The sequence below is a fragment of the Taudactylus pleione genome, unplaced genomic scaffold (genome assembly GCF_031769625.1).
Source record: "Taudactylus pleione unplaced genomic scaffold, aTauple2 ptg000619l, whole genome shotgun sequence".
NCBI classification, from domain to species: Eukaryota; Metazoa; Chordata; class Amphibia; order Anura; family Myobatrachidae; genus Taudactylus; species Taudactylus pleione.
Window position 1 is genome coordinate 433,554 of NW_028285021.1, and position 288,358 is coordinate 721,911.

At 35.8% G+C, this 288,358-nt stretch overlaps 95 non-coding genes across 95 annotated transcripts; all 95 read left to right on the forward strand.

Moving 5' to 3' along the window:
- Window positions 1–3,892: 3,892 nt before the first annotated feature.
- Window positions 3,893–3,974, forward strand: TRNAS-GCU (transfer RNA serine (anticodon GCU)). The gene has a single exon. It is a non-coding gene; the product is annotated as a tRNA-Ser (tRNA).
- Window positions 3,975–8,118: 4,144 nt separating this feature from the next.
- Window positions 8,119–8,200, forward strand: TRNAS-GCU (transfer RNA serine (anticodon GCU)). Its single transcript has one exon. It is a non-coding gene; the product is annotated as a tRNA-Ser (tRNA).
- Window positions 8,201–9,812: 1,612 nt separating this feature from the next.
- Window positions 9,813–9,894, forward strand: TRNAS-GCU (transfer RNA serine (anticodon GCU)). The gene has a single exon. It is a non-coding gene; the product is annotated as a tRNA-Ser (tRNA).
- A 1,074-nt stretch (window positions 9,895–10,968) lies between these two features.
- On the forward strand, window positions 10,969–11,050 carry TRNAS-GCU (transfer RNA serine (anticodon GCU)). Its single transcript has one exon. It is a non-coding gene; the product is annotated as a tRNA-Ser (tRNA).
- Window positions 11,051–13,014: 1,964 nt separating this feature from the next.
- TRNAS-GCU (transfer RNA serine (anticodon GCU)) lies at window positions 13,015–13,096 on the forward strand. The gene has a single exon. It is a non-coding gene; the product is annotated as a tRNA-Ser (tRNA).
- Window positions 13,097–14,708: 1,612 nt separating this feature from the next.
- Window positions 14,709–14,790, forward strand: TRNAS-GCU (transfer RNA serine (anticodon GCU)). The gene has a single exon. It is a non-coding gene; the product is annotated as a tRNA-Ser (tRNA).
- Window positions 14,791–16,351: 1,561 nt separating this feature from the next.
- Window positions 16,352–16,433, forward strand: TRNAS-GCU (transfer RNA serine (anticodon GCU)). The gene has a single exon. It is a non-coding gene; the product is annotated as a tRNA-Ser (tRNA).
- Window positions 16,434–20,351: 3,918 nt separating this feature from the next.
- Window positions 20,352–20,433, forward strand: TRNAS-GCU (transfer RNA serine (anticodon GCU)). The gene has a single exon. It is a non-coding gene; the product is annotated as a tRNA-Ser (tRNA).
- A 1,582-nt stretch (window positions 20,434–22,015) lies between these two features.
- On the forward strand, window positions 22,016–22,097 carry TRNAS-GCU (transfer RNA serine (anticodon GCU)). The gene has a single exon. It is a non-coding gene; the product is annotated as a tRNA-Ser (tRNA).
- Window positions 22,098–23,679: 1,582 nt separating this feature from the next.
- TRNAS-GCU (transfer RNA serine (anticodon GCU)) lies at window positions 23,680–23,761 on the forward strand. Its single transcript has one exon. It is a non-coding gene; the product is annotated as a tRNA-Ser (tRNA).
- A 1,074-nt stretch (window positions 23,762–24,835) lies between these two features.
- TRNAS-GCU (transfer RNA serine (anticodon GCU)) lies at window positions 24,836–24,917 on the forward strand. Its single transcript has one exon. It is a non-coding gene; the product is annotated as a tRNA-Ser (tRNA).
- Window positions 24,918–26,499: 1,582 nt separating this feature from the next.
- TRNAS-GCU (transfer RNA serine (anticodon GCU)) lies at window positions 26,500–26,581 on the forward strand. Its single transcript has one exon. It is a non-coding gene; the product is annotated as a tRNA-Ser (tRNA).
- Window positions 26,582–28,163: 1,582 nt separating this feature from the next.
- On the forward strand, window positions 28,164–28,245 carry TRNAS-GCU (transfer RNA serine (anticodon GCU)). The gene has a single exon. It is a non-coding gene; the product is annotated as a tRNA-Ser (tRNA).
- Window positions 28,246–30,961: 2,716 nt separating this feature from the next.
- Window positions 30,962–31,043, forward strand: TRNAS-GCU (transfer RNA serine (anticodon GCU)). The gene has a single exon. It is a non-coding gene; the product is annotated as a tRNA-Ser (tRNA).
- A 1,582-nt stretch (window positions 31,044–32,625) lies between these two features.
- TRNAS-GCU (transfer RNA serine (anticodon GCU)) lies at window positions 32,626–32,707 on the forward strand. The gene has a single exon. It is a non-coding gene; the product is annotated as a tRNA-Ser (tRNA).
- Window positions 32,708–33,781: 1,074 nt separating this feature from the next.
- Window positions 33,782–33,863, forward strand: TRNAS-GCU (transfer RNA serine (anticodon GCU)). The gene has a single exon. It is a non-coding gene; the product is annotated as a tRNA-Ser (tRNA).
- Window positions 33,864–35,445: 1,582 nt separating this feature from the next.
- Window positions 35,446–35,527, forward strand: TRNAS-GCU (transfer RNA serine (anticodon GCU)). Its single transcript has one exon. It is a non-coding gene; the product is annotated as a tRNA-Ser (tRNA).
- Window positions 35,528–40,028: 4,501 nt separating this feature from the next.
- TRNAS-GCU (transfer RNA serine (anticodon GCU)) lies at window positions 40,029–40,110 on the forward strand. The gene has a single exon. It is a non-coding gene; the product is annotated as a tRNA-Ser (tRNA).
- A 1,074-nt stretch (window positions 40,111–41,184) lies between these two features.
- Window positions 41,185–41,266, forward strand: TRNAS-GCU (transfer RNA serine (anticodon GCU)). Its single transcript has one exon. It is a non-coding gene; the product is annotated as a tRNA-Ser (tRNA).
- A 5,032-nt stretch (window positions 41,267–46,298) lies between these two features.
- Window positions 46,299–46,380, forward strand: TRNAS-GCU (transfer RNA serine (anticodon GCU)). The gene has a single exon. It is a non-coding gene; the product is annotated as a tRNA-Ser (tRNA).
- A 1,074-nt stretch (window positions 46,381–47,454) lies between these two features.
- TRNAS-GCU (transfer RNA serine (anticodon GCU)) lies at window positions 47,455–47,536 on the forward strand. Its single transcript has one exon. It is a non-coding gene; the product is annotated as a tRNA-Ser (tRNA).
- Window positions 47,537–49,118: 1,582 nt separating this feature from the next.
- Window positions 49,119–49,200, forward strand: TRNAS-GCU (transfer RNA serine (anticodon GCU)). Its single transcript has one exon. It is a non-coding gene; the product is annotated as a tRNA-Ser (tRNA).
- A 5,038-nt stretch (window positions 49,201–54,238) lies between these two features.
- Window positions 54,239–54,320, forward strand: TRNAS-GCU (transfer RNA serine (anticodon GCU)). Its single transcript has one exon. It is a non-coding gene; the product is annotated as a tRNA-Ser (tRNA).
- A 1,582-nt stretch (window positions 54,321–55,902) lies between these two features.
- Window positions 55,903–55,984, forward strand: TRNAS-GCU (transfer RNA serine (anticodon GCU)). Its single transcript has one exon. It is a non-coding gene; the product is annotated as a tRNA-Ser (tRNA).
- A 2,733-nt stretch (window positions 55,985–58,717) lies between these two features.
- TRNAS-GCU (transfer RNA serine (anticodon GCU)) lies at window positions 58,718–58,799 on the forward strand. The gene has a single exon. It is a non-coding gene; the product is annotated as a tRNA-Ser (tRNA).
- Window positions 58,800–63,307: 4,508 nt separating this feature from the next.
- On the forward strand, window positions 63,308–63,389 carry TRNAS-GCU (transfer RNA serine (anticodon GCU)). Its single transcript has one exon. It is a non-coding gene; the product is annotated as a tRNA-Ser (tRNA).
- A 3,247-nt stretch (window positions 63,390–66,636) lies between these two features.
- On the forward strand, window positions 66,637–66,718 carry TRNAS-GCU (transfer RNA serine (anticodon GCU)). Its single transcript has one exon. It is a non-coding gene; the product is annotated as a tRNA-Ser (tRNA).
- Window positions 66,719–68,301: 1,583 nt separating this feature from the next.
- On the forward strand, window positions 68,302–68,383 carry TRNAS-GCU (transfer RNA serine (anticodon GCU)). Its single transcript has one exon. It is a non-coding gene; the product is annotated as a tRNA-Ser (tRNA).
- A 1,583-nt stretch (window positions 68,384–69,966) lies between these two features.
- TRNAS-GCU (transfer RNA serine (anticodon GCU)) lies at window positions 69,967–70,048 on the forward strand. The gene has a single exon. It is a non-coding gene; the product is annotated as a tRNA-Ser (tRNA).
- Window positions 70,049–71,631: 1,583 nt separating this feature from the next.
- On the forward strand, window positions 71,632–71,713 carry TRNAS-GCU (transfer RNA serine (anticodon GCU)). The gene has a single exon. It is a non-coding gene; the product is annotated as a tRNA-Ser (tRNA).
- A 1,582-nt stretch (window positions 71,714–73,295) lies between these two features.
- TRNAS-GCU (transfer RNA serine (anticodon GCU)) lies at window positions 73,296–73,377 on the forward strand. The gene has a single exon. It is a non-coding gene; the product is annotated as a tRNA-Ser (tRNA).
- A 3,756-nt stretch (window positions 73,378–77,133) lies between these two features.
- Window positions 77,134–77,215, forward strand: TRNAS-GCU (transfer RNA serine (anticodon GCU)). Its single transcript has one exon. It is a non-coding gene; the product is annotated as a tRNA-Ser (tRNA).
- Window positions 77,216–77,648: 433 nt separating this feature from the next.
- TRNAS-GCU (transfer RNA serine (anticodon GCU)) lies at window positions 77,649–77,730 on the forward strand. Its single transcript has one exon. It is a non-coding gene; the product is annotated as a tRNA-Ser (tRNA).
- Window positions 77,731–79,313: 1,583 nt separating this feature from the next.
- Window positions 79,314–79,395, forward strand: TRNAS-GCU (transfer RNA serine (anticodon GCU)). Its single transcript has one exon. It is a non-coding gene; the product is annotated as a tRNA-Ser (tRNA).
- A 1,582-nt stretch (window positions 79,396–80,977) lies between these two features.
- Window positions 80,978–81,059, forward strand: TRNAS-GCU (transfer RNA serine (anticodon GCU)). The gene has a single exon. It is a non-coding gene; the product is annotated as a tRNA-Ser (tRNA).
- Window positions 81,060–82,642: 1,583 nt separating this feature from the next.
- TRNAS-GCU (transfer RNA serine (anticodon GCU)) lies at window positions 82,643–82,724 on the forward strand. Its single transcript has one exon. It is a non-coding gene; the product is annotated as a tRNA-Ser (tRNA).
- A 1,075-nt stretch (window positions 82,725–83,799) lies between these two features.
- TRNAS-GCU (transfer RNA serine (anticodon GCU)) lies at window positions 83,800–83,881 on the forward strand. Its single transcript has one exon. It is a non-coding gene; the product is annotated as a tRNA-Ser (tRNA).
- Window positions 83,882–87,636: 3,755 nt separating this feature from the next.
- TRNAS-GCU (transfer RNA serine (anticodon GCU)) lies at window positions 87,637–87,718 on the forward strand. The gene has a single exon. It is a non-coding gene; the product is annotated as a tRNA-Ser (tRNA).
- A 1,583-nt stretch (window positions 87,719–89,301) lies between these two features.
- TRNAS-GCU (transfer RNA serine (anticodon GCU)) lies at window positions 89,302–89,383 on the forward strand. The gene has a single exon. It is a non-coding gene; the product is annotated as a tRNA-Ser (tRNA).
- A 2,090-nt stretch (window positions 89,384–91,473) lies between these two features.
- Window positions 91,474–91,555, forward strand: TRNAS-GCU (transfer RNA serine (anticodon GCU)). The gene has a single exon. It is a non-coding gene; the product is annotated as a tRNA-Ser (tRNA).
- A 1,073-nt stretch (window positions 91,556–92,628) lies between these two features.
- Window positions 92,629–92,710, forward strand: TRNAS-GCU (transfer RNA serine (anticodon GCU)). Its single transcript has one exon. It is a non-coding gene; the product is annotated as a tRNA-Ser (tRNA).
- A 3,742-nt stretch (window positions 92,711–96,452) lies between these two features.
- TRNAS-GCU (transfer RNA serine (anticodon GCU)) lies at window positions 96,453–96,534 on the forward strand. Its single transcript has one exon. It is a non-coding gene; the product is annotated as a tRNA-Ser (tRNA).
- Window positions 96,535–98,100: 1,566 nt separating this feature from the next.
- Window positions 98,101–98,182, forward strand: TRNAS-GCU (transfer RNA serine (anticodon GCU)). The gene has a single exon. It is a non-coding gene; the product is annotated as a tRNA-Ser (tRNA).
- Window positions 98,183–99,241: 1,059 nt separating this feature from the next.
- Window positions 99,242–99,323, forward strand: TRNAS-GCU (transfer RNA serine (anticodon GCU)). The gene has a single exon. It is a non-coding gene; the product is annotated as a tRNA-Ser (tRNA).
- Window positions 99,324–103,065: 3,742 nt separating this feature from the next.
- TRNAS-GCU (transfer RNA serine (anticodon GCU)) lies at window positions 103,066–103,147 on the forward strand. The gene has a single exon. It is a non-coding gene; the product is annotated as a tRNA-Ser (tRNA).
- Window positions 103,148–104,713: 1,566 nt separating this feature from the next.
- TRNAS-GCU (transfer RNA serine (anticodon GCU)) lies at window positions 104,714–104,795 on the forward strand. Its single transcript has one exon. It is a non-coding gene; the product is annotated as a tRNA-Ser (tRNA).
- A 1,552-nt stretch (window positions 104,796–106,347) lies between these two features.
- Window positions 106,348–106,429, forward strand: TRNAS-GCU (transfer RNA serine (anticodon GCU)). The gene has a single exon. It is a non-coding gene; the product is annotated as a tRNA-Ser (tRNA).
- A 2,189-nt stretch (window positions 106,430–108,618) lies between these two features.
- On the forward strand, window positions 108,619–108,700 carry TRNAS-GCU (transfer RNA serine (anticodon GCU)). Its single transcript has one exon. It is a non-coding gene; the product is annotated as a tRNA-Ser (tRNA).
- Window positions 108,701–110,700: 2,000 nt separating this feature from the next.
- On the forward strand, window positions 110,701–110,782 carry TRNAS-GCU (transfer RNA serine (anticodon GCU)). Its single transcript has one exon. It is a non-coding gene; the product is annotated as a tRNA-Ser (tRNA).
- A 1,566-nt stretch (window positions 110,783–112,348) lies between these two features.
- TRNAS-GCU (transfer RNA serine (anticodon GCU)) lies at window positions 112,349–112,430 on the forward strand. Its single transcript has one exon. It is a non-coding gene; the product is annotated as a tRNA-Ser (tRNA).
- A 1,552-nt stretch (window positions 112,431–113,982) lies between these two features.
- Window positions 113,983–114,064, forward strand: TRNAS-GCU (transfer RNA serine (anticodon GCU)). Its single transcript has one exon. It is a non-coding gene; the product is annotated as a tRNA-Ser (tRNA).
- Window positions 114,065–116,254: 2,190 nt separating this feature from the next.
- On the forward strand, window positions 116,255–116,336 carry TRNAS-GCU (transfer RNA serine (anticodon GCU)). Its single transcript has one exon. It is a non-coding gene; the product is annotated as a tRNA-Ser (tRNA).
- A 3,049-nt stretch (window positions 116,337–119,385) lies between these two features.
- Window positions 119,386–119,467, forward strand: TRNAS-GCU (transfer RNA serine (anticodon GCU)). The gene has a single exon. It is a non-coding gene; the product is annotated as a tRNA-Ser (tRNA).
- A 3,153-nt stretch (window positions 119,468–122,620) lies between these two features.
- Window positions 122,621–122,702, forward strand: TRNAS-GCU (transfer RNA serine (anticodon GCU)). Its single transcript has one exon. It is a non-coding gene; the product is annotated as a tRNA-Ser (tRNA).
- Window positions 122,703–124,284: 1,582 nt separating this feature from the next.
- On the forward strand, window positions 124,285–124,366 carry TRNAS-GCU (transfer RNA serine (anticodon GCU)). Its single transcript has one exon. It is a non-coding gene; the product is annotated as a tRNA-Ser (tRNA).
- A 3,049-nt stretch (window positions 124,367–127,415) lies between these two features.
- On the forward strand, window positions 127,416–127,497 carry TRNAS-GCU (transfer RNA serine (anticodon GCU)). Its single transcript has one exon. It is a non-coding gene; the product is annotated as a tRNA-Ser (tRNA).
- Window positions 127,498–130,229: 2,732 nt separating this feature from the next.
- Window positions 130,230–130,311, forward strand: TRNAR-CCU (transfer RNA arginine (anticodon CCU)). Its single transcript has one exon. It is a non-coding gene; the product is annotated as a tRNA-Arg (tRNA).
- A 1,470-nt stretch (window positions 130,312–131,781) lies between these two features.
- On the forward strand, window positions 131,782–131,863 carry TRNAS-GCU (transfer RNA serine (anticodon GCU)). The gene has a single exon. It is a non-coding gene; the product is annotated as a tRNA-Ser (tRNA).
- Window positions 131,864–138,912: 7,049 nt separating this feature from the next.
- On the forward strand, window positions 138,913–138,994 carry TRNAS-GCU (transfer RNA serine (anticodon GCU)). Its single transcript has one exon. It is a non-coding gene; the product is annotated as a tRNA-Ser (tRNA).
- A 5,408-nt stretch (window positions 138,995–144,402) lies between these two features.
- Window positions 144,403–144,484, forward strand: TRNAS-GCU (transfer RNA serine (anticodon GCU)). The gene has a single exon. It is a non-coding gene; the product is annotated as a tRNA-Ser (tRNA).
- Window positions 144,485–144,916: 432 nt separating this feature from the next.
- Window positions 144,917–144,998, forward strand: TRNAS-GCU (transfer RNA serine (anticodon GCU)). Its single transcript has one exon. It is a non-coding gene; the product is annotated as a tRNA-Ser (tRNA).
- A 1,052-nt stretch (window positions 144,999–146,050) lies between these two features.
- TRNAS-GCU (transfer RNA serine (anticodon GCU)) lies at window positions 146,051–146,132 on the forward strand. Its single transcript has one exon. It is a non-coding gene; the product is annotated as a tRNA-Ser (tRNA).
- Window positions 146,133–146,564: 432 nt separating this feature from the next.
- On the forward strand, window positions 146,565–146,646 carry TRNAS-GCU (transfer RNA serine (anticodon GCU)). Its single transcript has one exon. It is a non-coding gene; the product is annotated as a tRNA-Ser (tRNA).
- Window positions 146,647–158,884: 12,238 nt separating this feature from the next.
- Window positions 158,885–158,966, forward strand: TRNAS-GCU (transfer RNA serine (anticodon GCU)). The gene has a single exon. It is a non-coding gene; the product is annotated as a tRNA-Ser (tRNA).
- A 19,518-nt stretch (window positions 158,967–178,484) lies between these two features.
- TRNAS-GCU (transfer RNA serine (anticodon GCU)) lies at window positions 178,485–178,566 on the forward strand. The gene has a single exon. It is a non-coding gene; the product is annotated as a tRNA-Ser (tRNA).
- A 2,715-nt stretch (window positions 178,567–181,281) lies between these two features.
- On the forward strand, window positions 181,282–181,363 carry TRNAS-GCU (transfer RNA serine (anticodon GCU)). Its single transcript has one exon. It is a non-coding gene; the product is annotated as a tRNA-Ser (tRNA).
- A 10,821-nt stretch (window positions 181,364–192,184) lies between these two features.
- TRNAS-GCU (transfer RNA serine (anticodon GCU)) lies at window positions 192,185–192,266 on the forward strand. The gene has a single exon. It is a non-coding gene; the product is annotated as a tRNA-Ser (tRNA).
- A 5,014-nt stretch (window positions 192,267–197,280) lies between these two features.
- TRNAS-GCU (transfer RNA serine (anticodon GCU)) lies at window positions 197,281–197,362 on the forward strand. The gene has a single exon. It is a non-coding gene; the product is annotated as a tRNA-Ser (tRNA).
- A 1,559-nt stretch (window positions 197,363–198,921) lies between these two features.
- On the forward strand, window positions 198,922–199,003 carry TRNAS-GCU (transfer RNA serine (anticodon GCU)). The gene has a single exon. It is a non-coding gene; the product is annotated as a tRNA-Ser (tRNA).
- Window positions 199,004–205,578: 6,575 nt separating this feature from the next.
- TRNAS-GCU (transfer RNA serine (anticodon GCU)) lies at window positions 205,579–205,660 on the forward strand. The gene has a single exon. It is a non-coding gene; the product is annotated as a tRNA-Ser (tRNA).
- Window positions 205,661–206,713: 1,053 nt separating this feature from the next.
- TRNAS-GCU (transfer RNA serine (anticodon GCU)) lies at window positions 206,714–206,795 on the forward strand. The gene has a single exon. It is a non-coding gene; the product is annotated as a tRNA-Ser (tRNA).
- Window positions 206,796–207,869: 1,074 nt separating this feature from the next.
- Window positions 207,870–207,951, forward strand: TRNAS-GCU (transfer RNA serine (anticodon GCU)). The gene has a single exon. It is a non-coding gene; the product is annotated as a tRNA-Ser (tRNA).
- Window positions 207,952–209,618: 1,667 nt separating this feature from the next.
- Window positions 209,619–209,700, forward strand: TRNAS-GCU (transfer RNA serine (anticodon GCU)). Its single transcript has one exon. It is a non-coding gene; the product is annotated as a tRNA-Ser (tRNA).
- Window positions 209,701–211,903: 2,203 nt separating this feature from the next.
- On the forward strand, window positions 211,904–211,985 carry TRNAS-GCU (transfer RNA serine (anticodon GCU)). The gene has a single exon. It is a non-coding gene; the product is annotated as a tRNA-Ser (tRNA).
- Window positions 211,986–213,059: 1,074 nt separating this feature from the next.
- Window positions 213,060–213,141, forward strand: TRNAS-GCU (transfer RNA serine (anticodon GCU)). The gene has a single exon. It is a non-coding gene; the product is annotated as a tRNA-Ser (tRNA).
- Window positions 213,142–216,480: 3,339 nt separating this feature from the next.
- On the forward strand, window positions 216,481–216,562 carry TRNAS-GCU (transfer RNA serine (anticodon GCU)). Its single transcript has one exon. It is a non-coding gene; the product is annotated as a tRNA-Ser (tRNA).
- Window positions 216,563–218,819: 2,257 nt separating this feature from the next.
- Window positions 218,820–218,901, forward strand: TRNAS-GCU (transfer RNA serine (anticodon GCU)). The gene has a single exon. It is a non-coding gene; the product is annotated as a tRNA-Ser (tRNA).
- Window positions 218,902–222,311: 3,410 nt separating this feature from the next.
- Window positions 222,312–222,393, forward strand: TRNAS-GCU (transfer RNA serine (anticodon GCU)). The gene has a single exon. It is a non-coding gene; the product is annotated as a tRNA-Ser (tRNA).
- A 2,204-nt stretch (window positions 222,394–224,597) lies between these two features.
- Window positions 224,598–224,679, forward strand: TRNAS-GCU (transfer RNA serine (anticodon GCU)). The gene has a single exon. It is a non-coding gene; the product is annotated as a tRNA-Ser (tRNA).
- A 3,358-nt stretch (window positions 224,680–228,037) lies between these two features.
- On the forward strand, window positions 228,038–228,119 carry TRNAS-GCU (transfer RNA serine (anticodon GCU)). Its single transcript has one exon. It is a non-coding gene; the product is annotated as a tRNA-Ser (tRNA).
- Window positions 228,120–230,318: 2,199 nt separating this feature from the next.
- On the forward strand, window positions 230,319–230,400 carry TRNAS-GCU (transfer RNA serine (anticodon GCU)). Its single transcript has one exon. It is a non-coding gene; the product is annotated as a tRNA-Ser (tRNA).
- Window positions 230,401–231,474: 1,074 nt separating this feature from the next.
- On the forward strand, window positions 231,475–231,556 carry TRNAS-GCU (transfer RNA serine (anticodon GCU)). Its single transcript has one exon. It is a non-coding gene; the product is annotated as a tRNA-Ser (tRNA).
- Window positions 231,557–233,227: 1,671 nt separating this feature from the next.
- TRNAS-GCU (transfer RNA serine (anticodon GCU)) lies at window positions 233,228–233,309 on the forward strand. Its single transcript has one exon. It is a non-coding gene; the product is annotated as a tRNA-Ser (tRNA).
- Window positions 233,310–235,513: 2,204 nt separating this feature from the next.
- TRNAS-GCU (transfer RNA serine (anticodon GCU)) lies at window positions 235,514–235,595 on the forward strand. Its single transcript has one exon. It is a non-coding gene; the product is annotated as a tRNA-Ser (tRNA).
- A 1,074-nt stretch (window positions 235,596–236,669) lies between these two features.
- Window positions 236,670–236,751, forward strand: TRNAS-GCU (transfer RNA serine (anticodon GCU)). Its single transcript has one exon. It is a non-coding gene; the product is annotated as a tRNA-Ser (tRNA).
- Window positions 236,752–238,953: 2,202 nt separating this feature from the next.
- TRNAS-GCU (transfer RNA serine (anticodon GCU)) lies at window positions 238,954–239,035 on the forward strand. The gene has a single exon. It is a non-coding gene; the product is annotated as a tRNA-Ser (tRNA).
- A 3,360-nt stretch (window positions 239,036–242,395) lies between these two features.
- On the forward strand, window positions 242,396–242,477 carry TRNAS-GCU (transfer RNA serine (anticodon GCU)). The gene has a single exon. It is a non-coding gene; the product is annotated as a tRNA-Ser (tRNA).
- A 1,652-nt stretch (window positions 242,478–244,129) lies between these two features.
- On the forward strand, window positions 244,130–244,211 carry TRNAS-GCU (transfer RNA serine (anticodon GCU)). The gene has a single exon. It is a non-coding gene; the product is annotated as a tRNA-Ser (tRNA).
- A 939-nt stretch (window positions 244,212–245,150) lies between these two features.
- On the forward strand, window positions 245,151–245,232 carry TRNAS-GCU (transfer RNA serine (anticodon GCU)). Its single transcript has one exon. It is a non-coding gene; the product is annotated as a tRNA-Ser (tRNA).
- Window positions 245,233–245,664: 432 nt separating this feature from the next.
- TRNAS-GCU (transfer RNA serine (anticodon GCU)) lies at window positions 245,665–245,746 on the forward strand. Its single transcript has one exon. It is a non-coding gene; the product is annotated as a tRNA-Ser (tRNA).
- Window positions 245,747–247,327: 1,581 nt separating this feature from the next.
- Window positions 247,328–247,409, forward strand: TRNAS-GCU (transfer RNA serine (anticodon GCU)). The gene has a single exon. It is a non-coding gene; the product is annotated as a tRNA-Ser (tRNA).
- A 1,021-nt stretch (window positions 247,410–248,430) lies between these two features.
- Window positions 248,431–248,512, forward strand: TRNAS-GCU (transfer RNA serine (anticodon GCU)). The gene has a single exon. It is a non-coding gene; the product is annotated as a tRNA-Ser (tRNA).
- A 3,233-nt stretch (window positions 248,513–251,745) lies between these two features.
- Window positions 251,746–251,827, forward strand: TRNAN-GUU (transfer RNA asparagine (anticodon GUU)). Its single transcript has one exon. It is a non-coding gene; the product is annotated as a tRNA-Asn (tRNA).
- A 2,612-nt stretch (window positions 251,828–254,439) lies between these two features.
- On the forward strand, window positions 254,440–254,521 carry TRNAN-GUU (transfer RNA asparagine (anticodon GUU)). Its single transcript has one exon. It is a non-coding gene; the product is annotated as a tRNA-Asn (tRNA).
- A 3,126-nt stretch (window positions 254,522–257,647) lies between these two features.
- On the forward strand, window positions 257,648–257,729 carry TRNAS-GCU (transfer RNA serine (anticodon GCU)). The gene has a single exon. It is a non-coding gene; the product is annotated as a tRNA-Ser (tRNA).
- Window positions 257,730–288,358: the final 30,629 nt, after the last annotated feature.

Below are 288,358 nucleotides of genomic sequence, written 5' to 3' on the forward strand. Positions count from 1 at the left end.
GCTCTGCGCGCATGGGTTCAAATTCCATCCTCGTCGGTTTGGAGTTGTTTGCTTGGAAATGGAATTTTTGCAAATAATGCTTCATAAGTGAAGCTAACACTCAAATGTCAAAAATAAACTATTTCAATTAAGAAATCTACTTCAATGAACAATGCTTTTCATTAAAGACATACATAGAACACATTTAGTGAAAATCTACCATTACTGTTATAGTAGAAGTCATGTCATTGGCCAAATGTGTATGTTATGATTTTTTGTCGTTTGTGATGGATCAACAAGATGTTGTAGTAGTTCACAAATATAGGTTATATCTAAAGTAAAATAAATGTTCTTTAAGCAAAGGCTCTCTTGAAAGGGGACATGCTAACAAGCCTGTGATATTGATGAGAACACAACCAATAATATATAAAGAATTGATTTAAAACAAGACAAGTGGTGTTAGAAAACCCTTCTTTATTTGTGCCAGAAAGACGAGGTGGCCGAGTGGTTAAGGCGATGGACTGCTAATCCATTGTGTTCTGCACGCATGGGTTCAAATCTTGTTGGTTTGGAATTTTTTCCTTGGAAATGGAATTTTGCAAATAATGCTTCATAAGTGAAGCTGACTCTCAAATGTCAAAAATAAACTAATTCAATTAAGAAATCTACGTCAATGAACAATGCTTTTCATTAAAGACATACATAGAACACATTTAAGAAAAATCTACCATTACTATTATAGTAGAAGTCAAGTCATTGGCCAAATGTGTATGTTATGATTTTTTGTCGTTTGTGATGGATCAACATGATGGTGTAGTAGTTCACAAATATAGGTTATGTCTAAAGTAAAATAAATTTTCTTTAAGCAAAGGCTCACTTGAAAGTGGACATGCTAACAAGCCTGTGATATTGATGAGAACACAACCAATAATGTATAAAGAATTGATTTAAAACAAGACAAGTGGTGTTAGAAAACCCTTCTTTATTTGTGCCAGAAAGACGAGGTGGCCAAGTGGTTAAGGAGATGGACTGCTAATCCATTGTGCTCTGCACGCATGGGTTCAAATCCCATCCTCGTCGGTTTGGAGTTGTTTGCTTGGAAATGGAATTTTTGCAAATAATGCTTCATAAGTGAAGCTAACTCTCAAATGTCAAAAATAAGCTAATTCAATTAAGAAATCTACTTCAAAGAACAATGCTTTTCATTAAAGACATACATAGAACACATTTAGTGAAAATCTACCATTACTGTTATAGTAGAACTCAAGTCATTGGCCAAATGTGTATGTTATGATTTTTTGTCGTTTGTGATGGATCAACAAGATGGTGTAGTAGTTCACAAATATAGTTTATGTCTAAAGTAAAATAAATGTTATTTAAGCAAAGGCTCACTTGAAAGTGGACATGCTAACAAGCCTGTGATATTGATGAGAACACAACCAATAATGTATAAAGAATTGATTTAAAACAAGACAAGTGGTGTCAGAAAATCCTTCTTTATTTGTGCCAGAAAGATGAGGTGGCCGAGTGGTTAAGGCGATTGACTTCACTTCACTTCACTTTACTTATGAAGCATTATTTGTAAAAATTCCTTTTCCAAGCAAACAATTCCAAACCGACGAGGATTGGATTTGAACCCATGCGTGCAGAGTACAATCCATTGTGCTCTGCATTCATGGGTTCCAATCGCATCCTCATCGGTTTGGAATTGTTTGCTTGGAAATGGAATTTTTGCAAATAATGCTTCATAAGTAAAGACGAGGTGGCCGAGTTGTTAAGGCGATGGACTGCTAATCCATTGTGCTCTGCGCGCATGGATTCAAATTCCATCCTCGTCGGTTTGGAGTTGTTTGCTTGGAAATGGAATTTTTGCAAATAATGCTTCATAAGTGAAGCTAACACTCAAATGTCAAAAATAAACTATTTCAATTAAGAAATCTACTTCAATGAACAATGCTTTTCATTAAAGACATACATAGAACACATTTAGTGAAAATCTACCATTACTGTTATAGTAGAAGTCATGTCATTGGCCAAATGTGTATGTTATGATTTTTTGTCGTTTGTGATGGATCAACAAGATGGTGTAGTAGTTCACAAATATAGGTTATATCTAAAGTAAAATAAATGTTCTTTAAGCAAAGGCTCTCTTGAAAGGGGACATGCTAACAAGCCTGTAATATTGATGAGAACACAACCAATAATATATAAAGAATTGATTTAAAACAAGACAAGTTGTGTTAGAAAACCCTTCTTTATTTGTGCCAGAAAGACGAGGTGGCCGAGTGGTTAAGGCGATGGACTGCTAATCCATTGTGTTCTGCACGCATGGGTTCAAATCTTGTTGGTTTGGAATTTTTTCCTTGGAAATGGAATTTTGCAAATAATGCTTCATAAGTGAACTGACTCTCAAATGTCAAAAATAAACTAATTCAATTAAGAAATCTACGTCAATGAACATTGCTTTTCATTAAAGACATACATAGAACACATTTAAGAAAAATCTACCATTACTGTTATAGTAGAAGTCAAGTCATTGGCCAAATGTGTATGTTATGATTTTTTGTCGTTTGTGATGGATCAACATGATGGTGTAGTAGTTCACAAATATAGGTTATGTCTAAAGTAAAATAAATTTTCTTTAAGCAAAGGCTCACTTGAAAGTGGACATGCTAACAAGCCTGTGATATTGATGAGAACACAACCAATAATGTATAAAGAATTGATTTAAAACAAGACAAGTGGTGTTAGAAAACCCTTCTTTATTTGTGCCAGAAAGACGAGGTGGCCAAGTGGTTAAGGAGATGGACTGCTAATCCATTGTGCTCTGCACGCATGGGTTCAAATCCCATCCTCGTTGGTTTGGAGTTGTTTGCTTGGAAATGGAATTTTTGCAAATAATGCTTCATAAGTGAAGCTAACTCTCAAATGTCAAAAATAAGCTAATTCAATTAAGAAATCTACTTCAAAGAACAATGCTTTTCATTAAAGACATACATAGAACACATTTAGTGAAAATCTACCATTACTGTTATAGTAGAACTCAAGTCATTGGCCAAATGTGTATGTTATGATTTTTTGTCGTTTGTGATGGATCAACAAGATGGTGTAGTAGTTCACAAATATAGTTTATGTCTAAAGTAAAATAAATGTTCTTTAAGCAAAGGCTCACTTGAAAGTGGACATGCTAACAAGCCTGTGATATTGATGAGAACACAACCAATAATGTATAAAGAAGTGATTTAAAACAAGACAAGTGGTGTCAGAAAATCCTTCTTTATTTGTGCCAGAAAGATGAGGTGGCCGAGTGGTTAAGGCGATTGACTTCACTTCACTTCACTTTACTTATGAAGCATTATTTGTAAAAATTCCTTTTCCAAGCAAACAATTCCAAACCGACGAGGATTGGATTAGAACCCATGCGTGCAGAGTACAATCCATTGTGCTCTGCATTCATGGGTTCCAATCGCATCCTCATCGGTTTGGAATTGTTTGCTTGGAAATGGAATTTTTGCAAATAATGCTTCATAAGTGAAGCTGACACTCAAATGTAAAAAAAAACCTAATTCAATTAAGAAATCTACTTCAATGAACAATACTTTTCATTAAAGACATACATAGAACACATTTAGTGAAAATCTACCATTACTGTTATAGTAGTAGTCATGTCATTGGCCAGATGTGTATGTTATGATTTTTTGTCGTTTGTGATGGATCAACATGATGGTGTAGTAGTTCACAAATACAGGTTATGTCTAAAGTAAAATAAATGTTCTTTAAGCTAAGGCTCACTTGAAAGGGGACATGCTAACAAGCCTGTGATATTGATGAGAACACAACCAATAATGTATAAAGAATTTATTTAAAACAAGACAAGTGGTGTTAGAAAACCCTTCTTTATTTGTGCCCGAAAGACGAGGTGGCCGAGAGGTTAAGGCGATGGACTGCTAATCCATTGAGCTCTGCACGCATGGGTTCAAATCCCATCCTCGTCGGTTTGGAGTTGTTTGCTTGGAAATGGAATTTTTGCAAATAATGCTTCATAAGTGAAGCTAACACTCAAATGTCAAAAATAAACTAATTCAATTAAGAAATCTACTTCAATGAACAATGCTTTTCATTAAAGACATACATAGAACACATTTAGTGAAAATCTACCATTACTGTTATAGTAGAAGTCATGTCATTGGTCAAATGTGTATGTTATGATTTTTTGTCGTTTGTGATGGATCAACAAGATGGTGTAGTAGTTCACAAATATAGTTTATGTCTAAAGTAAAATAAATGTTCTTTAAGCAAAGGCTCACTTGAAAGTGGACATGCTAACAAGCCTGTGATATTGATGAGAACACAACCAATAATGTATAAAGAATTGATTTAAAACAAGACAAGTGGTGTCAGAAAATCCTTCTTTATTTGTGCCAGAAAGATGAGGTGGCCGAGTGGTTAAGGCGATTGACTTCACTTCACTTCACTTTACTTATGAAGCATTATTTGTAAAAATTCCTTTTCCAAGCAAACAATTCCAAACCGACGAGGATTGGATTTGAACCCATGCGTGCAGAGCACAATCCATTGTGCTCTGCATTCATGGGTTCCAATCCCATCCTCATCGGTTTGGAATTGTTTGCTTGGAAATGGAATTTTTGCAAATAATGCTTCATAAGTGAAGCTGACACTCAAATGTCAAAAATAAACTATTTCAATTAAGAAATCTACTTCAATGAACAATGCTTTTCATTAAAGACATACATAGAACACATTTAGTGAAAATCTACCATTACTGTTATAGTAGAAGTCGTAGAAGTCATGTCATTTAGTGAAAATCGAAGCCAAATGTGTGTGTTATGATTTTTTGTCGTTTGTGATGGATCAACATGATGGTGTAGTAGTTCACAAATATAGGTTACGTTTAAAGTAAAATAAATGTTCTTTAAGCAAAGGCTCACTTGAAAGAGCACTTGCTAACAAGCCTGTGATATTGCTGAGAACACAACCAACAATGTATAAAGAAATGATTTAAAATATGACAAGTGGTGTCAGACAACTCATCTTTATTTGTGCCAGAAAGACGAGGTGGCCGAGTGGTTAAGGCGATGGACTGCTAATCCATTGTGTTCTGCACGCATGGGTTCAAATCTTGTCGGTTTGGAATTTTTTCCTTGGAAATGGAATTTTGCAAATAATGCTTCATAAGTGAAGCTGACACTCAAATGTCAAAAATAAACTAATTCAATTAAGAAATCTACGTCAATGAACAATGCTTTTCATTAAAGACATACATAGAACACATTTAAGGAAAATCTACCATTACTGTTATAGTAGAAGTCATGTAATTGGCCTAATGTGTATGTTATGATTTTTTGTCATATGTGATGGATCAACATGATGGTGTAGTAGTTCACAAATATAGGTTATGTCTAAAGTAAAATAAATGTTCTTTAAGCAAAGGCTCACTTGAAAGGGGACATGCTACCAAGCCTGTGATATTGATGAGAACACAACCAATAATGTATAAAGAATTGATTTAAAACAAGACAAGTGGTGTTAGAAAACCCTTCTTTATTTGTGCCAGAAAGACCAGGTGGCCAAGTGGTTAAGGCGATGGACTGCTAATCAATTGTGCTCTGCACGCATGGGTTCAAATCCCATCCTCGTCGGTTTGGAGTTGTTTGCTTGGAAATGGAATTTTTGCAAATAATGCTTCATAAGTGAAGCTAACACTCAAATGTCAAAAATAAACTAATTCAATTAAGAAATCTACTTCAATGAACAATGCTTTTCATTAAAGACATACATAGAACACATTTAGTGAAAATCTACCATTACTGTTATAGTAGTAGTCATGTCATTGGCAAGATGTGTATGTTATGATTTTTTGTCATTTGTGATGGATCAACATGATGGTGTAGTAGTTCACAAATATAGGTTACGTTTAAAGTAAAATAAATGTTCTTTAAGCAAAAGCTCACTTGAAAGTGGACTTGCTAACAAGCCTGTGATATTGCTGAGAACACAACCAACAATGTATAAAGTAATGATTTAAAATATGACAAGTGGTGTCAGAAAACCCTTCTTCATTTGTGCCAGAAAGACGAGGTGGCCGAGTTGTTAAGGCGATGGACTGCTAATCCGTTGTGCTCTGCGCGCATGGGTTCAAATCCCATCCTCGTCGGTTTGGAGTTGTTTGCTTGGAAATGGAATTTTTGCAAATAATGCTTCATAAGTGAAGCTAACACTCAAATGTCAAAAATAAACTAATTCAATTAAGAAATCTACTTCAATGAACAATGCTTTTCATTAAAGACATACATAGAACACATTTAGTGAAAATCTACCATTACTGTTATAGTAGAAGTCATGTCATTGGCCAAATGTGTATGTTATGATTTTTTGTCGTTTGTGATGGATCAACAAGATGGTGTAGTAGTTCACAAATATAGGTTATATCTAAAGTAAAATAAATGTTCTTTAAGCAAAGGCTCTCTTGAAAGGGGACATGCTAACAAGCCTGTGATATTGATGAGAACACAACCAATAATATATAAAGAATTGATTTAAAACAAGACAAGTGGTGTTAGAAAACCCTTCTTTATTTGTGCCAGAAAGACCAGGTGGCCAAGTGGTTAAGGCGATGGACTGCTAATCCGTTGTGCTCTGCGCGCATGGGTTCAAATCCCATCCTCGTCGGTTTGGAGTTGTTTGCTTGGAAATGGAATTTTTGCAAATAATGCTTCATAAGTGAAGCTAACACTCAAATGTCAAAAATAAACTAATTCAATTAAGAAATCTACTTCAATGAACAATGCTTTTCATTAAAGACATACATAGAACACATTTAGTGAAAATCTACCATTACTGTTATAGTAGAAGTCATGTCATTGGCCAAATGTGTATGTTATGATTTTTTGTCGTTTGTGATGGATCAACAAGATGGTGTAGTAGTTCACAAATATAGGTTATATCTAAAGTAAAATAAATGTTCTTTAAGCAAAGGCTCTCTTGAAAGGGGACATGCTAACAAGCCTGTGATATTGATGAGAACACAACCAATAATATATAAAGAATTGATTTAAAACAAGACAAGTGGTGTTAGAAAACCCTTCTTTATTTGTGCCAGAAAGATGAGGTGGCCGAGTGGTTAAGGTGATGGACTGCTAATCCATTGTGATCTGCACGCATGGGTTCAAAACTTGTTGGTTTGGAATTTTTTCCTTGGAAATGGAATTTTGCAAATAATGCTTCTTAAGTGAAGCTGACTCTCAAATGTCAAAAATAAACTAATTCAATTAAGAAATCTACATCTATGAACAATGCTTTTCATTAAAGACATACATAGAACACATTTAAGGAAAATCTACCATTACTGTTATAGTAGAAGTCATGTCATTGGCCAAATGTGTATGTTATGATTTTTTGTCATTTGTGATGGATCAACATGATGGTGTAGTAGTTCACAAATATAGGTTATGTCTAAAGTAAAATAAATGTTCTTTAAGCAAAGGCTCACTTGAAAGTGGACATGCTAACAAGCCTGTGATATTGATGAGAACACAACCAATAATGTATAAAGAATTGATTTAAAACAAGACAAGTGGTGTTAGAAAACCCTTCTTTATTTGTGCCAGAAAGACGAGGTGGCCAAGTGGTTAAGGAGATGGACTGCTAATCCATTGTGTTCTGCACGCATGGGTTCAAATCTTGTCGGTTTGGAATTTTTTCCTTGGAAATGGAATTTTGCAAATAATGCTTCATAAGTGAAGCTGACACTCAAATGTCAAAAATAAACTAATTCAATTAAGAAATGTACATCAATGAACAATGCTTTTCATTAAAGACATACATAGAACACATTTAAGGAAAATCTACCATTACTGTTATAGTAGAATTCATGTCATTGGCCAAATGTGTATGTTATGATTTTTTGTCGTTTGTGATGGATCAACATGATGGTGTAGTAGTTCACAAATATAGGTTATGTCTAAAGTAAAATAAATGTTCTTTAAGCAAAGGCTCACTTGAAAGCGGACATGCTAACAAGCCTGTGATATTGATGAGAACACAACCAATAATGTATAAAGAATTGATTGAAAACAGGACAAGTGGTGTTAGAAAACCCTTCTTTACTTGTGCCAGGAAGACGAGGTGGCCGAGTGGTTAAGGTGATGGACTGCTAATCCATTGTGCTCTGCACGCATGGGTTCAAATCCCATCCTCGTCGGTTTGGAGTTGTTTGCTTGGAAATGGAATTTTTGCAAATAATGCTTCATAAGTGAAACCAACACTCAAATGTCAAAAATAAACTAATTCAATTAAGAAATCTACTTCAAAGAACAATGCTTTTCATTAAAGACATACATAGCACACATTTAGTGAAATCTACCATTACTGTTATAGTAGAAGTGATGTCATTGGCCAGATCTGTAAGTTATGATTTTTTGTCATTTGTGATGGATCAACATGATGGTGTAGTAGTTCACAAATATAGGTTACGTTTAAAGTAAAATAAATGTTCTTTAAGCAAAAGCTCACTTGAAAGTGGACTTGCTAACAAGCCTGTGATATTGCTGAGAACACAACCAACAATGTATAAAGAAATGATTTAAAATATGACAAGTGGTGTCAGACAACTCATCTTTATTTGTGCCAGAAAGACGAGGTGGCCGAGTGGTTAAGGCGATGGACTGCTAATCCATTGTGCTTTGCATTCATGGGTTCCAATCCCATCCTCGTCGGTTTGGAATTGTTTGCTTGGAAATGGAATTTTTGCAAATAATGCTTCATAAGTGAAGCTGACACTCAAATGTCAAAAATAAACTATTTCAATTAAGAAATCTACTTCAATGAACAATGCTTTTCATTAAAGACATACATAGAACACATTTAGTGAAAATCTACCATTACTGTTATAGTAGAAGTCGTAGAAGTCATGTCATTTAGTGAAAATCGAAGCCAAATGTGTGTGTTATGATTTTTTATCGTTTGTGATGGATCAACATGATGGTGTAGTAGTTCACAAATATAGGTTATGTTTTCAGTAAAATAAATGTTCTTTAAGCAAAGGCTCACTTGAAAGAGGACTTGCTAACAAGCCTGTGATATTGCTGAGAACACAACCAACAATGTATAAAGAAATGATTTAAAATATGACAAGTGGTGTCAGACAACTCATCTTTATTTGTGCCAGAAAGACGAGGTGGCCGAGTGGTTAAGGCGATGGACTTCACTTCACTTCACTTTACTTATGAAGCATTATTTGTAAAAAATTCCTTTTCCAAGCAAACAATTCCAAACCGACGAGGATTGGATTTGAACCCATGCGTGCAGAGCACAATCCATTGTGCTCTGCATTCATGGGTTCCAATCCCATCCTCGTCGGTTTGGAATTGTTTGCTTGGAAATGGAATTTTTGCAAATAATGCTTCATAAGTGAAGCTGACACTCAAATGTCAAAAATAAACTATTTCAATTAAGAAATCTACTTCAATCAACAATGCTTTTCATTAAAGACATACATAGAACACATTTAGTGAAAATCTACCATTACTGTTATAGTAGAAGTCGTAGAAGTCATGTCATTTAGTGAAAATCTAAGCCAAATGTGTGTGTTATGATTTTTTGTCGTTTGTGATGGATCAACATGATGGTGTAGTAGTTCACAAATATAGGTTATGTTTAAAGTAAAATAAATGTTCTTTAAGCAAAGGCTCACTTGAAAGAGGACTTGCTAACAAGCCTGTGATATTGCTGAGAACACAACCAACAATGTATAAAGAAATGATTTAAAATATGACAAGTGGTGTCAGACAACTCATCTTTATTTGTGCCAGAAAGACGAGGTGGCCGAGTGGTTAAGGCGATGGACTGCTAATCCATTGTGCTCTGCACGCATGGGTTCAAATCCCATCCTTGTCGGTTTGGAGTTGTTTGCTTGGAAATGGAATTTTTGCAAATAATGCTTCATAAGTGAAGCCAACACTCAAATGTCAAAAATAAACTACTTCAATTAAGAAATCTACTTCAAAGAACAATGCTTTTCATTAAAGACATAAATAGCACACATTTAGTGAAATCTACCATTACTGTTATAGTAGAAGTGATGTCATTGGCCAGATCTGTAAGTTATGATTTTTTGTCATTTGTGATGGATCAACATGATGGTGTAGTAGTTCACAAATATAGGTTACGTTTAAAGTAAAATAAATGTTCTTTAAGCAAAAGCTCACTTGAAAGTGGACTTGCTAACAAGCCTGTGATATTGCTGAGAACACAACCTACAATGTATAAAGAATTGATTTAAAATATGACAACTGGTGTTAGAAAACCCTTCTTTATTTGTGCCAGAAAGATGAGGTGGCCGAGTGGTTAAGGCGATGGACTTCACTTCACTTCACTTTACTTATGAAGCATTATTTGTAAAAATTCCTTTTCCAAGCAAACAATTCCAAACCGACGAGGATTGGATTGGAACCCATGCGTGCAGAGCACAATCCATTGTGCTCTGCATTCATGGGTTCCAATCCCATCCTCGTCGGTTTGGAATTGTTTGCTTGGAAATGGAATTTTTGCAAATAATGCTTCATAAGTGAAGCTGACACTCAAATGTCAAAAATAAACTATTTCAATTAAGAAATCTACTTCAATGAACAATGCTTTTCATTAAAGACATACATAGAACACATTTAGTGAAAATCTACCATTACTGTTATAGTAGAAGTCGTAGAAGTCATGTCATTTAGTGAAAATCTAAGCCAAATGTGTGTGTTATGATTTTTTGTCGTTTGTGATGGATCAACATGATGGTGTAGTAGTTCACAAATATAGGTTACGTTTAAAGTAAAATAAATGTTCTTTAAGCAAAGGCTCACTTGAAAGAGGACTTGCTAACAAGCCTGTGATATTGATGAGAACACAACCAATAATGTATAAAGAATTGATTGAAAACAAGACAAGTGGTGTTAGAAAACCCTTCTTTGTTTGTGCCAGAAAGACGAGGTGGCCGAGTGGTTAAGGCGATGGACTGCTAATCCATTGTGCTCTGCATGCATGGGTTCAAATCCCATCTTTGTCGGTTTGGAGTTGTTTGCTTGGAAATGGAATTTTTGCAAATAATGCTTCATAAGTGAAGCCAACACTCAAATGTCAAAAATAAACTACTTCAATTAAGAAATCTACTTCAAAGAACAATGCTTTTCATTAAAGACATACATAGAACACATTTAGTGAAAATCTACCATTACTGTTATAGTAGTAGTCATGTCATTGGCAAGATGTGTATGTTATGATTTTTTGTCATTTGTGATGGATCAACATGATGGTGTAGTAGTTCACAAATATAGGTTACGTTTAAAGTAAAATAAATGTTCTTTAAGCAAAAGCTCACTTGAAAGTGGACTTGCTAACAAGCCTGTGATATTGCTGAGAACACAACCAACAATGTATAAAGAATTGATTTAAAACAAGACAAGTGGTGTTAGAAAACCCTTCTTTATTTGTGCCAGAAAGACCAGGTGGCCAAGTGGTTAAGGCGATGGACTGCTAATCCGTTGTGCTCTGCGCGCATGGGTTCAAATCCCATCCTCGTCGGTTTGGAGTTGTTTGCTTGGAAATGGAATTTTTGCAAATAATGCTTCATAAGTGAAGCTAACACTCAAATGTCAAAAATAAACTAATTCAATTAAGAAATCTACTTCAATGAACAATGCTTTTCATTAAAGACATACATAGAACACATTTAGTGAAAATCTACCATTACTGTTATAGTAGAAGTCATGTCATTGGCCAAATGTGTATGTTATGATTTTTTGTCGTTTGTGATGGATCAACAAGATGGTGTAGTAGTTCACAAATATAGGTTATATCTAAAGTAAAATAAATGTTCTTTAAGCAAAGGCTCTCTTGAAAGGGGACATGCTAACAAGCCTGTGATATTGATGAGAACACAACCAATAATATATAAAGAATTGATTTAAAACAAGACAAGTGGTGTTAGAAAACCCTTCTTTATTTGTGCCAGAAAGATGAGGTGGCCGAGTGGTTAAGGTGATGGACTGCTAATCCATTGTGTTCTGCACCCATGGGTTCAAATCTTGTTGGTTTGGAATTTTTTCCTTGGAAATGGAATTTTGCAAATAATGCTTCTTAAGTGAAGCTGACTCTCAAATGTCAAAAATAAACTAATTCAATTAAGAAATCTACATCTATGAACAATGCTTTTCATTAAAGACATACATAGAACACATTTAAGGAAAATCTACCATTACTGTTATAGTAGAAGTCATGTCATTGGCCAAATGTGTATGTTATGATTTTTTGTCATTTGTGATGGATCAACATGATGGTGTAGTAGTTCACAAATATAGGTTATGTCTAAAGTAAAATAAATGTTCTTTAAGCAAAGGCTCACTTGAAAGTGGACATGCTAACAAGCCTGTGATATTGATGAGAACACAACCAATAATGTATAAAGAATTGATTTAAAACAAGACAAGTGGTGTTAGAAAACCCTTCTTTATTTGTGCCAGAAAGACGAGGTGGCCAAGTGGTTAAGGAGATGGACTGCTAATCCATTGTGTTCTGCACGCATGGGTTCAAATCTTGTCGGTTTGGAATTTTTTCCTTGGAAATGGAATTTTGCAAATAATGCTTCATAAGTGAAGCTGACACTCAAATGTCAAAAATAAACTAATTCAATTAAGAAATCTACATCAATGAACAATGCTTTTCATTAAAGACATACATAGAACACATTTAAGGAAAATCTACCATTACTGTTATAGTAGAATTCATGTCATTGGCCAAATGTGTATGTTATGATTTTTTGTCGTTTGTGATGGATCAACATGATGGTGTAGTAGTTCACAAATATAGGTTATGTCTAAAGTAAAATAAATGTTCTTTAAGCAAAGGCTCACTTGAAAGCGGACATGCTAACAAGCCTGTGATATTGATGAGAACACAACCAATAATGTATAAAGAATTGATTGAAAACAGGACAAGTGGTGTTAGAAAACCCTTCTTTACTTGTGCCAGGAAGACGAGGTGGCCGAGTGGTTAAGGTGATGGACTGCTAATCCATTGTGCTCTGCACGCATGGGTTCAAATCCCATCCTCGTCGGTTTGGAGTTGTTTGCTTGGAAATGGAATTTTTGCAAATAATGCTTCATAAGTGAAACCAACACTCAAATGTCAAAAATAAACTAATTCAATTAAGAAATCTACTTCAAAGAACAATGCTTTTCATTAAAGACATACATAGCACACATTTAGTGAAATCTACCATTACTGTTATAGTAGAAGTGATGTCATTGGCCAGATCTGTAAGTTATGATTTTTTGTCATTTGTGATGGATCAACATGATGGTGTAGTAGTTCACAAATATAGGTTACGTTTAAAGTAAAATAAATGTTCTTTAAGCAAAAGCTCCCTTGAAAGTAGACTTGCTAACAAGCCTGTGATATTGCTGAGAACACAACCAACAATGTATAAAGAAATGATTTAAAATATGACAAGTGGTGTCAGACAACTCATCTTTATTTGTGCCAGAAAGACGAGGTGGCCGAGTGGTTAAGGCGATGGACTGCTAATCCATTGTGCTTTGCATTCATGGGTTCCAATCCCATCCTCGTCGGTTTGGAATTGTTTGCTTGGAAATGGAATTTTTGCAAATAATGCTTCATAAGTGAAGCTGACACTCAAATGTCAAAAATAAACTATTTCAATTAAGAAATCTACTTCAATGAACAATGCTTTTCATTAAAGACATACATAGAACACATTTAGTGAAAATCTACCATTACTGTTATAGTAGAAGTCGTAGAAGTCATGTCATTTAGTGAAAATCGAAGCCAAATGTGTGTGTTATGATTTTTTATCGTTTGTGATGGATCAACATGATGGTGTAGTAGTTCACAAATATAGGTTATGTTTTCAGTAAAATAAATGTTCTTTAAGCAAAGGCTCACTTGAAAGAGGACTTGCTAACAAGCCTGTGATATTGCTGAGAACACAACCAACAATGTATAAAGAAATGATTTAAAATATGACAAGTGGTGTCAGACAACTCATCTTTATTTGTGCCAGAAAGACGAGGTGGCCGAGTGGTTAAGGCGATGGACTTCACTTCACTTCACTTTACTTATGAAGCATTATTTGTAAAAAATTCCTTTTCCAAGCAAACAATTCCAAACCGACGAGGATTGGATTTGAACCCATGCGTGCAGAGCACAATCCATTGTGCTCTGCATTCATGGGTTCCAATCCCATCCTCGTCGGTTTGGAATTGTTTGCTTGGAAATGGAATTTTTGCAAATAATGCTTCATAAGTGAAGCTGACACTCAAATGTCAAAAATAAACTATTTCAATTAAGAAATCTACTTCAATGAACAATGCTTTTCATTAAAGACATACAGAGAACACATTTAGTGAAAATCTACCATTACTGTTATAGTAGAAGTCGTAGAAGTCATGTCATTTAGTGAAAATCTAAGCCAAATGTGTGTGTTATGATTTTTTGTCGTTTGTGATGGATCAACATGATGGTGTAGTAGTTCACAAATATAGGTTATGTTTAAAGTAAAATAAATGTTCTTTAAGCAAAGGCTCACTTGAAAGAGGACTTGCTAACAAGCCTGTGATATTGCTGAGAACACAACCAACAATGTATAAAGAAATGATTTAAAATATGACAAGTGGTGTCAGACAACTCATCTTTATTTGTGCCAGAAAGACGAGGTGGCCGAGTGGTTAAGGCGATGGACTGCTAATCCATTGTGCTCTGCACGCATGGGTTCAAATCCCATTCTCGTCGGTTTGGAGTTGTTTGCTTGGAAATGGAATTTTTGCAAATAATGCTTCATAAGTGAAGCTTACACTCAAATGTCAAAAATAAACTAATTCAATTAAGAAATCTACTTCAATGAACAATGCTTTTCATTAAAGACATACATAGAACACATTTAGTGAAAATCTACCATTACTGTTATAGTAGAAGTCATGTCATTGGCCAAATGTGTATGTTATGAGTTTTTGTCGTTTGTGATGGATCAACAAGATAGTGTAGTAGTTCACAAATATAGTTTATGTCTAAAGTAAAATAAATGTTCTTTAAGCAAAGGCTCACTTGAAAGTGGACATGCTAACAAGCCTGTGATATTGATGAGAACACAACCAATAATGTATAAAGAATTGATTTAAAACAAGACAAGTGGTGTCAGAAAATCCTTCTTTATTTGTGCCAGAAAGATGAGGTGGCCGAGTGGTTAAGGCGATTGACTTCACTTCACTTCATTTAACTTATGAAGCATTATTTGTAAAAATTCCTTTTCCAAGCAAACAATTCCAAACCGACGAGGATTGGATTTGAACCCATGCGTGCAGAGCACAATCCATTGTGCTCTGCATTCATGGGTTCCAATCCCATCCTCGTCGGTTTGGAATTGTTTGCTTGGAAATGGAATTTTTGCAAATAATGCTTCATAAGTGAAGCTGACACTCAAATGTCAAAAATAAACTAATGCAATTAAGAAATCTACGTCAATGAATAATGCTTTTCATTAAAGACATACATAGAACACATTTAAGGAAAATCTACCATTACTGTTATAGTAGAAGTCATGTCATTGGCCAAATGTGTATGTTATGATTTTTTGTCATTTGTGATGGATCAACATGATGGTGTAGTAGTTCACAAATATAGGTTATGTCTAAAGTAAAATAAATGTTCTTTAAGCAAAGGCTCACTTGAAAGTGGACATGCTAACAAGCCTGTGATATTGATGAGAACACAACCAATAATGTATAAAGAATTGATTTAAAACAAGACAAGTGGTGTTAGAAAACCCTTCTTTATTTGTGCCAGAAAGACGAGGTGGCCAAGTGGTTAAGGAGATGGACTGCTAATCCATTGTGTTCTGCACGCATGGGTTCAAATCTTGTCGGTTTGGAATTTTTTCCTTGGAAATGGAATTTTGCAAATAATGCTTCATAAGTGAAGCTGACACTCAAATGTCAAAAATAAACTAATTCAATTAAGAAATCTACATCAATGAACAATGCTTTTCATTAAAGACATACATAGAACACATTTAAGGAAAATCTACCATTACTGTTATAGTAGAATTCATGTCATTGGCCAAATGTGTATGTTATGATTTTTTGTCATTTGTGATGGATCAACATGATGGTGTAGTAGTTCACAAATATAGGTTATGTCTAAAGTAAAATAAATGTTCTTTAAGCAAAGGCTCACTTGAAAGCGGACATGCTAACAAGCCTGTGATATTGATGAGAACACAACCAATAATGTATAAAGAATTGATTGAAAACAGGACAAGTGGTGTTAGAAAACCCTTCTTTACTTGTGCCAGGAAGACGAGGTGGCCGAGTGGTTAAGGTGATGGACTGCTAATCCATTGTGCTCTGCACGCATGGGTTCAAATCCCATCCTCGTCGGTTTGGAGTTGTTTGCTTGGAAATGGAATTTTTGCAAATAATGCTTCATAAGTGAAACCAACACTCAAATGTCAAAAATAAACTAATTCAATTAAGAAATCTACTTCAAAGAACAATGCTTTTCATTAAAGACATACATAGCACACATTTAGTGAAATCTACCATTACTGTTATAGTAGAAGTGATGTCATTGGCCAGATCTGTAAGTTATGATTTTTTGTCATTTGTGATGGATCAACATGATGGTGTAGTAGTTCACAAATATAGGTTACGTTTAAAGTAAAATAAATGTTCTTTAAGCAAAAGCTCACTTGAAAGTAGACTTGCTAACAAGCCTGTGATATTGCTGAGAACACAACCAACAATGTATAAAGAAATGATTTAAAATATGACAAGTGGTGTCAGACAACTCATCTTTATTTGTGCCAGAAAGACGAGGTGGCCGAGTGGTTAAGGCGATGGACTGCTAATCCATTGTGCTTTGCATTCATGGGTTCCAATCCCATCCTCGTCGGTTTGGAATTGTTTGCTTGGAAATGGAATTTTTGCAAATAATGCTTCATAAGTGAAGCTGACACTCAAATGTCAAAAATAAACTATTTCAATTAAGAAATCTACTTCAATGAACAATGCTTTTCATTAAAGACATACATAGAACACATTTAGTGAAAATCTACCATTACTGTTATAGTAGAAGTCGTAGAAGTCATGTCATTTAGTGAAAATCGAAGCCAAATGTGTGTGTTATGATTTTTTATCGTTTGTGATGGATCAACATGATGGTGTAGTAGTTCACAAATATAGTTTATGTTTTCAGTAAAATAAATGTTCTTTAAGCAAAGGCTCACTTGAAAGAGGACTTGCTAACAAGCCTGTGATATTGCTGAGAACACAACCAACAATGTATAAAGAAATGATTTAAAATATGACAAGTGGTGTCAGACAACTCATCTTTATTTGTGCCAGAAAGACGAGGTGGCCGAGTGGTTAAGGCGATGGACTTCACTTCACTTCACTTTACTTATGAAGCATTATTTGTAAAAAATTCCTTTTCCAAGCAAACAATTCCAAACCGACGAGGATTGGATTTGAACCCATGCGTGCAGAGCACAATCCATTGTGCTCTGCATTCATGGGTTCCAATCCCATCCTCGTCGGTTTGGAATTGTTTGCTTGGAAATGGAATTTTTGCAAATAATGCTTCATAAGTGAAGCTGACACTCAAATGTCAAAAATAAACTATTTCAATTAAGAAATCTACTTCAATGAACAATGCTTTTCATTAAAGACATACAGAGAACACATTTAGTGAAAATCTACCATTACTGTTATAGTAGAAGTCGTAGAAGTCATGTCATTTAGTGAAAATCTAAGCCAAATGTGTGTGTTATGATTTTTTGTCGTTTGTGATGGATCAACATGATGGTGTAGTAGTTCACAAATATAGGTTATGTTTAAAGTAAAATAAATGTTCTTTAAGCAAAGGCTCACTTGAAAGAGGACTTGATAACAAGCCTGTGATATTGCTGAGAACACAACCTACAATGTATAAAGAATTGATTTAAAATATGACAACTGGTGTTAGAAAACCCTTCTTTATTTGTGCCAGAAAGATGAGGTGGCCGAGTGGTTAAGGCGATGGACTTCACTTCACTTCACTTTACTTATGAAGCATTATTTGTAAAAATTCCTTTTCCAAGCAAACAATTCCAAACCGACGAGGATTGGATTTGAACCCATGCGTGCAGAGCACAATCCATTGTGCTCTGCATTCATGGGTTCCAATCCCATCCTCGTCAGTTTGGAATTGTTTGCTTGGAAATGGAATTTTTGCAAATAATGCTTCATAAGTGAAGCTGACACTCAAATGTCAAAAATAAACTATTTCAATTAAGAAATCTACTTCAATGAACAATGCTTTTCATTAAAGACATACATAGAACACATTTAGTGAAAATCTACCATTACTGTTATAGTAGAAGTCGTAGAAGTCATGTCATTTAGTGAAAATCGAAGCCAAATGTGTGTGTTATGATTTTTTGTCGTTTGTGATGGATCAACATGATGGTGTAGTAGTTCACAAATATAGGTTATGTTTTCAGTAAAATAAATGTTCTTTAAGCAAAGGCTCACTTGAAAGAGGACTTGCTAACAAGCCTGTGATATTGCTGAGAACACAACCAACAATGTATAAAGAAATGATTTATAATATGACAAGTGGTGTCAGACAACTCATCTTTATTTGTGCCAGAAAGACGAGGTGGCCGAGTGGTTAAGGCGATGGACTGCTAATCCATTGTGTTCTGCACGCAAGGGTTCAAATCTTATCGGTTTGGAATTTTTTCCTTGGAAATGGAATTTTGCAAATAATGCTTCATAAGTGAAGCTGACACTCAAATGTCAAAAATAAACTAATTCAATTAAGAAATCTACGTCAATGAACAATGCTTTTCATTAAAGACATACATAGAACACATTTAAGGAAAATCTACCATTACTGTTATAGTAGAAGTCATGTCATTGGCCAAATGTGTATGTTATGATTTTTTGTCGTTTGTGATGGATCAACATGATGGTGTAGTAGTTCACAAATATAGGTTATGTCTAAAGTAAAATAAATGTTCTTTAAGCAAAGGCTCACTTGAAAGCGGACATGCTAACAAGCCTGTGATATTGATGAGAACACAACCAATAATGTATAAAGAATTGATTGAAAACAAGACAAGTGGTGTTAGAAAACCCTTCTTTGTTTGTGCCAGAAAGACGAGGTGGCCGAGTGGTTAAGGCGATGGACTGCTAATCCAATGTGCTCTGCACGCATGGGTTCAAATCCCATCCTTGTTAGTTTGGAGTTGTTTGCTTGGAAATGGAATTTTTGCAAATAATGCTTCATAAGTGAAGCCAACACTCAAATGTCAAAAATAAACTACTTCAATTAAGAAATCTACTTCAAAGAACAATGCTTTTCATTAAAGACATAAATAGCACACATTTAGTGAAATCTACCATTACTGTTATAGTAGAAGTGATGTCATTGGCCAGATCTGTAAGTTATGATTTTTTGTCATTTGTGATGGATCAACATGATGGTGTAGTAGTTCACAAATATAGGTTACGTTTAAAGTAAAATAAATGTTCTTTAAGCAAAAGCTCACTTGAAAGTGGACTTGCTAACAAGCCTGTGATATTGCTGAGAACACAACCTACAATGTATAAAGAATTGATTTAAAATATGACAACTGGTGTTAGAAAACCCTTCTTTATTTGTGCCAGAAAGATGAGGTGGCCGAGTGGTTAAGGCGATGGACTTCACTTCACTTCACTTTACTTATGAAGCATTATTTGTAAAAATTCCTTTTCCAAGCAAACAATTCCAAACCGACGAGGATTGGATTTGAACCCATGCGTGCAGAACACAATCCATTGTGCTCTGCATTCATGGGTTCCAATCCCATCCTCGTCGGTTTGGAATTGTTTGCTTGGAAATGGAATTTTTGCAAATAATGCTTCATAAGTGAAGCTGACACTCAAATGTCAAAAATAAACTATTTCAATTAAGAAATCTACTTCAATGAACAATGCTTTTCATTAAAGACATACATAGAACACATTTAGTGAAAATCTACCATTACTGTTATAGTAGAAGTCGTAGAAGTCATGTCATTTAGTGAAAATCTAAGCCAAATGTGTGTGTTATGATTTTTTGTCGTTTGTGATGGATCAACATGATGGTGTAGTAGTTCACAAATATAGGTTACGTTTAAAGTAAAATAAATGTTCTTTAAGCAAAGGCTCACTTGAAAGAGGACTTGCTAACAAGCCTGTGATATTGCTGAGAACACAACCAACAATGTATAAAGAAATGATTTAAAATATGACAAGTGGTGTCAGACAACTCATCTTTATTTGTGCCAGAAAGACGAGGTGGCCGAGTGGTTAAGGCGATGGACTGCTAATCCATTGTGCTCTGCACGCATGGGTTCAAATCCCATCCTTGTCGGTTTGGAGTTGTTTGCTTGGAAATGGAATTTTTGCAAATAATGCTTCATAAGTGAAGCCAACACTCAAATGTCAAAAATAAACTACTTCAATTAAGAAATCTACTTCAAAGAACAATGCTTTTCATTAAAGACATACATAGCACACATTTAGTGAAATCTACCATTACTGTTATAGTAGAAGTGATGTCATTGGCCAGATCTGTAAGTTATGATTTTTTGTCATTTGTGCTGGATCAACATGATGGTGTAGTAGTTCACAAATATAGGTTACGTTTAAAGTAAAATAAATGTTCTTTAAGCAAAAGCTCACTTGAAAGTGGACTTGCTGACAAGCCAGTGATATTGCTGAGAACACAACCTACGATGTATAAAGAATTGATTTAAAATATGACAACTGGTGTTAGAAAACCCTTCTTTATTTGTGCCAGAAAGATGAGGTGGCCGAGTGGTTAAGGCGATGGACTTCACTTCACTTCACTTTACTTATGAAGCATTATTTGTAAAAATTCCTTTTCCAAGCAAACAATTCCAAACCGACGAGGATTGGATTTGAACCCATGCGTGCAGAGCACAATCCATTGTGCTCTGCATTCATGGGTTCCAATCCCATCCTCGTCGGTTTGGAATTGTTTGCTTGGAAATGGAATTTTTGCAAATAATGCTTCATAAGTGAAGCTGACACTCAAATGTCAAAAATAAACTATTTCAATTAAGAAATCTACTTCAATGAACAATGCTTTTCATTAAAGACATACATAGAACACATTTAGTGAAAATCTACCATTACTGTTATAGTAGAAGTCGTAGAAGTCATGTCATTTAGTGAAAATCTAAGCCAAATGTGTGTGTTATGATTTTTTGTCGTTTGTGATGGATCAACATGATGGTGTAGTAGTTCACAAATATAGGTTATGTTTTCAGTAAAATAAATGTTCTTTAAGCAAAGGCTCACTTGAAAGAGGACTTGCTAACAAGCCTGTGATATTGCTGAGAACACAACCAACAATGTATAAAGAAATGATTTAAAATATGACAAGTGGTGTCAGACAACTCATCTTTATTTGTGCCAGAAAGACGAGGTGGCCGAGTGGTTAAGGCGATGGACTGCTAATCCATTGTGTTCTGCACGCATGGGTTCAAATATTATCGGTTTGGAATTTTTTCCTTGGAAATGGAATTTTGCAAATAATGCTTCATAAGTGAAGCTGACACTCAAATGTCAAAAATAAACTAATTCAATTAAGAAATCTACGTCAATGAACAATGCTTTTCATTAAAGACATACATAGAACACATTTAAGGAAAATCTACCATTACTGTTATAGTAGAAGTCATGTCATTGGCCAAATGTGTATGTTATGATTTTTTGTCGTTTGTGATGGATCAACATGATGGTGTAGTAGTTCACAAATATAGGTTATGTCTAAAGTAAAATAAATGTTCTTTAAGCAAAGGCTCACTTGAAAGCGGACATGCTAACAAGCCTGTGATATTGATGAGAACACAACCAATAATGTATAAAGAATTGATTGAAAACAAGACAAGTGGTGTTAGAAAACCCTTCTTTGTTTGTGCCAGAAAGACGAGGTGGCCGAGTGGTTAAGGCGATGGACTGCTAATCCATTGTGCTCTGCACGCATGGGTTCAAATCCCATCTTTGTCGGTTTGGAGTTGTTTGCTTGGAAATGGAATTTTTGCAAATAATGCTTCATAACTGAAGCCAACACTCAAATGTCAAAAATAAACTACTTCAATTAAGAAATCTACTTCAAAGAACAATGCTTTTCATTAAAGACATACATAGCACACATTTAGTGAAATCTACCATTACTGTTATAGTAGAAGTGATGTCATTGGCCAGATCTGTAAGTTATGATTTTTTGTCATTTGTGATGGATCAACATGATGGTGTAGTAGTTCACAAATATAGGTTACGTTTAAAGTAAAATAAATGTTCTTTAAGCAAAAGCTCACTTGAAAGTGGACTTGCTGACAAGCCAGTGATATTGCTGAGAACACAACCTACGATGTATAAAGAATTGATTTAAAATATGACAACTGGTGTTAGAAAACCCTTCTTTATTTGTGCCAGAAAGATGAGGTGGCCGAGTGGTTAAGGCGATGGACTTCACTTCACTTCACTTTACTTATGAAGCATTATTTGTAAAAATTCCTTTTCCAAGCAAACAATTCCAAACCGACGAGGATTGGATTTGAACCCATGCGTGCAGAGCACAATCCATTGTGCTCTGCATTCATGGGTTCCAATCCCATCCTCGTCGGTTTGGAATTGTTTGCTTGGAAATGGAATTTTTGCAAATAATGCTTCATAAGTGAAGCTGACACTCAAATGTCAAAAATAAACTATTTCAATTAAGAAATCTACTTCAATGAACAATGCTTTTCATTAAAGACATACATAGAACACATTTAGTGAAAATCTACCATTACTGTTATAGTAGAAGTCGTAGAAGTCATGTCATTTAGTGAAAATCTAAGCCAAATGTGTGTGTTATGATTTTTTGTCGTTTGTGATGGATCAACATGATGGTGTAGTAGTTCACAAATATAGGTTATGTTTTCAGTAAAATAAATGTTCTTTAAGCAAAGGCTCACTTGAAAGAGGACTTGCTAACAAGCCTGTGATATTGCTGAGAACACAACCAACAATGTATAAAGAAATGATTTAAAATATGACAAGTGGTGTCAGACAACTCATCTTTATTTGTGCCAGAAAGACGAGGTGGCCGAGTGGTTAAGGCGATGGACTGCTAATCCATTGTGTTCTGCACGCATGGGTTCAAATATTATCGGTTTGGAATTTTTTCCTTGGAAATGGAATTTTGCAAATAATGCTTCATAAGTGAAGCTGACACTCAAATGTCAAAAATAAACTAATTCAATTAAGAAATCTACGTCAATGAACAATGCTTTTCATTAAAGACATACATAGAACACATTTAAGGAAAATCTACCATTACTGTTATAGTAGAAGTCATGTCATTGGCCAAATGTGTATGTTATGATTTTTTGTCGTTTGTGATGGATCAACATGATGGTGTAGTAGTTCACAAATATAGGTTATGTCTAAAGTAAAATAAATGTTCTTTAAGCAAAGGCTCACTTGAAAGCGGACATGCTAACAAGCCTGTGATATTGATGAGAACACAACCAATAATGTATAAAGAATTGATTGAAAACAAGACAAGTGGTGTTAGAAAACCCTTCTTTGTTTGTGCCAGAAAGACGAGGTGGCCGAGTGGTTAAGGCGATGGACTGCTAATCCATTGTGCTCTGCACGCATGGGTTCAAATCCCATCCTTGTCGGTTTGGAGTTGTTTGCTTGGAAATGGAATTTTTGCAAATAATGCTTCATAAGTGAAGCCAACACTCAAATGTCAAAAATAAACTACTTCAATTAAGAAATCTACTTCAAAGAACAATGCTTTTCATTAAAGACATACATAGCACACATTTAGTGAAATCTACCATTACTGTTATAGTAGAAGTGATGTCATTGGCCAGATCTGTAAGTTATGATTTTTTGTCATTTGTGATGGATCAACATGATGGTGTAGTAGTTCACAAATATAGGTTACGTTTAAAGTAAAATAAATGTTCTTTAAGCAAAAGCTCACTTGAAAGTGGACTTGCTGACAAGCCAGTGATATTGCTGAGAACACAACCTACGATGTATAAAGAATTGATTTAAAATATGACAACTGGTGTTAGAAAACCCTTCTTTATTTGTGCCAGAAAGATGAGGTGGCCGAGTGGTTAAGGCGATGGACTTCACTTCACTTCACTTTACTTATGAAGCATTATTTGTAAAAATTCCTTTTCCAAGCAAACAATTCCAAACCGACGAGGATTGGATTTGAACCCATGCGTGCAGAGCACAATCCATTGTGCTCTGCATTCATGGGTTCCAATCCCATCCTCGTCGGTTTGGAATTGTTTGCTTGGAAATGGAATTTTTGCAAATAATGCTTCATAAGTGAAGCTGACACTCAAATGTCAAAAATAAACTATTTCAATTAAGAAATCTACTTCAATGAACAATGCTTTTCATTAAAGACATACATAGAACACATTTAGTGAAAATCTACCATTACTGTTATAGTAGAAGTCGTAGAAGTCATGTCATTTAGTGAAAATCTAAGCCAATTGTGTGTGTTATGATTTTTTGTCGTTTGTGATGGATCAACATGATGGTGTAGTAGTTCACAAATATAGGTTACGTTTAAAGTAAAATAAATGTTCTTTAAGCAAAGGCTCACTTGAAAGAGGACTTGCTAACAAGCCTGTGATATTGCTGAGAACACAACCAACAATGTATAAAGAAATGATTTAAAATATGACAAGTGGTGTCAGACAACTCATCTTTATTTGTGCCAGAAAGACGAGGTGGCCGAGTGGTTAAGGCGATGGACTGCTAATCCATTGTGCTCTGCACGCATGGGTTCAAATCCCATCCTTGTCGGTTTGGAGTTGTTTGCTTGGAAATGGAATTTTTGCAAATAATGCTTCATAAGTGAAGCCAACACTCAAATGTCAAAAATAAACTACTTCAATTAAGAAATCTACTTCAAAGAACAATGCTTTTCATTAAAGACATACATAGCACACATTTAGTGAAATCTACCATTACTGTTATAGTAGAAGTGATGTCATTGGCCAGATCTGTAAGTTATGATTTTTTGTCATTTGTGCTGGATCAACATGATGGTGTAGTAGTTCACAAATATAGGTTACGTTTAAAGTAAAATAAATGTTCTTTAAGCAAAAGCTCACTTGAAAGTGGACTTGCTGACAAGCCAGTGATATTGCTGAGAACACAACCTACGATGTATAAAGAATTGATTTAAAATATGACAACTGGTGTTAGAAAACCCTTCTTTATTTGTGCCAGAAAGATGAGGTGGCCGAGTGGTTAAGGCGATGGACTTCACTTCACTTCACTTTACTTATGAAGCATTATTTGTAAAAATTCCTTTTCCAAGCAAACAATTCCAAACCGACGAGGATTGGATTTGAACCCATGCGTGCAGAGCACAATCCATTGTGCTCTGCATTCATGGGTTCCAATCCCATCCTCGTCGGATTGGAATTGTTTGCTTGGAAATGGAATTTTTGCAAATAATGCTTCATAAGTGAAGCTGACACTCAAATGTCAAAAATAAACTATTTCAATTAAGAAATCTACTTCAATGAACAATGCTTTTCATTAAAGACATACATAGAACACATTTAGTGAAAATCTACCATTACTGTTATAGTAGAAGTCGTAGAAGTCATGTCATTTAGTGAAAATCTAAGCCAAATGTGTGTGTTATGATTTTTTGTCGTTTGTGATGGATCAACATGATGGTGTAGTAGTTCACAAATATAGGTTATGTTTTCAGTAAAATAAATGTTCTTTAAGCAAAGGCTCACTTGAAAGAGGACTTGCTAACAAGCCTGTGATATTGCTGAGAACACAACCAACAATGTATAAAGAAATGATTTAAAATATGACAAGTGGTGTCAGACAACTCATCTTTATTTGTGCCAGAAAGACGAGGTGGCCGAGTGGTTAAGGCGATGGACTGCTAATCCATTGTGTTCTGCACGCATGGGTTCAAATATTATCGGTTTGGAATTTTTTCCTTGGAAATGGAATTTTGCAAATAATGCTTCATAAGTGAAGCTGACACTCAAATGTCAAAAATAAACTAATTCAATTAAGAAATCTACGTCAATGAACAATGCTTTTCATTAAAGACATACATAGAACACATTTAAGGAAAATCTACCATTACTGTTATAGTAGAAGTCATGTCATTGGCCAAATGTGTATGTTATGATTTTTTGTCGTTTGTGATGGATCAACATGATGGTGTAGTAGATCACAAATATAGGTTATGTCTAAAGTAAAATAAATGTTCTTTAAGCAAAGGCTCACTTGAAAGCGGACATGCTAACAAGCCTGTGATATTGATGAGAACACAACCAATAATGTATAAAGAATTGATTGAAAACAAGACAAGTGGTGTTAGAAAACCCTTCTTTGTTTGTGCCAGAAAGACGAGGTGGCCGAGTGGTTAAGGCGATGGACTGCTAATCCATTGTGCTCTGCACGCATGGGTTCAAATCCCATCCTTGTCGGTTTGGAGTTGTTTGCTTGGAAATGGAATTTTTGCAAATAATGCTTCATAAGTGAAGCCAACACTCAAATGTCAAAAATAAACTACTTCAATTAAGAAATCTACTTCAAAGAACAATGCTTTTCATTAAAGACATACATAGCACACATTTAGTGAAATCTACCATTACTGTTATAGTAGAAGTGATGTCATTGGCCAGATCTGTAAGTTATGATTTTTTGTCATTTGTGATGGATCAACATGATGGTGTAGTAGTTCACAAATATAGGTTACGTTTAAAGTAAAATAAATGTTCTTTAAGCAAAAGCTCACTTGAAAGTGGACTTGCTGACAAGCCAGTGATATTGCTGAGAACACAACCTACGATGTATAAAGAATTGATTTAAAATATGACAACTGGTGTTAGAAAACCCTTCTTTATTTGTGCCAGAAAGATGAGGTGGCCGAGTGGTTAAGGCGATGGACTTCACTTCACTTCACTTTACTTATGAAGCATTATTTGTAAAAATTCCTTTTCCAAGCAAACAATTCCAAACCGACGAGGATTGGATTTGAACCCATGCGTGCAGAGCACAATCCATTGTGCTCTGCATTCATGGGTTCCAATCCCGTCCTCGTCGGTTTGGAATTGTTTGCTTGGAAATGGAATTTTTGCAAATAATGCTTCATAAGTGAAGCTGACACTCAAATGTCAAAAATAAACTATTTCAATTAAGAAATCTACTTCAATGAACAATGCTTTTCATTAAAGACATACATAGAACACATTTAGTGAAAATCTACCATTACTGTTATAGTAGAAGTCGTAGAAGTCATGTCATTTAGTGAAAATCTAAGCCAAATGTGTGTGTTATGATTTTTTGTCGTTTGTGATGGATCAACATGATGGTGTAGTAGTTCACAAATATAGGTTATGTTTTCAGTAAAATAAATGTTCTTTAAGCAAAGGCTCACTTGAAAGAGGACTTGCTAACAAGCCTGTGATATTGCTGAGAACACAACCAACAATGTATAAAGAAATGATTTAATATATGACAAGTGGTGTCAGACAACTCATCTTTATTTGTGCCAGAAAGACGAGGTGGCCGAGTGGTTAAGGCGATGGACTGCTAATCCATTGTGTTCTGCACGCATGGGTTCAAATATTATCGGTTTGGAATTTTTTCCTTGGAAATGGAATTTTGCAAATAATGCTTCATAAGTGAAGCTGACACTCAAATGTCAAAAATAAACTAATTCAATTAAGAAATCTACGTCAATGAACAATGCTTTTCATTAAAGACATACATAGAACACATTTAAGGAAAATCTACCATTACTGTTATAGTAGAAGTCATGTCATTGGCCAAATGTGTATGTTATGATTTTTTGTCGTTTGTGATGGATCAACATGATGGTGTAGTAGTTCACAAATATAGGTTATGTCTAAAGTAAAATAAATGTTCTTTAAGCAAAGGCTCACTTGAAAGCGGACATGCTAACAAGCCTGTGATATTGATGAGAACACAACCAATAATGTATAAAGAATTGATTGAAAACAAGACAAGTGGTGTTAGAAAACCCTTCTTTGTTTGTGCCAGAAAGACGAGGTGGCCGAGTGGTTAAGGCGATGGACTGCTAATCCATTGTGCTCTGCACGCATGGGTTCAAATCCCATCCTTGTCGGTTTGGAGTTGTTTGCTTGGAAATGGAATTTTTGCAAATAATGCTTCATAAGTGAAGCCAACACTCAAATGTCAAAAATAAACTACTTCAATTAAGAAATCTACTTCAAAGAACAATGCTTTTCATTAAAGACATACATAGCACACATTTAGTGAAATCTACCATTACTGTTATAGTAGAAGTGATGTCATTGGCCAGATCTGTAAGTTATGATTTTTTGTCATTTGTGATGGATCAACATGATGGTGTAGTAGTTCACAAATATAGGTTACGTTTAAAGTAAAATAAATGTTCTTTAAGCAAAAGCTCACTTGAAAGTGGACTTGCTAACAAGCCTGTGATATTGCTGAGAACACAACCTACAATGTATAAAGAATTGATTTAAAATATGACAACTGGTGTTAGAAAACCCTTCTTTATTTGTGCCAGAAAGATGAGGTGGCCGAGTGGTTAAGGCGATGGACTTCACTTCACTTCACTTTACTTATGAAGCATTATTTGTAAAAATTCCTTTTCCAAGCAAACAATTCCAAACTGACGAGGATTGGATTTGAACCCATGCGTGCAGAGCACAATCCATTGTGCTCTGCATTCATGGGTTCCAATCCCATCCTCGTCGGTTTGGAATTGTTTGCTTGGAAATGGAATTTTTGCAAATAATGCTTCATAAGTGAAGCTGACACTCAAATGTCAAAAATAAACTATTTCAATTAAGAAATCTACTTCAATGAACAATGCTTTTCATTAAAGACATACATAGAACACATTTAGTGAAAATCTACCATTACTGTTATAGTAGAAGTCGTAGAAGTCATGTCATTTAGTGAAAATCTAAGCCAAATGTGTGTGTTATGATTTTTTGTCGTTTGTGATGGATCAACATGATGGTGTAGTAGTTCACAAATATAGGTTACGTTTAAAGTAAAATAAATGTTCTTTAAGCAAAGGCTCACTTGAAAGAGGACTTGCTAACAAGCCTGTGATATTGCTGAGAACACAACCAACAATATATAAAGAAATGATTTAAAATATGACAAGTGGTGTCAGACAACTCATCTTTATTTGTGCCAGAAAGAAGAGGTGGCCGAGTGGTTAAGGCGATGGACTGCTAATCCATTGTGTTCTGCACGCATGGGTTCAAATCTTGTCGGTTTGGAATTTTTTCCTTGGAAATGGAATTTTGCAAATAATGCTTCATAAGTGAAGCTGACACTCAAATGTCAAAAATAAACTAATTCAATTAAGAAATCTACGTCAATGAACAATGCTTTTCATTAAAGACATACATAGAACACATTTAAGGAAAATCTACCATTACTGTTATAGTAGAAGTCATGTCATTGGCCAAATGTGTATGTTATGATTTTTTGTCGTTTGTGATGGATCAACATGATGGTGTAGTAGTTCACAAATATATGTTATGTCTAAAGTAAAATAAATGTTCTTTAAGCAAAGGCTCACTTGAAAGCGGACATGCTAACAAGCCTGTGATATTGATGAGAACACAACCAATAATGTATAAAGAATTGATTGAAAACAAGACAAGTGGTGTTAGAAAACCCTTCTTTATTTGTGCCAGAAAGACGAGGTGGCCGAGTGGTTAAGGCGATGGACTGCTAATCCATTGTGCTCTGCATGCATGGGTTCAAATGCCATCCTTGTCGGTTTGGAGTTGTTTGCTTGGAAATGGAATTTTTGCAAATAATGCTTCATAAGTGAAGCCAACACTCAAATGTCAAAAATAAACTAATTCATTTAAAAAATCTACTTCAAAGAACAATGCTTTTCATTAAAGACATACATAGCACACATTTAGTGAAATCTACCATCACTGTTATAGTAGAAGTGATGTCATTGGCCAGATCTGTAAGTTATGATTTTTTGTCATTTGTGATGGATCAACATGATGGTGTAGTAGTTCACAAACATAGGTTACGTTTAAAGTAAAATAAATGTTCTTTAAGCAAAAGCTCACTTGAAAGTGGACTTGCTAACAAGCCTGTGATATTGATGAGAACACAACCAATAATGTATAAAGAATTGATTTAAAACAAGACAAGTGGTGTCAGAAAATCCTTCTTTATTTGTGCCAGAAAGATGAGGTGGCCGAGTGGTTAAGGCGATTGACTTCACTTCACTTCACTTTACTTATGAAGCATTATTTGTAAAAATTCCTTTTCCAAGCAAACAATTCCAAACCGACGAGGATTTGATTTGAACCCATGCGTGCAGAGCACAATCCATTGTGCTCTGCATTCATGGGTTCCAATCCCATCCTCGTCATTTTGGAATTGCTTGCTTGGAAATGGAATTTTTGCAAATAATGCTTCATAAGTGAAGCTGACACTCAAATGTCAAAAATAAACTAATTCAATTAAGAAATCTACGTCAATGAACAATGCTTCTCATTAAAGACATACATAGAACACATTTAAGGAAAATCTACCATTACTGTTATAGTAGAAGTCATGTCATTGGCCAAATGTGTATGTTATGATTTTTTGTCGTTTGTGATGGATCAACATGATGGTGTAGTAGTTCACAAATACAGGTTATGTCTAAAGTAAAATAAATGTTCTTTAAGCTAAGGCTCACTTGAAAGGGGACATGCTAACAAGCCTGTGCTATTGATGAGAACACAACCAATAATGTATAAAGAATTGATTTAAAACAAGACAAGTGGTGTTAGAAAACCCTTCTTTATTTGTGCCAGAAAGACGAGGTGGCCGAGAGGTTAAGGCGATGGACTGCTAATCCATTGTGCTCTGCACGCATGGGTTCAAATCCCATCCTCGTCGGTTTGGAGTTGTTTGCTTGGAAATGGAATTTTTGCAAATAATGCTTCATAAGTGAAGCCAACACTCAAATGTCAAAAATAAACTAATTAAATTAAGAAATCTACTTCAAAGAACAATGCTTTTCATTAAAGACATACATAGCACAAATTTAGTGAAATCTACCATTACTGTTATAGTAGAAGTGATGTCATTGGCCAGATCTGTAAGTTATGATTTTTTGTAATTTGTGATGGATCAACATGATGGTGTAGTAGTTCACAAATATAGGTTACGTTTAAAGTAAAATAAATGTTCTTTAAGCAAAAGCTCACTTGAAAGTGGACTTGCTAACAAGCCTGTGATATTGCTGAGAACACAACCTACAATGTATAAAGAATTGATTTAAAATATGACAACTGGTGTTAGAAAACCCTTCTTTATTTGTGCCAGAAAGATGAGGTGGCCGAGTGGTTAAGGCGATGGACTTCACTTCACTTCACTTTACTTATGAAGCATTATTTGTAAAAATTCCTTTTCCAAGCAAACAATTCCAAACCGACGAGGATTGGATTTGAACCCATGCGTGCAGAGCACAATCCATTGTGCTCTGCATTCATGGGTTCCAATCCCATCCTCGTCGGTTTGGAATTGTTTGCTTGGAAATGGAATTTTTGCAAATAATGCTTCATAAGTGAAGCTGACACTCAAATGTCAAAAATAAACTATTTCAATTAAGAAATCTACTTCAATGAACAATGCTTTTCATTAAAGACATACATAGAACACATTTAGTGAAAATCTACCATTACTGTTATAGTAGAAGTCGTAGAAGTCATGTCATTTAGTGAAAATCGAAGCCAAATGTGTGTGTTATGATTTTTTGTCGTTTGTGATGGATCAACATGATGGTGTAGTAGTTCACAAATATAGGTTATGTTTTCAGTAAAATAAATGTTCTTTAAGCAAAGGCTCACTTGAAAGAGGACTTGCTAACAAGCCTGTGATATTGCTGAGAACACAACCAACAATGTATAAAGAAATGATTTAAAATATGACAAGTGGTGTCAGACAACTCATCTTTATTTGTGCCAGAAAGACGAGGTGGCCGAGTGGTTAAGGCGATGGACTGCTAATCCATTGTGTTCTGCACGCATGGGTTCAAATCTTATCGGTTTGGAATTTTTTCCTTGGAAATGGAATTTTGCAAATAATGCTTCATAAGTGAAGCTGACACTCAAATGTCAAAAATAAACTAATTCAATTAAGAAATCTACGTCAATGAACAATGCTATTCATTAAAGACATACATAGAACACATTTAAGGAAAATCTACCATTACTGTTATAGTAGAAGTCATGTCATTGGCCAAATGTGTATGTTATGATTTTTTGTCGTTTGTGATGGATCAACATGATGGTGTAGTAGTTCACAAATATAGGTTATGTCTAAAGTAAAATAAATGTTCTTTAAGCAAAGGCTCACTTGAAAGCGGACATTCTAACAAGCCTGTGATATTGATGAGAACACAACCAATAATGTATAAAGAATTGATTGAAAACAAGACAAGTGGTGTTAGAAAACCCTTCTTTGTTTGTGCCAGAAAGACGAGGTGGCCGAGTGGTTAAGGCGATGGACTGCTAATCCATTGTGCTCTGCACGCGTGGGTTCAAATCCCATCCTTGTCGGTTTGGAGTTGTTTGCTTGGAAATGGAATTTTTGCAAATAATGCTTCATAAGTGAAGCCAACACTCAAATGTCAAAAATAAACTACTTCAATTAAGAAATCTACTTCAAAGAACAATGCTTTTCATTAAAGACATACATAGCACACATTTAGTGAAATCTACCATTACTGTTATAGTAGAAGTGATGTCATTGGCCAGATCTGTAAGTTATGATTTTTTGTCATTTGTGATGGATCAACATGATGGTGTAGTAGTTCACAAATATAGGTTACGTTTAAAGTAAAATACATGTTCTTTAAGCAAAAGCTCACTTGAAAGTGGACTTGCTAACAAGCCTGTGATATTGCTGAGAACACAACCTACAATGTATAAAGAATTGATTTAAAATATGACAACTGGTGTTAGAAAACCCTTCTTTATTTGTGCCAGAAAGATGAGGTGGCCGAGTGGTTAAGGCGATGGACTTCACTTCACTTCACTTTACTTATGAAGCATTATTTGTAAAAATTCCTTTTCCAAGCAAACAATTCCAAACCGACGAGGATTGGATTTGAACCCATGCGTGCAGAGCACAATCCATTGTGCTCTGCATTCATGGGTTCCAATCCCATCCTCGTCGGTTTGGAATTGTTTGCTTGGAAATGGAATTTTTGCAAATAATGCTTCATAAGTGAAGCTGACACTCAAATGTCAAAAATAAACTATTTCAATTAAGAAATCTACTTCAATGAACAATGCTTTTCATTAAAGACATACATAGAACACATTTAGTGAAAATCTACCATTACTGTTATAGTAGAAGTCGTAGAAGTCATGTCATTTAGTGAAAATCTAAGCCAAATGTGTGTGTTATGATTTTTTGTCGTTTGTGATGGATCAACATGATGGTATAGTAGTTCACAAATATAGGTTATGTTTAAAGTAAAATAAATGTTCTTTAAGCAAAGGCTCACTTGAAAGAGGACTTGCTAACAAGCCTGTGATATTGCTGAGAACACAACCAACAATGTATAAAGAAATGATTTAAAATATGACAAGTGGTGTCAGACAACTCATCTTTATTTGTGCCAGAAAGAAGAGGTGGCCGAGTGGTTAAGGCGATGGACTGCTAATCCATTGTGCTCTGCACGCATGGGTTCAAATCCCATCCTTGTCGGTTTGGAGTTGTTTGCTTGGAAATGGAATTTTTGCAAATAATGCTTCATAAGTGAAGCCAACACTCAAATGTCAAAAATAAACTACTTCAATTAAGAAATCTACTTCAAAGAACAATGCTTTTCATTAAAGACATACATAGCACACATTTAGTGAAATCTACCATTACTGTTATAGTAGAAGTGATGTCATTGGCCAGATCTGTAAATTATGATTTTTTGTCATTTGTGCTGGATCAACATGATCGTGTAGTAGTTCACAAATATAGGTTACATTTAAAGTAAAATAAATGTTCTTTAAGCAAAAGCTCACTTGAAAGTGGACTTGCTGACAAGCCAGTGATATTGCTGAGAACACAACCTACGATGTATAAAGAATTGATTTAAAATATGACAACTGGTGTTAGAAAACCCTTCTTTATTTGTGCCAGAAAGATGAGGTGGCCGAGTGGTTAAGGCGATGGACTTCACTTCACTTCACTTTACTTATGAAGCATTATTTGTAAAAATTCCTTTTCCAAGCAAACAATTCCAAACCGACGAGGATTGGATTTGAACCCATGCGTGCAGAGCACAATCCATTGTGCTCTGCATTCATGGGTTCCAATCCCATCCTCGTCGGTTTGGAATTGTTTGCTTGGAAATGGAATTTTTGCAAATAATGCTTCATAAGTGAAGCTGACACTCAAATGTCAAAAATAAACTATTTCAATTAAGAAATCTACTTCAATGAACAATGCTTTTCATTAAAGACATACATAGAACACATTTAGTGAAAATCTACCATTACTGTTATAGTAGAAGTCGTAGAAGTCATGTCATTTAGTGAAAATCTAAGCCAAATGTGTGTGTTATGATTTTTTGTCGTTTGTGATGGATCAACATGATGGTGTAGTAGTTCACAAATATAGGTTATGTTTTCAGTAAAATAAATGTTCTTTAAGCAAAGGCTCACTTGAAAGAGGACTTGCTAACAAGCCTGTGATATTGCTGAGAACACAACCAACAATATATAAAGAAATGATTTAAAATATGACAAGTGGTGTCAGACAACTCATCTTTATTTGTGCCAGAAAGACGAGGTGGCCGAGTGGTTAAGGCGATGGACTGCTAATCCATTGTGTTCTGCACGCATGGGTTCAAATATTATCGGTTTGGAATTTTTTCCTTGGAAATGGAATTTTGCAAATAATGCTTCATAAGTGAAGCTGACACTCAAATGTCAAAAATAAACTAATTCAATTAAGAAATCTACGTCAATGAACAATGCTTTTCATTAAAGACATACATAGAACACATTTAAGGAAAATCTACCATTACTGTTATAGTAGAAGTCATGTCATTGGCCAAATGTGTATGTTATGATTTTTTGTCGTTTGTGATGGATCAACATGATGGTGTAGTAGTTCACAAATATAGGTTATGTCTAAAGTAAAATAAATGTTCTTTAAGCAAAGGCTCACTTGAAAGCGGACATGCTAACAAGCCTGTGATATTGATGAGAACACAACCAATAATGTATAAAGAATTGATTGAAAACAAGACAAGTGGTGTTAGAAAACCCTTCTTTGTTTGTGCCAGAAAGACGAGGTGGCCGAGTGGTTAAGGCGATGGACTGCTAATCCATTGTGCTCTGCACGCATGGGTTCAAATCCCATCCTTGTCGGTTTGGAGTTGTTTGCTTGGAAATGGAATTTTTGCAAATAATGCTTCATAAGTGAAGCCAACACTCAAATGTCAAAAATAAACTACTTCAATTAAGAAATCTACTTCAAAGAACAATGCTTTTCATTAAAGACATACATAGCACACATTTAGTGAAATCTACCATTACTGTTATAGTAGAAGTGATGTCATTGGCCAGATCTGTAAGTTATGATTTTTTGTCATTTGTGATGGATCAACATGATGGTGTAGTAGTTCACAAATATAGGTTACGTTTAAAGTAAAATAAATGTTCTTTAAGCAAAAGCTCACTTGAAAGTGGACTTGCTAACAAGCCTGTGATATTGCTGAGAACACAACCTACAATGTATAAAGAATTGATTTAAAATATGACAACTGGTGTTAGAAAACCCTTCTTTATTTGTGCCAGAAAGATGAGGTGGCCGAGTGGTTAAGGCGATGGACTTCACTTCACTTCACTTTACTTATGAAGCATTATTTGTAAAAATTCCTTTTCCAAGCAAACAATTCCAAACCGACGAGGATTGAATTTGAACCCATGCGTGCAGAGCACAATCCATTGTGCTCTGCATTCATGGGTTCCATCCCATCCTCGTCGGTTTGGAATTGTTTGCTTGGAAATGGAATTTTTGCAAATAATGCTTCATAAGTGAAGCTGACACTCAAATGTCAAAAATAAACTAATTCAATTAAGAAATCTACGTCAATGAACAATGCTTCTCATTAAAGACATACATAGAACACATTTAAGGAAAATCTACCATTACTGTTATAGTAGAAGTCATGTCATTGGCCAAATGTGTATGTTATGATTTTTTGTCGTTTGTGATGGATCAACATGATGGTGTAGTAGTTCACAAATACAGGTTATGTCTAAAGTAAAATAAATGTTCTTTAAGCTAAGGCTCACTTGAAAGGGGACATGCTAACAAGCCTGTGATATTGATGAGAACACAACCAATAATGTATAAAGAATTGATTTAAAACAAGACAAGTGGTGTCAGAAAATCCTTCTTTATTTGTGCCAGAAAGATGAGGTGGCCGAGTGGTTAAGGCGATTGACTTCACTTCACTTCACTTTACTTATGAAGCATTATTTGTAAAAATTCCTTTTCCAAGCAAACAATTCCAAACTGACGAGGATTGCATTTGAACCCATGCGTGCAGAGCACAATCCATTGTGCTCTGCATTCATGGGTTCCAATCCCATCCTCGTCAGTTTGGAATTGTTTGTTTGGAAATGGAATTTTTGCAAATAATGCTTCATAAGTGAAGCTGACACTCAAATGTCAAAAATAAACTATTTCAATTAAGAAATCTACTTCAATGAACAATGCTTTTCATTAAAGACATACATAGAACACATTTAGTGAAAATCTACCATTACTGTTATAGTAGAAGTCGTAGAAGTCATGTCATTTAGTGAAAATCGAAGCCAAATGTGTGTGTTATGATTTTTTGTCGTTTGTGATGGATCAACATGATGGTGTAGTAGTTCACAAATATAGGTTACGTTTAAAGTAAAATAAATGTTCTTTAAGCAAAGGCTCACTTGAAAGAGGACTTGCTAACAAGCCTGTGATATTGCTGAGAACACAACCAACAATGTATAAAGAAATGATTTAAAATATGACAAGTGGTGTCAGACATCTCATCTTTATTTGTGCCAGAAAGACAAGGTGGCCGAGTGGTTAAGGCGATGGACTGCTAATCCATTGTGTTCTGCACGCATGGGTTCAAATCTTGTCGGTTTGGAATTTTTTCCTTGGAAATGGAATTTTGCAAATAATGCTTCATAAATGAAGCTGACACTCAAATGTCAAAAATAAACTAATTCAATTAAGAAATCTACGTCAATGAACAATGCTTTTCATTAAAGACATACATAGAACACATTTAAGGAAAATCTACCATTACTGTTATAGTAGAAGTCATGTCATTGGCTAAATGTGTATGTTATGATTTTTTGTCGTTTGTGATGGATCAACATGATGGTGTAGTAGTTCACAAATATAGGTTATGTCTAAAGTAAAATAAATGTTCTTTAAGCAAAGGCTCACTTGAAAGCGGAAATGCTAACAAGCCTGTGATATTGATGAGAACACAACCAATAATGTATAAAGAATTGATTGAAAACAAGACAAGTGGTGTTAGAAAACATTTCTTTGTTTGTGCCAGAAAGACGAGGTGGCCGAGTGGTTAAGGCGATGGACTTCACTTCACTTCACTTTACTTATGAAGCATTATTTGTAAAAATTCCTTTTCCAAGCAAACAATTCCAAACCGACGAGGATTGGATTTGAACCCATGCGTGCAGAGCACAATGCATTGTGCTCTGCATTCATGGGTTCCAATCCCATCCTCGTCGGTTTGGAATTGTTTGCTTGGAAATGGAATTTTTGCAAATAATGCTTCATAAGTGAAACTGACACTCAAATGTCAAAAATAAACTATTTCAATTAAGAAATCTACTTCAATGAACAATGCTTTTCATTAAAGACATACATAGAACACATTTAGTGAAAATCTACCATTACTGTTATAGTAGAAGTCGTAGAAGTCATGTCATTTAGTGAAAATCTAAGCCAAATGTGTGTGTTATGATTTTTTGTCGTTTGTGATGGATCAACATGATGGTGTAGTAGTTCACAAATATAGGTTACGTTTAAAGTAAAATAAATGTTCTTTAAGCAAAGGCTCACTTGAAAGAGGACTTGCTAACAAGCCTGTGATATTGCTGAGAACACAACCAACAATGTATAAAGAAATGATTTAAAATATGACAAGTGGTGTCAGACAACTCATCTTTCTTTGTGCCAGAAAGACGAGGTGGCCGAGTGGTTAAGGCGATGGACTGCTAATCCATTGTGTTCTGCACGCATGGGTTCAAATCTTGTCGGTTTGGAATTTTTTCCTTGGAAATGGAATTTTGCAAATAATGCTTCATAAGTGAAGCTGACACTCAAATGTCAAAAATAAACTAATTCAATTAAGAAATCTACGTCAATGAACAATGCTTTTCATTAAAGACATACATAGAACACATTTAAGGAAAATCTACCATTACTGTTATAGTAGAAGTCATGTCATTGGCCTAATGTGTATGTTATGATTTTTTGTCATTTGTGATGGATCAACATGATGGTGTAGTAGTTCACAAATATAGGTTATGTCTAAAGTAAAATAAATGTTCTTTAAGCAAAGGCTCACTTGAAAGGGGACATGCTAACAAGCCTGTGATATTGATGAGAACACAACCAATAATGTATAAAGAATTGATTTAAAACAAGACAAGTGGTGTCAGAAAATCCTTCTTTATTTGTGCCAGAAAGATGAGGTGGCCGAGTGGTTAAGGCGATTGACTTCACTTCACTTCACTTTACTTATGAAGCATTATTTGTAAAAATTCCTTTTCCAAGCAAACAATTCCAAACCGACGAGGATGGGATTTGAACCCATGCGTGCAGAGCACAATCCATTGTGCTCTGCATTCATGGGTTCCAATCCCATCCTCGTCGGTTTGGAATTGTTTGCTTGGAAATGGAATTTTTGCAAATAATGCTTCATAAGTGAAGCTGACACTCAAATGTCAAAAATAAACTATTTCAATTAAGAAATCTACTTCAATAAACAATGCTTTTCATTAAAGACATACATAGAACACATTTAGTGAAAATCTACCATTACTGTTATAGTAGAAGTCGTAGAAGTCATGTCATTTAGTGAAAATCGAAGCCAAATGTGTGTGTTATGATTTTTTGTCGTTTGTGATGGATCAACATGATGGTGTAGTAGTTCACAAATATAGGTTACGTTTAAAGTAAAATAAATGTTCTTTAAGCAAAGGCTCACTTGAAAAAGGACTTGCTAACAAGCCTGTGATATTGCTGAGAACACAACCAACAATGTATAAAGAAATGATTTAAAATATGACAAGTGGTGTCAGACATCTCATCTTTATTTGTGCCAGAAAGACGAGGTGGCCGAGTGGTTAAGGCGATGGACTGCTAATCCATTGTGTTCTGCACGCATGGGTTCAAATCTTGTCGGTTTGGAATTTTTTCCTTGGAAATGGAATTTTGCAAATAATGCTTCATAAGTGAAGCTGACACTCAAATGTCAAAAATAAACTAATTCAATTAAGAAATCTACGTCAATGAACAATGCTTTTCATTAAAGACATACATAGAACACATTTAAGGAAAATCTACCATTACTGTTATAGTAGAAGTCATGTCATTGGCCAAATGTGTATGTTATGATTTTTTGTCGTTTGTGATGGATCAACATGATGGTGTAGTAGTTCACAAATATAGGTTATGTCTAAAGTAAAATAAATGTTCTTTAAGCAAAGGCTCACTTGAAAGCGGACATGCTAACAAGCCTGTGATATTGATGAGAACACAACCAATAAAGTATAAAGAATTGATTGAAAACAAGACAAGTGGTGTTAGAAAACCCTTCTTTGTTTGTGCCAGAAAGACGAGGTGGCCGAGTGGTTAAGGCGATGGACTGCTAATCCATTGTGCTCTGCACGCATGGGTTCAAATCCCATCCTTGTCGGTTTGGAGTTGTTTGCTTGGAAATGGAATTTTTGCAAATAATGCTTCATAAGTGAAGCCAACACTCAAATGTCAAAAATAAACTACTTCAATTAAGAAATCTACTACAAAGAACAATGCTTTTCATTAAAGACATACATAGCACACATTTAGTGAAATCTACCATTACTGTTATAGTAGAAGTGATGTCATTGGCCAGATCTGTAAGTTATGATTTTTTGTCATTTGTGATGGATCAACATGATGGTGTAGTAGTTCACAAATATAGGTTACGTTTAAAGTAAAATAAATGTTCTTTAAGCAAAAGCTCACTTGAAAGTGGACTTGCTAACAAGCCTGTGATATTGCTGAGAACACAACCTACAATGTATAAAGAATTGATTTAAAATATGACAACTGGTGTTAGAAAACCCTTCTTTATTTGTGCCAGAAAGATGAGGTGGCCGAGTGGTTAAGGCGATGGACTTCACTTCACTTCACTTTACTTATGAAGCATTATTTGTAAAAATTCCTTTTCCAAGCAAACAATTCCAAACCGACGAGGATTGGATTTGAACCCATGCGTGCAGAGCACAATCCATTGTGCTCTGCATTCATGGGTTCCAATCCCATCCTCGTCGGTTTGGAATTGTTTGCTTGGAAATGGAATTTTTGCAAATAATGCTTCATAAGTGAAGCTGACACTCAAATGTCAAAAATAAACTATTTCAATTAAGAAATCTACTTCAATGAACAATGCTTTTCATTAAAGACATACATAGAACACATTTAGTGAAAATCTACCATTACTGTTATAGTAGAAGTCGTAGAAGTCATGTCATTTAGTGAAAATCTAAGCCAAATGTGTGTGTTATGATTTTTTGTCGTTTGTGATGGATCAACATGATGGTGTAGTAGTTCACAAATATAGGTTACGTTTAAAGTAAAATAAATGTTCTTTAAGCAAAGGCTCACTTGAAAGAGGACTTGCTAACAAGCCTGTGATATTGCTGAGAACACAACCAACAATGTATAAAGAAATGATTTAAAATATGACAAGTGGTGTCAGACAACTCATCTTTATTTGTGCCAGAAAGACGAGGTGGCCGAGTGGTTAAGGCGATGGACTGCTAATCCATTGTGCTCTGCACGCATGGGTTCAAATCCCATCCTTGTCGGTTTGGAGTAGTTTGCTTGGAAATGGAATTTTTGCAAATAATGCTTCATAAGTGAAGCCAACACTCAAATGTCAAAAATAAACTACTTCAATTAAGAAATCTACTTCAAAGAACAATGCTTTTCATTAAAGACATACATAGCACACATTTAGTGAAATCTACCATTACTGTTATAGTAGAAGTGATGTCATTGGCCAGATCTGTAAGTTATGATTTTTTGTCATTTGTGCTGGATCAACATGATGGTGTAGTAGTTCACAAATATAGGTTACGTTTAAAGTAAAATAAATGTTCTTTAAGCAAAAGCTCACTTGAAAGTGGACTTGCTGACAAGCCAGTGATATTGCTGAGAACACAACCTACGATGTATAAAGAATTGATTTAAAATATGACAACTGGTGTTAGAAAACCCTTCTTTATTTGTGCCAGAAAGATGAGGTGGCCGAGTGGTTAAGGCGATGGACTTCACTTCACTTCACTTTACTTATGAAGCATTATTTGTAAAAATTCCTTTTCCAAGCAAACAATTCCAAACCGACGAGGATTGGATTTGAACCCATGCGTGCAGAGCACAATCCATTGTGCTCTGCATTCATGGGTTCCAATCCCATCCTCGTCGGTTTGGAATTGTTTGCTTGGAAATGGAATTTTTGCAAATAATGCTTCATAAGTGAAGCTGAAACTCAAATGTCAAAAATAAACTATTTCAATTAAGAAATCTACTTCAATGAACAATGCTTTTCATTAAAGACATACATAGAACACATTTAGTGAAAATCTACCATTACTGTTATAGTAGAAGTCGTAGAAGTCATGTCATTTAGTGAAAATCTAAGCCAAATGTGTGTGTTATGATTTTTTGTCGTTTGTGATGGATCAACATGATGGTGTAGTAGTTCACAAATATAGGTTATGTTTTCAGTAAAATAAATGTTCTTTAAGCAAAGGCTCACTTGAAAGAGGACTTGCTAACAAGCCTGTGATATTGCTGAGAACACAACCAACAATGTATAAAGAAATGATTTAAAATATGACAAGTGGTGTCAGACAACTCATCTTTATTTGTGCCAGAAAGACGAGGTGGCCAAGTGGTTAAGGCGATGGACTGCTAATCCATTGTGTTCTGCACGCATGGGTTCAAATATTATCGGTTTGGAATTTTTTCCTTGGAAATGGAATTTTGCAAATAATGCTTCATAAGTGAAGCTGACACTCAAATGTCAAAAATAAACTAATTCAATTAAGAAATCTACTTCAATGAACAATGCTTTTCATTAAAGACATACATAGAACACATTTAGTGAAAATCTACCATTACTGTTATAGTAGAAGTCATGACATTGGCCAAATGTGTATGTTATGATTTTTTGTCGTTTGTGATGGATCAACAAGATGGTGTAGTAGTTCACAAATATAGTTTATGTCTAAAGTAAAATAAATGTTCTTTAAGCAAAGGCTCACTTGAAAGTGGACATGCTAACAAGCCTGTGATATTGATGAGAACACAACCAATAATGTATAAAGAATTGATTTAAAACAAGACAAGTGGTGTCAGAAAATCCTTCTTTATTTGTGCCAGAAAGATGAGGTGGCCGAGTGGTTAAGGCGATTGACTTCACTTCACTTCACTTTACTTATGAAGCATTATTTGTAAAAATTCCTTTTCCAAGCAAACAATTCCAAACTGACGAGGATTGCATTTGAATCCATGCGTGCAGAGCACAATCCATTGTGCTCTGCATTCATGGGTTCCAATCCCATCCTCGTCAGTTTGGAATTGTTTGTTTGGAAATGGAATTTTTGCAAATAATGCTTCATAAGTGAAGCTGACACTCAAATGTCAAAAATAAACTATTTCAATTAAGAAATCTACTTCAATGAACAATGCTTTTCATTAAAGACATACATAGAACACATTTAGTGAAAATCTACCATTACTGTTATAGTAGAAGTCGTAGAAGTCATGTCATTTAGTGAAAATCGAAGCCAAATGTGTGTGTTATGATTTTTTGTCGTTTGTGATGGATCAACATGATGGTGTAGTAGTTCACAAATATAGGTTACGTTTAAAGTAAAATAAATGTTCTTTAAGCAAAGGCTCACTTGAAAGAGGACTTGCTAACAAGCCTGTGATATTGCTGAGAACACAACCAACAATGTATAAAGAAATGATTTAAAATATGACAAGTGGTGTCAGACATCTCATCTTTATTTGTGCCAGAAAGACAAGGTGGCCGAGTGGTTAAGGCGATGGACTGCTAATCCATTGTGTTCTGCACGCATGGGTTCAAATCTTGTCGGTTTGGAATTTTTTCCTTGGAAATGGAATTTTGCAAATAATGCTTCATAAATGAAGCTGACACTCAAATGTCAAAAATAAACTAATTCAATTAAGAAATCTACGTCAATGAACAATGCTTTTCATTAAAGACATACATAGAACACATTTAAGGAAAATCTACCATTACTGTTATAGTAGAAGTCATGTCATTGGCTAAATGTGTATGTTATGATTTTTTGTCGTTTGTGATGGATCAACATGATGGTGTAGTAGTTCACAAATATAGGTTATGTCTAAAGTAAAATAAATGTTCTTTAAGCAAAGGCTCACTTGAAAGCGGAAATGCTAACAAGCCTGTGATATTGATGAGAACACAACCAATAATGTATAAAGAATTGATTGAAAACAAGACAAGTGGTGTTAGAAAACATTTCTTTGTTTGTGCCAGAAAGACGAGGTGGCCGAGTGGTTAAGGCGATGGACTTCACTTCACTTCACTTTACTTATGAAGCATTATTTGTAAAAATTCCTTTTCCAAGCAAACAATTCCAAACCGACGAGGATTGGATTTGAACCCATGCGTGCAGAGCACAATGCATTGTGCTCTGCATTCATGGGTTCCAATCCCATCCTCGTCGGTTTGGAATTGTTTGCTTGGAAATGGAATTTTTGCAAATAATGCTTCATAAGTGAAACTGACACTCAAATGTCAAAAATAAACTATTTCAATTAAGAAATCTACTTCAATGAACAATGCTTTTCATTAAAGACATACATAGAACACATTTAGTGAAAATCTACCATTACTGTTATAGTAGAAGTCGTAGAAGTCATGTCATTTAGTGAAAATCTAAGCCAAATGTGTGTGTTATGATTTTTTGTCGTTTGTGATGGATCAACATGATGGTGTAGTAGTTCACAAATATAGGTTACGTTTAAAGTAAAATAAATGTTCTTTAAGCAAAGGCTCACTTGAAAGAGGACTTGCTAACAAGCCTGTGATATTGCTGAGAACACAACCAACAATGTATAAAGAAATGATTTAAAATATGACAAGTGGTGTCAGACAACTCATCTTTCTTTGTGCCAGAAAGACGAGGTGGCCGAGTGGTTAAGGCGATGGACTGCTAATCCATTGTGTTCTGCACGCATGGGTTCAAATCTTGTCGGTTTGGAATTTTTTCCTTGGAAATGGAATTTTGCAAATAATGCTTCATAAGTGAAGCTGACACTCAAATGTCAAAAATAAACTAATTCAATTAAGAAATCTACGTCAATGAACAATGCTTTTCATTAAAGACATACATAGAACACATTTAAGGAAAATCTACCATTACTGTTATAGTAGAAGTCATGTCATTGGCCTAATGTGTATGTTATGATTTTTTGTCATTTGTGATGGATCAACATGATGGTGTAGTAGTTCACAAATATAGGTTATGTCTAAAGTAAAATAAATGTTCTTTAAGCAAAGGCTCACTTGAAAGGGGACATGCTAACAAGCCTGTGATATTGATGAGAACACAACCAATAATGTATAAAGAATTGATTTAAAACAAGACAAGTGGTGTCAGAAAATCCTTCTTTATTTGTGCCAGAAAGATGAGGTGGCCGAGTGGTTAAGGCGATTGACTTCACTTCACTTCACTTTACTTATGAAGCATTATTTGTAAAAATTCCTTTTCCAAGCAAACAATTCCAAACCGACGAGGATGGGATTTGAACCCATGCGTGCAGAGCACAATCCATTGTGCTCTGCATTCATGGGTTCCAATCCCATCCTCGTCGGTTTGGAATTGTTTGCTTGGAAATGGAATTTTTGCAAATAATGCTTCATAAGTGAAGCTGACACTCAAATGTCAAAAATAAACTATTTCAATTAAGAAATCTACTTCAATAAACAATGCTTTTCATTAAAGACATACATAGAACACATTTAGTGAAAATCTACCATTACTGTTATAGTAGAAGTCGTAGAAGTCATGTCATTTAGTGAAAATCGAAGCCAAATGTGTGTGTTATGATTTTTTGTCGTTTGTGATGGATCAACATGATGGTGTAGTAGTTCACAAATATAGGTTACGTTTAAAGTAAAATAAATGTTCTTTAAGCAAAGGCTCACTTGAAAAAGGACTTGCTAACAAGCCTGTGATATTGCTGAGAACACAACCAACAATGTATAAAGAAATGATTTAAAATATGACAAGTGGTGTCAGACATCTCATCTTTATTTGTGCCAGAAAGACGAGGTGGCCGAGTGGTTAAGGCGATGGACTGCTAATCCATTGTGTTCTGCACGCATGGGTTCAAATCTTGTCGGTTTGGAATTTTTTCCTTGGAAATGGAATTTTGCAAATAATGCTTCATAAGTGAAGCTGACACTCAAATGTCAAAAATAAACTAATTCAATTAAGAAATCTACGTCAATGAACAATGCTTTTCATTAAAGACATACATAGAACACATTTAAGGAAAATCTACCATTACTGTTATAGTAGAAGTCATGTCATTGGCCAAATGTGTATGTTATGATTTTTTGTCGTTTGTGATGGATCAACATGATGGTGTAGTAGTTCACAAATATAGGTTATGTCTAAAGTAAAATAAATGTTCTTTAAGCAAAGGCTCACTTGAAAGCGGACATGCTAACAAGCCTGTGATATTGATGAGAACACAACCAATAAAGTATAAAGAATTGATTGAAAACAAGACAAGTGGTGTTAGAAAACCCTTCTTTGTTTGTGCCAGAAAGACGAGGTGGCCGAGTGGTTAAGGCGATGGACTGCTAATCCATTGTGCTCTGCACGCATGGGTTCAAATCCCATCCTTGTCGGTTTGGAGTTGTTTGCTTGGAAATGGAATTTTTGCAAATAATGCTTCATAAGTGAAGCCAACACTCAAATGTCAAAAATAAACTACTTCAATTAAGAAATCTACTACAAAGAACAATGCTTTTCATTAAAGACATACATAGCACACATTTAGTGAAATCTACCATTACTGTTATAGTAGAAGTGATGTCATTGGCCAGATCTGTAAGTTATGATTTTTTGTCATTTGTGATGGATCAACATGATGGTGTAGTAGTTCACAAATATAGGTTACGTTTAAAGTAAAATAAATGTTCTTTAAGCAAAAGCTCACTTGAAAGTGGACTTGCTAACAAGCCTGTGATATTGCTGAGAACACAACCTACAATGTATAAAGAATTGATTTAAAATATGACAACTGGTGTTAGAAAACCCTTCTTTATTTGTGCCAGAAAGATGAGGTGGCCGAGTGGTTAAGGCGATGGACTTCACTTCACTTCACTTTACTTATGAAGCATTATTTGTAAAAATTCCTTTTCCAAGCAAACAATTCCAAACCGACGAGGATTGGATTTGAACCCATGCGTGCAGAGCACAATCCATTGTGCTCTGCATTCATGGGTTCCAATCCCATCCTCGTCGGTTTGGAATTGTTTGCTTGGAAATGGAATTTTTGCAAATAATGCTTCATAAGTGAAGCTGACACTCAAATGTCAAAAATAAACTATTTCAATTAAGAAATCTACTTCAATGAACAATGCTTTTCATTAAAGACATACATAGAACACATTTAGTGAAAATCTACCATTACTGTTATAGTAGAAGTCGTAGAAGTCATGTCATTTAGTGAAAATCTAAGCCAAATGTGTGTGTTATGATTTTTTGTCGTTTGTGATGGATCAACATGATGGTGTAGTAGTTCACAAATATAGGTTACGTTTAAAGTAAAATAAATGTTCTTTAAGCAAAGGCTCACTTGAAAGAGGACTTGCTAACAAGCCTGTGATATTGCTGAGAACACAACCAACAATGTATAAAGAAATGATTTAAAATATGACAAGTGGTGTCAGACAACTCATCTTTATTTGTGCCAGAAAGACGAGGTGGCCGAGTGGTTAAGGCGATGGACTGCTAATCCATTGTGCTCTGCACGCATGGGTTCCAATCCCATCCTTGTCGGTTTGGAGTAGTTTGCTTGGAAATGGAATTTTTGCAAATAATGCTTCATAAGTGAAGCCAACACTCAAATGTCAAAAATAAACTACTTCAATTAAGAAATCTACTTCAAAGAACAATGCTTTTCATTAAAGACATACATAGCACACATTTAGTGAAATCTACCATTACTGTTATAGTAGAAGTGATGTCATTGGCCAGATCTGTAAGTTATGATTTTTTGTCATTTGTGCTGGATCAACATGATGGTGTAGTAGTTCACAAATATAGGTTACGTTTAAAGTAAAATAAATGTTCTTTAAGCAAAAGCTCACTTGAAAGTGGACTTGCTGACAAGCCAGTGATATTGCTGAGAACACAACCTACGATGTATAAAGAATTGATTTAAAATATGACAACTGGTGTTAGAAAACCCTTCTTTATTTGTGCCAGAAAGATGAGGTGGCCGAGTGGTTAAGGCGATGGACTTCACTTCACTTCACTTTACTTATGAAGCATTATTTGTAAAAATTCCTTTTCCAAGCAAACAATTCCAAACCGACGAGGATTGGATTTGAACCCATGCGTGCAGAGCACAATCCATTGTGCTCTGCATTCATGGGTTCCAATCCCATCCTCGTCGGTTTGGAATTGTTTGCTTGGAAATGGAATTTTTGCAAATAATGCTTCATAAGTGAAGCTGAAACTCAAATGTCAAAAATAAACTATTTCAATTAAGAAATCTACTTCAATGAACAATGCTTTTCATTAAAGACATACATAGAACACATTTAGTGAAAATCTACCATTACTGTTATAGTAGAAGTCGTAGAAGTCATGTCATTTAGTGAAAATCTAAGCCAAATGTGTGTGTTATGATTTTTTGTCGTTTGTGATGGATCAACATGATGGTGTAGTAGTTCACAAATATAGGTTATGTTTTCAGTAAAATAAATGTTCTTTAAGCAAAGGCTCACTTGAAAGAGGACTTGCTAACAAGCCTGTGATATTGCTGAGAACACAACCAACAATGTATAAAGAAATGATTTAAAATATGACAAGTGGTGTCAGACAACTCATCTTTATTTGTGCCAGAAAGACGAGGTGGCCAAGTGGTTAAGGCGATGGACTGCTAATCCATTGTGTTCTGCACGCATGGGTTCAAATATTATCGGTTTGGAATTTTTTCCTTGGAAATGGAATTTTGCAAATAATGCTTCATAAGTGAAGCTGACACTCAAATGTCAAAAATAAACTAATTCAATTAAGAAATCTACGTCAATGAACAATGCTTTTCATTAAAGACATACATAGAACACATTTAAAGAAAATCTACCATTACTGTTATAGTAGAAGTCATGTCATTGGCCAAATGTGTATGTTATGATTTTTTGTCGTTTGTGATGGATCAACATGATGGTGTAGTAGTTCACAAATATAGGTTATGTCTAAAGTAAAATAAATGTTCTTTAAGCAAAGGCTCACTTGAAAGCGGACATGCTAACAAGCCTGTGATATTGATGAGAACACAACCAATAATGTATAAAGAATTGATTGAAAACAAGACAAGTGGTGTTAGAAAACCCTTCTTTGTTTGTGCCAGAAAGACGAGGTGGCCGAGTGGTTAAGGCGATGGACTGCTAATCCATTGTGCTCTGCACGCATGGGTTCAAATCCCATCCTTGTCGGTTTGGAGTTGTTTGCTTGGAAATGGAATTTTTGCAAATAATGCTTCATAAGTGAAGCCAACACTCAAATGTCAAAAATAAACTACTTCAATTAAGAAATCTACTTCAAAGAACAATGCTTTTCATTAAAGACATACATAGCACACATTTAGTGAAATCTACCATTACTGTTATAGTAGAAGTGATGTCATTGGCCAGATCTGTAAGTTATGATTTTTTGTCATTTGTGATGGATCAACATGATGGTGTAGTAGTTCACAAATATAGGTTACGTTTAAAGTAAAATAAATGTTCTTTAAGCAAAAGCTCACTTGAAAGTGGACTTGCTAACAAGCCTGTGATATTGCTGAGAACACAACCTACAATGTATAAAGAATTGATTTAAAATATGACAACTGGTGTTAGAAAACCCTTCTTTATTTGTGCCAGAAAGATGAGGTGGCCGAGTGGTTAAGGCGATGGACTTCACTTCACTTCACTTTACTTATGAAGCATTATTTGTAAAAATTCCTTTTCCAAGCAAACAATTCCAAACCGACGAGGATTGGATTTGAACCCATGCGTGCAGAGCACAATCCATTGTGCTCTGCATTCATGGGTTCCAATCCCATCCTCGTCGGTTTGGAATTGTTTGCTTGGAAATGGAATTTTTGCAAATAATGCTTCATAAGTGAAGCTGACACTCAAATGTCAAAAATAAACTATTTCAATTAAGAATCTACTTCAATGAACAATGCTTTTCATTAAAGACATACATAGAACACATTTAGTGAAAATCTACCATTACTGTTATAGTAGAAGTCGTAGAAGTCATGTCATTTAGTGAAAATCTAAGCCAAATGTGTGTGTTATGATTTTTTGTCGTTTGTGATGGATCAACATGATGGTGTAGTAGTTCACAAATACAGGTTATGTCTAAAGTAAAATAAATGTTCTTTAAGCTAAGGCTCACTTGAAAGGGGACATGCTAACAAGCCTGTGCTATTGATGAGAACACAACCAATAATGTATAAAGAATTGATTTAAAACAAGACAAGTGGTATTAGAAAACCCTTCTTTATTTGTGCCTGAAAGACGAGGTGGCCGAGAGGTTAAGGCGATGGACTGCTAATCCATTGTGCTCTGCACGCATGGGTTCAAATCCCATCCGAGTCGGTTTGGAGTTGTTTGCTTGGAAATGGAATTTTTGCAAATAATGCTTCATAAGTGAAGCTAACACTCAAATGTCAAAAATAAACTAATTCAATTAAGAAATCTACTTCAATGAACAATGCTTTTCATTAAAGACATACATAGAACACATTTAGTGAAAATCTACCATTACTGTTATAGTAGAAGTCATGACATTGGCCAAATGTGTATGTTATGATTTTTTGTCGTTTGTGATGGATCAACAAGATGGTGTAGTAGTTCACAAATATAGTTTATGTCTAAAGTAAAATAAATGTTCTTTAAGCAAAGGCTCACTTGAAAGTGGACATGCTAACAAGCCTGTGATATTGATGAGAACACAACCAATAATGTATAAAGAATTGATTTAAAACAAGACAAGTGGTGTCAGAAAATCCTTCTTTATTTGTGCCAGAAAGATGAGGTGGCCGAGTGGTTAAGGCGATTGACTTCACTTCACTTCACTTTACTTATGAAGCATTATTTGTAAAAATTCCTTTTCCAAGCAAACAATTCCAAACTGACGAGGATTGCATTTGAACCCATGCGTGCAGAGCACAATCCATTGTGCTCTGCATTCATGGGTTCCAATCCCATCCTCGTCAGTTTGGAATTGTTTGTTTGGAAATGGAATTTTTGCAAATAATGCTTCATAAGTGAAGCTGAAACTCAAATGTCAAAAATAAACTATTTCAATTAAGAAATCTACTTCAATGAACAATGCTTTTCATTAAAGACATACATAGAACACATTTAGTGAAAATCTACCATTACTGTTATAGTAGAAGTCGTAGAAGTCATGTCATTTAGTGAAAATCGAAGCCAAATGTGTGTGTTATGATTTTTTGTCGTTTGTGACGGATCAACATGATGGTGTAGTAGTTCACGAATATAGGTTACGTTTAAAGTAAAATAAATGTTCTTTAAGCAAAGGCTCACTTGAAAGAGGACTTGCTAACAAGCCTGTGATATTGCTGAGAACACAACCAACAATGTATAAAGAAATGATTTAAAATATGACAAGTGGTGTCAGACATCTCATCTTTATTTGTGCCAGAAAGACAAGGTGGCCGAGTGGTTAAGGCGATGGACTGCTAATCCATTGTGTTCTGCACGCATGGGTTCAAATCTTGTCGGTTTGGAATTTTTTCCTTGGAAATGGAATTTTGCAAATAATGCTTCATAAATGAAGCTGACACTCAAATGTCAAAAATAAACTAATTCAATTAAGAAATCTACGTCAATGAACAATGCTTTTCATTAAAGACATACATAGAACACATTTAAGGAAAATCTACCATTACTGTTATAGTAGAAGTCATGTCATTGGCCAAATGTGTATGTTATGATTTTTTGTCGTTTGTGATGGATCAACATGATGGTGTAGTAGTTCACAAATATAGGTTATGTCTAAAGTAAAATAAATGTTCTTTAAGCAAAGGCTCACTTGAAAGCGGAAATGCTAACAAGCCTGTGATATTGATGAGAACACAACCAATAATGTATAAAGAATTGATTGAAAACAAGACAAGTGGTGTTAGAAAACATTTCTTTGTTTGTGCCAGAAAGACGAGGTGGCCGAGTGGTTAAGGCGATGGACTTCACTTCACTTCACTTTACTTATGAAGCATTATTTGTAAAAATTCCTTTTCCAAGCAAACAATTCCAAACCGACGAGGATTGGATTTGAACCCATGCGTGCAGAGCACAATGCATTGTGCTCTGCATTCATGGGTTCCAATCCCATCCTCGTCGGTTTGGAATTGTTTGCTTGGAAATGGAATTTTTGCAAATAATGCTTCATAAGTGAAACTGACACTCAAATGTCAAAAATAAACTATTTCAATTAAGAAATCTACTTCAATGAACAATGCTTTTCATTAAAGACATACATAGAACACATTTAGTGAAAATCTACCATTACTGTTATAGTAGAAGTCGTAGAAGTCATGTCATTTAGTGAAAATCTAAGCCAAATGTGTGTGTTATGATTTTTTGTCGTTTGTGATGGATCAACATGATGGTGTAGTAGTTCACAAATATAGGTTATGTTTAAAGTAAAATAAATGTTCTTTAAGCAAAGGCTCACTTGAAAGAGGACTTGCTAACATGCCTGTGATATTGCTGAGAACACAACCAACAATGTATAAAGAAATGATTTAAAATATGACAAGTGGTGTCAGACAACTCATCTTTATTTGTGCCAGAAAGACGAGGTGGCCGAGTGGTTAAGGCGATGGACTGCTAATCCATTGTGTTCTGCACGCATGGGTTCAAATCTTGTCGGTTTGGAATTTTTTCCTTGGAAATGGAATTTTGCAAATAATGCTTCATAAGTGAAGCTGACACTCAAATGTCAAAAATAAACTAATTCAATTAAGAAATCTACGTCAATGAACAATGCTTTTCATTAAAGACATACATAGAACACATTTAAGGAAAATCTACCATTACTGTTATAGTAGAAGTCATGTCATTGGCCTAATGTGTATGTTATGATTTTTTGTCATTTGTGATGGATCAACATGATGGTGTAGTAGTTCACAAATATAGGTTATGTCTAAAGTAAAATAAATGTTCTTTAAGCAAAGGCTCACTTGAAAGGGGACATGCTAACAAGCCTGTGATATTGATGAGAACACAACCAATAATGTATAAAGAATTGATTTAAAACAAGACAAGTGGTGTCAGAAAATCCTTCTTTATTTGTGCCAGAAAGATGAGGTGGCCGAGTGGTTAAGGCGATTGACTTCACTTCACTTCACTTTACTTATGAAGCATTATTTGTAAAAATTCCTTTTCCAAGCAAACAATTCCAAACCGACGAGGATTGGATTTGAACCCATGCGTGCAGAGCACAATCCATTGTGCTCTGCATTCATGGGTTCCAATCCCATCCTCGTCGGTTTGGAATTGTTTGCTTGGAAATGGAATTTTTGCAAATAATGCTTCATAAGTGAAGCTGACACTCAAATGTCAAAAATAAACTATTTCAATTAAGAAATCTACTTCAATGAACAATGCATTTCATTAAAGACATACATAGAACACATTTAGTGAAAATCTACCATTACTGTTATAGTAGAAGTCGTAGAAGTCATGTCATTTAGTGAAAATCGAAGCCAAATGTGTGTGTTATGATTTTTTGTCGTTTGTGATGGATCAACATGATGGTGTAGTAGTTCACAAATATAGGTTACGTTTAAAGTAAAATAAATGTTCTTTAAGCAAAGGCTCACTTGAAAAAGGACTTGCTAACAAGCCTGTGATATTGCTGAGAACACAACCAACAATGTATAAAGAAATGATTTAAAATATGACAAGTGGTGTCAGACATCTCATCTTTATTTGTGCCAGAAAGACGAGGTGGCCGAGTGGTTAAGGCGATGGACTGCTAATCCATTGTGTTCTGCACGCATGGGTTCAAATCTTGTCGGTTTGGAATTTTTTCCTTGGAAATGGAATTTTGCAAATAATGCTTCATAAGTGAAGCTGACACTCAAATGTCAAAAATAAACTAATTCAATTAAGAAATCTACGTCAATGAACAATGCTTTTCATTAAAGACATACATAGAACACATTTAAGGAAAATCTACCATTACTGTTATAGTAGAAGTCATGTCATTGGCCAAATGTGTATGTTATGATTTTTTGTCGTTTGTGATGGATCAACTTGATGGTGTAGTAGTTCACAAATATAGGTTATGTCTAAAGTAAAATAAATGTTCTTTAAGCAAAGGCTCACTTGAAAGCGGAAATGCTAACAAGCCTGTGATATTGATGAGAACACAACCAATAATGTATAAAGAATTGATTGAAAACAAGACAAGTGGTGTTAGAAAACCCTTCTTTGTTTGTGCCAGAAAGACGAGGTGGCCGAGTGGTTAAGGCGATGGACTGCTAATCCATTGTGCTCTGCACGCATGGGTTCAAATCCCATCCTCGTCGGTTTGGAGTTGTTTGCTTGGAAATGGAATTTTTGCAAATAATGCTTCATAAGTGAAGCCAACACTCAAATGTCAAAAATAAACTAATTCAATTAAGAAATCTACTTCAAAGAACAATGCTTTTCATTAAAGACATACATAGCACACATTTAGTGAAATCTACCATTACTGTTATAGTAGAAGTGATGTCATTGGCCAGAACTGTAAGTTATGATTTTTTGTCATTTGTGATGGATCAACATGATGGTGTAGTAGTTCACAAATATAGGTTACGTTTAAAGTAAAATAAATGTTCTTTAAGCAAAAGCTCACTTGAAAGTGGACTTGCTAACAAGCCTGTGATATTGCTGAGAACACAACCTACAATGTATAAAGAATTGATTTAAAATATGACAACTGGTGTTAGAAAACCCTTCTTTATTTGTGCCAGAAAGAAGAGGTGGCCGAGTGGTTAAGGCGATGGACTTCACTTCACTTCACTTTACTTATGAAGCATTATTTGTAAAAATTCCTTTTCCAAGCAAACAATTCCAAACCGACGAGGATTGGATTTGAACCCATGCGTGCAGAGCACAATGCATTGTGCTCTGCATTCATGGGTTCCAATCCCATCCTCGTCGGTTTGGAATTGTTTGCTTGGAAATGGAATTTTGGCAAATAATGCTTCATAAGTGAAGCTGACACTAAAATGTCAAAAATAAACTATTTCAATTAAGAAATCTACTTCAATGAACAATGCTTTTCATTAAAGACATACATAGAACACATTTAGTGAAAATCTACCATTACTGTTATAGTAGAAGTCGTAGAAGTCATGTCATTTAGTGAAAATCGAAGCCAAATGTGTGTGTTATGATTTTTTGTCATTTGTGATGGATCAACATGATGGTGTAGTAGTTCACAAATATAGGTTACGTTTAAAGTAAAATAAATGTTCTTTAAGCAAAGGCTCACTTGAAAGAGGACTTGCTAACAAGCCTGTGATATTGCTGAGAACACAACCAACAATGTATAAAGAAATGATTTAAAATATGACAAGTGGTGTCAGACATCTCATCTTTATTTGTGCCAGAAAGACGAGGTGGCCGAGTGGTTAAGGCGATGGACTGCTAATCCATTGTGTTCTGCACGCATGGGTTCAAATCTTGTCGGTTTGGAATTTTTTCCTTGGAAATGGAATTTTGCAAATATTGCTTCATAAGTGAAGCTGACACTCAAATGTCAAAAATAAACTAATTCAATTAAGAAATCTACGTCAATGAACAATGCTTTTCATTAAAGACATACATAGAACACATTTAAGGAAAATCTACCATTACTGTTATAGTAGAAGTCATGTCATTGGCCAAATGTGTATGTTATGATTTTTTGTCGTTTGTGATGGATCAACATGATGGTGTAGTAGTTCACAAATATAGGTTATGTCTAAAGTAAAATAAATGTTCTTTAAGCAAAGGCTCACTTGAAAGCGGAAATGCTAACAAGCCTGTGATATTGATGAGAACACAACCAATAATGTATAAAGAATTGATTGAAAACAAGACAAGTGGTGTTAGAAAACCCTTCTTTGTTTGTGCCAGAAAGACGAGGTGGCCGAGTGGTTAAGGCGATGGACTGCTAATCCATTGTGCTCTGCACGCATGGGTTCAAATCCCATCCTCGTCGGTTTGGAGTTGTTTGCTTGGAAATGGAATTTTTGCAAATAATGCTTCATAAGTGAAGCCAACACTCAAATGTCAAAAATAAACTAATTCAATTAAGAAATCTACTTCAAAGAACAATGCTTTTCATTAAAGACATACATAGCACACATTTAGTGAAATCTACCATTACTGTTATAGTAGAAGTGATGTCATTGGCCAGAACTGTAAGTTACGATTTTTTGTCATTTGTGATGGATCAACATGATGGTGTAGTAGTTCACAAATATAGGTTACGTTTAAAGTAAAATAAATGTTCTTTAAGCAAAAGCTCACTTGAAAGTGGACTTGCTAACAAGCCTGTGATATTGCTGAGAACACAACCTACAATGTATAAAGAATTGATTTAAAATATGACAACTGGTGTTAGAAAACCCTTCTTTATTTGTGCCAGAAAGAAGAGGTGGCCGAGTGGTTAAGGCGATGGACTTCACTTCACTTCACTTTACTTATGAAGCATTATTTGTAAAAATTCCTTTTCCAAGCAAACAATTCCAAACCGACGAGGATTGGATTTGAACCCATGCGTGCAGAGCACAATGCATTGTGCTCTGCATTCATGGGTTCCAATCCCATCCTCGTCGGTTTGGAATTGTTTGCTTGGAAATGGAATTTTTGCAAATAATGCTTCATAAGTGAAGCTGACACTCAAATGTCAAAAATAAACTATTTCAATTAAGAAATCTACTTCAATGAACAATGCTTTTCATTAAAGACATACATAGAACACATTTAGTGAAAATCTACCATTACTGTTATAGTAGAAGTCGTAGAAGTCATGTCATTTAGTGAAAATCTAAGCCAAATGTGTGTGTTATGATTTTTTGTCGTTTGTGATGGATCAACATGATGGTGTAGTAGTTCACAAATATAGGTTACGTTTAAAGTAAAATAAATGTTCTTTAAGCAAAGGCTCACTTGAAAGAGGACTTGCTAACAAGCCTGTGATATTGCTGAGAACACAACCAACAATGTATAAAGAAATGATTTAAAATATGACAAGTGGTGTCAGACAACTCATCTTTATTTGTGCCAGAAAGACGAGGTGGCCGAGTGGTTAAGGCGATGGACTGCTAATCCATTGTGTTCTGCACGCATGGGTTCAAATCTTGTCGGTTTGGAATTTTTTCCTTGGAAATGGAATTTTGCAAATAATGCTTCATAAGTGAAGCTGACACTCAAATGTCAAAAATAAACTAATTCAATTAAGAAATCTACGTCAATGAACAATGCTTTTCATTAAAGACATACATAGAACACATTTAAGGAAAATCTACCATTACTGTTATAGTAGAAGTCATGTCATTGGCCTAATGTGTATGTTATGATTTTTTGTCATTTGTTATGGATCAACATGATGGTGTAGTAGTTCACAAATATAGGTTATGTCTAAAGTAAAATAAATGTTCTTTAAGCAAAGGCTCACTTGAAAGGGGACATGCTAACAAGCATGTGATATTGATGAGAACACAACCAATAATGTATAAAGAATTGATTTAAAACAAGACAAGTGGTGTCAGAAAATCCTTCTTTATTTGTGCCAGAAAGATGAGGTGGCCGAGTGGTTAAGGCGATTGACTTCACTTCACTTCACTTTACTTATGAAGCATTATTTGTAAAAATTATTTTTCCAAGCAAACAATTCCAAACCGACGAGGATTGGATTTGAACCCATGCGTGCAGAGCACAATCCATTGTGCTCTGCATTCATGGGTTCCAATCCCATCCTCGTCGGTTTTATAATTGTTTGCTTGGAAATGGAATTTTTGCAAATAATGCTTCATAAGTGAAGCTGACACTCAAATGTCAAAAATAAACTATTTCAATTAAGAAATCTACTTCAATGAACAATGCTTTTCATTAAAGACATACATAGAACACATTTAGTGAAAATCTACCATTACTGTTATAGTAGAAGTCGTAGAAGTCATGTCATTTAGTGAAAATCTAAGCCAAATGTGTGTGTTATGATTTTTTGTCGTTTGTGATGGATCAACATGATGGTGTAGTAGTTCACAAATATAGGTTACGTTTAAAGTAAAATAAATGTTCTTTAAGCAAAGGCTCACTTGAAAGAGGACTTGCTAACAAGCCTGTGATATTGCTGAGAACACAACCAACAATGTATAAAGAAATGATTTAAAATATGACAAGTGGTGTCAGACAACTCATCTTTATTTGTGCCAGGAAGACGAGGTGGCCGAGTGGTTAAGGCGATGGACTGCTAATCCATTGTGTTCTGCACGCATGGGTTCAAATCTTGTCAGTTTGGAATTTTTTCCTTGGAAATGGAATTTTGCAAATAATGCTTCATAAGTGAAGCTGACACTCAAATGTCAAAAATAAACTAATTCAATTAAGAAATCTTCGTCAATGAACAATGCTTTTCATTAAAGACATACATAGAACACATTTAAGGAAAATCTACCATTACTGTTATAGTAGAAGTCATGTCATTGGCCTAATGTGTATGTTATGATTTTTTGTCGTTTGTGATGGATCAACATGATGGTGTTGTAGTTCACAAATATAGGTTATGTCTAAAGTAAAATAAATGTTCTTTAAGCAAAGGCTCACTTGAAAGGGGACATGCTAACAAGCCTGTGATATTGATTAGAACACAACCAATAATGTATAAAGAATTGATTGAAAACAAGACAAGTGGTGTTAGAAAACCCATCTTTGTTTGTGCCAGAAAGACGAGGTGGCCGAGTGGTTAAGGCGATGGACTGCTAATCCATTGTGCTCCGCACGCATGGGTTCAAATCCCATCCTCGTCGGTATGGAGTTGTTTGCTTGGAAATGGAATTTTTGCAAATAATGCTTCATAAGTGAAGCCAACACTCAAATGTCAAAAATAAACTAATTCAATTAAGAAATCTACATCAAAGAACAATGCTTTTCATTAAAGACATACATAGCACACATTTAGTGAAATCTACCATTACTGTTATAGTAGAAGTGATGTCATTGGCCAGATCTGTAAGTTATGATTTTTTGTCATTTGTGCTGGATCAACATGATGGTGTAGTAGTTCACAAATATAGGTTACGTTTAAAGTAAAATAAATGTTCTTTAAGCAAAAGCTCACTTGAAAGTGGACTTGCTGACAAGCCAGTGATATTGCTGAGAACACAACCTACGATGTATAAAGAATTGATTTAAAATATGACAACTGGTGTTAGAAAACCCTTTTTTATTTGTGCCAGAAAAATAAGGTGGCCGAGTGGTTAAGGCGATGGACTTCACTTCACTTCACTTTACTTATGAAGCATTATTTGTAAAAATTCCTTTTCCAAGCAAACAATTCCAAACCGACGAGGATTGGATTTGAACCCATGCGTGCAGAGCACAATCCATTGTGCTCTGCATTCATGGGTTCCAATCCCATCCTCGTCGGTTTGGAATTGTTTGCTTGGAAATGGAATTTTTGCAAATAATGCTTCATAAGTGAAGCTGACACTCAAATGTCAAAAATAAACTATTTCAATTAAGAAATCTACTTCAATGAACAATGCTTTTCAATAAAGACATACATAGAACACATTTAGTGAAAATCTACCATTACTGTTATAGTAGAAGTCGTAGAAGTCATGTCATTTAGTGAAAATCGAAGCCAAATGTGTGTGTTATGATTTTTTGTCGTTTGTGATGGATCAACATGATGGTGTAGTAGTTCACAAATATAGGTTACGTTTAAAGTAAAATAAATGTTCTTTAAGCAAAAGCTCACTTGAAAGTGGACTTGCTAACAAGCCTGTGATATTGCTGAGAACACAACCTACAATGTATAAAGAATTGATTTAAAATATGACAACTGGTGTTAGAAAACCCTTCTTTATTTGTGCCAGAAAGAAGAGGTGGCCGAGTGGTTAAGGCGATGGACTTCACTTCACTTCACTTTACTTATGAAGCATTATTTGTAAAAATTCCTTTTCCAAGCAAACAATTCCAAACCGACGAGGATTGGATTTGAACCCATGCGTGCAGAGCACAATCCATTGTGCTCTGCATTCATGGGTTCCAATCCCATCCTCGTCGGTTTGGAATTGTTTGCTTGGAAATGGAATTTTTGCAAATAATGCTTCATAAGTGAAGCTGACACTCAAATGTCAAAAATAAACTATTTCAATTAAGAAATCTACTTCAATGAACAATGCTTTTCATTAAAGACATACATAGAACACATTTAGTGAAAATCTACCATTACTGTTATAGTAGAAGTCATGTCATTGGCCAAATGTGTATGTTATGATTTTTTGTCGTTTGTGATGGATCAACAAGATGGTGTAGTAGTTCACAAATATAGTTTATGTCTAAAGTAAAATAAATGTTCTTTAAGCAAAGGCTCACTTGAAAGTGGACATGCTAACAAGCCTGTGATATTGATGAGAACACAACCAATAATGTATAAAGAATTGATTTAAAACAAGACAAGTGGTGTCAGAAAATCCTTCTTTATTTGTGCCAGAAAGATGAGGTGGCCGAGTGGTTAAGGCGATTGACTTCACTTCACTTCACTTTACTTATGAAGCATTATTTGTAAAAATTCCTTTTCCAAGCAAACAATTCCAAACCGACGAGGATTGGATTTGAACCCATGCGTGCAGAGCACAATCCATTGTACTCTGCATTCATGGGTTCCAATCCCATCCTCGTCGGTTTGGAATTGTTTGCTTGGAAATGGAATTTTTGCAAATAATGCTTCATAAGTGAAGCTGACACTCAAATGTCAAAAATAAACTATTTCAATTAAGAAATTTACTTCAATGAACAATGCTTTTCATTAAAGACATACATAGAACACATTTAGTGAAAATCTACCATTACTGTTATAGTAGAAGTCGTAGAAGTCATGTCATTTAGTGAAAATCTAAGCCAAATGTGTGTGTTATGATTTTTTGTCGTTTGTGATGGATCAACATGATGGTGTAGTAGTTCACAAATATAGGTTACGTTTAAAGTAAAATAAATGTTCTTTAAGCAAAGGATCACTTGAAAGAGGACTTGCTAACAAGCCTGTGATATTGCTGAGAACACAACCAACAATGTATAAAGAAATGATTTAAAATATGACAAGTGGTGTCAGACAACTCATCTTTATTTGTGCCAGAAAGACGAGGTGGCCGAGTGGTTAAGTCGATGGACTGCTAATCCATTGTGTTCTGCACGCATGGGTTCAAATCTTGTCGGTTTGGAATTTTTTCCTTGGAAATGGAATTTTGCAAATAATGCTTCATAAGTGAAGCTGACACTCAAATGTCAAAAATAAACTAATTCAATTAAGAAATCTACGTCAATGAACAATGCTTTTCATTAAAGACATACATAGAACACATTTAAGGAAAATCTACCATTACTGTTATAGTAGAAGTCATGTCATTGGCCAAATGTGTATGTTATGATTTTTTGTCGTTTGTGATGGATCAACATGATGGTGTAGTAGTTCACAAATATTGGTTATGTCTAAAGTAAAATAAATGTTCTTTAAGCAAAGGCTCACTTGAAAGCGGACATGCTAACAAGCCTGTGATATTGATGAGAACACAACCAATAATGTATAAAGAATTGATTTAAAACAAGACAAGTGGTGTTAGAAAACCCTTCTTTATTTGTGCCAGAAAGACGAGGTGGCCGAGAGGTTAAGGCGATGGACTGCTAATCCATTGTGCTCTGCACGCATGGGTTCAAATCCATCCTTGTCGGTTTGGAGTTGTTTGCTTGGAAATTGAATTTTTGCAAATAATGCTTCATAAGTGAAGCTAACACTCAAATGTCAAAAATAAACTAATTCAATTAAGAAATCTACTTCAATGAACAATGCTTTTCATTAAAGACATACATAGAACACATTTAGTGAAAATCTACCACTACTGTTATAGTAGAAGTCATGTCATTGGCCAAATGTGTATGTTATGATTTTTTGTCATTTGTGATGGATCAACAAGATGGTGTAGTAGTTCACAAATATAGTTTATGTCTAAAGTAAAATAAATGTTCTTTAAGCAAAGGCTCACTTGAAAGTGGACGTGCTAACAAGCCTGTGATATTGATGAGAACACAACCAATAATGTATAAAGAATTGATTTAAAACAAGACAAGTGGTGTCAGAAAATCCTTCTTTATTTGTGCCAGAAAGATGAGGTGGCCGAGTGGTTAAGGCGATTGACTTCACTTCACATCACTTTACTTATGAAGCATTATTTGTAAAAATTCCTTTTCCAAGCAAACAATTCCAAACCGACGAGGATTGGATTTGAACCCATGCGTGCAGAGCACAATCCATTGTGCTCTGCATTCATGGGTTCCAATCCCATCCTCGTCGGTTTGGAATTGTTTGCTTGGAAATGGAATTTTTGCAAATAATGCTTCATAAGTGAAGCTGACACTCAAATGTCAAAAATAAACTATTTCAATTAAGAAATCTACTTCAATGAACAATGCTTTTCATTAAATACATACATAGAACACATTTAGTGAAAATCTACCATTACTGTTATAGTAGAAGTCGTAGAAGTCATGTAATTTAGTGAAAATCTAAGCCAAATGTGTGTGTTATGATTTTTTGTCGTTTGTGATGGATCAACATGATGGTGTAGTAGTTCACAAATATAGGTTACGTTTAAAGTAAAATAAATGTTCTTTAAGCAAAGGCTCACTTGAAAGAGGACTTGCTAACAAGCCTGTGATATTGCTGAGAACACAACCAACAATGTATAAAGAAATGATTTAAAATATGACAAGTGTTGTCAGACAACTCATCTTTATTTGTGCCAGGAAGACGAGGTGGCCGAGTGGTTAAGGCGATGGACTGCTAATCCATTGTGTTCTGCACGCATGGGTTCAAATCTTGTTGGTTTGGAATTTTTTCCTTGGAAATGGAATTTTGCAAATAATGCTTCATAAGTGAAGCTGACACTCAAATGTCAAAAATAAACTAATTCAATTAAGAAATCTACGTCAATGAACAATGCTTTTCATTAAAGACATACATAGAACACATTTAAGGAAAATCTACCATTACTGTTATAGTAGAAGTCATGTCATTGGCCTAATGTGTATGTTATGATTTTTTGTCATTTGTAATGGATCAACATGATGGTGTAGTAGTTCACAAATATAGGTTATGTCTAAAGTAAAATAAATGTTCTTTAAGCAAAGGCTCACTTGAAAGGGGACATGCTAACAAGCCTGTGATATTGATTAGAACACAACCAATAATGTATAAAGAATTGATTGAAAACAAGACAAGTGGTGTTAGAAAACCCATCTTTGTTTGTGCCAGAAAGACGAGGTGGCCGAGTGGTTAAGGCGATGGACTGCTAATCCATTGTGCTCCGCACGCATGGGTTCAAATCCCATCCTCGTCGGTTTGGAGTTGTTTGCTTGGAAATGGAATTTTTGAAAATAATGCTTCATAAGTGAAGCCAACACTCAAATGTCAAAAATAAACTAATTCAATTAAGAAATCTACATCAAAGAACAATGCTTTTCATTAAAGACATACATAGCACACATTTAGTGAAATCTACCATTACTGTTATAGTAGAAGTGATGTCATTGGCCAGATCTGTAAGTTATGATTTTTTGTCATTTGTGCTGGATCAACATGATGGTGTAGTAGTTCACAAATATAGGTTACGTTTAAAGTAAAATAAATGTTCTTTAAGCAAAAGCTCACTTGAAAGTGGACTTGCTGACAAGCCAGTGATATTGCTGAGAACACAACCTACGATGTATAAAGAATTGATTTAAAATATGACAACTGGTGTTAGAAAACCCTTCTTTATTTGTGCCAGAAAGATGAGGTGGCCGAGTGGTTAAGGCGATGGACTTCACTTCACTTCACTTTACTTATGAAGCATTATTTGTAAAAATTCCTTTTCCAAGCAAACAATTCCAAACCAACGAGGATTGGATTTGAACCCATGCGTGCAGAGCACAATCCATTGTGCTCTGCATTCATGGGTTCCAATCCCATCCTCGTCGGTTTGGAATTGTTTGCTTGGAAATGGAATTTTTGCAAATAATGCTTCATAAGTGAAGCTGACACTCAAATGTCAAAAATAAACTATTTAAATTAAGAAATCTACTTCAATGAACAATGCTTTTCATTAAAGACATACATAGAACACATTTAGTGAAAATCTACCATTACTGTTATAGTAGAAGTCGTAGAAGTCATGTCATTTAGTGAAAATCTAAGCCAAATGTGTGTGTTATGATTTTTTGTCGTTTGTGATGGATCAACATGATGGTGTAGTAGTTCACAAATATAGGTTACGTTTAAAGTAAAATAAATGTTCTTTAAGCAAAGGCTCACTTGAAAGAGGACTTGCTAACAAGCCTGTGATATTGCTGAGAACACAACCAACAATGTATAAAGAAATGATTTAAAATATGACAAGTGGTGTCAGACAACTCATCTTTATTTATGCCAGAAAGACGAGGTGGCCGAGTGGTTAAGGCGATGGACTGCTAATCCATTGTGTTCTGCACGCATGGGTTCAAATCTTGTCGGTTTGGAATTTTTTCCTTGGAAATGGAATTTTGCAAATAATGCTTCATAAGTGAAGCTGACACTCAAATGTCAAAAATAAACTAATTCAATTAAGAAATCTACGTCAATGAACAATGCTTTTCATTAAAGACATACATAGAACACATTTAAGGAAAATCTACCATTACTGTTATAGTAGAAGTCATGTCATTGGCCAAATGTGTATGTTATGATTTTTTGTCGTTTGTGATGGATCAACATGATGGTGTATTAGTTCACAAATATAGGTTATGTCTAAAGTAAAATAAATGTTCTTTAAGCTAAGGCTCACTTGAAAGGGGACATGCTAACAAGCCTGTGATATTGATGAGAACACAACCAACAATGTATAAAGAAATGATTTAAAATATGACAAGTGGTGTCAGACAACTCATCTTTATTTGTGCCAGAAAGATGAGGTGGACGAGTGGTTAAGGCGATGGACTGCTAATCCATTGTGCTCTGCACGCATGGGTTCAAATCCCATCCTCGTCGGTTTGGAGTTGTTTGCTTGGAAATGGAATTTTTGCAAATAATGCTTCATAAGTGAAGCTAACACTCAAATGTCAAAAATAAACTAATTCAATTAAGAAATCTACTTCAATGAACAATGCTTTTCATTAAAGACATACATAGAACACATTTAGTGAAAATCTACCATTACTGTTATAGTAGAAGTCATGTCATTGGCCAAATGTGTATGTTATGATTTTTTGTCATTTGTGATGGATCAACAAGATGGTGTAGTAGTTCACAAATATAGTTTATGTCTAAAGTAAAATAAATGTTCTTTAAGCAAAGGCTCACTTGAAAGTGGACGTGCTAACAAGCCTGTGATATTGATGAGAACACAACCAATAATGTATAAAGAATTGATTTAAAACAAGACAAGTGGTGTCAGAAAATCCTTCTTTATTTGTGAAGGAAAGATGAGGTGGCCGAGTGGTTAAGGCGATTGACTTCACTTCACTTCACTTTACTTATGAAGCATTATTTGTAAAAATTCCTTTTCCAAGCAAACAATTCCAAACCGACGAGGATTGGATTTGAACCCATGCGTGCAGAGCACAATCCATTGTGCTCTGCATTCATGGGTTCCAATCCCATCCTCGTCGGTTTGGAATTGTTTGTTTGGAAATGGAATTTTTGCAAATAATGCTTCATAAGTGAAGCTGACACTCAAATGTCAAAAATAAACTATTTCAATTAAGAAATCTACTTCAATGAACAATGCTTTTCATTAAATACATACATAGAACACATTTAGTGAAAATCTACCATTACTGTTATAGTAGAAGTCGTAGAAGTCATGTCATTTAGTGAAAATCTAAGCCAAATGTGTGAGTTATGATTTTTTGTCGTTTGTGATGGATCAACATGATGGTGTAGTAGTTCACAAATATAGGTTACGTTTAAAGTAAAATAAATGTTCTTTAAGCAAAGGCTCACTTGAAAGAGGACTTGCTAACAAGCCTGTGATATTGCTGAGAACACAACCAACAATGTATAAAGAAATGATTTAAAATATGACAAGTGGTGTCAGACAACTCATCTTTATTTGTGCCAGAAAGATGAGGTGGACGAGTGGTTAAGGCGATGGACTGCTAATCCATTGTGTTCTGCACGCATGGGTTCAAATCTTGTTGGTTTGGAATTTTATCCTTGGAAATGGAATTTTGCAAATAATGCTTCTTAAGTGAAGCTGACACTCAAATGTCAAAAATAAACTAATTCAATTAAGAAATCTACATCAATGAACAATGCTTTTCAGTAAAGACATACATAGAACACATTTAAGGAAAATCTACCATTACTGTTATAGTAGAAGTCATGTCATTGGCCAAATGTGTATGTTATGATTTTTTGTCGTTTGTGATGGATCAACATGATGGTGTAGTAGTTCACAAATATAGGTTATGTCTAAAGTAAAATAAATGTTCTTTAAACAAAGGCTCACTTGAAAGGGGACATGCTAACAAGCCTGTGATATTGATGAGAACACAACCAATAATGTATAAAGAATTGATTTAAAACAAGACAAGTGGTGTTAGAAAACCCTTCTTTATTTGTGCCAGAAAGACGAGGTGGCCGAGAGGTTAAGGCGATGGACTGCTAATCCATTGTGCTCTGCACGCATGGGTTCAAATCCCATCCTCGTCGGTTTGGAGTTGTTTGCTTGGAAATTGAATTTTTGCAAATAATGCTTCATAAGTGAAGCTAACACTCAAATGTCAAAAATAAACTAATTCAATTAAGAAATCTACTTCAATGAACAATGCTTTTCATTAAAGACATACATAGAACACATTTAGTGAAAATCTACCATTACTGTTATAGTAGAAGTCATGTCATTGGCCAAATGTGTATGTTATGATTTTTTGTCATTTGTGATGGATCAACAAGATGGTGTAGTAGTTCACAAATATAGTTTATGTCTAAAGTAAAATAAATGTTCTTTAAGCAAAGGCTCACTTGAAAGTGGACGTGCTAACAAGCCTGTGATATTGATGAGAACACAACCAATAATGTATAAAGAATTGATTTAAAACAAGACAAGTGGTGTCAGAAAATCCTTCTTTATTTGTGCCAGAAAGATGAGGTGGCCGAGTGGTTAAGGCGATTGACTTCACTTCACTTCACTTTACTTATGAAGCATTATTTGTAAAAATTCCTTTTCCAAGCAAACAATTCCAAACCGACGAGGATTGGATTTGAACCCATGCGTGCAGAGCACAATCCATTGTGCTCTGCATTCATGGGTTCCAATCCCATCCTCGTCGGTTTGGAATTGTTTGCTTGGAAATGGAATTTTTGCAAATAATGCTTCATAAGTGAAGCTGACACTCAAATGTCAAAAATAAACTATTTCAATTAAGAAATCTACTTCAATGAACAATGCTTTTCATTAAATACATACATAGAACACATTTAGTGAAAATCTACCATTACTGTTATAGTAGAAGTCGTAGAAGTCATGTAATTTAGTGAAAATCTAAGCCAAATGTGTGTGTTATGATTTTTTGTCGTTTGTGATGGATCAACATGATGGTGTAGTAGTTCACAAATATAGGTTACGTTTAAAGTAAAATAAATGTTCTTTAAGCAAAGGCTCACTTGAAAGAGGACTTGCTAACAAGCCTGTGATATTGCTGAGAACACAACCAACAATGTATAAAGAAATGATTTAAAATATGACAAGTGGTGTCAGACAACTCATCTTTATTTGTGCCAGAAAGATGAGGTGGAAGAGTGGTTAAGGCGATGGACTGCTAATCCATTGTGTTCTGCACGCATGGGTTCAAATCTTGTTGGTCTGGAATTTTTTCCTTGGAAATGGAATTTTGCAAATAATGCTTCATAAGTGAAGCTGACACTCAAATGTCAAAAATAAACTAATTCAATTAAGAAATCTACATCAATGAACAATACTTTTCATTAAAGACATACATAGAACACATTTAAGGAAAATCTACCATTACTGTTATAGTAGAAGTCATGTCATTGGCCAAATGTGTATGTTATCATTTATTGTCGTTTGTGATGGATCAACATGATGGTGTAGTAGTTCACAAATATAGGTTATGTCTAAAGTAAAATAAATGTTCTTTAAACAAAGGCTCACTTGAAAGGGGACATGCTAACAAGCCTGTGATATTGATGAGAACACAACCAATAATGTATAAAGAATTGATTTAAAACAAGACAAGTGGGGTTAGAAAACCCTTCTTTATTTGTGCCAGAAAGACGAGGTAGCCGAGTGGTTAAGGCAATGGACTGCTAATCCATTGTGCTCTGCACGCATGGGTTCAAATCCCATCCTCGTCGGTTTGGAGTTGTTTGCTTGGAAATGGAATTTTTGCAAATAATGCTTCATAAGTGAAGCTAACACTCAAATGTCAAAAATAAACTAATTCAATTAAGAAATCTACTTCAATGAACAATGCTTTTCATTAAAGACATACATAGAACACATTTAGTGAAAATCTACCATTACTGTTATAGTAGAAGTCATGTCATTGGCCAAATGTGTATGTTATGATTTTTTGTCGTTTGTGATGGATCAACAAGATGGTGTAGTAGTTCACAAATATAGTTTATGTCTAAAGTAAAATAAATGTTCTTTAAGCAAAGGCTCACTTGAAAGTGGACATGCTAACAAGCCTGTGATATTGATGAGAACACAACCAATAATGTATAAAGAATTGATTTAAAACAAGACAAGTGGTGTCAGAAAATCCTTCTTTATTTGTGCCAGAAAGATGAGGTGGCCGAGTGGTTAAGGCGATTGACTTCACTTCACTTCACTTTACTTATGAAGCATTATTTGTAAAAATTCCTTTTCCAAGCAAACAATTCCAAACCGACGAGGATTGGATTTGAACCCATGCGTTCAGAGCACAATCCATTGTGCTCTGCATTCATGGGTTCCAATCCCATCCTCGTCGGTTTGGAATTGTTTGCTTGGAAATGGAATTTTTGCAAATAATGCTTCATAAGTGAAGCTGACACTCAAATGTCAAAAATAAACTATTTCAATTAAGAAATCTACTTCAATGAACAATGCTTTTCATTAAAGACATACATAGAACACATTTAGTGAAAATCTACCATTACTGTTATAGTAGAAGTCGTAGAAGTCATGTCATTTAGTGAAAATCTAAGCCAAATGTGTGTGTTATGATTTTTTGTCGTTTGTGATGGATCAACATGATGGTGTAGTAGTTCACAAATATAGGTTACGTTTAAAGTAAAATAAATGTTCTTTAAGCAAAGGCTCACTTGAAAGAGGACTTGCTAACAAGCCTGTGATATTGCTGAGAACACAACCAACAATGTATAAAGAAATGATTTAAAATATGACAAGTGGTGTCAGACAACTCATCTTTATTTGTGCCAGAAAGATGAGGTGGAAGAGTGGTTAAGGCGATGGACTGCTAATCCATTGTGTTCTGCACGCATGGGTTCAAATCTTGTTGGTTTGGAATTTTTTCCTTGGAAATGGAATTTTGCAAATAATGCTTCATAAGTGAAGCTGACACTCAAATGTCAAAAATAAACTAATTCAATTAAGAAATCTACATCAATGAACAATACTTTTCATTAAAGACATACATAGAACACATTTAAGGAAAATCTACCATTACTGTTATAGTAGAAGTCATGTCATTGGCCAAATGTGTATGTTATGATTTTTTGTCGTTTGTGATGGATCAACATGATGGTGTAGTAGTTCACAAATATAGGTTATGTCTAAAGTAAAATAAATGTTCTTTAAACAAAGGCTCACTTGAAAGGGGACATGCTAACAAGCCTGTGATATTGATGAGAACACAACCAATAATGTATAAAGAATTGATTTAAAACAAGACAAGTGGTGTTAGAAAACCCTTCTTTATTTGTGCCAGAAAGACGAGGTGGCCGAGAGGTTAAGGCGATGGACTGCTAATCCATTGTGCTCTGCACGCATGGGTTCAAATCCCATCCTCGTCGGTTTGGAGTTGTTTGCTTGGAAATTGAATTTTTGCAAATAATGCTTCATAAGTGAAGCTAACACTCAAATGTCAAAAATAAACTAATTCAATTAAGAAATCTACTTCAATGAACAATGCTTTTCATTAAAGACATACATAGAACACATTTAGTGAAAATCTACCATTACTGTTATAGTAGAAGTCATGTCATTGGCCAAATGTGTATGTTATGATTTTTTGTCATTTGTGATGGATCAACAAGATGGTGTAGTAGTTCACAAATATAGTTTATGTCTAAAGTAAAATAAATGTTCTTTAAGCAAAGGCTCACTTGAAAGTGGACGTGCTAACAAGCCTGTGATATTGATGAGAACACAACCAATAATGTATAAAGAATTGATTTAAAACAAGACAAGTGGTGTCAGAAAATCCTTCTTTATTTGTGCCAGAAAGATGAGGTGGCCGAGTGGTTAAGGCGATTGACTTCACTTCACTTCACTTTACTTATGAAGCATTATTTGTAAAAATTCCTTTTCCAAGCAAACAATTCCAAACCGACGAGGATTGGATTTGAACCCATGCGTGCAGAGCACAATCCATTGTGCTCTGCATTCATGGGTTCCAATCCCATCCTCGTCGGTTTGGAATTGTTTGCTTGGAAATGGAATTTTTGCAAATAATGCTTCATAAGTGAAGCTGACACTCAAATGTCAAAAATAAACTATTTCAATTAAGAAATCTACTTCAATGAACAATGCTTTTCATTAAATACATACATAGAACACATTTAGTGAAAATCTACCATTACTGTTATAGTAGAAGTCGTAGAAGTCATGTAATTTAGTGAAAATCTAAGCCAAATGTGTGTGTTATGATTTTTTGTCGTTTGTGATGGATCAACATGATGGTGTAGTAGTTCACAAATATAGGTTACGTTTAAAGTAAAATAAATGTTCTTTAAGCAAAGGCTCACTTGAAAGAGGACTTGCTAACAAGCCTGTGATATTGCTGAGAACACAACCAACAATGTATAAAGAAATGATTTAAAATATTACAAGTGGTGTCAGACAACTCATCTTTATTTGTGCCAGAAAGATGAGGTGGAAGAGTGGTTAAGGCGATGGACTGCTAATCCATTGTGTTCTGCACGCATGGGTTCAAATCTTGTTGGTCTGGAATTTTTTCCTTGGAAATGGAATTTTGCAAATAATGCTTCATAAGTGAAGCTGACACTCAAATGTCAAAAATAAACTAATTCAATTAAGAAATCTACATCAATGAACAATACTTTTCATTAAAGACATACATAGAACACATTTAAGGAAAATCTACCATTACTGTTATAGTAGAAGTCATGTCATTGGCCAAATGTGTATGTTATCATTTATTGTCGTTTGTGATGGATCAACATGATGGTGTAGTAGTTCACAAATATAGGTTATGTCTAAAGTAAAATAAATGTTCTTTAAACAAAGGCTCACTTGAAAGGGGACATGCTAACAAGCCTGTGATATTGATGAGAACACAACCAATAATGTATAAAGAATTGATTTAAAACAAGACAAGTGGGGTTAGAAAACCCTTCTTTATTTGTGCCAGAAAGACGAGGTAGCCGAGTGGTTAAGGCAATGGACTGCTAATCCATTGTGCTCTGCACGCATGGGTTCAAATCCCATCCTCGTCGGTTTGGAGTTGTTTGCTTGGAAATGGAATTTTTGCAAATAATGCTTCATAAGTGAAGCTAACACTCAAATGTCAAAAATAAACTAATTCAATTAAGAAATCTACTTCAATGAACAATGCTTTTCATTAAAGACATACATAGAACACATTTAGTGAAAATCTACCATTACTGTTATAGTAGAAGTCATGTCATTGGCCAAATGTGTATGTTATGATTTTTTGTCGTTTGTGATGGATCAACAAGATGGTGTAGTAGTTCACAAATATAGTTTATGTCTAAAGTAAAATAAATGTTCTTTAAGCAAAGGCTCACTTGAAAGTGGACATGCTAACAAGCCTGTGATATTGATGAGAACACAACCAATAATGTATAAAGAATTGATTTAAAACAAGACAAGTGGTGTCAGAAAATCCTTCTTTATTTGTGCCAGAAAGATGAGGTGGCCGAGTGGTTAAGGCGATTGACTTCACTTCACTTCACTTTACTTATGAAGCATTATTTGTAAAAATTCCTTTTCCAAGCAAACAATTCCAAACCGACGAGGATTGGATTTGAACCCATGCGTTCAGAGCACAATCCATTGTGCTCTGCATTCATGGGTTCCAATCCCATCCTCGTCGGTTTGGAATTGTTTGCTTGGAAATGGAATTTTTGCAAATAATGCTTCATAAGTGAAGCTGACACTCAAATGTCAAAAATAAACTATTTCAATTAAGAAATCTACTTCAATGAACAATGCTTTTCATTAAAGACATACATAGAACACATTTAGTGAAAATCTACCATTACTGTTATAGTAGAAGTCGTAGAAGTCATGTCATTTAGTGAAAATCTAAGCCAAATGTGTGTGTTATGATTTTTTGTCGTTTGTGATGGATCAACATGATGGTGTAGTAGTTCACAAATATAGGTTACGTTTAAAGTAAAATAAATGTTCTTTAAGCAAAGGCTCACTTGAAAGAGGACTTGCTAACAAGCCTGTGATATTGCTGAGAACACAACCAACAATGTATAAAGAAATGATTTAAAATATGACAAGTGGTGTCAGACAACTCATCTTTATTTGTGCCAGAAAGATGAGGTGGAAGAGTGGTTAAGGCGATGGACTGCTAATCCATTGTGTTCTGCACGCATGGGTTCAAATCTTGTTGGTTTGGAATTTTTCCTTGGAAATGGAATTTTGCAAATAATGCTTCATAAGTGAAGCTGACACTCAAATGTCAAAAATAAACTAATTCAATTAAGAAATCTACATCAATGAACAATACTTTTCATTAAAGACATACATAGAACACATTTAAGGAAAATCTACCATTACTGTTATAGTAGAAGTCATGTCATTGGCCAAATGTGTATGTTATCATTTTTTGTCGTTTGTGATGGATCAACATGATGGTGTAGTAGTTCACAAATATAGGTTATGTCTAAAGTAAAATAAATGTTCTTTAAACAAAGGCTCACTTGAAAGGGGACATGCTAACAAGCCTGTGATATTGATGAGAACACAACCAATAATGTATAAAGAATTGATTTAAAACAAGACAAGTGGGGTTAGAAAACCCTTCTTTATTTGTGCCAGAAAGACGAGGTAGCCGAGTGGTTAAGGCAATGGACTGCTAATCCATTGTGCTCTGCACGCATGGGTTCAAATCCCATCCTCGTCGGTTTGGAGTTGTTTGCTTGGAAATGGAATTTTTGCAAATAATGCTTCATAAGTGAAGCTAACACTCAAATGTCAAAAATAAACTAATTCAATTAAGAAATCTACTTCAATGAACAATGCTTTTCATTAAAGACATACATAGAACACATTTAGTGAAAATCTACCATTACTGTTATAGTAGAAGTCATGTCATTGGCCAAATGTGTATGTTATGATTTTTTGTCGTTTGTGATGGATCAACAAGATGGTGTAGTAGTTCACAAATATAGTTTATGTCTAAAGTAAAATAAATGTTCTTTAAGCAAAGGCTCACTTGAAAGTGGACATGCTAACAAGCCTGTGATATTGATGAGAACACAACCAATAATGTATAAAGAATTGATTTAAAACAAGACAAGTGGTGTCAGAAAATCCTTCTTTATTTGTGCCAGAAAGATGAGGTGGCCGAGTGGTTAAGGCGATTGACTTCACTTCACTTCACTTTACTTATGAAGCATTATTTGTAAAAATTCCTTTTCCAAGCAAACAATTCCAAACCGACGAGGATTGGATTTGAACCCATGCGTTCAGAGCACAATCCATTGTGCTCTGCATTCATGGGTTCCAATCCCATCCTCGTCGGTTTGGAATTGTTTGCTTGGAAATGGAATTTTTGCAAATAATGCTTCATAAGTGAAGCTGACACTCAAATGTCAAAAATAAACTATTTCAATTAAGAAATCTACTTCAATGAACAATGCTTTTCATTAAAGACATACATAGAACACATTTAGTGAAAATCTACCATTACTGTTATAGTAGAAGTCGTAGAAGTCATGTCATTTAGTGAAAATCTAAGCCAAATGTGTGTGTTATGATTTTTTGTCGTTTGTGATGGATCAACATGATGGTGTAGTAGTTCACAAATATAGGTTACGTTTAAAGTAAAATAAATGTTCTTTAAGCAAAGGATCACTTGAAAGAGGACTTGCTAACAAGCCTGTGATATTGCTGAGAACACAACCAACAATGTATAAAGAAATGATTTAAAATATGACAAGTGGTGTCAGACAACTCATCTTTATTTGTGCCAGAAAGACGAGGTGGCCGAGTGGTTAAGGCGATGGACTGCTAATCCATTGTGTTCTGCACGCATGGATTCAAATCTTGTCGGTTTGGAATTTTTTCCTTGGAAATGGAATTTTGCAAATAATGCTTCATAAGTGAAGCTGACACTCAAATGTCAAAAATAAACTAATTCAATTAAGAAATCTACGTCAATGAACAATGCTTTTCATTAAAGACATACATAGAACACATTTAAGGAAAATCTACCATTACTGTTATAGTAGAAGTCATGTCATTGGCCAAATGTGTATGTTATGATTATTTGTCGTTTGTGATGGATCAACATGATGGTGTAGTAGTTCACAAATATAGGTTATGTCTAAAGTAAAATAAATGTTCTTTAAGCAAACGCTCACTTGAAAGCGGACATGCTAACAAGCCTGTGATATTGATGAGAACACAACCAATAATGTATAAAGAATTGATTTAAAACAAGACAAGTGGTGTTAGAAAACCCTTCTTTACTTGTGCCAGAAAGACGAGGTGGCCGAGAGGTTAAGGTGATGGACTGCTAATCTATTGTGCTCTGCACGCATGGGTTCAAATCCCATCTTCGTCGGTTTGGACTTGTTTGCTTGGAAATGGAATTTTTGCAAATAATGCTTCATAAGTGAAGCTAACACTCAAATGTCAAAAATAAACTAATTCAATTAAGAAATCTACTTCAATGAACAATGCTTTTCATTAAAGACATACATAGAACACATTTAGTGAAAATCTACCATTACTGTTATAGTAGAAGTCATGTCATTGGCCAAATGTGTATGTTATAATTTTTTGTCATTTGTGATGGATCAACAAGATGGTGTAGTAGTTCACAAATATAGTTTATGTCTAAAGTAAAATAAATGTTCTTTAAGCAAAGGCTCACTTGAAAGTGGACATGCTAACAAGCCTGTGATATTGATGAGAACACAACCAATAATGTATAAAGAATTGATTTAAAACAAGACAAGTGGTGTCAGAAAATCCTTCTTTATTTGTGCCAGAAAGATGAGGTGGCCGAGTGGTTAAGGCGATTGACTTCACTTCACTTCACTTTACTTATGAAGCATTATTTGTAAAAATTCCTTTTCCAAGCAAACAATTCCAAACCGACGAGGATTGGATTTGAACCCATGCGTGCAGAGCACAATCCATTGTGCTCTGCATTCATGGGTTCCATTCCCATCCTCGTCGGTTTGGAATTGTTTGCTTGGAAATGGAATTTTTGCAAATAATGCTTCATAAGTGAAGCTGACACTCAAATGTCAAAAATAAACTATTTCAATTAAGAAATCTACTTCAATGAACAATGCTTTTCATTAAAGACATACATAGAACACATTTAGTGAAAATCTACCATTACTGTTATAGTAGAAGTCGTAGAAGTCATGTCATTTAGTGAAAATCTAAGCCAAATGTGTGTGTTATGATTTTTTGTCGTTTGTGATGGATCAACATGATGGTGTAGTAGTTCACAAATATAGGTTACGTTTAAAGTAAAATAAATGTTCTTTAAGCAAAGGATCACTTGAAAGAGGACTTGCTAAAAAGCCTGTGATATTGCTGAGAACACAACCAACAATGTATAAAGAAATGATTTAAAATATGACAAGTGGTGTCAGACAACTCATCTTTATTTGTGCCAGAAAGACGAGGTGGCCGAGTGGTTAAGGCGATGGACTGCTAATCCATTGTGTTCTGCACGCATGGGTTCAAATCTTGTCGGTTTGGAATTTTTTCCTTGGAAATGGAATTTTGCAAATAATGCTTCATAAGTGAAGCTGACACTCAAATGTCAAAAATAAACTAATTCAATTAAGAAATCTACGTCAATGAACAATGCTTTTCATTAAAGACATACATAGAACACATTTAAGGAAAATCTACCATTACTGTTATAGTAGAAGTCATGTCATTGGCCAAATGTGTATGTTATGATTTTTTGTCGTTTGTGATGGATCAACATGATGGTGTAGTAGTTCACAAATATAGGTTACGTTTAAAGTAAAATAAATGTTCTTTAAGCAAAGGCTCACTTGAAAGAGGACTTGCTAACAAGCCTGTGATATTGCTGAGAACACAACCAACAATGTATAAAGAAATGATTTAAAATATGACAAGTGGTGTCAGACATCTCATCTTTATTTGTGCCAGAAAGACGAGGTGGCCGAGTGGTTAAGGCGATGGACTGCTAATCCATTGTGTTCTGCACGCATGGGTTCAAATCTTGTCGGTTTGGAATTTTTTCCTTGGAAATGGAATTTTGCAAATAATGCTTCATAAGTGAAGCTGACACTCAAATGTCAAAAATAAACTAATTCAATTAAGAAATCTACGTCAATGAACAATGCTTTTCATTAAAGACATACATAGAACACATTTAAGGAAAATCTACCATTACTGTTATAGTAGAAGTCATGTCATTGGCCAAATGTGTATGTTATGATTTTTTGTCGTTTGTGATGGATCAACATGATGGTGTAGTAGTTCACAAATATAGGTTATGTCTAAAGTAAAATAAATGTTCTTTAAGCAAAGGCTCACTTGAAAGCGGACATGCTAACAAGCCTGTGATATTGATGAGAACACAACCAATAATGTATAAAGAATTGATTTAAAACAAGACAAGTGGTGTTAGAAAACCCTTCTTTAATTGTGCCAGAAAGACGAGGTGGCCGAGAGGTTAAGGCGATGGACTGCTAATCCATTGTGCTCTGCACGCATGGGTTCAAATCCCATCCTCGTCGGTTTGGAGTTGTTTGCTTGGAAATGGAATTTTTGCAAATAATGCTTCATAAGTGAAGCTAACACTCAAATGTCAAAAATAAACTAATTCAATTAAGAAATCTACTTCAATGAACAATGCATTTCATTAAAGACATACATAGAACACATTTAGTGAAAATCTACTATTACTGTTATAGTAGAAGTCATGTCATTGGCCAAATGTGTATGTTATGATTTTTTGTCATTTGTGATGGATCAACAAGATGGTGTAGTAGTTCACAAATATAGGTTACGTTTAAAGTAAAATAAATGTTCTTTAAGCAAAAGCTCACTTGAAAGTGGACTTGCTAACAAGCCTGTGATATTGCTGAGAACACAACCAACAATGTATAAAGAATTGATTTAAAATATGACAACTGGTGTTAGAAAACCCTTCTTTAATTGTGCCAGAAAGACGAGGTGGCCGAGAGGTTAAGGCGATGGACTGCTAATCCATTGTGCTCTGCACGCATGGGTTCAAGTCCCATCCTCGTCGGTTTGGAGTTGTTTGCTTGGAAATGGAATTTTTGCAAATAATGCTTCATAAGTGAAGCTAACACTCAAATGTCAAAAATAAACTAATTCAATTAAGAAATCTACTTCAATGAACAATGCTTTTCATTAAAGACATACATAGAACACATTTAGTGAAAATCTACTATTACTGTTATAGTAGAAGTCATGTCATTGGCCAAATGTGTATGTTATGATTTTTTGTCATTTGTGATGGATCAACAAGATGGTGTAGTAGTTCACAAATATAGGTTACGTTTAAAGTAAAATAAATGTTCTTTAAGCAAAAGCTCACTTGAAAGTGGACTTGCTAACAAGCCTGTGATATTGCTGAGAACACAACCAACAATGTATAAAGAATTGATTTAAAATATGACAACTGGTGTTAGAAAACCCTTCTTTATTTGTGCCAGAAAGATGAGGTGGCCGAGTGGTTAAGGCGATGGACTTCACTTCACTTCACTTTACTTATGAAGCATTATTTGCAAAAATTCAATTTCCAAGCAAACAATTCCAAACCGACGAGGATGGGATTGGAACCCATGCATGCAGAGCACAATCCATTGTGCTCTGCATTCATGGGTTCCAATCCCATCCTCGTCGGTTTGGAATTGTTTGCTTGGAAATGGAATTTTGGCAAATAATGCTTCATAAGTGAAGCTGACACTCAAATGTCAAAAATAAACAAATTCAATTAAGAAATCTACTTCAATGAACAATGCTTTTCATTAAAGACATACATAGAACACATTTAGTGAAAATCTACCATTGCTTTTTTAGTAGAAGTCGTAGAAGTCTCGTCATTTAGTGAAAATCTAAGCCAAATGTGTGTGTTATGATTTTTTGTCGTTTGTGATGGATCAACATGATGGTGTAGAAGTTCACAAATATAGGTTACGTTTAAAGTAAAATAAATGTTCTTTAAGCAAAGGCTCACTTGAAAAAGGACTTGCTAACAAGCCTGTGATATTGCTGAGAACACAACTAACAATGTATAAAGAAATGATTTAAAATATGACAAGTGGTGTCAGACAACTCATCTTTATTTGTGTCAGAAAGACGAGGTGGCCGAGTGGTTAAGGCGATGGACTGCTAATCCATTGTGTTCTGCACGCATGGGTTCAAATCTTGTCGGTTTGGAATTTTTACCTTGGAAATGGAATTTTGCAAATAATGCTTCATAAGTGAAGCTGACACTCAAATGTCAAAAATAAACTAATTCAATTAAGAAATCTACGTCAATGAACAATGCTTTTCATTAAAGACATACATAGAACACATTTAAGGAAAATCTACCATTACTGTTATAGTAGAAGTCATGTCATTGGCCAAATGTGTATGTTATGATTTTTTGTCGTTTGTGATGGATCAACATGATGGTGTAGTAGTTCACAAATATAGGTTATGTCTAAAGTAAAATAAATGTTCTTTAAGCAAAGGCTCACTTGAAAGCGGACATGCAAACAAGCCTGTGATATTGATGAGAACACAACCAATAATGTATAAAGAATTGATTTAAAACAAGACAAGTGGTGTTAGAAAACCCTTCTTTATTTGTGCCAGAAAGACGAGGTGGCCGAGTGGTTAAGGCAATGGACTGCTAATCCATTGTGCTCTGCACGCATGGGTTCAAATCCCATCCTCATCATTTTGGAGTTGTTTGCTTGGAAATGGAATTTTTGCAAATAATGCTTCATAAGTGAAGCCAACACTCAAATGTCAAAAATAAACTAATTCAATTAAGAAATCTACTTCAAAGAACAATGCTTTTCATTAAAGACATACATAGCACACATTTAGTGAAATCTACCATTACTGTTATAGTAGAAGTGATGTCATTGGCCAGATCTGTAAGTTATAATTTTATGTCATTTGTGATGGATCAACATGTTGGTGTAGTAGTTCACAAATATAGGTTACGTTTAAAGTAAAATAAATGTTCTTTAAGCAAAAGCTCACTTGAAAGTGGACTTGCTAACAAGCCTGTGATATTGCTGAGAACACAACCAACAATGTATAAAGAATTTATTTAAAATATGACAACTGGTGTTAGAAAACCCTTCTTTATTTGTGCCAGAAAGATGAGGTGGCCGAGTGGTTAAGGCGATGGACTTCACTTCACTTCACTTTACTTATGAAGCATTATTTGCAAAAATTCAATTTCCAAGCAAACAATTCCAAACCGACGAGGATGGGATTGGAACCCATGCATGCAGAGCACAATCCATTGTGCTCTGCATTCATGGGTTCCAATCCCATCCTCGTCGGTTTGGAATTGTTTGCTTGGAAATGGAATTTTGGCAAATAATGCTTCATAAGTGAAGCTGACACTCAAATGTCAAAAATAAACAAATTCAATTAAGAAATCTACTTCAATGAACAATGCTTTTCATTAAAGACATACATAGAACACATTTAGTTAAAATCTACCATTACTTTTTTCGTAGAAGTCGTAGAAGTCTCGTCATTTAGTGAAAATCTAAGCCAAATGTGTGTGTTATGATTTTTTGTCGTTTGTGATGGATCAACATGATGGTGTAGAAGTTCACAAATATAGGTTACGTTTAAAGTAAAATAAATGTTCTTTAAGCAAAGGCTCACTTGAAAGAGGACTTGCTAACAAGCCTGTGATATTGCTGAGAACACAACCAACAATGTATAAAGAAATGATTTAAAATATGACAAGTGGTGTCAGACAACTCATCTTTATTTGTGCCAGAAAGATGAGGTGGACGAGTGGTTAAGGCGATGGACTGCTAATCCATTGTGTTCTGCACGCATGGGTTCAAATCTTGTTGGTTTGGAATTTTATCCTTGGAAATGGAATTTTGCAAATAATGCTTCTTAAGTGAAGCTGACACTCAAATGTCAAAAATAAACTAATTCAATTAAGAAATCTACATCAATGAACAATGCTTTTCAGTAAAGACATACATAGAACACATTTAAGGAAAATCTACCATTACTGTTATAGTAGAAGTCATGTCATTGGCCAAATGTGTATGTTATGATTTTTTGTCGTTTGTGATGGATCAACATGATGGTGTAGTAGTTCACAAATATAGGTTATGTCTAAAGTAAAATAAATGTTCTTTAAACAAAGGCTCACTTGAAAGGGGACATGCTAACAAGCCTGTGATATTGATGAGAACACAACCAATAATGTATAAAGAATTGATTTAAAACAAGACAAGTGGTGTTAGAAAACCCTTCTTTATTTGTGCCAGAAAGACGAGGTGGCCGAGAGGTTAAGGCGATGGACTGCTAATCCATTGTGCTCTGCACGCATGGGTTCAAATCCCATCCTCGTCGGTTTGGAGTTGTTTGCTTGGAAATTGAATTTTTGCAAATAATGCTTCATAAGTGAAGCTAACACTCAAATGTCAAAAATAAACTAATTCAATTAAGAAATCTACTTCAATGAACAATGCTTTTCATTAAAGACATACATAGAACACATTTAGTGAAAATCTACCATTACTGTTATAGTAGAAGTCATGTCATTGGCCAAATGTGTATGTTATGATTTTTTGTCATTTGTGATGGATCAACAAGATGGTGTAGTAGTTCACAAATATAGTTTATGTCTAAAGTAAAATAAATGTTCTTTAAGCAAAGGCTCACTTGAAAGTGGACGTGCTAACAAGCCTGTGATATTGATGAGAACACAACCAATAATGTATAAAGAATTGATTTAAAACAAGACAAGTGGTGTCAGAAAATCCTTCTTTATTTGTGCCAGAAAGATGAGGTGGCCGAGTGGTTAAGGCGATTGACTTCACTTCACTTCACTTTACTTATGAAGCATTATTTGTAAAAATTCCTTTTCCAAGCAAACAATTCCAAACCGACGAGGATTGGATTTGAACCCATGCGTGCAGAGCACAATCCATTGTGCTCTGCATTCATGGGTTCCAATCCCATCCTCGTCGGTTTGGAATTGTTTGCTTGGAAATGGAATTTTTGCAAATAATGCTTCATAAGTGAAGCTGACACTCAAATGTCAAAAATAAACTATTTCAATTAAGAAATCTACTTCAATGAACAATGCTTTTCATTAAATACATACATAGAACACATTTAGTGAAAATCTACCATTACTGTTATAGTAGAAGTCGTAGAAGTCATGTAATTTAGTGAAAATCTAAGCCAAATGTGTGTGTTATGATTTTTTGTCGTTTGTGATGGATCAACATGATGGTGTAGTAGTTCACAAATATAGGTTACGTTTAAAGTAAAATAAATGTTCTTTAAGCAAAGGCTCACTTGAAAGAGGACTTGCTAACAAGCCTGTGATATTGCTGAGAACACAACCAACAATGTATAAAGAAATGATTTAAAATATGACAAGTGGTGTCAGACAACTCATCTTTATTTGTGCCAGAAAGATGAGGTGGAAGAGTGGTTAAGGCGATGGACTGCTAATCCATTGTGTTCTGCACGCATGGGTTCAAATCTTGTTGGTTTGGAATTTTTTCCTTGGAAATGGAATTTTGCAAATAATGCTTCATAAGTGAAGCTGACACTCAAATGTCAAAAATAAACTAATTCAATTAAGAAATCTACATCAATGAACAATACTTTTCATTAAAGACATACATAGAACACATTTAAGGAAAATCTACCATTACTGTTATAGTAGAAGTCATGTCATTGGCCAAATGTGTATGTTATCATTTTTTGTCGTTTGTGATGGATCAACATGATGGTGTAGTAGTTCACAAATATAGGTTATGTCTAAAGTAAAATAAATGTTCTTTAAACAAAGGCTCACTTGAAAGGGGACATGCTAACAAGCCTGTGATATTGATGAGAACACAACCAATAATGTATAAAGAATTGATTTAAAACAAGACAAGTGGGGTTAGAAAACCCTTCTTTATTTGTGCCAGAAAGACGAGGTAGCCGAGTGGTTAAGGCAATGGACTGCTAATCCATTGTGCTCTGCACGCATGGGTTCAAATCCCATCCTCGTCGGTTTGGAGTTGTTTGCTTGGAAATGGAATTTTTGCAAATAATGCTTCATAAGTGAAGCTAACACTCAAATGTCAAAAATAAACTAATTCAATTAAGAAATCTACTTCAATGAACAATGCTTTTCATTAAAGACATACATAGAACACATTTAGTGAAAATCTACCATTACTGTTATAGTAGAAGTCATGTCATTGGCCAAATGTGTATGTTATGATTTTTTGTCGTTTGTGATGGATCAACAAGATGGTGTAGTAGTTCACAAATATAGTTTATGTCTAAAGTAAAATAAATGTTCTTTAAGCAAAGGCTCACTTGAAAGTGGACATGCTAACAAGCCTGTGATATTGATGAGAACACAACCAATAATGTATAAAGAATTGATTTAAAACAAGACAAGTGGTGTCAGAAAATCCTTCTTTATTTGTGCCAGAAAGATGAGGTGGCCGAGTGGTTAAGGCGATTGACTTCACTTCACTTCACTTTACTTATGAAGCATTATTTGTAAAAATTCCTTTTCCAAGCAAACAATTCCAAACCGACGAGGATTGGATTTGAACCCATGCGTTCAGAGCACAATCCATTGTGCTCTGCATTCATGGGTTCCAATCCCATCCTCGTCGGTTTGGAATTGTTTGCTTGGAAATGGAATTTTTGCAAATAATGCTTCATAAGTGAAGCTGACACTCAAATGTCAAAAATAAACTATTTCAATTAAGAAATCTACTTCAATGAACAATGCTTTTCATTAAAGACATACATAGAACACATTTAGTGAAAATCTACCATTACTGTTATAGTAGAAGTCGTAGAAGTCATGTCATTTAGTGAAAATCTAAGCCAAATGTGTGTGTTATGATTTTTTGTCGTTTGTGATGGATCAACATGATGGTGTAGTAGTTCACAAATACAGGTTATGTCTAAAGTAAAATAAATGTTCTTTAAGCTAAGGCTCACTTGAAAGGGGACATGCTAACAAGCCTGTGCTATTGATGAGAACACAACCAATAATGTATAAAGAATTGATTTAAAACAAGACAAGTGGTGTTAGAAAACCCTTCTTTATTTGTGCCAGAAAGACGAGGTAGCCGAGTGGTTAAGGCAATGGACTGCTAATCCATTGTGCTCTGCACGCATGGGTTCAAATCCCATCCTCGTCGGTTTGGAGTTGTTTGCTTGGAAATGGAATTTTTGCAAATAATGCTTCATAAGTGAAGCTAACACTCAAATGTCAAAAATAAACTAATTCAAATAAGAAATCTACTTCAATGAACAATGCTTTTCATTAAAGACATACATAGAACACATTTAGTGAAAATCTACCATTACTGTTATAGTAGAAGTCATGTCATTGGCCAAATGTGTATGTTATGATTTTTTGTCGTTTGTGATGGATCAACAAGATGGTGTAGTAGTTCACAAATATAGTTTATGTCTAAAGTAAAATAAATGTTCTTTAAGCAAAGGCTCACTTGAAAGTGGACATGCTAACAAGCCTGTGATATTGATGAGAACACAACCAATAATGTATAAAGAATTGATTTAAAACAAGACAAGTGGTGTCAGAAAATCCTTCTTTATTTGTGCCAGAAAGATGAGGTGGCCGAGTGGTTAAGGCGATGGACTTCACTTCACTTCACTTTACTTATGAAGCATTATTTGTAAAAATTCCTTTTCCAAGCAAACAATTCCAAACCGACGAGGATTGGATTTGAACCCATGCGTTCAGAGCACAATCCATTGTGCTCTGCATTCATGGGTTCCAATCCCATCCTCGTCGGTTTGGAATTGTTTGCTTGGAAATGGAATTTTTGCAAATAATGCTTCATAAGTGAAGCTGACACTCAAATGTCAAAAATAAACTATTTCAATTAAGAAATCTACTTCAATGAACAATGCTTTTCATTAAAGACATACATAGAACACATTTAGTGAAAATCTACCATTACTGTTATAGTAGAAGTCGTAGAAGTTATGTCATTTAGTGAAAATCTAAGCCAAATGTGTGTGTTATGATTTTTTGTCGTTTGTGATGGATCAACATGATGGTGTAGTAGTTCACAAATATAGGTTACGTTTAAAGTAAAATAAATGTTCTTTAAGCAAAGGATCACTTGAAAGAGGACTTGCTAACAAGCCTGTGATATTGCTGAGAACACAACCAACAATGTATAAAGAAATGATTTAAAATATGACAAGTGGTGTCAGACAACTCATCTTTATTTGTGCCAGAAAGACGAGGTGGCCGAGTGGTTAAGGCGATGGACTGCTAATCCATTGTGTTCTGCACGCATGGATTCAAATCTTGTCGGTTTGGAATTTTTTCCTTGGAAATGGAATTTTGCAAATAATGCTTCATAAGTGAAGCTGACACTCAAATGTCAAAAATAAACTAATTCAATTAAGAAATCTACGTCAATGAACAATGCTTTTCATTAAAGACATACATAGAACACATTTAAGGAAAATCTACCATTACTGTTATAGTAGAAGTCATGTCATTGGCCAATGTGTATGTTATGATTATTTGTCGTTTGTGATGGATCAACATGATGGTGTAGTAGTTCACAAATATAGGTTATGTCTAAAGTAAAATAAATGTTCTTTAAGCAAAGGCTCACTTGAAAGCGGACATGCTAACAAGCCTGTGATATTGATGAGAACACAACCAATAATGTATAAAGAATTGATTTAAAACAAGACAAGTGGTGTTAGAAAACCCTTCTTTACTTGTGCCAGAAAGACGAGGTGGCCGAGAGGTTAAGGTGATGGACTGCTAATCTATTGTGCTCTGCACGCATGGGTTCAAATCCCATCTTCGTCGGTTTGGACTTGTTTGCTTGGAAATGGAATTTTTGCAAATAATGCTTCATAAGTGAAGCTAACACTCAAATGTCAAAAATAAACTAATTCAATTAAGAAATCTACTTCAATGAACCATGCTTTTCATTAAAGACATACATAGAACACATTTAGTGAAAATCTACCATTACTGTTATAGTAGAAGTCATGTCATTGGCCAAATGTGTATGTTATGATTTTTTGTCATTTGTGATGGATCAACAAGATGGTGTAGTAGTTCACAAATATAGTTTATGTCTAAAGTAAAATAAATGTTCTTTAAGCAAAGGCTCACTTGAAAGTGGACATGCTAACAAGCCTGTGATATTGATGAGAACACAACCAATAATGTATAAAGAATTGATTTAAAACAAGACAAGTGGTGTCAGAAAATCCTTCTTTATTTGTGCCAGAAAGATGAGGTGGCCGAGTGGTTAAGGCGATTGACTTCACTTCACTTCACTTTACTTATGAAGCATTATTTGTAAAAATTCCTTTTCCAAGCAAACAATTCCAAACCGACGAGGATTGGATTTGAACCCATGCGTGCAGAGCACAATCCATTGTGCTCTGCATTCATGGGTTCCATTCCCATCCTCGTCGGTTTGGAATTGTTTGCTTGGAAATGGAATTTTTGCAAATAATGCTTCATAAGTGAAGCTGACACTCAAATGTCAAAAATAAACTATTTCAATTAAGAAATCTACTTCAATGAACAATGCTTTTCATTAAAGACATACATAGAACACATTTAGTGAAAATCTACCATTACTGTTATAGTAGAAGTCGTAGAAGTCATGTCATTTAGTGAAAATCTAAGCCAAATGTGTGTGTTATGATTTTTTGTCGTTTGTGATGGATCAACATGATGGTGTAGTAGTTCACAAATATAGGTTACGTTTAAAGTAAAATAAATGTTCTTTAAGCAAAGGATCACTTGAAAGAGGACTTGCTAAAAAGCCTGTGATATTGCTGAGAACACAACCAACAATGTATAAAGAAATGATTTAAAATATGACAAGTGGTGTCAGACAACTCATCTTTATTTGTGCCAGAAAGACGAGGTGGCCGAGTGGTTAAGGCGATGGACTGCTAATCCATTGTGTTCTGCACGCATGGGTTCAAATCTTGTCGGTTTGGAATTTTTTCCTTGGAAATGGAATTTTGCAAATAATGCTTCATAAGTGAAGCTGACACTCAAATGTCAAAAATAAACTAATTCAATTAAGAAATCTACGTCAATGAACAATGCTTTTCATTAAAGACATACATAGAACACATTTAAGGAAAATCTACCATTACTGTTATAGTAGAAGTCATGTCATTGGCCAAATGTGTATGTTATGATTTTTTGTCGTTTGTGATGGATCAACATGATGGTGTAGTAGTTCACAAATATAGGTTACGTTTAAAGTAAAATAAATGTTCTTTAAGCAAAGGCTCACTTGAAAGAGGACTTGTTAACAAGCCTGTGATATTGCTGAGAACACAACCAACAATGTATAAAGAAATGATTTAAAATATGACAAGTGGTGTCAGACATCTCATCTTTATTTGTGCCAGAAAGACGAGGTGGCCGAGTGGTTAAGGCGATGGACTGCTAATCCATTGTGTTCTGCACGCATGGGTTCAAATCTTGTCGGTTTGGAATTTTTTCCTTGGAAATGGAATTTTGCAAATAATGCTTCATAAGTGAAGCTGACACTCAAATGTCAAAAATAAACTAATTCAATTAAGAAATCTACGTCAATGAACAATGCTTTTCATTAAAGACATACATAGAACACATTTAAGGAAAATCTACCATTACTGTTATAGTAGAAGTCATGTCATTGGCCAAATGTGTATGTTATGATTTTTTGTCGTTTGTGATGGATCAACATGATGGTGTAGTAGTTCACAAATATAGGTTATGTCTAAAGTAAAATAAATGTTCTTTAAGCAAAGGCTCACTTGAAAGCGGACATGCTAACAAGCCTGTGATATTGATGAGAACACAACCAATAATGTATAAAGAATTGATTTAAAACAAGACAAGTGGTGTTAGAAAACCCTTCTTTAATTGTGCCAGAAAGACGAGGTGGCCGAGAGGTTAAGGCGATGGACTGCTAATCCATTGTGCTCTGCACGCATGGGTTCAAATCCCATCCTCGTCGGTTTGGAGTTGTTTGCTTGGAAATGGAATTTTTGCAAATAATGCTTCATAAGTGAAGCTAACACTCAAATGTCAAAAATAAACTAATTCAATTAAGAAATCTACTTCAATGAACAATGCTTTTCATTAAAGACATACATAGAACACATTTAGTGAAAATCTACTATTACTGTTATAGTAGAAGTCATGTCATTGGCCAAATGTGTATGTTATGATTTTTTGTCATTTGTGATGGATCAACAAGATGGTGTAGTAGTTCACAAATATAGGTTACGTTTAAAGTAAAATAAATGTTCTTTAAGCAAAAGCTCACTTGAAAGTGGACTTGCTAACAAGCCTGTGATATTGCTGAGAACACAACCAACAATGTATAAAGAATTGATTTAAAATATGACAACTGGTGTTAGAAAACCCTTCTTTATTTGTGCCAGAAAGATGAGGTGGCCGAGTGGTTAAGGCGATGGACTTCACTTCACTTCACTTTACTTATGAAGCATTATTTGCAAAAATTCAATTTCCAAGCAAACAATTCCAAACCGACGAGGATGGGATTGGAACCCATGCATGCAGAGCACAATCCATTGTGCTCTGCATTCATGGGTTCCAATCCCATCCTCGTCGGTTTGGAATTGTTTGCTTGGAAATGGAATTTTGGCAAATAATGCTTCATAAGTGAAGCTGACACTCAAATGTCAAAAATAAACAAATTCAATTAAGAAATCTACTTCAATGAACAATGCTTTTCATTAAAGACATACATAGAACACATTTAGTGAAAATCTACCATTGCTTTTTTAGTAGAAGTCGTAGAAGTCTCGTCATTTAGTGAAAATCTAAGCCAAATGTGTGTGTTATGATTTTTTGTCGTTTGTGATGGATCAACATGATGGTGTAGAAGTTCACAAATATAGGTTACGTTTAAAGTAAAATAAATGTTCTTTAAGCAAAGGCTCACTTGAAAAAGGACTTGCTAACAAGCCTGTGATATTGCTGAGAACACAACTAACAATGTATAAAGAAATGATTTAAAATATGACAAGTGGTGTCAGACAACTCATCTTTATTTGTGTCAGAAAGACGAGGTGGCCGAGTGGTTAAGGCGATGGACTGCTAATCCATTGTGTTCTGCACGCATGGGTTCAAATCTTGTCGGTTTGGAATTTTTACCTTGGAAATGGAATTTTGCAAATAATGCTTCATAAGTGAAGCTGACACTCAAATGTCAAAAATAAACTAATTCAATTAAGAAATCTACGTCAATGAACAATGCTTTTCATTAAAGACATACATAGAACACATTTAAGGAAAATCTACCATTACTGTTATAGTAGAAGTCATGTCATTGGCCAAATGTGTATGTTATGATTTTTTGTCGTTTGTGATGGATCAACATGATGGTGTAGTAGTTCACAAATATAGGTTATGTCTAAAGTAAAATAAATGTTCTTTAAGCAAAGGCTCACTTGAAAGCGGACATGCAAACAAGCCTGTGATATTGATGAGAACACAACCAATAATGTATAAAGAATTGATTTAAAACAAGACAAGTGGTGTTAGAAAACCCTTCTTTATTTCTGCCAGAAAGACGAGGTGGCCGAGTGGTTAAGGCAATGGACTGCTAATCCATTGTGCTCTGCACGCATGGGTTCAAATCCCATCCTCATCATTTTGGAGTTGTTTGCTTGGAAATGGAATTTTTGCAAATAATGCTTCATAAGTGAAGCCAACACTCAAATGTCAAAAATAAACTAATTCAATTAAGAAATCTACTTCAAAGAACAATGCTTTTCATTAAAGACATACATAGCACACATTTAGTGAAATCTACCATTACTGTTATAGTAGAAGTGATGTCATTGGCCAGATCTGTAAGTTATAATTTTATGTCATTTGTGATGGATCAACATGTTGGTGTAGTAGTTCACAAATATAGGTTACGTTTAAAGTAAAATAAATGTTCTTTAAGCAAAAGCTCACTTGAAAGTGGACTTGCTAACAAGCCTGTGATATTGCTGAGAACACAACCAACAATGTATAAAGAATTTATTTAAAATATGACAACTGGTGTTAGAAAACCCTTCTTTATTTGTGCCAGAAAGATGAGGTGGCCGAGTGGTTAAGGCGATGGACTTCACTTCACTTCACTTTACTTATGAAGCATTATTTGCAAAAATTCAATTTCCAAGCAAACAATTCCAAACCGACGAGGATGGGATTGGAACCCATGCATGCAGAGCACAATCCATTGTGCTCTGCATTCATGGGTTCCAATCCCATCCTCGTCGGTTTGGAATTGTTTGCTTGGAAATGGAATTTTGGCAAATAATGCTTCATAAGTGAAGCTGACACTCAAATGTCAAAAATAAACAAATTCAATTAAGAAATCTACTTCAATGAACAATGCTTTTCATTAAAGACATACATAGAACACATTTAGTTAAAATCTACCATTACTTTTTTCGTAGAAGTCGTAGAAGTCTCGTCATTTAGTGAAAATCTAAGCCAAATGTGTGTGTTATGATTTTTTGTCGTTTGTGATGGATCAACATGATGGTGTAGAAGTTCACAAATATAGGTTACGTTTAAAGTAAAATAAATGTTCTTTAAGCAAAGGCTCACTTGAAAAAGGACTTGCTAACAAGCCTGTGATATTGCTGAGAACACAACTAACAATGTATAAAGAAATGATTTAAAATATGACAAGTGGTGTCAGACAACTCATCTTTGTTTGTGTCAGAAAGACGAGGTGGCCGAGTGGTTAAGGCGATGGACTGCTAATCCATTGTGTTCTGCACGCATGGGTTCAAATCTTGTCGGTTTGGAATTTTTTCCTTGGAAATGGAATTTTGCAAATAATGCTTCATAAGTGAAGCTGACACTCAAATGTCAAAAATAAACTAATTCAATTAAGAAATCTACGTCAATGAACAATGCTTTTCATTAAAGACATACATAGAACACATTTAAGGAAAATCTACCATTACTGTTATAGTAGAAGTCATGTCATTGGCCAAATGTGTATGTTATGATTTTTTGTCGTTTGTGATGGATCAACATGATGGTGTAGTAGTTCACAAATATAGGTTACGTTTAAAGTAAAATAAATGTTCTTTAAGCAAAGGCTCACTTGAAAAAGGACTTGCTAACAAGCCTGTGATATTGCTGAGAACACAACTAACAATGTATAAAGAAATGATTTAAAATATGACAAGTGGTGTCAGACAACTCATCTTTATTTGTGTCAGAAAGACGAGGTGGCCGAGTGGTTAAGGCGATGGACTGCTAATCCATTGTGTTCTGCACGCATGGGTTCAAATCTTGTCGGTTTGGAATTTTTACCTTGGAAATGGAATTTTGCAAATAATGCTTCATAAGTGAAGCTGACACTCAAATGTCAAAAATAAACTAATTCAATTAAGAAATCTACGTCAATGAACAATGCTTTTCATTAAAGACATACATAGAACACATTTAAGGAAAATCTACCATTACTGTTATAGTAGAAGTCATGTCATTGGCCAAATGTGTATGTTATGATTTTTTGTCGTTTGTGATGGATCAACATGATGGTGTAGTAGTTCACAAATATAGGTTATGTCTAAAGTAAAATAAATGTTCTTTAAGCAAAGGCTCACTTGAAAGCGGACATGCAAACAAGCCTGTGATATTGATGAGAACACAACCAATAATGTATAAAGAATTGATTTAAAACAAGACAAGTGGTGTTAGAAAACCCTTCTTTATTTGTGCCAGAAAGACGAGGTGGCCGAGTGGTTAAGGCGATGGACTGCTAATCCATTGTGCTCTGCACGCATGGGTTCAAATCCCATCCTCATCGTTTTGGAGTTGTTTGCTTGGAAATGGAATTTTTGCAAATAATGCTTCATAAGTGAAGCCAACACTCAAATGTCAAAAATAAACTAATTCAATTAAAAAATCTACTTCAAAGAACAATGCTTTTCATTAAAGACATACATAGCACACATTTAGTGAAATCTACCATTACTGTTATAGTAGAAGTGATGTCATTGGCCAGATCTGTAAGTTATAATTTTATGTCATTTGTGATGGATCAACATGTTGGTGTAGTAGTTCACAAATATAGGTTACGTTTAAAGTAAAATAAATGTTCTTTAAGCAAAAGCTCACTTGAAAGTGGACTTGCTAACAAGCCTGTGATATTGCTGAGAACACAACCAACAATGTATAAAGAATTGATTTAAAATATGACAACTGGTGTTAGAAAACCCTTCTTTATTTGTGCCAGAAAGATGAGGTGGCCGAGTGGTTAAGGCGATGGACTTCACTTCACTTCACTTTACTTATGAAGCATTATTTGCAAAAATTCAATTTCCAAGCAAACAATTCCAAACCGACGAGGATGGGATTGGAACCCATGCGTGCAGAGCACAATCCATTGTGCTCTGCATTCATGGGTTCCAATCCCATCCTCGTCGGTTTGGAATTATTTGCTTGGAAATGGAATTTTTGCAAATAATGCTTCATAAGTGAAGCTGACACTCAAATGTCAAAAATAAACTAATTCAATTAAGAAATCTACTTCAATGAACAATGCTTTTCATTAAAGACATACATAGAACACATTTAAGGAAAATCTACCATTACTGTTTTAGTAGAAGTCGTAGAAGTCATGTCATTTAGTGAAAATCTAAGCCAAATGTGTGTGTTATGATTTTTTGTCGTTTGTGATGGATCAACATGATGGTGTAGTAGTTCACAAATATAGGTTACGTTTAAAGTAAAATAAATGTTCTTTAAGCAAAAGCTCACTTGAAAGTGGACTTGCTAACAAGTCTGTGATATTGCTGAGAACACAACCAACAATGTATAAAGAAATGATTTAAAATATGACAAGTGGTGTCAGAAAACCCTGCTTTTTTGAGCCAGAAAGACGAGGTGGCCGAGTGGTTAAGGCGATGGACTGCTAATCCATTGTGCTCTGCACGCATGGGTTCAAATCCCATCCTCGTCGGATTGGAATTGTTTGATTGGAAATGGAATTTTGCAAGTAATGCTTCATAAGTGAAGCTGACACTCAAATGTCAAAAATAAACTAATTCAATTAAGAAATCTTCTTCAATGAACAATGCCTTTCATTAAAGTTATACATAGAACACATTTAATAAAAATCTACCATTACTGTTATAGTAGAAGTCATGTCATTGGCCAAATGTGTATGTTATGATTTTTTGTTGTTTGTGATGGATCAACAAGATGGTGTAGTAGTTCACAAATATAGTTTATGTCTAAAGTAAAATAAATGTTCTTTAAGCAAAGGCTCACTTGAAAGTGCACATGCTAACAAGCCTGTGATATTGATGAGAACACAACCAATAATGTATAAAGAATTGATTTAAAACAAGACAAATGGTGTCAGAAAATCCTTCTTTATTTGTGCCAGAAAGATGAGTTGGCCGAGTGGTTAAGGCGATTGACTTCACTTCACTTCACTTTACTTATGAAGCATTATTTGTAAAAATTCCTTTTCCAAGCAAACAATTCCAAACCGACGAGGATTGGATTTGAACCCATGCGTGCAGAGAACAATCCATTGTGCTCTGCATTCATGGGTTCCAATCCCATCCTCGTCGGTTTGGAATTGTTTGCTTGGAAATGGAATTTTTGCAAATAATGCTTCATAAGTGAAGCTGACACTCAAATGTCAAAAATAAACTAATTCAATTAAGAAATCTACTTCAATGAACAATGCTTTTCATTAAAGACATACATAGAACACATTTAGTGAAAATCTACCATTACTGTTATAGTAGAAGTCGTAGAAGTCATGTCATTTAGTGAAAATCTAAGCCAAATGTGTGTGTTATGATTTTTTGTCGTTTGTGATGGATCAACATGATGGTGTAGTAGTTCACAAATATAGGTTACGTTTAAAGTAAAATAAATTTTCTTTAAGCAAAGGCTCACTTGAAAGAGGACTTGCTAACAAGCCTGTGATATTGCTGAGAACACAACCAACAATGTATAAAGAAATGATTTAAAATATGACAAGTGGTGTCAGACAACTCATCTTTATTTGTGCCAGAAAGATGAGGTGGCCGAGTGGTTAAGGCGATGGACTGCTAATCCATTGTGTTCTGCACGCATGGGTTCAAATCTTGTCGGTTTGGAATTTTTTCCTTGGAAAAGGAATTTTGCAAATAATGCTTCTTAAGTGAAGCTGACACTCAGATGTCAAAAGTAAACTAATTCAATTAAGAAATCTACATCAATGAACAATGCTTTTCATTAAAAACATACATAGAACACATTTAAGGAAAATCTACCATTACTGTTATAGTAGAAGTCATGTCATTGGCCAAATGTGTATGTTATGATTTTTTGTCGTTTGTGATGGATCAACATGATGGTGTAGTAGTTCACAAATATAGGTTATGTCTAAAGTAAAATAAATGTTCTTTAAGCAAAGGCTCACTTGAAAGGGGACATGCTAACAAGCATGTGATATTGATGAGAACACAACCAATAATGTATAAAAAATTGATTTAAAACAAGACAAGTGGTGTTAGAAAACCCTTCTTTATTTGTGCCAGAAAGACGAGGTGGCCGAGTGGTTAAGGCGATGGACTGCTAATCCATTGTTCTCTGCACGCAAGGGTTCAAATCCCATTCTCATCGGTTTGGAGTTGTTCGCTTGGAAATGGAATTTTTGCAAATAATGCTTCATAAATGAAGCTAACACTCAATTGTCAAAAATAAACTAATTCAATTAAGAAATCTACTTCAATGAACAATGCTTTTCATTAAAGACATACATAGAACACATTTAGTGAAAATCTACCATTACTGTTATAGTAGAAGTCATGTCATTGGCCAAATGTGTATGTTACGATTTTTTGTCGTTTGTGATGGATCAACAAGATGGTGTAGTAGTTCACAAATATAGTTTATGTCTAATGTAAAATAAATGTTCTTTAAGCAAAGGCTCACTTGAAAGTGGACATGTTAACAAGCCTGTAATATTGATGAGAACACAACCAATAATGTATGAAGAATTGATTTAAAACAAGACAAGTGGTGTCAGAAAATCCTTCTTTATTTATGCCAGAAAGATGAGTTGGCCGAGTGGTTAAGGCGATTGACTTCACTTCACTTCACTTTACTTATGAAGCATTATTTGTAAAAATTCCTTTTCCGACGAGGATGGGATTGGAACCCATGCATGCAGAGCACAATCCATTGTGCTCTGCATTCATGGGTTCCAATCCCATCCTCGTCGGTTTGGAATTGTTTGCTTGGAAATGGAATTTTTGCAAATAATGCTTCATAAGTGAAGCTGACACTCAAATGTCAAAAATAAACTAATTCAATTAAGAAATCTACTTCAATGAACAATGCTTTTCATTAAAGACATACATAGAACACATTTAGTGAAAATCTACCATTACTGTTTTAGTAGAAGTAGTAGAAGTCATGTCATTTAGTGAAAATCTAAGCCAAATGTGTGTGTTATGATTTTTTGTCGTTTGTGATGGATCAACATGATGGTGTAGTAGTTCACAAATATAGGTTACGTTTAAAGTAAAATAAATGTTCTTTAAGCAAAGGCTCACTTGAAAGTGGACTTGCTAACAAGCCTGTGATATTGCTGAGAACACAACCAACAATGTATAAAGAAATTATTTAAAATATGACAAGTGGTGTCAGACAACTCATCTTTATTTGTGCCAGAAAGACGAGGTGGCCGAGTGGTTAAGGCAATGGACTGCTAATCCATTGTGTTCTGCACGCATGGGTTCAAATCTTGTCGGTTTGGAATTTTTTCCTTGGAAATGGAATTTTGCAAATAATGCTTCATAAGTGAAGCTGACACTCAAATGTCAAAAATAAACTAATTCAATTAAGAAATCTACGTCAATGAACAATGCTTTTCATTAAAGACATACATAGAACACATTTAAGGAAAATCTACCATTATTGTTATAGTAGAAGTCATGTCATTGGCCAAATGTGTATGTTATGATTTTTTGTCGTTTGTGATGGATCAACATGATGGTGTAGTAGTTCACAAATATAGGTTATGTCTAAAGTAAAATAAATGTTCTTTAAGGAAAGGCTCACTTGAAAGGGGACTTGCTAACAAGCCTGTGATATTGATGAGAACACAACCAATAATGTATAAAGAATTGATTTAAAACAAGACAAGTGGTGTTAGAAAACCCTTCTTTATTTGTGCCAGAAAGACGAGGTGGCCGAGTGGTTAAGGCGATAGACTGCTAATCCATTGTGCTCTGCATGCATGGGTTCAAATCCCATCCTCGTCGGTTTGGAGTTGTTTGCTTGGAAATGGAATTTTTGCAAATAATGCTTCATAAGTGAAGCTAACACTCAAATGTCAAAAATAAACTAATTCAATTAAGAAATCTACTTCAAAGAACAATGCTTTTCATTAAAGACATGCATAGCACACATTTAGTGAAAATCTACCATTACTGTTATAGTAGAAGTCATGTCATTGGCCAAATGTGTATGTTATGATTTTTTGTCGTTTGTGATGGATCAACATGATGGTGTAGTAGTTCACAAATATAGGTTATGTCTAAAGTAAAATAAATGTTCTTTAAGGAAAGGCTCACTTGAAAGTGGACTTGCTAACAAGCCTGTGATATTGATGAGAACACAACCAACAATGTATAAAGAATTGATTTAAAATATGACAACTGGTGTTAGAAAACCCTTCTTTTTTGAGCCAGAAAGACGAGGTGGCCGAGTGGTTAAGGCGATGGACTGCTAATCCATTGTGCTCTGCACGCATGGGTTCAAATCCCATCCTCATCGGATTGGAATTGTTTGCTTGGAAATGGAATTTTGCAAGTAATGCTTCATAAGTGAAGCTGACACTCAAATGTCAAAAATAAACTAATTCAATTAAGAAATCTTCTTCAATGAACAATGCCTTTCATTAAAGTTATACATAGAACACATTTAATAAAAATCGACCATTTCTGTTATAGTAGTAGTCATGTCAATGGCCAGATGTGTATGTTATGATTTTTTGTCATTTGTGATGGATCAACATGATGGTGTAGTAGTTCACAAATATAGGTTACGTTTAAAGTAAAATAAATGTTCTTTAAGCAAAGGCTCACTTGAAAGTGGACATGCTAACAAGCCTGTGATATTGATGAGAACACAACCAATAATGTATAAAGAATTGATTTAAAACAAGACAAGTGGTGTCAGAAAATCCTCCTTTATTTGTGCCAGAAAGATGAGTTGGCCGAGTGGTTAAGGCGATTGACTTCACTTCACTTCACTTTACTTATGAAGCATTATTTGTAAAAATTCCTTTTCCAACCAAACAATTCCAAACCGACGAGGATTGGATTTGAACCCATGCGTGCAGAGAACAATCCATTGTGCTCTGCATTCATGGGTTCCAATCCCATCCTCATCGGTTTGGAATTGTTTGCTTGGAAATGGAATTTTTGCAAATAATGCTTCATAAGTGAAGCTGACACTCAAATGTCAAAAATAAACTAATTAAATTAAGAAATCTACTTCAATGATCAATGCTTTTCATTAAAGACATACATAGAACACATTTAGTGAAAATCTACCATTACTGTTATAGTAGAAGTCATGTCATTGGCCAAATGTGTATGTTATGATTTTTTGTCGTTTGTGATGGATCAACATGATGGTGTAGTAGTTCACAAATATAGGTTATGTCTAAAGTAAAATAAATGTTCTTTAAGCAAAGGCTCACTTGAAAGGGGACTTGCTAACAAGGCTGTGATATTGATGAGAACACAACCAATAATGTATAAAGAATTGATTTAAAACAAGACAAGCAGTGTTAGAAAACCCTTCTTTATTTGTGCCAGAAAGACGAGGTGCCCGAGTGGTTAAGGCGATAGACTGCTAATCCATTGTGCTCTGCACGCATGGGTTCAAATCCCATCCTCGTCGGTTTGGAGTTGTTTGCTTGGAAATGGAATTTTTGCAAATAATGCTTCATAAGTGAAGCTAACACTCAAATGTCAAAAATAAACTAATTCAATTAAGAAATCTACTTCAAAGAACAATGCTTTTCATTAAAGACATACATAGCACACATTTAGTGAAAATCTACCATTACTGTTATAGTTGAAGTGATGTCATTGGCCAGATCTGTAAGTTATGATTTTTTGTCATTTGTGATGGATCAACATGATGGTGTAGTAGTTCACAAATATAGGTTACGTTTAAAGTAAAATAAATGTTCTTTAAGCAAAAGCTCACTTGAAAGTGGACTTGCTAACAAGCCTGTGATATTGCTGAGAACACAACCAACAATGTATAAAGAAATGATTTAAAATATGACAAGTGGTGTCAGAAAACCCTTCATTTTTGAGCCAGAAAGACGAGGTGGCCGAGTGGTTAAGGCGATGGACTGCTAATCCATTGTGCTCTGCACGCATGGGTTCAAATCCCATCCTCGTCGGCTTGGAGATGGAATTTTGCAAGTAATGCTTCATAAGTGAAGCTGACACTCAAATGTCAAAAAAAAACTAATTCAATTAAGAAATCTTCTTCAATGAACAATGCCTTTCATTAAAGTTATACATAGAACACATTTAATAAAAATCTACCTTTACTGTTATAGTAGTAGTCATGTCAATGGCCAGATGTGTATGTTATGATTTTTTGTCATTTGTGATGGATCAACATGATGGTGTAGTAGTTCACAAATATAGGTTACGTTTAAAGTAAAATAAATGTTCTTTAAGCAAAGGCTCACTTGAAAGTGGACATGCTAACAAGCCTGTGATATTGATGAGAACACAACCAATAATGTATAAAGAATTGATTTAAAACAAGACAAGTGGTGTCAGAAAATCCTCCTTTATTTGTGCCAGAAAGATGAGTTGGCCGAGTGGTTAAGGCGATTGACTTCACTTCACTTCACTTTACTTATGAAGCATTATTTGTAAAAATTCCTTTTCCAACCAAACAATTCCAAACCGACGAGTATTGGATTTGAACCCATGCGTGCAGAGAACAATCCATTGTGCTCTGCATTCATGGGTTCCAATCCCATCCTCATCGGTTTGGAATTGTTTGCTTGGAAATGGAATTTTTGCAAATAATGCTTCATAAGTGAAGCTGACACTCAAATGTCAAAAATAAACTAATTAAATTAAGAAATCTACTTCAATGATCAATGCTTTTCATTAAAGACATACATAGAACACATTTAAGGAAAATCTACCATTACTGTTTTAGTAGAAGTCGTAGAAGTCATGTCATTTAGTGAAAATCTAAGCCAAATGTGTGTGTTATGATTTTTTGTCGTTTGTGATGGATCAACATGATGGTGTAGTAGTTCACAAATATAGGTTACGTTTAAAGTAAAATAAATGTTCTTTAAGCAAAAGCTCACTTGAAAGTGGACTTGCTAACAAGTCTGTGATATTGCTGAGAACACAACCAACAATGTATAAAGAAATGATTTAAAATATGACAAGTGGTGTCAGAAATCCCTGCTTTTTTGAGCCAGAAAGACGAGGTGGCCGAGTGGTTAAGGCGATGGACTGCTAATCCATTGTGCTCTGCACGCATGGGTTCAAATCCCATCCTCGTCGGATTGGAATTGTTTGATTGGAAATGGAATTTTGCAAGTAATGCTTCATAAGTGAAGCTGACACTCAAATGTCAAAAATAAACTAATTCAATTAAGAAATCTTCTTCAATGAACAATGCCTTTCATTAAAGTTATACATAGAACACATTTAATAAAAATCTACCATTACTGTTATAGTAGAAGTCATGTCATTGGCCAAATGTGTATGTTATGATTTTTTGTTGTTTGTGATGGATCAACAAGATGGTGTAGTAGTTCACAAATATAGTTTATGTCTAAAGTAAAATAAATGTTCTTTAAGCAAAGGCTCACTTGAAAGTGCACATGCTAACAAGCCTGTGATATTGATGAGAACACAACCAATAATGTATAAAGAATTGATTTAAAACAAGACAAATGGTGTCAGAAAATCCTTCTTTATTTGTGCCAGAAAGATGAGTTGGCCGAGTGGTTAAGGCGATTGACTTCACTTCACTTCACTTTACTTATGAAGCATTATTTGTAAAAATTCCTTTTCCAAGCAAACAATTCCAAACCGACGAGGATTGGATTTGAACCCATGCGTGCAGAGAACAATCCATTGTGCTCTGCATTCATGGGTTCCAATCCCATCCTCGTCGGTTTGGAATTGTTTGCTTGGAAATGGAATTTTTGCAAATAATGCTTCATAAGTGAAGCTGACACTCAAATGTCAAAAATAAACTAATTCAATTAAGAAATCTACTTTAATGAACAATGCTTTTCATTAAAGACATACATAGAACACATTTAGTGAAAATCTACCATTACTGTTATAGTAGAAGTCGTAGAAGTCATGTCATTTAGTGAAAATCTAAGCCAAATGTGTGTGTTATGATTTTTTGTCGTTTGTGATGGATCAACATGATGGTGTAGTAGTTCACAAATATAGGTTACGTTTAAAGTAAAATAAATTTTCTTTAAGCAAAGGCTCACTTGAAAGAGGACTTGCTAACAAGCCTGTGATATTGCTGAGAACACAACCAACAATGTATAAAGAAATGATTTAAAATATGACAAGTGGTGTCAGACAACTCATCTTTATTTGTGCCAGAAAGATGAGGTGGCCGAGTGGTTAAGGCGATGGACTGCTAATCCATTGTGTTCTGCACGCATGGGTTCAAATCTTGTCGGTTTGGAATTTTTTCCTTGGAAAAGGAATTTTGCAAATAATGCTTCTTAAGTGAAGCTGACACTCAGATGTCAAAAGTAAACTAATTCAATTAAGAAATCTACATCAATGAACAATGCTTTTCATTAAAAACATACATAGAACACATTTAAGGAAAATCTACCATTACTGTTATAGTAGAAGTCATGTCATTGGCCAAATGTGTATGTTATGATTTTTTGTCGTTTGTGATGGATCAACATGATGGTGTAGTAGTTCACAAATATAGGTTATGTCTAAAGTAAAATAAATGTTCTTTAAGCAAAGGCTCACTTGAAAGGGGACATGCTAACAAGCATGTGATATTGATGAGAACACAACCAATAATGTATAAAAAATTGATTTAAAACAAGACAAGTGGTGTTAGAAAACCCTTCTTTATTTGTGCCAGAAAGACGAGGTGGCCGAGTGGTTAAGGCGATGGACTGCTAATCCATTGTTCTCTGCACGCAAGGGTTCAAATCCCATTCTCATCGGTTTGGAGTTGTTCGCTTGGAAATGGAATTTTTGCAAATAATGCTTCATAAATGAAGCTAACACTCAATTGTCAAAAATAAACTAATTCAATTAAGAAATCTACTTCAATGAACAATGCTTTTCATTAAAGACATACATAGAACACATTTAGTGAAAATCTACCATTACTGTTATAGTAGAAGTCATGTCATTGGCCAAATGTGTATGTTACGATTTTTTGTCGTTTGTGATGGATCAACAAGATGGTGTAGTAGTTCACAAATATAGTTTATGTCTAATGTAAAATAAATGTTCTTTAAGCAAAGGCTCACTTGAAAGTGGACATGTTAACAAGCCTGTAATATTGATGAGAACACAACCAATAATGTATGAAGAATTGATTTAAAACAAGACAAGTGGTGTCAGAAAATCCTTCTTTATTTATGCCAGAAAGATGAGTTGGCCGAGTGGTTAAGGCGATTGACTTCACTTCACTTCACTTTACTTATGAAGCATTATTTGTAAAAATTCCTTTTCCGACGAGGATGGGATTGGAACCCATGCATGCAGAGCACAATCCATTGTGCTCTGCATTCATGGGTTCCAATCCCATCCTCGTCGGTTTGGAATTGTTTGCTTGGAAATGGAATTTTTGCAAATAATGCTTCATAAGTGAAGCTGACACTCAAATGTCAAAAATAAACTAATTCAATTAAGAAATCTACTTCAATGAACAATGCTTTTCATTAAAGACATACATAGAACACATTTAGTGAAAATCTACCATTACTGTTTTAGTAGAAGTAGTAGAAGTCATGTCATTTAGTGAAAATCTAAGCCAAATGTGTGTGTTATGATTTTTTGTCGTTTGTGATGGATCAACATGATGGTGTAGTAGTTCACAAATATAGGTTACGTTTAAAGTAAAATAAATGTTCTTTAAGCAAAGGCTCACTTGAAAGTGGACTTGCTAACAAGCCTGTGATATTGCTGAGAACACAACCAACAATGTATAAAGAAATTATTTAAAATATGACAAGTGGTGTCAGACAACTCATCTTTATTTGTGCCAGAAAGACGAGGTGGCCGAGTGGTTAAGGCAATGGACTGCTAATCCATTGTGTTCTGCACGCATGGGTTCAAATCTTGTCGGTTTGGAATTTTTTCCTTGGAAATGGAATTTTGCAAATAATGCTTCATAAGTGAAGCTGACACTCAAATGTCAAAAATAAACTAATTCAATTAAGAAATCTACGTCAATGAACAATGCTTTTCATTAAAGACATACATAGAACACATTTAAGGAAAATCTACCATTATTGTTATAGTAGAAGTCATGTCATTGGCCAAATGTGTATGTTATGATTTTTTGTCGTTTGTGATGGATCAACATGATGGTGTAGTAGTTCACAAATATAGGTTATGTCTAAAGTAAAATAAATGTTCTTTAAGGAAAGGCTCACTTGAAAGGGGACTTGCTAACAAGCCTGTGATATTGATGAGAACACAACCAATAATGTATAAAGAATTGATTTAAAACAAGACAAGTGGTGTTAGAAAACCCTTCTTTATTTGTGCCAGAAAGACGAGGTGGCCGAGTGGTTAAGGCGATAGACTGCTAATCCATTGTGCTCTGCATGCATGGGTTCAAATCCCATCCTCGTCGGTTTGGAGTTGTTTGCTTGGAAATGGAATTTTTGCAAATAATGCTTCATAAGTGAAGCTGACACTCAAATGTCAAAAATAAACTAATTCAATTAAGAAATCTACTTCAAAGAACAATGCTTTTCATTAAAGACATGCATAGCACACATTTAGTGAAAATCTACCATTACTGTTATAGTAGAAGTCATGTCATTGGCCAAATGTGTATGTTATGATTTTTTGTCGTTTGTGATGGATCAACATGATGGTGTAGTAGTTCACAAATATAGGTTATGTCTAAAGTAAAATAAATGTTCTTTAAGGAAAGGCTCACTTGAAAGTGGACTTGCTAACAAGCCTGTGATATTGATGAGAACACAACCAACAATGTATAAAGAATTGATTTAAAATATGACAACTGGTGTTAGAAAACCCTTCTTTTTTGAGCCAGAAAGACGAGGTGGCCGAGTGGTTAAGGCGATGGACTGCTAATCCATTGTGCTCTGCACGCATGGGTTCAAATCCCATCCTCATCGGATTGGAATTGTTTGCTTGGAAATGGAATTTTGCAAGTAATGCTTCATAAGTGAAGCTGACACTCAAATGTCAAAAATAAACTAATTCAATTAAGAAATCTTCTTCAATGAACAATGCCTTTCATTAAAGTTATACATAGAACACATTTAATAAAAATCGACCATTTCTGTTATAGTAGTAGTCATGTCAATGGCCAGATGTGTATGTTATGATTTTTTGTCATTTGTGATGGATCAACATGATGGTGTAGTAGTTCACAAATATAGGTTACGTTTAAAGTAAAATAAATGTTCTTTAAGCAAAGGCTCACTTGAAAGTGGACATGCTAACAAGCCTGTGATATTGATGAGAACACAACCAATAATGTATAAAGAATTGATTTAAAACAAGACAAGTGGTGTCAGAAAATCCTCCTTTATTTGTGCCAGAAAGATGAGTTGGCCGAGTGGTTAAGGCGATTGACTTCACTTCACTTCACTTTACTTATGAAGCATTATTTGTAAAAATTCCTTTTCCAACCAAACAATTCCAAACCGACGAGGATTGGATTTGAACCCATGCGTGCAGAGAACAATCCATTGTGCTCTGCATTCATGGGTTCCAATCCCATCCTCATCGGTTTGGAATTGTTTGCTTGGAAATGGAATTTTTGCAAATAATGCTTCATAAGTGAAGCTGACACTCAAATGTCAAAAATAAACTAATTAAATTAAGAAATCTACTTCAATGATCAATGCTTTTCATTAAAGACATACATAGAACACATTTAGTGAAAATCTACCATTACTGTTATAGTAGAAGTCATGTCATTGGCCAAATGTGTATGTTATGATTTTTTGTCGTTTGTGATGGATCAACATGATGGTGTAGTAGTTCACAAATATAGGTTATGTCTAAAGTAAAATAAATGTTCTTTAAGCAAAGGCTCACTTGAAAGGGGACTTGCTAACAAGGCTGTGATATTGATGAGAACACAACCAATAATGTATAAAGAATTGATTTAAAACAAGACAAGCAGTGTTAGAAAACCCTTCTTTATTTGTGCCAGAAAGACGAGGTGCCCGAGTGGTTAAGGCGATAGACTGCTAATCCATTGTGCTCTGCACGCATGGGTTCAAATCCCATCCTCGTCGGTTTGGAGTTGTTTGCTTGGAAATGGAATTTTTGCAAATAATGCTTCATAAGTGAAGCTAACACTCAAATGTCAAAAATAAACTAATTCAATTAAGAAATCTACTTCAAAGAACAATGCTTTTCATTAAAGACATACATAGCACACATTTAGTGAAAATCTACCATTACTGTTATAGTTGAAGTGATGTCATTGGCCAGATCTGTAAGTTATGATTTTTTGTCATTTGTGATGGATCAACATGATGGTGTAGTAGTTCACAAATATAGGTTACGTTTAAAGTAAAATAAATGTTCTTTAAGCAAAAGCTCACTTGAAAGTGGACTTGCTAACAAGCCTGTGATATTGCTGAGAACACAACCAACAATGTATAAAGAAATGATTTAAAATATGACAAGTGGTGTCAGAAAACCCTTCATTTTTGAGCCAGAAAGACGTGGTGGCCGAGTGGTTAAGGCGATGGACTGCTAATCCATTGTGCTCTGCACGCATGGGTTCAAATCCCATCCTCGTCGGCTTGGAGATGGAATTTTGCAAGTAATGCTTCATAAGTGAAGCTGACACTCAAATGTCAAAAAAAAACTAATTCAATTAAGAAATCTTCTTCAATGAACAATGCCTTTCATTAAAGTTATACATAGAACACATTTAATAAAAATCTACCTTTACTGTTATAGTAGTAGTCATGTCAATGGCCAGATGTGTATGTTATGATTTTTTGTCATTTGTGATGGATCAACATGATGGTGTAGTAGTTCACAAATATAGGTTACGTTTAAAGTAAAATAAATGTTCTTTAAGCAAAGGCTCACTTGAAAGTGGACATGCTAACAAGCCTGTGATATTGATGAGAACACAACCAATAATGTATAAAGAATTGATTTAAAACAAGACAAGTGGTGTCAGAAAATCCTCCTTTATTTGTGCCAGAAAGATGAGTTGGCCGAGTGGTTAAGGCGATTGACTTCACTTCACTTCACTTTACTTATGAAGCATTATTTGTAAAAATTCCTTTTCCAACCAAACAATTCCAAACCGACGAGTATTGGATTTGAACCCATGCGTGCAGAGAACAATCCATTGTGCTCTGCATTCATGGGTTCCAATCCCATCCTCATCGGTTTGGAATTGTTTGCTTGGAAATGGAATTTTTGCAAATAATGCTTCATAAGTGAAGCTGACACTCAAATGTCAAAAATAAACTAATTAAATTAAGAAATCTACTTCAATGATCAATGCTTTTCATTAAAGACATACATAGAACACATTTAGTGAAAATCTACCATTACTGTTATAGTAGAAGTCATGTCATTGGCCAAATGTGTATGTTATGATTTTTTGTCGTTTGTGATGGATCAACATGATGGTGTAGTAGTTCACAAATATAGGTTATGTCTAAAGTAAAATAAATGTTCTTTAAGCAAAGGCTCACTTGAAAGGGGACTTGCTAACAAGGCTGTGATATTGATGAGAACACAACCAATAATGTATAAAGAATTGATTTAAAACAAGACAAGCAGTGTTAGAAAACCCTTCTTTATTTGTGCCAGAAAGACGAGGTGCCCGAGTGGTTAAGGCGATAGACTGCTAATCCATTGTGCTCTGCACGCATGGGTTCAAATCCCATCCTCGTCGGTTTGGAGTTGTTTGCTTGGAAATGGAATTTTTGCAAATAATGCTTCATAAGTGAAGCTAACACTCAAATGTCAAAAATAAACTAATTCAATTAAGAAATCTACTTCAAAGAACAATGCTTTTCATTAAAGACATACATAGCACACATTTAGTGAAAATCTACCATTACTGTTATAGTTGAAGTGATGTCATTGGCCAGATCTGTAAGTTATGATTTTTTGTCATTTGTGATGGATCAACATGATGGTGTAGTAGTTCACAAATATAGGTTACGTTTAAAGTAAAATAAATGTTCTTTAAGCAAAAGCTCACTTGAAAGTGGACTTGCTAACAAGCCTGTGATATTGCTGAGAACACAACCAACAATGTATAAAGAAATGATTTAAAATATGACAAGTGGTGTCAGAAAACCCTTCATTTTTGAGCCAGAAAGACGAGGTGGCCGAGTGGTTAAGGCGATGGACTGCTAATCCATTGTGCTCTGCACGCATGGGTTCAAATCCCATCCTCGTCGGCTTGGAGATGGAATTTTGCAAGTAATGCTTCATAAGTGAAGCTGACACTCAAATGTCAAAAAAAAACTAATTCAATTAAGAAATCTTCTTCAATGAACAATGCCTTTCATTAAAGTTATACATAGAACACATTTAATAAAAATCTACCTTTACTGTTATAGTAGTAGTCATGTCAATGGCCAGATGTGTATGTTATGATTTTTTGTCGTTTGTGATGGATCAACATGATGGTGTAGTAGTTCACAAATATAGGTTACGTTTAAAGTAAAATAAATATTCTTTAAGCAAAAGCTCACTTGAAAGTGGACTTGCTAACAAGCCTGTGATATTGCTGAGAATACAACCAACAATGTATAAAGAATTGATTTAAAATATGACAACTGGTGTTAGAAAACCCTTCTTTATTTGTGCCTGAAAAATGAGGTGGCCGAGTCGTTAAGGCGATGGACTTCACTTCACTTCACTTTACTTATGAAGCATTATTTGCAAAAATTCCATTTTCAAGCAAACAATTCCAAACCGACGAGGATGGGATTGGAACCCATGCATGCAGAGCACAGTCCATTGTGCTCTGCATTCATGGGTTCCAAACCCATCCTCGTCGGTTTGGAATTGTTTGCTTGGAAATGGAATTTTTGCAAATAATGCTTCATAAGTGAAGCTGACACTCAAATGTAAAAAAAAAAACTAATTCAATTAAGAAATATACTTCAATGAACAATGCTTTTCATTAAAGACATACATAGAACACATTTAGTGAAAATCTACCATTACTGTTATAGTAGAAGTCATGTCATTGGCCAAATGTGTATGTTATGATTTTTTGTCATTTGTGATGGATCAACAAGATGGTGTAGTAGTTCACAAATATAGTTTATGTCTAAAGTAAAATAAATGTTCTTTAAGCAAAGGCTCACTTGAAAGTGGACATGCTAACAAGCCTGTGATATTGATGAGAACACAACCAATAATGTATAAAGAATTGATTTAAAACAAGACAAGTGGTGTCAGAAAATCCTTCTTTATATGTGCCAGAAAGATGAGTTGGCCGAGTGGTTAAGGCGATTGACTTCACTTCACTTCACTTTACTTATGAAGCATTATTTGTAAAAATTCCTTTTCCAAGCAAACAATTCCAAACCGACGAGGATTGGATTTGAACCCATGCGTGCAGAGAACAATCCATTGTGCTCTGCATTCATGGGTTCCAATCCCATCCTCGTCGGTTTGGAATTGTTTGCTTGGAAATGGAATTTTTGCAAATAATGCTTCATAAGTGAAGCTGACACTCAAATGTCAAAAATAAACTAATTCAATTAAGAAATCTACTTCAATGAACAATGCTTTTCATTAAAGACATACATAGAACACATTTAGTGAAAATCTACCATTACTGTTATAGTAGAAGTCGTAGAAGTCATGTCATTTAGTGAAAATCTAAGCCAAATGTGTGTGTTATGATTTTTTGTCATTTGTGATGGATCAACATGATGGTGTAGTAGTTCACAAATATAGGTTACGTTTAAAGTAAAATAAATGTTCTTTAATCAAAGGCTCACTTGAAAGAGGACTTGCTAACAAGCCTGTGATATTGCTGAGAACACAACCAACAATGTATAAAGAAATGATTTAAAATATGACAAGTGGTGTCAGACAACTCATCTTTATTTGTGCCAGAAAGACGAGGTGGCCGAGTGGTTAAGGCGATGGACTGCTAATCCATTGTGTTCTGCACGCATGGGTTCAAATCTTGTCGGTTTGGAATTTTTTCCTTGGAAATGGAATTTTGCAAATAATGCTTCTTAAGTGAAGCTGACACTCAAATGTCAAAAATAAACTAATTCAATTAAGAAATCTACGTCAATGAACAATGCTTTTCATTAAAGACATACATAGAACACATTTAAGGAAAATTTACCATTACTGTTATAGTAGAAGTCATGTCATTGGCCAAATGTGTATGTTATGATTTTTTGTCATTTGTGATGGATCAACATGATGGTGTAGTAGTTCACAAATATAGTTTATGTCTAAAGTAAAATAAATGTTCTTTAAGCAAAGGCTCACTTGAAAGGGGACATGCTAACAAGCATGTGATATTGATGAGAACACAACCAATAATGTATAAAGAATTGATTTAAAACAAGACAAGTGGTGTTAGAAAACCCTTCTTTATTTGTGCCAGAAAGACGAGGTGGCCGAGTGGTTAAGGCGATGGACTGCTAATCCATTGTGCTCTGCACGCATGGGTTCAAATCCCATTCTCGTCGGTTTGGAGTTGTTTGCTTGGAAATGGAATTTTTGCAAATAATGCTTCATAAGTGAAGTTAACACGCAAATGTCAAAAATAAACTAATTCAATTAAGAAATCTACTTCAATGAACAATGCTTTTCATTAAAGACATACATAGAACACATTTAGTGAAAATCTACCATTACTGTTATAGTAGAAGTCATGTCATTGGCCAAATGTGTATGTTACGATTTTTTGTCGTTTGTGATGGATCAACAAGATGGTGTAGTAGTTCACAAATATAGTTTATGTCTAAAGTATAATAAATGTTCTTTAAGCAAAGGCTCACTTGAAAGTGGACATGTTAACAAGCCTGTAATATTGATGAGAACACAACCAATAATGTATAAAGAATTGATTTAAAACAAGACAAGTGGTGTCAGAAAATCCTTCTTTATTTATGCACGAAAGATGAGGTGGCCGAGTGGTTAAGGCGATGGACTGCTAATCCATTGTGCTCTGCATTCATGGGTTAAAATCCCATCCTCGTCGGTTTGGAATTGTTTGCTTGGAAATGGAATTTTTGCAAATAATGCTTCATAAGTGAAGCTGACACTCAAATGTCAAAAATAAACTAATTCAATTAAGAAATCTACTTCAATGAACAATGCTTTTCATTAAAGACATACATAGAACACATTTAGTGAAAATCTACCATTACTGTTTTAGTAGAAGTAGTAGAAGTCATGTCATTTGGTGAAAATCTAAGCCAAATGTGTGTGTTATGATTTTTTGTCGTTTGTGATGGATCAACATGATGGTGTAGTAGTTCACAAATATAGGTTACTTTTAAAGTAAAATAAATGTTCTTTAAGCAAAGGCTCACTTGAAAGAGGACTTGCTAACAAGCCTGTGATATTGCTGAGAACACAACCAACAATGTATAAAGAAATTATTTAAAATATGACAAGTGGTGTCAGACAACTCATCGTTATTTGTGCCAGAAAGACGAGGTGGCCGAGTGGTTAAGGCGATGGACTGCTAATCCATTGTGTTCTGCACGCATGGGTTCAAATCTTGTCGGTTTGGAATTTTTTCCTTGGAAATGGAATTTTGCAAATAATGCTTCATAATTGAAGCTGACACTCAAATGTCAAAAATAAACTAATTCAATTAAGAAATCTACGTCAATGAACAATGCTTTTCATTAAAGACATACATAGAACACATTTAAGGAAAATCTACCATTATTGTTATAGTAGAAGTCATGTCATTGGCCAAATGTGTATGTTATGATTTTTTGTCGTTTGTGATGGATCAACATGATGGTGTAGTAGTTCACAAATATAGGTTATGTCTAAAGTAAAATAAATGTTCTTTAAGCAAAGGCTCACTTGAAAGGGGACTTGCTAACAAGCCTGTGATATTGATGAGAACACAACCAATAATGTATAAAGAATTGATTTAAAACAAGACAAGTAGTGTTAGAAAACACTTCTTTATTTGTGCCAGAAAGACGAGGTGGCCGAGTGGTTAAGGCGATAGACTGCTAATCCATTGTGCTCTGCACGCATGGGTTCAAATCCCATAATGGTCGGTTTGGGGTTGTTTGCTTGGAAATGGAATTTTTGCAAATAATGCTTCATAGCTTCATAAGTGAAGCTAACACTCAAATGTCAAAAATAAACTAATTCAATTAAGAAATCTACTTCAAAGAACAATGCTTTTCATTAAAGACATACATAGCACACATTTAGTGAAAATCTACCATTACTGTTATAGTAGAAGTGATGTCATTGGCCAGATCTGTAAGTTATGATTTTTTGTCATTTGTGATGGATCAACATGATGGTGTAGTAGTTCACAAATATAGGTTACGTTTAAAGTAAAATAAATGTTCTTTAAGCAAAAGCTCACTTGAAAGTGGACTTGCTAACAAGCCTGTGATATTGCTGAGAACACAACCAACAATGTATAAAGAAATGATTTAAAATATGACAAGTGGTGTCAGAAAACCCTTCATTTTAGAGCCAAAAAGACGAGGTGGCCGAGTGGTTAAGGCGATGGACTGCTAATCCATTGTGCTCTGCATGCATGGGTTCAAATCCCATCCTTGTCGGATTGGAATTGTTTGCTTGGAAATGGAATTTTGCAAGTAATGCTTCATAAGTGAAGCTGACACTCAAATGTCAAAAATAAACTAATTCAATTAAGAAATCTTCTTCAATGAACAATGCCTTTCATTAAAGTTATACATAGAACACATTTAATAAAAATCTACCATTACTGTTATAGTAGTAGTCATGTCAATGGCCAGATGTGTATGGTATGATTTTTTGTCGTTTGTGATGGATCAACATGATGGTGTAGTAGTTCACAAATATAGGTTACGTTTAAAGTAAAATAAATATTCTTTAAGCAAAAGCTCACTTGAAAGTGGACTTGCTAACAAGCCTGTGATATTGCTGAGAACACAACCAACAATGTATAAAGAATTGATTTAAAATATGACAACTGGTGTTAGAAAACCCTTCTTTATTTGTGCCAGAAAGATTTGGTGGCCGAGTGGTTAAAGCGATGGACTTCACTTCACTTCACTTTACTTATGAAGCATTATTTGCAAAAATTCCATTTCCAAGCAAACAATTCCAAACCGACGAGGATGGGATTGGAACCCATGCATGCAGAGCACAATCCATTGTGCTCTGCATTCATGGGTTCCAATCCCATCCTCGTCGGTTTGGAATTGTTTGCTTGGAAATGGAATTTTTGCAAATAATGCTTCATAAGTGAAGCTGACACTCAAATGTCAAAAAAAAACTAATTCAATTAAGAAATCTACTTCAATGAACAATGCTTTTCATTAAAGACATACATAGAACACATTTAGTGAAAATCTACCATTACTGTTATAGTAGAAGTCATGTCATTGGCCAAATGTGTATGTTATGATTTTTTGTCGTTTGTGATGGATCAACATGATGGTGTAGTAGTTCACAAATATAGGTTATGTCTAAAGTAAAATAAATGTTCTTTAAGCAAAGGCTCACTTGAAAGGGGACTTGCTAACAAGGCTGTGATATTGATGAGAACACAACCAATAGTGTATAAAGAATTGATTTAAAACAAGACAAGCAGTGTTAGAAAACCCTTCTTTATTTGTGCCAGAAAGACGAGGTGCCCGAGTGGTTAAGGCGATAGACTGCTAATCCATTGTGCTCTGCACGCATGGGTTCAAATCCCATCCTCGTCGGTTTGGAGTTGTTTGCTTGGAAATGGAATTTTTGCAAATAATGCTTCATAAGTGAAGCTAACACTCAAATGTCAAAAATAAACTAATTCAATTAAGAAATCTACATCAAAGAACAATGCTTTTCATTAAAGACATACATAGCACACATTTAGTGAAAATCTACCATTACTGTTATAGTTGAAGTGATGTCATTGGCCAGATCTGTAAGTTATGATTTTTTGTCATTTGTGATGGATCAACATGATGGTGTAGTAGTTCACAAATATAGGTTATGTTTAAAGTAAAATAAATGTTCTTTAAGCAAAAGCTCACTTGAAAGTGGACTTGCTAACAAGCCTGTGATATTGCTGAGAACACAACCAACAATGTATAAAGAAATGATTTAAAATATGACAAGTGGTGTCAGAAAACCCTTCATTTTTGAGCCAGAAAGACGAGGTGGCCGAGTGGTTAAGGCGATGGACTGCTAATCCATTGTGCTCTGCACGCATGGGTTCAAATCCCATCCTCGTCGGCTTGGAGATGGAATTTTGCAAGTAATGCTTCATAAGTGAAGCTGACACTCAAATGTCAAAAAAAAACTAATTCAATTAAGAAATCTTCTTCAATGAACAATGCCTTTCATTAAAGTTATACATAGAACACATTTAATAAAAATCTACCTTTACTGTTATAGTAGTAGTCATGTCAATGGCCAGATGTGTATGTTATGATTTTTTGTCATTTGTGATGGATCAACATGATGGTGTAGTAGTTCACAAATATAGGTTACGTTTAAAGTAAAATAAATGTTCTTTAAGCAAAGGCTCACTTGAAAGTGGACATGCTAACAAGCCTGTGATATTGATGAGAACACAACCAATAATGTATAAAGAATTGATTTAAAACAAGACAAGTGGTGTCAGAAAATCCTCCTTTATTTGTGCCAGAAATATGAGTTGGCCGAGTGGTTAAGGCGATTGACTTCACTTCACTTCACTTTACTTATGAAGCATTATTTGTAAAAATTCCTTTTCCAACCAAACAATTCCAAACCGACGAGTATTGGATTTGAACCCATGCGTGCAGAGAACAATCCATTGTGCTCTGCATTCATGGGTTCCAATCCCATCCTCATCGGTTTGGAATTGTTTGCTTGGAAATGGAATTTTTGCAAATAATGCTTCATAAGTGAAGCTGACACTCAAATGTCAAATATAAACTAATTAAATTAAGAAATCTACTTCAATGATCAATGCTTTTCATTAAAGACATACATAGAACACATTTAGTGAAAATCTACCATTACTGTTATAGTAGAAGTCATGTCATTGGCCAAATGTGTATGTTATGATTTTTTGTCGTTTGTGATGGATCAACATGATGGTGTAGTAGTTCACAAATATAGGTTATGTCTAAAGTAAAATAAATGTTCTTTAAGCAAAGGCTCACTTGAAAGGGGACTTGCTAACAAGGCTGTGATATTGATGAGAACACAACCAATAATGTATAAAGAATTGATTTAAAACAAGACAAGCAGTGTTAGAAAACCCTTCTTTATTTGTGCCAGAAAGACGAGGTGCCCGAGTGGTTAAGGCGATAGACTGCTAATCCATTGTGCTCTGCACGCATGGGTTCAAATCCCATCCTCGTCGGTTTGGAGTTGTTTGCTTGGAAATGGAATTTTTGCAAATAATGCTTCATAAGTGAAGCTAACACTCAAATGTCAAAAATAAACTAATTCAATTAAGAAATCTACTTCAAAGAACAATGCTTTTCATTAAAGACATACATAGCACACATTTAGTGAAAATCTACCATTACTGTTATAGTTGAAGTGATGTCATTGGCCAGATCTGTAAGTTATGATTTTTTGTCATTTGTGATGGATCAACATGATGGTGTAGTAGTTCACAAATATAGGTTACGTTTAAAGTAAAATAAATGTTCTTTAAGCAAAAGCTCACTTGAAAGTGGACTTGCTAACAAGCCTGTGATATTGCTGAGAACACAACCAACAATGTATAAAGAAATGATTTAAAATATGACAAGTGGTGTCAGAAAACCCTTCATTTTTGAGCCAGAAAGACGAGGTGGCCGAGTGGTTAAGGCGATGGACTGCTAATCCATTGTGCTCTGCACGCATGGGTTCAAATCCCATCCTCGTCGGCTTGGAGATGGAATTTTGCAAGTAATGCTTCATAAGTGAAGCTGACACTCAAATGTCAAAAAAAAACTAATTCAATTAAGAAATCTTCTTCAATGAACAATGCCTTTCATTAAAGTTATACATAGAACACATTTAATAAAAATCTACCTTTACTGTTATAGTAGTAGTCATGTCAATGGCCAGATGTGTATGTTATGATTTTTTGTCGTTTGTGATGGATCAACATGATGGTGTAGTAGTTCACAAATATAGGTTACGTTTAAAGTAAAATAAATATTCTTTAAGCAAAAGCTCACTTGAAAGTGGACTTGCTAACAAGCCTGTGATATTGATGAGAATACAACCAACAATGTATAAAGAATTGATTTAAAATATGACAACTGGTGTTAGAAAACCCTTCTTTATTTGTGCCTGAAAAATGAGGTGGCCGAGTCGTTAAGGCGATGGACTTCACTTCACTTCACTTTACTTATGAAGCATTATTTGCAAAAATTCCATTTCCAAGCAAACAATTCCAAACCGACGAGGATGGGATTGGAACCCATGCATGCAGAGCACAGTCCATTGTGCTCTGCATTCATGGGTTCCAATCCCATCCTCGTCGGTTTGGAATTGTTTGCTTGGAAATGGAATTTTTGCAAATAATGCTTCATAAGTGAAGCTGACACTCAAATGTAAAAAAAAAAAACTAATTCAATTAAGAAATCTACTTCAATGAACAATGCTTTTCATTAAAGACATACATAGAACACATTTAGTGAAAATCTACCATTACTGTTATAGTAGAAGTCATGTCATTGGCCAAATGTTTATGTTATGATTTTTTGTCATTTGTGATGGATCAACAAGATGGTGTAGTAGTTCACAAATATAGTTTATGTCTAAAGTAAAATAAATGTTCTTTAAGCAAAGGCTCACTTGAAAGTGGACATGCTAACAAGCCTGTGATATTGATGAGAACACAACCAATAATGTATAAAGAATTGATTTAAAACAAGACAAGTGGTGTCAGAAAATCCTTCTTTATATGTGCCAGAAAGATGAGTTGGCCGAGTGGTTAAGGCGATTGACTTCACTTCACTTCACTTTACTTATGAAGCATTATTTGTAAAAATTCCTTTTCCAAGCAAACAAATCCAAACCGACGAGGATTGGATTTGAACCCATGCGTGCAGAGAACAATCCATTGTGCTCTGCATTCATGGGTTCCAATCCCATCCTCGTCGGTTTGGAATTGTTTGCTTGGAAATGGAATTTTTGCAAATAATGCTTCATAAGTGAAGCTGACACTCAAATGTCAAAAATAAACTAATTCAATTAAGAAATCTACTTCAATGAACAATGCTTTTCATTAAAGACATACATAGAACACATTTAGTGAAAATCTACCATTACTGTTATAGTAGAAGTCGTAGAAGTCATGTCATTTAGTGAAAATCTAAGCCAAATGTGTGTGTTATGATTTTTTGTCATTTGTGATGGATCAACATGATGGTGTAGTAGTTCACAAATATAGGTTACGTTTAAAGTAAAATAAATGTTCTTTAAGCAAAGGCTCACTTGAAAGAGGACTTGCTAACAAGCCTGTGATATTGCTGAGAACACAACCAACAATGTATAAAGAAATGATTTAAAATATGACAAGTGGTGTCAGACAACTCATCTTTATTTGTGCCAGAAAGACGAGGTGGCCGAGTGGTTAAGGCGATGGACTGCTAATCCATTGTGTTCTGCACGCATGGGTTCAAATCTTGTCGGTTTGGAATTTTTTCCTTGGAAATGGAATTTTGCAAATAATGCTTCTTAAGTGAAGCTGACACTCAAATGTCAAAAATAAACTAATTCAATTAAGAAATCTACGTCAATGAACAATGCTTTTCATTAAAGACATACATAGAACACATTTAAGGAAAATTTACCATTACTGTTATAGTAGAAGTCATGTCATTGGCCAAATGTGTATGTTATGATTTTTTGTCATTTGTGATGGATCAACATGATGGTGTAGTAGTTCACAAATATAGTTTATGTCTAAAGTAAAATAAATGTTCTTTAAGCAAAGGCTCACTTGAAAGGGGACATGCTAACAAGCATGTGATATTGATGAGAACACAACCAATAATGTATAAAGAATTGATTTAAAACAAGACAAGTGGTGTTAGAAAACCCTTCTTTATTTGTGCCAGAAAGACGAGGTGGCCGAGTGGTTAAGGCGATGGACTGCTAATCCATTGTGCTCTGCACGCATGGGTTCAAATCCCATTCTCGTCGGTTTGGAGTTGTTTGCTTGGAAATGGAATTTTTGCAAATAATGCTTCATAAGTGAAGTTAACACTCAAATGTCAAAAATAAACTAATTCAATTAAGAAATCTACTTCAATGAACAATGCTTTTCATTAAAGACATACATAGAACACATTTAGTGAAAATCTACCATTACTGTTATAGTAGAAGTCATGTCATTGGCCAAATGTGTATGTTACGATTTTTTGTCGTTTGTGATGGATCAACAAGATGGTGTAGTAGTTCACAAATATAGTTTATGTCTAAAGTAAAATAAATGTTCTTTAAGCAAAGGCTCACTTGAAAGTGGACATGTTAACAAGCCTGTAATATTGATGAGAACACAACCAATAATGTATAAAGAATTGATTTAAAACAAGACAAGTGGTGTCAGAAAATCCTTCTTTATTTATGCACGAAAGATGAGGTGGCCGAGTGGTTAAGGCGATGGACTGCTAATCCATTGTGCTCTGCATTCATGGGTTAAAATCCCATCCTCGTCGGTTTGGAATTGTTTGCTTGGAAATGGAATTTTTGCAAATAATGCTTCATAAGTGAAGCTGACACTCAAATGTCAAAAATAAACTAATTCAATTAAGAAATCTACTTCAATGAACAATGCTTTTCATTAAAGACATACATAGAACACATTTAGTGAAAATCTACCATTACTGTTTTAGTAGAAGTAGTAGAAGTCATGTCATTTGGTGAAAATCTAAGCCAAATGTGTGTGTTATGATTTTTTGTCGTTTGTGATGGATCAACATGATGGTGTAGTAGTTCACAAATATAGGTTACGTTTAAAGTAAAATAAATGTTCTTTAAGCAAAGGCTCACTTGAAAGAGGACTTGCTAACAAGCCTGTGATATTGCTGAGAACACAACCAACAATGTATAAAGAAATGATTTAAAATATGACAAGTGGTGTCAGACAACTCATCGTTATTTGTGCCAGAAAGACGAGGTGGCCGAGTGGTTAAGGCGATGGACTGCTAATCCATTGTGTTCTGCACGCATGGGTTCAAATCTTGTTGGTTTGGAATTTTTTCCTTGGAAATGGAATTTTGCAAATAATGCTTCATAAGTGAAGCTGACACTCAAATGTCAAAAATAAACTAATTCAATTAAGAAATCTACGTCAATGAACAATGCTTTTCATTAAAGACATACATAGAACACATTTAAGGAAAATCTACCATTATTGTTATAGTAGAAGTCATGTCATTGGCCAAATGTGTATGTTATGATTTTTTGTCGTTTGTGATGGATCAACATGATGGTGTAGTAGTTCACAAATATAGGTTATGTCTAAAGTAAAATAAATGTTCTTTAAGCAAAGGCTCACTTGAAAGGGGACTTGCTAACAAGCCTGTGATATTGATGAGAACACAACCAATAATGTATAAAGAATTGATTTAAAACAAGACAAGTAGTGTTAGAAAACCCTTCTTTATTTGTGCCAGAAAGACGAGGTGGCCGAGTGGTTAAGGAGATAGACTGCTAATCCATTGTGCTCTGCACGCATGGGTTCAAATCCCATAATGGTCGGTTTGGGGTTGTTTGCTTGGAAATGGAATTTTTGCAAATAATGCTTCATAGCTTCATAAGTGAAGCTAACACTCAAATGTCAAAAATAAACTAATTCAATTAAGAAATCTACTTCAAAGAACAATGCTTTTCATTAAAGACATACATAGCACACATTTAGTGAAAATCTACCATTACTGTTATAGTAGAAGTGATGTCATTGGCCAGATCTGTAAGTTATGATTTTTTGTCATTTGTGATGGATCAACATGATGGTGTAGTAGTTCACAAATATAGGTTACGTTTAAAGTAAAATAAATGTTCTTTAAGCAAAAGCTCACTTGAAAGTGGACTTGCTAACAAGCCTGTGATATTGCTGAGAACACAACCAACAATGTATAAAGAAATGATTTAAAATATGACATTGGTGTCAGAAAACCCTTCTTTTTTGAGCCAGAAAGACGAGGTGGCCGAGTGGTTAAGGCGATGGACAGCTAATCCATTGTGCTCTGCATGCATGGGTTCAAATCCCATCCTCGTCAGATTGGAATTGTTCGCTTGGAAATGGAATTTTGCAAATAATGCTTCATAAGTGAAGCTGACACTCAAATGTCAAAAATAAACTAATTCAATTAAGAAATCTTCTTCAATGAACAATGCCTTTCATTAAAGTTATACATAGAACACATTTAATAAAAATCTACCATTACTGTTTTAGTAGAAGTAGTAGAAGTCATGTCATTTAGTGAAAATCTAAGCCAAATGTGTGTGTTATGATTTTTTGTCGTTTGTGATGGATCAACATGATGGTGTAGTAGTTCACAAATATAGGTTACGTTTAAAGTAAAATAAATGTTCTTTAAGCAAAGGCTCACTTGAAAGTGGACTTGCTAACAAGCCTGTGATATTGCTGAGAACACAACCAACAATGTATAAAGAAATGATTTAAAATATGACAAGTGGTGTCAGACAACTCATCTTTATTTGTGCCAGAAAGACGAGGTGGCCGAGTGGTTAAGGCGATAGACTGCTAATCCATTGTGCTCTGCACGCATGGGTTCAAATCCCATTCTCGTTGGTTTGGAGTTGTTTGCTTGGAAATGGAATTTTTGCAAATAATGCTTCATAAGTGAAGCTAACACTCAAATGTCAAAAATAAACTAATTCAATTAAGAAATCTACTTCAAAGAACAATGCTTTTCATTAAAGACATACATAGCACACATTTAGTGAAAATCTACCATTACTGTTATAGTAGAAGTGATGTCATTGGCCAGATCTGTAAGTTATGATTTTTTGTCATTTGTGATGGATCAATATGATGGTGTAGTAGTTCACAAATATAGGTTACGTTTAAAGTAAAATAAATGTTCTTTAAGCAAAAGCTCACTTGAAAGTGGACTTGCTAACAAGCCTGTGATATTGCTGAGAACACAACCAACAATGTATAAAGAAATGATTTAAAATATGACAAGTGGTGTCAGAAAACCCTTCTTTTTAGAGCCAAAAAGACGAGGTGGCCGAGTGGTTAAGGCGATGGACTGCTAATCCATTGTGCTCTGCATGCATGGGTTCAAATCCCATCCTCGTCGGATTGGAATTGTTTGCTTGGAAATGGAATTTTGCAAGTAATGCTTCATAAGTGAAGCTGACACTCAAATGTCAAAAATAAACTAATTCAATTAAGAAATCTTCTTCAATGAACAATGCCTTTCATTAAAGTTATACATAGAACACATTTAATAAAAATCTACCATTACTGTTATAGTAGTAGTCATGTCAATGGCCAGATGTGTATGGTATGATTTTTTGTCGTTTGTGATGGATCAACATGATGGTGTAGTAGTTCACAAATATAGGTTACGTTTAAAGTAAAATAAATATTCTTTAAGCAAAAGCTCACTTGAAAGTGGACTTGCTAACAAGCCTGTGATATTGCTGAGAACACAACCAACAATGTATAAAGAATTGATTTAAAATATGACAACTGGTGTTAGAAAACCCTTCTTTATTTGTGCCAGAAAGATTTGGTGGCCGAGTGGTTAAGGCGATGGACTTCACTTCACTTCACTTTACTTATGAAGCATTATTTGCAAAAATTCCATTTCCAAGCAAACAATTCCAAACCGACGAGGATGGGATTGGAACCCATGCATGCAGAGCACAATCCATTGTGCTCTGCATTCATGGGTTCCAATCCCATCCTCGTCGGTTTGGAATTGTTTGCTTGGAAATGGAATTTTTGCAAATAATGCTTCATAAGTGAAGCTGACACTCAAATGTCAAAAAAAAACTAATTCAATTAAGAAATCTACTTCAATGAACAATGCTTTTCATTAAAGACATACATAGAACACATTTAGTGAAAATCTACCATTACTGTTATAGTAGAAGTCGTAGAAGTCATGTCATTTAGTGAAAATCTAAGCCAAATGTGTGTGTTATGATTTTTTGTCATTTGTGATGGATCAACATGATGGTGTAGTAGTTCACAAATATAGGTTACGTTTAAAGTAAAATAAATGTTCTTTAAGCAAAGGCTCACTTGAAAGAGGACTTGCTAACAAGCCTGTGATATTGCTGAGAACACAACCAACAATGTATAAAGAAATGATTTAAAATATGACAAGTGGTGTCAGACAACTCATCGTTATTTGTGCCAGAAAGACGAGGTGGCCGAGTGGTTAAGGCGATGGACTGCTAATCCATTGTGTTCTGCACGCATGGGTTCAAATCTTGTCGGTTTGGAATTTTTTCCTTGGAAATGGAATTTTGCAAATAATGCTTCATAAGTGAAGCTGACACTCAAATGTCAAAAATAAACTAATTCAATTAAGAAATCTACGTCAATGAACAATGCTTTTCATTAAAGACATACATAGAACACATTTAAGGAAAATCTACCCTTATTGTTATAGTAGAAGTCATGTCATTGGCCAAATGTGTATGTTATGATTTTTTGTCGTTTGTGATGGATCAACATGATGGTGTAGTAGTTCACAAATATAGGTTATGTCTAAAGTAAAATAAATGTTCTTTAAGCAAAGGCTCACTTGAAAGGGGACTTGCTAAAAAGCCTGTGATATTGATGAGAACACAACCAATAATGTATAAAGAATTGATTTAAAACAAGACAAGTAGTGTTAGAAAACCCTTCTTTATTTGTGCCAGAAAGACGAGGTGGCCGAGTGGTTAAGGCGATAGACTGCTAATCCATTGTGCTCTGCACGCATGGGTTCAAATCCCATAATGGTCGGTTTGGGGTTGTTTGCTTGGAAATGGAATTTTTGCAAATAATGCTTCATAGCTTCATAAGTGAAGCTAACACTCAAATGTCAAAAATAAACTAATTCAATTAAGAAATCTACTTCAAAGAACAATGCTTTTCATTAAAGACATACATAGCACACATTTAGTGAAAATCTACCATTACTGTTATAGTAGAAGTGATGTCATTGGCCAGATCTGTAAGTTATGATTTTTTGTCATTTGTGATGGATCAACATGATGGTGTAGTAGTTCACAAATATAGGTTACGTTTAAAGTAAAATAAATGTTCTTTAAGCAAAAGCTCACTTGAAAGTGGACTTGCTAACAAGCCTGTGATATTGCTGAGAACACAACCAACAATGTATAAAGAAATGATTTAAAATATGACATTGGTGTCAGAAAACCCTTCTTTTTTGAGCCAGAAAGACGAGGTGGCCGAGTGGTTAAGGCGATGGACAGCTAATCCATTGTGCTCTGCATGCATGGGTTCAAATCCCATCCTCGTCAGATTGGAATTGTTCGCTTGGAAATGGAATTTTGCAAGTAATGCTTCATAAGTGAAGCTGACACTCAAATGTCAAAAATAAACTAATTCAATTAAGAAATCTTCTTCAATGAACAATGCCTTTCATTAAAGTTATACATAGAACACATTTAATAAAAATCTACCATTACTGTTTTAGTAGAAGTAGTAGAAGTCATGTCATTTAGTGAAAATCTAAGCCAAATGTGTGTGTTATGATTTTTTGTCGTTTGTGATGGATCAACATGATGGTGTAGTAGTTCACAAATATAGGTTACGTTTAAAGTAAAATAAATGTTCTTTAAGCAAAGGCTCACTTGAAAGTGGACTTGCTAACAAGCCTGTTATATTGCTGAGAACACAACCAACAATGTATAAAGAAATGATTTAAAATATGACAAGTGGTGTCAGACAACTCATCTTTATTTGTGCCAGAAAGACGAGGTGGCCGAGTGGTTAAGGCGATAGACTGCTAATCCATTGTGCTCTGCACGCATGGGTTCAAATCCCATTCTCGTTGGTTTGGAGTTGTTTGCTTGGAAATGGAATTTTTGCAAATAATGCTTCATAAGTGAAGCTAACACTCAAATGTCAAAAATAAACTAATTCAATTAAGAAATCTACTTCAAAGAACAATGCTTTTCATTAAAGACATACATAGCACACATTTAGTGAAAATCTACCATTACTGTTATAGTAGAAGTGATGTCATTGGCCAGATCTGTAAGTTATGATTTTTTGTCATTTGTGATGGATCAATATGATGGTGTAGTAGTTCACAAATATAGGTTACGTTTAAAGTAAAATAAATGTTCTTTAAGCAAAAGCTCACTTGAAAGTGGACTTGCTAACAAGCCTGTGATATTGCTGAGAACACAACCAACAATGTATAAAGAAATGATTTAAAATATGACAAGTGGTGTCAGAAAACCCTTCTTTTTAGAGCCAAAAAGACGAGGTGGCCGAGTGGTTAAGGCGATGGACTGCTAATCCATTGTGCTCTGCATGCATGGGTTCAAATCCCATCCTCGTCAGATTGGAATTGTTTGCTTGGAAATGGAATTTTGCAAGTAATGCTTCATAAGTGAAGCTGACACTCAAATGTCAAAAATAAACTAATTCAATTAAGAAATCTTCTTCAATGAACAATGCCTTTCATTAAAGTTATACATAGAACACATTTAATAAAAATCTACCATTACTGTTATAGTAGTAGTCATGTCAATGGCCAGATGTGTATGGTATGATTTTTTGTCGTTTGTGATGGATCAACATGATGGTGTAGTAGTTCACAAATATAGGTTACGTTTAAAGTAAAATAAATATTCTTTAAGCAAAAGCTCACTTGAAAGTGGACTTGCTAACAAGCCTGTGATATTGCTGAGAACACAACCAACAATGTATAAAGAATTGATTTAAAATATGACAACTGGTGTTAGAAAACCCTTCTTTATTTGTGCCAGAAAGATTTGGTGGCCGAGTGGTTAAGGCGATGGACTTCACTTCACTTCACTTTACTTATGAAGCATTATTTGCAAAAATTCCATTTCCAAGCAAACAATTCCAAACCGACGAGGATGGGATTGGAACCCATGCATGCAGAGCACAATCCATTGTGCTCTGCATTCATGGGTTCCAATCCCATCCTCGTCGGTTTGGAATTGTTTGCTTGGAAATGGAATTTTTGCAAATAATGCTTCATAAGTGAAGCTGACACTCAAATGTCAAAAAAAAACTAATTCAATTAAGAAATCTACTTCAATGAACAATGCTTTTCATTAAAGACATACATAGAACACATTTAGTGAAAATCTACCATTACTGTTATAGTAGAAGTCGTAGAAGTCATGTCATTTAGTGAAAATCTAAGCCAAATGTGTGTGTTATGATTTTTTGTCATTTGTGATGGATCAACATGATGGTGTAGTAGTTCACAAATATAGGTTACGTTTAAAGTAAAATAAATGTTCTTTAAGCAAAGGCTCACTTGAAAGAGGACTTGCTAACAAGCCTGTGATATTGCTGAGAACACAACCAACAATGTATAAAGAAATGATTTAAAATATGACAAGTGGTGTCAGACAACTCATCTTTATTTGTGCCAGAAAGACGAGGTGGTCGAGTGGTTAAGGCGATGGACTGCTAATCCATTGTGTTCTGCACGCATGGGTTCAAATCTTGTCGGTTTGGAATTTTTTCCTTGGAAATGGAATTTTGCAAATAATGCTTCTTAAGTGAAGCTGACACTCAAATGTCAAAAATAAACTAATTCAATTAAGAAATCTACGTCAATGAACAATGCTTTTCATTAAAGACATACATAGAACACATTTAAGGAAAATTTACCATTACTGTTATAGTAGAAGTCATGTCATTGGCTAAATGTGTATGTTATGATTTTTTGTCATTTGTGATGGATCAACATGATGGTGTAGTAGTTCACAAATATAGTTTATGTCTAAAGTAAAATAAATGTTCTTTAAGCAAAGGCTCACTTGAAAGGGGACATGCTAACAAGCATGTGATATTGATGAGAACACAACCAATAATGTATAAAGAATTGATTTAAAACAAGACAAGTGGTGTTAGAAAACCCTTCTTTATTTGTGCCAGAAAGACGAGGTGGCCGAGTGGTTAAGGCGATGGACTGCTAATCCATTGTGCTCTGCACGCATGGGTTCAAATCCCATTCTCGTCGGTTTGGAGTTGTTTGCTTGGAAATGGAATTTTTGCAAATAATGCTTCATAAGTGAAGTTAACACTCAAATGTCAAAAATAAACTAATTCAATTAAGAAATCTACTTCAATGAACAATGCTTTTCATTAAAGACATACATAGAACACATTTAGTGAAAATCTACCATTACTGTTATAGTAGAAGTCATGTCATTGGCCAAATGTGTATGTTACGATTTTTTGTCGTTTGTGATGGATCAACAAGATGGTGTAGTAGTTCACAAATATAGTTTATGTCTAAAGTAAAATAAATGTTCTTTAAGCAAAGGCTCACTTGAAAGTGGACATGTTAACAAGCCTGTAATATTGATGAGAACACAACCAATAATGTATAAAGAATTGATTTAAAACAAGACAAGTGGTGTCAGAAAATCCATCTTTATTTATGCACGAAAGATGAGGTGGCCGAGTGGTTAAGGCGATGGGCTGCTAATCCATTGTGCTCTGCATTCATGGGTTAAAATCCCATCCTCGTCGGTTTGGGATTGTTTGCTTGGAAATGGAATTTTTGCAAATAATGCTTCATAAGTGAAGCTGACACTCAAATGTCAAAAATAAACTAATTCAATTAAGAAATCTACTTCAATGAACAATGCTTTTCATTAAAGACATACATAGAACACATTTAGTGAAAATTTACCATTACTGTTTTAGTAGAAGTAGTAGAAGTCATGTCATTTGGTGAAAATCTAAGCCAAATGTGTGTGTTATGATTTTTTGTCGTTTGTGATGGATCAACATGATGGTGTAGTAGATCACAAATATAGGTTACGTTTAAAGTAAAATAAATGTTCTTTAAGCAAAGGCTCACTTGAAAGAGGACTTGCTAACAAGCCTGTGATATTGCTGAGAACACAACCAACAATGTATAAAGAAATGATTTAAAATATGACAAGTGGTGTCAGACAACTCATCTTTATTTGTGCCAGAAAGACGAGGTGGCCGAGTGGTTAAGGCGATGGACTGCTAATCCATTGTGTTCTGCACGCATGGGTTCAAATCTTGTCGGTTTGGAATTTTTTCCTTGGAAATGGAATTTTGCAAATAATGCTTCATAAGTGAAGCTGACACTCAAATGTCAAAAATAAACTAATTCAATTAAGAAATCTACGTCAATGAACAATGCTTTTCATTAAAGACATACATAGAACACATTTAAGGAAAATCTACCATTATTGTTATAGTAGAAGTCATGTCATTGGCCAAATGTGTATGTTATGATTTTTTGTCGTTTGTGATGGATCAACATGATGGTGTAGTAGTTCACAAATATAGGTTATGTCTAAAGTAAAATAAATGTTCTTTAAGCAAAGGCTCACTTGAAAGGGGACTTGCTAACAAGCCTGTGATATTGATGAGAACACAACCAATAATGTATAAAGAATTGATTTAAAACAAGACAAGTAGTGTTAGAAAACCCTTCTTTATTTGTGCCAGAAAGACGAGGTGGCCGAGTGGTTAAGGCGATAGACTGCTAATCCATTGTGCTCTGCACGCATGGGTTCAAATCCCATAATGGTCGGTTTGGGGTTGTTTGCTTGGAAATGGAATTTTTGCAAACAATGCTTCATAGCTTCATAAGTGAAGCTAACACTCAAATGTCAAAAATAAACTAATTCAATTAAGAAATCTACTTCAAAGAACAATGCTTTTCATTAAAGACATACATAGCACACATTTAGTGAAAATCTACCATTACTGTTATAGTAGAAGTGATGTCATTGGCCAGATCTGAAAGTTATGATTTTTTGTCATTTGTGATGGATCAACATGATGGTGTAGTAGTTCACAAATATAGGTTACGTTTAAAGTAAAATAAATGTTCTTTAAGCAAAAGCTCACTTGAAAGTGGACTTGCTAACAAGCCTGTGATATTGCTGAGAACACAACCAACAATGTATAAAGAAATGATTTAAAATATGACATTGGTGTCAGAAAACCCTTCTTTTTTGAGCCAGAAAGACGAGGTGGCCGAGTGGTTAAGGCGATGGACAGCTAATCCATTGTGCTCTGCATGCATGGGTTCAAATCCCATCCTCGTCAGATTGGAATTGTTCGCTTGGAAATGGAATTTTGCAAGTAATGCTTCATAAGTGAAGCTGACACTCAAATGTCAAAAATAAACTAATTCAATTAAGAAATCTTCTTCAATGAACAATGCCTTTCATTAAAGTTATACATAGAACACATTTAATAAAAATCTACCATTACTGTTTTAGTAGAAGTAGTAGAAGTCATGTCATTTAGTGAAAATCTAAGCCAAATGTGTGTGTTATGATTTTTTGTCGTTTGTGATGGATCAACATGATGGTGTAGTAGTTCACAAATATAGGTTACGTTTAAAGTAAAATAAATGTTCTTTAAGCAAAGGCTCACTTGAAAGTGGACTTGCTAACAAGCCTGTGATATTGCTGAGAACACAACCAACAATGTATAAAGAAATGATTTAAAATATGACAAGTGGTGTCAGACAACTCATCTTTATTTGTGCCAGAAAGACGAGGTGGCCGAGTGGTTAAGGCGATAGACTGCTAATCCATTGTGCTCTGCACGCATGGGTTCAAATCCCATTCTCGTTGGTTTGGAGTTGTTTGCTTGGAAATGGAATTTTTGCAAATAATGCTTCATAAGTGAAGCTAACACTCAAATGTCAAAAATAAACTAATTCAATTAAGAAATCTACTTCAAAGAACAATGCTTTTCATTAAAGACATACATAGCACACATTTAGTGAAAATCTACCATTACTGTTATAGTAGAAGTGATGTCATTGGCCAGATCTGTAAGTTATGATTTTTTGTCATTTGTGATGGATCAATATGATGGTGTAGTAGTTCACAAATATAGGTTACGTTTAAAGTAAAATAAATGTTCTTTAAGCAAAAGCTCACTTGAAAGTGGACTTGCTAACAAGCCTGTGATATTGCTGAGAACACAACCAACAATGTATAAAGAAATGATTTAAAATATGACAAGTGGTGTCAGAAAACCCTTCTTTTTAGAGCCAAAAAGACGAGGTGGCCGAGTGGTTAAGGCGATGGACTGCTAATCCATTGTGCTCTGCATGCATGGGTTCAAATCCCATCCTCGTCGGATTGGAATTGTTTGCTTGGAAATGGAATTTTGCAAGTAATGATTCATAAGTGAAGCTGACACTCAAATGTCAAAAATAAACTAATTCAATTAAGAAATCTACTTCAATGAACAATGCTTTTCATTAAAGACATACATAGAACACATTTAGTGATAATCTACCATTACTGTTATAGTGGAAGTCATTTCATTGGCCAAATGTGTATGTTACGATTTTTTGTCGTTTGTGATGGATCAACAAGATGGTGTAGTAGTTCACAAATATAGTTTATGTCTAAAGTAAAATAAATGTTCTTTAAGCAAAGGTTCACTTGAAAGTGGACATGCTAACAAGCCTGTAATATTGATGAGAACACAACCAATAATGTATAAAGAATTGATTTAAAACAAGACAAGTGGTGTCAGAAAATCCTTCTTTATTTGTGCCAGAAAGATGAGGTGGCCGAGTGGTTAAGGCGATTGACTTCACTTCACTTCACTTTACTTATGAAGCATTATTTGTAAAAATTCCTTTTCCAAGCAAACAATTCCAAACCGACGAGGATTGGATTTGAACCCATGCGTGCAGAGCACAATCCATTGTGCTCTGCATTCATGGGTTCCAATCCCATCCTCGTCGGTTTGGAATTGTTTGCTTGGAAATGGAATTTTTGCAAATAATGCTTCATAAGTGAAGCTGACACTCAAATGTCAAAAATAAACTAATTCAATTAAGAAATCTACTTCAATGAACAATGCTTTTCATTAAAGACATACATAGAACACCTTTAGTGAAAATCTACCATTACTGTTTTAGTAGAAGTCGTAGAAGTCATGTCATTTAGTGAAAATCTAAGCCAAATGTGTGTGTTATGATTTTTTGTCGTTTGTGATGGATCAACATGATGGTGTAGTAGTTCACAAATATAGGTTACGTTTAAAGTAAAATAAATGTTCTTTAAGCAAAGGCTCACTTGAAAGTGGACTTGCTAACAAGCCTGTGATATTGCTGAGAACACAACCAACAATGTATAAAGAAATGATTTAAAATATGACAAGTGGTGTCAGACAACTCATCTTTATTTGTGCCAGAAAAACGAGGTGGCCGAGTGGTTAAGGCGATGGACTGCTAATCCATTGTGTTCTGCACGCATGGGTTCAAATCTTGTCGGTTTGGAATTTTTTCCTTGGAAATGGAATTTTGCAAATAATGCTTCTTAAGTGAAGCTGACACTCAAATGTCAAAAATAAACTAATTCAATTAAGAAATCTACGTCAATGAACAATGCTTTTCATTAAAGACATATATAGAACACATTTAAGGAAAATCTACCATTACTGTTATAGTAGAAGTCATGTCATTGGCCAAATGTGTATGTTATGATTTTTTGTTGTTTGTGATGGATAAACATGATGGTGTAGTAGTTCACAAATATAGGTTATGTCTAAAGTAAAATAAATGTTCTTTAAGCAAAGGCTCACTTGAAAGGGGACTTGCTAACAAGCCTGTGATATTGATGAGAACACAACCAATAATGTATAAAGAATTGATTTAAAACAAGACAAGTGGTGTCTGAAAATCCTTCTTTATTTGTGCCAGAAAGATGAGTTGGCCGAGTGGTTAAGGCGATTGACTTCACTTCACTTCACTTTACTTATGAAGCATTATTTGTAAAAATTCCTTTTCCAAGCAAACAATTCCAAACCGACGAGGATTGGATTTGAACCCATGCGTGCAGAGAACAATCCATTGTGCTCTGCATTCATGGGTTCCAATCCCATCCTCGTCGGTTTGGAATTGTTTGCTTGGAAATGGAATTTTTGCAAATAATGCTTCATAAGTGAAGCTGACACTCAAATGTCAAAAATAAACTAATTCAATTAAGAAATCTACTTCAATGAACAATGCTTTTCATTAAAGACATACATAGAACACATTTAGTGAAAATCTACCATTACTGTTATAGTAGAAGTCGTAGAAGTCATGTCATTTAGTGAAAATCTAAGCCAAATGTGTGTGTTATGATTTTTTGTCGTTTGTGATGGATCAACATGATGGTGTAGTAGTTCACAAATATAGGTTATGTTTAAAGTAAAATAAATGTTCTTTAAGCAAAGGCTCACTTGAAAGAGGACTTGCTAACAAGCCTGTGATATTGCTGAGAACACAACCAACAATGTATAAAGAAATGATTTAAAATATGACAAGTGGTGTCAGACAACTCATCTTTATTTGTGCCAGAAAGATGATGTGGCCGAGTGGTTAAGGCGTTGGACTGCTAATCCATTGTGTTCTGCACGCATGGGTTCAAATCTTGTCGGTTTGGAATTTTTTCCTTGGAAATGGAATTTTGCAAATAATGCTTCTTAAGTGAAGCTGACACTCAACTGTCAAAAATAAACTAATTCAATTAAGAAATCTACGTCAATGAACAATGCTTTTCATTAAAGACATACATAGAACACATTTAAGGAAAATCTACCATTACTGTTATAGTAGAAGTCATGTCATTGGCCAAATGTGTATGTTATGATTTTATGTCGTTTGTGATGGATCAACATGATGGTGTAGTAGTTCACAAATATAGGTTATGTCTAAATTAAAATAAATGTTCTTTAAGCAAAGGCTCACTTGAAAGGGGACATGCTAACAAGCCTGTAATATTGATGAGAACACAACCAATAATGTATAAAGAATTGATTTAAAACAAGACAAGTGGTGTTAGAAAACCCTTCTTTATTTGTGCCAGAAAGACGAGGTGACCGAGTGGTTAAGGCGATGGACTCCTAATCCGTTGTGCTCTGCACACATGGGTTCAAATCCCATTCTCGTTGGTTTGGAGTTGTTTGCTTGGAAATGGAATTTTTGCAAATAATGCTTCATAAGTGAAGCTAACACTCAAATGTCAAAAATAAACTAATTCAATTAAGAAATCTACTTCAATGAACAATGCTTTTCATTAAAGACATACATAGAACACATTTAGTGAAAATCTACCATTACTGTTTTAGTAGAAGTCGTAGAAGTCATGTCATTTAGTGAAAATCTAAGCCAAATGTGTGTGTTATGATTTTTTGTCGTTTGTGATGGATCAACATGATGGTGTAGTAGTTCACAAATATAGGTTACGTTTAAAGTAAAATATATGTTCTTTAAGCAAAGGCTCACTTGAAAGTGGACTTGCTAACAAGCCTGTGATATTGCTGAGAACACAACCAACAATGTATAAATAAATGATTTAAAATATGACAAGTGGTGTCAGACAACTCATCTTTATTAGTGCCAGAAAGACGAGGTGGCCGAGTGGTTAAGGCGATGGACTGCTAATCCATTGTGTTCTGCACGCGTGGGTTCATATCTTGTCGGTTTGGAATTTTTTCCTTGGAAATGGAATTTTGCAAATAATGCTTCATAAGTGAAGCTGACACTAAAATGTCAAAAATAAACTAATTCAATTAAGAAATCTACGTCAATGAACAATGCTTTTCATTAAAGACATACATAGAACACATTTAAGGAAAATCTACCATTACTGTTATAGTAGAAGTCATGTCATTGGCCAAATGTGTATGTTATGATTTTTTGTCATTTGTGATGGATCAACATGATGGTGTAGTAGTTCACAAATATAGGTTATGTCTAAAGTAAAATAAATGTTCTTTAAGCAAAGGCTCACTTGAAAGTGGACTTGCTAACAAGCCTGTGATATTGCTGAGAACACAACCAACAATGTATAAATAAATGATTTAAAATATGACAAGTGGTGTCAGACAACTCATCTTTATTTGTGCCAGAAAGACGAGGTGGCCGAGTGGTTAAGGCGATGGACTGCTAATCTATTGTGTTCTGCACGCATGGGTTCAAATCTTGTCGGTTTGGAATTTTTTCCTTGGAAATGGAATTTTGCAATAATGCTTCATAAGTGAAGCTGACACTCAAATGTCAAAAATAAACTAATTCAATTAAGAAATCTACGTCAATGAACAATGCTTTTCATTAAAGACATACATAGAACACATTTAAGGAAAATCTTCCATTACTGTTATAGTAGAAGTCATGTCAATGGCCAAATGTGAATGTTATGATTTTTTGTCGTTTGTGGTGGATCAACATGATGGTGTAGTAGTTCACAAATATAGGTTATGTCTAAAGTAAAATAAATGTTCTTTTAGCAAAGGCTCACTTGAAAGGGGACTTCCTAACAAGCCTGTGATATTGATGAGAACACAACCAATAATGTATAAAGAATTGATTTAAAACAAGACAAATAGTGTTAGAAAACCCTTCTTTATTTGTGCCAGAAAGGCGAGGTGGCCGAGTGGTTAAGGCGATAGACTGCTAATCCATTGTGCTCTGCACGCATGGGTTCAAATCCCATCCTCGTCGGTTTGGAGTTGTTTGCTTGGAAATGGAATTTTTGCAAATAATGCTTCATAAGTGAAACTAACACTCAAATGTCAAAAATAAACTAATTCAATTAAGAAATCTACTTCAAAGAACAATGCTTTTCATTAAAGACATACATAGCACACATTTAGTGAAAATCTTCCATTACTGTTATAGTAGAAGTGATGTCATTGGCCAGATCTGTAAGTTATGATTTTTTGTCATTTCTGATGGATCAACATGATGGTGTAGTAGTTCACAAATATAGGTTACGTTTAAAGTAAAATAAATGTTCTTTAAGCAAAGGCTCACTTGAAAGAGGACTTGCTAACAAGCCTGTGATATTGCTGAGAACACAACCAACAATGTATAAAGAAATGATTTAAAATATGACAAGTGGTGTCATAAAACCCTTCTTTTTTAAGCCAGAAAGACGAGGTGGCCGAGTGGTTAAGGCGATAGACTGCTAATCCATTGTGCTCTGCACGCATGGGTTCCAATCCCATCCTTGTCAGATTGGAATTGTTTGCTTGGAAATGGAATTTTTGCAAATAATGCTTCATAAGTGAAGCTGACACTCAAATGTAAAAAAAAACTAATTCAATTAAGAAATCTACTTCAGAGAACAATGCTTTTCATTAAAGACATACATAGCACACATTTAGTGAAAATCTACCATTACTGTTATAGTAGAAGTGATGTCATTGGCCAGATCTGTAAGTTATGATTTTTTGTCATTTGTGATGGATCAACATGATGGTGTAGTAGTTCACAAATATAGGTTACGTTTAACGTAAAATAAATGTTCTTTAAGCAAAAGCTCACTTGAAAGTGGACTTGCTAACAAGCCTGTAATATTGCTGAGAACACAACCAACAATGTATAAAGAAATGATTTAAAATATGACAAGTGGTGTCAGAAAACCCTTCTTTTTTGAGCCAGAAAGACGAGGTGGCCGAGTGGTTAAGGCGATGGACTGCTAATCCATTGTGCTCTGCATTCATGGGTTCCAATCCCATTCTCGTCGGTTTGGAATTGTTTGCTTGGAAATGGAATTTTTGCAAATAATGCTTCATAAGTGAAGCTGACACTCAAATGTAAAAAAAAAACTAATTCAATTAAGAAATCTACTTCAATGAACAATGCTTTTCATTAAAGACATACATAGAACACATTTAGTGAAAATCTACCATTACTGTTATAGTAGAAGTCATGTCATTGGCCAAATGTGTATGTTATGATTTTTTGTCGTTTGTGATGGATCAACAAGATGGTATAGTAGTTCACAAATATAGTTTATGTCTAAAGTAAAATAAATGTTCTTTAAGCAAAGGCTCACTTGAAAGTGGACATGCTAACAAGCCTGTGATATTGATGAGAACACAACCAATAATGTATAAAGAATTGATTTAAAACAAGACAAGTGGTGTCAGAAAATCCTTCTTTATTTGTGCCAGAAAGATCAGTTGGCAGAGTGGTTAAGGCGATTGACTTCACTTCACTTCACTTTACTTATAAAGCATTATTTGTAAAAATTCCTTTTCCAAGCAAACAATTCCAAACCGACGAGGATTGGATTTGAACCCATGCGTGCAGAGAACAATCCATTGTGCTCTGCATTCATGGGTTCCAATCCCATCCTCGTCGGTTTGGAATTGTTTGCTTGGAAATGGAATTTTTGCAAATAATGCTTCATAAGTGAAGCTGACACTCAAATGTCAAAAATAAACTAATTCAATTAAGAAATCTACTTCAATGAACAATGCTTTTCATTAAAGACATACATAGAACACATTTAGTGAAAATCTACCATTACTGTTATAGTAGAAGTCGTAGAAGTCATGTCATTTAGTGAAAATCTAAGCCAAATGTGTGTGTTATGATTTTTTGTCGTTTGTGATGGATCAACATGATGGTGTAGTAGTTCACAAATATAGGTTATGTTTAAAGTAAAATAAATGTTCTTTAAGCAAAGGCTCACTTGAAAGAGGACTTGCTAACAAGCCTGTGATATTGCTGAGAACACAACCAACAATGTATAAAGAAATGATTTAAAATATGACAAGTGGTGTCAGACAACTCATCTTTATTTGTGCCAGAAAGATGACGTGGCCGAGTGGTTAAGGCGTTAGACTGCTAATCCATTGTGTTCTGCACGCATGGGTTCAAATCTTGTCGGTTTGGAATTTTTTCCTTGGAAATGGAATTTTGCAAATAATGCTTCTTAAGTGAAGCTCACACTCAAATGTCAAAAATAAACTAATTCAATTAAGAAATCTACGTCAATGAACAATGCTTTTCATTAAAGACATACATAGAACACATTTAAGGAAAATCTACCATTACTGTTATAGTAGAAGTCATGTCATTGGCCAAATTTGTATGTTATGATTTTTTGTCGTTTGTGATGGATCAACATGATGGTGTAGTAGTTCACAAATATAGGTTATGTCTAAAGTAAAATAAATGTTCTTTAAGCAAAGGCTCACTTGAAAGGGGACATGCTAAGAAGCCTGTAATATTGATGAGAACACAACCAATAATGTATAAAGAATTGATTTAAAACAAGACAAGTGGTGTTAGAAAACCCTTCTTTATTTGTGCCAGAAAGACGAGGTGACCGAGTGGTTAAGGCGATGGACTGCTAATCCATTGTGCTCTGCATTCATGGGTTCCAATCCCATCCTCGTCGGTTTGGAATTGTTTGCTTGGAAATGGAATTTTTGCAAATAATGCTTCATAAGTGAAGCTGACACTCAAATGTAAAAAAAAAACTAATTCAATTAAGAAATCTACTTCAATGAACAATGCTTTTCATTAAAGACATACATAGAACACATTTAGTGAAAATCTACCATTACTGTTATAGTAGAAGTCATGTCATTGGCCAAATGTGTATGTTATGATTTTTTGTCGTTTGTGATGGATCAACAAGATGGTATAGTAGTTCACAAATATAGTTTATGTCTAAAGTAAAATAAATGTTCTTTAAGCAAAGGCTCACTTGAAAGTGGACATGCTAACAAGCCTGTGATATTGATGAGAACACAACCAATAATGTATAAAGAATTGATTTAAAACAAGACAAGTGGTGTCAGAAAATCCTTCTTTATTTGTGCCAGAAAGATCAGTTGGCAGAGTGGTTAAGGCGATTGACTTCACTTCACTTCACTTTACTTATGAAGCATTATTTGTAAAAATTCCTTTTCCAAGCAAACAATTCCAAACCGACGAGGATTGGATTTGAACCCATGCGTGCAGAGAACAATCCATTGTGCTCTGCATTCATGGGTTCCAATCCCATCCTCGTCGGTTTGGAATTGTTTGCTTGGAAATGGAATTTTTGCAAATAATGCTTCATAAGTGAAGCTGACACTCAAATGTCAAAAATAAACTAATTCAATTAAGAAATCTACTTCAATGAACAATGCTTTTCATTAAAGACATACATAGAACACATTTAGTGAAAATCTACCATTACTGTTATAGTAGAAGTCGTAGAAGTCATGTCATTTAGTGAAAATCTAAGCCAAATGTGTGTGTTATGATTTTTTGTCGTTTGTGATGGATCAACATGATGGTGTAGTAGTTCACAAATATAGGTTATGTTTAAAGTAAAATAAATGTTCTTTAAGCAAAGGCTCACTTGAAAGAGGACTTGCTAACAAGCCTGTGATATTGCTGAGAACACAACCAACAATGTATAAAGAAATGATTTAAAATATGACAAGTGGTGTCAGACAACTCATCTTTATTTGTGCCAGAAAGATGACGTGGCCGAGTGGTTAAGGCGTTAGACTGCTAATCCATTGTGTTCTGCACGCATGGGTTCAAATCTTGTCGGTTTGGAATTTTTTCCTTGGAAATGGAATTTTGCAAATAATGCTTCTTAAGTGAAGCTCACACTCAAATGTCAAAAATAAACTAATTCAATTAAGAAATCTACGTCAATGAACAATGCTTTTCATTAAAGACATACATAGAGCACATTTAAGGAAAATCTACCATTACTGTTATAGTAGAAGTCATGTCAGTGGCCAAATTTGTATGTTATGATTTTTTGTCGTTTGTGATGGATCAACATGATGGTGTAGTAGTTCACAAATATAGGTTATGTCTAAAGTAAAATAAATGTTCTTTAAGCAAAGGCTCACTTGAAAGGGGACATGCTAAGAAGCCTGTAATATTGATGAGAACACAACCAATAATGTATAAAGAATTGATTTAAAACAAGACAAGTGGTGTTAGAAAACCCTTCTTTATTTGTGCCAGAAAGACGAGGTGACCGAGTGGTTAAGGCGATGGACTGCTAATCCGTTGTGCTCTGCACACATGGGTTCAAATCCCATTCTCGTTGGTTTGGAGTTGTTTGCTTGGAAATTGAATTTTTGCAAATAATGCTTCATAAGTGAAGCTAACACTCAAATGTCAAAAATAAACTAATTCAATTAAGAAATCTACTTCAAAGAACAATGCTTTCATTAAAGACATACATAGCACACATTTAGTGAAAATCTACCATTACTGTTATAGTAGAAGTGATGTCATTGGCCAGATCTGTAAGTTTTGATTTTTTGTCATTTGTGATGGATCAACATGATGGTGTAGTAGTTCACAAATATAGGTTACATTTAAAGTAAAATAAATGTTCTTTAAGCAAAAGCTCACTTGAAAGTGGACTTGCTAACAAGCCTGTGATATTGCTGAGAACACAACCAACAATGTATAAAGAAATGATTTAAAATATGACAAGTGGTGTCAGAAAACCCTTCTATTTCGAGCCAGAAAGATGAGGTGGCCGAGTAGTTAAGGCGATGGACTGCTAATCCATTGTGCTCTGCACGCATGGGTTCAAATCCCATTCTCGTCGGATTGGAATTGTTTGCTTGGAAATGGAATTTTGCAAGTAATGCTTCATAAGTGTAGCTGACACTCAAATGTCAAAAATAAACTAATTCAATTAAGAAATCTTCTTCAATGAACAATGCCTTTCATTAAAGTTATACATAGAACACATTTAATAAAAATCTACCATTACTGTTATAGTAGTAGTCATGTCAATGGCCAGATGTGTATGTTATGATTTTTTGTCGTTTGTGATAGATCAACATGATGGTGTAGTAGTTCACAAATATAGGTTAATTTTAAAGTAAAATAAATATTCTTTAAGCAAAAGCTCACTTGAAAGTGGACTTGCTAACAAGCCTGTGATATTGCTGAGAACACAACCAACAATGTATAAAGAATTGATTTAAAATATGACAACTGGTGTTAGAAAACCCTTCTTTATTTGTGCCAGAAAGATGAGGTGGCCGAGTGGTTAAGGCGATGGACTTCACTTCACTTCACTTTACTTATGAAGCATTATTTGCAAAAATTCCATTTCCAAGCAAACAATTCCAAACCGACGAGGATGGGATTGGAACCCATGCATGCAGAGCACAATCCATTGTGCTCTGCATTCATGGGTTCCAATCCCATCCTCGTCGGTTTGGAATTGTTTGCTTGGAAAAGGAATTTTTGCAAATAATGCTTCATGAGTGAAGCTGACACTCAAATGTAAAAAAAAAACTAATTCAATTAAGAAATCTACTTCAATGAACAATGCTTTTCATTAAAGACATACATAGAACACATTTAGTGAAAATCTACCATTACTGTTATAGTAGAAGTCATGTCATTGGCCAAATGTGTATTTTATGATTTTTTGTCATTTGTGATGGATCAACAAGATGGTGTAGTAGTTCACAAATATAGTTTATGTCTACAGTAAAATAAATGTTCTTTAAGCAAAGGCTCACTTGAAAGTGGACATGCTAACAAGCCTGTGATATTGATGAGAACACAACCAATAATGTATAAAGAATTGATTTAAAACAAGACAAGTGGTGTCTGAAAATCCTTCTTTATTTGTGCCAGAAAGATGAGTTGGCCGAGTGGTTAAGGCGATTGACTTCACTTCACTTCACTTTACTTATGAAGCATTATTTGTAAAAATTCCTTTTCCAAGCAAACAATTCCAAACGGACGAGGATTGGATTTGAACCCATGCGTGCAGAGAACAATCCATTGTGCTCTGCATTCATGGGTTCCAATCCCATCCTCGTCGGTTTGGAATTGTTTGCTTGGAAATGGAATTTTTGCAAATAATGCTTCATAAGTGAAGCTGACACTAAAATGTCAAAAATAAACTAATTCAATTAAGAAATCTACGTCAATGAACAATGCTTTTCATTAAAGACATACATAGAACACATTTAAGGAAAATCTACCATTACTGTTATAGTAGAAGTCATGTCATTGGCCAAATGTGTATGTTATGATTTTTTGTCATTTGTGATGGATCAACATGATGGTGTAGTAGTTCACAAATATAGGTTATGTCTAAAGTAAAATAAATGTTCTTTAAGCAAAGGCTCACTTGAAAGTGGACTTGCTAACAAGCCTGTGATATTGCTGAGAACACAACCAACAATGTATAAATAAATGATTTAAAATATGACAAGTGGTGTCAGACAACTCATCTTTATTTGTGCCAGAAAGACGAGGTGGCCGAGTGGTTAAGGCGATGGACTGCTAATCTATTGTGTTCTGCACGCATGGGTTCAAATCTTGTCGGTTTGGAATTTTTTCCTTGGAAATGGAATTTTGCAATAATGCTTCATAAGTGAAGCTGACACTCAAATGTCAAAAATAAACTAATTCAATTAAGAAATCTACGTCAATGAACAATGCTTTTCATTAAAGACATACATAGAACACATTTAAGGAAAATCTTCCATTACTGTTATAGTAGAAGTCATGTCAATGGCCAAATGTGAATGTTATGATTTTTTGTCGTTTGTGGTGGATCAACATGATGGTGTAGTAGTTCACAAATATAGGTTATGTCTAAAGTAAAATAAATGTTCTTTTAGCAAAGGCTCACTTGAAAGGGGACTTCCTAACAAGCCTGTGATATTGATGAGAACACAACCAATAATGTATAAAGAATTGATTTAAAACAAGACAAATAGTGTTAGAAAACCCTTCTTTATTTGTGCCAGAAAGGCGAGGTGGCCGAGTGGTTAAGGCGATAGACTGCTAATCCATTGTGCTCTGCACGCATGGGTTCAAATCCCATCCTCGTCGGTTTGGAGTTGTTTGCTTGGAAATGGAATTTTTGCAAATAATGCTTCATAAGTGAAACTAACACTCAAATGTCAAAAATAAACTAATTCAATTAAGAAATCTACTTCAAAGAACAATGCTTTTCATTAAAGACATACATAGCACACATTTAGTGAAAATCTTCCATTACTGTTATAGTAGAAGTGATGTCATTGGCCAGATCTGTAAGTTATGATTTTTTGTCATTTCTGATGGATCAACATGATGGTGTAGTAGTTCACAAATATAGGTTACGTTTAAAGTAAAATAAATGTTCTTTAAGCAAAGGCTCACTTGAAAGAGGACTTGCTAACAAGCCTGTGATATTGCTGAGAACACAACCAACAATGTATAAAGAAATGATTTAAAATATGACAAGTGGTGTCATAAAACCCTTCTTTTTTAAGCCAGAAAGACGAGGTGGCCGAGTGGTTAAGGCGATAGACTGCTAATCCATTGTGCTCTGCACGCATGGGTTCCAATCCCATCCTTGTCAGATTGGAATTGTTTGCTTGGAAATGGAATTTTTGCAAATAATGCTTTATAAGTGAAGCTGACACTCAAATGTAAAAAAAAACTAATTCAATTAAGAAATCTACTTCAGAGAACAATGCTTTTCATTAAAGACATACATAGCACACATTTAGTGAAAATCTACCATTACTGTTATAGTAGAAGTGATGTCATTGGCCAGATCTGTAAGTTATGATTTTTTGTCATTTGTGATGGATCAACATGATGGTGTAGTAGTTCACAAATATAGGTTACGTTTAACGTAAAATAAATGTTCTTTAAGCAAAAGCTCACTTGAAAGTGGACTTGCTAACAAGCCTGTAATATGGCTGAGAACACAACCAACAATGTATAAAGAAATGATTTAAAATATGACAAGTGGTGTCAGAAAACCCTTCTTTTTTGAGCCAGAAAGACGAGGTGGCCGAGTGGTTAAGGCGATGGACTGCTAATCCATTGTGCTCTGCATTCATGGGTTCCAATCCCATTCTCGTCGGTTTGGAATTGTTTGCTTGGAAATGGAATTTTTGCAAATAATGCTTCATAAGTGAAGCTGACACTCAAATGTAAAAAAAAAACTAATTCAATTAAGAAATCTACTTCAATGAACAATGCTTTTCATTAAAGACATACATAGAACACATTTAGTGAAAATCTACCATTACTGTTATAGTAGAAGTCATGTCATTGGCCAAATGTGTATGTTATGATTTTTTGTCGTTTGTGATGGATCAACAAGATGGTATAGTAGTTCACAAATATAGTTTATGTCTAAAGTAAAATAAATGTTCTTTAAGCAAAGGCTCACTTGAAAGTGGACATGCTAACAAGCCTGTGATATTGATGAGAACACAACCAATAATGTATAAAGAATTGATTTAAAACAAGACAAGTGGTGTCAGAAAATCCTTCTTTATTTGTGCCAGAAAGATCAGTTGGCAGAGTGGTTAAGGCGATTGACTTCACTTCACTTCACTTTACTTATAAAGCATTATTTGTAAAAATTCCTTTTCCAAGCAAACAATTCCAAACCGACGAGGATTGGATTTGAACCCATGCGTGCAGAGAACAATCCATTGTGCTCTGCATTCATGGGTTCCAATCCCATCCTCGTCGGTTTGGAATTGTTTGCTTGGAAATGGAATTTTTGCAAATAATGCTTCATAAGTGAAGCTGACACTCAAATGTCAAAAATAAACTAATTCAATTAAGAAATCTACTTCAATGAACAATGCTTTTCATTAAAGACATACATAGAACACATTTAGTGAAAATCTACCATTACTGTTATAGTAGAAGTCGTAGAAGTCATGTCATTTAGTGAAAATCTAAGCCAAATGTGTGTGTTATGATTTTTTGTCGTTTGTGATGGATCAACATGATGGTGTAGTAGTTCACAAATATAGGTTATGTTTAAAGTAAAATAAATGTTCTTTAAGCAAAGGCTCACTTGAAAGAGGACTTGCTAACAAGCCTGTGATATTGCTGAGAACACAACCAACAATGTATAAAGAAATGATTTAAAATATGACAAGTGGTGTCAGACAACTCATCTTTATTTGTGCCAGAAAGATGACGTGGCCGAGTGGTTAAGGCGTTAGACTGCTAATCCATTGTGTTCTGCACGCATGGGTTCAAATCTTGTCGGTTTGGAATTTTTTCCTTGGAAATGGAATTTTGCAAATAATGCTTCTTAAGTGAAGCTCACACTCAAATGTCAAAAATAAACTAATTCAATTAAGAAATCTACGTCAATGAACAATGCTTTTCATTAAAGACATACATAGAACACATTTAAGGAAAATCTACCATTACTGTTATAGTAGAAGTCATGTCAGTGGCCAAATTTGTATGTTATGATTTTTTGTCGTTTGTGATGGATCAACATGATGGTGTAGTAGTTCACAAATATAGGTTATGTCTAAAGTAAAATAAATGTTCTTTAAGCAAAGGCTCACTTGAAAGGGGACATGCTAAGAAGCCTGTAATATTGATGAGAACACAACCAATAATGTATAAAGAATTGATTTAAAACAAGACAAGTGGTGTTAGAAAACCCTTCTTTATTTGTGCCAGAAAGACGAGGTGACCGAGTGGTTAAGGCGATGGACTGCTAATCCGTTGTGCTCTGCACACATGGGTTCAAATCCCATTCTCGTTGGTTTGGAGTTGTTTGCTTGGAAATTGAATTTTTGCAAATAATGCTTCATAAGTGAAGCTAACACTCAAATGTCAAAAATAAACTAATTCAATTAAGAAATCTACTTCAAAGAACAATGCTTTTCATTAAAGACATACATAGCACACATTTAGTGAAAATCTACCATTACTGTTATAGTAGAAGTGATGTCATTGGCCAGATCTGTAAGTTTTGATTTTTTGTCATTTGTGATGGATCAACATGATGGTGTAGTAGTTCACAAATATAGGTTACATTTAAAGTAAAATAAATGTTCTTTAAGCAAAAGCTCACTTGAAAGTGGACTTGCTAACAAGCCTGTGATATTGCTGAGAACACAACCAACAATGTATAAAGAAATGATTTAAAATATGACAAGTGGTGTCAGAAAACCCTTCTATTTCGAGCCAGAAAGATGAGGTGGCCGAGTAGTTAAGGCGATGGACTGCTAATCCATTGTGCTCTGCACGCATGGGTTCAAATCCCATTCTCGTCGGATTGGAATTGTTTGCTTGGAAATGGAATTTTGCAAGTAATGCTTCATAAGTGTAGCTGACACTCAAATGTCAAAAATAAACTAATTCAATTAAGAAATCTTCTTCAATGAACAATGCCTTTCATTAAAGTTATACATAGAACACATTTAATAAAAATCTACCATTACTGTTATAGTAGTAGTCATGTCAATGGCCAGATGTGTATGTTATGATTTTTTGTCGTTTGTGATAGATCAACATGATGGTGTAGTAGTTCACAAATATAGGTTAATTTTAAAGTAAAATAAATATTCTTTAAGCAAAAGCTCACTTGAAAGTGGACTTGCTAACAAGCCTGTGATATTGCTGAGAACACAACCAACAATGTATAAAGAATTGATTTAAAATATGACAACTGGTGTTAGAAAACCCTTCTTTATTTGTGCCAGAAAGATGAGGTGGCCGAGTGGTTAAGGCGATGGACTTCACTTCACTTCACTTTACTTATGAAGCATTATTTGCAAAAATTCCATTTCCAAGCAAACAATTCCAAACCGACGAGGATGGGATTGGAACCCATGCATGCAGAGCACAATCCATTGTGCTCTGCATGCATGGGTTCCAATCCCATCCTCGTCGGTTTGGAATTGTTTGCTTGGAAAAGGAATTTTTGCAAATAATGCTTCATGAGTGAAGCTGACACTCAAATGTAAAAAAAAAACTAATTCAATTAAGAAATCTACTTCAATGAACAATGCTTTTCATTAAAGACATACATAGAACACATTTAGTGAAAATCTACCATTACTGTTATAGTAGAAGTCATGTCATTGGCCAAATGTGTATTTTATGATTTTTTGTCATTTGTGATGGATCAACAAGATGGTGTAGTAGTTCACAAATATAGTTTATGTCTAAAGTAAAATAAATGTTCTTTAAGCAAAGGCTCACTTGAAAGTGGACATGCTAACAAGCCTGTGATATTGATGAGAACACAACCAATAATGTATAAAGAATTGATTTAAAACAAGACAAGTGGTGTCTGAAAATCCTTCTTTATTTGTGCCAGAAAGATGAGTTGGCCGAGTGGTTAAGGCGATTGACTTCACTTCACTTCACTTTACTTATGAAGCATTATTTGTAAAAATTCCTTTTCCAAGCAAACAATTCCAAACGGACGAGGATTGGATTTGAACCCATGCGTGCAGAGAACAATCCATTGTGCTCTGCATTCATGGGTTCCAATCCCATCCTCGTCGGTTTGGAATTATTTGCTTGGAAATGGAATTTTTGCAAATAATGCTTCATAAGTGAAGCTGACACTCAAATGTCAAAAATAAACTAATTCAATTAAGAAATCTACTTCAATGAACAATGCTTTTCATTAAAGACATACATAGAACACATTTAGTGAAAATCTACCATTACTGTTTTAGTAGAAGTCGTTGAAGTGATGTCATTTAGTGAAAATCTAAGCCAAATGTGTGTGTTATGATTTTTTGTCGTTTGTGATGGATAAACATGATGGTGTAGTAGTTCACAAATATAGGTTACGTTTAAAGTAAAATAAATGTTCTTTAAGCAAAGGCTCACTTGAAAGTGGACTTGCTAACAAGCCTGTGATATTGCTGAGAACACAACCAACAATGTATAAAGAAATGATTTAAAATATGACAAGTGGTGTCAGACAACTCATCTTTATTTGTGCCAGAAAGATGAGGTGGCCGAGTGCTTAAGGCGATGGACGGCTAATCCATTGTGTTCTGCACGCATGGGTTCAAATCTTGTTGGTTTGGAATTTTTTCCTTGGAAATGGAATTTTGCAAATAATGCTTCATAAGTGAAGCTGACACTCAAATGTCAAAAATAAACTAATTCAATTAAGAAATCTACATCAATGAACAATGCTTTTCATTAAAGACATACATAGAACACATTTAAGGAAAATCTACCATTACTGTTATAGTAGAAGTCATGTCATTGGCCAAATGTGTATGTTATGATTTTTTGTCGTTTGTGATGGATCAACATGATGGTGTAGTAGTTCACAAATATAGGTTATGTCTAAAGTAAAATAAATGTTCTTTAAGCAAAGGCTCACTTGAAAGGGGACTTGCTAACAAGCCTGTGATATTGATGAGAACACAACCAATAATGTATAAAGAATTGATTTAAAACAAGACAAGTAGTGTTAGAAAACGCTTCTTTATTTGTGCCAGAAAGATGAGGTGGCCGAGTGGTTAAGGCGATAGACTGCTAATCCATTGTGCTCTGCACGCATGGGTTCAAATCCCATCCTCATCAGTTTGGAGTTGTTTGCTTGGAAATTGAATTTTTGCAAATAATGCTTCATAAGTGAAGCTAACACTCAAATGTCAAAAATAAACTAATTCAATTAAGAAATCTACTTCAAAGAACAATGCTTTTCATTAAAGACATACATAGCACACATTTAGTGAAAATCTACCATTACTGTTATAGTAGAAGTGATGTCATTGGCCAGATCTGTAAGTTTTGATTTTTTGTCATTTGTGATGGATCAACATGATGGTGTAGTAGTTCACAAATATAGGTTACGTTTAAAGTAAAATAAATGTTCTTTAAGCAAAAGCTCACTTGAAAGTGGACTTGCTAACAAGCCTGTGATATTGCTGAGAACACAACCAACAATGTATAAAGAAATGATTTAAAATATGACAAGTGGTGTCCGAAAACCCTTCTATTTTGAGCCAGAAAGACGAGGTGGCCGAGTAGTTAAGGCGATGGACTGCTAATCCATTGTGCTCTGCACGCATGGGTTCAAATCCCATTCTCGTCGGATTGGAATTGTTTGCTTGGAAATGGAATTTTGCAAGTAATGCTTCATAAGTGTAGCTGACACTCAAATGTCAAAAATAAACTAATTCAATTAAGAAATCTTCTTCAATGAACAATGCCTTTCATTAAAGTTATACATAGAACACATTTAATAAAAATCTACCATTACTGTTATAGTAGTAGTCATGTCAATGGCCAGATGTGTATGTTATGATTTTTTGTCGTTTGTGATAGATCAACATGATGGTGTAGTAGTTCACAAATATAGGTTAATTTTAAAGTAAAATAAATATTCTTTAAGCAAAAGCTCACTTGAAAGTGGACTTGCTAACAAGCCTGTGATATTGCTGAGAACACAACCAACAATGTATAAAGAATTGATTTAAAATATGACAACTGGTGTTAGAAAACCCTTCTTTATTTGTGCCAGAAAGATGAGGTGGCCGAGTGGTTAAGGCGATGGACTTCACTTCACTTCACTTTACTTATGAAGCATTATTTGCAAAAATTCCATTTCCAAGCAAACAATTCCAAACCGACGAGGATGGGATTGGAACCCATGCATGCAGAGCACAATCCAATGTGCTCTGCATTCATGGGTTCCAATCCCATCCTCGTCGGTTTGGAATTTTTTGCTTGGAAAAGGAATTTTTGCAAATAATGCTTCATGAGTGAAGCTGACACTCAAATGTAAAAAAAAAACTAATTCAATTAAGAAATCTACTTCAATGAACAATGCTTTTCATGAAAGACATACATAGAACACATTTAGTGAAAATCTACCATTACTGTTATAGTAGAAGTGATGTCATTGGCCAAATGTGTATTTTATGATTTTTTGTCATTTGTGATGGATCAACAAGATGGTGTAGTAGTTCACAAATATAGTTTATGTCTAAAGTAAAATAAATGTTCTTTAAGCAAAGGCTCACTTGAAAGGGGACTTGCTAACAAGCCTGTGATATTGATGAGAACACAACCAATAATGTATAAAGAATTGATTTAAAACAAAACAAGTAGTGTTAGAAAACGCTTCTTTATTTGTGCCAGAAAGATGAGGTGGCCGAGTGGTTAAGGCGATAGACTGCTAATCCATTGTGCTCTGCACGCATGGGTTCAAATCCCATCCTCATCAGTTTGGAGTTGTTTGCTTGGAAATTGAATTTTTGCAAATAATGCTTCATAAGTGAAGCTAACACTCAAATGTCAAAAATAAACTAATTCAATTAAGAAATCTACTTCAAAGAACAATGCTTTTCATTAAAGACATACATAGCACACATTTAGTGAAAATCTACCATTACTGTTATAGTAGAAGTGATGTCATTGGCCAGATCTGTAAGTTTTGATTTTTTGTCATTTGTGATGGATCAACATGATGGTGTAGTAGTTCACAAATATAGGTTACGTTTAAAGTAAAATAAATGTTCTTTAAGCAAAAGCTCACTTGAAAGTGGACTTGCTAACAAGCCTGTGATATTGCTGAGAACACAACCAACAATGTATAAAGAAATGATTTAAAATATGACAAGTGGTGTCCGAAAACCCTTCTATTTTGAGCCAGAAAGACGAGGTGGCCGAGTAGTTAAGGCGATGGACTGCTAATCCATTGTGCTCTGCACGCATGGGTTCAAATCCCATTCTCGTCGGATTGGAATTGTTTGCTTGGAAATGGAATTTTGCAAGTAATGCTTCATAAGTGTAGCTGACACTCAAATGTCAAAAATAAACTAATTCAATTAAGAAATCTTCTTCAATGAACAATGCCTTTCATTAAAGTTATACATAGAACACATTTAATAAAAATCTACCATTACTGTTATAGTAGTAGTCATGTCAATGGCCAGATGTGTATGTTATGATTTTTTGTCGTTTGTGATAGATCAACATGATGGTGTAGTAGTTCACAAATATAGGTTAATTTTAAAGTAAAATAAATATTCTTTAAGCAAAAGCTCACTTGAAAGTGGACTTGCTAACAAGCCTGTGATATTGCTGAGAACACAACCAACAATGTATAAAGAATTGATTTAAAATATGACAACTGGTGTTAGAAAACCCTTCTTTATTTGTGCCAGAAAGATGAGGTGGCCGAGTGGTTAAGGCGATGGACTTCACTTCACTTCACTTTACTTATGAAGCATTATTTGCAAAAATTCCATTTCCAAGCAAACAATTCCAAACCGACGAGGATGGGATTGGAACCCATGCATGCAGAGCACAATCCAATGTGCTCTGCATTCATGGGTTCCAATCCCATCCTCGTCGGTTTGGAATTTTTTGCTTGGAAAAGGAATTTTTGCAAATAATGCTTCATGAGTGAAGCTGACACTCAAATGTAAAAAAAAAACTAATTCAATTAAGAAATCTACTTCAATGAACAATGCTTTTCATGAAAGACATACATAGAACACATTTAGTGAAAATCTACCATTACTGTTATAGTAGAAGTGATGTCATTGGCCAAATGTGTATTTTATGATTTTTTGTCATTTGTGATGGATCAACAAGATGGTGTAGTAGTTCACAAATATAGTTTATGTCTAAAGTAAAATAAATGTTCTTTAAGCAAAGGCTCACTTGAAAGGGGACTTGCTAACAAGCCTGTGATATTGATGAGAACACAACCAATAATGTATAAAGAATTGATTTAAAACAAGACAAGTAGTGTTAGAAAACGCTTCTTTATTTGTGCCAGAAAGATGAGGTGGCCGAGTGGTTAAGGCGATAGACTGCTAATCCATTGTGCTCTGTACGCATGGGTTCAAATCCCATCCTCGTCGGTTTGGAGTTGTTTGCTTGGAAATGGAATTTTTGCAAATAATGCTTCATAAGTGAAGCTAACACTCAAATGTCAAAAATAAACTAATTCAATTAAGAAATCTACTTCAAAGAACAATGCTTTTCATTAAAGACATACATTGCACACATTTAGTGAAAATCTACCATTACTGTTATAGTAGAAGTGATGTCATTGGCCAGATCTGTAAGTTGTGATTTTTTGTCATTTGTGATGGATCAACATGATGGTGTAGTAGTTCACAAATATAGGTTACGTTTAAAGTAAAATAAATGTTCTTTAAGCAAAAGCTCACTTGAAAGTGGACTTGCTAACAAGCCTGTGATATTGCTGAGAACACAACCAACAATGTATAAAGAAATGATTTAAAATATGACAAGTGGTGTCAGAAAACCCTTCTATTTTGAGCCAGAAAGACGAGGTGGCCGAGTGGTTAAGGCGATGGACTGCTAATCCATTGTGCTCTGCACGCATGGGTTCAAATCCCATTCTCTTTGGATTGGAATTGTTTGCTTGGAAATGGAATTTTGCAAGTAATGCTTCATAAGTGAAGCTGACATTCAAATGTCAAAAATAAACTAATTCAATTAAGAAATCTTCTTCAATGAACAATGCCATTCATTAAAGTTATACATAGAACACATTTAATAAAAATCTACCATTACTGTTATAGTAGTAGTCATGTCAGTGGCCAGATGTGTATGTTATGATTTTTTGTCGTTTGTGATGGATCAACATGATGGTGTAGTAGTTCACAAATATAGGTTAATTTTAAAGTAAAATAAATATTCTTTAAGCAAAAGCTCACTTGAAAGTGGACTTGCTAACAAGCCTGTGATATTGCTGAGAACACAACCAACAATGTATAAAGAATTGATTTAAAATATGACAACTGGTGTTAGAAAACCCTTCTTTATTTGTGCCAGAAAGATGAGGTGGCTGAGTGGTTAAGGCGATGGACTTCACTTCACTTCACTTTACTTATGAAGCATTATTTGCAAAAATTCCATTTCCAAGCAAACAATTCCAAACTGACGAGGATGGGATTGGAACCCATGCATGCAGAGCACAATCCATTGTGCTCTGCATTCATGGGTTCCAATCCCATCCTCGTCGGTTTGGAATTGTTTGCTTGGAAATGGAATTTTTGCAAATAATGCTTCATAAGTGAAGCTGACACTCAAATGTAAAAAAAAAACTAATTCAATTAAGAAATCTACGTCAATGAACAATGCTTTTCATTAAAGACATACATAAAACACATTTAGTGAAAATCTACCATTACTGTTATAGTAGAAGTCATGTCATTGGCCAAATGTGTATGTTATGATTTTTTGTCATTTGTGATGGATCAACAAGATGGTGTAGTAGTTCACAAATATAGTTTATGTCTAAAGTAAAATAAATGTTCTTTAAGCAAAGGCGCACTTGAAAGTGGACATGCTAACAAGCCTGTGATATTGATGAGAACACAACCAATAATGTATAAAGAATTGATTTAAAACAAGACAAGTGGTGTCTGAAAATCCTTCTTTATTTGTGCCAGAAAGATGAGTTGGCCGAGTGGTTAAGGCGATTGACTTCACTTCACTTCACTTTACTTATGAAGCATTATTTGTAAAAATTCCTTTTCCAAGCAAACAATTCCAAACGGACGAGGATTGGATTTGAACCCATGCGTGCAGAGAACAATCCATTGTGCTCTGCATTCATGGGTTCCAATCCCATCCTCGTCGGTTTGGAATTGTTTGCTTGGAAATGGAATTTTTGCAAATAATGCTTCATAAGTGAAGCTGACACTCAAATGTCAAAAATAAACTAATTCAATTAAGAAATTTACTTCAATGAACAATGCTTTTCATTAAAGACATACATAGAACACATTTAGTGAAAATCTACCATTACTGTTTTAGTAGAAGTCGTAGAAGTCATGTCATTTAGTGAAAATCTAAGCCAAATGTGTGTGTTATGATTTTTTGTCGTTTGTGATGGATCAACATGATGGTGTAGTAGTTCACAAATATAGGTTACGTTTAAAGTAAAATAAATGTTCTTTAAGCAAAGGCTCACTTGAAAGTGGACTTGCTAACAAGCCTGTGATATTGCTGAGAACACAACCAACAATGTATAAAGAAATGATTTAAAATATGACAAGTGGTGTCAGACAACTCATCTTTATTTGTGCCAGAAAGATGAGGTGGCCGAGTGCTTAAGGCGATGGACGGCTAATCCATTGTGTTCTGCACGCATGGGTTCAAATCTTGTCGGTTTGGAATTTTTTCCTTGGAAATGGAATTTTGCAAATAATGCTTCATAAGTGAAGCTGACTCTCAAATGTCAAAAATAAACTAATTCAATTAAGAAATCTACGTCAATGAACAATGCTTTTCATTAAAGACATACATAGAACACATTTAAGGAAAATCTACCATTACTGTTATAGTAGAAGTCATGTCATTGGCCAAATGTGTATGTTATGATTTTTTGTCGTTTGAGATGGATCAACATGATGGTGTAGTAGTTCACAAATATAGGTTATGTCTAAAGTAAAATAAATGTTCTTTAAGCAAAGGCTCACTTGAAAGGGGACTTGCTAACAAGCCTGTGATATTGATGAGAACACAACCAACAATGTATAAAGAAATGATTTAAAATATAACAAGTGGTGTCAGACAACTCATCTTTATTTGTGCCAGAAAGACGAGGTGGCTGAGTGGTTAAGGCGATGGACTGCTAATCCATTGTGTTCTGCACGCATGGGTTCAAATCTTGTCGGTTTGGAATTTTTTTCTTGGAAATGGAATTTTGCAAATAATGCTTCATAAGTGAAGCTGACACTCAAATATCAAAAATAAACTAATTCAATTAAGAAATCTACGTCAATGAACAATGCTTTTCATTAAAGACATACTTAGAACACATTTAAGGAAAATCTACCATTACTGTTATAGTAGAAGTCATGTCATTGGCCAAATGTGTATGTTATGATTTTTTGTCGTTTGTGATGGATCAACATGATGGTGTAGTAGTTCACAAATATAGGTTATGTCTAAAGTAAAATAAATGTTCTTTAAGCAAAGGCTCACTTGAAAGGGGACTTGCTAACAAGCCTGTGATATTGATGAGAACACAACCAATAATGTATAAAGAATTGATTTAAAACAAGACAAGTAGTGTTAGAAAACGCTTCTTTATTTGTGCCAGAAAGATGAGGTGGCCGAGTGGTTAAGGCGATAGACTGCTAATCCATTGTGCTCTGCACGCATGGGTTCAAATCCCATTCTCGTCGGATTGGAATTGTTTGCTTGGAAATGGAATTTTGCAAGTAATGCTTCATAAGTGTAGCTGACACTCAAATGTCAAAAATAAACTAATTCAATTAAGAAATCTTCTTCAATGAACAATGCCTTTCATTAAAGTTATACATAGAACACATTTAATAAAAATCTACCATTACTGTTATAGTAGTAGTCATGTCAATGGCCAGATGTGTATGTTATGATTTTTTGTCGTTTGTGATAGATCAACATGATGGTGTAGTAGTTCACAAATATAGGTTAATTTTAAAGTAAAATAAATATTCTTTAAGCAAAAGCTCACTTGAAAGTGGACTTGCTAACAAGCCTGTGATATTGCTGAGAACACAACCAACAATGTATAAAGAATTGATTTAAAATATGACAACTGGTGTTAGAAAACCCTTCTTTATTTGTGCCAGAAAGATGAGGTGGCTGAGTGGTTAAGGCGATGGACTTCACTTCACTTCACTTTACTTATGAAGCATTATTTGCAAAAATTCCATTTCCAAGCAAACAATTCCAAACCGACGAGGATGGGATTGGAACCCATGCATGCAGAGCACAATCCAATGTGCTCTGCATTCATGGGTTCCAATCCCATCCTCGTCGGTTTGGAATTGTTTGCTTGGAAAAGGAATTTTTGCAAATAATGCTTCATGAGTGAAGCTGACACTCAAATGTAAAAAAAAAACTAATTCAATTAAGAAATCTACTTCAATGAACAATGCTTTTCATTAAAGACATACATAGAACACATTTAGTGAAAATCTACCATTACTGTTATAGTAGAAGTCATGTCATTGGCCAAATGTGTATTTTATGATTTTTTGTCATTTGTGATGGATCAACAAGATGGTGTAGTAGTTCACAAATATAGTTTATGTGTAAAGTAAAATAAATGTTCTTTAAGCAAAGGCTCACTTGAAAGTGGACATGCTAACAAGCCTGTGATATTGATGAGAACACAACCAATAATGTATAAAGAATTGATTTAAAACAAGACAAGTGGTGTCTGAAAATCCTTCTTTATTTGTGCCAGAAAGATGAGTTGGCCGAGTGGTTAAGGCGATTGACTTCACTTCACTTCACTTTACTTATGAAGCATTATTTGTAAAAATTCCTTTTCCAAGCAAACAATTCCAAACGGACGAGGATTGGATTTGAACCCATGCATGCAGAGAACAATCCATTGTGCTCTGCATTCATGGGTTCCAATCCCATCCTCGTCGGTTTGGAATTGTTTGCTTGGAAATGGAATTTTTGCAAATAATGCTTCATAAGTGAAGCTGACACTCAAATGTCAAAAATAAACTAATTCAATTAAGAAATCTACTTCAATGAACAATGCTTTTCATTAAAGACATACATAGAACACATTTAGTGAAAATCTACCATTACTGTTTTAGTAGAAGTCGTTGAAGTGATGTCATTTAGTGAAAATCTAAGCCAAATGTGTGTGTTATGATTTTTTGTCGTTTGTGATGGATAAACATGATGGTGTAGTAGTTCACAAATATAGGTTACGTTTGAAGTAAAATAAATGTTCTTTAAGCAAAGGCTCACTTGAAAGTGGACTTGCTAACAAGCCTGTGATATTGCTGAGAACACAACCAACAATGTATAAAGAAATGATTTAAAATATGACAAGTGGTGTCAGACAACTCATCTTTATTTGTGCCAGAAAGATGAGGTGGCCCAGTGCTTAAGGCGATGGACGGCTAATCCATTGTGTTCTGCACGCATGGGTTCAAATCTTGTCGGTTTGGAATTTTTTCCTTGGAAATGGAATTTTGCAAATAATGCTTCATAAGTGAAGCTGACACTCAAATGTCAAAAATAAACTAATTCAATTAAGAAATCTACATCAATGAACAATGCTTTTCATTAAAGACATACATAGAACACATTTAAGGAAAATCTACCATTACTGTTATAGTAGAAGTCATGTCATTGGCCAAATGTGTATGTTATGATTTTTTGTCGTTTGTGATGGATCAACATGATGGTGTAGTAGTTCACAAATATAGGTTATGTCTAAAGTAAAATAAATGTTCTTTAAGCAAAGGCTCACTTGAAAGGGGACTTGCTAACAAGCCTGTGATATTGATGAGAACACAACCAATAATGTATAAAGAATTGATTTAAAACAAGACAAGTAGTGTTAGAAAACGCTTCTTTATTTGTGCCAGAAAGATGAGGTGGCCGAGTGGTTAAGGCGATAGACTGCTAATCCATTGTGCTCTGTACGCATGGGTTCAAATCCCATCCTCGTCGGTTTGGAGTTGTTTGCTTGGAAATGGAATTTTTGCAAATAATGCTTCTTAAGTGAAGCTAACACTCAAATGTCAAAAATAAACTAATTCAATTAAGAAATCTACTTCAAAGAACAATGCTTTTCATTAAAGACATACATTGCACACATTTAGTGAAAATCTACCATTACTGTTATAGTAGAAGTGATGTCATTGGCCAGATCTGTAAGTTATGATTTTTTGTCATTTGTGATGGATCAACATGATGGTGTAGTAGTTAAAAAATATAGGTTACGTTTAAAGTAAAATAAATGTTCTTTAAGCAAAAGCTCACTTGAAAGTGGACTTGCTAACAAGCCTGTGATATTGCTGAGAACACAACCAACAATGTATAAAGAAATGATTTAAAATATGACAAGTGGTATCAGAAAACCCTTCTATTTTGAGCCAGAAAGACGAGGTGGCCGAGTGGTTAAGGCGATGGACTGCTAATCCATTGTGCTCTGCACGCATGGGTTCAAATCCCATTCTCTTTGGATTGGAATTGTTTGCTTGGAAATGGAATTTTGCAAGTAATGCTTCATAAGTGAAGCTGACATTCAAATGTCAAAAATAAACTAATTCAATTAAGAAATCTTCTTCAATGAACAATGCCATTCATTAAAGTTATACATAGAACACATTTAATAAAAATCTACCATTACTGTTATAGTAGTAGTCATGTCAGTGGCCAGATGTGTATGTTATGATTTTTTGTCGTTTGTGATGGATCAACATGATGGTGTAGTAGTTCACAAATATAGGTTAATTTTAAAGTAAAATAAATATTCTTTAAGCAAAAGCTCACTTGAAAGTGGACTTGCTAACAAGCCTGTGATATTGCTGAGAACACAACCAACAATGTATAAAGTATTAATTTAAAATATGACAACTGGTGTTAGAAAACCCTTCTTTATTTGTGCCAGAAAGATGAGGTGGCTGAGTGGTTAAGGCGATGGACTTCACTTCACTTCACTTTACTTATGAAGCATTATTTGCAAAAATTCCATTTCCAAGCAAACAATTCCAAACCGACGAGGATGGGATTGGAACCCATGCATGCAGAGCACAATCCATTGTGCTCTGCATTCATGGGTTCCAATCCCATCCTCGTCGGTTTGGAATTGTTTGCTTGGAAATGGAATTTTTGCAAATAATGCTTCATAAGTGAAGCTGACACTCAAATGTAAAAAAAAAACTAATTCAATTAAGAAATTTACTTCAATGAACAATGCTTTTCATTAAAGACATACATAGAACACATTTAGTGAAAATCTACCATTACTGTTATAGTAGAAGTCATGTCATTGGCCAAATGTGTATGTTATGATTTTTTGTCGTTTGTGATGGATCAACAAGATGGTGTAGTAGTTCACAAATATAGTTTATGTCTAAAGTAAAATAAATGTTCTTTAAACAAAGGCTCACTTGAAAGTGGACATGCTAACAAGCCTGTAATATTGATGAGAACACAACCAATAATGTATAAAGAATTGATTTAAAACAAGACAAGTGGTGTCAGAAAATCCTTCTTTATTTGTGCCAGAAAGATGAGGTGGCCGAGTGGTTAAGGCGATTGACTTCACTTCACTTCACTTTACTTATGAAGAATTATTTGTAAAAATTCCTTTTCCAAGCAAACAATTCCAAACCAACGAGGATTGGATTTGAACCCATGCATGCAGAGCACAATCCATTGTGCTCTGCATTCATGGGTTCCAATCCCATCCTCGTCGGTTTGGAATTGTTTGCTTGGAAATGGAATTTTTGCAAATAATGCTTCATAAGTGAAGCTGACACTCAAATGTCAAAAATAAACTAATTCAATTAAGAAATCTACTTCAATGAACAATGCTTTTCATTAAAGACATACATAGAACACATTTAGTGAAAATCTACCATTTCTGTTTTAGTAGAAGTCGTAGAAGTCATGTCATTTAGTGAAAATCTAAGCCAAATGTGTGTGTTATGATTTTTTGTCGTTTGTGATGGATCAACATGATGGTGTAGTAGTTCACAAATATAGGTTACGTTTAAAGTAAAATAAATGTTCTTTAAGCAAAGGCTCACTTGAAAGTGGACTTGCTAACAAGCCTGTGATATTGCTGAGAACACAACCAACAATGTATAAAGAAATGATTTAAAATATGACAAGTGGTGTCAGACAACTCATCTTTATTTGTGCCAGAAAGATGAGGTGGCCGAGTGCTTAAGGCGATGGACGGCTAATCCATTGTGTTCTGCACGCATGGGTTCAAATCTTGTCGGTTTGGAATTTTTTCCTTGGAAATGGAATTTTGCAAATAATGCTTCATAAGTGAAGCTGACACTCAAATGTCAAAAATAAACTAATTCAATTAAGAAATCTACGTCAATGAACAATGCTTTTCATTAAAGACATACATAGAACACATTTAAGGAAAATCTACCATTACTGTTATAGTAGAAGTCATGTCATTGGCCAAATGTGTATGTTATGATTTTTTGTCGTTTGAGATGGATCAACATGATGGTGTAGTAGTTCACAAATATAGGTTATGTCTAAAGTAAAATAAATGTTCTTTAAGCAAAGGCTCACTTGAAAGGGGACTTGCTAACAAGCCTGTGATATTGATGAGAACACAACCAATAATGTATAAAGAATTGATTTAAAACAAGACAAGTAGTGTTAGAAAACGCTTCTTTATTTGTGCCAGAAAGATGAGGTGGCCGAGTGGTTAAGGCGATAGACTGCTAATCCATTGTGCTCTGCACGCATGGGTTCTAATCCCATCCTCATCGGTTTGGAGTTGTTTGCTTGGAAATGGAATTTTTGCAAATAATGCTTTATAAGTGAAGCTAACACTCAAATGTCAAAAATAAACTAATTCAATTAAGAAATCTACTTCAAAGAACAATGCTTTTCATTAAAGACATACATAGCACACATTTAGTGAAAATCTACCATTACTGTTATAGTAGAAGTGATGTCATTGGCCAGATATGTAAGTTATGATTTTTTGTCATTTGTGATGGATCAACATGATGGTGTAGTAGATCACAAATATAGGTTACGTTTAAAGTAAATTAAATGTTCTTTAAGCAAAAGCTCACTTGAAAGTGGACTTGCTAACAAGCCTGTGATATTGCTGAGAACACAACCAACAATGTATAAAGAAATGATTTAAAATATGACAAGTGGTGTCAGAAAACCCTTCTATTTTGAGCCAGAAAGACGAGGTGGCTGAGTGGTTAAGGCGATGGACTGCTAATCCATTGTGCTCTGCACGCATGGGTTCAAATCCCATTCTCTTCGGATTGGAATTGTTTGCTTGGAAATGGAATTTTGCAAGTAATGCTTCATAAGTGAAGCTGACATTCAAATGTCAGAAATAAACTAATTCAATTAAGAAATCTTCTTCAATGAACAATGCCTTTCATTAAAGTTATACATAGAACACATTTAATAAAAATCTACCATTACTGTTATAGTAGTAGTCATGTCAGTGGCCAGATGTGTATGTTATGATTTTTTGTCGTTTGTGATGGATCAACATGATGGTGTAGTAGTTCACAAATATAGGTTAATTTTAAAGTAAAATAAATATTCTTTAAGCAAAAGCTCACTTGAAAGTGGACTTGCTAACAAGCCTGTGATATTGCTGAGAACACAACCAACAATGTATAAAGAATTGATTTAAAATATGACAACTGGTGTTAGAAAACCCTTCTTTATTTGTGCCAGAAAGATGAGGTGGCCGAGTGGTTAAGGCGATGGACTTCACTTCACTTCACTTTACTTATGAAGCATTATTTGCAAAAATTCCATTTCCAAGCAAACAATTCCAAACCGACGAGGATGGGATTGGAACCCATGCATGCAGAGCACAATCCATTGTGCTCTGCATTCATGGGTTCCAATCCCATCCTCGTCGGTTTGGAAATGTTTGCTTGGAAATGGAATTTTTGCAAATAATGCTTCATAAGTGAAGCTGACACTCAAATGTAAAAAAAAAACTAATTCAATTAAGAAATCTACTTCAATGAACAATGCTTTTCATTAAAGACATACATAGAACACATTTAGTGAAAATCTACCATTACTGTTATAGTAGAAGTCATGTCATTGGCCAAATGTGTATGTTATGATTTTTTGTCGTTTGTGATGGATCAACAAGATGGTGTAGTAGTTCACAAATATAGTTTATGTCTAAAGTAAAATAAATGTTCTTTAAGCAAAGGCTCACTTGAAAGTGGACATGCTAACAAGCCTGTAATATTGATGAGAACACAACCAATAATGTATAAAGAATTGATTTAAAACAAGACAAGTGGTGTCAGAAAATCCTTCTTTATTTGTGCCAGAAAGATGAGGTGGCCGAGTGGTTAAGGCGATTGACTTCACTTCACTTCACTTTACTTATGAAGCATTATTTGTAAAAATTCCTTTTCCAAGCAAACAATTCCAAACGGACGAGGATTGGATTTGAACCCATGCGTGCAGAGAACAATCCATTGTGCTCTGCATTCATGGGTTCCAATCCCATCCTCGTCGGTTTGGAATTGTTTGCTTGGAAATGGAATTTTTGCAAATAATGCTTCATAAGTGAAGCTGACACTCAAATGTCAAAAATAAACTAATTCAATTAAGAAATCTACTTCAATGAACAATGCTTTTCATTAAAGACATACATAGAACACATTTAGTGAAAATCTACCATTACTGTTTTAGTAGAAGTCGTAGAAGTCATGTCATTTAGTGAAAATCTAAGCCAAATGTGTGTGTTATGATTTTTTGTCGTTTGTGATGGATCAACATGATGGTGTAGTAGTTCACAAATATAGGTTAATTTTAAAGTAAAATAAATATTCTTTAAGCAAAAGCTCACTTGAAAGTGGACTTGCTCACAAGCCTGTGATATTGCTGAGAACACAACCAACAATGTATAAAGAAATGATTTAAAATATGACAAGTGGTGTCAGACAACTCATCTTTATTTGTGCCAGAAAGATGAGGTGGCCGAGTGCTTAAGGCGATGGACGGCTAATCCATTGTGTTCTGCACGCATGGGTTCAAATCTTGTCGGTTTGGAATTTTTTCCTTGGAAATGGAATTTTGCAAATAATGCTTCATAAGTGAAGCTGACACTCAAATGTCAAAAATAAACTAATTCAATTAAGAAATCTACGTCAATGAACAATGCTTTTCATTAAAGACATACATAGAACACATTTAAGGAAAATCTACCATTACTGTTATAGTAGAAGTCATGTCATTGGCCAAATGTGTATGTTATGATTTTTTGTCGTTTGAGATGGATCAACATGATGGTGTAGTAGTTCACAAATATAGGTTATGTCTAAAGTAAAATAAATGTTCTTTAAGCAAAGGCTCACTTGAAAGGGGACTTGCTAACAAGCCTGTGATATTGATGAGAACACAACCAATAATGTATAAAGAATTGATTTAAAACAAGACAAGTAGTGTTAGAAAACGCTTCTTTATTTGTGCCAGAAAGATGAGGTGGCCGAGTGGTTAAGGCGATAGACTGCTAATCCATTGTGCTCTGCACGCATGGGTTCAAATCCCATCCTCATCGGTTTGGAGTTGTTTGCTTGGAAATGGAATTTTTGCAAATAATGCTTTATAAGTGAAGCTAACACTCAAATGTCAAAAATAAACTAATTCAATTAAGAAATCTACTTCAAAGAACAATGCTTTTCATTAAAGACATACATAGCACACATTTAGTGAAAATCTACCATTACTGTTATAGTAGAAGTGATGTCATTGGCCAGATATGTAAGTTATGATTTTTTGTCATTTGTGATGGATCAACATGATGGTGTAGTAGTTCACAAATATAGGTTACGTTTAAAGTAAATTAAATGTTCTTTAAGCAAAAGCTCACTTGAAAGTGGACTTGCTAACAAGCCTGTGATATTGCTGAGAACACAACCAACAATGTATAAAGAAATGATTTAAAATATGACAAGTGGTGTCAGAAAACCCTTCTATTTTGAGCCAGAAAGACGAGGTGGCTGAGTGGTTAAGGCGATGGACTGCTAATCCATTGTGCTCTGCACGCATGGGTTCAAATCCCATTCTCTTCGGATTGGAATTGTTTGCTTGGAAATGGAATTTTGCAAGTAATGCTTCATAAGTGAAGCTGACATTCAAATGTCAAAAATAAACTAATTCAATAAGAAATCTTCTTCAATGAACAATGCCTTTCATTAAAGTTATACATAGAACACATTTAATAAAAATCTACCATTACTGTTATAGTAGTAGTCATGTCAGTGGCCAGATGTGTATGTTATGATTTTTTGTCGTTTGTGATGGATCAACATGATGGTGTAGTAGTTCACAAATATAGGTTAATTTTAAAGTAAAATAAATATTCTTTAAGCAAAAGCTCAATTGAAAGTGGACTTGCTAACAAGCCTGTGATATTGCTGAGAACACAACCAACAATGTATAAAGAATTGATTTAAAATATGACAACTGGTGTTAGAAAACCCTTCTTTATTTGTGCCAGAAAGATGAGGTGGCCGAGTGGTTAAGGCGATGGACTTCACTTCACTTCACTTTACTTATGAAGCATTATTTGCAAAAATTCCATTTCCAAGCAAACAATTCCAAACCGACGAGGATGGGATTGGAACCCATGCATGCAGAGCACAATCCATTGTGCTCTGCATTCATGGGTTCCAATCCCATCCTCGTCGGTTTGGAATTGTTTGCTTGGAAATGGAATTTTTGCAAATAATGCTTCATAAGTGAAGCTGACACTCAAATGTAAAAAAAAAACTAATTCAATTAAGAAATCTACTTCAATGAACAATGCTTTTCATTAAAGACATACATAGAACACATTTAGTGAAAATCTACCATTACTGTTATAGTAGAAGTCATGTCATTGGCCAAATGTGTATGTTATGATTTTTTGTCGTTTGTGATGGATCAACAAGATGGTGTAGTAGTTCACAAATATAGTTTATGTCTAAAGTAAAATAAATGTTCTTTAAGCAAAGGCTCACTTGAAAGTGGACATGCTAACAAGCCTGTAATATTGATGAGAACACAACCAATAATGTATAAAGAATTGATTTAAAACAAGACAAGTGGTGTCAGAAAATCCTTCTTTATTTGTGCCAGAAAGATGAGGTGGCCGAGTGGTTAAGGCGATTGACTTCACTTCACTTCACTTTACTTATGAAGCATTATTTGTAAAAATTCCTTTTCCAAGCAAACAATTCCAAACCGACGAGGATTGGATTTGAACCCATGCATGCAGAGCACAATCCATTGTGCTCTGCATTCATGGGTTCCAATCCCATCCTCGTCGGTTTGGAATTGTTTGCTTGGAAATGGAATTTTTGCAAATAATGCTTCATAAGTGAAGCTGACACTCAAATGTCAAAAATAAACTAATTCAATTAAGAAATCTACTTCAATGAACAATGCTTTTCATTAAAGACATACATAGAACACATTTAGTGAAAATCTACCATTACTGTTTTAGTAGAAGTCGTAGAAGTCATGTCATTTAGTGAAAATCTAAGCCAAATGTGTGTGTTATGATTTTTTGTCGTTTGTGATGGATCAACATGATGGTGTAGTAGTTCACAAATATAGGTTACGTTTAAAGTAAAATAAATGTTCTTTAAGCAAAGGCTCACTTGAAAGTGGACTTGCTCACAAGCCTGTGATATTGCTGAGAACACAACCAACAATGTATAAAGAAATGATTTAAAATATGACAAGTGGTGTCAGACAACTCATCTTTATTTGTGCCAGAAAGATGAGGTGGCCGAGTGCTTAAGGCGATGGACGGCTAATCCATTGTGTTCTGCACGCATGGGTTCAAATCTTGTCGGTTTGGAATTTTTTCCTTGGAAATGGAATTTTGCAAATAATGCTTCATAAGTGAAGCTGACACTCAAATGTCAAAAATAAACTAATTCAATTAAGAAATCTACGTCAATGAACAATGCTTTTCATTAAAGACATACATAGAACACATTTAAGGAAAATCTACCATTACTGTTATAGTAGAAGTCATGTCATTGGCCAAATGTGTATGTTATGATTTTTTGTCGTTTGAGATGGATCAACATGATGGTGTAGTAGTTCACAAATATAGGTTATGTCTAAAGTAAAATAAATGTTCTTTAAGCAAAGGCTCACTTGAAAGGGGACTTGCTAACAAGCCTGTGATATTGATGAGAACACAATCAATAATGTATAAAGAATTGATTTAAAACAAGACAAGTAGTGTTAGAAAACGCTTCTTTATTTGTGCCAGAAAGATGAGGTGGCCGAGTGGTTAAGGCGATAGACTGCTAATCCATTGTGCTCTGCACGCATGGGTTCGAATCCCATCCTCGTCGGTTTGGTGTTGTTTGCTTGGAAATGGAATTTTTGCAAATAATGCTTCATAAGTGAAGCTAACACTCAAATGTCAAAAATAAACTAATTCAATTAAGAAATCTACTTCAAAGAACAATGCTTTTCATTAAAGACATACATAGCACACATTTAGTGAAAATCTACCATTACTGTTATAGTTGAAGTGATGTCATTGGCCAGATCTGTAAGTTATGATTTTTTGTCATTTGTGATGGATCAACATGATGGTGTAGTAGTTCACAAATATAGGTTACGTTTAAAGTAAAATAAATGTTCTTTAAGCAAAAGCTCACTTGAAAGTGGACTTGCTAACAAGCCTGTGATATTGCTGAGAACACAACCAACAATGTATAAAGAATTGATTTAAAATATGACAACTGGTGTTAGAAAACCCTTCTTTATTTGTGCCAGAAAGATGAGGTGGCCAAGTGGTTAAGGCGATGGACTTCACTTCACTTCACTTTACTTATGAAGAATTATTTGCAAAAATTCCATTTCCAAGCAAACAATTCCAAACCGACGAGGATGGGATTGGAACCCATGCATGCAGAGCACAATCCATTGTGCTCTGCATTCATGGGTTCCAATCCCATCCTCGTCGGTTTGGAATTGTTTGCTTGGAAATGGAATTTTTGCAAATAATGCTTCATAAGTGAAGCTGACACTCAAATGTAAAAAAAAAACTAATTCAATTAAGAAATCTACTTCAATGAACAATGCTTTTCATTAAAGACATACATAGAACACATTTAGTGAAAATCTACCATTACTGTTATAGTAGAAGTCATGTCATTGGCCAAATGTGTATGTTATGATTTTTTGTCATTTGTGATGGATCAACAAGATGGTGTAGTAGTTCACAAATATAGTTTATGTCTAAAGTAAAATAAATGTTCTTTAAGCAAAGGCTCACTTGAAAGTGGACATGCTAACAAGCCTGTGATATTGATGAGAACACAACCAATAATGTATAAAGAATTGATTTAAAACAAGACAAGTGGTGTCTGAAAATCCTTCTTTATTTGTGCCAGAAAGATGAGTTGGCCGAGTGGTTAAGGCGATTGACTTCACTTCACTTCACTTTACTTATGAAGCATTATTTGTAAAAATTCCTTTTCCAAGCAAACAATTCCAAACGGACGAGGATTGGATTTGAACCCATGCGTGCAGAGCACAATCCATTGTGCTCTGCATTCATGGGTTCCAATCCCATCCTCGTCGGTTTGGAATTGTTTGCTTGGAAATGGAATTTTTGCAAATAATGCTTCATAAGTGAAGCTGACACTCAAATCTCAAAAATAAACTAATTCAATTAAGAAATCTACTTCAATGAACAATGCTTTTCATTAAAGACATACATAGAACACATTTAGTGAAAATCTACCATTACTGTTTTAGTAGAAGTCGTAGAAGTCATGTCATTTAGTGAAAATCTAAGCCAAATGTGTGTGTTATGATTTTTTGTCGTTTGTGATGGATCAACATGATGGTGTAGTAGTTCACAAATATAGGTTACGTTTAAAGTAAAATAAATGTTCTTTAAGCAAAGGCTCACTTGAAAGTGGACTTGCTAACAAGCCTGTGATATTGCTGAGAACACAACCAACAATGTATAAAGAAATGATTTAAAATATGACAAGTGGTGTCAGAAAACCCTTCTATTTTGAGCCAGAAAGACGAGGTGGCCGAGTGGTTAAGGCGATGGACTGCTAATCCATTGTGCTCTGCACGCATGGGTTCAAATCCCATTCTCTTCGGATTGCAATTGTTTGCTTGGAAATGGAATTTTGCAAGTAATGCTTCATAAGTGAAGCTGACATTCAAATGTCAAAAATAAACTAATTCAATTAAGAAATCTTCTTCAATGAACAATGCCATTCATTAAAGTTATACATAGAACACATTTAATAAAAATCTACCATTACTGTTATAGTAGTAGTCATGTCAGTGGCCAGATGTGTATGTTATGATTTTTTGTCGTTTGTGATGGATCAACATGATGGTGTAGTAGTTCACAAATATAGGTTAATTTTAAAATAAAATAAATATTCTTTAAGCAAAAGCTCACTTGAAAGTGGACTTGCTAACAAGCCTGTGATATTGCTGAGAACACAACCAACAATGTATAAAGAATTGATTTAAAATATGACAACTGGTGTTAGAAAACCCTTCTTTATTTGTGCGAGAAAGATGAGGTGGCCGAGTGGTTAAGGCGATGGACTTCACTTCACTTCACTTTACTTATGAAGCATTATTTGCAAAAATTCCATTTCCAAGCAAACAATTCCAAACCGACGAGGATGGGATTGGAACCCATGCATGCAGAGCACAATCCATTGTGCTCTGCATTCATGGGTTCCAATCCCATCCTCGTTGGTTTGGAATTGTTTGCTTGGAAATGGAATTTTTGCAAATAATGCTTCATAAGTGAAGCTGACACTCAAATGTCAAAAATAAACTAATTCAATTAAGAAATCTACTTCAATGAACAATGCTTTTCATTAAAGACATACATAGAACACATTTAGTGAAAATCTACCATTACTGTTTTAGTAGAAGTCGTAGAAGTCATGTCATTTAGTGAAAATCTAAGCCAAATGTGTGTGTTATGATTTTTTGTCGTTTGTGATGGATCAACATGATGGTGTAGTAATTCACAAATATAGGTTACGTTTAAAGTAAAATAAATGTTCTTTAAGCAAAGGCTCACTTGAAAGTGGACTTGCTAACAAGCCTGTGATATTGCTGAGAACACAACCAACAATGTATAAAGAAATGATTTAAAATATGACAAGTGGTGTCAGACAACTCATCTTTATTTGTGCCAGAAAGATGAGGTGGCCGAGTGCTTAAGGCGATGGACGGCTAATCCATTGTGTTCTGCACGCATGGGTTCAAATCTTGTCGGTTTGGAATTTTTTCCTTGGAAATGGAATTTTGCAAATAATGCTTCATAAGTGAAGCTGACACTCAAATGTCAAAAATAAACTAATTCAATTAAGAAATCTACGTCAATGAACAATGCTTTTCATTAAAGACATACATAGAACACATTTAAGGAAAATCTACCATTACTGTTATAGTAGAAGTCATGTCATTGGCCAAATGTGTATGTTATGATTTTTTGTCGTTTGAGATGGATCAACATGATGGTGTAGTAGTTCACAAATATAGGTTATGTCTAAAGTAAAATAAATGTTCTTTAAGCAAAGGCTCACTTGAAAGGGGACTTGCTAACAAGCCTGTGATATTGATGAGAACACAACCAATAATGTATAAAGAATTGATTTAAAACAAGACAAGTAGTGTTAGAAAACGCTTCTTTATTTGTGCCAGAAAGATGAGGTGGCCGAGTGGTTAAGGCGATAGATTGCTAATCCATTGTGCTCTGCATGCATGGGTTCAAATCCCATCCTCGTCGGTTTGGAGTTGTTTGCTTGGAAATTGAATTTTGCAAATAATGCTTCATAAGTGAAGCTAACACTAAAATGTCAAAAATAAACTAATTCAATTAAGAAATCTACTTCAAAGAACAATGCTTTTCATTAAAGACATACATAGCACACATTTAGTGAAAATCTACCATTACTGTTATAGTAGAAGTGATGTCATTGGCCAGATCTGTAAGTTATGATTTTTTGTCATTTGTGATGGATCAACATGATGGTGTAGTAGTTCACAAATATAGGTTACGTTTAAAGTAAAATAAATGTTCTTTAAGCAAAAGCTCACTTGAAAGTGGACTTGCTAACAAGCCTGTGATATTGCTGAGAACACAACCAACAATGTATAAAGAAATGATTTAAAATATGACAAGTGGTGTCAGAAAACCCTTCTATTTTGAGCCAGAAAGACGAGGTGGCCGAGTGGTTAAGGCGATGGACTGCTAATCCATTGTGCTCTGCACGCATGGGTTCAAATCCCATTCTCTTCGGATTGCAATTGTTTGCTTGGAAATGGAATTTTGCAAGTAATGCTTCATAAGTGAAGCTGACATTCAAATGTCAAAAATAAACTAATTCAATTAAGAAATCTTCTTCAATGAACAATGCCATTCATTAAAGTTATACATAGAACACATTTAATAAAAATCTACCATTACTGTTATAGTAGTAGTCATGTCAGTGGCCAGATGTGTATGTTATGATTTTTTGTCGTTTGTGATGGATCAACATGATGGTGTAGTAGTTCACAAATATAGGTTAATTTTAAAATAAAATAAATATTCTTTAAGCAAAAGCTCACTTGAAAGTGGACTTGCTAACAAGCCTGTGATATTGCTGAGAACACAACCAACAATGTATAAAGAATTGATTTAAAATATGACAACTGGTGTTAGAAAACCCTTCTTTATTTGTGCGAGAAAGATGAGGTGGCCGAGTGGTTAAGGCGATGGACTTCACTTCACTTCACTTTACTTATGAAGCATTATTTGCAAAAATTCCATTTCCAAGCAAACAATTCCAAACCGACGAGGATGGGATTGGAACCCATGCATGCAGAGCACAATCCATTGTGCTCTGCATTCATGGGTTCCAATCCCATCCTCGTTGGTTTGGAATTGTTTGCTTGGAAATGGAATTTTTGCAAATAATGCTTCATAAGTGAAGCTGACACTCAAATGTCAAAAATAAACTAATTCAATTAAGAAATCTACTTCAATGAACAATGCTTTTCATTAAAGACATACATAGAACACATTTAGTGAAAATCTACCATTACTGTTTTAGTAGAAGTCGTAGAAGTCATGTCATTTAGTGAAAATCTAAGCCAAATGTGTGTGTTATGATTTTTTGTCGTTTGTGATGGATCAACATGATGGTGTAGTAATTCACAAATATAGGTTACGTTTAAAGTAAAATAAATGTTCTTTAAGCAAAGGCTCACTTGAAAGTGGACTTGCTAACAAGCCTGTGATATTGCTGAGAACACAACCAACAATGTATAAAGAAATGATTTAAAATATGACAAGTGGTGTCAGACAACTCATCTTTATTTGTGCCAGAAAGATGAGGTGGCCGAGTGCTTAAGGCGATGGACGGCTAATCCATTGTGTTCTGCACGCATGGGTTCAAATCTTGTCGGTTTGGAATTTTTTCCTTGGAAATGGAATTTTGCAAATAATGCTTCATAAGTGAAGCTGACACTCAAATGTCAAAAATAAACTAATTCAATTAAGAAATCTACGTCAATGAACAATGCTTTTCATTAAAGACATACATAGAACACATTTAAGGAAAATCTACCATTACTGTTATAGTAGAAGTCATGTCATTGGCCAAATGTGTATGTTATGATTTTTTGTCGTTTGAGATGGATCAACATGATGGTGTAGTAGTTCACAAATATAGGTTATGTCTAAAGTAAAATAAATGTTCTTTAAGCAAAGGCTCACTTGAAAGGGGACTTGCTAACAAGCCTGTGATATTGATGAGAACACAACCAATAATGTATAAAGAATTGATTTAAAACAAGACAAGTAGTGTTAGAAAACGCTTCTTTATTTGTGCCAGAAAGATGAGGTGGCCGAGTGGTTAAGGCGATAGATTGCTAATCCATTGTGCTCTGCATGCATGGGTTCAAATCCCATCCTCGTCGGTTTGGAGTTGTTTGCTTGGAAATTGAATTTTGCAAATAATGCTTCATAAGTGAAGCTAACACTAAAATGTCAAAAATAAACTAATTCAATTAAGAAATCTACTTCAAAGAACAATGCTTTTCATTAAAGACATACATAGCACACATTTAGTGAAAATCTACCATTACTGTTATAGTAGAAGTGATGTCATTGGCCAGATCTGTAAGTTATGATTTTTTGTCATTTGTGATGGATCAACATGATGGTGTAGTAGTTCACAAATATAGGTTACGTTTAAAGTAAAATAAATGTTCTTTAAGCAAAAGCTCACTTGAAAGTGGACTTGCTAACAAGCCTGTGATATTGCTGAGAACACAACCAACAATGTATAAAGAAATGATTTAAAATATGACAAGTGGTGTCAGAAAACCCTTCTATTTTGAGCCAGAAAGACGAGGTGGCCGAGTGGTTAAGGCGATGGACTGCTAATCCATTGTGCTCTGCACGCATGGGTTCAAATCCCATTCTCTTCGGATTGGAATTGTTTGCTTGGAAATGGAATTTTGCAAGTAATGCTTCATAAGTGAAGCTGACATTCAAATGTCAAAAATAAACTAATTCAATTAAGAAATCTTCTTCAATGAACAATGCCATTCATTAAAGTTATACATAGAACACATTTAATAAAAATCTACCATTACTGTTATAGTAGTAGTCATGTCAGTGGCCAGATGTGTATGTTATGATTTTTTGTCGTTTGTGATGGATCAACATGATGGTGTAGTAGTTCACAAATATAGGTTAATTTTAAAGTAAAATAAATATTCTTTAAGCAAAAGCTCACTTGAAAGTGGACTTGCTAACAAGCCTGTGATATTGCTGAGAACACAACCAACAATGTATAAAGAATTGATTTAAAATATGACAACTGGTGTTAGAAAACCCTTCTTTATTTGTGCCAGAAAGATGAGGTGGCCGAGTGGTTAAGGCGATGGACTTCACTTCACTTCACTTTACTTATGAAGCATTATTTGCAAAAATTCCATTTCCAAGCAAACAATTCCAAACCGACGAGGATGGGATTGGAACCCATGCATGCAGAGCACAATCCATTGTGCTCTGCATTCATGGGTTCCAATCCCATCCTCGTCGGTTTGGAATTGTTTGCTTGGAAATGGAATTTTTGCAAATAATGCTTCATAAGTGAAGCTGACACTCAAATGTAAAAAAAAACTAATTCAATTAAGAAATCTACTTCAATGAACAATGCTTTTCATTAAAGACATACATAGAACACATTTAGTGAAAATCTACCATTACTGTTATAGTAGAAGTCATGTCATTGGCCAAATGTGTATGTTATGATTTTTTGTCGTTTGTGATGGATCAACAAGATGGTGTAGTAGTTCACAAATATAGTTTATGTCTAAAGTAAAATAAATGTTCTTTAAGCAAAGGCTCACTTGAAAGTGGACATGCTAACAAGCCTGTAATATTGATGAGAACACAACCAATAATGTATAAAGAATTGATTTAAAACAAGACAAGTGGTGTCAGAAAATCCTTCTTTATTTGTGCCAGAAAGATGAGGTGGCCGAGTGGTTAAGGCGATTGACTTCACTTCACTTCACTTTACTTATGAAGCATTATTTGTAAAAATTCCTTTTCCAAGCAAACAATTCCAAACCGACGAGGATTGGATTTGAACCCATGCATGCAGAGCACAATCCATTGTGCTCTGCATTCATGGGTTCCAATCCCATCCTCGTCGGTTTGGAATTGTTTGCTTGGAAATGGAATTTTTGCAAATAATGCTTCATAAGTGAAGCTGACACTCAAATGTCAAAAATAAACTAATTCAATTAAGATATCTACTTCAATGAACAATGCTTTTCATTAAAGACATACATAGAACACATTTAGTGAAAATCTACCATTACTGTTTTAGTAGAAGTCGTAGAAGTCATGTCATTTAGTGAAAATCTAAGCCAAATGTGTGTGTTATGATTTTTTGTCGTTTGTGATGGATCAACATGATGGTGTAGTAGTTCACAAATATAGGTTACGTTTAAAGTAAAATAAATGTTCTTTAAGCAAAGGCTCACTTGAAAGTGGACTTGCTAACAAGCCTGTGATATTGCTGAGAACACAACCAACAATGTATAAAGAAATGATTTAAAATATGACAAGTGGTGTCAGACAACTCATCTTTATTTGTGCCAGAAAGATGAGGTGGCCGAGTGCTTAAGGCGATGGACGGCTAATCCATTGTGTTCTGCACGCATGGGTTCAAATCTTGTCGGTTTGGAATTTTTTCCTTGGAAATGGAATTTTGCAAATAATGCTTCATAAGTGAAGCTGACACTCAAATGTCAAAAATAAACTAATTCAATTAAGAAATCTACGTCAATGAACAATGCTTTTCATTAAAGACATACATAGAACACATTTAAGGAAAATCTACCATTACTGTTATAGTAGAAGTCATGTCATTGGCCAAATGTGTATGTTATGATTTTTTGTCGTTTGAGATGGATCAACATGATGGTGTAGTAGTTCACAAATATAGGTTATGTCTAAAGTAAAATAAATGTTCTTTAAGCAAAGGCTCACTTGAAAGGGGACTTGCTAACAAGCCTGTGATATTGATGAGAACACAACCAATAATGTATAAAGAATTGATTTAAAACAAGACAAGTAGTGTTAGAAAACGCTTCTTTATTTGTGCCAGAAAGATGAGGTGGCCGAGTGGTTATGGCGATAGACTGCTAATCCATTGTGCTCTGCATGCATGGGTTCAAATCCCATCCTCGTCGGTTTGGAGTTGTTTGCTTGGAAATGGAATTTTGCAAATAATGCTTCATAAGTGAAGCTAACACTAAAATGTCAAAAATAAACTAATTCAATTAAGAAATCTACTTCAAAGAACAATGCTTTTCATTAAAGACATACATAGCACACATTTAGTGAAAATCTACCATTACTGTTATAGTAGAAGTGATGTCATTGGCCAGATCTGTAAGTTATGATTTTTTGTCATTTGTGATGGATCAACATGATGGTGTAGTAGTTCACAAATATAGGTTACGTTTAAAGTAAAATAAATGTTCTTTAAGCAAAAGCTCACTTGAAAGTGGACTTGCTAACAAGCCTGTGATATTGCTGAGAACACAACCAACAATGTATAAAGAAATGATTTAAAATATGACAAGTGGTGTCAGAAAACCCTTCTATTTTGAGCCAGAAAGACGAGGTGGCCGAGTGGTTAAGGCGATGGACTGCTAATCCATTGTGCTCTGCACGCATGGGTTCAAATCCCATTCTCTTCGGATTGGAATTGTTTGCTTGGAAATGGAATTTTGCAAGTAATGCTTCATAAGTGAAGCTGACATTCAAATGTCAAAAATAAACTAATTCAATTAAGAAATCTTCTTCAATGAACAATGCCATTCATTAAAGTTATACATAGAACACATTTAATAAAAATCTACCATTACTGTTATAGTAGTAGTCATGTCAGTGGCCAGATGTGTATGTTATGATTTTTTGTCGTTTGTGATGGATCAACATGATGGTGTAGTAGTTCACAAATATAGGTTAATTTTAAAGTAAAATAAATATTCTTTAAGCAAAAGCTCACTTGAAAGTGGACTTGCTAACAAGCCTGTGATATTGCTGAGAACACAACCAACAATGTATAAAGAATTGATTTAAAATATGACAACTGGTGTTAGAAAACCCTTCTTTATTTGTGCCAGAAAGATGAGGTGGCCGAGTGTTTAAGGCGATGGACTTCACTTCACTTCACTTTACTTAAGAAGCATTATTTGCAAAAATTCCATTTCCAAGCAAACAATTCCAAACCGACGAGGATGGGATTGGAACCCATGCATGCAGAGCACAATCCATTGTGCTCTGCATTCATGGGTTCCAATCCCATCCTCGTCGGTTTGGAATTGTTTGCTTGGAAATGGAATTTTTGCAAATAATGCTTCATAAGTGAAGCTGACACTCAAATGTAAAAAAAAAACTAATTCAATTAAGAAATCTACTTCAATGAACAATGCTTTTCATTAAAGACATACATAGAACACATTTAGTGAAAATCTACCATTACTGTTATAGTAGAAGTCATGTCATTGGCCAAATGTGTATGTTATGATTTTTTGTCGTTTGTGATGGATCAACAAGATGGTGTAGTAGTTCACAAATATAGTTTATGTCTAAAGTAAAATAAATGTTCTTTAAGCAAAGGCTCACTTGAAAGTGGACATGCTAACAAGCCTGTAATATTGATGAGAACACAACCAATAATGTATAAAGAATTGATTTAAAACAAGACAAGTGGTGTCAGAAAATCCTTCTTTATTTGTGCCAGAAAGATGAGGTGGCCGAGTGGTTAAGGCGATTGACTTCACTTCACTTCACTTTACTTATGAAGCATTATTTGTAAAAATTCCTTTTCCAAGCAAACAATTCCAAACCGACGAGGATTGGATTTGAACCCATGCATGCAGAGCACAATCCATTGTGCTCTGCATTCATGGGTTCCAATCCCATCCTCGTCGGTTTGGAATTGTTTGCTTGGAAATGGAATTTTTGCAAATAATGCTTCATAAGTGAAGCTGACACTCAAATGTCAAAAATAAACTAATTCAATTAAGAAATCTACTTCAATGAACAATGCTTTTCATTAAAGACATACATAGAACACATTTAGTGAAAATCTACCATTACTGTTTTAGTAGAAGTCGTAGAAGTCATGTCATTTAGTGAAAATCTAAGCCAAATGTGTGTGTTATGATTTTTTGTCGTTTGTGATGGATCAACATGATGGTGTAGTAGTTCACAAATATAGGTTACGTTTAAAGTAAAATAAATGTTCTTTAAGCAAAGGCTCACTTGAAAGTGGACTTGCTAACAAGCCTGTGATATTGCTGAGAACACAACCAACAATGTATAAAGAAATGATTTAAAATATGACAAGTGGTGTCAGACAACTCATCTTTATTTGTGCCAGAAAGATGAGGTGGCCGAGTGCTTAAGGCGATGGACGGCTAATCCATTGTGTTCTGCACGCATGGGTTCAAATCTTGTCGGTTTGGAATTTTTTCCTTGGAAATGGAATTTTGCAAATAATGCTTCATAAGTGAAGCTGACACTCAAATGTCAAAAATAAACTAATTCAATTAAGAAATCTACGTCAATGAACAATGCTTTTCATTAAAGACATACATAGAACACATTTAAGGAAAATCTACCATTACTGTTATAGTAGAAGTCATGTCATTGGCCAAATGTGTATGTTATGATTTTTTGTCGTTTGAGATGGATCAACATGATGGTGTAGTAGTTCACAAATATAGGTTATGTCTAAAGTAAAATAAATGTTCTTTAAGCAAAGGCTCACTTGAAAGGGGACTTGCTAACAAGCCTGTGATATTGATGAGAACACAACCAATAATGTATAAAGAATTGATTTAAAACAAGACAAGTAGTGTTAGAAAAAGCTTCTTTGTTTGTGCCAGAAAGATGAGGTGGCCGAGTGGTTAAGGCGATAGACTGCTAATCCATTGTGCTCTGCACGCATGGGTTCAAATCCCATCCTCGTCGGTTTGGAGTTGTTTGATTGGAAATGGAATTTTTGCAAATAATGCTTCATAAGTGAAGCTAACACTCAAATGTCAAAAATAAACTAATTCAATTAAGAAATCTACTTCAAAGAACAATGCTTTTCATCAAAGACATACATAGCACACATTTAGTGAAAATCTACCATTACTGTTATAGTAGAAGTGATGTCATTGGCCAGATCTGTAAGTTATGATTTTTTGTCATTTGTGATGGATCAACATGATGGTGTAGTAGTTCACAAATATAGGTTACGTTTAAAGTAAAATAAATGTTCTTTAAGCAAAAGCTCACTTGAAAGTGGACTTGCTAACAAGCCTGTGATATTGCTGAGAACACAACCAACAATGTATAAAGAAATGATTTAAAATATGACAAGTGGTGTCAGAAAACCCTTCTATTTTGAGCCAGAAAGACGAGGTGGCCGAGTGGTTAAGGCGATGGACTGCTAATCCAGTGTGCTCTGCACGCATGGGTTCAAATCCCATTCTCTTTGGATTGGAATTGTTTGCTTGGAAATGGAATTTTGCAAGTAATGCTTCATAAGTGAAGCAGACATTCAAATGTCAAAAATAAACTAATTCAATTAAGAAATCTTCTTCAATGAACAATGCCATTCATTAAAGTTATACATAGAACACATTTAATAAAAATCTACCATTACTGTTATAGTAGTAGTCATGTCAGTGGCCAGATGTGTATGTTATGATTTTTTGTCGTTTGTGATGGATCAACATGATGGTGTAGTAGTTCACAAATATAGATTAATTTTAAAGTAAAATAAATATTCTTTAAGCAAAAGCTCACTTGAAAGTGGACTTGCTAACAAGCCTGTGATATTGCTGAGAACACAACCAACAATGTATAAAGAATTGATTTAAAATATGACAACTGGTGTTAGAAAACCCTTCTTTATTTGTGCCAGAAAGATGAGGTGGCCGAGTGGTTAAGGCGATGGACTTCACTTCACTTCACTTTACTTATGAAGCATTATTTGCAAAAATTCCATTTCCAAGCAAACAATTCCAAACTGACGAGGATGGGATTGGAACCCATGCATGCAGAGCACAATCCATTGTGCTCTGCATTCATGGGTTCCAATCCCATCCTCGTCGGTTTGGAATTGTTTGCTTGGAAATGGAATTTTTGCAAATAATGCTTCATAAGTGAAGCTGACACTCAAATGTAAAAAAAAACTAATTCAATTAAGAAATCTACTTCAATGAACAATGCTTTTCATTAAAGACATACATAGAACACATTTAGTGAAAATCTACCATTACTGTTATAGTAGAAGTCATGTCATTGGCCAAATGTGTATGTTATGATTTTTTGTCGTTTGTGATGGATCAACAAGATGGTGTAGTAGTTCACAAATATAGTTTATGTCTAAAGTAAAATAAATGTTCTTTAAGCAAAGGCTCACTTGAAAGTGGACATGCTAACAAGCCTGTAATATTGATGAGATCACAACCAATAATGTATAAAGAATTGATTTAAAACAAGACAAGTGGTGTCAGAAAATCCTTCTTTATTTGTGCCAGAAAGATGAGGTGGCCGAGTGGTTAAGGCGATTGACTTCACTTCACTTCACTTTACTTATGAAGCATTATTTGTAAAAATTCCTTTTCCAAGCAAACAATTCCAAACCGACGAGGATTGGATTTGAACCCATGCATGCAGAGCACAATCCATTGTGCTCTGCATTCATGGGTTCCAATCCCATCCTCGTCGGTTTGGAATTGTTTGCTTGGAAATGGAATTTTTGCAAATAATGCTTCATAAGTGAGGCTGACACTCAAATGTCAAAAATAAACTAATTCAATTAAGAAATCTACTTCAATGAACAATGCTTTTCATTAAAGACATACATAGAACACATTTAGTGAAAATCTACCATTACTGTTTTAGTAGAAGTCGTAGAAGTCATGTCATTTAGTGAAAATCTAAGCCAAATGTGTGTGTTATGATTTTTTGTCGTTTGTGATGGATCAACATGATGGTGTAGTAGTTCACAAATATAGGTTACGTTTAAAGTAAAATAAATGTTCTTTAAGCAAAGGCTCACTTGAAAGTGGACTTGCTAACAAGCCTGTGATATTGCTGAGAACACAACCAACAATGTATAAAGAAATGATTTAAAATATGACAAGTGGTGTCAGACAACTCATCTTTATTTGTGCCAGAAAGATGAGGTGGCCGAGTGCTTAAGGCGATGGACGGCTAATCCATTGTGTTCTGCACGCATGGGTTCAAATCTTGTCGGTTTGGAATTTTTTCCTTGGAAATGGAATTTTGCAAATAATGCTTCATAAGTGAAGCTGACACTCAAATGTCAAAAATAAACTAATTCAATTAAGAAATCTACGTCAATGAACAATGCTTTTCATTAAAGACATACATAGAACACATTTAAGGAAAATCTACCATTACTGTTATAGTAGAAGTCATGTCATTGGCCAAATGTGTATGTTATGATTTTTTGTCGTTTGAGATGGATCAACATGATGGTGTAGTAGTTCACAAATATAGGTTATGTCTAAAGTAAAATAAATGTTCTTTAAGCAAAGGCTCACTTGAAAGGGGACTTGCTAACAAGCCTGTGATATTGATGAGAACACAACCAATAATGTATAAAGAATTGATTTAAAACAAGACAAGTAGTGTTAGAAAAAGCTTCTTTATTTGTGCCAGAAAGATGAGGTGGCCGAGTGGTTAAGGCGATAGACTGCTAATCCATTGTGCTCTGCACGCATGGGTTCAAATCCCATCCTCGTCGGTTTGGAGTTGTTTGCTTGGAAATGGAATTTTGCAAATAATGCTTCATAAGTGAAGCTAACACTCAAATGTCAAAAATAAACTAATTCAATTAAGAAATCAACTTCAAAGAACAATGCTTTTCATTAAAGACATACATAGCACACATTTACTGAAAATCTACCATTACTGTTATAGTAGAAGTGATGTCATTGGCCAGATCTGTAAGTTATGATTTTTTGTCATTTGTGATGGATCAACATGATGGTGTAGTAGTTCACAAATATAGGTTACGTTTAAAGTAAAATAAATGTTCTTTAAGAAAAAGCTCACTTGAAAGTGGACTTGCTAACAAGCCTGTGATATTGCTGAGAACACAACCAACAATGTATAAAGAAATGATTTAAAATATGACAAGTGGTGTCAGAAAACCCTTCTATTTTGAGCCAGAAAGACGAGGTGGCTGAGTGGTTAAGGCGATGGACTGCTAATCCATTGTGCTCTGCACGCATTGGTTCAAATCCCATTCTCTTCGGATTGGAATTGTTTGCTTGGAAATGGAATTTTGCAAGTAATGCTTCATAAGTGAAGCTGACATTCAAATGTCAAAAATAAACTAATTCAATTAAGAAATCTTCTTCAATGAACAATGCCATTCATTAAAGTTATACATAGAACACATTTAATAAAAATCTACCATTACTGTTATAGTAGTAGTCATGTCAGTGGCCAGATGTGTATGTTATGATTTTTTATCGTTTGTGATGGATCAACATGATGGTGTAGTAGTTCACAAATATAGGTTAATTTTAAAGTAAAATAAATATTCTTTAAGCAAAAGCTCACTTGAAAGTGGACTTGCTAACAAGCCTGTGATATTGCTGAGAACACAACCAACAATGTATAAAGAATTGATTTAAAATATGACAACTGGTGTTAGAAAACCCTTCTTTATTTGTGCCAGAAAGATGAGGTGGCCGAGTGGTTAAGGCGATGGACTTCACTTCACTTCACTTTACTTATGAAGCATTATTTGCAAAAATTCAATTTCCAAGCAAACAATTCCAAACCGACGAGGATGGGATTGGAACCCATGCATGCAGAGCACAATCCATTGTGCTCTGCATTCATGGGTTCCAATCCCATCCTCGTCGGTTTGGAATTGTTTGCTTGGAAATGGAATTTTTGCAAATAATGCTTCATAAGTGAAGCTGACACTCAAATGTAAAAAAAAACTAATTCAATTAAGAAATCTACTTCAATGAACAATGCTTTTCATTAAAGACATACATAGAACACATTTAGTGAAAATCTACCATTACTGTTATAGTAGAAGTCATGTCATTGGCCAAATGTGTATGTTATGATTTTTTGTCGTTTGTGATGGATCAACAAGATGGTGTAGTAGTTCACAAATATAGTTTATGTCTAAAGTTAAATAAATGTTCTTTAAGCAAAGGCTCACTTGAAAGTGGACATGCTAACAAGCCTGTAATATTGATGAGAACACAACCAATAATGTATAAAGAATTGATTTAAAACAAGACAAGTGGTGTCAGAAAATCCTTCTTTATTTGTGCCAGAAAGATGAGGTGGCCGAGTGGTTAAGGCGATTGACTTCACTTCACTTCACTTTACTTATGAAGCATTATTTGTAATAATTCCTTTTCCAAGCAAACAATTCCAAACCGACGAGGATTGGATTGGAACCCATGCATGCAGAGCACAATCCATTGTGCTCTGCATTCATGGGTTCCAATCCCATCCTCGTCGGTTTGGAATTGTTTGCTTGGAAATGGAATTTTTGCAAATAATGCTTCATAAGTGAAGCTGACACTCAAATGTCAAAAATAAACTAATTCAATTAAGAAATCTACTTCAATGAACAATGCTTTTCATTAAAGACATACATAGAACACATTTAGTGAAAATCTACCATTACTGTTTTAGTAGAAGTCGTAGAAGTCATGTCATTTAGTGAAAATCTAAGCCAAATGTGTGTGTTATGATTTTTTGTCGTTTGTGATGGATCAACATGATGGTGTAGTAGTTCACAAATATAGGTTACGTTTAAAGTAAAATAAATGTTCTTTAAGCAAAGGCTCACTTGAAAGTGGACTTGCTAACAAGCCTGTGATATTGCTGAGAACACAACCAACAATGTATAAAGAAATGATTTAAAATATGACAAGTGGTGTCAGACAACTCATCTTTATTTGTGCCAGAAAGATGAGGTGGCCGAGTGCTTAAGGCGATGGACGGCTAATCCATTGTGTTCTGCACGCATGGGTTCAAATCTTGTCGGTTTGGAATTTTTTCCTTGGAAATGGAATTTTGCAAATAATGCTTCATAAGTGAAGCTGACACTCAAATGTAAAAAATAAACTAATTCAATTAAGAAATCTACGTCAATGAACAATGCTTTTCATTAAAGACATACATAGAACACATTTAAGGAAAATCTACCATTACTGTTATAGTAGAAGTCATGTCATTGGCCAAATGTGTATGTTATGATTTTTTGTCGTTTGAGATGGATCAACATGATGGTGTAGTAGTTCACAAATATAGGTTATGTCTAAAGTAAAATAAATGTTCTTTAAGCAAAGGCTCACTTGAAAGGGGACTTGCTAACAAGCCTGTGATATTGATGAGAACACAACCAATAATGTATAAAGAATGGATTTAAAACAAGACAAGTAGTGTTAGAAAAAGCTTCTTTATTTGTGCCAGAAAGATGAGGTGGCCGAGTGGTTAAGGCGATAGACTGCTAATCCATTGTGCTCTGCACGCATGGGTTCAAATCCCATCCTCATCGGTTTGGAGTTGTTTGCTTGGAAATGGAATTTTTGCAAATAATGCTTCATAAGTGAAGCTAACACTCAAATGTCAAAAATAAACTAATTCAATTAAGAAATCTACTTCAAAGAACAATGCTTTTCATCAAAGACATACATAGCACACATTTAGTGAAAATCTACCATTACTGTTATAGTAGAAGTGATGTCATTGGCCAGATCTGTAAGTTATGATTTTTTGTCATTTGTGATGGATTAACATGATGGTGTAGTAGTTCACAAATATAGGTTACGTTTAAAGTAAAATAAATGTTCTTTAAGCAAAAGCTCACTTGAAAGTGGACTTGCTAACAAGCCTGTGATATTGCTGAGAACACAACCAACAATGTATAAAGAAATGATTTAAAATATGACAAGTGGTGTCAGAAAACCCTTCTATTTTGAGCCAGAAAGACGAGGTGGCCGAGTGGTTAAGGCGATGGACTGCTAATCCAGTGTGCTCTGCACGCATGGGTTCAAATCCCATTCTCTTCGGATTGGAATTGTTTGCTTGGAAATGGAATTTTGCAAGTAATGCTTCATAAGTGAAGCAGACATTCAAATGTCAAAAATAAACTAATTCAATTAAGAAATCTTCTTCAATGAACAAAGCCATTCATTATAGTTATACATAGAACACATTTAATAAAAATCTACCATTACTGTTATAGTAGTAGTCATGTCAGTGGCCAGATGTGTATGTTATGATTTTTTGTCGTTTGTGATGGATCAACATGATGGTGTAGTAGTTCACAAATATAGGTTAATTTTAAAGTAAAATAAATATTCTTTAAGCAAAAGCTCACTTGAAAGTGGACTTGCTAACAAGCCTGTGATATTGCTGAGAACACAACCAACAATGTATAAAGAATTGATTTAAAATATGACAACTGGTGTTAGAAAACCCTTCTTTATTTGTGCCAGAAAGATGAGGTGGCCGAGTGGTTAAGGCGATGGACTTCACTTCACTTCACTTTACTTATGAAGCATTATTTGCAAAAATTCCATTTCCAAGCAAACAATTCCAAACTGACGAGGATGGGATTGGAACCCATGCATGCAGAGCACAATCCATTGTGCTCTGCATTCATGGGTTCCAATCCCATCCTCGTCGGTTTGGAATTGTTTGCTTGGAAATGGAATTTTTGCAAATAATGCTTCATAAGTGAAGCTGACACTCAAATGTAAAAAAAAAACTAATTCAATTAAGAAATCTACTTCAATGAACAATGCTTTTCATTAAAGACATACATAGAACACATTTAGTGAAAATCTACCATTACTGTTATAGTAGAAGTCATGTCATTGGCCAAATGTGTATGTTATGATTTTTTGTCGTTTGTGATGGATCAAAAAGATGGTGTAGTAGTTCACAAATATAGTTTATGTATAAAGTAAAATAAATGTTCTTTAAGCAAAGGCTCACTTGAAAGTGGACATGCTAACAAGCCTGTAATATTGATGAGAACACAACCAATAATGTATAAAGAATTGATTTAAAACAAGACAAGTGGTGTCAGAAAATCCTTCTTTATTTGTGCCAGAAAGATGAGGTGGCCGAGTGGTTAAGGCGATTGACTTCACTTCACTTCACTTTACTTATGAAGCATTATTTGTAAAAATTCCTTTTCCAAGCAAACAATTCCAAACCGACGAGGATTGGATTTGAACCCATGCATGCAGAGCACAATCCATTGTGCTCTGCATTCATGGGTTCCAATCCCATCCTCGTCGGTTTGGAATTGTTTGCTTGGAAATGGAATTTTTGCAAATAATGCTTCATAAGTGAAGCTGACACTCAAATGTCAAAAATAAACTAATTCAATTAGGAAATCTACTTCAATGAACAATGCTTTTCATTAAAGACATACATAGAACACATTTAGTGAAAATCTACCATTACTGTTTTAGTAGAAGTCGTAGAAGTCATGTCATTTAGTGAAAATCTAAGCCAAATGTGTGTGTTATGATTTTTTGTCGTTTGTGATGGATCAACATGATGGTGTAGTAGTTCACAAATATAGGTTACGTTTAAAGTAAAATAAATGTTCTTTAAGCAAAGGCTCACTTGAAAGTGGACTTGCTAACAAGCCTGTGATATTGCTGAGAACACAACCAACAATGTATAAAGAAATGATTTAAAATATGACAAGTGGTGTCAGACAACTCATCTTTATTTGTGCCAGAAAGATGAGGTGGCCGAGTGCTTAAGGCGATGGACGGCTAATCCATTGTGTTCTGCACGCATGGGTTCAAATCTTGTCGGTTTGGAATTTTTTCCTTGGAAATGGAAATTTGCAAATAATGCTTCATAAGTGAAGCTGACACTCAAATGTCAAAAATAAACTAATTCAATTAAGAAATCTTCTTCAATGAACAATGCCTTTCATTAAAGACATACATAGCACACATTTAGTGAAAATCTACCATTACTGTTATAGTAGAAGTGATGTCATTGGCCAGATCTGTAAGTTATGATTTTTTGTCATTTGTGATTGATCAACATGATGGTGTAGTAGTTCACAAATATAAGTTACGTTTAAAGTAAAATAAATGTTCTTTAAGCAAAAGCTCACTTGAAAGTGGACTTGCTACCAAGCCTGTGATATTGCTGAGAACACAACCAACAATGTATAAAGAAATGATTTAAGATATGACAAGTGGTGTCTGAAAACCCTTCTTTTTTGAGCCAGAAAGATGAGGTGGCCGAGTGGTTAAGGCGATGGACTGCTAATCCATTGTGCTCTGCACGCATGGGTTCAAATCCCATCCTTGTCGGATTGGATTTGTTTGCTTGGAAATGGAATTTTGCAAGTAATGCTTCATAAGTGAAGCTGACACTCAAATGTCAAAAATAAACTAATTCAATTAAGAAATCTTCTTCAGTGAACAATGCCTTTCATTAAAGTTATACATAGAACACATTTAATAAAAATCTACCATTAATGTTATAGTAGTAGTCATGTCAATGGCCAGATGTGTATGTTAAGATTTTTTGTCTTTTGTGATGGATCAACATGATGGTGTAGTAGTTCACAAATATAGGTTACGTTTAAAGTAAAATAAATATTCTTTAAGCAAAAGCTCACTTGAAAGTGGACTTGCTAACAAGCCTGTGATATTGCTGAGAACACAACCAACAATGTATAAAGAATTGATTTAAAATATGACAACTGGTGTTAGAAAACCCTTCATTATTTGTGCCAGAAAGATGAGGTGGCCGAGTGGTTAAGGCGATGGACTTCACTTCACTTCACTTTACTTATGAAGCATTATTTGCAAAAATTCCATTTCCAAGCAAACAATTCCAAAACGACGAGGTTGGGATTGGAACCCATGCATGCAGAGCACAATCCATTGTGCTCTGCATTCATGGGTTCCAATCCCATCCTCGTCGGTTTGGAATTGTTTGCTTGGAAATGGAATTTTTGCAAATAATGCTTCATAAGTGAAGCTGACACTCAAATGTAAAATAAAAACTAATTCAATTAAGAAATCTACTTCAATGAACAATGCATTTCATTAAAGACATACATAGAACACATTTAGTGAAAATCTACCATTACTGTTATAGTAGAAGTCATGTCATTGGCCAAATGTGTATGTTATGATTTTTTGTCATTTGTGATGGATCAACAAGATGGTGTAGTAGTTCACAAATATAGTTTATGTCTAAAGTAAAATAAATGTTCTTTAAGCAAAGGCTCACTTGAAAGTGGACATGCTAACAAGCCTGTGATATTGATGAGAACACAACCAATAATGTATAAAGAATTGATTTAAAACAAGACAAGTAGTGTCAGAAAATCCTTCTTTATTTGTGCCAGAAAGATGAGTTGGCCGAGTGGTTAAGGCGATTGACTTCACTTCACTTCACTTTACTTATGAAGCATTATTTGTAAAAATTCCTTTTCCAAGCAAACAATTCCAAACCGACGAGGATTTTATTTGAACCCATGCATGCAGAGAACAATCCATTGTGCTCTGCATTCATGGGTTCCAATCCCATCCTCGTCGGTTTGGAATTGTTTGCTTGGAAATGGAATTTTTGCAAATAATGCTTCATAAGTGAAGCTGACACTCAAATGTCAAAAATAAACTAATTCAATTAAGAAATCTACTTCAATGAACAATGCTTTTCATTAAAGACATACATAGAACACATTTAGTGAAAATCTACCATTACTGTTTTAGTAGAAGTCGTAGAAGTCATGTCATTTAGTGAAAATCTAAGCCAAATGTGTGTGTTATGATTTTTTGTCGTTTGTGATGGATCAACATGATGGTGTAGTAGTTCACAAATATAGGTTACGTTTAAAGTAAAATAAATGTTCTTTAAGCAAAGGCTCACTTGAAAGTGGACTTGCTAACAAGCCTGTGATATTGCTGAGAACACAACCAACAATGTATAAAGAAATGATTTAAAATATGACAAGTGGTGTCAGACAACTCATCTTTATTTGTGCCAGAAAGACGAGGTGGCCGAGTGGTTAAGGCGATGGACTGCTAATCCATTGTGTTCTGCACGCATGGGTTCAAATCTTGTCGGTTTGGAATTTTTTCCTTGGAAATGGAATTTTGCAAATAATGCTTCATAAGTGAAGCTGACACTCAAATGTCAAAAATAAACTAATTCAATTAAGAAATCTACGTCAATGAACAATGCTTTTCTTTAAAGACATACATAGAACACATTTAAGGAAAATCTACCATTACTGTTATAGTAGAAGTCATGTCATTGGCCAAATGTGTATGTTATGATTTTTTGTCGTTTGTGATGGATCAACATGATGGTGTAGTAGTTCACAAATATAGGTTATGTCTAAAGTAAAATAAATGTTCTTTAAGCAAAGGCTCACTTGAAAGGGGACATGCTAACAAGCCTGTAATATTGATGAGAACACAACCAATAATGTATAAAGAATTGATTTAAAACAAGACAAGTGGTGTCAGAAAATCCTTCTTTATTTGTGCCAGAAAGATGAGGTGGCCGAGTGGTTAAGGCGATTGACTTCACTTCACTTCACTTTACTTATGAAGCATTATTTGTAAAAATTCCTTTTCCAAGCAAACAATTCCAAACCGACGAGGATTGGATTTGAACCCATGCATGCAGAGCACAATCCATTGTGCTCTGCATTCATGGGTTCCAATCCCATCCTCGTCGGTTTGGAATTGTTTGCTTGGAAATGGAATTTTTGCAAATAATGCTTCATAAGTGAAGCTGACACTCAAATGTCAAAAATAAACTAATTCAATTAAGAAATCTACTTCAATGAACAATGCTTTTCATTAAAGACATACATAGAACACATTTAGTGAAAATCTACCATTACTGTTTTAGTAGAAGTCGTAGAAGTCATGTCATTTAGTGAAAATCTAAGCCAAATGTGTGTGTTATGATTTTTTGTCGTTTGTGATGGATCAACATGATGGTGTAGTAGTTCACAAATATAGGTTACGTTTAAAGTAAAATAAATGTTCTTTAAGCAAAGGCTCACTTGAAAGTGGACTTGCTAACAAGCCTGTGATATTGCTGAGACCACAACCAACAATGTATAAAGAAATGATTTAAAATATGACAAGTGGTGTCAGACAACTCATCTTTATTTGTGCCAGAAAGATGAGGTGGCCGAGTGCTTAAGGCGATGGACGGCTAATCCATTGTGTTCTGCACGCATGGGTTCAAATCTTGTCAGTTTGGAATTTTTTCCTTGGAAATGGAATATTGCAAATAATGCTTCATAAGTGAAGCTGACACTCAAATGTCAAAAATAAACTAATTCAATTAAGAAATCTACGTCAATGAACAATGCTTTTCATTAAAGACATACATAGAACACATTTAAGGAAAATCTACCATTACTGTTATAGTAGAAGTCATGTCATTGGCCAAATGTGTATGTTATGATTTTTTGTCGTTTGAGATGGATCAACATGATGGTGTAGTAGTTCACAAATATAGGTTATGTCTAAAGTAAAATAAATGTTCTTTAAGCAAAGGCTCACTTGAAAGTGGACTTGCTAACAAGCCTGTGATATTGCTGAGAACACAACCAACAATGTATAAAGAAATGATTTAAAATATGACAAGTGGTGTCAGAAAACCCTTCTATTTTGAGCCAGAAAGACGAGGTGGCCGAGTGGTTAAGGCGATGGACTGCTAATCCAGTGTGCTCTGCACGCATGGGTTCAAATCCCATTCTCTTCGGATTGGAATTGTTTGCTTGGAAATGGAATTTTGCAAGTAATGCTTCATAAGTGAAGCAGACATTCAAATGTCAAAAATAAACTAATTCAATTAAGAAATCTTCTTCAATGAACAATGCCATTCATTAAAGTTATACATAGAACACATTTAATAAAAATCTACCATTACTGTTATTGTAGTAGTCATGTCAGTGGCCAGATGTGTATGTTATGATTTTTTGTCGTTTGTGATGGATCAACATGATGGTGTAGTAGTTCACAAATATAGGTTAATTTTAAAGTAAAATAAATATTCTTTAAGCAAAAGCTCACTTGAAAGTGGACTTGCTAACAAGCCTGTGATATTGCTGAGAACACAACCAACAATGTATAAAGAATTGATTTAAAATATGACAACTGGTGTTAGAAAACCCTTCTTTATTTGTGCCAGAAAGATGAGGTGGCCGAGTGGTTAAGGCGATGGACTTCACTTCACTTCACTTTACTTATGAAGCATTATTTGCAAAAATTCCATTTCCAAGCAAACAATTCCAAACTGACGAGGATGGGATTGGAACCCATGCATGCAGAGCACAATCCATTGTGCTCTGCATGCATGGGTTCCAATCCCATCCTCGTCGGTTTGGAATTGTTTGCTTGGAAATGGAATTTTTGCAAATAATGCTTCATAAGTGAAGCTGACACTCAAATGTAAAAAAAAAACTAATTCAATTAAGAAATCTACTTCAATGAACAATGCTTTTCATTAAAGACATACATAGAACACATTTAGTGAAAATCTACCATTACTGTTATAGTAGAAGTCATGTCATTGGCCAAATGTGTATGTTATGATTTTTTGTCGTTTGTGATGGATCAACAAGATGGTGTAGTAGTTCACAAATATAGTTTATGTCTAAAGTAAAATAAATGTTCTTTAAGCAAAGGCTCACTTGAAAGTGGACATGCTAACAAGCCTGTAATATTGATGAGAACACAACCAATAATGTATAAAGAATTGATTTAAGATATGACAAGTGGTGTCAGAAAATCCTTCTTTATTTGTGCCAGAAAGATGAGGTGGCCGAGTGGTTAAGGCGATGGACTGCTAATCCATTGTGCTCTGCACGCATGGTTTCAAATCCCATCCTTGTCGGATTGGATTTGTTTGCTTGGAAATGGAATTTTGCAAGTAATGCTTCATAAGTGAAGCTGACACTCAAATGTCAAAAATAAACTAATTCAATTAAGAAATCTTCTTCAATGAACAATGCCTTTCATTAAAGTTATACATAGAACACATTTAATAAAAATCTACCATTAATGTTATAGTAGTAGTCATGTCAATGGCCAGATGTGTATGTTATGATTTTTTGTCTTTTGTGATGGATCAACATGATGGTGTAGTAGTTCACAAATATAGGTTACGTTTAAAGTAAAATAAATATTCTTTAAGCAAAAGCTCACTTGAAAGTGGACTTGCTAACAAGCCTGTGATATTGCTGAGAACACAACCAACAATGTATAAAGAATTGATTTAAAATATGACAACTGGTGTTAGAAAACCCTTCATTATTTGTGCCAGAAAGATGAGGTGGCCGAGTGGTTAAGGCGATGGACTTCACTTCACTTCACTTTACTTATGAAGCATTATTTGCAAAAATTCAATTTCCAAGCAAACAATTCCAAACTGACGAGGATGGGATTGGAACCCATGCATGCAGAGCACAATCCATTGTGCTCTGCATTCATGGGTTCCAATCCCATCCTCGTCGGTTTGGAATTGTTTGCTTGGAAATGGAATTTTTGCAAATAATGCTTCATAAGTGAAGCTGACACTCAAATGTAAAAAAAAAACTAATTCAATTAAGAAATCTACTTCAATGAACAATGCTTTTCATTAAAGACATACATAGAACACATTTAGTGAAAATCTACCATTACTGTTATAGTAGAAGTCATGTCATTGGCCAAATGTGTATGTTATGATTTTTTGTCGTTTGTGATGGATCAACAAGATGGTGTAGTAGTTCACAAATATAGTTTATGTCTAAAGTAAAATAAATGTTCTTTAAGCAAAGGCTCACTTGAAAGTGGACATGCTAACAAGCCTGTAATATTGATGAGAACACAACCAATAATGTATAAAGAATTGATTTAAAACAAGACAAGTGGTGTCAGAAAATCCTTCTTTATTTGTGCCAGAAAGATGAGGTGGCCGAGTGGTTAAGGCGATTGACTTCACTTCACTTCACTTTACTTATGAAGCATTATTTGTAAAAATTCCTTTTCCAAGCAAACAATTCCAAACCGACGAGGATTGGATTTGAACCCATGCATGCAGAGCACAATCCATTGTGCTCTGCATTCATGGGTTCCAATCCCATCCTCGTCGGTTTGGAATTGTTTGCTTGGAAATGGAATTTTTGCAAATAATGCTTCATAAGTGAAGCTGACACTCAAATGTCAAAAATAAACTAATTCAATTAAGAAATCTACTTCAATGAACAATGCTTTTCATTAAAGACATACATAGAACACATTTAGTGAAAATCTACCATTACTGTTTTAGTAGAAGTCGTAGAAGTCATGTCATTTAGTGAAAACCTAAGCCAAATGTGTGTGTTATGATTTTTTGTCGTTTGTGATGGATCAACATGATGGTGTAGTAGTTCACAAATATAGGTTACGTTTAAAGTAAAATAAATGTTCTTTAAGCAAAGGCTCACTTGAAAGTGGACTTGCTAACAAGCCTGTGATATTGCTGAGAACACAACCAACAATGTATAAAGAAATGATTTAAAATATGACAAGTGGTGTCAGACAACTCATCTTTATTTGTGCCAGAAAGATGAGGTGGCCGAGTGCTTAAGGCGATGGACGGCTAATCCATTGTGTTCTGCACGCATGGGTTCAAATCTTGTCGGTTTGGAATTTTTTCCTTGGAAATGGAATTTTGCAAATAATGCTTCATAAGTGAAGCTGACACTCAAATGTCAAAAATAAACTAATTCAATTAAGAAATCTTCTTCAATGAACAATGCCTTTCATTAAAGACATACATAGCACACATTTAGTGAAAATCTACCATTACTGTTATAGTAGAAGTGATGTCATTGGCCAGATCTGTAAGTTATGATTTTTTGTCATTTGTTATTGATCAACATGATGGTGTAGTAGTTCACAAATATAGGTTACGTTTAAAGTAAAATAAATGTTCTTTAAGCAAAAGCTCACTTGAAAGTGGACTTGCTACCAAGCCTGTGATATTGCTGAGAACACAACCAACAATGTATAAAGAAATGATTTAAGATATGACAAGTGGTGTCTGAAAACCCTTCTTTTTTGAGCCAGAAAGACGAGGTGGCCGAGTGGTTAAGGCGATGGACTGCTAATCCATTGTGCTCTGCACGCATGGTTTCAAATCCCATCCTTGTCGGATTGGATTTGTTTGCTTGGAAATGGAATTTTGCAAGTAATGCTTCATAAGTGAAGCTGACACTCAAATGTCAAAAATAAACTAATTCAATTAAGAAATCTTCTTCAATGAACAATGCCTTTCATTAAAGTTATACATAGAACACATTTAATAAAAATCTACCATTAATGTTATAGTAGTAGTCATGTCAATGGCCAGATGTGTATGTTATGATTTTATGTCTTTTGTGATGGATCAACATGATGGTGTAGTAGTTCACAAATATAGGTTACGTTTAAAGTAAAATAAATATTCTTTAAGCAAAAGCTCACTTGAAAGTGGACTTGCTAACAAGCCTGTGATATTGCTGAGAACACAACCAACAATGTATAAAGAATTGATTTAAAATATGACAACTGGTGTTAGAAAACCCTTCATTATTTGTGCCAGAAAGATGAGGTGGCCGAGTGGTTAAGGCGATGGACTTCACTTCACTTCACTTTACTTATGAAGCATTATTTGCAAAAATTCCATTTCCAAGCAAACAATTCCAAAACGACGAGGTTGGGATTGGAACCCATGCATGCAGAGCACAATCCATTGTGCTCTGCATTCATGGGTTCCAATCCCATCCTCGTCGGTTTGGAATTGTTTGCTTGGAAATGGAATTTTTGCAAATAATGCTTCATAAGTGAAGCTGACACTCAAATGTAAAAAAAAAACTAATTCAATTAAGAAATCTACTTCAATGAACAATGCTTTTCATTAAAGACATACATAGAACACATTTAGTGAAAATCTACCATTACTGTTATAGTAGAAGTCATGTCATTGGCCAAATGTGTATGTTATGATTTTTTGTCATTTGTGATGGATCAACAAGATGGTGTAGTAGTTCACAAATATAGTTTATGTCTAAAGTAAAATAAATGTTCTTTAAGCAAAGGCTCACTTGAAAGTGGACATGCTAACAAGCCTGTGATATTGATGAGAACACAACCAATAATGTATAAAGAACTGATTTAAAACAAGACAAGTGGTGTCAGAAAATCCTTCTTTATTTGTGCCAGAAAGATGAGTTGGCCGAGTGGTTAAGGCGATTGACTTCACTTCACTTCACTTTACTTATGAAGCATTATTTGTAAAAATTCCTTTTCCAAGCAAACAATTCCAAACCGACAAGGATTTTATTTGAACCCATGCGTGCAGAGAACAATCCATTGTGCTCTGCATTCATGGGTTCCAATCCCATCCTCGTCGGTTTGGAATTGTTTGCTTGGAAATGGAATTTTTGCAAATAATGCTTCATAAGTGAAGCTGACACTCAAATGTCAAAAATAAACTAATTCAATTAAGAAATCTACTTCAATGAACAATGCTTTTCATTAAAGACATACATAGAACACATTTAGTGAAAATCTACCATTATTGTTATAGTAGAAGTCGTAGAAGTCATGTCATTTAGTGAAAATCTAAGCCAAATGTGTGTGTTATGATTTTTTGTCATTTGTGATGGATCAACATGATGGTGTAGTAGTTCACAAATATAGGTTACGTTTAAAGTAAAATAAATGTTCTTTAAGCAAAGGCTCACTTGAAAGAGGACTTGCTAACAAGCCTGTGATATTGCTGAGAACACAACCAACAATGTATAAAGAAATGATTTAAAATATGACAAGTGGTGTCAGACAACTCATCTTTATTTGTGCCAGAAAGACGAGGTGGCCGAGTGGTTAAGGCGATGGACTGCTAATCCATTTTGTTCTGCACTCATGGGTTCAAATCTTGTCGGTTTGGAATTTTTTCCGTGGAAATGGAATTTTGCAAATAATGCTTCATAAGTGAAGCTGACACTCAAATGTCAAAAATAAACTAATTCAATTAAGAAATCTACATCAATGAACAATGCTTTTCATTAAAGACATACATAGAACACATTTAATAAAAATCTACCATTACTGTTATAGTAGAAGTCATGTCAATGGCCAGATGTGTATGTTATGATTTTTTGTCGTTTGTGATGGATCAACATGATGGTGTAGTAGTTCACAAATATAGGTTACGTTTAAAGTAAAATAAATATTCTTTAAGCAAAAGCTCACTTGAAAGTGGACTTGCTAACAAGCCTGTGATATTGCTGAGAACACAACCAACAATGTATAAAGAATTTATTTAAAATATGACAACTGGTGTTAGAAAACCCTTCTTTATTTGTGCCAGAAAGATGAGGTGGCCGAGTGGTTAAGGCGATGGACTTCACTTCACTTCACTTTACTTATGAAGCATTATTTACATAAATTCCATTTCCAAGCAAACAATTCCAAACCGACGAGGATGGGATTGGAACCCATGCATGCAGAGCACAATCCATTGTGCTCTGCATTCATGGGTTCCAATCCCATCCTCGTTGGTTTGGAATTGTTTGCTTTAAATTGCATTTTTGCAAATAATGCTTCATAAGTGAAGCTGACACTCAAATGTAAAAAAAAAACTAATTCAATTAAGAAATCTACTTCAATGAACAATGCTTTTCATTAAAGACATACATAGAACACATTTAGTGAAAATCTACAATTACTGTTATAGTAGAAGTCATGTCATTGGCCAAATGTGTATGTTATGATTTTTTGTCGCTTGTGATGGATCAACAAGATGGTGTAGTAGTTCACAAATATAGTTTATGTCTAAAGTAAAATAAATGTTCTTTAAGCAAAGGCTCACTTGAAAGTGGACATGTTAACAAGCCTGTAATATTGATGAGAACACAACCAATAATTTATAAAGAATTGATTTAAAACAAGACAAGTGGTGTCAGAAAATCCTTCTTTATTTGTGCCAGAAAGATGAGGTGGCCGAGTGGTTAAGGCGATTGACTTCACTTCACTTCACTTTACTTATGAAGCATTATTTGTAAAAATTCCTTTTCCAATCAAACAATTCCAAACCGATGAGGATTGGATTTGAACCCATGCGTGCAGAGCACAATCCATTGTGCTCTGCATTCATTGGTTCCAATCCCATCCTCGTCGGTTTGGAATTGTTTGCTTGGAAATGGAATTTTTGCAAATAATGCTTCATAAGTAAAGCTGACACTCAAATGTCAAAAATAAACTAATTCAATTAAGAAATCTACTTCAATGAACAATGCTTTTCATTAAAGACATACATAGAACACATTTAGTGAAAATCTACCATTACTGTTTTAGTAGAAGTCGTAGAAGTCATGTCATTTAGTGAAAATCTAAGCCAAATGTGTGTGTTATGATTTTTTGTCGTTTGTGATGGATCAACATGATGGTGTAGTAGTTCACAAATATAGGTTACGTTTAAAGTAAAATAAATGTTCTTTAAGCAAAGGCTCACTTGAAAGTGGACTTGCTAACAAGCCTGTGATATTGCTGAGAACACAACCAACAATGTATAAAGAAATGATTTAAAATATGACAAGTGGTGTCAGACAACTCATCTTTATTTGTGCCAGAAAGACGAGGTGGCCGAGTGGTTAAGGCGATGGACTGCTAATCCATTGTGTTCTGCACGCATGGGTTTAAATCTTGTCGGTTTGGAATTTTTTCCTTGGAAATGGAATTTTGCAAATAATGCTTCATAAGTGAAGCTGACACTCAAATGTCAAAAATAAACTAATTCAATTAAGAAATCTACGTCAATGAACAATGCTTTTCATTAAAGACATACATAGAACACATTTAAGGAAAATCTACCATTACTGTTATAGTAGAAGTCATGTCATTGGCCAAATGTGTATGTTATGATTTTTTGTCGTTTGTGATGGATCAACATGATGGTGTAGTAGTTCACAAATATAGGTTATGTCTAAAGTAAAATAAATGTTCTTTAAGCAAAGGCTCACTTGAAAGGGGACTTGCTAACAAGCCTGTGATATTGATGAGAACACAACCAATAATGTATAAAGAACTGATTTAAAACAAGACAAGTAGTGTTAGAAAACCTTACTTTATTTGTGCCAGAAAGACGAGGTGGCCGAGTGGTTAAGGCGATGGACTGCTAATCCATTGTGCTCTGCACGCATGGGTTCAAATCCCATCTTCGTCGGATTGGAATTGTTTGCTTGGAAATGGAATTTTGCAAGTAATGCTTCATAAGTGAAGCTGACACTCAAATGTCAAAAATAAACTAATTCAATTAAGAAATCTTCTTCAATGAACAATGCCTTTCATTAAAGTTATAGATAGAACACATTTAATAAAAATCTACCATTACTGTTATAGTAGTAGTCCTGTCAATGGCCAGATGTGTATGGTATGATTTTTTGTCGTTTGTGATGGATCAACATGATGGTGTAGTAGTTCACAAATATAGGTTACGTTTAAAGTAAAATAAATGTTCTTTAAGCAAAGGCTCACTTGAAAGTGGACATGCTAACAAGCCTGTGATATTGATGAGAACACAACCAATAATGTATAAAGAATTGATTTAAAACAAGACAAGTGGTGTCAGAAAGTCCTTCTTTATTTGTGCCAGAAAGATGAGTTGGCCGAGTGGTTAAGGCGATTGACTTCACTTCACTTCACTTTACTTATGAAGCATTATTTGTAAAAATTCCTTTTCCAAGCAAACAATTCCAAACCGACGAGGATTGGATTTGAACCCAAGCGTGCAGAGAACAATCCATTGTGCTCTGCATTCATGGGTTCCAATCCCATCCTCGTTGGTTTGGAATTGTTTGCTTGGAAATGGAATTTTTGCAAATAATGCTTCATAAGTGAAGCTGACACTCAAATGTCAAAAATAAACTAATTCAATTAAGAAATCTACTTCAATGAACAATGCTTTTCAATAAAGACATACATAGAACACATTTAGTGAAAATCTACCATTACTGGTATAGTAGAAGTCGTAGAAGTCATGTCATTTAGTGAAAATCTAAGCCAAATGTGTGTGTTGTGATTTTTTGTCGTTTGTGATGGATCAACATGATTGTGTCGTAGTTCACAAATATAGGTTACGTTTAAAGTAAAATAAATGTTCTTTAAGCAAAGGCTCACTTGAAAGAGGACTTGCTAACAAGCCTGTGATATTGCTGAGAACACAACCAACAATGTATAAAGAAATGATTTAAAATATGACAAGTGGTGTCAGACAACTCATCTTTATTTGTGCCAGAAAGACGAGGTGGCCGAGTGGTTAAGGCGATGGACTGCTAATCCATTGTGTTCTGCATGCATGGGTTCAAATCTTGTCGGTTTGGAATTTTTTCCTTGGAAATGGAATTTTGCAAATAATGCTTCTTAAGTGAAGCTGACACTCAAATGTCAAAAATAAACTAATTCAATTAAGAAATCTACGTCAATGAACAATGCTTTTCATTAAAGACATACATAGAACACATTTAAGGAAAATCTACCATTACTGTTATAGTAGAAGTCATGTCATTGGCCAAATGTGTATGTTATGATTTTTTGTCGTTTGTGATGGATCAACAAGATGGTGTAGTAGTTCACAAATATAGTTTATGTCTAAAGTAAAATAAATGTTCTTTAAGCAAAGGCTCACTTGAAAGTGGACATGCTAACAAGCCTGTAATATTGATGAGAACACAACCAATAATGTATAAAGAATTGATTTAAAACAAGACAAGTGGTGTCAGAAAATCCTTCTTTATTTGTGCCAGAAAGATGAGGTGGCCGAGTGGTTAAGGCGATTGACTTCACTTCACTTCACTTTACTTATGAAGCATTATTTGTAAAAATTCCTTTTCCAAGCAAACAATTCCAAACCGACGAGGATTGGATTTGAACCCATGCATGCAGAGCACAATCCATTGTGCTCTGCATTCATGGGTTCCAATCCCATCCTCGTCGGTTTGGAATTGTTTGCTTGGAAATGGAATTTTTGCAAATAATGCTTCATAAGTGAAGCTGACACTCAAATGTCAAAAATAAACTAATTCAATTAAGAAATCTACTTCAATGAACAATGCTTTTCATTAAAGACATACATAGAACACATTTAGTGAAAATCTACCATTACTGTTTTAGTAGAAGTCGTAGAAGTCATGTCATTTAGTGAAAACCTAAGCCAAATGTGTGTGTTATGATTTTTTGTCGTTTGTGATGGATCAACATGATGGTGTAGTAGTTCACAAATATAGGTTACGTTTAAAGTAAAATAAATGTTCTTTAAGCAAAGGCTCACTTGAAAGTGGACTTGCTAACAAGCCTGTGATATTGCTGAGAACACAACCAACAATGTATAAAGAAATGATTTAAAATATGACAAGTGGTGTCAGACAACTCATCTATATTTGTGCCAGAAAGATGAGGTGGCCGAGTGCTTAAGGCGATGGACGGCTAATCCATTGTGTTCTGCACGCATGGGTTCAAATCTTGTCGGTTTGGAATTTTTTCCTTGGAAATGGAATTTTGCAAATAATGCTTCATAAGTGAAGCTGACACTCAAATGTCAAAAATAAACTAATTCAATTAAGAAATCTTCTTCAATGAACAATGCCTTTCATTAAAGACATACATAGCACACATTTAGTGAAAATCTACCATTACTGTTATAGTAGAAGTGATGTCATTGGCCAGATCTGTAAGTTATGATTTTTTGTCATTTGTTATTGATCAACATGATGGTGTAGTAGTTCACAAATATAGGTTATGTTTAAAGTAAAATAAATGTTCTTTAAGCAAAAGCTCACTTGAAAGTGGACTTGCTACCAAGCCTGTGATATTGCTGAGAACACAACCAACAATGTATAAAGAAATGATTTAAGATATGACAAGTGGTGTCTGAAAACCCTTCTTTTTTGAGCCAGAAAGACGAGGTGGCCGAGTGGTTAAGGCGATGGACTGCTAATCCATTGTGCTCTGCACGCATGGTTTCAAATCCCATCCTTGTCGGATTGGATTTGTTTGCTTGGAAATGGAATTTTGCAAGTAATGCTTCATAAGTGAAGCTGACACTCAAATGTCAAAAATAAACTAATTCAATTAAGAAATCTTCTTCAATGAACAATGCCTTTCATTAAAGTTATACATAGAACACATTTAATAAAAATCTACCATTAATGTTATAGTAGTAGTCATGTCAATGGCCAGATGTGTATGTTATGATTTTTTGTCTTTTGTGATGGATCAACATGATGGTGTAGTAGTTCACAAATATAGGTTACGTTTAAAGTAAAATAAATATTCTTTAAGCAAAAGCTCACTTGAAAGTGGACTTGCTAACAAGCCTGTGATATTGCTGAGAACACAACCAACAATGTATAAAGAATTGATTTAAAATATGACAACTGGTGTTAGAAAACCCTTCATTATTTGTGCCAGAAAGATGAGGTGGCCGAGTGGTTAAGGCGATGGACTTCACTTCACTTCACTTTACTTATGAAGCATTATTTGCAAAAATTCCATTTCCAAGCAAACAATTCCAAAACGACGAGGTTGGGATTGGAACCCATGCATGCAGAGCACAATCCATTGTGCTCTGCATTCATGGGTTCCAATCCCATCCTCGTCGGTTTGGAATTGTTTGCTTGGAAATGGAATTTTTGCAAATAATGCTTCATAAGTGAAGCTGACACTCAAATGTAAAAAAAAAACTAATTCAATTAAGAAATCTACTTCAATGAACAATGCTTTTCATTAAAGACATACATAGAACACAATTAGTGAAAATCTACCATTACTGTTATAGTAGAAGTCATGTCATTGGCCAAATGTGTATGTTATGATTTTTTGTCATTTGTGATGGATCAACAAGATGGTGTAGTAGTTCACAAATATAGTTTATGTCTAAAGTAAAATAAATGTTCTTTAAGCAAAGGCTCACTTGAAAGTGGACATGCTAACAAGCCTGTGATATTGATGAGAACACAACCAATAATGTATAAAGAACTGATTTAAAACAAGACAAGTGGTGTCAGAAAATCCTTCTTTATTTGTGCCAGAAAGATGAGTTGGCCGAGTGGTTAAGGCGATTGACCTCACTTCACTTCACTTTACTTATGAAGCATTATTTGTAAAAATTCCTTTTCCAAGCAAACAATTCCAAACCGACGAGGATTTTATTTGAACCCATGCGTGCAGAGAACAATCCATTGTGCTCTGCATTCATGGGTTCCAATCCCATCCTCGTCGGTTTGGAATTGTTTGCTTGGAAATGGAATTTTTGCAAATAATGCTTCATAAGTGAAGCTGACACTCAAATGTCAAAAATAAACTAATTCAATTAAGAAATCTACTTCAATGAACAATGCTTTTCATTAAAGACATACATAGAACACATTTAGTGAAAATCTACCATTATTGTTATAGTAGAAGTCGTAGAAGTCATGTCATTTAGTGAAAATCTAAGCCAAATGTGTGTGTTATGATTTTTTGTCATTTGTGATGGATCAACATGATGGTGTAGTAGTTCACAAATATAGGTTACGTTTAAAGTAAAATAAATGTTCTTTAAGCAAAGGCTCACTTGAAAGAGGACTTGCTAACAAGCCTGTGATATTGCTGAGAACACAACCAACAATGTATACAGAAATGATTTAAAATATGACAAGTGGTGTCAGACAACTCATCTTTATTTGTGCCAGAAAGACGAGGTGGCCGAGTGGTTAAGGCGATGAACTGCTAATCCATTGTGTTCTGCACGCATGGGTTCAAATCTTGTCGGTTTGGAATTTTTTCCTTGGAAATGGAATTTTGCAAATAATGCTTCATAAGTGAAGCTGACACTCAAATGTCAAAAATAAACTAATTCAATTAAGAAATCTACGTCATTGAACAATGCTTTTCATTAAAGACATACATAGAACACATTTAAGGAAAATCTACCATTACTGTTATAGTAGAAGTCATGTCATTGGCCAAATGTGTATGTTATGATTTTTTGTCGTTTGTGATGGATCAACATGATGGTGTAGTAGTTCACAAATATAGGTTATGTCTAAAGTAAAATAAATGTTCTTTAAGCAAAAGCTCACTTGAAAGTGGACTTGCTAACAAGCCTGTGATATTGCTGAGAACACAACCAACAATGTACAAAGAAATGATTTAAAATATGACAAGTGGTGTCAGAAAACCCTTCTTTTTTGAGCCAGAAAGACGAGGTGGCCGAGTGGTTAAGGCGATGGACTGCTAATCCATTGTGCTCTGCACGCATGGGTTCAAATCCCTTCTTCGTCGGATTGGAATTGTTTGCTTGGAAATGGAATTTTGCAAGTAATGCTTCATAAGTGAAGCTGACACTCAAATGTCAAAAATAAACTAATTCAATTAAGAAATCTTCTTCAATGAACAATGCCTTTCATTAAAGTTATACATAGAACACATTTAATAAAAATCTACCATTACTGTTATAGTAGTAGTCATGTCAATGGCCAGATGTGTATGGTATGATTTTTTGTCGTTTGTGATGGATCAACATGATGGTGTAGTAGTTCACAAATATAGGTTACGTTTAAAGTAAAATAAATATTCTTTAAGCAAAAGCTCACTTGAAAGTGGACTTGATAACAAGCCTGTGATATTGCTGAGAACACAACCAACAATGTATAAAGAATTGAATTAAAATATAACAACTGGTGTTAGAAAACCCTTCTTTATTTGTGCCAGAAAGATGAGGTGGCCGAGTGGTTAAGGCGATGGACTTCACTTCACTTCACTTTACTTATGAAGTATTATTTGTAAAAATTCCTTTTCCAAGCAAACAATTCCAAACCGACGAGGATTGGATTTGAACCCATGCATGCAGAGAACAATCCATTGTGCTCTGCATTCATGGGTTCCAATCCCATCCTCGTCGGTTTGGAATTGTTTGCTTGGAAATGGAATTTTTGCAAATAATGCTTCATAAGTGAAGCTGACACTCAAATGTAAAAAAAAAACTAATTCAATTAAGAAATCTACTTCAATGAACAATGCTTTTCATTAAAGACATACATAGAACACATTTAGTGAAAATCTACCATTACTGTTATAGTAGAAGTCATGTCATTGGCCAAATGTGTATGTTATGATTTTTAGTCGTTTGTGATGGATCAACAAGATGGTGTAGTAGTTCACAAATATAGTTTATGTCTAAAGTAAAATAAATGTTCTTTAAGCAAAGGCTCACTTGAAAGTGGACATGCTAACAAGCCTGTGATATTGATGAGAACACAACCAATAATGTATAAAGAATTGATTTAAAACAAGACAAGTGGTGTCAGAAAATCCATCTTTATTTGTGCCAGAAAGACGAGGTGGCCGAGTGGTTAAGGCGATGAACTGCTAATCCATTGTGTTCTGCACGCATGGGTTCAAATCTTGTCGGTTTGGAATTTTTTCCTTGGAAATGGAATTTTGCAAATAATGCTTCATAAGTGAAGCTGACACTCAAATGTCAAAAATAAACTAATTCAATTAAGAAATCTACGTCATTGAACAATGCTTTTCATTAAAGACATACATAGAACACATTTAAGGAAAATCTACCATTACTGTTATAGTAGAAGTCATGTCATTGGCCAAATGTGTATGTTATGATTTTTTGTCGTTTGTGATGGATCAACATGATGGTGTAGTAGTTCACAAATATAGGTTATGTCTAAAGTAAAATAAATGTTCTTTAAGCAAAAGCTCACTTGAAAGTGGACTTGCTAACAAGCCTGTGATATTGCTGAGAACACAACCAACAATGTACAAAGAAATGATTTAAAATATGACAAGTGGTGTCAGAAAACCCTTCTTTTTTGAGCCAGAAAGACGAGGTGGCCGAGTGGTTAAGGCGATGGACTGCTAATCCATTGTGCTCTGCACGCATGGGTTCAAATCCCTTCTTCGTCGGATTGGAATTGTTTGCTTGGAAATGGAATTTTGCAAGTAATGCTTCATAAGTGAAGCTGACACTCAAATGTCAAAAATAAACTAATTCAATTAAGAAATCTTCTTCAATGAACAATGCCTTTCATTAAAGTTATACATAGAACACATTTAATAAAAATCTACCATTACTGTTATAGTAGTAGTCATGTCAATGGTCAGATGTGTATGGTATGATTTTTTGTCGTTTGTGATGGATCAACATGATGGTGTAGTAGTTCACAAATATAGGTTACGTTTAAAGTAAAATAAATATTCTTTAAGCAAAAGCTCACTTGAAAGTGGACTTGATAACAAGCCTGTGATATTGCTGAGAACACAACCAACAATGTATAAAGAATTGATTTAAAATATAACAACTGGTGTTAGAAAACCCTTCTTTATTTGTGCCAGAAAGATGAGGTGGCCGAGTGGTTAAGGCGATGGACTTCACTTCACTTCACTTTACTTATGAAGCATTATTTGTAAAAATTCCTTTTCCAAGCAAACAATTCCAAACCGACGAGGATTGGATTTGAACCCATGCATGCAGAGAACAATCCATTGTGCTCTGCATTCATGGGTTCCAATCCCATCCTCGTCGGTTTGGAATTGTTTGCTTGGAAATGGAATTTTTGCAAATAATGCTTCATAAGTGAAGCTGACACTCAAATGTAAAAAAAAAACTAATTCAATTAAGAAATCTACTTCAATGAACAATGCTTTTCATTAAAGACATACATAGAACACATTTAGTGAAAATCTACCATTACTGTTATAGTAGAAGTCATGTCATTGGCCAAATGTGTATGTTATGATTTTTAGTCGTTTGTGATGGATCAACAAGATGGTGTAGTAGTTCACAAATATAGTTTATGTCTAAAGTAAAATAAATGTTCTTTAAGCAAAGGCTCACTTGAAAGTGGACATGCTAACAAGCCTGTGATATTGATGAGAACACAACCAATAATGTATAAAGAATTGATTTAAAACAAGACAAGTGGTGTCAGAAAATCCTTCTTTATTTGTGCCAGAAAGATGAGTTGGCCGAGTGGTTAAGGCGATTGACTTCACTTCACTTCACTTTACTTATGAAGCATTATTTGTAAAAATTCCTTTTCCAAGCAAACAATTCCAAACCGACGAGGATTGGATTTGAACCCATGCGTGCAGAGAACAATCCATTGTGCTCTGCATTCATGGGTTCCAATCCCATCCTCGTTGGTTTGGAATTGTTTGCTTGGAAATGGAATTTTTGCAAATAATGCTTCATAAGTGAAGCTGACACTCAAATGTCAAAAATAAACTAATTCAATTAAGAAATCTACTTCAATGAACAATGCTTTTCATTAAAGACATACATAGAACACATTTAGTGAAAATCTACCATTACTGTTATAGTAGAAGTCGTAGAAGTCATGTCATTTAGTGAAAATCTAAGCCAAATGTGTGTGTTATGATTTTTTGTCGTTTGTGATGGATCAACATGATGGTGTCGTAGTTCACAAATATAGGTTACGTTTAAAGTAAAATAAATGTTCTTTAAGCAAAGGCTCACTTGAAAGAGGACTTGCTAACAAGCCTGTGATATTGCTGAGAACACAACCAACAATGTATAAAGAAATAATTTAAAATATGACAAGTGGTGTCAGACAACTCATCTTTATTTGTGCCAGAAAGACAAGGTGGCCGAGTGGTTAAGGCGATGGACTGCTAATCCATTGTGTTCTGCACGCATGGGTTCAAATCTTGTCGGTTTGGAATTTTTTCCTTGGAAATGGAATTTTGCAAATAATGCTTCTTAAGTGAAGCTGACACTCAAATGTCAAAAATAAACTAATTCAATTAAGAAATCTACGTCAATGAACAATGCTTTTCATTAAAGACATACATAGAACACATTTAAGGAAAATCTACCATTACTGTTATAGTAGAAGTCATGTCATTGGCCAAATGAGTATGTTATGATTTTTTGTCGTTTGTGATGGATCAACAAGATGGTGTAGTAGTTCACAAATATAGTTTATGTCTAAAGTAAAATAAATGTTCTTTAAGCAAAGGCTCACTTGAAAGTGGACATGTTAACAAGCCTGTAATATTGATGAGAACACAACCAATAATTTATAAAGAATTGATTTAAAACAAGACAAGTGGTGTCAGAAAATCCTTCTTTATTTGTGCCAGAAAGATGAGGTGGCCGAGTGGTTAAGGCGATTGACTTCACTTCACTTCACTTTACTTATGAAGCATTATTTGTAAAAATTCCTTTTCCAAGCAAACAATTCCAAACTGACGAGGATTGGATTTGAACCCATGCGTGCAGAGCACAATCCATTGTGCTCTGTATTCATGGGTTCCAATCCCATCCTCGTCGGTTTGGAATTGTTTGCTTGGAAATGGAATTTTTGCAAATAATGCTTCATAAGTGAAGCTGACACTCAAATGTCAAAAATAAACTAATTAAATTAAGAAATCTACTTCAATGAACAATGCTTTTCATTAAAGACATACATAGAACACATTTAGTGAAAATCTACCATTACTGTTTTAGTAGAAGTCGTAGAAGTCATGTCATTTAGTGAAAATCTAAGCCAAATGTGTGTGTTATGATTTTTTGTCGTTTGTGATGGATCAACATGATGGTGTAGTAGTTCACAAATATAGGTTATGTCTAAAGTAAAATAAATGTTCTTTAAGCAAAGGCTCACTTGAAAGTGGACTTGCTAACAAGCCTGTGATATTGCTGAGAACACAACCAACAATGTATAAAGAAATTATTTAACATATGACAAGTGGTGTCAGACAACTCATCTTTATTTGTGCCAGAAAGACGAGGTGGCCGAGTGGTTAAGGCGATGGACTGCTAATCCATTGTGTTCTGCACGCATGGGTTCAAATCTTGTCGGTTTGGAATTTTTTCCTTGGAAATGGAATTTTGCAAATAATGCTTCATAAGTGAAGCTGACACTCAAATGTCAAAAATAAACTAATTCAATTAAGAAATCTACGTCATTGAAAAATGCTTTTCATTAAAGACATACATAGAACACATTTAAGGAAAATCTGCCATTACTGTTATAGTAGAAGTCATGTCATTGGCCAAATGTGTATGTTATGATTTTTTGTCATTTGTGATGGATCAACATGATGGTGTAGTAGTTCACAAATATAGGTTATGTCTAAAGTAAAATAAATGTTCTTTAAGCAAAGGCTCACTTGAAAGGGGACTTGCTAACAAGCCTGTGATATTGATGAGAACACAACCAATAATGTATAAAGAATTGATTTAAATCAAGATAAGTAGTGTTAGAAAACCCTTCTTTATTTGTGCCAGAAAGACGAGGTGGCCGAGTGGTTAAGGCGATAGACTGCTAATCCATTGTGCTCTGCACGCATGGGTTCAAATCCCATCCTCGTTGGTTTGGAGTTGTTTGCTTGGAAATGGAATTTTTGCAAATAATGCTTCATAAGTGAATCTAACACTCAAATGTCAAAAATAAACTAATTCAATTAAGAAATCTACTTCAAAGAACAATGCTTTTCATTAAAGACATACATAGCACACATTTAGTGAAAATCTACCATTACTGTTATAGTAGAAGTGATGTCATTGGCCAGATCTGTAAGTAATGATTTTTTGTGATTTGTGATGGATCAACATGATGGTGTAGTAGTTCACAAATATAGATTACATTTAAAGTAAAATAAATGTTCTTTAAGCAAAAGCTCACTTGAAAGTGGACTTGCTAACAAGCCTGTGATATTGCTGAGAACACAACCAACAATGTATAAAGAAATGATTTAAAATATGACAAGTGGTGTCAGAAAAGCCTTCTTTTTTGAGCCAGAAAGACGATGTGGCCGAGTGGTTAAGGCAATGGACTGCTAATCCATTGTGCTCTACACGCATGGGTTCAAATCCCATCTTCCTCGGGTTGGAATTGATTGCTTGGAAACGGAATTTTGCAAGTAATGCTTCATAAGTGAAGCTGACACTCAAATGTCAAAAATAAACTAATTCAATTAAGAAATCTTCTTCAATGAACAATGCCTTTCATTAAAGTTATACATAGAACACATTTAATAAAAATCTACCATTACTGTTATAGTAGTAGTCATGTCAATGGCCAGATGTGTATGGTATGATTTTTTGTCGTTTGTGATGGATCAACATGATGGTGTAGTAGTTCACAAATATAGGTTACGTTTAAAGTAAAATAAATATTCTTTAAGCAAAAGCTCACTTGAAAGTGGACTTGCTAACAAGCCTGTGATATTGCTGAGAACACAACCAACAATGTATAAAGAATTGAATTAAAAGAAGACAAGTGGTGTTAGAAAACCCTTCTTTATTTGTGCCAGAAAGACGAGGTGGCCGAGTGGTTAAGGTGATGGACTGCTAATCCATTGTGCTCTGCACAAATGGGTTCAAATCCCATCCTCGTCGGTTTGGAGTTGTTTGCTTGGAAATTGAATTTTTGCAAATAATGCTTCATAAGTGAAGCTAACACTCAAATGTCAAAAATAAACTAATTCAATTAAGAAATCTACTTCAAAGAACAATGCTTTTCATTAAAGACATACATAGCACACATTTAGTGAAAATCTACCATTACTGTTATAGTAGAAGTGATGTCATTTGCCAGATCTGTAAGTTATGATTTTTTGTCATTTGTGATGGATCAACATGATGGTGTAGTAGTTCACAAATATAGGTTACGTTTAAAGTAAAATAAATATTCTTTAAGCAAAAGCTCACTTGAAAGTGGACTTGCTAACAAGCCTGTGATATTGCTGAGAACACAACCAACAATGTATAAAGAATTGATTTAAAATATAACAACTGGTGTTAGATAACCCTTCTTTATTTGTGCCAGAAAGATGAGGTGGCCGAGTGGTTAAGGCGATGGACTTCACTTCACTTCACTTTACTTATGAAGCATTATTTGCAAAAATTCCATTTCCAAGCAAACAATTCCAAACCGACGAGGATGGGCTTGGAACCCATGCATGCAGAGCACAATTCATTGTGCTTTGCATTCATGGGTTCCAATCCCATCCTCGTCGGTTTGGAATTGTTTGCTTGGAAATGGAATTTTTGCAAATAATGCTTCATAAGTGAAGCTGACACTCAAATGTAAAAAAAAAACTAATTCAATTAAGAAATCTACTTCAATGAACAATGCTTTTCATTAAAGACATACATAGAACACATTTAGTGAAAATCTACCATTACTGTTATAGTAGAAGTCGTAGAAGTCATGTCATTTAGTGAAAATCTAAGCCAAATGTGTGTGTTATGATTTTTTGTCGTTTGTGATGGATCAACATGATGGTGTCGTAGTTCACAAATATAGGTTACGTTTAAAGTAAAATAAATGTTCTTTAAGCAAATGCTCACTTGAAAGAGGACTTGCTAACAAGCCTGTGATATTGCTGAGAACACATCCAACAATGTATAAAGAAATGATTTAAAATATGACAAGTGGTGTCAGACAACTCATCTTTATTTGTGCCAGAAAGACGAGGTGGCCGAGTGGTTAAGGCGATGGACTGCTAATCCATTGTGTTCTGCACGCATGGGTTCAAATCTTGTCGGTTTGGAATTTTTTCCTTGGAAATGGAATTTTGCAAATAATGCTTCTTAAGTGAAGCTGACACTCAAATGTCAAAAATAAACTAATTCAATTAAGAAATCTACGTCAATGAATAATGCTTTTCATTAAAGACATACATAGAACACATTTAGTGAAAATCTACCATTACTGTTATAGTAGAAGTCGTAGAAGTCATGTCATTTAGTGAAAATCTAAGCCAAATGTGTGTGTTTTGATTTTTTGTCGTTTGTGATGGATCAACATGATGGTGTAGTAGTTCACAAATATAGTTTATGTCTAAAGTAAAATAAATGTTCTTTAAGCAAAGGCTCACTTGAAAGGGGACATGCTAACAAGCCTGTGATATTGATGAGAACACAACCAATAATGTATAAAGAATTGATTTAAAACAAGACAAGTGGTGTTCGAAAACCCTTCTTTATTTGTGCCAGAAAGACGAGGTGGCCGAGTGGTTAAGGCGATGGACTGCTAATCCGTTGTGTTCTGCACGCATGGGTTCAAATCTTGTCGGTTTGGAATTTTTTCCTTGGAAATGGAATTTTGCAAATAATGCTTCTTAAGTGAAGCTGACACTCAAATGTCAAAAATAAACTAATTCAATTAAGAAATCTACGTCAATGAACAATGCTTTTCATTAAAGACATACATAGAACACATTTAAGGAAAATCTACTATTACTGTTATAGTAGAAGTCATGTCATTGGCCAAATGTGTATGTTATGATTTTTTGTCGTTTGTGATGGATCAACATGATGGTGTAGTAGTTCACAAATATAGGTTATGTCTAAAGTAAAATAAATGTTCTTTAAGCAAAGGCTCACTTGAAAGGGGACATGCTAACAAGCCTGTGATATTGATGAGAACACAACCAATAATGTATAAAGAATTGAATTAAAAGAAGACAAGTGGTGTTAGAAAACCCTTCTTTATTTGTGCCAGAAAGACGAGGTGGCCGAGTGGTTAAGGCGATGAACTGCTAATCCATTGTGCTCTGCACGCATGGGTTCAAATCCCATCCTCGTCGGTTTGGAATTGTTTGCTTGGAAATGGAATTTTTGCAAATAATGCTTCATAAGTGAAGCTGACACTCAAATGTAAAAAAAAAACTAATTCAATTAAGAAATCTACTTCAATGAACAATGCTTTTCATTAAAGACATACATAGAACACATTTAGTGAAAATCTACCATTACTGTTATAGTAGAAGTCATGTCATTGGCCAAATGTGTATGTTATGATTTTTTGTCGTTTGTGATGGATCAACAAGATGGTGTAGTAGTTCACAAATATAGTTTATGTCTAAAGTAAAATAAATGTTCTTTAAGCAAAGGCTCACTTGAAAGTGGACATGCTAACAAGCCTGTGATATTGATGAGAACACAACCAATAATGTATAAAGAATTGATTTAAAACAAGACAAGTGGTGTCAGAAAATCCTTCTTTATTTGTGCCAGAAAGATGAGTTGGCCGAGTGGTTAAGGCGATTGACTTCACTTCACTTCACTTTACTTATGAAGCATTATTTGTAAAAATTCCTTTTCCAAGCAAACAATTCCAAACCGACGAGGATTGGATTTGAACCCATGCGTGCAGAGAACAATCCATTGTGCTCTGCATTCATGGGTTCCAATCCCATCCTCGTTGGTTTGGAATTGTTTGCTTGGAAATGGAATTTTTGCAAATAATGCTTCATAAGTGAAGCTGACACTCAAATGTCAAAAATAAACTAATTCAATTAAGAAATCTACGTCAATGAACAATGCTTTTCATTAAAGACATACATAGAACACATTTAGTGAAAATCTACCATTACTGTTATAGTAGAAGTCATGTCATTGGCCAAATGTGTATGTTATGATTTTTTGTCGTTTGTGATGGATCAACATGATGGTGTAGTAGTTCACAAATATAGGTTATGTCTAAAGTAAAATAAATGTTCTTTAAGCAAAGGCTCACTTGAAAGGGGACATGCTAACAAGCCTGTGATATTGATGAGAACACAACCAATAATGTATAAAGAATTGAATTAAAAGAAGACAAGTGGTGTTAGAAAACCCTTCTTTATTTGTGCCAGAAAGACGAGGTGGCCGAGTGGTTAAGGCGATGGACTGCTAATCCATTGTGCTCTGCACGCATGGGTTCAAATCCCATCCTCGTCGGTTTGGAGTTGTTTGCTTGGAAATGGAATTTTTGCAAATAATGCTTCATAAGTGAAGCTAAAACTCAAATGTCAAAAATAAACTAATTCAATTAAGAAATCTACTTCAATGAACAATGCTTTTCATTAAAGACATACATAGAACACATTTAGTGAAAATCTGCCATTACTGTTATAGTAGAAGTCATGTCATTGGCCAAATGTGTATGTTACGATTTTTTGTCGTTTGTGATGGATCAACAAGATGGTGTAGTAGTTCACAAATATAGTTTATGTCTAAAGTAAAATAAATGTTCTTTAAGCAACGGCTCACTTGAAAGTGGACATGTTAACAAGCCTGTAATATTGATGAGAACACAACCAATAATGTATAAAGAATTGATTTAAAACAAGACAAGTGGTGTCAGAAAATCCTTCTTTATTTGTGCCAGAAAGATGAGGTGGCCGAGTGGTTAAGGCGATTGACTTCACTTCACTTCACTTTACTTATGAAGCATTATTTGTAAAAATTCCTTTTCCAAGCAAACAATTCCAAACCGACGAGGATGGGATTTGAACCCATGCGTGCATAGCACAGTCCATTGTGCTCTGCATTCATGGGTTCCAATCCCATCCTCGTCGGTTTGGAATTGTTTGCTTGGAAATGGAATTTTTGAAAATAATGATTCATAAGTGAAGCTGACACTCAAATGTCAAAAATAAACTAATTCAATTAAGAAATCTACTTCAATGAACAATGCTTTTCATTAAAGACATACATAGAACACATTTAGTGAAAATCTACCATTACTGTTTTAGTAGAAGTCGTAGAAGTCATGTAATTTAGTGAAAATCTAAGCCAAATGTGTGTGTTATGATTTTTTGTCGTTTGTGATGGATCAACATGATGGTGTAGTAGTTCACAAATATAGGTTATGTCTAAAGTAAAATAAATGTTCTTTAAGCAAAAGCTCACTTGAAAGTGGACTTGCTAACAAGCCTCTGATATTGCTGAGAATACAACCAACAATGTATAAAGAATTGATTTAAAATATGACAACTGGTGTTAGAAAACCCTTCTGTTTTGAGCCAGAAAGACGAGGTGGCCGAGTGGTTAAGGCGATGGACTGCTAATCCATTGTGTTCTGCACGCATGGGTTCAAATCCCATCCTCGTCGGATTGGAATTGTTTGCTTGGAAATGGAATTTTGCAAGTAATGCTTCATAAGTGAAGCTGACACTCAAATGTCAAAAATAAACTAATTCAATTAAGAAATCTTCTTCAATGAACAATGCCTTTCATTAAAGTTATACATAGAACACATTTAATAAAAATCTACCATTACTGTTATAGTAGTAGTCATGTCAATGGCCAGATGTGTATGTTATGATTTTTTGTCGTTTGTGATGGATCAACATGATGGTGTAGTAGTTCACAAATATAGGTTACGTTTAAAGTAAAATAAATATTCTTTAAGCAAAAGCTCACTTGAAAGTGGACTTGCTAACAAGCCTGTGATATTGCTGAGAATACAACCAACAATGTATAAAGAATTGATTTAAAATATGACAACTGGTGTTAGAAAACCCTTCTTTATTTGTGCCTGAAAGATGAGGTGGCCGAGTTGTTAAGGCGATGGACTTCACTTCATTTCACTTTACTTATGAAGCATTATTTGCAAAAATTCCATTTCCAAGCAAACAATTCCAAACCGACAAGGATGGGATTGGAACCCATGCATGCAGAGCACAATCCATTGGGATCTGCATTCATGGGTTCCAATCCCATCCTCGTCGGTTTGGAATTGTTTGCTTGGAAATGAAATTTTTGCAAATAATGCTTCATATGTGAAGCTGACACTCAAATGTAAAAAAAAAAAACTAATTCAATTAAGAAATCTACTTCAATGAACAATGCTTTTCATTAAAGACATACATAAAACACATTTAGTGAAAATCTACCATTACTGTTATAGTAGAAGTCATGTCATTGGCCAAATGTGTATGTTATGATTTTTTGTCATTTGTGATGGATCAACAAGATGGTGTAGTAGTTCACAAATATAGTTTATGTCTAAAGTAAAATAAATGTTCTTTAAGCAAAGGCTCACTTGAAAGTGGACATGCTAACAAGCCTGTGATATTGATGAGAACACAACCAATAATGTATAAAGAATTGATTTAAAACAAGACAAGTGGTGTCAGAAAATCCTCCTTTATTTGTGCCAGAAAGATGAGTTGGCCGAGTGGTTAAGGCGATTCACTTCACTTCACTTTACTTATGAAGCATTATTTGTAAAAATGCCTTTTCCAAGCAAACAATTCCAAACCGACGAGGATTGGATTTGAACCCATGCGTGCAGAGAACAATCCATTGTGCTCTGCATTCATGGGTTCCAATCCCATCCTCGTCGGTTTGGAATTGTTTGCTTGGAAATGGAATTTCTGCAAATAATGCTTCATAAGTGAAGCTGACACTCAAATGTCAAAAATAAACTAATTAAATTAAGAAATCTACTTCAATGAACAATGCTTTTCATTAAAGACATACATAGCACACATTTAGTGAAAATCTACCATTACTGTTATAGTAGAAGTGATGTCATTGGCCAGATCTGTAAGTTATGATTTTTTGTCATTTGTGATGGATCAACATGATGGTGTAGTAGTTCACAAATATAGGTTACGTTTAAAGTAAAATAAATGTTCTTTAAGCAAAAGCTCAATTGAAAGTGGACTTGCTAACAAGCCTGTGATATTGCTGAGAACACAACCAACAATGTATAAAAAATGATTTAAAATATGACAAGTGGTGTCAGAAAACCCTTCTTTTTTGAGCCAGAAAGACGAGGTGGCCGAGTGGTTAAAGCGATGGACTGCTAATCCATTGTGCTCTGCACGCATGGGTTCAAATCCCATCTTTGTCGGATTGGAATTGTTTGCTTGGAAATGGAATTTTGCAAGTAATGCTTCATAAGTGAAGCTGACACTAAAATGTCAAAAATAAACTAATTCAATTAAGAAATCTTCTTCAATGAACAATGCCTTTCATTAAAGTTATACATAGAACACATTTAATAAAAATCTACCATTACTGTTATAGTAGTAGTCATGTCAATGGCCAGATGTGTATGGTATGATTTTTTGTCGTTTGTGATGGATCAACATGATGGTGTAGTAGTTCACAAATATAGGTTACGTTTAAAGTAAAATAAATGTTCTTTAAGCAAATACTCACTTGAAAGTGGACATGCTAACAAGCCTGTGATATTGCTGAGAACACAACCAACAATGTATAAAGAATTGATTTAAAACAAGACAAGTGGTGTCAGAAAGTCCTTCTTTATTTGTGCCAGAAAGATGAGTTGGCCGAGTGGTTAAGGCGATTGACTTCACTTCACTTCACTTTACTTATGAAGCATTATTTGTAAAAATTCCTTTTCCAAGCAAACAATTCCAAACCGACGAGGATTGGATTTGAACCCATGCGTGCAGAGAACAATCCATTGTGCTCTGCATTCATGGGTTCCAATCCCATCCTCGTTGGTTTGGAATTGTTTGCTTGGAAATGGAATTTTTGCAAATAATGCTTCATAAGTGAAGCTGACACTCAAATGTCAAAAATAAACTAATTCAATTAAGAAATCTACTTCAATGAACAATGCTTTTCATTAAAGACATACATAGAACACATTTAGTGAAAATCTACCATTACTGGTATAGTAGAAGTCGTAGAAGTCATGTCATTTAGTGACAATCTAAGCCAAATGTGTGTGTTGTGATTTTTTGTCGTTTGTGATGGATCAACATGATGGTGTCGTAGTTCACAAATATAGGTTACGTTTAAAGTAAAATAAATGTTCTTTAAGCAAAGGCTCACTTGAAAGAGGACTTGCTAACAAGCCTGTGATATTGCTGAGAACACAACCAACAATGTATAAAGAAATGATTTAAAATATGACAAGTGGTGTCAGACAACTCATCTTTATTTGTGCCAGAAAGATGAGGTGGCCGAGTGGTTAAGGCGATGGACTGCTAATCCATTGTGTTCTGCACGCATGGGTTCAAATCTTGTCGGTTTGGAATTTTTTCCTTGGAAATGGAATTTTGCAAATAATGCTTCTTAAGTGAAGCTGACACTCAAATGTCAAAAATAAACTAATTCAATTAAGAAATCTACGTCAATGAACAATGCTTTTCATTAAAGACATACATAGAACACATTTAAGGAAAATCTACCATTACTGTTATAGTAGAAGTCATGTCATTGGCCAAATGGGTATGTTATGATTTTTTGTCATTTGTGATGGATCAACAAGATGGTGTAGTAGTTCACAAATATAGGTTATGTCTAAAGTAAAATAAATGTTCTTTAAGCAAAGGCTCACTTGAAAGGGGACATGCTAACAAGCCTGTGATATTGAAGAGAACACAACCAATAATGTATAAAGAATTGATTTAAAACAAGACAAGTGGTGTCAGAAAATCCTCCTTTATTTGTGCCAGAAAGATGAGTTGGCCGAGTGGTTAAGGCGATTGACTTCACTTCACTTCACTTTACTTATGAAGCATTATTTGTAAAAATGCCTTTTCCAAGCAAACAATTCCAAACCGACGAGGATTGGATTTGAACCCATGCGTGCAGAGAACAATCCATTGTGCTCTGCATTCATGGGTTCCAATCCCATCCTCGTCGGTTTGGAATTGTTTGCTTGGAAATGGAATTTCTGCAAATAATGCTTCATAAGTGAAGCTGACACTCAAATGTCAAAAATAAACTAATTAAATTAAGAAATCTACTTCAATGAACAATGCTTTTCATTAAAGACATACATAGAACACATTTAGTGAAAATCTACCATTACTGTTATAGTAGAAGTCATGTCATTGGCCAAATGGGTATGTTATGATTTTTTGTCGTTTGTGATGGATCAACATGATGGTGTAGTAGTTCACAAATATAGGTTATGTCTAAAGTAAAATAAATGTTCTTTAAGCAAAGGCTCACTTGAAAGGGGACATGCTAACAAGCCTGTGATATTGATGAGAACACAACCAATAATGTATAAAGTATTGATTGATAAAAAAGACAAGTGGTGTTAGAAAACCCTTCTTTATTTGCGCCAGAAAGACGAGGTGGCCGAGTGGTTAAGGCGATGGACTGCTAATCCATTGTGCTCTGCACGCATGGGTTCAAATCCCATTCTCGTCGGTTTGGAGTTGTTTGCTTGGAAATGGAATTTTTGCAAATAATGCTTCATAAGTGAAGCTAACACTCAAATGTCAAAAATAAACTAATTCAATTAAGAAATCTACTTCAATGAACAATGCTTTTCATTAAAGACATACATAGAACACATTTAGTGAAAATCTGCCATTACTGTTATAGTAGAAGTCATGTCATTGGCCAAATGTGTATGTTACGATTTTTTGTCGTTTGTGATGGATCAACAAGATGGTGTAGTAGTTCACAAATATAGTTTATGTCTAAAGTAAAATAAATGTTCTTTAAGCAAAGGCTCACTTGAAAGTGGACATGTTAACAAGCCTGTAATATTGATGAGAACACAACCAATAATGTATAAAGAATTGATTTAAAACAAGACAAGTGGTGTCAGAAAATCCTTCTTTATTTGTGCCAGAAAGATGAGGTGGCCGAGTGGTTAAGGCGATTGACTTCACTTCACTTCACTTTACTTATGAAGCATTATTTGTAAAAATTCCTTTTCCAAGCAAACAATTCCAAACCGACGAGGATGGGATTTGAACCCATGCGTGCAGAGCACAGTCCATTGTGCTCTGCATTCATGGGTTCCAATCCCATCCTCGTCGGTTTGGAATTGTTTGCTTGGAAATGGAATTTTTGCAAATAATGCTTCATAAGTGAAGCTGACACTCAAATGTCAAAAATAAACTAATTCAATTAAGAAATCTACTTCAATGAACAATGCTTTTCATTAAAGACATACATAGAACACATTTAGTGAAAATCTACCATTACTGTTTTAGTAGAAGTCGTAGAAGTCATGTCATTTAGTGAAAATCTAAGCCAAATGTGTGTGTTATGATTTTTTGTCGTTTGTGATGGATCAACATGATGGTGTAGTAGTTCACAAATATAGGTTATGTCTAAAGTAAAATAAATGTTCTTTAAGCAAAAGCTCACTTGAAAGTGGACTTGCTAACAAGCCTCTGATATTGCTGAGAATACAACCAACAATGTATAAAGAATTGATTTAAAATATGACAACTGGTGTTAGAAAACCCTTCTGTTTTGAGCCAGAAAGACGAGGTGGCCGAGTGGTTAAGGCGATGGACTGCTAATCCATTGTGTTCTGCACGCATGGGTTCAAATCCCATCCTCGTCGGATTGGAATTGTTTGCTTGGAAATGGAATTTTGCAAGTAATGCTTCATAAGTGAAGCTGACACTCAAATGTCAAAAATAAACTAATTCAATTAAGAAATCTTCTTCAATGAACAATGCCTTTCATTAAAGTTATACATAGAACACATTTAATAAAAATCTACCATTACTGTTATAGTAGTAGTCATGTCAATGGCCAGATGTGTATGTTATGATTTTTTGTCGTTTGTGATGGATCAACATGATGGTGTAGTAGTTCACAAATATAGGTTACGTTTAAAGTAAAATAAATATTCTTTAAGCAAAAGCTCACTTGAAAGTGGACTTGCTAACAAGCCTGTGATATTGCTGAGAATACAACCAACAATGTATAAAGAATTGATTTAAAATATGACAACTGGTGTTAGAAAACCCTTCTTTATTTGTGCCTGAAAGATGAGGTGGCCGAGTTGTTAAGGCGATGGACTTCACTTCATTTCACTTTACTTATGAAGCATTATTTGCAAAAATTCCATTTCCAAGCAAACAATTCCAAACCGACAAGGATGGGATTGGAACCCATGCATGCAGAGCACAATCCATTGGGCTCTGCATTCATGGGTTCCAATCCCATCCTCGTCGGTTTGGAATTGTTTGCTTGGAAATGGAATTTTTGCAAATAATGCTTCATATCTGAAGCTGACACTCAAATGTAAAAAAAAAAAACTAATTCAATTAAGAAATCTACTTCAATGAACAATGCTTTTCATTAGAGACATACATAAAACACATTTAGTGAAAATCTACCATTACTGTTATAGTAGAAGTCATGTCATTGGCCAAATGTGTATGTTATGATTTTTTGTCATTTGTGATGGATCAACAAGATGGTGTAGTAGTTCACAAATATAGTTTATGTCTAAAGTAAAATAAATGTTCTTTAAGCAAAGGCTCACTTGAAAGTGGACATGCTAACAAGCCTGTGATATTGATGAGAACACAACCAATAATGTATAAAGAATTGATTTAAAACAAGACAAGTGGTGTCAGAAAATCCTCCTTTATTTGTGCCAGAAAGATGAGTTGGCCGAGTGGTTAAGGCGATTGACTTCACTTCACTTCACTTTACTTATGAAGCATTATTTGTAAAAATGCCTTTTCCAAGCAAACAATTCCAAACCGACGAGGATTGGATTTGAACCCATGCGTGCAGAGAACAATCCATTGTGCTCTGCATTCATGGGTTCCAATCCCATCCTCGTCGGTTTGGAATTGTTTGCTTGGAAATGGAATTTCTGCAAATAATGCTTCATAAGTGAAGCTGACACTCAAATGTCAAAAATAAACTAATTAAATTAAGAAATCTACTTCAATGAACAATGCTTTTCATTAAAGACATACATAGCACACATTTAGTGAAAATCTACCATTACTGTTATAGTAGAAGTGATGTCATTGGCCAGATCTGTAAGTTATGATTTTTTGTCATTTGTGATGGATCAACATGATGGTGTAGTAGTTCACAAATATAGGTTACGTTTAAAGTAAAATAAATGTTCTTTAAGCAAAAGCTCAATTGAAAGTGGACTTGCTAACAAGCCTGTGATATTGCTGAGAACACAACCAACAATGTATAAAGAATTGATTTAAAACAAGACAAGTGGTGTCAGAAAGTCCTTCTTTATTTGTGCCAGAAAGATGAGTTGGCCGAATGGTTAAGGCGATTGACTTCACTTCACTTCACTTTACTTATGAAGCATTATTTGTAAAAATTCCTTTTCCAAGCAAACAATTCCAAACCGTCGAGGATTGGATTTGAACCCATGCGTGCAGAGAACAATCCATTGTGCTCTGCATTCATGGGTTCCAATCCCATCCTCGTTGGTTTGGAATTGTTTGATTGGAAATGGAATTTTTGCAAATAATGCTTCATAAGTGAAGCTGACACTCAAATGTCAAAAATAAACTAATTCAATTAAGAAATCTACTTCAATGAACAATGCTTTTCATTAAAGACATACATAGAACACATTTAGTGAAAATCTACCATTACTGTTATAGTAGAAGTCGTAGAAGTCATGTCATTTAGTGAAAATCTAAGCCAAATGTGTGTGTTATGATTTTTTGTCGTTTGTGATGGATCAACATGATGGTGTAGTAGTTCACAAATATAGGTTACGTTTAAAGTAAAATAAATGTTCTTTAAGCAAAGGCTCACTTGAAAGAGGACTTGCTAACAAGCCTGTGATATTGCTGAGAACACAACCAACAATGTATAAAGAAATGATTTAAAATATGACAAGTGGTGTCAGACAACTCATCTTTATTTGTGCCAGAAAGACGAGGTGGCCGAGTGGTTAAGGCGATGGACTGCTAATCCATTGTGTTCTGCACGCATGGGTTCAAATCTTGTCGGTTTGGAATTTTTTCCTTGGAAATGGAATTTTGCAAATAATGCTTCTTAAGTGAAGCTGACACTCAAATGTCAAAAATAAACTAATTCAATTAAGAAATCTACGTCAATGAACAATGCTTTTCATTAAAGACATACATAGAACACATTTAAGGAAAATCTACCATTACTGTTATAGTAGAAGTCATGTCATTGGCCAAATGTGTATGTTATGATTTTTTGTCGTTTGTGATGGATCAACATGATGGTGTAGTAGTTCACAAATATAGGTTATGTCTAAAGTAAAATAAATGTTCTTTAAGCAAAGGCTCACTTGAAAGGGGACTTGCTAACAAGCCTGTGATATTGATGAGAACACAACCAATAATGTATAAAGAATTGATTTAAAACAAGACAAGTAGTGTTAGAAAACCCTTCTTTATTTGTGCCAGAAAGACGAGGTGGCCGAGTGGTTAAGGCGATAGACTGCTAATCCATTGTTCTCTGCACGCATGGGTTCAAATCCCATCCTTGTTGGTTTGGATTTGTTTGCTTGGAAATGGAATTTTTGCAAATAATGTTTCATAAGTGAAGCTAACACTCAAATGTCAAAAATAAACTAATTCAATTAAGAAATCTACGTCAATGAACAATGCTTTTCATTAAAGACATACATAGAACACATTTAAGGAAAATCTACCATTACTGTTATAGTAGAAGTCATGTCATTGGCCAAATGTGTATGTTATGATTTTTTGTCGTTTGTGATGGATCAACATGATGGTGTAGTAGTTCACAAATATAGGTTATGTCTAAAGTAAAATAAATGTTCTTTAAGCAAAGGCTCACTTGAAAGGGGACATGCTAACAAGCCTGTGATATTGATGAGAACACAACCAATAATGTATAAAGAATTGAATTAAAAGAAGACAAGTGGTGTTAGAAAACCCTTCTTTGTTTGTGCCAGAAAGACGAGGTGGCCGAGTGGTTAAGGCGATGGACTGCTAATCCATTGTGCTCTGCACGCATGGGTTCAAATCCCATCCTCGTCGGTTTGGAGTTGTTTGCTTGGAAATTGAATTTTTGCAAATAATGCTTCATAAGTGAAACTAACACTCAAATGTCAAAAATAAACTAATTCAATTAAGAAATCTACTTCAAAGAACAATGCTTTTCATTAAAGACATACATAGCACACATTTAGTGAAAATCTACCATTACTGTTATAGTAGAAGTGATGTCATTGGCCATATCTGTAAGTTATGATTTTTTGTCATTTGTGATGGATCAACATGATGGTGTAGTAGTTCACAAATATAGGTTACGTTTAAAGTAAAATAAATATTCTTTAAGCAAAAGCTCACTTGAAAGTGGACTTGCTAACAAGCCTGTGATATTGCTGAGAACACAACCAACAATGTATAAAGAATTGATTTAAAATATAACAACTGGTGTTAGAAAACCCTTCTTTATTTGTGCCAGAAAGATGAGGTGGCCGAGTGGTTAAGGCGATGGACTTCACTTCACTTCACTTTACTTATGAAGCATTATTTGCAAAAATTCCATTTCCAAGCAAACAATTCCAAACCGACGAGGATGGGCTTGGAACCCATGCATGCAGAGCACAATCCAATTCCAAACCGACGAGGATGGGCTTGGAACCCATGCATGCAGAGCACAATCCATTGTGCTCTGCATTCATGGGTTCCAATCCCATCCTCGTCGGTTTGGAATTGTTTGCTTGGAAATGGAATTTTTGCAAATAATGCTTCATAAGTGAAGCTGACACTCAAATGTAAAAAAAAAACTAATTAAATTAAGAAATCTACTTCAATGAACAATGCTTTTCATTAAAGACATACATAGAACACATTTAGTGAAAATCTACAATTACTGTTATAGTAGAAGTCATGTCATTGGCCAAATGTGTATGTTATGATTTTTTGTCGTTTGTGATGGATCAACAAGATGGTGTAGTAGTTCACAATTATAGTTTATGTCTAAAGTAAAATAAATGTTCTTTAAGCAAAGGCTCACTTGAAAGTGGACATGCTAACAAGCCTGTGATATTGATGAGAACACAACCAAAAATGTATAAGGAATTGATTTAAAACAAGACAAGTGGTGTCAGAAAATCCTTCTTTATTTGTGCCAGAAAGATGAGTTGGCCGAGTGGTTAAGGCGATTGACTTCACTTCACTTCACTTTACTTATGAAGCATTATTTGTAAAAATTCCTTTTCCAAGCAAACAATTCCAATCCGACGAGGATTGGATTTGAACCCATGCGTGCAGAGAACAATCCATTGTGCTCTGCATTCATTTGTTCCAATCCCATCCTCGTTGGTTTGGAATTGTTTGCTTGGAAATGGAATTTTTGCAAATAATGCTTCATAAGTGAAGCTGACACTCAAATGTCAAAAATAAACTAATTCAATTAAGAAATCTACTTCAATGAACAATGCTTTTCATTAAAGACAGACATAGAACACATTTAGTGAAAATCTACCATTACTGTTATAGTAGACGTCGTAGAAGTCATGTCATTTAGTGAAAATCTAAGCCAAATCTGTGTGTTATGATTTTTTGTCGTTTGTGATGGATCAACATGATGGTGTCGTAGTTCACAAATATAGGTTACGTTTAAAGTAAAATAAATGTTCTTTAAGCAAAGGCTCACTTGAAAGAGGACTTGCTCACAAGCCTGTGATATTGCTGAGAACACAACCAACAATGTATAAAGAAATGATTTAAAATATGACAAGTGGTGTCAGACAACTCATTTTTATTTGTGCCAGAAAGACGAGGTGGCCGAGTGGTTAAGGCGATGGACTGCTAATCCATTGTGTTCTGCACGCATGGGTTCAAATCTTGTCGGTTTGGAATTTTTTCTTTGGAAATGGAATTTTGCAAATAATGCTTCTTAAGTGAAGCTGACACTCAAATGTCAAAAATAAACTAATTCAATTAAGAAATCTACGTCAATGAACAATGCTTTTCATTAAAGACATACATAGAACACATTTAAGGAAAATCTACCATTACTGTTATAGTAGAAGTCATGTCATTGGCCAAATGGGTATGTTATGATTTTTTGTCGTTTGTGATGGATCAACATGATGGTGTAGTAGTTCACAAATATAGGTTATGTCTAAAGTAAAATAAATGTTCTTTAAGCAAAGGCTCACTTGAAATGGGACATGCTAACAAGCCTGTGATATTGATGAGAACACAACCAATAATGTATAAAGTATTGATTGATAAAAATGACAAGTGGTGTTAGAAAACCCTTTTTTATTCGTGCCAGAAAGACGAGGTGGCCGAGTGGTTAAGGCGATGGACTGCTAATCCATTGTGCTCTGCACGCATGGGTTCAAATCCCATTCTCGTCGGTTTGGAGTTGTTTGCTTGGAAATTGAATTTTTGCAAATAATGCTACATAAGTGAAGCTAACACTCAAATGTCAAAAATAAACTAATTCAATTAAGAAATCTACTTCAATGAACAATGCTTTTCATTAAAGACATACATAGAACACATTTAGTGAAAATCTGCCATTACTGTTATAGTAGAAGTCATGTCATTGGCCAAATGTGTATGTTACGATTTTTTGTCGTTTGTGATGGATCAACAAGATGGTGTAGTAGTTCACAAATATAGTTTATGTCTAAAGTAAAATAAATGTTCTTTAAGCAAAGGCTCACTTGAAAGTGGACATGTTAACAAGCCTGTAATATTGATGAGAACACAACCAATAATGTATAAAGAATTGATTTAAAACAAGACAAGTGGTGTCAGAAAATCCTTCTTTATTTGTGCCAGAAAGATGAGGTGGCCGAGTGGTTAAGGCGATTGACTTCACTTCACTTCACTTTACTTATGAAGCATTATTTGTAAAAATTCCTTTTCCAAGCAAACAATTCCAAACCGACGAGGATGGGATTTGAACCCATGCGTGCAGAGCACAGTCCATTGTGCTCTGCATTCATGGGTTCTAATCCCATCCTCGTCGGTTTGGAATTGTTTGCTTGGAAATGGAATTTTTGCAAATAATGCTTCATAAGTGAAGCTGACACTCAAATGTCAAAAATAAACTAATTCAATTAAGAAATCTACTTCAATGAACAATGCTTTTCATTAAAGACATACATAGAACACATTTAGTGAAAATCTACCATTACTGTTTTAGTAGAAGTCGTAGAAGTCATGTCATTTAGTGAAAATCTAAGCCAAATGTGTGTTATGATTTTTTGTCGTTTGTGATGGATCAACATGATGGTGTAGTAGTTCACAAATATAGGTTATGTCTAAAGTAAAATAAATGTTCTTTAAGCAAAAGCTCACTTGAAAGTGGACTTGCTAACAAGCCTCTGATATTGCTGAGAATACAACCAACAATGTATAAAGAATTGATTTAAAATATGACAACTGGTGTTAGAAAACCCTTCTGTTTTGAGCCAGAAAGACGAGGTGGCCGAGTGGTTCAGGCGATTGACTGCTAATCCATTGTGCTCTGCACGCATGGGTTCAAATCCCATCCTCGTCGGATTGGAATTGTTTGCTTGGAAATGGAATTTTGCAAGTAATGCTTCATAAGTGAAGCTGACACTCAAATGTCAAAAATAAACTAATTCAATTAAGAAATCTTCTTCAATGAACAATGCCTTTCATTAAAGTTATACATAGAACACATTTAATAAAAATCTACCATTACTGTTATAGTAGTAGTCATGTCAATGGCCAGATGTGTATGTTATGATTTTTTGTCGTTTGTGATGGATCAACATGATGGTGTAGTAGTTCACAAATATAGGTTACGTTTAAAGAAAAATAAATATTCTTTAAGCAAAAGCTCACTTGAAAGTGGACTTGCTAACAAGCCTGTGATATTGCTGAGAACACAACCAACAATGTATAAAGAATTGATTTAAAATATAACAACTGGTGTTAGAAAACCCTTCTTTATTTGTGCCAGAAAGATGAGGTGGCCGAGTGGTTAAGGCGATGGACTTCACTTCACTTCACTTTACTTATGAAGCATTATTTGCAAAAATTCCATTTCCAAGCAAACAATTCCAAACCGACGAGGATGGGCTTGGAACCCATGCATGCAGAGCACAATCCAATTCCAAACCGACGAGGATGGGCTTGGAACCCATGCATGCAGAGCACAATCCATTGTGCTCTGCATTCATGGGTTCCAATCCCATCCTCGTCGGTTTGGAATTGTTTGCTTGGAAATGGAATTTTTGCAAATAATGCTTCATAAGTGAAGCTGACACTCAAATGTAAAAAAAAAACTAATTAAATTAAGAAATCTACTTCAATGAACAATGCTTTTCATTAAAGACATACATAGAACACATTTAGTGAAAATCTACAATTACTGTTATAGTAGAAGTCATGTCATTGGCCAAATGTGTATGTTATGATTTTTTGTCGTTTGTGATGGATCAACAAGATGGTGTAGTAGTTCACAATTATAGTTTATGTCTAAAGTAAAATAAATGTTCTTTAAGCAAAGGCTCACTTGAAAGTGGACATGCTAACAAGCCTGTGATATTGATGAGAACACAACCAAAAATGTATAAGGAATTGATTTAAAACAAGACAAGTGGTGTCAGAAAATCCTTCTTTATTTGTGCCAGAAAGATGAGTTGGCCGAGTGGTTAAGGCGATTGACTTCACTTCACTTCACTTTACTTATGAAGCATTATTTGTAAAAATTCCTTTTCCAAGCAAACAATTCCAATCCGACGAGGATTGGATTTGAACCCATGCGTGCAGAGAACAATCCATTGTGCTCTGCATTCATTTGTTCCAATCCCATCCTCGTTGGTTTGGAATTGTTTGCTTGGAAATGGAATTTTTGCAAATAATGCTTCATAAGTGAAGCTGACACTCAAATGTCAAAAATAAACTAATTCAATTAAGAAATCTACTTCAATGAACAATGCTTTTCATTAAAGACAGACATAGAACACATTTAGTGAAAATCTACCATTACTGTTATAGTAGACGTCGTAGAAGTCATGTCATTTAGTGAAAATCTAAGCCAAATCTGTGTGTTATGATTTTTTGTCGTTTGTGATGGATCAACATGATGGTGTCGTAGTTCACAAATATAGGTTACGTTTAAAGTAAAATAAATGTTCTTTAAGCAAAGGCTCACTTGAAAGAGGACTTGCTAACAAGCCTGTGATATTGCTGAGAACACAACCAACAATGTATAAAGAAATGATTTAAAATATGACAAGTGGTGTCAGACAACTCATTTTTATTTGTGCCAGAAAGACGAGGTGGCCGAGTGGTTAAGGCGATGGACTGCTAATCCATTGTGTTCTGCACGCATGGGTTCAAATCTTGTCGGTTTGGAATTTTTTCCTTGGAAATGGAATTTTGCAAATAATGCTTCTTAAGTGAAGCTGACACTCAAATGTCAAAAATAAACTAATTCAATTAAGAAATCTACGTCAATGAACAATGCTTTTCATTAAAGACATACATAGAACACATTTAAGGAAAATCTACCATTACTGTTATAGTAGAAGTCATGTCATTGGCCAAATGGGTATGTTATGATTTTTTGTCGTTTGTGATGGATCAACATGATGGTGTAGTAGTTCACAAATATAGGTTATGTCTAAAGTAAAATAAATGTTCTTTAAGCAAAGGCTCACTTGAAATGGGACATGCTAACAAGCCTGTGATATTGATGAGAACACAACCAATAATGTATAAAGTATTGATTGATAAAAATGACAAGTGGTGTTAGAAAACCCTTCTTTATTCGTGCCAGAAAGACGAGGTGGCCGAGTGGTTAAGGCGATGGACTGCTAATCCATTGTGCTCTGCACGCATGGGTTCAAATCCCATTCTCGTCGGTTTGGAGTTGTTTGCTTGGAAATTGAATTTTTGCAAATAATGCTACATAAGTGAAGCTAACACTCAAATGTCAAAAATAAACTAATTCAATTAAGAAATCTACTTCAATGAACAATGCTTTTCATTAAAGACATACATAGAACACATTTAGTGAAAATCTGCCATTACTGTTATAGTAGAAGTCATGTCATTGGCCAAATGTGTATGTTACGATTTTTTGTCGTTTGTGATGGATCAACAAGATGGTGTAGTAGTTCACAAATATAGTTTATGTCTAAAGTAAAATAAATGTTCTTTAAGCAAAGGCTCACTTGAAAGTGGACATGTTAACAAGCCTGTAATATTGATGAGAACACAACCAATAATGTATAAAGAATTGATTTAAAACAAGACAAGTGGTGTCAGAAAATCCTTCTTTATTTGTGCCAGAAAGATGAGGTGGCCGAGTGGTTAAGGCGATTGACTTCACTTCACTTCACTTTACTTATGAAGCATTATTTGTAAAAATTCCTTTTCCAAGCAAACAATTCCAAACCGACGAGGATGGGATTTGAACCCATGCGTGCAGAGCACAGTCCATTGTGCTCTGCATTCATGGGTTCCAATCCCATCCTCGTCGGTTTGGAATTGTTTGCTTGGAAATGGAATTTTTGCAAATAATGCTTCATAAGTGAAGCTGACACTCAAATGTCAAAAAAAAACTAATTAAATTAAGAAATCTACTTCAATGAACAATGCTTTTCATTAAAGATATACATAGAACACATTTAGTGAAAATCTACAATTACTGTTATAGTAGAAGTCATGTCATTGGCCAAATGTGTATGTTATGATTTTTTGTCGTTTGTGATGGATCAACAAGATGGTGTAGTAGTTCACAATTATAGTTTATGTCTAAAGTAAAATAAATGTTCTTTAAGCAAAGGCTCACTTGAAAGTGGACATGCTAACAAGCCTGTGATATTGATGAGAACACAACCAAAAATGTATAAGGAATTGATTTAAAACAAGACAAGTGGTGTCAGAAAATCCTTCTTTATTTGTGCCAGAAAGATGAGTTGGCCGAGTGGTTAAGGCGATTGACTTCACTTCACTTCACTTTACTTATGAAGCATTATTTGTAAAAATTCCTTTTCCAAGCAAACAATTCCAATCCGACGAGGATTGGATTTGAACCCATGCGTGCAGAGAACAATCCATTGTGCTCTGCATTCATTTGTTCCAATCCCATCCTCGTTGGTTTGGAATTGTTTGCTTGGAAATGGAATTTTTGCAAATAATGCTTCATAAGTGAAGCTGACACTCAAATGTCAAAAATAAACTAATTCAATTAAGAAATCTACTTCAATGAACAATGCTTTTCATTAAAGACAGACATAGAACACATTTAGTGAAAATCTACCATTACTGTTATAGTAGACGTCGTAGAAGTCATGTCATTTAGTGAAAATCTAAGCCAAATCTGTGTGTTATGATTTTTTGTCGTTTGTGATGGATCAACATGATGGTGTCGTAGTTCACAAATATAGGTTACGTTTAAAGTAAAATAAATGTTCTTTAAGCAAAGGCTCACTTGAAAGAGGACTTGCTAACAAGCCTGTGATATTGCTGAGAACACAACCAACAATGTATAAAGAAATGATTTAAAATATGACAAGTGGTGTCAGACAACTCATTTTTATTTGTGCCAGAAAGACGAGGTGGCCGAGTGGTTAAGGCGATGGACTGCTAATCCATTGTGTTCTGCACGCATGGGTTCAAATCTTGTCGGTTTGGAATTTTTTCCTTGGAAATGGAATTTTGCAAATAATGCTTCTTAAGTGAAGCTGACACTCAAATGTCAAAAATAAACTAATTCAATTAAGAAATCTACGTCAATGAACAATGCTTTTCATTAAAGACATACATAGAACACATTTAAGGAAAATCTACCATTACTGTTATAGTAGAAGTCATGTCATTGGCCAAATGGGTATGTTATGATTTTTTGTCGTTTGTGATGGATCAACATGATGGTGTAGTAGTTCACAAATATAGGTTATGTCTAAAGTAAAATAAATGTTCTTTAAGCAAAGGCTCACTTGAAATGGGACATGCTAACAAGCCTGTGATATTGATGAGAACACAACCAATAATGTATAAAGTATTGATTGATAAAAATGACAAGTGGTGTTAGAAAACCCTTCTTTATTCGTGCCAGAAAGACGAGGTGGCCGAGTGGTTAAGGCGATGGACTGCTAATCCATTGTGCTCTGCACGCATGGGTTCAAATCCCATTCTCGTCGGTTTGGAGTTGTTTGCTTGGAAATTGAATTTTTGCAAATAATGCTACATAAGTGAAGCTAACACTCAAATGTCAAAAATAAACTAATTCAATTAAGAAATCTACTTCAATGAACAATGCTTTTCATTAAAGACATACATAGAACACATTTAGTGAAAATCTGCCATTACTGTTATAGTAGAAGTCATGTCATTGGCCAAATGTGTATGTTACGATTTTTTGTCGTTTGTGATGGATCAACAAGATGGTGTAGTAGTTCACAAATATAGTTTATGTCTAAAGTAAAATAAATGTTCTTTAAGCAAAGGCTCACTTGAAAGTGGACATGTTAACAAGCCTGTAATATTGATGAGAACACAACCAATAATGTATAAAGAATTGATTTAAAACAAGACAAGTGGTGTCAGAAAATCCTTCTTTATTTGTGCCAGAAAGATGAGGTGGCCGAGTGGTTAAGGCGATTGACTTCACTTCACTTCACTTTACTTATGAAGCATTATTTGTAAAAATTCCTTTTCCAAGCAAACAATTCCAAACCGACGAGGATGGGATTTGAACCCATGCGTGCAGAGCACAGTCCATTGTGCTCTGCATTCATGGGTTCCAATCCCATCCTCGTCGGTTTGGAATTGTTTGCTTGGAAATGGAATTTTTGCAAATAATGCTTCATAAGTGAAGCTGACACTCAAATGTCAAAAATAAACTAATTCAATTAAGAAATCTACTTCAATGAACAATGCTTTTCATTAAAGACATACATAGAACACATTTAGTGAAAATCTACCATTACTGTTTTAGTAGAAGTCGTAGAAGTCATGTCATTTAGTGAAAATCTAAGCCAAATGTGTGTGTTATGATTTTTTGTCGTTTGTGATGGATCAACATGATGGTGTAGTAGTTCACAAATATAGGTTATGTCTAAAGTAAAATAAATGTTCTTTAAGCAAAAGCTCACTTGAAAGTGGACTTGCTAACAAGCCTCTGATATTGCTGAGAATACAACCAACAATGTATAAAGAATTGATTTAAAATATGACAACTGGTGTTAGAAAACCCTTCTGTTTTGAGCCAGAAAGACGAGGTGGCCGAGTGGTTCAGGCGATTGACTGCTAATCCATTGTGCTCTGCACGCATGGGTTCAAATCCCATCCTTGTCGGATTGGAATTGTTTGCTTGGAAATGGAATTTTGCAAGTAATGCTTCATAAGTGAAGCTGACACTCAAATGTCAAAAATAAACTAATTCAATTAAGAAATCTTCTTCAATGAACAATGCCTTTCATTAAAGTTATACATAGAACACATTTAATAAAAATCTACCATTACTGTTATAGTAGTAGTCATGTCAATGGCCAGATGTGTATGTTATGATTTTTTGTCGTTTGTGATGGATCAACATGATGGTGTAGTAGTTCACAAATATAGGTTACGTTTAAAGTAAAATAAATATTCTTTAAGCAAAAGCTCACTTGAAAGTGGACTTGCTAACAAGCCTGTGATATTGCTGAGAATACAACCAACAATGTATAAAGAATTGATTTAAAATATGACAACTGGTGTTAGAAAACCCTTCTTTATTTGTGCCTGAAAGATGAGGTGGCCGAGTTGTTAAGGCGATGGACTTCACTTCATTTCACTTTACTTATGAAGCATTATTTGCAAAAATTCCATTTCCAAGCAAACAATTCCAAACCGACGAGGATGGGATTGGAACCCATGCATGCAGAGCACAATCCATTGGGCTCTGCATTCATGGGTTCCAATCCCATCCTCGTCGGTTTGGAATTGTTTGCTTGGAAATGGAATTTTTGCAAATAATGCTTCATATGTGAAGCTGACACTCAAATGTAAAAAAAAAAAACTAATTTAATTAAGAAATCTACTTCAATGAACAATGCTTTTCATTAAAGACATACATAAAACACATTTAGTGAAAATCTACCATTACTGTTATAGTAGAAGTCATGTCATTGGCCAAATGTGTATGTTATGATTTTTTGTCATTTGTGATGGATCAACAAGATGGTGTAGTAGTTCACAAATATAGTTTATGTCTAAAGTAAAATAAATGTTCTTTAAGCAAAGGCTCACTTGAAAGTGGACATGCTAACAAGCCTGTGATATTGATGAGAACACAACCAATAATATATAAAGAATTGATTTAAAACAAGACAAGTGGTGTCAGAAAATCCTCCTTTGTTTGTGCCAGAAAGATGAGTTGGCCGAGTGGTTAAGGCGATTGACTTCACTTCAATTCACTTTACTTATGAAGCATTAATTGTAAAAATTCCTTTTCCAAGCAAACAATTCCAAACCGACGAGGATTGGATTTGAACCCATGCATGCAGAGAACAATCCATTGTGCTCTGCATTCATGGGTTCCAATCCCATCCTCGTTGGTTTGGAATTGTTTGCTTGGAAATGGAATTTTTGCAAATAATGCTTCATAAGTGAAGCTGACACTCAAATGTCAAAAATAAACTAATTCAATTAAGAAATCGACTTCAATGAACAATGCTTTTCATTAAAGACATACATAGAACACATTTAGTGAAAATCTACCATTACTGTTATAGTAGAAGTCGTAGAAGTCATGTCATTTAGTGAAAATCTAAGCCAAATGTGTGTGTTTTGATTTTTTGTCGTTTGTGATGGATCAACATGATGGTGTAGTAGTTCACAAATATAGTTTATGTCTAAAGTAAAATAAATGTTCTTTAAGCAAAGGCTCACTTGAAAGGGGACATGCTAACAAGCCTGTGATATTGATGAGAACACAACCAATAATGTATAAAGAATTGATTTAAAACAAGACAAGTGGTGTTCGAAAACCCTTCTTTATTTGTGCCAGAAAGATGAGGTGGCCGAGTGGTTAAGACGATGGACTGCTAATCCGTTGTGTTCTGCACGCATGGGTTCAAATCTTGTCGGTTTGGAATTTATCCGTGGAAATGGAATTTTGCAAATAATGCTTCTTAAGTGAAGCTGACACTCAAATGTCAAAAATAAACTAATTCAATTAATAAATCTACGTCAATGAACAATGCTTTTCATTAAAGACATACATAGAACACATTTAAGGAAAATCTACCATTACTGTTATAGTAGAAGTCATGTCATTGGCCAAATGTGTATGTTATGATTTTTTTCGTTTGTGATGGATCAACATGATGGTGTAGTAGTTCACAAATATAGGTTATGTCTAAAGTAAAATAAATGTTCTTTAAGCAAAGGCTCACTTGAAAGGGGACATGCTAACAAGCCTGTGATATTGATGAGAACACAACCAATAATGTATAAAGAATTGAATTAAAAGAAGACAAGTGGTGTTAGAAAACCCTTCTTTATTTGTGCCAGAAAGACGAGGTGGCCGAGTGGTTAAGGCGATGGACTGCTAATCCATTGTGCTCTGCACGCATGGGTTCAAATCCCATCCTCGTCGGTTTGGAGCTGTTTGCTTGGAAATGAAATTTTTGCAAATAATGCTTCATAAGTGAAGCTAACACTCAAATGTCAAAAATAAACTAATTCAATTAAGAAATCTACTTCAAAGAACAATGCTTTTCATTAAAGACATACATAGCACACATTTAGTGAAAATCTACCATTACTGTTATAGTAGAAGTGATGTCATTGGCCAGATCTGTAAGTTATGATTTTTTGTCATTTGTGATGGATCAACATGATGGTGTAGTAGTTCACAAATATAGGTTACGTTTAAAGTAAAATAAATATTCTTTAAGCAAAAGCTCACTTGAAAGTGGACTTGCTAACAAGCCTGTGATATTGCTGAGAACACAACCAACAATGTATAAAGAATTGATTTAAAATATAACAACTGGTGTTAGAAAACCCTTCTTTATTTGTGCCAGAAAGATGAGGTGGCCGAGTGGTTAAGGCGATGGACTTCACTTCACTTTACTTATGAAGCATTATTTGCAAAAATTCCATTTCCAAGCAAACAATTCCAAACCGACGAGGATGGGCTTGGAACCCATGCATGCAGAGCACAATCCATTGTGCTCTGCATTCATGGGTTCCAATCCCATCCTCGTCGGTTTGGAATTGTTTGCTTGGAAATGGAATTTTTGCAAATAATGTTTCATAAGTGAAGCTGACACTCAAATGTAAAAAAAAAACTAATTAAATTAAGAAATCAACTTCAATGAACAATGCTTTTCATTAAAGACATACATAGAACACATTTAGTGAAAATCTACAATTACTGTTATAGTAGAAGTCATGTCATTGGCCAAATGTGTATGTTATGATTTTTTGTCGTTTGTGATGGATCAACAAGATGGTGTAGTAGTTCACAAATATAGTTTATGTCTAAAGTAAAATAAATGTTCTTTAAGCAAAGGCTCACTTGAAAGTGGACATGCTAACAAGCCTGTGATATTGATGAGAACACAACCAATAATGTATAAGGAATTGATTTAAAACAAGACAAGTGGTGTCAGAAAATCCTTCTTTATTTGTGCCAGAAAGATGAGTTGGCCGAGTGGTTAAGGCGATTGACTTCACTTCACTTCACTTTACTTATGAAGCATTATTTGTAAAAATTCCTTTTCCAAGCAAACAATTCCAATCCGACGAGGATTGGATTTGAACCCATGCGTGCAGAGAACAATCCATTGTGCTCTGCATTCATTTGTTCCAATCCCATCCTCGTTGGTTTGGAATTGTTTGCTTGGAAATGGAATTTTTGCAAATAATGCTTCATAAGTGAAGCTGACACTCAAATGTCAAAAATAAACTAATTCAATTAAGAAATCTACTTCAATGAACAATGCTTTTCATTAAAGACAGACATAGAACACATTTAGTGAAAATCTACCATTACTGTTATAGTAGACGTCGTAGAAGTCATGTCATTTAGTGAAAATCTAAGCCAAATCTGTGTGTTATGATTTTTTGTCGTTTGTGATGGATCAACATGATGGTGTCGTAGTTCACAAATATAGGTTACGTTTAAAGTAAAATAAATGTTCTTTAAGCAAAGGCTCACTTGAAAGAGGACTTGCTAACAAGCCTGTGATATTGCTGAGAACACAACCAACAATGTATAAAGAAATGATTTAAAATATGACAAGTGGTGTCAGACAACTCATCTTTATTTGTGCCAGAAAGACGAGGTGGCCGAGTGGTTAAGGCGATGGACTGCTAATCCATTGTGTTCTGCACGCATGGGTTCAAATCTTGTCGGTTTGGAATTTTTTCCTTGGAAATGGAATTTTGCAAATAATGCTTCTTAAGTGAAGCTGACACTCAAATGTCAAAAATAAACTAATTCAATTAAGAAATCTACGTCAATGAACAATGCTTTTCATTAAAGACATACATAGAACACATTTAAGGAAAATCTACCATTACTGTTATAGTAGAAGTCATGTCATTGGCCAAATGGGTATGTTATGATTTTTTGTCGTTTGTGATGGATCAACATGATGGTGTAGTAGTTCACAAATATAGGTTATGTCTAAAGTAAAATAAATGTTCTTTAAGCAAAGGCTCACTTGAAAGGGGACATGCTAACAAGCCTGTGATATTGATGAGAACACAACCAATAATGTATAAAGTATTGATTGATAAAAAAGACAAGTGGTGTTAGAAAACCCTTCTTTATTTGTGCCAGAAAGACGAGGTGGCCGAGTGGTTAAGGCGATGGACTGCTAATCCATTGTGCTCTGCACGCATGGGTTCAAATCCCATTCTCGTCGGTTTGGAGTTGTTTGCTTGGAAATTGAATTTTTGCAAATAATGCTTCATAAGTGAAGCTAACACTCAAATGTCAAAAATAAACTAATTCAATTAAGAAATCTACTTCAATGAACAATGCTTTTCATTAAAGACATACATAGAACACATTTAGTGAAAATCTGCCATTACTGTTATAGTAGAAGTCATGTCATTGGCCAAATGTGTATGTTACGATTTTTTGTCGTTTGTGATGGATCAACAAGATGGTGTAGTAGTTCACAAATATAGTTTATGTCTAAAGTAAAATAAATGTTCTTTAAGCAAAGGCTCACTTGAAAGTGGACATGTTAACAAGCCTGTAATATTGATGAGAACACAACCAATAATGTATAAAGAATTGATTTAAAACAAGACAAGTGGTGTCAGAAAATCCTTCTTTATTTGTGCCAGAAAGATGAGGTGGCCGAGTGGTTAAGGCGATTGACTTCACTTCACTTCACTTTACTTATGAAGCATTATTTGTAAAAATTCCTTTTCCAAGCAAACAATTCCAAACCGACGAGGATGGGATTTGAACCCATGCGTGCAGAGCACAGTCCATTGTGCTCTGCATTCATGGGTTCCAATCCCATCCTCGTCGGTTTGGAATTGTTTGCTTGGAAATGGAAGTTTTGCAAATAATGCTTCATAAGTGAAGCTGACACTCAAATGTCAAAAATAAACTAATTCAATTAAGAAATCTACTTCAATGAACAATGCTTTTCATTAAAGACATACATAGAACACATTTAGTGAAAATCTACCATTACTGTTTTAGTAGAAGTCGTAGAAGTCATGTCATTTAGTGAAAATCTAAGCCAAATGTGTGTGTTATGATTTTTTGTCGTGTGTGATGGATCAACATGATGGTGTAGTAGTTCACAAATATAGGTTATGTCTAAAGTAAAATAAATGTTCTTTAAGCAAAAGCTCACTTGAAAGTGGACTTGCTAACAAGCCTCTGATATTGCTGAGAATACAACCAACAATGTATAAAGAATTGATTTAAAATATGACAACTGGTGTTAGAAAACCCTTCTGTTTTAAGCCAGAAAGACGAGGTGGCCGAGTGGTTAAGGCGATGGACTGCTAATCCATTGTGCTCTGCACGCATGGGTTCAAATCCCATCCTCGTCGGATTGGAATTGTTTGCTTGGAAATGGAATTTTGCAAGTAATGCTTCATAAGTGAAGCTGACACTCAAATGTCAAAAATAAACTAATTCAATTAAGAAATCTTCTTCAATGAACAATGCCTTTCATTAAAGTTATACATAGAACACATTTAATAAAAATCTACCATTACTGTTATAGTAGTAGTCATGTCAATGGCCAGATGTGTATGTTATGATTTTTTGTCGTTTGTGATGGATCAACATGATGGTGTAGTAGTTCACAAATATAGTTTATGTCTAAAGTAAAATAAATGTTCTTTAAGCAAAGGCTCACTTGAAAGTGGACATGTTAACAAGCCTGTAATATTGATGAGAACACAACCAATAATGTATAAAGAATTGATTTAAAACAAGACAAGTGGTGTCAGAAAATCCTTCTTTATTTGTGCCAGAAAGATGAGGTGGCCGAGTGGTTAAGGCGATTGACTTCACTTCACTTCACTTTACTTATGAAGCATTATTTGTAAAAATTCCTTTTCCAAGCAAACAATTCCAAACCGACGAGGATGGGATTTGAACCCATGCGTGCAGAGCACAGTCCATTGTGCTCTGCATTCATGGGTTCCAATCCCATCCTCGTCGGTTTGGAATTGTTTGCTTGGAAATGGAATTTTTGCAAATAATGCTTCATAAGTGAAGCTGACACTCAAATGTCAAAAATAAACTAATTCAATTAAGAAATCTACTTCAATGAACAATGCTTTTCATTAAAGACATACATAGAACACATTTAGTGAAAATCTACCATTACTGTTATAGTAGAAGTGATGTCATTGGCCAGATCTGTAAGTTATGATTTTTTGTCATTTGTGATGGATCAACATGATGGTGTAGTAGTTCACAAATATAGGTTACGTTTAAAGTAAAATAAATATTCTTTAAGCAAAAGCTCACTTGAAAGTGGACTTGCTAACAAGCCTGTGATATTGCTGAGAACACAACCAACAATGTATAAAGAATTGATTTAAAATATAACAACTGGTGTTAGAAAACCCTTCTTTATTTGTGCCAGAAAGATGAGGTGGCCGAGTGGTTAAGGCGATGGACTTCACTTCACTTCACTTTACTTATGAAGCATTATTTGCAAAAATTCCATTTCCAAGCAAACAATTCCAAACCGACGAGGATGGGCTTGGAACCCATGCATGCAGAGCACAATCCATTGTGCTCTGCATGCATGGGTTCCAATCCCATCCTCGTCGGTTTGGAATTGTTTGCTTGGAAATGGAATTTTTGCAAATAATGCTTCATAAGTGAAGCTGACACTCAAATGTAAAAAAAAAACTAATTAAATTAAGAAATCTACTTCAATGAACAATGCTTTTCATTAAAGACATACATAGAACACATTTAGTGAAAATCTACAATTACTGTTATAGTAGAAGTCATGTCATTGGCCAAATGTGTATGTTATGATTTTTTTCATTTGTGATGGATCAACATGATGGTGTAGTAGTTCACAAATATAGGTTATGTCTAAAGTAAAATAAATGTTCTTTAAGCAAAGGCTCACTTGAAAGGGGACATGCTAACAAGCCTGTGATATTGATGAGAACACAACCAATAATGTATAAAGAATTGAATTAAAAGAAGACAAGTGGTGTTAGAAAACCCTTCTTTATTTGTGCCAGAAAGACGAGGTGGCCGAGTGGTTAAGGCGATGGACTGCTAATCCATTGTGCTCTGCACGCATGGGTTCAAATCCCATCCACGTCGGTTTGGAGTTGTTTGCTTGGAAATGAAATTTTTGCAAATAATGCTTCATAAGTGAAGCTAACACTCAAATGTCAAAAATAAACTAATTCAATTAAGAAATCTACTTCAAAGAACAATGCTTTTCATTAAAGACATACATAGCACACATTTAGTGAAAATCTACCATTACTGTTATAGTAGAAGTGATGTCATTGGCCAGATCTGTAAGTTATGATTTTTTGTCATTTGTGATGGATCAACATGATGGTGTAGTAGTTCACAAATATAGGTTACGTTTAAAGTAAAATAAATATTCTTTAAGCAAAAGCTCACTTGAAAGTGGACTTGCTAACAAGCCTGTGATATTGCTGAGAACACAACCAACAATGTATAAAGAATTGATTTAAAATATAACAACTGGTGTTAGAAAACCCTTCTTTATTTGTGCCAGAAAGATGAGGTGGCCGAGTGGTTAAGGCGATGGACTTCACTTCACTTCACTTTACTTATGAAGCATTATTTGCAAAAATTCCATTTCCAAGCAAACAATTCCAAACCGACGAGGATGGGCTTGGAACCCATGCATGCAGAGCACAATCCATTGTGCTCTGCATTCATGGGTTCCAATCCCATCCTCGTCGGTTTGGAATTGTTTGCTTGGAAATGGAATTTTTGCAAATAATGTTTCATAAGTGAAGCTGACACTCAAATGTAAAAAAAAAACTAATTAAATTAAGAAATCTACTTCAATGAACAATGCTTTTCATTAAAGACATACATAGAACACATTTAGTGAAAATCTACAATTACTGTTATAGTAGAAGTCATGTCATTGGCCAAATGTGTATGTTATGATTTTTTGTCGTTTGTGATGGATCAACAAGATGGTGTAGTAGTTCACAAATATAGTTTATGTCTAAAGTAAAATAAATGTTCTTTAAGCAAAGGCTCACTTGAAAGTGGACATGCTAACAAGCCTGTGATATTGATGAGAACACAACCAATAATGTATAAGGAATTGATTTAAAACAAGACAAGTGGTGTCAGAAAATCCTTCTTTATTTGTGCCAGAAAGATGAGTTGGCCGAGTGGTTAAGGCGATTGACTTCACTTCACTTCACTTTACTTATGAAGCATTATTTGTAAAAATTCCTTTTCCAAGCAAACAATTCCAATCCGACGAGGATTGGATTTGAACCCATGCGTGCAGAGAACAATCCATTGTGCTCTGCATTCATTTGTTCCAATCCCATCCTCGTTGGTTTGGAATTGTTTGCTTGGAAATGGAATTTTTGCAAATAATGCTTCATAAGTGAAGCTGACACTCAAATGTCAAAAATAAACTAATTCAATTAAGAAATCTACTTCAATGAACAATGCTTTTCATTAAAGACAGACATAGAACACATTTAGTGAAAATCTACCATTACTGTTATAGTAGACGTCGTAGAAGTCATGTCATTTAGTGAAAATCTAAGCCAAATCTGTGTGTTATGATTTTTTGTCGTTTGTGATGGATCAACATGATGGTGTCGTAGTTCACAAATATAGGTTACGTTTAAAGTAAAATAAATGTTCTTTAAGCAAAGGCTCACTTGAAAGAGGACTTGCTAACAAGCCTGTGATATTGCTGAGAACACAACCAACAATGTATAAAGAAATGATTTAAAATATGACAAGTGGTGTCAGACAACTCATCTTTATTTGTGCCAGAAAGACGAGGTGGCCGAGTGGTTAAGGCGATGGACTGCTAATCCATTGTGTTCTGCACGCATGGGTTCAAATCTTGTCGGTTTGGAATTTTTTCCTTGGAAATGGAATTTTGCAAATAATGCTTCTTAAGTGAAGCTGACACTCAAATGTCAAAAATAAACTAATTCAATTAAGAAATCTACGTCAATGAACAATGCTTTTCATTAAAGACATACATAGAACACATTTAAGGAAAATCTACCATTACTGTTATAGTAGAAGTCATGTCATTGGCCAAATGGGTATGTTATGATTTTTTGTCGTTTGTGATGGATCAACATGATGGTGTAGTAGTTCACAAATATAGGTTATGTCTAAAGTAAAATAAATGTTCTTTAAGCAAAGGCTCACTTGAAAGGGGACATGCTAACAAGCCTGTGATATTGATGAGAACACAACCAATAATGTATAAAGTATTGATTGATAAAAAAGACAAGTGGTGTTAGAAAACCCTTCTTTATTTGTGCCAGAAAGACGAGGTGGCCGAGTGGTTAAGGCGATGGACTGCTAATCCATTGTGCTCTGCACGCATGGGTTCAAATCCCATTCTCGTCGGTTTGGAGTTGTTTGCTTGGAAATTGAATTTTTGCAAATAATGCTTCATAAGTGAAGCTAACACTCAAATGTCAAAAATAAACTAATTCAATTAAGAAATCTACTTCAATGAACAATGCTTTTCATTAAAGACATACATAGAACACATTTAGTGAAAATCTGCCATTACTGTTATAGTAGAAGTCATGTCATTGGCCAAATGTGTATGTTACGATTTTTTGTCGTTTGTGATGGATCAACAAGATGGTGTAGTAGTTCACAAATATAGTTTATGTCTAAAGTAAAATAAATGTTCTTTAAGCAAAGGCTCACTTGAAAGTGGACATGTTAACAAGCCTGTAATATTGATGAGAACACAACCAATAATGTATAAAGAATTGATTTAAAACAAGACAAGTGGTGTCAGAAAATCCTTCTTTATTTGTGCCAGAAAGATGAGGTGGCCGAGTGGTTAAGGCGATTGACTTCACTTCACTTCACTTTACTTATGAAGCATTATTTGTAAAAATTCCTTTTCCAAGCAAACAATTCCAAACCGACGAGGATGGGATTTGAACCCATGCGTGCAGAGCACAGTCCATTGTGCTCTGCATTCATGGGTTCCAATCCCATCCTCGTCGGTTTGGAATTGTTTGCTTGGAAATGGAATTTTTGCAAATAATGCTTCATAAGTGAAGCTGACACTCAAATGTCAAAAATAAACTAATTCAATTAAGAAATCTACTTCAATGAACAATGCTTTTCATTAAAGACATACATAGAACACATTTAGTGAAAATCTACCATTACTGTTTTAGTAGAAGTCGTAGAAGTCATGTCATTTAGTGAAAATCTAAGCCAAATGTGTGTGTTATGATTTTTTGTCGTTTGTGATGGATCAACATGATGGTGTAGTAGTTCACAAATATAGGTTATGTCTAAAGTAAAATAAATGTTCTTTAAGCAAAAGCTCACTTGAAAGTGGACTTGCTAACAAGCCTCTGATATTGCTGAGAATACAACCAACAATGTATAAAGAATTGATTTAAAATATGACAACTGGTGTTAGAAAACCCTTCTGTTTTAAGCCAGAAAGACGAGGTGGCCGAGTGGTTAAGGCGATGGACTGCTAATCCATTGTGCTCTGCACGCATGGGTTCAAATCCCATCCTCGTCGGATTGGAATTGTTTGCTTGGAAATGGAATTTTGCAAGTAATGCTTCATAAGTGAAGCTGACACTCAAATGTCAAAAATAAACTAATTCAATTAAGAAATCTTCTTCAATGAACAATGCCTTTCATTAAAGTTATACATAGAACACATTTAATAAAAATCTACCATTACTGTTATAGTAGTAGTCATGTCAATGGCCAGATGTGTATGTTATGATTTTTTGTCGTTTGTGATGGATCAACATGATGGTGTAGTAGTTCACAAATATAGGTTACGTTTAAAGTAAAATAAATATTCTTTAAGCAAAAGCTCACTTGAAAGTGGACTTGCTAACAAGCCTGTGATATTGCTGAGAATACAACCAACAATGTATAAAGAATTGATTTAAAATATGACAACTGGTGTTAGAAAACCCTTCTTTATTTGTGCCTGAAAGATGAGGTGGCCGAGTTGTTAAGGCGATGGACTTCACTTCATTTCACTTTACTTATGAAGCATTATTTGCAAAAATTCCATTTCCAAGCAAACAATTCCAAACCGACAAGGATGGGATTGGAACCCATGCATGCAGAGCACAATCCATTGGGCTCTGCATTCATGGGTTCCAATCCCATCCTCGTCGGTTTGGAATTGTTTGCTTGGAAATGGAATTTTTGCAAATAATGCTTCATATGTGAAGCTGACACTCAAATGTAAAAAAAAAAAACTAATTTAATTAAGAAATCTACTTCAATGAACAATGCTTTTCATTAAAGACATACATAAAACACATTTAGTGAAAATCTACCATTACTGTTATAGTAGAAGTCATGTCATTGGCCAAAACTGTATGTTATGATTTTTTGTCATTTGTGATGGATCAACAAGATGGTGTAGTAGTTCACAAATATAGTTTATGTCTAAAGTAAAATAAATGTTCTTTAAGCAAAGGCTCACTTGAAAGTGGACATGCTAACAAGCCTGTGATATTGATGAGAACACAACCAATAATGTATAAAGAATTGATTTAAAACAAGACAAGTGGTGTCAGAAAATCCTCCTTTGTTTGTGCCAGAAAGATGAGTTGGCCGAGTGGTTAAGGCGATTGACTTCACTTCAATTCACTTTACTTATGAAGCATTATTTGTAAAAATTCCTTTTCCAAGCAAACAATTCCAAACCGACGAGGATTGGATTTGAACCCATGCATGCAGAGAACTATCCATTGTGCTCTGCATTCATGGGTTCCAATCCCATCCTCGTTGGTTTGGAATTGTTTGCTTGGAAATGGAATTTTTGCAAATAATGCTTCATAAGTGAAGCTGACACTCAAATGTCAAAAATAAACTAATTAAATTAAGAAATCGACTTCAATGAACAATGCTTTTCATTAAAGACATACATAGAACACATTTAGTGAAAATCTACCATTACTGTTATAGTAGAAGTCGTAGAAGTCATGTCATTTAGTGAAAATCTAAGCCAAATGTGTGTGTTTTGATTTTTTGTCGTTTGTGATGGATCAACATGATGGTGTAGTAGTTCACAAATATAGTTTATGTCTAAAGTAAAATAAATGTTCTTTAAGCAAAGGCTCACTTGAAAGGGGACATGCTAACAAGCCTGTGATATTGATGAGAACACAACCAATAATGTATAAAGAATTGATTTAAAACAAGACAAGTGGTGTTCGAAAACCCTTCTTTATTTGTGCCAGAAAGACGAGGTGGCCGAGTAGTTAAGGCGATGGACTGCTAATCCGTTGTGTTCTGCACGCATGGGTTCAAATCTTGTCGGTTTGGAATTTATTCCGTGAAATGGAATTTTGCAAATAATGCTTCTTAAGTGAAGCTGACACTCAAATGTCAAAAATAAACTAATTCAATTAAGAAATCTACGTCAATGAACAATGCTTTTCATTAAAGACATACATAGAACACATTTAAGGAAAATCTACCATTACTGTTATAGTAGAAGTCATGTCATTGGCCAAATGTGTATGTTATGATTTTTTTCGTTTGTGATGGATCAACATGATGGTGTAGTAGTTCACAAATATAGGTTATGTCTAAAGTAAAATAAATGTTCTTTAAGCAAAGGCTCACTTGAAAGGGGACATGCTAACAAGCCTGTGATATTGATGAGAACACAACCAATAATGTATAAAGAATTGAATTAAAAGAAGACAAGTGGTGTTAGAAAACCCTTCATTATTTGTGCCAGAAAGACGAGGTGGCCGAGTGGTTAAGGCGATGGACTGCTAATCCATTGTGCTCTGCACGCATGGGTTCAAATCCCATCCTTGTCGGTTTGGAGTTGTTTGCTTGGAAATGAAATTTTTGCAAATAATGCTTCATAAGTGAAGCTAACACTCAAATGTCAAAAATAAACTAATTCAATTAAGAAATCTACTTCAAAGAACAATGCTTTTCATTAAAGACATAAATAGCACACATTTAGTGAAAATCTACCATTACTGTTATAGTAGAAGTGATGTCATTGGCCAGATCTGTAAGTTATGATTTTTTGTCATTTGTGATGGATCAACATGATGGTGTAGTAGTTCACAAATATAGGTTACGTTTAAAGTAAAATAAATATTCTTTAAGCAAAAGCTCACTTGAAAGTGGACTTGCTAACAAGCCTGTGATATTGCTGAGAACACAACCAACAATGTATAAAGAATTGATTTAAAATATAACAACTGGTGTTAGAAAACCCTTCTTTATTTGTGCCAGAAAGATGAGGTGGCCGAGTGGTTAAGGCGATGGACTTCACTTCACTTCACTTTACTTATGAAGCATTATTTGCAAAAATTCCATTTCCAAGCAAACAATTCCAAACCGACGAGGATGGGCTTGGAACCCATGCATGCAGAGCACAATCCATTGTGCTCTGCATTCATGGGTTCCAATCCCATCCTCGTCGGTTTGGAATTGTTTGCTTGGAAATGGAATTTTTGCAAATAATGCTTCATAAGTGAAGCTGACACTCAAATGTAAAAAAAAAACTAATTAAATTAAGAAATCTACTTCAATGAACAATGCTTTTCATTAAAGACATACATAGAACACATTTAGTGAAAATCTACAATTACTGTTATAGTAGAAGTCATGTCATTGGCCAAATGTGTATGTTATGATTTTTTGTCGTTTGTGATGGATCAACAAGATGGTGTAGTAGTTCACAAATATAGTTTATGTCTAAAGTAAAATAAATGTTCTTTAAGCAAAGGCTCACTTGAAAGTGGACATGCTAACAAGCCTGTGATATTGATGAGAACACAACCAATAATGTATAAGGAATTGATTTAAAACAAGACAACTGGTGTCAGAAAATCCTTCTTTATTTGTGCCAGAAAGATGAGTTGGCCGAGTGGTTAAGGCGATTGACTTCACTTCACTTCACTTTACTTATGAAGCATTATTTGTAAAAATTCCTTTTCCAAGCAAACAATTCCAATCCGACGAGGATTGGATTTGAACCCATGCGTGCAGAGAACAATCCATTGTGCTCTGCATTCATTTGTTCCAATCCCATCCTCGTTGGTTTGGAATTGTTTGCTTGGAAATGGAATTTTTGCAAATAATGCTTCATAAGTGAAGCTGACACTCAAATGTCAAAAATAAACTAATTCAATTAAGAAATCTACTTCAATGAACAATGCTTTTCATTAAAGACAGACATAGAACACATTTAGTGAAAATCTACCATTACTGTTATAGTAGACGTCGTAGAAGTCATGTCATTTAGTGAAAATCTAAGCCAAATCTGTGTGTTATGATTTTTTGTCGTTTGTGATGGATCAACATGATGGTGTCGTAGTTCACAAATATAGGTTACGTTTAAAGTAAAATAAATGTTCTTTAAGCAAAGGCTCACTTGAAAGAGGACTTGCTAACAAGCCTGTGATATTGCTGAGAACACAACCAACAATGTATAAAGAAATGATTTAAAATATGACAAGTGGTGTCAGACAACTCATCTTTATTTGTGCCAGAAAGACGAGGTGGCCGAGTGGTTAAGGTGATGGACTGCTAATCCATTGTGTTCTGCACGCATGGGTTCAAATCTTGTCGGTTTGGAATTTTTTCCTTGGAAATGGAATTTTGCAAATAATGCTTCTTAAGTGAAGCTGACACTCAAATGTCAAAAATAAACTAATTCAATTAAGAAATCTACGTCAATGAACAATGCTTTTCATTAAAGACATACATAGAACACATTTAAGGAAAATCTACCATTACTGTTATAGTAGAAGTCATGTCATTGGCCAAATGGGTATGTTATGATTTTTTGTCGTTTGTGATGGATCAACATGATGGTGTAGTAGTTCACAAATATAGGTTATGTCTAAAGTAAAATAAATGTTCTTTAAGCAAAGGCTCACTTGAAAGGGGACATGCTAACAAGCCTGTGATATTGATGAGAACACAACCAATAATGTATAAAGTATTGATTGATAAAAAAGACAAGTGGTGTTAGAAAACCCTTCTTTATTTGTGCCAGAAAGACGAGGTGGCCGAGTTGTTAAGGCGATGGACTGCTAATCCATTGTGCTCTGCACGCATGGGTTCAAATCCCGTTCTCGTCGGTTTGGAGTTGTTTGCTTGGAAATTGAATTTTTGCAAATAATGCTTCATAAGTGAAGCTAACACTCAAATGTCAAAAATAAACTAATTCAATTAAGAAATCTACTTCAATGAACAATGCTTTTCATTAAAGACATACATAGAACACATTTAGTGAAAATCTGCCTTTACTGTTATAGTAGAAGTCATGTCATTGGCCAAATGTGTATGTTACGATTTTTTGTCGTTTGTGATGGATCAACAAGATGGTGTAGTAGTTCACAAATATAGTTTATGTCTAAAGTAAAATAAATGTTCTTTAAGCAAAGGCTCACTTGAAAGTGGACATGTTAACAAGCCTGTAATATTGATGAGAACACAACCAATAATGTATAAAGAATTGATTTAAAACAAGACAAGTGGTGTCAGAAAATCCTTCTTTATTTGTGCCAGAAAGATGAGGTGGCCGAGTGGTTAAGGCGATTGACTTCACTTCACTTCACTTTACTTATGAAGCATTATTTGTAAAAATTCCTTTTCCAAGCAAACAATTCCAAACCGACGAGGATGGGATTTGAACCCATGCGTGCAGAGCACAGTCCATTGTGCTCTGCATTCATGGGTTCCAATCCCATCCTCGTCGGTTTGGAATTGTTTGCTTGGAAATGGAATTTTTGCAAATAATGCTTCATAAGTGAAGCTGACACTCAAATGTCAAAAATAAACTAATTCAATTAAGAAATCTACTTCAATGAACAATGCTTTTCATTAAAGACATACATAGAACACATTTAGTGAAAATCTACCATTACTGTTTTAGTAGAAGTCGTAGAAGTCATGTCATTTAGTGAAAATCTAAGCCAAATGTGTGTGTTATGATTTTTTGTCGTTTGTGATGGATCAACATGATGGTGTAGTAGTTCACAAATATAGGTTATGTCTAAAGTAAAATAAATGTTCTTTAAGCAAAAGCTCACTTGAAAGTGGACTTGCTAACAAGCCTCTGATATTGCTGAGAATACAACCAACAATGTATAAAGAATTGATTTAAAATATGACAACTGGTGTTAGAAAACCCGTCTGTTTTGAGCCAGAAAGACGAGGTGGCCGAGTGGTTAAGGCGATGGACTGCTAATCCATTGTGCTCTGCACGCATGGGTTCAAATCCCATCCTCGTCGGATTGGAATTGTTTGCTTGGAAATGGAATTTTGCAAGTAATGCTTCATAAGTGAAGCTGACACTCAAATGTCAAAAATAAACTAATTCAATTAAGAAATCTTCTTCAATGAACAATGCCTTTCATTAATGTTATACATAGAACACATTTAATAAAAATCTACCATGTCAATGGCCAGATGTGTATGTTATGATTTTTTGTCGTTTGTGATGGATCAACATGATGGTGTAGTAGTTCACAAATATAGGTTACGTTTAAAGTAAAATAAATATTCTTTAAGCAAAAGCTCACTTGAAAGTGGACTTGCTAACAAGCCTGTGATATTGCTGAGAATACAACCAACAATGTATAAAGAATTGATTTAAAATATGACAACTGGTGTTAGAAAACCCTTCTTTATTTGTGCCTGAAAGATGAGGTGGCCGAGTTGTTAAGGCGATGGACTTCACTTCATTTCACTTTACTTATGAAGCATTATTTGCAAAAATTCCATTTCCAAGCAAACAATTCCAAACCGACAAGGATGGGATTGGAACCCATGCATGCAGAGCACAATCCATTGGGCTCTGCATTCATGGGTTCCAATCCCATCCTCGTCGGTTTGGAATTGTTTGCTTGGAAATGGAATTTTTGCAAATAATGCTTCATATGTGAAGCTGACACTCAAATGTAAAAAAAAAAAACTAATTCAATTAAGAAATCTTCTTCAATGAACAATGCTTTTCATTAAAGACATACATAAAACACATTTAGTGAAAATCTACCATTACTGTTATAGTAGAAGTCATGTCATTGGCCAAATGTGTATGTTATGATTTTTTGTCATTTGTGATGGATCAACAAGATGGTGTAGTAGTTCACAAATATAGTTTATGTCTAAAGTAAAATAAATGTTCTTTAAGCAAAGGCTCACTTGAAAGTGGACATGCTAACAAGCCTGTGATATTGATGAGAACACAACCAATAATGTATAAAGAATTGATTTAAAACAAGACAAGTGGTGTCAGAAAATCCTCCTTTATTTGTGCCAGAAAGATGAGTTGGCCGAGTGGTTAAGGCGATTGACTTCACTTCACTTCACTTTTCTTATGAAGCATTATTTGTAAAAATGCCTTTTCCAAGCAAACAATTCCAAACCGACGAGGATTGGATTTGAACCCATGCGTGCAGAGAACAATCCATTGTGCTCTGCATTCATGGGTTCCAATCACATCCTCGTCGGTTTGGAATTGTTTGCTTGGAAATGGAATTTCTGCAAATAATGCTTCATAAGTGAAGCTGACACTCAAATGTCAAAAATAAACTAATTAAATTAAGAAATCTACTTCAATGAACAATGCTTTTCATTAAAGACATACATAGAACACATTTAGTGAAAATCTACCATTACTGTTATAGTAGAAGTCATGTCATTGGCCAAATGCGTATGTTATGATTTTTTGTCGTTTGTGATGGATCAACATGATGTTGTAGTAGTTCACAAATATAGGTTACGTTTAAAGTAAAATAAATATTCTTTAAGCAAAAGCTCACTTGAAAGTGGACTTGCTAACAAGCCTGTGATATTGCTGAGAACACAACCAACAATGTATAAAGAAATGATTTAAAATATGACAAGTGGTGTCAGAAAACCCTTCTTTTTTGAGCCAGAAAGATGAGGTGGCCGAGTGGTTAAGGCGATGGATTGCTAATCCATTGTGCTCTGCACGCATGGGTTCAAATCCCATCCTCGTTGGATTGGAATTGTTTGCTTGGAAATTGAATTTTGCAAGTAATGCTTCATAAGTGAAGCTGACACTCAAATGTCAAAAATAAACTAATTCAATTAAGAAATCTTCTTCAATGAACAATGCCTTTCAATAAAGTTATACATAGAACACATTTAATAAAAATCTACCATTACTGTTATAGTAGTAGTCATGTCAATGGCCAGATGTGTATGTTATGATTTTTTGTCGTTTGTGATGGATCAACATGATGGTGTAGTAGTTCACAAATATAGGTTACGTTTAAAGTAAAATAAATGTTCTTTAAGCAAAGGCTCACTTGAAAGAGGACTTGCTAACAAGCCTGTGATATTGCTGAGAACAAAACCAACAATGTATAAAGAAAATATTTAAAATATGACAAGTGGTGTCAGACAACTCATCATTATTTGTGCCAGAAAGACGAAGTGGCCGAGTGGTTAAGGTGATGGACTGCTAATCCATTGTGTTCTGCACGCATGGGTTCAAATCTTGTCGGTTTGGAATTTTTCCTTGGAAATGGAATTTTGCAAATAATGCTTCTTAAGTGAAGCTGACACTCAAATGTCAAAAATAAACTAATTCAATTAAGAAATCTACGTCAATGAACAATGCTTTTCATTAAAGACATACATAGAACACATTTAAGGAAAATCTACCATTATTGTTATAGTAGAAGTCATGTCATTGGCCAAATGTGTATGTTATGATTTTTTGTCGTTTGTGATGGATCAACATGATGGTGTAGTAGTTCACAAATATAGGTTATGTCTAAAGTAAAATAAATGTTCTTTAAGCAAAGGCTCACTTGAAAGGGGACTTGCTAACAAGCCTGTGATATTGATGAGAACACAACCAATAATGTAGAAAGAATTGATTTAATACAAGACAAGTAGTGTTAGAAAACCCTTCTTTATTTGTGCCAGAAAGACGAGGTGGCCGAGTGGTTAAGGCGATAGACTGCTAATCCATTGTGCTCTGCACGCATGGGTTCAAATCCCATCCTCGTCGGTTTGGAGTTGTTTGCTTGGAAATGGAATTTTTGCAAATAATGCTTCATAAGTGAAGCTAACACTCAAATGTCAAAAATAAACTAATTCAATTAAGAAATCTACTTCAAAGAACAATGCTTTTCATTAAAGACATACATAGCACACATTTAGTGAAAATCTACCATTACTGTTATAGTAGAAGTGATGTCATTGGCCAGATCTGTAAGTTATGATTTTTTGTCATTTGTGATGGATCAACATGATGGTGTAGTAGTTCACAAATATAGGTTACGTTTAAAGTAAAATAAATGTTCTTTAAGCAAAAGCTCACTTGAAAGTGGACTTGCTAACAAGCCTGTGATATTGCTGAGAACACAACCAACAATGTATAAAGAAATGATTTAAAATATGACAAGTGGTGTCAGAAAACCCTTCTTATTTGAGTCAGAAAGACGAGGTGGCCGAGTGGTTAAGGCGATGGACTGCTAATCCATTGTGCTCTGCATGCATGGGTTCAAATCCCATCCTCGTCAGATTGGAATTGTTTGCTTGGAAATGGAATTTTGCAAGTAATGCTTCATAAGTGAAGCTGACACTCAAATGTCAAAAATAAACTAATTCAATTAAGAAATCTTCTTCAATGAACAATGCCTTTCATTAAAGTTATACATAGAACACATTTAATAAAAATCTACCATTACTGTTATAGTAGTAGTCATGTCAATGGCCAGATGTGTATGGTATGATTTTTTTGTCGTTTGTGATGGATCAACATGATGGTGTAGTAGTTCACAAATATAGTTTATGTCTAAAGTAAAATAAATGTTCTTTAAGCAAAGGCTCACTTGAAAGTGGACATGCTAACAAGCCTGTGATATTGATGAGAACACAACCAATAATGTATAAAGAATTGATTTAAAACAAGACAAGTGGTGTCAGAAAATCCTTCTTTATTTGTGCCAGAAAGATGAGTTGGCCGAGTGGTTAAGGCGATTGACTTCACTTCACTTCACTTTACTTATGAAGCATTATTTGTAAAAATTCCTTTTCCAAGCAAACAATTCCAAACCGACGAGGATTGGATTTGAACCCATGCGTGCAGAGAACAATCCATTGTGCTCTGCATTAATGTTTTCCAATCCCATCCTCGTCGGTTTGGAATTGTTTGCTTGGAAATGGAATTTTTGCAAATAATGCTTCATAAGTGAAGCTGACACTCAAATGTCAAAAATAAACTAATTCAATTAAGAAATCTACTTCAATGAACAATGCTTTTCATTAAAGACATACATAGAACACATTTAGTGAAAATCTACCATTACTGTTATAGTAGAAGTCGTAGAAGTCATTTCATTTAGTGTAAATCTAAGCCAAATGTGTGTGTTATGATTTTTTGTCATTTGTGATGGATCAACATGATGGTGTAGTTGTTCACAAATATAGGTTACGTTTAAAGTAAAATAAATGTTCTTTAAGCAAAGGCTCACTTGAAAGAGGACTTGCTAACAAGCCTGTGATATTGCTGAGAACACAACCAACAATGTATAAAGAAATGATTTCAAATATGACAAGTGGTGTCAGACAACTCATCTTTAATAAGCCAGAAAGACGAGGTGGCCTAGTGGTTAAGGCGATGGACTGCTAATCCATTGTGTTCTGCACGCATGGGTTCAAATCTTGTCGGTTTGGAATTTTTCCTTGGAAATGGAATTTTGCAAATAATGCTTCTTAAGTGAAGCTGACACTCAAATGTCAAAAATAAACTAATTCAATTAAGAAATCTACGTCAATGAACAATGCTTTTCATTAAAGACATACATAGAAAACTTTTAAGGAAAATCTACCATTACTGTTATAGTAGAAGTCATGTCATTGGCCAAATGTGTATGTTATGATTTTTTGTCGTTTGTGATGGATCAACATGATGGTGTAGTAGTTCACAAATATAGGTTATGTCTTAAGTAAAATAAATGTTCTTTAAGCAAAGGCTCACTTGAAAGGGGACATGCTAACAAACCTGTGATATTGATGAGAACACAACCAATAATGTATAAAGAATTGATTTAAAACAAGACAAGTGGTGTTAGAAAACCCTTCTTTATTTGTGCCAGAAAGACGAGGTGGCCGAGTGGTTAAGGTGATGGACTGCTGATCCATTGTGCTCTGCACGCATGGGTTCAAATCCCATCCTCGTCGGTTTGTAGTTGTTTGCTTGGAAATGAAATTTTTGCAAATAATGCTTCATAAGTGAAGCTAACACTCAAATGTCAAAAATAAACTAATTAAATTAAGAAATCTACTTCAATGAACAATGCTTTTCATTAAAGATTTGATTGGATTGGAACCCAAGAAATCTACTTCAATGACCAATGCTTTTCATTAAAGACATACATAGAACACATTTAGTGAAAATCTACCATTACTGTTATAGTTGAAGTCGTAGAAGTCATGTCATTTAGTGAAAATCTAAGCCAAATGTGTGTGTTATGATTTTTTGTCGTTTGTGATGGATCAACATGATGGTGTAGTAGTTCACAAATATAGGTTACGTTTAAAGTAAAATAAATGTTCTTTAAGCAAAGGCTCACTTGAAAGAGGACTTGCTAACAAGCCTGTGATATTGCTGAGAACACAACCAACAATGTATAAAGAAAATATTTAAAATATGACAAGTGGTGTCAGACAACTCATCATTATTTGTGCCAGAAAGACGAGGTGGCCGAGTGGTTAAGGCGATGGACTGCTAATCCATTGTGTTCTGCACGCATGGGTTCAAATCTTGTCGGTTTGGAATTTTTTCCTTGGAAATAGAATTTTGCAAATAATGCTTCTTAAGTGAAGCTGACACTCAAATGTCAAAAATAAACTAATTCAATTAAGAAATCTACGTCAATGAACAATGCTTTTCATTAAAGACATACATAGAACACATTTAAGGAAAATCTACCATTACTGTTATAGTAGAAGTCATGTCATTGGCCAAATGAGTATGTTATGATTTTTTGTCGTTTGTGATGGATCAAAATGATGGTGTAGTAGTTCACAAATATAGGTTATGTCTAAAGTAAAATAAATGTTCTTTAAGCAAAGGCTCACTTGAAAGGGGACATGCTAACAAGCCTGTGATATTGATGAGAACACAACCAATAATGTATAAAGAATTGATTTAAAACTAGACAAGTGGTGTTAGAAAACCCTTCTTTATTTGTGCCAGAAAGACGAGGTGGCCGAGTGGTTAAGGCGATGGACTGCTAATCCATTGTGCTCTGCACGCATGGGTTCAAATCCCATTCTCGTCGGTTTGGAGTTGTTTGCTTGGAAATGGAATTTTTGCAAATAATGCTTCATAAGTGAAGCTAACACTCAAATGTCAAAAATAAACTAATTCAATTAAGAAATCTACTTCAATGAACAATGCTTTTCATTAAAGACATACATAGAACACATTTAGTGAAAATCTACCATTACTGTTATAGTAGAAGTCATGTCATTGGCCAAATGTGTATGTTATGATTGTTTGTCGTTTGTGATGGATCAACAAGATGGTGTAGTAGTTCACAAATATAGTTTATGTCTAAAGTAAAATAAATGTTCTTTAAGCAAAGGCTCACTTGAAAGTGGACATGCTAACAAGCCTGTGATATTGATGAGAACACAACCAATAATGTATAAAGAATTGATTTAAAACAAGACAAGTGGTGTCAGAAAATCCTTCTTTATTTGTGCCAGAAAGATGAGGTGGCAAAGTGGTTAAGGCGATTGACTTCACTTCACTTCACTTTACTTATGAAGCATTATTTGTAAAAATTCCTTTTCCAAGCAAACAATTCCAAACCGACGAGGATTGGATTTGAACCCATGCGTGCAGAGCACAATCCATTGTGCTCTGCATTCATGGGTTCCAATCCCATCCTCGTCGGTTTGGAATTGTTTGCTTGGAAACGGAATTTTTGCAAATAATGCTTCATAAGTGAAGCTGACACTCAAATGTCAAAAATAAACTAATTCAATTAAGAAATCTACTTCAATGAACAATGCCTTTCATTAAAGACATACATAGAACACATTTAATAAAAATCTACCATTACTGTAATAGTAATTGAATTAGTCATGGGCCAGATGTGTATGTGATGATTTTTTGTCGTTTGTGATGGATCATCATGATGGTGTAGTAGTTCACAAATATAGGTTACGTTTAAAGTAAAATAAATGTTCTTTAAGCAAAGGCTCACTTGAAAGTGGACACGCTAACAAGCCTGTGATATTGATGAGAACACAACCAATAATGTATAAAGAATTGATTTTAAACAAGACAAGTGGTGTCAGAAAACCCTTCTTTATATGTGCCAGAAAGACGAGGTGGCCGAGTGGTTAAGGTGATGGACTGCTAATACATTGTGCTCTGCACGCATGGGTTCAAATCCCATCCTCGTCGGTTTAGAGTTGTTTGCTTGGAAATGGAATTTTTGCAAATAATGCTTCATAAGTGAAGCTAACACTTAATTGTCAAAAATAAACTAATTAAATTAAGAAATCTACTTCAATGAACAATGCTTTTCATTAAAGACATACATAGCACACATTTAGTGAAAATCTACCATTACTGTTATAGTAGAAGTGATGTCATTGGCCAGATCTGTAAGTTATGATTTTTTGTCATTTGTGATGGATCAACATGATGGTGTAGTACTTCACAAATATAGGTTATGTTTAAAGTAAAATAACTGTTCTTTAAGCAAAAGCTCACTTGAAAGTGGACTTGCTAACAAGCCTGTGAAATTGCTGAGAACACAACCAACAATGTATAAAGAAATGATTTAAAATATGACAAGTGGTGTCAGAAAACCCTTCTTTTTTGAGCCAGAAAGACGAGGTGGCCGAGTGGTTAAGGAGATGGACTGCTAATACATTGTGCTCTGCACGCATGGGTTCAAATCCCATCCTCGTCGGATTGGAATTGTTTGCTTGGAAATGGAATTTTTGCAAATAATGCTTCATAAGTGAAGCTGACACTCAAATGTAAAAAAAAAACTAATTCAATTAAGAAATCTACTTCAATGAACAATGCTTTTCATTAAAGACATACATAGAACACATTTAGTGAAAATCTACCATTACTGTTATAGTAGAAGTCATGTCATTGGCCAAATGTGTATGTTATGATTTTTTGTCGTTTGTGATGGATCAACAAGATGGTGTAGTAGTTCACAAATATAGTTTATGTCTAAAGTAAAATAAATGTTCTTTAAGCAAAGGCTCACTTGAAAGTGGACATGCTAACAAGCCTGTGATATTGATGAGAACACAACCAATAATGTATAAAGAATTGATTTAAAACAAGACAAGTGGTGTCAGAAAATCCTTCTTTATTTGTGCCAGAAAGATGAGTTGGCCGAGTGGTTAAGGCGATTGACTTCACTTCACTTCACTTTACTTATGAAGCATTATTTGTAAAAATTCCTTTTCCAAGCAAACAATTCCAAACCGACGAGGATTGGATTTGAACCCATGCGTGCAGAGAACAATCCATTGTGCTCTGCATTCATGGGTTTCAATCCCATCCTCATCGGTTTGGAATTGTTTGCTTGGAAATGGAATTTTTGCAAATAATGCTTCATAAGTGAAGCTGACACTCAAATGTCAAAAATAATCTAATTCAATTAAGAAATCTACTTCAATGAACAATGCTTTTCATTAAAGACATACATAGAACACATTTAGTGAAAATCTACCATTACTGTTATAGTAGAAGTCGTAGAAGTCATGTCATTTAGTGAAAATCTAAGCCAAATGTGTGTGTTATGATTTTTTGTCGTTTGTGAAGGAACAACATGATGGTGTAGTAGTTCACAAATATAGGTTACGATTAAAGTAAAATAAATGTTCTTTAAGCAAAGGCTCACTTGAAAGAGGACTTGCTAACAAGCCTGTGATATTGCTGAGAACACAACCAACAATGTATAAAGAAATGATTTAAAATATGACAAGTGGTGTCAGACAACTCATCTTTGTTTGTGCCAGAAAGACGAGGTGGCCGAGTGGTTAAGGCGATGGACTGCTAATCCATTGTATTCTGCACGCATGGGTTCAAATCTTGTCGGTTTGGAATTTTTTCCTTGGAAATGGAATTTTGCAAATAATGTTTCATAAGTGAAGCTGACACTCAAATGTCAAAAATAAACTAATTCAATTAAGAAATCTACATCAATGAACAATGCTTTTCATTAAAGACATACATAGAACACATTTAAGGAAAATCTACCATTACTGTTATAGTAGAAGTCATGTCATTGGCCAAATGTGTATGTTAAGATTTTTTGTCGTTTGTGATGGATCAACATGATGGTGTAGTAGTTCACAAATATAGGTTATGTCTAAAGTAAAATAAATGTTCTTTAAGCAAAGGCTCACTTGAAAGGGGACATGCTAACAAGCCTGTGATATTGATGAGAACACAACCAATAATGTATAAAGAATTGATTTAAAACAAGACAAGTGGTGTTAGAAAACCCTTCTTTATTTGTGCCAGAAAGACGAGGTGGCCGAGTGGTTAAGGCGATGGACTGTTGATCCATTGTGCTCTGCACGCATGGGTTCAAATCCCATCCTCGTCGGTTTGTAGTTGTTTGCTTGGAAATGGAATTTCTGCAAATAATGCTTCATAAGTGAAGCTAACACTCAAATGTCAAAAATAAATTAATTCAATTAAGAAATCTACTTCAATGAACAATGCTTTTCATTAAAGACATACATAGAACACATTTAAGGAAAATCTACCATTACTGTTATAGTAGAAGTCATGTCATTGGCCAGATCTGTAAGTTATGATTTTTTGTCATTTGTGATGGATCAACATGATGGTGTAGTAGTTCACAAATATAGGTTATGTTTAAAGTAAAATAAATGTTCTTTAAGCAAAAGCTCACTTGAAAGTGGACTTGCTAACAAGCCTGTGATATTGCTGAGAACACAACCAACAATGTATAAAGAAATGATTTAAAATATGACAAGTGGTGTCAGAAAACCCTTCGTTTTTGACTCAGAAAGACGAGGTGGGCGAGTGGTTAAGGCGATGGACTGCTAATCCATTGTGCTCTGCACACATGGTTTCAAATCCCATCCTCGTCGGATAGGAATTGTTTGCTTGGAAATGGAATTTTGCAAGTAATGCTTCATAAGTGAAGCTGACACTCAAATGTCAAAAATAAACTAATTCAATTAAGAAATCTTCTTCAATGAACAATGCCTTTCATTAAAGACATACATAGAACACATTTAATAAAAATCTACCATTACTGTAATAGTAATTGAATTAGTCATTGGCCAGATGTGTATGGTATGATTTTTTGTCGTTTGTGATGGATCATCATGATGGTGTAGTAGTTCACAAATATAGGTTACGTTTAAAGTAAAATAAATGTTCTTTAAGCAAAGGCTCACTTGAAAGTGGACTTGCTAACAAGCCTGTGATATTGATGAGAACACAACCAATAAAGTATAAAAAATTGATTTTAAACAAGACAAGTGGTGTCAGAAAACCCTTCTTTATATGTGCCAGAAAGACGAGGTGGCCGAGTGGTTAAGGCGATGGACTGCTAATACATTGTGCTCTGCACGCATGTGTTCAAATCCCTATATCGTCGGTTTGGAATTGTTTTCTTGGAAATGGAATTTTTGCAAATAATGCTTCATAAGTGAAGCTAACACTTAAATGTCAAAAATAAACTAATTCAATTAAGAAATCTACTTCAATGAACAATGCTTTTCATTAAAGACATACATAGCACACATTTAGTGAAAATCTACCATTACTGTTATAGTAGAAGTCATGTCATTGGCCAAATGTGTATGTTATGATTTTTTGTCGTTTGTGATGGATCAACAAGATGGTGTAGTAGTTCACAAATATAGTTTATGTCTAAAGTAAAATAAATGTTCTTTAAGCAAAGGCTCACTTGAAAGTGGACATGCTAACAAGCCTGTGATATTGATGAGAACACAACCAATAATGTATAAAGAATTGATTTAAAACAAGACAAGTGGTGTCAGAAAATCCTTCTTTATTTGTGCCAGAAAGATGAGTTGGCCGAGTGGTTAAGGCGATTGACTTCACTTCACTTCACTTTACTTATGAAGCATTATTTGTAAAAATTCCTTTTCCAAGCAAACAATTCCAAACCGACGAGGATTGGATTTGAACCCATGCGTGCAGAGAACAATCCATTGTGCTCTGCATTCATGGGTTCCAATCCCATCCTCATCGGTTTGGAATTGTTTGCTTGGAAATGGAATTTTTGCAAATAATGCTTCATAAGTGAAGCTGACACTCAAATGTCAAAAATAAACTAATTCAATTAAGAAATCTACTTCAATGAACAATGCTTTTCATTAAAGACATACATAGAACACATTTAGTGAAAATCTACCATTACTGTTATAGTAGAAGTCGTAGAAGTCATGTCATTTAGTGAAAATCTAAGCCAAATGTGTGTGTTATGATTTTTTGTCATTTGTGAAGGAACAACATGATGGTGTAGTAGTTCACAAATATAGGTTACTTTTAAAGTAAAATAAATGTTCTTTAAGCAAAGGCTCACTTGAAAGTGGACTTGCTAACAAGCCTGTGATATTGCTGAGAACACAACCAACAATGTATAAAGAAATGATTTAAAATATGACAAGTGGTGTCAGACAACTCATCTTTGTTTGTGCCAGAAAGACGAGGTGGCCGAGAGGTTGAGGCGATGGACTGCTAATCCATTGTGTTCTGCACGCATGGGTTCAAATCTTGTCGGTTTGGAATTTTTTCCTTGGAAATGGAATTTTGCAAATAATGCTTCATAAGTGAAGCTGACACTCAAATGTCAAAAATAAACTAATTCAATTAAGAAATCTACGTCAATGAACAATGCTTTTCATTAAAGACATCCATAGAACACATTTAAGGAAAATCTACCATTACTGTTATAGTAGAAGTCATGTCATTGGCCAAATGTGTATGTTATGATTTTTTGTCGTTTGTGATGGATCAACATGATGGTGTAGTAGTTCACAAATATAGGTTATGTCTAAAGTAAAATAAATGTTCTTTAAGCAAAGGCTCACTTGAAAGTGGACATGCTAACAAGCCTGTGATATTGATGAGAACACAACCATTAATGTATAAAGAATTGATTTAAAACAAGACAAGTGGTGTTAGAAAACCCTTCTTTATTTGTGCCAGAAAGACGAGGTGGCCGAGTGGTTAAGGCGATGGACTGTTGATCCATTGTGCTCTGCACGCATGGGTTCAAATCCCATCCTCGTCGGTTTGTAGTTGTTTGCTTGGAAATGGAATTTCTGCAAATAATGCTTCATAAGTGAAGCTAACACTCAAATGTCAAAAATAAATTAATTCAATTAAGAAATCTACTTCAATGAACAATGCTTTTCATTAAAGACATACATAGAACACATTTAAGGAAAATCTACCATTACTGTTATAGTAGAAGTCATGTCATTGGCCAGATCTGTAAGTTATGATTTTTTGTCATTTGTGATGGATCAACATGATGGTGTAGTAGTTCACAAATATAGGTTATGTTTAAAGTAAAATAAATGTTCTTTAAGCAAAAGCTCACTTGAAAGTGGACTTGCTAACAAGCCTGTGATATTGCTGAGAACACAACCAACAATGTATAAAGAAATGATTTAAAATATGACAAGTGGTGTCAGAAAACCCTTCGTTTTTGACTCAGAAAGACGAGGTGGGCGAGTGGTTAAGGCGATGGACTGCTAATCCATTGTGCTCTGCACACATGGTTTCAAATCCCATCCTCGTCGGATAGGAATTGTTTGCTTGGAAATGGAATTTTGCAAGTAATGCTTCATAAGTGAAGCTGACACTCAAATGTCAAAAATAAACTAATTCAATTAAGAAATCTTCTTCAATGAACAATGCCTTTCATTAAAGACATACATAGAACACATTTAATAAAAATCTACCATTACTGTAATAGTAATTGAATTAGTCATTGGCCAGATGTGTATGGTATGATTTTTTGTCGTTTGTGATGGATCATCATGATGGTGTAGTAGTTCACAAATATAGGTTACGTTTAAAGTAAAATAAATGTTCTTTAAGCAAAGGCTCACTTGAAAGTGGACTTGCTAACAAGCCTGTGATATTGATGAGAACACAACCAATAAAGTATAAAAAATTGATTTTAAACAAGACAAGTGGTGTCAGAAAACCCTTCTTTATATGTGCCAGAAAGACGAGGTGGCCGAGTGGTTAAGGCGATGGACTGCTAATACATTGTGCTCTGCACGCATGTGTTCAAATCCCTATATCGTCGGTTTGGAATTGTTTTCTTGGAAATGGAATTTTTGCAAATAATGCTTCATAAGTGAAGCTAACACTTAAATGTCAAAAATAAACTAATTCAATTAAGAAATCTACTTCAATGAACAATGCTTTTCATTAAAGACATACATAGCACACATTTAGTGAAAATCTACCATTACTGTTATAGTAGAAGTCATGTCATTGGCCAAATGTGTATGTTATGATTTTTTGTCGTTTGTGATGGATCAACAAGATGGTGTAGTAGTTCACAAATATAGTTTATGTCTAAAGTAAAATAAATGTTCTTTAAGCAAAGGCTCACTTGAAAGTGGACATGCTAACAAGCCTGTGATATTGATGAGAACACAACCAATAATGTATAAAGAATTGATTTAAAACAAGACAAGTGGTGTCAGAAAATCCTTCTTTATTTGTGCCAGAAAGATGAGTTGGCCGAGTGGTTAAGGCGATTGACTTCACTTCACTTCACTTTACTTATGAAGCATTATTTGTAAAAATTCCTTTTCCAAGCAAACAATTCCAAACCGACGAGGATTGGATTTGAACCCATGCGTGCAGAGAACAATCCATTGTGCTCTGCATTCATGGGTTCCAATCCCATCCTCATCGGTTTGGAATTGTTTGCTTGGAAATGGAATTTTTGCAAATAATGCTTCATAAGTGAAGCTGACACTCAAATGTCAAAAATAAACTAATTCAATTAAGAAATCTACTTCAATGAACAATGCTTTTCATTAAAGACATACATAGAACACATTTAGTGAAAATCTACCATTACTGTTATAGTAGAAGTCGTAGAAGTCATGTCATTTAGTGAAAATCTAAGCCAAATGTGTGTGTTATGATTTTTTGTCATTTGTGAAGGAACAACATGATGGTGTAGTAGTTCACAAATATAGGTTACTTTTAAAGTAAAATAAATGTTCTTTAAGCAAAGGCTCACTTGAAAGTGGACTTGCTAACAAGCCTGTGATATTGCTGAGAACACAACCAACAATGTATAAAGAAATGATTTAAAATATGACAAGTGGTGTCAGACAACTCATCTTTGTTTGTGCCAGAAAGACGAGGTGGCCGAGAGGTTGAGGCGATGGACTGCTAATCCATTGTGTTCTGCACGCATGGGTTCAAATCTTGTCGGTTTGGAATTTTTTCCTTGGAAATGGAATTTTGCAAATAATGCTTCATAAGTGAAGCTGACACTCAAATGTCAAAAATAAACTAATTCAATTAAGAAATCTACGTCAATGAACAATGCTTTTCATTAAAGACATCCATAGAACACATTTAAGGAAAATCTACCATTACTGTTATAGTAGAAGTCATGTCATTGGCCAAATGTGTATGTTATGATTTTTTGTCGTTTGTGATGGATCAACATGATGGTGTAGTAGTTCACAAATATAGGTTATGTCTAAAGTAAAATAAATGTTCTTTAAGCAAAGGCTCACTTGAAAGTGGACATGCTAACAAGCCTGTGATATTGATGAGAACACAACCATTAATGTATAAAGAATTGATTTAAAACAAGACAAGTGGTGTTAGAAAACCCTTCTTTATTTGTGCCAGAAAGACGAGGTGGCCGAGTGGTTAAGGCGATGCACTGCTGATCCATTGTGCTCTGCACGCATGGGTTCAAATCCCATCCTCGTCGGTTTGTAGTTGTTTGCTTGGAAATGGAATTTTTGCAAATAATGCTTCATAAGTGAAGCAGACACTCAAATGTCAAAAATAAACTAATTCAATTAAGAAATCTTCTTCAATGAACAATGCTTTTCATTAAAGACATACATAGAACACATTTAGTGAAAATCTACCATTACTGTTATAGTAGAAGTCATGTCATTGGCCAGATCTGTAAGTTATGATTTTTTGTCATTTGTGATGGATCAACATGATGGTGTAGTAGTTCACAAATATAGGTTATGTTGAAAGTAAAATAAATGTTCTTTAAGCAAAAGCTCACTTGAAAGTGGACTTGCTAACAAGCCTGTGATATTGCTGAGAACACAACCAACAATGTATAAAGAAATGATTTAAAATATGACAAGTGGTGTCAGAAAACCCTTCTTTTTTGAGTCAGAAAGACGAGGTGGCCGAGTGGTTAAGGCGATGGACTGCTAATCCATTGTGCTCTGCACACATGGGTTCAAATCCCATCCTCGTCGGATTGGAATTGTTTGCTTGGAAATGGAATTTTGCAAGTAATGCTTCATAAGTGAAGCTGACACTCAAATGTCAAAAATAAACTAATTCAATTAAGAAATCTTCTTCAATGAACAATGCCTTTCATTAAAGACATACATAGAACACATTTAATAAAAATCTACCATTACTGTAATAGTAATTGAATTAGTCATTGGCCAGATGTGTATGTTATGATTTTTTGTCGTTTGTGATGGATCATCATGATGGTGTAGTAGTTCACAAATATAGTTTACGTTTAAAGTAAAATAAATGTTCTTTAAGCAAAGGCTCACTTGAAAGTGGACTTGCTAACAAGCCTGTGATATTGATGAGAACACAACCAATAAAGTATAAAAAATTGATTTTAAACAAGACAAGTGGTGTCAGAAAACCCTTCTTTATATGTGCCAGAAAGAGGAGGTGGCCGAGTGGTTAAGGCGATGGACTGCTAATACATTGTGCTCTGCGCGCATGGGTTCAAATCCCTACATCGTCGGTTTGGAATTGTTTTCTTGGAAATGGAATTTTTGCAAATAATGCTTCATAAGTGAAGCTAACACTTAAATGTCAAAAATAAACTAATTCAATTAAGAAATCTACTTCAATGAACAATGCTTTTCATTAAAGACATACATAGCACACATTTAGTGAAAATCTACCATTACTGTTATAGTAGAAGTCATGTCATTGGCCAGATCTGTAAGTTATGATTTTTTGTCATTTGTGATGGATCAACATGATGGTGTAGTAGTTCACAAATATAGGTTATGTTTAAAGTAAAATAACTGTTCTTTAAGCAAAAGCTCACTTGAAAGTGGACTTGCTAACAAGCCTGTGAAATTGATTTAAAATATGACAAGTGGTGTCAGAAAACCCTTCTTTTTTGAGCCAGAAAGACGAGGTGGCCGAGAGGTTAAGGCGATGGACTGCTAGTCCATTGTGCTCTGCACGCATGGGTTCAAATCGCATCCTTGTCGGTTTGGAATTGTTTGCTTGGAAATGGAATTTTTGCAAATAATGCTTCATAAGTGAAGTGAAGTGAAGTGAAGTCGGACAGAGTGTTAAGACCTCGCTTGGCCAGTTCGCAGTCTGTGCTGTGGAAGAGGGGGAGATCCACTGTCCGGTGCATGGTCTGCACGGCCAGCCCGCTGCCCACGTTGGGGAGAAAGAACTCATCTACCCCTATAAGGCGGATTATATTCCACAAAGACTTGTAAGTGGAATTATTACAGGCTATGCTAGCCAACTGTGGGCTACAGAGTTAAAGAGGTGCGGACTATTGATCAGTACCCTCTCCAGACCTCACTGTGCAGACGCTGGCAGTAAATTAGGAGGAGGCTGCTTCCTATTGGCTTGACCTATTCTTTGGACAGTGACTAAAGAGTATCACCTGGAATATAACAGGAAAAGACCACAGAAACAACGTTGGAGAAATCTCATGTGGTAATATTTTATATAGTATATAAGCATGCTTAATTACTAACATTGGATTTCTAACAATCGCATTGGATTGAACGGAGATTACTAACCATTACTAATTGAAGGACACTAACTATTAACAACCATTAAAACACTGCGATTTATGTGGTTAAGAGATGGATATTTAATATGCTTATTGGATTGGTTTTAATAAGATCAATACATAAGTGGTAAATGTATATGTGTGCATGTTTAATATATGGCTCTTTCTGGATGTAAACAATATAAAGAATTATTTATTTATTAATTTAGTAATAAAAATATACACTTTTTAACAACTTTAAAAAGTTTAATAAATTATTTCTATTTATATTTGAGCAGCGTCTCTTATCATTATTATTAGCTTCCTGCTCTAACAGAGCAGGAAGCTCCCTACTGACATCACTGGTGATGTCAGTAGGGCCGCCTACAAATGGCAGGCGTTCCTTCAGGAATGCCTCCGTTTGTCCGGTCACTCCCCCCACCCCGTCTACAAAATGGGGCAAGCTGTCGATCAACATCAACAGCCACCCAGTTTGTAGCGAGCCCCAGAGCGAGTGAATTTGTCACTCGCTCCGGGGCTTGCGCGTGGGCAGTGGAATCTATGGATTCAGGGGTCTATTTACTAAGCTAATAGAAGAAATTGGCTGCGCTCAATTGATCACACTAGGATCTATGGGCCTGATTCAGAGCCGCTCGTAAGCGGCCGCTCGTTCGCTCCGAGCAATGTTTGCCCAACTGCGCATGCGTACGGATCGTAATACACATGCGCGAACCAGTCAGTGCGGCCGAAAATCGCGTGTTCGCAAAATAGCGAATGCCTGCTATTTTGAGTGACAGAATGAGGCGTATGTTGGTGGTAACAGGGGAAGGTACTTGAAAACGGGGAGTGGAGATCCGAACGCAGGCGTGCTTAAAGGTCAAAACTGGCGTTTTATGGGTGTGCATAATTAATACAGCAGCGTCATTGACCACGTCACTGGGTTATTTTATAGCCAGAACTGCTCGCAAAATTGTGGTAGCAAAAACCAACCCCAAGAATAGCGAGCAGTTCATACCCTGGTCGATGTACTCGATTAATCTAATAAATAGCGGACATGACGTTTGATGCGAACGGCCAGGGGGCGTATTTTTTCAAAAAACGACCGCAAGTTTTGTTTGCTCGTTCAGACATAGAGGTGTGAACAGACCGCAAAGAGCGAATGGTTGATTTGAATAGCCACCCCTATTTTCTGGACGAGCGAGCGCTAATTGCGTCCGGCTCTGAATCAGGCCCTATATGTTATGAACCACACTATAGTGTGAAGTAAAAAATATTTAATATAATATTATACTACAAGCACCTGCTCCCAAGTGATCACACGCCGAGCCGGCCGGCGGCTTTATCAGCAGCTATATACCACTTGGAACGGAGCACTTATCACGGAGAGCTCCCGTGGTGAAAGGGAGATATTCCGATATCCAGTGACAGACAACCATTGGGATATATACAGCCCTACAGAGATTCCTGATCTGCAGATCAGAGACTGTCACTTCCACCAGCATCGGGTGAGCTTATTCCGTGTTGCCATTAACAGCAACATTATATCCAATTGCTGCAATAGTTCATAACTTGCCACAGATACAGCGCATATATATTTCAAAGACACATTTTCTACTTTTTATTTTTTCTTTCTGGCAACAATCTAACCAGAAACACTGACTATATTCATTTAACTTGTTTTTTCTATACTAATTATATGTTGTGCATACGTATACATGTATAACTAGAAACATTGTTTTTACTCAGTTCATTTGTTTTTTCTTTTTCCTGATATTAATTATATGTTGTGTGTATGTATGTATGTATTTCCTGGTAGGAACATATATGTGTTCCACATAGGTCTTGAACATTTTTTATACTCATGTATAATATTATATTAAATATTTTTTACTTCACACTATAGTGTGGTTCATAACATATAGATCCTAGTGTGATCAATTGAGCACACCCAATTTCTTCTATTAGCTTTTGAAGTAATCACACAAATTCTTCTTTTTGGCAGCAGTCTCACACTTCAGATCATGTAAGAAGCGCTATTTTCTTCAGTTTTTTTCTCTGTCTATTTACTAAGCCTTGGATGGAGATAAAGTGAACGGAAATAAAGTACCAGCCAACCAGCTCCTGTCATTTTTCAAACACAGCCTGTGATATGGCAGTTAGGAGCTGATTGGCTGGTACTTTACCTTAGTTCACTTTATCTTTATCCAAGGCTTAGTGAATAGACCCCTTAATGTATTAACCCACTTCTTATAGAATCTAAGAGCTCGTTTCTTCACATCAGGCAGAGATGATTGTCTTTCAAAGTAAATGGTCTTTATTAGTAAGAGCTTGACTGTCTCTAGAAAAGGAGCTTTTTTGGTGGTCCAATTTAACAAGATCACCTTTTTAGCGATAGTGACTATTATAGTTAATATCGGTATTAAATGTTTTAGAGAGGTTAAAGGCTGTCAATTGCTAAAATCAGCGCAAATAAATGCCAACAGATCTAGCCGTAAATTGAGGTGGAAGGTCGAATTAATAAAGTTAAGAACTTTGTTCCAAATTGATTTAATTTTAGAGCAACTCCAAAAGTTATGAGAGAAAAGTGCTTTCTGCGCTCTGCATTTGGGGCATTGGCCTGTCCCTTTCATCACCATATGCGTAAGCTGGCCTTGGGTTATATAGTCTCTATGTATAGTACAAAAATGCACTTGCTGGAGATTGGCAGAAGGGAGATATTTCAAAGTTCCATTTTGGTTAATGATTCTGCAGAGTCATCTGGGAAATCTCTGGACAAAATATCATGTAACGGACTCCATAACTTAGCTTTGTCAACAATAATGAGATCCCAGTAGAGATATTTAGTTCTATATGAAATAGATATGACAAAAGATAATGACTGCAGAACATCATCACTTTTTAAAGAAATGGGAGGAGAAAAGGAGGTTATATAATGTCTGACTTGTACATATAGAAGTGCGAATTAGGCAACCCATAATTGCTTTTTAAAGTATGGAAAGAGAGAAAACCTCCAGGGTCAAAGATATCCTTATGTTACGATCTGCAGTTAGCAGACCTATTGCTTGGACTTCCAGCCTTTGTTGCTACTGAGGCACTGCTCTCTGGACACAGCCCAGGTGCACAGTAATCTGTCATTAAGGGAAAGTTGCTTGGATTGGATTCTGAGCCTGATGTTGGCCCAGTGTGCATGCGCACGACGGAGCCGGCTCCATCGTGCGCATGCGCGAGACCCAGATAGCGACGGGCACACCCCTTTGGTGGGCGAGTGACAGCACGCCCCCTTTGGTGGGCGTGCAGGGGGCGTGGCTGCCCAGACGGAGGCGTTCCCAAGGGAACGCCTACCGTCTGGGGCCGGCCCCACTGAAATCACAAGTGATGTCAGTGGGAGTGCTTTCGGCTCTGTTTGAGCCGAAAGCACTCTAGGGCTTGCGGCAACGAGACCCTACCACAAGGGTCTCGTCGCAAGCCCGATGATCGTGATGGTCTTGACCATCGCGACCATCTTCCTGGCCGCTCGCTATAGCTGTGGGTGGTCACCCACAGCTATACGAGTGGCCAGGAGGCCGCTCTAAAAATCTAGAAGGACGGCCCTGATTCAGAGCGAGCGCTCTGTCAGAGCGTCCGGCTCTGAATCAGGGCCTCTGTCTCTGTTAAATTTCACCCAGCCCAGCAATCCATGCCGGTGATAGAAGTTTGTTCGTACTTCCGGTTCCTGTCTCCTGCATATCAGTCGAGTACCTGTGTCAGTCTTGCTGTGTTTCATGTGAGCCGTTTATTCCATCCAGGCGGCTCCACCTGCATCTCGTCCATACGTGCTGCTTGTACCATCTGGGCAGCACGGAGCACTTCCTACCCCAGAAGCATCTGTCATCATCCGGTGAATTGTGTCAGCTCAGCAGCACCAGTCACAGTTTAGCCTTCCAGGTACGCAACCTAGTACCCCGTCGCCAGTGTCATCCCGGCGGTGCTAGTAGCAGCTCTGCATTCCAGGTGCACAACTTAGCACACCGTAGCCAGTGTCATCCCGGTGGTGCTGGTAGCAGCTCTGCGTTACAGGTTCGCAATCCAGCACACCGTCGCCAGTGTCATCCCGGCCGCGTTGGTAGCAACTCTGCGTTCCAGGTGCGCGACCTAGGACACCGTCGCCGGCGTCATCCCGGCGGCACTGGTAGCAGCTCTGCGTTCCAGGTGCACTATTAAACACACCATAGCCAGTGTCATCCCAGCGGCACTGGTAGCAGCCACCAAGCCTGCTCCAACAGCCCCAAGGCTGCTTCACATCACCAGTCCCTTGGCCATGACTATATAGGCCACAACCAGCCCTCAAGGCTGCTTCACATCACCAGTCCCTTGGCCACAACTATAAAGGCCACAACCAGCCCTCAAGGCTGCTTCTCAATCACCAGTCCCTTGGCCACGACTATAAAGGCCACAACCAGCCCTCAAGGCTGCTCCTACTGCCCACAGGCGGCATCTCATATTCTATACTTAGCCCCAACTTGTCAATTGGCAGCAGTTCTCTTACAACTCTTACCTGATTAACCGTCCAACCCATAACACCTTAATCGCTTTCCTCCTCCATTCCTTATACTTAGCATTGTCAAGCGCTGGGGAAAACAAGGATTTTAGCACAGAGGAATGTCTTTAGATGAGGTATGGTCACTAGAGAGAATCTTATGCATCCTGACTCAAGAGAGATATGTGTCTCTAAATAATAAGTTGGATTTTGCTAAAGTCGGTATACATTTCTGAGGGGTACGTAATAAAGCACCCAAAGACAAAGGGGAAACCAGGGACTCCTCTAAATGTTTGTATATGTGGAACGCAATAATATCCAATCAGATATGTAGCAAATAAATACTGCATGCATAAAAATCTAATATTAGGAATAGCTAGCCCACCTTCACTTCACTTTAGATATAGTTTTGACATACGAAATCCAGGCTTTTGTCCCCGACCATAAGAATTTTGAGAATACTGTACCTTAACACAATGAGTTATATCTCATTAGATTAGATAAACAGTGGTTTCATCTGTATCATATAGGAAATATTTAGGAATATGATGCTTTTTAATACAGCCACTGTGGCCATCAGAGAAAGAGGAATGTTAGTCTAATACTCTAATTGTTTAGTAATACGTAATAGAGGAGAGAAGTTAGATTTATATAAATCAGCTAAATTAGGTGGAATAAATGTCCCTAAATATTTTAAAGGCGAAGAAAGAAATTTAAACTGACTCAACAGTTGGATAAGTGATTGTGAGCGATGAGCTCCATCTAGTGGTGGAATTTCAGATTTCTCTGAATTAATCATCCTAAAACTGCTTAAAATATAGAAATAATGTGAAGGAGGCTTGAAATAGAAGAACTTAGGTCTGAGACAAAGAGGAGCGTGTCATCAGCAAAAAGTGCTAGCTTTACTTCCTCCGTATTGATCTGAATCCCTTTAAACTCTGTGTTAGAGCGTAGAGCAGATGGTAATGGTTCAATGGCTAGTGTGAATAAAAAAGGGATATCCCTGTCTGATCTTTCTATGAATATTTATTAGTGAGGAAAGATATGCATTGCACACGATTTGTGATTGGGGAGAGGTATATAACGCCCTTATGATAGCTATGAATCATCTGGAAGGCCAAAGCAAGAGAGACTTGAACAAATGATCCAAAGAGACCATATAAAAGGCCTTCTCAGCATCCAATGCCATCAAGACCAGAGTATTAGACTTTAGTTGATTCCACCCACTGTGCTGCAGCTAGAAGTTTTCTAATATTACATGTAGAATGGTGACCCCAAATAAATCCAGTTTTATCTTTATAAATGATAGAAGGTAAAAGCAATTTAAGGCAGTCTGCCAAAAGCTTAGTAAAAATTTTATAAATCGACATTTAATAGCGATATAGGCCTCTAGGAGCAAGGTAGCTCCAAATCTCTCCCCAGCTTTGGCTGAACTCCAGTCAGAGCTGAGTTAAAGAATGGTGGAATTTTTACGGTTTTCAAGAATATAATTAAAGACACTGGTGAGGGTTTCACAGATCTGATTGGATAATATCTTATAAAAATCTCCCATGAAATCATTGGGGCCAGGGGCCTTAGGGAACTTCATATGTTTAAAACATGTTTGAACTTCTCATTGAGTTTTTATGACCAATAAGAAGAAGTCAGCCAGAATGGTATCGAGAGTAGGTAAATGAGTCGTGCTCCAAAATGATAATGCAGCAGCCTCATCTGATTTTGGTTTAGAATATATGGACTCATAGAAGATTTTCAAAACTTAAGTAGCCTGGACGTTGGATACAGTTCTAGATCCATCAGACCTTTTCAGGTGAGAAATTAAAGGAGATGGGCTTGAGCTACTTAGAAGGTTTGAAAGCAGCTTACCAACACAATTACCATATTTATGGAACCTATTTTCTTTAAGAAAGGAGTATCTATCACCAAAAGATTGTAGCATTTCCTCAAAATGTTATTTGACTAGGGAGTATGCCAATTTCGTTTGGGGAATGAGGATGCTTTAAAGTCCTGAAATGTGTCAGTGAGCCCCTGCGGAGCCGAGCGGAAAGCACCAATATTTTTTTTCCGACTTATGGCCATATTGAATTAGCAAAAATATACACACAAAAGAGTGGGTGGCGCTTGATACACACAGCAGGGAGTGTTAAATGTTACTTTATTAAAGGATACCATAAATATAGTAAGTATATCCAAAGACAAAGACATTAATAAAACTCCCGGGAGTGGGGATATAGATGCAACATATGGTTACAATGAATCACAGAATTATAATACCAATGATAATGAAAAGGAAAACAAACAAAAAAAAAAATCCACAACAAAAAGTTCTCTGATAAAATGTAGGCTGATGGCTGTACAGCTAGCACTGATGCAACTGCATAATCTGTAGCTGACAAAGTCACAGGGAACTCGATGTGATGGAAATATGTCCGATCCCCTTGAATAAGCAAACGCCAAATACAAAGGCAACAAGTGTAGCAATAGGTGGAAATGGAGATAAATGGCCCAGTGAAACCAAATAGCTTCCAGTGTTCCACAATACACTTGGATAAAAACTCTCAATGGTTGACGTGTAGTGATGTGGAGTGTGGGTCACTCAGTCCTCCACAATACTCGCTATACTCCTGCAAGCGATGCCGTGGCTCTCACGTGTTGTCTGCTCCAGCAGCGTGAGGCTATCCCCCGGCTCAGTGACACGCCATCCCTCTCCATGGATCCTCCGTTCGCAGCTCTCTGAGCCTCTCACTCCCCCAGAGCTGTGAGGGTCATGTGGGGTACCAGCTGCTGCGGGTGAATGAAACGGGGAAGCATGTAAGTTTAATCCAGGGTGGTAGGTGACAATAATCACTGGGCTGGTAGCGCCATATCCAATGTATCCTCAGCCAATGCGCCGTGTCCTCAACGCATTCCACCGCACACCGGTGGCTTTTTCAAGAGACTGAAATGAAAAAGCCGCCGGTGTGCAGTGAAACGCAATCTCTAAGGGGAGGAAGTAAGTCTCTTGTAGGTAAATATACAGTAAGTGCATCAGGTTCAAGTATAGAAATATCCTTTTGAGCTTAATAAGGGAATTTATCCCCCCAACAGTCTAAGGGCCTGATTCAGAGGCGCTCGCTGTTTGCGAGCCCTCGCTCTGAATCAGGACGGGACTTTTTTTTTATTTTTCGGCCTCCAGGCCACTCGCTAAGCTGTGGGTGACCAGCCACAGCTTTTGTGAGCGGCCTGACGATGGTCACGATTATCGCGACCATCGGGCTTTCGAGGGGACCCTGTGGTAGGGTCTCAGCTCTCGCAAGCCCGAGTGGATTTCCTGCTCAAATAGAACAGGAAGTCCACTACTGACATCACGAGTGATGTCAGTAGGGCCGCCCACAAATGCCAGGCGTTCCTAAGGGAACGTCTGCATTTGTGCAGCCACCCCCCCTCCCTGCCTACAAAACGGGCCGACCTGTCAATCAACATCGACAGCCGCCCCGTCTTGTAGCGAGATCCATTTCGACGGAGTTGCCGTCGCAGTACGGGTCTCGCGCATGCGCATGCCGGGGACCGTCGACCCGCTTGCGAGCGATGTGCGCTCGCGAGCGGGTCTGAATCAGGTCCTAAGTCCCTACTACACCATCTAATGCTATAATGTGTATAATGTATAGATTGCCGCTGAGAACATGTAAAAGAAGTGTAGCAAAACAGAACCAGATCATTAGGTAGCTCAATAAGCATAAATCATACATGATAGGGAAAGGGTAGGAACATACACCAAGGAAATAGACAAACAGACAATGTGGACACACAAAAAATAACAAGAAATAAAACAAGAAAACAAGTGAGAAATACATATCCATTATGTGAGTAATTGTCAAATACTGTAGCTTATCCAGAATGGGGTTTCCGGGCTCCAAGCCCAGCCCGCCAATATAAGAAGTAAGCAAATTTAAAAACTCTGCAATAATATATGCTATCGCGAAAATTTCAACTACAATTGATGTACAGGAACATCATAACAATAGTGGAAAAGGCTGTAGCCTACATATGCAAGCAAACAAGAAGATGATAAACACATGTATAGGAATAAAACATGAGAGAACTCTTCAAATGCGTTAAAGGAATCAAATAATAAAACACATATTATACTGAATCCAGTGAGAGGAAAAGAAAAGGAAAACCCTTTTCATGTTAAGATATTATAACAGAAATACATAACCAAGCAAGGTGAGATAATGCACATAATAAATATCTGTATCTGCTCACGTGACAACAATATTCAGAAAATATCCGAATCTTTGGGAAATCGACCCCTACAGCACAGGTTCTCAAACTCGGTCCTCAGGACCCCAGTGCATGTTTTCCAGGTCTCCTCGCAGAAGCAAAAGTTAAATAATTAGCTCCACCTGTGGATCTTTTTAAAATGTGTCAGAGAGTAATGAGTACACCTGTGCACCTGCTAGGTGACCTGGAAAACATGTACTGTGTGGGGTCCTGAAAACTAAAGGGGCACATCCACTAGATGATCTACTCCCTGTCCAATCTCTAAACGATTTTCCCTTAATTTTTTACCTTGAAATTTTATCTTTCAGTCTGAATGATTTGCAAACGATTTGCAAACGATTTGCAAACAATTTTTAATAGATCAAGTGAAATTGACCTGCATGTTCAGTCGACTGACGAGATGATCAAACGACCAGCGGGAGCATGCATCGTTGATCGTTAACGACTAAACACTGCACGATTTATAAACGATTTTTAAACGATTGAACTATAACGACGTCGCTATCATTCAATCGCCTGCTAAAATCGTGTAGTAGATGCCCCCCTTACGTTTGAGAACCTCTGTCCTACAGCGTACAATTGGCAAAGTTTACTAAGTGACGGGATCTAAACCCCAGCGGTTTGGTGGCAGTTTTGCTATCTGCAGATTTACTAAGATTAAAACCGATTCAAAACCCCTGCAAAACCACCATCAATACACATTTAGAACAGACTAGAACAGGATTAGGGCTCAAATTACTAGGTGCAGTTTTGGTGTCATTTAGAAACCTCAGCTGGTGTTTAGAACCTGCCGCTTAGTAATTTTGCCCATTGACTTAATTTATTTTGGAGAGTTTGTGGCTTATTTTCAAATTTATCTTTTGCATTCCATAGAAGATCGATATATAGCCTGCAGCACACTCTTCTGGAAAACCCTGGCACATTGTTATTTGCGTATGCTTGGGGTCCCATTTAGTCACCTGCGAGCTTCCGGCACTAGATGGATAGGTCACTCATCACATTTCTGATTCTAGTCTTTAAAGGTGTAAGCAGAATCAGATACCATAATTGCCTTATGTGCCGCTGCTGACAACCTCCCATGAGCTGCTTCTTCCGTCACCTGGTAATGAGTTGCTCTGTTGTACAGTACAGTTTACAAGCTGAATCCAGGATTAGTATGAATCATATGGAGCTACTGTAGATTTCTTAATACTACTGGAAAGGAAACAGCAGGACTTCCGGTTTCATTGACTCTCCAATCCATGTCACCAAAGAACCAACAGTTCCAACCTTGAGCACTAACCAAACTTTTGGTGTTACATGTCAAGTTTAATATATGATTTTGATTTAAATTCAGTGTATAGGTAAATTATGAATCCTTTCATAAGAAAAAACTTCTCTTGAAAACTCCCTAGTGACTATCACTGATCTAACCAACATACAATGAAATCTGTGTAATGTGCTTTGTAATGGGATCTGTGCAATAGTGTCTTTACCATGTGGATGAAATTGTAAATTTGTTCAAATGGTTCTATGCAAAGAGATTAGCCATGCAATTTTGTGCAATGAAAGTGTAACTATATTTATTTGTCATGTAAGATCCTATACTGTAATGTGCTCCATGAATAAAAATGAACATACACTGATCCCAAAAAGTGTGAGTGTGACCACCTGCCTAATAAGCATGCGGAGTGGATTAATGTCCTGTGGTATTTGGTACAGGATGTTACCAGCAGTTAATTCTTGTAACCAGTTAACTTGAGTATGTTGCAAGGTGGAGCCGCCTCGGATTGGATTTGGTGATCCAACACATACAGTACCTTAAACGCTTGATTGGATTGAGATCTGATGAAATTGGAGGCCAAGGCAACACCAAGAACTCTTCATCATGCTCCATAAACCATTCTCAAACAATCCATGCAGTGCAGCAGGGTGCATTATCATACTGAAAGAGGCCACTTCCATATATATGTATACCTAGTTCCATCTCTTCCCTAAGTAAATTACGCACACATACCTGGCGTTCCACATGGTGAAAAAGAAAATGGGATTCATCAGACCACACAACCTTCTTCCATTGAACCAAAGCACAGTTTTGATGCTTGTGTTTTCATTATAGGCACTTTTGATGGTGGACAGGAATTAGCTTTTGTGCTACAGTGTTATGGATGTACCCAGTAAACCAGAATCCACAGAAAGTTTTACCTGGAGTAATGGCAGCAGGCAAGGTAGGGGTTAATAGCTGAAGTAAACAGATGCAGGTGTGTGCTAGAGTCTGTTACTGGAGACTAGCTGGAAGATCAGAGGTCTAGTAATTAACCTGCACAGGTGGACATGCACAGAAACAGTCAGGATGCAGATCTGGATTGTAGCAGGCCAACTTTTCAAGATGCAGGCTGGAACAATGCTAAAGCAGCGATGCTGGATTTGCACTTGTTTGTGGCAGGCCAGCTACTCAGGATGCAGGTGTGAATAATTTTGTACCTGCAATGTTGTATATGAACTTGGTTGCAGCAGGCCAGCTACTTAGGATGCAGTTGTGAATAATGTTGTACCTGCAATGTTGGATATGGCCTTGATTGTGGCAGGCCAGCTATTCAGGATGCAGGTGGGAGTTTGTAACAGAACCAGTACTTAATATGGTTGAGCTGATAGGCGGATGCAGGTTGAAGTTTGTAGCAGAACTTGTACTTGATATAGTTGAACTTGGCAGGATGAATCCACAGGTACACATAGGTACTAGACACAAATCGGAGGTGATACAAAAGGTAAGCTGGAGGGTCTTGGCAAAGCACAGATATGTAGCTGGGATGAACACGGGAACAGGGCAGAATCCAGCAGGACACAGGAGGAGGACTGGCAGTGACAGGACACTGAAGACTGAATCTGGGAGCAAAAGTATACAATGGCAGGATACTGGACACAGGAACGAGGGTTCAAGAGCAAGGAACTGCACAGCGTGCAGCGACCACGTGAACATCCACTAGGTGTAGAAACTTATTAATATCACCGGCAGGCAGGAACTGACCAGAATCCCTAATGAAGGAAGATGTCTCCTGTGATTGGTCCATCAGGCTGAGATCAGATAACGAGACTACCAAAAGGTGAGTAACTGCATGTAGCAGCCAGAGTCCAGATAGCTAGGATAACAACTGAGAGCCAATCAGGCAGAGAGCCGCAGCGGCACATATAACAGTACCCCCCTCTTGAGGGTGGACTCCGGACACCCCAACAGGACTAAGAGGAACTGAAAACAAGAAAACAGATGGACAAGGCAGAATCAAAATTTACGTTGAGACTTCTTCTTTCTTGCAGATTGCTGAGGTCTGAGTATGGTAAGTCCAAAAATATTGTCAGAAGACTGATGGTACCCTCAATTAAAGGAATTTCTTCGGCTTCAAAGTTGTAAACAGAGTTAGAATCCACATTCAAGGGAAGGATTACAGTGTTCTTCTCAGAGACAGATGATACCGGAAAAGAAACACGATTAGATTGGGCACAGGCAAAATGTCCATTAGCCTGGACAGGTATTGGATACAATACATCAGATTTGTTCAAAACTCCTTTACAAGATGAGGACAAAGAGGCAAAGCCAACAGTTAACTTACTGGTTGGAGACCTTGAAGAAGAGGACACTGTGCTGTGATTGACCTGAGACTGAAAGTCCTCAGAAGCCTGGTTCTTATGAGCTTGACTCTTTTTGTTGGTGCATTAGATAATTAAAGATTTTCTGAGCTCAGTGATAGACGGTTCTTTGGCCCAATTTCCAGAAGAGTCAGAAAGGATTATGGGGGTCATTCAGACCCACTCGCAAGCGGCAGTACGCTCGCAAGTGGGTCGCTGTTCCCCACTGCGCATGCGCACGACGGAGGGAGCTCCGTCGTGTGCATGCGCAAGACCTGGATTGCGACAGCCAAGCTGTCGCTCCGGGTCTCGCACCAAAGGGGGCGTGCTGTCAATGGTGACTGACAGCACGCCCCCTTTGGTGGGCGTGCCGGGGACGTGCCTGCCAGATGGAGGCGTTCCCATGGGAACGCCTACCATCTAAAGCCGGCCCCACTGACATCACTAGTGATGTCAGTGGGAGTGATTTTGGCTCTTATAGAGCCAAAATCACTCCAGGGCTTGTGGCTGGGAAACCCTACCGCAGGGTTTCCATCACAAGTCCGATGGTCGCGATGGTCAAGACCATCGCGACCATCTTTTTGGATGCACGTATATGCTGTGGGTGATCACCCACAGCTATACGAGCAACCAGGAAGATGCTCCATTTTAATGGAGGAGGGCCCTGATTCAGAGCGAGCGCTATGGTCAGAACGTCCAGCTCTGAATCAGGCCCTCTGTCAGGACTACCAAATCTTCTAATAACAGCATTATTGAAGGCTTGTAAATCTTGAACAACAGGATCATTGGACCGAATAAGTGGCTTAACTAATTTCAAAGCCTCCCCTCTGAAGGGCATAATCAAGCATCATATGTTCTCAGCTGGAGTAAGCAGTGGAGCTACTTTTAGACACTGAAGCATCAGATCATGATATTGTTCTAATTTTCCATCGAAAATGACTGTCAGGGTCTTGATTCAGAACAATGGATTGAGAGTCTTTAGGAGGATGCTATGAATTCCCTACTGAAATAACTGGTTGGTATTTCTTTCCAGACTTTACAGGGTGCAGTGCCCCTCCCAGGACTGACAGGTTAGAAGTTTTTTCAGAAAGTGAATGTTTAGAAGTTTTTTCAGAAGCTTGATATTCAGAAGTCTGTTTTGGTGACAAGGGATGAACCACCCCTCCTTGGGTTTTGACTGGAATCACTCCTTCAGGAGACTCAGCAGGATCTACCCCTCCTGTGGTATCAGATGGAATCTCCCCTTCAGGGAACTTGGCAGGATCTACCCCTCCTGGGGTCTCAGCTGGATTCTCCCATTCAGGGAACTTGGCAGGATCTACCCCTCCTGGGGTCTCAGCTGGAATCTCTCCTTCAGGGAACTCGACAGGAACTACCCCCCTTCCTGGGCTGGGTTCTCAACTGGAATCAGTACCCCTCCAGGGGCTACAGGACTAGACTTGAAGACAGATGCCCTTTTTGGTGCTTCAGGACTTGATACAGAATCAGATACCCCTCCAGAGGCTACAGGACTAGACTTGAGGACAGATGTCTTTTCTAAGGCCACAGAATCAGTCTCCTGGGGTAGACAGACCCAATATTGTTCCTGGAACTGGAGACTTAGATACCCGCTCAAGGAACTGGACATTATCCCCATTATGTTGGTATTTCAGGCATCCCTTCTGGACTTGGCACCTCAGGCAAGGCAGACATGGGTGGATCCTCTCTGACCTCTGGCAAGGCAGACACCACTTGGACTTCTGGCAAGGCAGACACCTCTTGGACCTCTGGCAAGGCAGACACCTCTCAGACCTCTGGCAAGGCAGACACCTCTCGGACCCCTGGCAGGGCAGACACCTCTCAGACCTCTGGCAAGGCCAACACCTCTCGGACCTCTGGGAGGGCAGACACCTCTTGGACCTCTGGCAAGGCAGACACCTCTTGGACCTCTAGCAATGCCTACACCTCTCGCACCTCTGGCAAGGCCGACACCTCTCAGTCCTCTGGCAAGGCCAACACCTCTCAGACTTCTGGCAAGGCCGACACCTTTCGGACCTCTGGCAAGGCCGACACCTTTCGGACCTCTGGCAAGGCCGACACCTTTTGGACCTCTGACAAGGCAGACACCTCTCGGACCTCTGACAAGGCAGACACATCTCGGACCTCTGACAAGTTAGACACCTCTCGGACCTCTGATAAGGCAGACACCTCTCGAACCTCTGGCAAGGCAGACACCTCTCGGACCTCTTGTCATGACTCTGCAGGCTGAGACCATGGTAGCAAGTCCTGGGGAGGTGTCAGATAGCTTTTCCTCATAGGAGAATTACAACTCCAATCTTAGTAGATTTTGAAAGAATACGAGGCTTTATTAGAACAAGCAGGGGGATGTTGGGAATGATGGGTAGAATCAGAACTAAAAGTCCAGAATGATAAGCACATAAATCTGTGATGGGAATGTAGCAGTGTAGTAGGAGTGAGATGGCTGGTATTTAGTGCATGAACTCCACAACGAGCAGGACACTTGTCAGAAGATGCTGAGTTATCCTCAATAGATGGAAGCAGGATTGCTGAGTCCGAGTCACCGGGGTTCACCCAGTAAGACAAGACGGGGATCCTAGGCCAAAGGTATAGCGGTATACCCAGATAGACTGTGACATCTTTGGCTTGTGAAGAATGTGGGTCTTGAGTACACAATGGTGTGTCGAACTCCAGATGTAGTACACTGAGATGTGTCAGGAGATATGAACAAGATACACAGGAGTGCGTTTACAGGTGCTCTGGGTTTGTACCCCGAGTAGCATCTTTAGGTGCTTCTGGTGCATCTTTTGACAAAGGGCAGGATGTACTGGAAGTCAGAGACTAGACAATATCAGGAGCCAAATACTAAGACTTGAGAAGACGTTGTACAGGCACTGAATGAATGTCCATGAAGGATTTATATAGGCAGTGTCTGTTGCTGATTGGCGGCAGATTCCCAGTGGACCTGTGGGTTAGCTCTGATTGGTTGATCCGATATCACATGGCAGAAGCAAAGTGGCCGCGCCCATGAACCGGTGTCCTAGCTGTTGGTATTGGAGGATGATGCATCACTGCGGGAGAAGTATCAATCAGTCCTGGAGCAAGAGTTAGAGAATGACAGGATCTACCCTCGGCACCAGTGAACCAGAGGCCAGAGGTATATAATACCGCTGAGTGGGCCTTGCATCGGGGCCTGGCAATCACGCCCTTTAGGTTTCTGTGGAAATCTTGAATGAAAGTTGTGCACCAACCTAGGAGTGTGTACATCTGCAACCTTGATCCAGGACCTTCCTTCAGGACCATACCCTTTCCAATCCACCAGATACTGTAATCGTCCCTGGTACCAATGGGAATATAAGATTTTCACCACCTCAAACTCCACTTCCCAAGCTGTCTGCACCAGTGGGATCATGGGAATCTTGGTATGGAAACGATTGAGTACTAACGGCTTAAGTAAGGAAACATGAAATGTGTTTGGAATCCAAAGATTAGGAGGAAGGTGTAGTTTCCAAACCACAGGATTAATGACCCACTGATCCGGAATAGCCCAATGAATCTAGGGGTGAATTTCACGGTGGGCATCCTGAGTCTTAGATTTTTAGACAAGAGCCACACACGATCACCAGGGGAGAACTTGGGCACAACGGACCATTTTCTGTCTGCAAAGACCTTGTAGTTATGAGACGCCCTTCTAAGGGACTTGTCTCCAAATCTGCGCAAAATGTTGTAAAGCAGAGCTGGCAGCGGGAACTTCCATGGTGGGTGAGGACTGGATTTCAGGGATGTGTGGGTGTAACCTGTAGTTGGCAAAGAAAGGACTTACTCCAGTAGAAGAATGGTAATGGAAGTTGTGGGCAAACTCCACCCAAGGTATCAAGTCTGCCCAGTCATCTTGAGAAGAAGACAAATATATCCTAAGGAAGGTTTCCAGGTCCTGATTTACCCTTTCCATTTGGCCATTCGACTGTGGGTGGTAGGCTGCAGAAAACTGTAATAGCATACACAAAGCTCTCCAGAAACGGGCCATAAATTGAACTCCTCGACCCGAGACTATCTTCTGAGGTAGTCCGTGCAGATAAAAGATCTCCTGGATGAATAGTCGTGCCAATGTGGCAGCAGTAGGTAGACGTGGTAGAGGGACAAAGTGAGTCATCTTAGTGAAATGATCCACTACAACCCATGTGATGGTAAACCCCTTGGATTCTGGTGAATCGGTAAATTGATAAATGTGACCAGGGTTTGAGTGGAATTGAGAGGGGGTGTAGTAACCCTGCTGGAGGTCGTCATGAGTTATTATGCTGAATGCATTTGGGACAGGACCATATGAACTCTTGTACCTCAGTTTTCATGGAGGGCCACCAATTCTTTCGTTGAAGGAAGCAATAGGTCTTACGAACACCAGAGTGACCAGAAAAGAGGGAGTCATGAGCCCAGAATAGTAACTTGTTCCATAGTTCTGGAGCCACAAACGTGTTTCCCCGAGGAGAAGTAGGGGAGTCTTCAGTGGCCGCAAAGGCCAGAGGCTTGACAATAAGATACTCTTGCATGGAGGTTTGCTTCTCTTCTGCCAACATGGACCTAGAAAGGGCATCGGCTTTGGTGTTTAAAAATAGTGGGCGATATTATAACATAAAGTCAAAACAGGAGAAAAATAGCACCCAGCTGGCCTGGCGGAGGTTCAAGCAATGAGCTCATTTCAAGTATAGGAGATTTTTGTGATAAGTGTAGATGGTTATGGTGTGTCTCACTCCTTCCAGTAAGTATGGTATCTCCATTCCTCCAGAGCCAACTTAATAGCCACATGTTCCTGATCCCTGATGGAATAGTTACTTTTGGCAGAAGAGAATCTCTGAGAGAAGAAGCCACTAGATACAAGCTTCCCATCCGCAGATGTCTGAGACAAGACTGCTACCATTCCATATACTGATGCATCTACCTTTAGGACAAAGGGTTTCTCCATGTCAGATTGTGAAAGAATAGGTGCAGAGGAACAGGCTTGCTTGAGAGCATGAAATGCTGTAAGAGCTTCTGGAGACCAATTAGCCGGATTAACCCCTTTTCAAGTCATAGCTGTGATGGGTGCTGCAATGGTGGAAAAAGATCTGATAAACTTTCTGTAATAATTGGCGAAGCCTAAGAATCTCTGAATGGCCTTCAATGAGGTGGGCAACACCTAGTCCTGGATAGCCTTAAGCTTCATCCAAGTAGACAATGACAAACTGATATAGAACATCCCAAAAGATCTCATTGACAAATTCTTGAAATACCGTGGGAGCATTGCAGAGGGCGAAGGGCTTCACTAGGTATTCATAATGCCCATCCCTAGTGTTGAATGCAGTTTTCCACTCATCACTTTCTCAAATTCTTATTAGATTATAGGCTCCTCTAAGATCTGATTTGGAGAAGATTCGGGCGCCCTTAACCCGGTCAAAGAGTGTGATGATGAGGGGCAAGGGATATTTATTCTTGACAGTGATGTCGTTGAGACCTCGATAGTCTATGCACGGCCGTAACCCTCCATCTTTTTTTTTTACAGAAAATAAACCAGCACCGGCAGGAGACGAGGATGGCCGGATATAAAACCCTTCTGCAAGTTTTCTTGGATGTATTGGGACATGGACTGGGTCTCTGGAATTGACAGAGGGTAGGTACAACCCTGTGGAGGTATTTTTCCAGGAATCAGGTCGATGGGACAATCCCAAGGCCAGTAAGGTGGCAGTTCATCCACCGCTTGCTCTGAAAATACATCGGCAAAGTATATTGATGAGGAATAGTGTCAAAAGGATGAACCTTGGTGTCCGCAACTCGAACCACTCGATCTAGGCAGTGCTGATGACAATAGGGGCTCCAGGAAAGAATCTGAGTGATAGACCAGTCAACATGTGGATTGTGCCGACAGAGCCACAGCAGTCCAAGGACTACTTCATGAGTAGTAGCTGGGATGACCAGAAACACTATTTGTTCCATGTGTAAAACTCAGATTTTCATTCTGAGGACTTTGGTGATATGAGTGATAATCCCATTATCGATTTGTGTCCCATTGACAGCAGTGTGGGTAATGGGGTGGGGTAGAAGATAGACTGGAACTGCTAGCTGCTGTACTAAGGATGAGGAAATTAAGTTATCGGCAACACTGGAATAAATCAATGTGGAGAACTCTAAAAATTGGGATTTGACGTCTTCGATAAAGACAGGAATGGAACAATCTTAATTAGAGAAGGATGCAGCAAGAACCCCTAGTCTGACTTCCTCCTCACAGACTAGGTTCATCCATTTCCCAGTCTTAATGTGCATTTATTCAGAAAGTGTTCAGAGGACGCACAATAGTGACATAGATTCTGTCGCCATCTACACTGCTTCTCCTCTGCCGTTAGTTTTGCATGACTTACTTGCATCGGCTCTTCGTTAGTAGAATTAGACGTGCGAGGCTGTGGTAGAGGACGAGCTCTGAAACGGTCACTTCGGCTTTTTTCGACGCCACGTTCATGTATGCGCAGATCGATCTTGACACTCAGGGATATCAGGTCTTATAGATTGTACTGTAGGTCCCATTTGATTAATTCATCCATGAGTCTGTCTGAGAGACTGTTCCAGTAGGCAGCTTTCAGAGCTTCATTATTCCACTGTAGTTCGGCTGCTACAGTCTAGAACTGGACGATCTATTGCCCCACAGGATGGGACCCTTGCTTTAGTCAAAGAATGTCGACAGAGGCTGAAACTGACCTGCCTGGTTCATCAAATATCCTCTTGAAAGAGCAGATGAATTCTTCATAATTCAAAACTAGTGGGTCATTCCTCTCCCACAGTGGGGATACCCAATCCAACGCTGTCTTGGTCAAGAGAGAGAGAATATATATGCTACCATAGCTCGGGGAGAAGGGAAATTCTGTGGGAGGAGCTCAAAGTGCAGTTCGCACTGGTAAAGAAACCCCCGACAATTCTTGGAGTTACCATCAAAGCGATTGAGATTCAGTGGCTCTGGTAGCACTTGCTGGGGTGACTGATGAAGCTAAGGCCGTAGAAGGTGGACTGATCTGAAGCTGATCCAAACTAACTGAAAGTTCCTGTAAGCATTGGAGTACTCGTGCTTGTGTATTCTCCTATGTCTCTAGTTGTGCCCCAGAAGCCTGATCCTCTTCGGGATTCATTAGGCCTGTACAAACTGTCATGACTCTAGGAAAGTTGGCCTCCTGTGACGAGTCATACTCTGCGGGCTGAGACCGTGGTAGCAAGAAATGGGGAGGTCTAAGATAGCTTTTCCTCATAGGAGAATTACGACTCCAATCTTAGTAGATTTTGAAAGAATACAAGGCTTTACTAGAACAAGCAAAGGGATGTTGGGAACAATGGCTAGTATCAGAACTAAAAGTCCAGAACAATAAGAACATAAATCTGTGACTGGAATGTAGCAGTGTAGTAGGAGTGAGACGACTGGGATTTAGTGCATGAACTCCACAACAAGCATGACACTGGGACTGATTCAGAGCCAGACTCTCTGACAGAGAGCTCGCTCTGAATCAGGGCCGGCCTTCTGTGTTTTTAGAGCGGCCTCCTAGCTGCTCACATAGCTGTGGGTGACCACCCACAGCTATAGCGAGCGGCCAGGAAGATGGACCATCGCGACCATCGGGCTTGCGACAAGACCCTTGTGGTAGGGTCTCATTGCCGCAAGCCCTAGAGTGCTTTTGGCTCTAACAGAGCCGAAAGCACTTCCACTGACATCACTTGTGATGTCAGTGGGGCTGGCCCCAGACGGTAGGCATTCCCATGGGAATACCTCCGTCTGGGCAGCCACTCCCCCGGCCCACCCACCAAAGGGGGCATACTGTCACTCAACATCGACAGCACGCCCCCTTTGGTACAAGACCCAGAGTGACGGTTTGCCTGTCGCTATCCGGGTCTCGCGCATGCGCACGACGGAGCCGGCTCCACTGCGGGACAAGTATCAATCAGTCCTGGAGTGAGAGTTAGGGAACGATAGGATCTACGCTCGGCACCAGTGAACCAGAGGCCGGAGGTACATAATGCCGCTGAGTGGGCCTTGCGTTGGGGCCTGGCGATCACATTCCTGACACCTCTGGCAAGGCAGACACCTCATGGATCTCATGGATCTCTGGCACCTCTTCAGGATTCTGTACATCGGGTACTCCTCCTGAAGATTGTTCATAGGCTAGGACATCGGTAATGGTATTTAAGACCTCACCAAAGGTTGTTGACAAATGAAATGCCCCACTAAGGGCAGCAGAGCTAAATAACCCTCCATGAATGGTAGTGTTAGATGTATCTCCTAGGGCTATAGGATCAGGGATTACCCTGAGAATGGGAGATTTGCATTTCCTCTTTTTGTTCCCAAATCTTAACTTGGGTCTCCGGGTCAGGGGACCACAGTTATGGACCAGATCCCCTTCTTGGGAACTTTTGGCACCATTATTGGAAGTTAGGGGGTCTGGAGTAACCACTTGAGGTGACATGTCAGTCTGTACCTCGAGATTTTGAGTGTCACTTTTTCTTGAGCTGCGGAAGGAGCAATCTTTAATGAAGTGCCATAACCTCTTTGTCCACATGATTGACAAAGTTGAGAATTGTCAGAAATGTTTTTATTTGCAGAAATCTGCTGCTGTAGAGCATCTACACGGATGGATAACCCTACGAAGGCTTGTGATGTGAGAATGTGCATGCCTTCACAGCTTTTCAATCTGCTGAACAAGAGCAGAACTGGATTTCATCCAGATTCTGACTTGAGGTGGCCTGGCTTGAGGGTGAAGACTGGACCGGATTTTGCAGAGCTGAACTCATCTTGCTATACTGCAGTGAATGGCCGGTGATAATGTTAAAGATGTACCCAGTAAACCGGAATCCAGAAATTGTTACCTGGAGTAATGGCAGCAGGCAAAGTAGGGATTAATAGCTGAAGTAAACAAATGCAGATGTGTGCTAGAGTCTGCTGCTGGAGACTAGCTTGAAGATCAGAAGTCTAGTAATTAGCCTGCACAGGTGTACTTGCAGAGAAACAGTCAGGATGCAGATCTTGATTGTAGCAGGCCAACTTTTCAAGATGTAGGCTGTAACAATGCCAAAGCAGCAATGCTAGATTTGGGCTTGGTTGTGGCAGGCCAGCTACTCAGGATGCAGGTAGGAATAATATTGTACCTGCAATGCTGTATATGAACTTGGTTGTGGCAGGCCAGCTATTCGGAATGCAGTTGTGAATAATGTTGTACCTGCAATGATGGATATGGCCTTGATTGTGACTTGATTTGTAACAGAACCAGTACTTGATATGGTTGAGCTGATAGGCGGATGCAGGTTGAAATTTGTAGCAGAACTTGTACTTGATATAGTTGAACTTGGCAGGATGAATCCACAGGTACACGTAGAGCCTAGACAAAAATCGGAGGCGACACATAAGGTAAGCTGGAGGGTCTTGGCAAGGCACAGATACATAGCTGGGATGAACACGGGAACAGGGCAGAATCCAGCAGGACACAGGAGTAGGACTGACAGGACAGGACACTAAGGAGCAAAAGTATACAATGGCAGGATACTGGACACAGGAACAAGGGTTCCGGAGCAAGGAACTGCACAGCATGCAGCGACCACGTGAACATCCACTAGGTGCAGAAACTTAGTAATATCACCTGCAGACAGGAACTGACTTGAATCCCTAATGAAGGGAGATGTCTCCTGTGATTGGTCCATCAGGCTGAGATCAGGTAACGAGACTACCAACAGGTGAGTAACTGCACATAGCAGCCAGAGTCCAGATAGCTAGGATAACAACTGAGAGCTAATCAGGTAGAGAGCTACAGCAGCACATATAACATACAGTAGGATAGCCTTCTGGGATAGCCTTTTTTGACCTCTCGCATCCATTAGCATTGGCCACTGAACACCAGTGACAAGCGGTGAGGTCAATGGCTGGGGAGGCACATATGGAGATGGGTCTGAGTGCTGAGAGCCTGTCTCACTCCCCACTCACTGTAACTCACCCCTCACTACACTAAGCTTCAGTGTCCATTGATTCTCCTACCTGCATCACTGTGTCTTCTCTTGTTCCTGCAGAATTGAGCTCTAAACACTGCAGTGCACTTCCAGGTGACATAACACATCCAAGGTGTCCATCTGTGCTCAAGGCATTCCTACCATACACAGAGGCATGCCTCTATTCGCTCTATTTCTGTGCAGCTTACTGCCCATGGTGTGGCCTCGCCACCAGCTCTGCGAGCAGTGTCTGACTATACAGAAGCGAGGCTGAACTGTTGGTATCATCTCCATGTAGTCCCCGGGAATTCCACAAAGCTGGTGAGTGCTAACTATTAAAAAGATTACAATATACATAGATGTTTATAAGTTCTAAATATCTTCTTTGCATTATTCTAATCATTTACTGTATATAAGCCTTGGCTGGGTGCCCTATCTTTAGAAGTGTCCTATTTTAAAAGTGTCAACTTCTTTTTAAATCGATTAATTGGCGTTATATCAGCGTGAAACAGAAGGAAACCCACCAAACTACAAACAACAACCTAATTAATTGGACAAAGTGGAATGAACAATTGTGAGTTCACAGTCTCCATACTACTAGCTCCTGTGGACACATAACTAGGACTTTCATTATTGAACTCCCTGTCTGGTGGCTGCATAAACCTGGTGCATCCCTTGCTACTATTGCTGCTGGCTCTGTGCTTTACATATAATCCTAATGCATACTTATCTGTGTTATGTCAGTTTTCCTCTATAATAATGTACTTTTACCTTAGCTCTTTTTCTAAGTCTTATATCTAGCTCCTACCACTGTATATTTTACTATTTAATTTCTGCTCCCACCAAATCTCCACTTTTTCATACTCAATAATAAACTTTTGCAGTACAGACTCTTTTCCCACACTGCACTATTACTTGAGTTTCTGGAAATCTGCTCTCTCCTACATTCTGTCTTCATTCCTACTTTTAACTTTTCTTCCCCTATTTACATCATCCATACTATTACCATGTTTTCTTCAAATCCCACCTTCACTCAGTGTCTACCTAATCTTTTGTTCTGCCCCTTGCTTCCACCTTTATCCTTTCCCCCTTGTCTCCTCCACTTCCTCTTCCCCTTATCTCCTCTCCTCTGTTTACCTTCCTCCCCATCTTCTCCCATTACTCCACTTTCATTCTCTTATACTCCACAGGGGTCCTACAACCTCACTGCTAATCCCTCCTCCCACTCCCCTCTCCATGTCACTTTACCCCACATCCATCCACACATCATTAATTTCCCTTCCTGCCCACCTTCTACTGGCTCCCCTTCTAGCACTGGAGTCCGCACCATCGCTACACTCTATTCAGCTCGGTCCCCCAAATTAATCTCACCCCCACGCTATAGCAACCCTGATAATCTCATTCAAATCTCTCCAACAAACTCTGTCCCTCTATCCTGTGCCCTCTGGAATGCCAGGTCAGTCTGTAATAAACTGGTCCCAACCCATGACCTTTTCATCTCCAACTCCCTGAATCTCCTAGCTATTACTGAAACCTGGATTTCACCCTCTGACACCGCTTCTGCTGCAGCTCTCTTCTCTGGGGGCCTCACCTTTTCCCACACCCCACGACCTGGGGGTCACCATGGTGGTGGTGTTGGGGTCCTTCTATCCCCTGGTTACTCATACCAACCCATTCCCTCTGAACCATGCCTCACATTCTCTTCATTTGAAGTCCATGCTATACGCCTCTTCCACCCAGTACACCTCCAAGTAGCTGTCATTTACCGTCCCCCTGGCCCTCCCTCCAAGTTCCTTGACAACTTTGCTTCCTGGCTCCCTCACTTTCTCTCCTCAGACCTTCCCTCCATTATCCTAGGTGACTTCAATATTCCAATTGATATCCCCACAGAATCCTCTGCCTCCAAACTCCTCTCCCTCACATCGTCACTTGGTCTCTCCCAATGGACCTCCTCACCCTCCCATGTGAGTGGCCATGTGCTTGATCTGGTATTCACACACCGTTGTGATATTTCTGACCACCTCAATTCCCCATTCCCTCTTTCTGACCATCACCTTCTCTCTTTTAACCTGTCCCTCTCTCCTTCCCCTCCTCTACCTCCAAAAGCCTCCATTACTAAGCGTAACATTGACACTATCGACACAGGTTCCTTTTCTTCCCTGCTTGACTCACTTCTCTCCCCCATCCTCTCTCTCTCCTGCCCTGAACAAGCCGCCTCCCTATACAATGCCTCCCTTACTTCTGCTCTGGACTCTGTTGCCCCAGCGATCACTATTCACACTCGCAGATCTACTCCTCAACCCTGGCATTCCAAATGCACCAGATACCTGCAAAAGTGTTCTCGAACTGCTGAGCGACAGTGGAGAAGATCACGCTCTAAGGCAGATTTTCTCCATTTCAAATTTATGCTCTCATCCTATAGTGCTGCGCTCTCCCTCTCTAAACAGTCATACTTTAAGAACCTCATCTCCTCTCAGTCCTCTAATCCCCAGCGTCTCTTCACTACTTTCAAATCCCTCCTTCGCCCACCCCCTCCTCGTCTCCCCTCCTTGCTCACTGCCCTTGACTTTGCTACCTATTTTACATCTAAAATTGATTCCATACATCAGGACATCATATCCAATCAGTCCTCCAGCTCTCCACCTCCTCCTTTCCCTAGTCACCCCTCCCCATCAACTTTACCAACTCTAACATCCTTCTCCCCTGTATCTGGAGAGGAAGTCATGGCCCTCATCCGGTCCTCCCCCCCTTCCACCTCCCCCCTTGATCCCATCCCCTCCCGCCTCCTCCGCTTCCTCTCTCTCTCAGCCTGCTCCCATCTTGCCCACCTCATTAACCTCTCCCTCTCATCAGGCACTGTTCCTTCTGCATTCAAACATGCCCTTGTCTCCCCCATTCTTAAAAAACCTACCCTTGATCCTAACCTTCTTTCTAACTACCGTCCCATCTCTCTCCTCCCCTTTGCCTCCAAACTCCTTGAGCGGATTGTCTACAACCGCCTTACCACTTTTCTTTCCTTCCACTCCCTCCTTGACCCTTTTCAGTCTGGCTTCCGTTCTCTCCACTCCACTGAAACTGCCCTCACAAAAGTCAGCAATGACCTCCTTGCTGCCAAATCCCAAGGCCACTACTCTCTTCTCATTCTCCTTGATCTCTCTGCTGCTTTTGACACTGTGGACCACCCTCTCCTGCTGAATATCCTTCACTCCCTTGGTCTACGTGAAACTGCCCTCTCCTGGCTGTCATCCTACCTCTCTGACCGATCTTTTTCAGTTTCCTCTCACGACTCCTCTTCCCCTCCACAGCCTCTTATAGTAGGTGTTCCCCAAAGTTCTGTTCTTGGTCCTCTCCTATTCTCCCTCTATACTTCCTCTCTAGGTGAACTCATCAGCTCTTTTGACCTCCATTATCATCTCTATGCTGATGATACTCAAATCTACCTTTCCTCCCCTGATCTCTCCCCCTCTCTTCTGACTCGTATCTCCAACTGTCTCTCTGCTGTCTCTTCCTGGATGTCCCAGCGATTTCTTAAACTTAATATGTCTAAGACAGAGCTAATCATCTTCCCACCCTCCCACATCACCTCACTTCCCACTATTTCTTTATCAATTGATGGAATAACTATCTCATCTAGTCCCAAGGTGCGCTGTCTTGGAGTTATCCTGGACTCATCCCTCTCCTTCAAACCACATATCCAGAACCTTTCACAGTCCTGTCGTTTCCATCTCAAAAATATTTCTAAGATCAGACCCTATCTCACCCAGGATGCTACTAAAACCCTCATACACTCACTGGTCATCTCCAGATTGGACTATTGTAACCTCCTCCTATCTGGCCTCCCCAAATCCCATCTCTCTCCTCTCCAGTCTGTCCTCAATGCTGCTGCACGGCTTATCTTCCTCTCCAAACATTCTGTATCTGCCTCCCCTCTCCTACAAGCCCTACACTGGCTCCCCTTCCCTTTCAGAGTCCAATTTAAGGTTCTCACGCTCGCTCACAAAGCCCTCACCCAATCTTCTCCCATATACATCTCTGATCTCATCTCCCTTCACGCTCCTCTCCGCCCTCTTCGCTCAACTAATGCACGCCGCCTTTCATGCCAGCTGATTACTTCCTCCCACTCCCGCCTCCAAGATTTTGCCCGCTCTGCTCCCCACCTCTGGAACTCTCTCCCACTCCGCATCAGACTCTCCACCTGTTTGCAATCCTTCAAACGGGCTCTCAAGACCCACTACTTCATCAAAGCCTTCCAGCTATCATTCTAACTCCTTGCTACATGCTCATTCGTCCCCATCTACCCCATCTGTGTCAACCCAGTTTGTCTTCCCCCACCTTTTTAGAATGTAAGCTCTCACGAGCAGGGCCATCTACCCTCTTGTGCTTCTCCTTACTATAGTGTAATTTACTTCTTACTCACCACTAGGGCACCTAACACTTGGTTGCTTATGCTCTGTTGCTTATCTGGGTGATATGGTCACTAATGTAGCAATATATATTATCCATGTCCTGTATTGTATTGTTCTGTAAGTCACTTGTATACAATTTGTTTTTGTACTTTGTAAGGCGCTGCGGAACACTTGTGGCACCATATAAATAAATGCTAATAATAATAATAATATCAAATTTTATGAGTATGACAGGGGAGGCTCTGCCTCCCCTGCCTACCCTGACTGCAATTTCCTGCTGAACCCTGTTCATGATTTGTAGCTTTTTCCTCCTTGGACCACAGTTGTTAGGTACTCACTTTAGTGACCTTAAGCACCCAACAAGTCTTTCCATTTTGGGAATACTCTGACCCAGTTATCTGCCCATAATGATTTAACTATTATCAAAGTCACTCAAGTCTTTGCTCCTGCCTATATCTGCTGCATTCAACACGTCAATTACAAGTACCTAATATCAGCTTACTGTATAATAGGGATGTAGTTAGCAGACTGCTGGTCTAAATCCCGAAGACTGAAGCCAGACAAGGGACTTAAAATAGGTGTCGAAATACCAAAGTCTATCTTAATCTCAGTGCCGGCACACAGAAGGATGGCTGCCCGAACGAGGTTTAGTCTGGAGCATCCTTAGTGTTAGCCACGGAGGGAGGGTTAGGTTTAGGTTACATAGCAGGGTTAGGTTTTGGAGGGGGAGGTTAGGATTAGGCACCCCTAGGGGGAAGGGTTAGGATTAGGCACCACTGTTTTTTTTTCCCAGCTGTAATCTTAATAAATAAATATACAGTATATTTTATAAATATTGGTAACTTTATTTACATATTGTGCAGAATTTTCCTTCCTTCTGGATGTGGTACTGTTGCAATTGCTTCCAGTAAAGGAGGATTTAGCATTCAACATGTTTAATAATCCTTCCTCTGTCCAAGATCCTGTTGTATAAAGCGCCTTCTCTTTCCCTGATACTGAAATATAAAAGTTATGCATTTCCCAAATGCTGACCTTGTGTCAGATGACCTGTCCTTGTATTGACCTGTGGTTACAGTTTAAACGAGTTACAAGCTTGCTTACAACAAACAGACTATAAGCTCATAGTCACTCAGCATGCAGGAATAAAACCTAATACTTGGCCTACATAGCATGTACATTGTGATACAAGAAAGTATTCTGGTACCAAAATCAGATAAAAATCCCAGCAGGGTGACATAATAAGACCCACTTCTGTCTCCTTTGTATCTGGAATCTGGATTTACAAGAGAGAGCGACCTTTCCCCTACTTCTGCAAAGCCATGTGACCACTGGGAGGGGGGAGTGTTTGCTGTGTACAGAATAGTACGCTGCACACTAAATGCCCTTCAAGTGACACAGCAGGGATTCCACACAATGTGTGTTGTGCTCCCTGGCAGGAGATGACATTGTAGCTATTTTGCTTTCATTTTCACTCTTGCATCACTTATAATTTTCTGCCAATTGTTCAGGTTTTGAGGTTACGCTCAGCTCTGCCAGAGAGATATGCATGAGCTGTTGCTGGGTGATGTCATTTTTTCACAAACATCCTTGTCAGCGGCATAAAGCCGGGTACACATTAGAACAACATTGTCACGATTTGCCGTATCGGAAAACAAATCGTGCATATCGTCTAATGTGTATGTGCAATTGTGCAATCCTGCAGATGACATATGAGATCATTTGATTAACCCTTGATTGACCATGATGCACGGTCAATCAAGCGATATTGTGTGTCAGGCTGTGAATTTTAATGAAGGATGGAACGAGGTATCGTTCTGTTTTGCATAAATCGTATAGTGTGTATGAACAATCTGTGATGGTCTGGGGGCGAAGGGAAATGGCGGTGGCAGTGTGGATTTACTAGCAAATTATTTGACAGACAGGGACAATTTGAGGGCGACAATGTAAGGGGGTGAAGATACCACACACAGGCGTGTCACAGCTTCCGATTGTGATCCCGTACACAGTAAAAATGGCTCCAACATCTTAAGTCTAAGGGTTACTCAAAAGTTTGATGATCCGAGACGCCAGCCGTGCGCATATCCGTAAATATCCCGGCGGCTGCAACATTTGCATAATTTTGCACATCCCCGGGAATGGCATTTGCGACCGTCTCTGAATCAGGCCCTAAGTACAAAACATACATGTAGAATGTGCATTTCATGTGTGTTTGGTTTTACATATCTCAATTCACATACACATGGTAACTATGACTAATAACAACTAGTATATTACATCATTTATAATTTAGTGCCTAACTATAAATTGTGATTTGTTCTCATCTGACATTCACTTAACCCAATTCCT